Source organism: Mustela lutreola, chromosome 1 (genome assembly GCF_030435805.1).
Source record: "Mustela lutreola isolate mMusLut2 chromosome 1, mMusLut2.pri, whole genome shotgun sequence".
In the NCBI taxonomy this organism is placed as follows: Eukaryota; Metazoa; Chordata; class Mammalia; order Carnivora; family Mustelidae; genus Mustela; species Mustela lutreola.
In genome coordinates, this window is record NC_081290.1 from 164,429,633 (window position 1) to 164,707,838 (window position 278,206).

The 278,206-nt window shown below is 49.3% G+C and overlaps 12 protein-coding genes and 4 long non-coding RNA genes across 32 annotated transcripts; 9 read left to right on the forward strand and 7 right to left on the reverse strand.

Moving 5' to 3' along the window:
- Window positions 1-2,151: 2,151 nt before the first annotated feature.
- BMP1 (bone morphogenetic protein 1) lies at window positions 2,152-44,316 on the reverse strand. 3 transcript variants are annotated; one of them, XM_059178536.1, is made up of 20 exons: window positions 43,983-44,313; window positions 36,811-36,924; window positions 34,391-34,555; window positions 34,086-34,203; window positions 33,596-33,774; window positions 32,727-32,832; window positions 31,119-31,243; window positions 30,451-30,566; window positions 22,599-22,701; window positions 20,905-21,021; window positions 20,511-20,656; window positions 20,218-20,413; window positions 16,223-16,348; window positions 15,322-15,482; window positions 14,762-14,942; window positions 10,657-10,782; window positions 7,642-7,769; window positions 7,061-7,274; window positions 5,196-5,446; window positions 2,152-2,894 (listed from the first exon to the last, which is right to left on the reverse strand). In XM_059178536.1, exons 1-20 carry the CDS (start codon window positions 44,134-44,136, stop codon window positions 2,760-2,762), a joined length of 2,961 nt encoding a protein of 986 aa, XP_059034519.1. In that variant the 5' UTR covers window positions 44,137-44,313; the 3' UTR covers window positions 2,152-2,759. The 3 variants fall into 3 exon arrangements, with proteins under 3 accessions (XP_059034519.1, XP_059034528.1, XP_059034538.1); XM_059178545.1 differs by lacking the exons at window positions 36,811-36,924; window positions 43,983-44,313 and having other exon boundaries at window positions 33,596-33,811; window positions 34,391-34,528; XM_059178555.1 differs by lacking the exons at window positions 2,152-2,894; window positions 5,196-5,446; window positions 7,061-7,274; window positions 7,642-7,769; window positions 10,657-10,782 and adding an exon at window positions 11,240-11,473 and having other exon boundaries at window positions 43,983-44,316.
- An 809-nt stretch (window positions 44,317-45,125) lies between these two features.
- Window positions 45,126-47,941, reverse strand: SFTPC (surfactant protein C). 3 transcript variants are annotated; one of them, XM_059178617.1, is made up of 7 exons: window positions 47,784-47,941; window positions 46,892-47,050; window positions 46,420-46,542; window positions 46,062-46,172; window positions 45,809-45,892; window positions 45,537-45,684; window positions 45,126-45,335 (listed from the first exon to the last, which is right to left on the reverse strand). In XM_059178617.1, exons 1-6 carry the CDS (start codon window positions 47,823-47,825, stop codon window positions 45,547-45,549), a joined length of 657 nt encoding a protein of 218 aa, XP_059034600.1. In that variant the 5' UTR covers window positions 47,826-47,941; the 3' UTR covers window positions 45,126-45,335; window positions 45,537-45,546. The 3 variants fall into 3 exon arrangements, with proteins under 3 accessions (XP_059034600.1, XP_059034592.1, XP_059034610.1); XM_059178609.1 differs by having other exon boundaries at window positions 45,800-45,892; XM_059178627.1 differs by lacking the exon at window positions 45,809-45,892 and having other exon boundaries at window positions 47,784-47,852.
- A 280-nt stretch (window positions 47,942-48,221) lies between these two features.
- On the forward strand, window positions 48,222-62,216 carry LGI3 (leucine rich repeat LGI family member 3). Of its 4 annotated transcripts, XM_059178568.1 has the most exons (11): window positions 48,258-48,337; window positions 51,623-51,803; window positions 52,886-52,959; window positions 54,158-54,238; window positions 55,160-55,231; window positions 55,952-56,023; window positions 56,370-56,441; window positions 56,533-56,604; window positions 57,184-57,353; window positions 57,512-57,676; window positions 59,996-62,216. In XM_059178568.1, the coding sequence occupies exons 1-11, from the start codon at window positions 48,273-48,275 to the stop codon at window positions 60,811-60,813; spliced, it is 1,842 nt and encodes a 613-aa protein (XP_059034551.1). In that variant the 5' UTR covers window positions 48,258-48,272; the 3' UTR covers window positions 60,814-62,216. The 4 variants fall into 4 exon arrangements, with proteins under 4 accessions (XP_059034569.1, XP_059034551.1, XP_059034579.1 ...); XM_059178586.1 differs by lacking the exons at window positions 51,623-51,803; window positions 52,886-52,959 and having other exon boundaries at window positions 48,222-48,337; XM_059178596.1 differs by lacking the exons at window positions 48,258-48,337; window positions 52,886-52,959 and having other exon boundaries at window positions 51,775-51,803.
- Window positions 62,217-65,685: 3,469 nt separating this feature from the next.
- Window positions 65,686-69,761, forward strand: REEP4 (receptor accessory protein 4). Its single transcript, XM_059178641.1, has 8 exons — window positions 65,686-66,212; window positions 67,014-67,086; window positions 67,495-67,571; window positions 67,666-67,786; window positions 68,210-68,323; window positions 68,711-68,846; window positions 69,004-69,158; window positions 69,261-69,761. The coding sequence occupies exons 1-8, from the start codon at window positions 66,181-66,183 to the stop codon at window positions 69,327-69,329; spliced, it is 777 nt and encodes a 258-aa protein (XP_059034624.1). The 5' UTR covers window positions 65,686-66,180; the 3' UTR covers window positions 69,330-69,761.
- Window positions 69,762-74,170: 4,409 nt separating this feature from the next.
- HRURF (HR upstream open reading frame) lies at window positions 74,171-76,979 on the forward strand. Its single transcript, XM_059178668.1, has 2 exons — window positions 74,171-74,292; window positions 76,530-76,979. Exon 2 carries the CDS (start codon window positions 76,875-76,877, stop codon window positions 76,977-76,979), a length of 105 nt encoding a protein of 34 aa, XP_059034651.1. The 5' UTR covers window positions 74,171-74,292; window positions 76,530-76,874.
- A 66-nt stretch (window positions 76,980-77,045) lies between these two features.
- HR (HR lysine demethylase and nuclear receptor corepressor) lies at window positions 77,046-91,733 on the forward strand. The gene is made up of 19 exons (XM_059178654.1): window positions 77,046-77,153; window positions 78,416-79,066; window positions 79,814-80,588; window positions 81,947-82,097; window positions 82,177-82,364; window positions 83,757-83,918; window positions 84,673-84,762; window positions 84,922-85,037; window positions 85,832-85,913; window positions 86,277-86,440; window positions 86,558-86,794; window positions 87,003-87,168; window positions 87,361-87,430; window positions 87,627-87,757; window positions 87,855-87,974; window positions 88,079-88,194; window positions 90,152-90,316; window positions 90,752-90,880; window positions 91,026-91,733. The coding sequence occupies exons 2-19, from the start codon at window positions 78,455-78,457 to the stop codon at window positions 91,086-91,088; spliced, it is 3,537 nt and encodes a 1,178-aa protein (XP_059034637.1). The 5' UTR covers window positions 77,046-77,153; window positions 78,416-78,454; the 3' UTR covers window positions 91,089-91,733.
- A 241-nt stretch (window positions 91,734-91,974) lies between these two features.
- NUDT18 (nudix hydrolase 18) lies at window positions 91,975-99,342 on the forward strand. Its single transcript, XM_059168907.1, is given in 7 exon segments — window positions 91,975-91,988; window positions 96,165-96,273; window positions 96,275-96,365; window positions 96,399-96,435; window positions 96,437-96,884; window positions 97,770-97,983; window positions 98,300-99,342. Coding segments are annotated over 7 exon segments (1,509 nt in total). The 3' UTR covers window positions 98,896-99,342.
- A 1,378-nt stretch (window positions 99,343-100,720) lies between these two features.
- On the reverse strand, window positions 100,721-116,916 carry FHIP2B (FHF complex subunit HOOK interacting protein 2B). Of its 3 annotated transcripts, none has more exons than XM_059178687.1 (17): window positions 116,794-116,916; window positions 112,885-112,963; window positions 110,471-110,643; window positions 107,188-107,292; window positions 106,959-107,093; window positions 106,518-106,745; window positions 106,216-106,412; window positions 105,799-105,907; window positions 105,500-105,576; window positions 104,964-105,153; window positions 104,309-104,454; window positions 104,082-104,210; window positions 103,822-103,912; window positions 103,471-103,614; window positions 102,976-103,116; window positions 102,653-102,753; window positions 100,721-101,178 (listed from the first exon to the last, which is right to left on the reverse strand). In XM_059178687.1, exons 1-17 carry the CDS (start codon window positions 116,836-116,838, stop codon window positions 101,106-101,108), a joined length of 2,163 nt encoding a protein of 720 aa, XP_059034670.1. In that variant the 5' UTR covers window positions 116,839-116,916; the 3' UTR covers window positions 100,721-101,105. The 3 variants fall into 3 exon arrangements, with proteins under 3 accessions (XP_059034670.1, XP_059034661.1, XP_059034680.1); XM_059178678.1 differs by lacking the exon at window positions 100,721-101,178 and adding an exon at window positions 102,110-102,414 and having other exon boundaries at window positions 106,971-107,093; XM_059178697.1 differs by lacking the exons at window positions 100,721-101,178; window positions 102,653-102,753; window positions 102,976-103,116 and having other exon boundaries at window positions 103,593-103,728.
- A 4,531-nt stretch (window positions 116,917-121,447) lies between these two features.
- DMTN (dematin actin binding protein) lies at window positions 121,448-148,974 on the reverse strand. Of its 4 annotated transcripts, XM_059178733.1 has the most exons (16): window positions 148,724-148,974; window positions 132,709-132,914; window positions 132,337-132,411; window positions 131,787-131,942; window positions 130,818-130,862; window positions 130,387-130,486; window positions 129,973-130,029; window positions 129,609-129,761; window positions 128,831-128,955; window positions 128,165-128,270; window positions 123,763-123,827; window positions 123,576-123,624; window positions 123,415-123,422; window positions 123,171-123,236; window positions 122,811-122,891; window positions 121,448-122,689 (listed from the first exon to the last, which is right to left on the reverse strand). In XM_059178733.1, the coding sequence occupies exons 2-16, from the start codon at window positions 132,724-132,726 to the stop codon at window positions 122,576-122,578; spliced, it is 1,218 nt and encodes a 405-aa protein (XP_059034716.1). In that variant the 5' UTR covers window positions 132,727-132,914; window positions 148,724-148,974; the 3' UTR covers window positions 121,448-122,575. The 4 variants fall into 4 exon arrangements, with proteins under 4 accessions (XP_059034716.1, XP_059034701.1, XP_059034692.1 ...); XM_059178718.1 differs by lacking the exons at window positions 121,448-122,689; window positions 122,811-122,891; window positions 148,724-148,974 and adding an exon at window positions 144,267-144,375 and having other exon boundaries at window positions 123,199-123,422; XM_059178709.1 differs by lacking the exons at window positions 121,448-122,689; window positions 122,811-122,891; window positions 148,724-148,974 and adding an exon at window positions 143,064-143,200 and having other exon boundaries at window positions 123,199-123,422.
- LOC131834302 (uncharacterized) lies at window positions 148,741-150,860 on the forward strand. The gene is made up of 2 exons (XR_009354814.1): window positions 148,741-148,861; window positions 150,468-150,860. It is a non-coding gene; the product is annotated as an uncharacterized LOC131834302 (long non-coding RNA).
- Window positions 149,218-155,956, reverse strand: FGF17 (fibroblast growth factor 17). Its single transcript, XM_059178746.1, has 5 exons — window positions 154,356-155,956; window positions 154,142-154,178; window positions 151,300-151,477; window positions 150,986-151,092; window positions 149,218-150,073 (listed from the first exon to the last, which is right to left on the reverse strand). Exons 1-5 carry the CDS (start codon window positions 154,388-154,390, stop codon window positions 149,780-149,782), a joined length of 651 nt encoding a protein of 216 aa, XP_059034729.1. The 5' UTR covers window positions 154,391-155,956; the 3' UTR covers window positions 149,218-149,779.
- A 2,337-nt stretch (window positions 155,957-158,293) lies between these two features.
- Window positions 158,294-166,952, forward strand: LOC131834305 (uncharacterized). The gene is made up of 4 exons (XR_009354819.1): window positions 158,294-158,421; window positions 160,974-161,074; window positions 165,771-165,941; window positions 166,630-166,952. It is a non-coding gene; the product is annotated as an uncharacterized LOC131834305 (long non-coding RNA).
- Window positions 158,413-181,441, reverse strand: NPM2 (nucleophosmin/nucleoplasmin 2). 4 transcript variants are annotated; one of them, XM_059178780.1, is made up of 9 exons: window positions 180,438-181,441; window positions 180,054-180,143; window positions 179,856-179,941; window positions 179,558-179,683; window positions 161,841-161,934; window positions 160,905-161,080; window positions 160,677-160,711; window positions 159,853-159,886; window positions 158,413-159,771 (listed from the first exon to the last, which is right to left on the reverse strand). In XM_059178780.1, the coding sequence occupies exons 2-9, from the start codon at window positions 180,109-180,111 to the stop codon at window positions 159,727-159,729; spliced, it is 654 nt and encodes a 217-aa protein (XP_059034763.1). In that variant the 5' UTR covers window positions 180,112-180,143; window positions 180,438-181,441; the 3' UTR covers window positions 158,413-159,726. The 4 variants fall into 4 exon arrangements, with proteins under 4 accessions (XP_059034763.1, XP_059034743.1, XP_059034739.1 ...); XM_059178760.1 differs by lacking the exon at window positions 160,677-160,711 and having other exon boundaries at window positions 158,413-159,636; window positions 180,438-181,435; XM_059178756.1 differs by lacking the exon at window positions 160,677-160,711 and having other exon boundaries at window positions 180,438-181,435.
- Window positions 181,442-181,545: 104 nt separating this feature from the next.
- Window positions 181,546-183,259, forward strand: LOC131820076 (uncharacterized). Its single transcript, XR_009349453.1, has 3 exons — window positions 181,546-181,653; window positions 182,086-182,173; window positions 182,335-183,259. It is a non-coding gene; the product is annotated as an uncharacterized LOC131820076 (long non-coding RNA).
- A 2,298-nt stretch (window positions 183,260-185,557) lies between these two features.
- Window positions 185,558-209,965, forward strand: LOC131834317 (uncharacterized). The gene is made up of 3 exons (XR_009354820.1): window positions 185,558-186,047; window positions 208,891-209,057; window positions 209,154-209,965. It is a non-coding gene; the product is annotated as an uncharacterized LOC131834317 (long non-coding RNA).
- On the reverse strand, window positions 190,420-230,969 carry XPO7 (exportin 7). Of its 2 annotated transcripts, none has more exons than XM_059178813.1 (28): window positions 230,826-230,969; window positions 230,159-230,305; window positions 227,826-227,919; window positions 227,105-227,271; window positions 225,879-225,944; window positions 223,304-223,408; window positions 221,778-221,943; window positions 221,080-221,153; window positions 218,862-218,981; window positions 215,628-215,774; window positions 214,277-214,449; window positions 212,336-212,529; window positions 211,568-211,673; window positions 208,576-208,711; window positions 207,995-208,068; window positions 206,758-206,838; window positions 205,610-205,673; window positions 205,003-205,111; window positions 203,954-204,060; window positions 201,523-201,611; window positions 200,674-200,781; window positions 198,215-198,297; window positions 197,788-198,002; window positions 197,161-197,299; window positions 195,226-195,386; window positions 193,831-193,929; window positions 193,026-193,153; window positions 190,420-192,012 (listed from the first exon to the last, which is right to left on the reverse strand). In XM_059178813.1, the coding sequence occupies exons 1-28, from the start codon at window positions 230,844-230,846 to the stop codon at window positions 191,919-191,921; spliced, it is 3,267 nt and encodes a 1,088-aa protein (XP_059034796.1). In that variant the 5' UTR covers window positions 230,847-230,969; the 3' UTR covers window positions 190,420-191,918. The 2 variants fall into 2 exon arrangements, with proteins under 2 accessions (XP_059034796.1, XP_059034786.1); XM_059178803.1 differs by having other exon boundaries at window positions 225,852-225,944.
- Window positions 230,970-278,206: the final 47,237 nt, after the last annotated feature.

Below are 278,206 nucleotides of genomic sequence, written 5' to 3' on the forward strand. Positions count from 1 at the left end.
CTGGCCAGCGCCATTGGACAAAGGATGGCAGAGCCACATCTCCTGACCGCCGGGCTAACGCTGTTGCCCTGTGGGCTAGAAAAGTGCTCCCAGAGGCAGGACCATGAAGGTCCATGGTGTGCGCTAATCTCAACCTGGGAGCATGGTCTAGGGCAGGTCCATCTCGGCTCTTCTACTCCTGGCCATGTACTCAGGAGTGAGGGAGCCCTCAGGGACTTGAAGATAGTTGGAGGAGCAAGGGTCCCTTCCCTTGACATGGAGTCAGCTCAGCTGTTGGGTGGCTAGCTGCACTGGAGTTGGCCTAGTCTAGAACCCAGAAGGTGAGGGTAGGTGGAGCTCTGAGGGCAGGCGTGCTGATTAACTCCTGGAATATGTATCAGTGGTCTGCACCCAGGTCCCAAGCAGCCTCTACCACTCAGCGGTAGCCTCTGAAGACAGGCCCAGGGTAGACGGCGAGGGCCCACCAGCACGGTCCCTGTGTCATTAGAAGGGTCTGGGTCTATGGCAGTGATGGAGTTTGGGGACAGGGGCCTGGGGTGGCTGCCTGAGCTGCTCCTGCCTGTGGCATTGCTGTTCCCAGAGCCCTTATTCAGGGTGGAGGACCAGGTGCTCTCTGTGGGCTGGAGCCCTGAATTCTGCATGGGGTTTAGGATCCTGGCTCCTTCTGGACGTGTGGCTAATGACCTGGGAGCACAGTCCTCTGAGCTTCCGAAGAACCTGGAGGGCTGTTAGGAGAGCTGTGGCCACAGACTACAAATTCCGCTGCGGAGGAGCTGGATGAAGAAACTGGGGCTTCTTCAACTTCTTCTGCCAACTGTTGGTTGGCAAAGTGTCTGGGGGAGATGCCCAGGGAGCTGCCAGTTTGGGGGCCTTTCCACTCTACTCATGGCCTCCGGGGCGAGGTCGGAGGAGGTGGGGGTAGGGAGGGGTGGCTATGATGTCCTGGGCTGTGACCTCACTGGAGCAAGAGGCAGTAGCCCCTCGGGCCATCACCCCCTGCCTCACAGGACCTCAAGGGCTCTGCAGCCTTGTGATGGGAGCAGGCTGGCTTCCTGGAAGGAGAGGGTCCTGCCTACACATCAGATGCCAGCAATGCGTCTGGTTTCCACGACGGCATTCTGCTGAAAGGGCCCATCTGGGGTGCACCATGCGATGCTGCTGCCTGGGGGTAGGTCTCCTCCCACAGTCCAGGGAGTATCTGGCACAACACGTGCCTCAGCAGTGGGTGGGGTGAGGGGGCGGCACACTGGAGGCCAGTGAAAGACCTACAGACCCACAGAAGGATCTCAAGGAGCCCCAGGGCCAGGAGCCAGATGCCTGGCTCTCTCTCAGATATGGTAGTGACCAGCCCAGGCTGGAGAACCCGGGTCCTCTCCCTGCTTTCTTTGCCCTTGAGATCCGTGAAGAGAGAGGGGAGAGAGAGGTTCATTTGAATAGAGGGTGCAGGGATGTGACTTCTCTCCTCCTGGCCTCTGGGAAACAGGTCTGGACCTCACTGCTGGCTGGGGTGCGAGGAGGCAATGGCGGGAAGGAGGAGGCCAGATGAGACACAGCCTTGGGAGAGGGGCCGGAGCGGGAATGTTTGCTCAGTGGCTACTGAGTGTCAGGCTCTTGTCTCCATGAGAAGAGAAGGACCTGCAGGGGCCAGCACTCAGCATTTGACCTGCAGGAAGGCAGAGTTTAATGGCCGTTCGTGGACCTGTTCTGGCTGATGCCAGTGTTCTGACTTCTGGTGGGCTCCATAGGACACCCTCCAGCCCACCCACCCCTTTCCCCAGACAGAGACAGAAAACCAGGATGGACACCAGCTGGACAGAGGCATGCCCGTCCCCTTTTACATACCTCCCCCTCCCTGCCCCCACACACCCTCTTTACAGGAATGTTCCACTCCTCACGCTGTGTGGGAGGGCTATCAGCACTGCGTGTATGCTGTACGCCTACAGGCTGAAGTGTGCGAGGCGGCTGTGTTTGTGTGTGCCTGAGTGTGAAATCACACCCTCAGGGATGGATGGGCAGCCAGCGAGGCCAGGTGTCCTGGCCATCAGCTGGTCCCAGACGCAGCAAGCCTGCACATCTGGAATGAGACAGCCCCCCTCCCCCGGCCTCCTCCCCCGCCCCGCCATGTCCCAGACGGCATCTGGCACAAGATCCTGGCTGTAACACTTTCAGTTTATTGTCTGGGTGCCCTGGTGTGGCTGACCAGCCGCTGGGCCCGAGAGAAGCCCTGTCTTGTTTCCCCACCCCCTCCCCTGCGTTTCCCCACTGTGGCTCCTGTGGGACTCCTGTGGACACTCACACCCCAGGAAGTGGGGAAGTGGGGGCTTCAAAAAACCAAAGGGAGTTTGGAGGAGGGGTGGGAAACGTACATTACAATGAAGATATACCACCGCCTCTAGGCAATGCAGTGAGCGCTCAGAGAGGGCAGGGAAGATGGGCGGCTGGGCTGACAGACGCGCTCCCCAACCAGGCCAGGCCCCCAGAGAGGAATGGCCACTTCAAGTGTCTCAGTGAAAGCTCTGGCTCCCTGGCTCTAGCCCCCTTGCTCTGGTGGGGGCAGGGAGGAAGGGATCATGAAGGAGTCCAGGTCCCCCACCTCCTGAGGACAGCCTCACCTGGACCTTCGGCCTGCAGGTCTTGGCACCTGAGGGACTCCTGGGGGACAGGGACGGGGTGCCCACCTCCTGCCCACCGCCCACTGTGCAGTCCAGGTGACTGAGGGCAGCAGGCCTCCCATCCCCACCCCCATGGGAAGGCAGTGGTCATTTCCTGCTGTGCAGTGTGTCCTGGAACTTGGTGCTAGTGTACCGCAGGTGAAAGCCTTTTTTGGTGATGGTGTCATCTGAGTGGAATTTCACCAGGACAGAGTCTCCCGCCGAGTACACCTCCTCAGGAGGCTGACAGAGGAAAGGGATGGGCATGAGGCTGAGGCTGCTGTTTTTTTCCTCCCTAGGATCCCCTGCTCTAAGGATGGTGGGCGCTCCCAGACATTCACCAGATTCCCCCAGCCCCACTGACAAGCAGGAGGAAGACTATTGCCACCAGGAGTTTAAGGGGCTTCCTGGAGGAGGGAAGAAAGCAGGGGACGAGGAACTTGTCTTTCAGTTCAGACTCCCACTTATTCTAAACCCAGCACTGCTATGAACTAGCTAATTGTGAAGTCTTAGGCAAGGTGCTGGCCCTCTCTGGGCCTTGCTTCCCTCAAGGGCAAATGGGAGAAAAGCTCCCTGCTCTCCAAGCCTAGAAGGGCGGGGTGGGGGGGATCCAGTCGGGTGGTTCAGGGTGGGGAGCAAAGGAGAGGAGGGTTGTGAAAGCGTTTTGTAAAGGGAGTGGGTCCTCTGAGAGTCTGTCTTCTCACTGTCTCAGCTGTCTCCTGGAGAATATGGGACAGCTGTGTCCCCAGGCGTGGATGTGGCCATTCCCCTCCTGTCCTCTCCTAGTTCTGGCCACGGTCAACTTCCCATGCTCCTGCAAGCCCCTCCTCCCCTCCATTGCGGCCTTAGAGCTGAGCTACCGGCAGAGCATCAACACAGATGCCCTGGCTCTCAGGACATAGAAAGCGTCATTTCCGAGAACCTTGGGGACATTTCCAACAACCTTGCCAGGAAGCCCTGACGGGCTTGGGTTCCTTCCCCAGGTTCCCTCCCGTTGGCTCCAGCCTGGTGGAAGTCTCTGAAAGAAGCCACCTGGGGACGCCGGATTTGATGTGTGGCTCGGTGGAATGTGCCAGATCAAGGGAGTTACAGAGGGCAAAGTGGGGAGGGGGTGCTGGTTTGGCAGCCAGGGGACTCCAGAGCAGTGAGCCAGGCAGGTGGGGGGCGGGCGGTTTGTGTGCCCTGCTCCTGCCCCACCTCCCTACCTCCTCACCCTGTCCCAGCCCTATATAGGCTGAAGTTCTGTCCTAAAGGCACATTCAGCTGGCTAATGCTGGACCCAGCGGGTGCTGCAGCTCTGGGAAGTTTAACCCTTCCTCTGGTGCCCAGGCTGCCCTGGAGCACGACCAGGAAAGAGGGGAGGGACCAGGGAGGTGACAGGAGGGAGGGCGTGTGTGTGTGTGTGCGCGTGCGTGCGTGCACGTGCCTGTGTATAATGGTGTGTGTATGTGCCCATGCATGCACCCATGTGTAATGGTGTGTGTGTGTCCATGTGTGTACCAATGTATTGTGGGTTGTGTGTGGTAAGTGCATGTGCCCATGTGTAATGGTTTGTGTTTGTGGACCCATGTGTAATGGTGTGTGTGCACACCTGTGTAATCATGTGTGTGCACCTGTGTGTACACCCATGTGTACACATGTGTAATGGGTTGTGTGTGGTAAGTGCATGTGCCCATGTGTAATGGTGTGTGTGGACCCATGTGTAATGGGGTGTGTGTGTGTATGTGGTGTGTGCATGTGCCTGTAATGGTGTGTGTGTGTGCCCATTTGTTCACCCATGTGTAATGGAGAGGGAAGATGATGTTCTCTGAAGGGGGAAAGGATTCACGAAACCAAAAGAAAAAAACGAAAGAAGCCACAAGCTCTGACTGAGGGGAAAATAAATCCACCTTTGTGGTTTTCCCATGGCCTTGGTTAAAATCCCATTGAGCAAGCTTTTGCCCACTGCCTCTGCAAGTGCCATTTTTATGGCCAAAGATGCAATGCTCAGCATCTGCTTGGACAATAGCACTGATGGCTCCGGGACCACCTGGCCTCCCACCAAGGGGAGAAACTGGCAGTGGAAGAGATGAGGGTGCTTTTACGGGCCAGCCAGAATGACTAGTGAGCACAGCTCGGTTCAGGCCTCAGGTTCCTGGCTCTTGCCCCAAACCTCTGCCCCTGACCCCAGGCCCTGGTAAGCTGCCTTGGGACTGAAACAAGGGATGGGGGGTTAGGCAGAGGGAATTCCAGCCTCCTCTCCAGATGCAAGCTACCCCGTAGGTCCAACGAAACAGTCCTGAGCCAGCTTGGGTCAGGGCAGGGCCCATCCCAGAGGCTGCAGAAACCACAGTGTTGGCCAAAAAAGGACCAAATTTCCTGGGTGGGGATGGCCCAGGGCAGGGCAGGCCTCCGTGAGCAGCCACCCACCAGGCCTGTGTCTCCAGGCTCCTGCAGAGGGCCGGGCCTGTGCTACCACCCATTTCGGTATCCCACAACTGCTGAGGTCGCATGGGCGCTGGGGGGTGGGTGGGGGTACGGGGGCGGAGGGGGGTGGGGTCTCACCCCTGAGCCGCAGTAGCGCCCCAGTCTGGGGGCTGTGCTGTCATAGCCATCGAAGAGCTCCATGTAGTCATAGCCGCAGTCTGTCTCCTCCTCCACCTCGAAGGTCTGGAACACCAGCTCCACGCCATAGCCTTCCTCCGCCACGATGACCCACTCGCAGTCCACCCCCCCAGGGTAGTTGTTGTCGCCAAACTGGGCGTGGGAGTAAAGATCCTTTGTCTTCACCTCTGCCCGCACCTGGCCTCCACATTCTGTGGGAGGACAGCAAGATCAGCCACCAGTGCCCAAGCCCAGCCGAGCGCCAGGTGCTGCACCTTACCACGCTGAACCCGCACGGCTGGATGGAGACCCCGCAGGGAGGGCCACGTGGCTGGTGGTGGGTGGGTGTGGACCTGGCCCAGGACAAGTGCTCTGGGGTTCCACCTCTAAGTCGATGCCCACAGAGGCCTGGGGACACACCGGGCTGCTTGGAGAGGGCATGCCTGTCAGAAGAGGACATTGCTAATTTGCTCCGTCTGACGGCCGCTGTGGAAGAATGTGGGCCCTAGTTGCCAGAGCTTCCATTCTTCAGAGAGAAGAGCTACATCTGGATACTCGGTGAAAGCTCTTGATTTTTTAAATGTTGGCTCACATTGTTAAAAAACACAGTGTGGGCCAAACAGAGAGGTCTGAGGGCCAGAGAGAGTTCCGGGCCTCCAGTCCATGACCCTCTGCTGGGAGGGGCAAAGGGGAGCATGCTTGGCAGGGACAGCTATGTCCATTCTCCCTAGGAAGCCCTCTGGCCTCTAGGAGGCCCAGTGCTTATGCTTCCCTGGAGGGGTGGGGAGGGGGTGGGACGGGCCCCGGAGCAGGAACTGAATTGCAAGGGTGGAGGGGAGGCTGTGCACCCATTGGTCCTGGGGATGCCCCAACAGGGGGCTCAAGAACCACAAGGAGCCTGTGAAGCCTGCGCCAGACACCCTTGCTCTGACGTTCCAGGACTCCCCAGCCTAGGCTCTGGCCTATCTCTGCTGCTACTCTGTTTCCACCTCGCACCTCTCCTCATACACCTGTTGCTCAGGCCAAACGAGAAGACCTCTGGCCACGTGTACATATCCCGAGTTATCCTGGGGTTGCCACTGTGCCTGGGCTCCTCCCCCCACCAACTCCCACTCGCAGCTCGAGCTTATCATGTTTTGTCTCGTGCTCTCGTTATCTGTGCACTGCCCGGCTCACCTCTGGACTGGGAGTTCCTGGGCTGAGGGTGGGGGAAGGGTTCCTGCCTGATTCACCGCCCTGTGCCCCTCAGAGGCTCGCAGCGGGGGCCACAGCTCAGTAAAGGGTTGCTGAATATACAGACAAGGGATCATGAAGGAAGCCCCTCCAGGGCCGAGATGTTTGCTTCATTTTGGGGACCAGCACTTGAAGCACTACCTCAAACATGTTATGTGTTAATAAATATCTGTAGGATGAATGAATGGGTGACTTCTGGGGATTGGAATGTGGGTGGGCTGCTGCATGGTCAGGCGTCCTACCGCTGGGGACTCTGGGGCTTCCCTCCCTATCTCTGGCTTCCCCACCCACTGCAGTCACTGCCCTCTGTTTTCCAACTTCATGGCCCCTAATCGGGACCTCCCCCACTCTCCTTTTAATGCTCCCTCTCTGCTCCCCAGCCTGGCCCCTGGAACACAGCCTCTCCCCACCCAGGCCGCAGGCTTGGTCCAGCTGTGCCTTCACAGGCTCTTTACCACACCCCCCGACATCCCCCGCCACCTGGAACCTCCCGAGCCTGGGCCTGCCTTTGGGACCAGCACCAGCAGATGTTTGCTGAACACGACAACATGTGGGTACTGGCTGCCCGGTGCCCTGGCCTGAGGCGGCCTCACCTGTGGAGTGTGACGCCTGGAAGCCCTTTCTCTGGACAGAGTTGTCCGAGTAGAAGCGTAGGAACATGCGGCTGCCCGTGGCCAAGACTGGCTCGGGCTTCTTGCTCCCACAGAAACGGCCCAGGACGGGGGCCTTGGCATCCCGCCCATCGTAAACCTCCAGATGGTCATAGGCACACTCGGGCTGAGACTCGATGTCCATTTCTACGAAGGTCTGAAGGGTATGAGGGAGGATAGCAAATTCAGAATGTGGCTGAGGGGTGGCAGCAAGCGGGCCCCATATCTAGCTACCCTAGCTCCTGGAGGCTGGGGACGTGGTCACTGCTGGTGGCACGGCTGGAAGCAAGGAGGGAGGACCCAGGTTGGGGGGGCAATGGAAGACAGGGCCTATGTCCAGACCCGACAGGGGTCTCACTAGGATCCTCAGAGGGGTGACAGCCTATGAGCTCAGCCAGGCCAACAGCCTGCAGTCTGTGTCACTCTGAGTCATTCAGGGTTTTGGAGCCGACAGGAAACAGGCAGCAGCAGGATGGCACACAGGAGCAGGGGTGCCCATGCAGGCTGGGGTGTGGCTGACTTACCAACTTGACCCGGTGGCCGGGAGTGCTGGAGATAGCCCAGGTGCACTCCTTCTTGCTGGGGTATTTGTCAGGCCAGTTGGGGCTGGTGATGGTACCACTGGTGGATGTCACCTTGTGGTCACAGCCGGCTATGGGGAAGTGAGAGGAAGAGGATCAGCAAGGACCCCAGGGCTCCAATTCCTCCTGTGAAGGAAGAAACAAAGCCCTTCCCTCCTGCCCTCTTTGCTTCTTTCTCTTTTTCCTCATTTGCCCCTGGATGGAAGGCTTGCATGACTTCTTTCTGTTCTGGTACCCAGGGCTAGAGAAATAAGCTGCTTGCTTCCATGCGGGGCCCTACCTGGAAGCATCCATGGAAGCCACCCTCACAGCTGCCCCTGTGCAGATCCCTGGGTCTCAGAGGCCATCGGCCACACCCCCTCTGCCCTCCGTGATGCTGTCATCCTCTGGCTTGCCACACCTCCACAATCGCAGCAGACATTGGTACCTGACTCAGTTCTCTACCCACTCCTGAGGCCATCCTAGGGCTGGTCTCTCTGTCTCTGATCTTCTCAGCTTTCCTGGTGCTTATCTTCTTCCTCTCAAGGGGGGCTTGCTTATGACCTTACCCTGGGCCTTGCCATCACCCACCATCTCCTCGTGCTACAAATATGATCTCTCTGTGACTACCCCCTGTTCTTCTAGGGTGCTCAGGCCCTCACTGTCCCTTCACTGCTTCTTCGGCTTTAAGAGAACGCTCCATGGCCTCTATCCTTCTGGATTCTCCCAATATTTCCTCCTTGGTTGACTTAATTTACTTCCCTATCTAGCTGGACCATGGGGCCGATCACCCTGGCTGCCCTACTATGTCATCTTGGAGAACCTCAACTGTGGCCTCAACCACTGGAGACCCAAACCACTTGATACTCTTGGAGTTGTCCTTCACCAGCTCTGCCTCTCACCTTCTCACCTCCTCAACAGCGACTCCAAACCCTCAGCCCTCTCAACCCCCAGCCCCTCCCACCTGGACGACCAGCTCACCTCCTGTCTCCTGGAGAAAATCAGGGCCTCAGATAGGAACCACTTCAACTTCCTGGCCCCTACCTGCAAACTCACCTTCCCTTTTCCTCATCTCTAAGAAGGTGTCTCTCCTTCTGTGAACTGGGGCTCACTGCTACCCACCAGCTGGGGATGCTTATACTGCAGAATACCCATCCTCACTCCCTGTGCCAGCTCTGCCAGGCTGTGCACCTTCCTAAAGCTCTGCCCCACCCGGAAACCGCTCTCCCACGGCCCTATGATCCCCTCCAGCTGCTGCCTATCCTTTCTCCTTTTCTTGTCAGTCGACCTTCAAGAGCACTTGCTGTCACCCCCTTCTCACTACTTATGGCTGCTCCATCCATTGCAACCTGACTTCTGCTTCTGAGAGCGTGGCCTCTCCACAAATGGAAGAGCTGGTGCTCGTTATTTATTATCATCCAATCTGACAGGTCCCCCCGGGGAAAACGGACAGCTGGTGCATGGCGGGCTGGGGAGGAGAAAGGGACAGGCGGGTGCCTACGGTCAGCAGCTCGCAGGACGGAAGCACAGCCACCAGGCTCTGGGAGCAGCAAGTGGGCTGTGCAGAGGCCCTCATGGAGGCAGGTGGAGCCCCCATCAGCCTTCTGTGGTTCCCCACAGCCACACTCGCTGCCATCCCCCATTTCTACGCCAGCTCGCCTTCCAACTTCTCTGTGTAGGCCCACTTCTCCCCCAGCTAGACTGCAACCTCCTCGGGGGCAGAGGGACCCCCCTTCACCCCCCTGCCAAACTCTGCACAGCACTCAGGAACTACTGACCTGTAACTTGCCTAGCATGTCAGTAAAGCCGCGGAGTGCTTCTGAAGTGACTCAGCATGAGGCCCAGGCTATCCGTCCAGAAGCATAAACCCTCTCCCAGCTACCGTGTTGGTGTTGATGAACGCTTTTTCACACAGCACAGAAAGATGGGGGGAGGGAGTGCACTTTGGACAGCCTCGAAATAAGGTCCCCTTCAGCTAAAAGATGTGGAGGCCCTGTGAGTCAGGAATTCCATATTTGGAGAGCCTGAAGGGATGGGGTTGGAAGCTCTGGAACACCCATTGGGTCACTGTGGAGTGCTTCAGTTCTGTTTGTCTTAGCCAGAAGTTTATTTGTCTGTACCTTGGTTGACAGTGAGAAGAGGCATTTGCCAGGCACTGGGCTAGGTGCTTAAGCGAGATCTATAAAACACAGCATGCGCCAAGGTAGGGTCCACTGTTTGATCATCTCATGAATAAGGAACCTGAAGCTCAGAGAGGAGAAGTGATTCACCCAGAGTCACGCACACATTTGGTGGCAGAGCCGAGTCTGCATTGTGCTGCTGGGATAGTGTCCCCAGCAGGCAGGGGACACAACAACAGAATTAATGACTTGGAAGGCCAATGCTATGTCGTGGCCACAGAAGTACTGGATGATATTGGTGATGATATGAGAGCTGTTTTCAAATATCTGCTTCAGTGTCTGGGAGGCAGTGACCCTGTTCTGAGTGTCCCCTGGGGGTCTGAAGCATGACCCATATGGTTGAAATATGTAGTTGTGCTTGCTGTGAGCTCCGTGCCCTGAGGAAGTGGCTCTGTGACCACCTAGCTGTCCTGCGGGAGCAAAGGGAGGCCCTCGAGGGTGTGCGGCTGGCCAAGCGGCAGGGCTGGGCCAGGCAGTCCCTGCCCTTAACTGCCATGCCATCTGGGACATGGATTTTAAGAACCAACAACCAGATCACTCTCAGGATGGAGTTCGGGGATGGGCGTGAGCCCCTCCCCTCCTGTTGGGCACAAGGAGAGATGGAAGTGTGTGTGGGGAGTCTGCGGACCTGGTGGGAGGCCGAACAAGGTGACCTCAGAGGCCACACTCATGTCCTTGAGGCGACCGGAGCCAGATGGTGGTGGCACCCCTAGCCTCCTGGGCCCTGGCCTCCAGTCCCTGCGGCTCTAGGTGGGCCCTGCCCTGGGACTTCTGGGGGGGCCGCCCCAGCAGTGCTCACCTTCCTTGCAGTCATGCTTGTTGTCGTGGAGGACGAAACCGCTGCGACACTGGCACTCGTAGCTGCCGAACGTGTTGACGCAGTCTTGCTGGCAGCCACCGTTATCCTTGGAGCACTCGTCCTTGTCTGCAGGGGAGCAAACAAGGCGGGGCCCAGGTCTGTGCAGGGCCAAGGGCTGGGTGGTTGCCCCAGGGGCAGCAGGAGGCTGGCTGGGCTTCCTCCCCCCGGGGTGCCCAGGCCATGGTGGCGATGGCGGTGGTGGTGGTGGGGGGGCGTCCCAGGCGGTGCCTCCAGCAGAGCCAGCAGAGTGGCCCAGCTGTGGGGAGAGAAAGTAGAAGTGGGGTGGACGGAGTGCTGGGGACTGGAGCTGACCAACGTGGGCACCCTCTACCATTACCTGCTTACTGGACAGACGGACAAGTGAAAAAACAGACACACGGACAAGCAGACTGCAAGAGAAAGGAGCAGGACGCAGGGGTCCCTCTTTTACTTCACAACAGGAAATGTCACAGACACCATCAAAATGAGAGGGGTGGGAGCGGGGAAGATCCCCTGTCCATGGGAGGGGGGACAGGGGGAGAGGAGAGCACCAGTTCTGTCCGGCCAGAAGGAGGGCAGGCCGGAATGGCCGAGCGGAGGTGGGGGGTGGGCGGGCACTGAAGCCCCCATCCCATTCCGTCCAAGGTGAGGAGGTTCCTGAGTAACAAAGGGTCCGGGAGGCCTGGCAGGCCTCACTGGGGGGTCCGGTTTCTTTTCTGCACTCGGAATTTGAGCTGGTGGGGGCGTCCCCGAGGGGGCTGCAGAGCCGGCCTCTTTTCTGAAACGAGAGAGAGAAGGAGAAAAGGGACCAAGGGGTGGGGGTGAAGGGCAGGGACCAGGGAGGGCGAGCTGTGAATAGCAGCCCGGCCTCAGAGGTGGAGTCACAGGGCGCTGCGGGATGGCAGTGGGAGATGCATGCAGGACAGCCATGTCCGGGCAGCCAGCTCAAGGAGGAGCAGCAGGTGGGAAGGGGCACAGCAACGGGGACAGAGTGGGAGAAAGCCTGTGGCAGAAAGAGGGCCTGGAGGGGTTTGGGGTCGTTGTGGAGGAGGTGAGAGGGGGAGCTGGTGAAGGACAGATCCAGGAGTATCAAGTGGTTTGGGTCCCCAGTGGTTGGGGCCGTAGATTGGGGGAGGAGAGAGAGATCTCTGCTAGAGGGGAGCCGCCCACAGAAAGGGGGCGCCTGGCCTAGAGCCCCGCCATCTCATTTGGCCCTGCAGCCTGCACTGTGCACACTCATACCCACGTGCTGCCAGATGCAGGATGCCCCCAGGGATGTGCTGTCCCTACACGGCAGCAGAGACACGGACACGCGGGGACGTGAGCACAAGGTCCCAGGATACACAGGCAGACATGGCTACCCAGTGCACCCACATCACCAGCCATCCACCTCACTCCTCACTCCCCCGCCTGTGTGAGGAGGTGTGCACGGGCACCGACACAGAGGCACAGGTGTGGACACAGGCACTCAGGGGCCAGCACATGGGTGCAAAGACACACACGTGCAGAGATCACAGGCTCTTTGGTAGATGGGGGGGTGTCTCAAGTTCTCTCACACACGCAGCTTCTCAAGCTCAGGTCAACTCCCCCAGGCGCTCCACCACGCGCACACCCACGCGCACTAACACACAGAGAAACACCTGGTTCAGGCCACCCACATATTCTCCAGTCTGTCTGAGCTCACTCTGGGGACTGTGTGCCTGGCACAGAAGCAGGCATTCGGAGAAGGTGTGTAGACTGGATGGACACTCAGAATTCCAGAGGGGAACTGCGAGGTAGAAAGATGCCCCCTGCCATTCAAATGGGGTCCTTGACAAAGGGAGCCCTGTTCCTGGTCTCCATCAGCAGAGGGGCTGAGGACAGGCACCCTGCTTCTGCACTCCATTCTCATGTAGGCCAGACCCCTGGGGGCCCGTGGGAACTCAGGGTCAAGAGGTAGAGTCCACAAGTCCCTCGCAGAGCTCTGCCTCAGAACCTCACCAGGGACCCCGGCTGAGGGTCCTGTGGAAGCTGCCTTTGGGGCACACCCCACCCCTCCCCCAACTTGTCTTGGAGGTTTGCCTGTGACTATACCGGGAGCTTCAGGGCTCCCAGCTCATGAACTGAGCGGAGTTCTCAGAAACATCTTGATCTGCACGCCTTCCTCATATATGTACCTTAAATGCCTACCTAGCACGGTGCCTGGCACATAGGAGGGGTAGAAGAAATACTTGCCCGTGAATGACTACGTGGGTTAATGGGTGGTTGAACAGACAAGTGATAGAAAAGTGAGTCCCGAGGAAGGCCTGCCACAGTGTCCTGGGCCGGGGCTTGGACGCTGGTGGGAGTGGGTGTGTGGCAGCCTCCCTCGGAGCTAGGGGAGCAGGGTGCAAGAGGGGCAGGAGCGGGGGCGGGGGTGGACACGGTCCCGGACAAGGAGAGGGCACTCACCCTCCAGTGCCAAATGCCCCAGAAGGTGGCTGGGGTCAGACTGAAGGTCTTCAGGCTCTTTCTTCTCCTTCTTGGCTTAGGGTCTCCTCGCTGGGTGTCCCAAAAGTCCAAAGAGCCCCCCTCCTGGGGAGCCAGAGTCAGATGCCCCACGCCCTGAGGGCTCAACCTTGATGCCCACCAGTGCGGGTCTTCTGCAGGTTTCTTGTGCCGCAGGGCATCACATGTGTGCGCGGGTATGCAGGTGTGTGTGTGTGCGCGTGTCCATGCGGGGCTAAGGGGCGGCTGGCCCAGTGTCATGCCAGGGTAGGGCAATACCCGGGGGTGGAAAGCCCTGGGCTCTAGGCCTGATGGATGTGCTGGTGTTGGTCTCCTTCCCCCCTCCAAGACCGGAGCGACAGAAGGGCAGGAAGAGACGAGAGTAAGCAGGTAATGGCTTCCCCAGGACCAAGCCCATCCCTGAGAAGGTATTACATCCCCTCAGCCCTCAGGTGAGCACCCTGTAGGATTTCCAGGTGGGCACAGGGAAGAAAAGGATTCGTGTTGCATGGGGAGGGGTCTGAGCAAGCAGCAGGGCAGGGGCTGGTAAGCAGAGCAGGAGGGCTGGCAGTGCCAAAGCAGGGACCAGGGCACAGGGGCAGGGCATGGCATCAGGTGGGGCAGGCAGGGGTGAAGGACCATAATGTAGGGGCTCGAGGTTGCAGGACCCTGGGCAAAGGAGGGGAGAAGGAAGGCAGCATGGACTCGGCCAGTGGCTTCCTGCCTTCCTGCCACCCATGCCCGGCCCACCAGGCCTGCTGGGGATCAGGATCCCTGGGCCACTCCCACAGAAAACCAGCCGCTCCAGCCACTCCCTCTGCTTCCCACTCCCCCTACTCAATTTCATGGAGTCCTCACCCAACGCCGTCTATGTCCCAGGCCCAACTGCCTCTGAAAGACCATCACCCTCACCCCAGGATGAAGCACAGAGAGATGAGTAAAGCAGGGGAAGGGTCCCTTGGGACCCCTGGAGGCCTTGCTCAGAGACTACCTTTCTGGCCACCCAAAGATGAAGCCACCAAAAGGACCTGATCCCAAGCCTTATGTGGGACAGCTCTTAGTAAACGTATGTCGGTTAGATCTGAGTCCCCCACCGGAGGGCTGAGGACAAGTGGGAAGTCTTTGGCCTGGAAGAGAGGGAGGTCCCTCATCTTTTCTGAAGGTCCCGGCATGAACCCTTTTGGCATGTGTAGGTTCTGATTAGAAATGTTGTCGCCCCCAGATCACCTGCCCCCCCACATAGTCCAAGTCAAAGACCTTTTTCCTCTACATGTACCCTGTGTTCTCTGGCCACGATGAACTCCCTGTTCCCAGGGCCTACCATCTCTGGGGCCTCGGCATGATGGCTCCTGATTCCTGGAAAGCCCTCTCCTTTAATTTCTGCATGCCTATGTCTTGCCCATCCTCAGGCTGGCTCCAAATCCCAGAGGATTTGGGAGTAATAGGGTTCTGGAAGGGAGGGGCTGGCCTGGTGGTAGAGGGCTAGTGGGGGGAACAGGGGACAAAGCCTGCTGACCTAGCAACTGGGAGGGCTAGAAAATGCAGGGGTACAGTGGCAGGGACGGTGGGGGCGGGCTCAGAGCTGGGGAGTCTGGGTTACCTGAGAAGAAGTGGGCCTTGAAGCCCTTTTTGGAAACTGTGTTGTCAGATTTGAACTCCACACGCATGTTGTTGTACTGGGACGTGATGACCTCGGGCTTCTCGGAGCCGCAGAACTTGCCATGTAGCTTGGAGTCAGCTGTGAGCCCACTGCGCACTTCCACAAAGTCGTACTTGCACACCTGCAGGGCAGTGCAGCTCCAGGCCTGCCTCCTCCAGGAAGTCTCTCCTGACCACCCCTACCTGGGAAGGCTCCCTGTTCTGAGGGTCCCTTTGTCTTCAGTCACCCACTTTACAGAATCTAATAACTCAAAGAGGGTGCCAAGTCAGCCCCACTGGATCCTCTCGAGCTCTCCACGCAAGCCACAAGTCTTGCCTCGCTCCACACCACCACCTGTGTGCCCCTGGCCTTCAAGCCCTCCTCCTCCAGCCTCCCCTGCTTCCTAGAATTGGGAGCAGTCCCTCCTCCTCTACGTTCTTTGGGTATTTCTTTTATAGGGACAGAAGCCGGCTCCCACGCCTCAGACCTTCCTGCATCTCCTCAGCCCCGTGGGCACTTACGTCATTGCCCTCTGTCTCGAAGAAGTCGAACTGCAGGGAGATGCGGTACTGGGTCGGGGCCACCAGTTGCCAGATGCAGTTTTTGTTAGGGGGGTACTCCTTGGGCCAGCCCGGGCTGGTGATGGAGCCATTGAGCTTGGTGAGAAATCCACCACAGGCAGCTGGGGGGGGGGGCGGACAAGAGAGGTGCCATCACCCGCCAGGAGCCCCCACTCTAGGTCGGGGCCAGAGACAGGTGAGGGAGCTGGGGCTCTTGGATTCCCTGCAGCCCTGGGGCTTCTGTCAGGAGCAGGAGGGAAGCAGGCAGGGAAAGGAGGGTATCTTCAGAGTATGAGGAACTCAGGAGCTGTGTGTGTGAACATTTCTACCTTCTCAACGACAGAACGGCCAGGACATCTGCTGAGAAGGAGGAGGGGGGTGAGGGGCTCAGGGAAGGCTGGGTGGTGGGCATGGGGGACCGGAAGCCTGGTGAGGCGGGTAGAGAGAAGCCCGCCCGGCAGGACCGGGTGGAGCTGGAGGCAGCTGGCGGGGAGTGCTTTCACCAGCTTTCACCTAGGCAGGGTATCGGGAGATGCCAAAAAAAAATCAGTGCATGTCTGAGGACAGTGGTTTCCAAACTGGGGATCATGACCTTCTGGAGGGTGACGAAATGAGTCAGCCAGTCAAGATCAGCATTTTAAAAGAATAAAAATGAGAAAAAAGAAAAAAAAAAAAAAAAGAACAACCCAGAGTGTATCCACTTAGTGTGTTCTGGGGGACTTCCTTGTCCACCGGTAGTGAAGAACGTGCTAGGGAGTTCTAGCTTCGCAGGGGAGGGGAGTGTCCAAGAGCAGGAGAGATCTTGGCTAGAGGGCTGGGGTCATAGGGGCAGTTTCGCATGGGTTGGGCAGGGGACACTCACCCTCACAGCGGCGCTTGTCTGGAGCTAGCTCGTACCCAGGGTCACAGCTACACTTATAGCTGCCCAATGTGTTGAGACACCGCTGCTCACAGCCCCCACGGTTGGGGCGCGAGCACTCGTCCACCTCTGCCGGTTGGAAGGAAAGCGGGACAATGACTGCCAGGCTGGGACCTGGGTCTCTTCTCCTGCCCTCTGCTTGTGAGTCCAGTCTGGGTTCCTCAGGCTTCCTGCGACCACCTCCAGCCCCATTGTAGGGGGTGGCAGCAGGCTGTGGGCCACTCAGAGCTCTGAGGCTGTGGACCTCCCTGCCCCACCCAGCACCCGCTCAGTCCCCAGGTGATCCTACTCCTGAGAGCCCCGAAGGAACAGGTAGTGACCTAAAGAGGGGACAGGTGGACCCCCCAGAGCCTCCCACAGTGGCTGGGCTGGTGGCCGCCACCATGGACTGGTCCCTCTTCTGTGCCATTCCCTGGGTAAGTGCTATTTCCTCCTTTCTCCTTTATTCCTGACATGACCTGTGATGGAGGGGCTCTTACTATCCCCATTTTACAGGTGAGGAAATGAGGTTCAGATGGATTACTGGCCCCCTGTGACACCGGGAAAGACATCTCCACACTGTCCGGCTTCCTCCCCAAGCTTCTACATCACTCCCTGCCTCTGGGCCTCATTGGCATGTCTTCCATATAAACTTCTGGACTCACTCTTGAGTTATTATTTCAGTTCATAGCTGAGCACCTACCATGCGTCAACTACTTTTACATAACTTTGTCGTTTACTCAATGAGATATGCAGTTTTTCGCTGGAATTCACATTTTCTCTGCAGTTAGGCCATAAGTTCAAGGGCAGGGCACCAGGGTCTATGCACCCTTCCTAGAGCCTGTGTGTCGAATGGCTGAATAAAGAATGTGTGAAGTCACCACAGCAATATCATAAGAGCCAAGATGTAGAAACAGCCTAAATATCCACCAACAGATAAGGAAAAAGAAAATGTGGTACGGAATGGGAAGAAGTAACACTGTTGCAACATCCATACCACTCAAAGCAATCTACAGATCTGACGCAATCCCCATCAATATGCCATTTTTCACAGAGCATAACACATGATCCTGAAATCTGTTCGGAACCACAAAAGATTCTGAACAGCCAAAGCAATCTTGAGAAAGAACAAAGCTGGAGGTAGCATGCTCCCATAATCCAAACTCTGCTACAAAGCTATAATCAAAATCAAATCAATCAACTCTTAAAAAAAAATCAATCAGTCAAAACAGTATGGTACTGGCACAAAAATAGAAAACTAGATCAATGGAAGAGAATAGAGTGTCCAGGAAAAAAAACAACAACCCATGATTATATAGTCAATTATCCTATGACAAAGGAGGCAAGAATATACAATGGGGAAAAGACAGTCTCTCTCTCTTTCTTTTCTTTTTTTTTTTTTAAGATTTGGTTTATTCATTTGAGAGACTGAGTGAGAGAGAGCACAAGCAGGGAGAGAGGCAGGCAGAGGGAGAGGAAGAAGTAGGCTCCCCGCTGAGCAGGTAACCTGATGTGAGACTCGATCCCAGGACCCCGGAGTCATGACCGGAGCTGAAGGTAGATGCCTAACCGACTTAACCACCCAGGTACCCTGAGAGTCTCTCTCTCTCTCTTTTTTTAAAGATTTATTTATTTATTTGAGAGAGAGAGAAAGAGAGAACACAAGTAGGCAGAGAGTCAGTCAGAGAGAGGGGGAGGCAGGCTCCTTGCCGAGCAGAGAGCGGGGAGCAGATGGAGCGGGGCTTGATCCCAGGACCCTGAGATCATGACCTGAGCCTAAGGCAGAGGCTTAACGTAATGAGCCACCCAGGTGCCCCCCGAGAGTCTCTTTAATAAATAGACAGACTGGAAACCTACATGCCAAAGAATGCTACTGGACACTTAAACTATACACAGAAAGAAACTAAAAATGGGTTAAAGCCTTAAATATAAGTCCTGAAATCATAAAACTCCTAGAAGAGAACACAGGCAGTAAGCTCTCAGACACTGGTCATAGTGATATTTTGGGGGGCTCTGTCTCTTCAGACAAGGACAATGAAAGCAAAATAAATAAATGCGATGATGTCAAATTTGAAGGCTTTTGCACAGTGAAAGTAACCTTCAATAAAATGAGAAGGCAGCTTAATGGGAGAAGATATTTACCAATGCCATATGTAATAAGTGGTTCATATCCAAAATATATAAAGAACTCATAAAACTCAATATTTAAAACAAACAAACAAACAAACAATTGATTGAAAAATGGTCAGAAGATCTGGACAGATATTTCTCCAAAGAAGACATCCAGATGGCCAAGAGACACATGAAAAGATGCTCAACATCACTCATCGTCAAGGAAATGCAAATCAAGACCACATTGAGCTCTACCACCTCACGCCTGTCAGAATGGGTAGTATCAGAAAGATAAGAATAACAAGTGTTGGTGGAGGAGTGGAGAAACGGGAACCCTTCTGCACTGTGGGTGGGAATGCAAATTGGTGCAGCCACTGTGGAAAACAGTATGGAGGTTCCTCAAGCAGTTAAAAATAGAAATACCATATGATCCGGCAATTCCACTTTTGGGTATTTATCCAAAGAAGATGAAACAGCGATTCGAAGAGATACACGCACCCCCCTGCCCACTGAGATGTGATTTACAACGGCAAAGCTATGGAAACACCCGAAGGGTCCACTGATAGATCAATGGATAAAGAAGATTGGGGAGAGCCATTCAGGGGAATATCATTCAGCCATGGGAAGGATGAAACCTTGCCATTTGTGACACCATGGAATAAGTGAATTCATACTAGGTAAAATAAGCTAGACAGAGAAAGACAAATGCCTTATGTTTTCACTTAGACGTGCAGCCTAAAAACAAAACAAATGAACAAACAACACAGAACAGAGACAGACTCATAGACACAGAGAACAAACTGATGGGTGCCAGAGGGGAGGGATTGGAGAGATGAACAAGAGATGAACAAGAGAGATGAACAAGGTGAAGGGGATTAAGACATACAGTTTTCCAGCTATAAAATAAATGAAGACGGGGGATGTAACGTACAGTGTAGGGTATAGTCCATAAGATGGTAACGACTTTGTAAGGGGACAGACGATAACTAGATTCATTATGGTGACCATTTTGTAATGTACATAAATGTTGAATCACTATGCTTGAATGCTTGAAACTAATAGGATATGGTATGTCAATTATCCTTCAATTTATTTTTTTTTAATTTTTAAAAAAATTTTAATTTTTTATTAAAAATTTTTAGTCCCAGAGGTACAGGTCTGTGAATCACTAGGTTTATGCACTTAATAGCACTCACCATAGTATCCTTCAATTTAAAAAATGTGTTCTGGACACACTGTGGAATACTATTCAGCCTTAAAAAAAGAAGGAAATTCTGCCATATACAGTATGGATGAATCTTAAGGACATTATCTTTTTTTAAGATTATTTGAGAGAGAAAGAAAGAGAGAGAGCACGAGTGGGGGAAAGGGCGGAGGGAGGGGGAGAGAGAGAATCTCAAGCAGACTCCACATTGACTCGGGGCTTCATCCCAGGACCTGAGCCAAAGTCAAGAGACAGATGCCTACCCCAATGAGCCACCCAGATGCCCCTTAAGGACATTCTGTTGAGTAAAAGAAGCCATTGGCAGACAGAGAACTGCAGGATTCCACTTACGCGAGCTGTCTAAAATAGTCAAGTCCAAGAAATAAGTACGAAGAGATGGAGTGGAATGATGTTGCCAGAGGCTGGGGGAGGGGGAGACGGGAGTTGCTGATCAACCCGCATAAAGGGTCAGTCAAGCAAGATGAGCAAGCTGTTGAGCACGTTTTGACCTGTGGACACAGGGCAGATCTCACGCAAAGGCTTCCAACCACACAACACCAGACAATTTTAAACACTAGCAAAAGGAATGAAGGGGCTGGATCCGCTGCGGGGGCTGGGCTGCGTGGCGAATGGGAGGGAGCACCTTTGAAGAAGTTGACAGCAAAGCCGGCTTTGTTAATGGATCCGTCAGAGACGAACTTGAGCCAGAGGCGGCTGGACGTGCTCTTGATGTCGTCGGGCTTCTCATAGCCACAGTAGCGTCCGATGAGGGTGCTGCTCTCGCTGTGCCCATCGCGCACCTCCAGGTAGTCGTAGGCACAGCTGTCGTGGCGCTCGATCTGAGGGTTGGGGCTCAGTCAGCAGGGGGAGGGGTGGTTGCCAGGCCCAACACCTGGAAGCCCATGAAGAGGTGTGCCTGAAGGGTCTCTGACCTACCTCGAAGGACTGGAAGGTGAGGCCCACGTGGAAGCCTTCAGACACCTGGATCCGCCAGATGCAGACTTTGCTGGGCCGGTAGTCATCAGGGTAATTGGGCGACTGGATGTGGCCATTGTCCTTTTTCACATCTCCCCCACAGATGGCTTCAGGGACACAGAGCGAGGTCAGTTAGGATGCTCTGCCCAACTCAAGAGCCCCTCTCTCCCTCTCCGCCAGACCTTCCCATGGGCCTCCCCTCTTCTCAGTGCCCCCGGGGCCTGGCCAATCCCACCAGGATCTCAGCTTCCTCCCTCATGGGTGCTCAACCTTGCCCCTGGGGTGCCAGGAGCAAGCTGTTCTGGGATGCCCGGGGACCCCGTATCTGACTCCTCCTGCCACTCTTCCTCAGTACCTTCATAGACGGCAAAGAAGCCCTTCCCGACCCAGTTGCTGCTGCTGCGGAACTCCACCCAGAGGCGGCTGTCGGTGGAGACAATAGGCTCTGGTAGTTTGCCTCCACAGAAGCGGCCTGTGCAGACAGTGTGGACAGAGGGCAGTGAGGCCTGAAGCAGGTCGTTCTCACCTCCCTGCTCCAGGAAGCCAGTCCTGCTGCTGCAGGGGGCTCAGGGGCTCTGGCCCTGCTCTGCACTTGGCAAGAATTCCTAAGACCCTGCAGCTGGCCTGAGTCTAGTCCAGGACCTAGCATGGCCTTGAAGAGCCAGAGAATACTAGACTTCTAGAGGGTTCTGTGCACCTGTGGGATGGAATATGAATTCAGGGAGGAAAGGGGCTCCTCACGCTAACCAGCTGTATCTGTGTTTTATTTACTTTTTTTAAAGGAACATGTGACCGCCATGTTCTCATTTGATCTCCATGCAAACAAGTAATCACCAAGAATGAACACAGTTTTCTTTGGACATTACTAATGTTTTCATCTGACCAAATGCAAGAGATGTCAGAGGACCCCAAGGAAATCCTAGAATCCAGGGACTGGGTCAGAAAATGTCCCCTTTGAAATAAACCCTGACAAGAATCCGTGTCAGCAGGTGGGGATGGTCATTTGTGGAATTCTTGGTAATCAAGAATCAACAAGGGATGACCTGTGTGTTCCAAATAAGATTGGGTGTTGCCCAACCTTCGGCAAGGGCCAGAGGGTGCTGACCTAGGAATGCAAGTTACGAGAAAGTAAGTGGACTCTTGGAAACGCTTCCATGTCTGCAGGAGGCAGTGTTGTAATGACAGCTGCTTTGGGTGACTAATAAGAAGTATTTGAATATCAGAAAGAGGTGGATAGCAATGATTCATCAGCCTGCTTCAGGCCAGGCTGTGGAACGAAGGTTCTAACGCTAATGGGCAGTCCTGGGCAACTTAGGAGCATGCCCAGATTGGAGGAGAATTCACACAGCTCCTCAGGCTTGAAGGAAAAGCCTCTCTTAGTCCTAACTCGATGCCATTAAAGCATCTTCTGTCCCGTGCTTCTGAATACTCACCCCCCCACCCCCGCTTACTCACCACTCCCCTCACCAACAAGGGACAAAGTATCCTGTGCAAACAAGTGAAGGCCACTATTCCAGGTGGGGAGCCCCCACAGTGTGCCAGGCTACCCTGTGGGCACCCTTAAGCCAGACCTTGCAGAGAGAGAAAATGGAGCCTCTGAAAGTGCCCAGATGAGGAGGAGAGCCTGGAGCTGGGGAGTTGTGCCTGTCTATCTCCCTGTGTCCACTTGTATGACTCCCGTGACCCACACACTGAGCATCACCCCGGCAGGAGGCCCAGAAGCCCATACAGAGGACTCTGAGGTCCAGATTGGGAAAGGGACTTCATGATAGAGCTAGAAGGCACTAGTTCTGCCAGGACTCTTGGCTCCCACACTAGGGTGGCCAGATCACCCTTGGCCAGCCTTTGGATTTCAGCAGAGGATGAAGAGACTGTGATTTAAGTAGTTCTTAAGAAGGAATTAGCCACATCAAACCGAAAGCTTTTGCACAGTGAGGGAAACTGTCAACAAGATAAAAAAGCAATTCACTGAATGGGAGATGATATTTGCAAATCATACAATGCCACAGCCACAGAGGAGGCGGGGGAGGGGGTGGGCTCCTGCATTACCTCGGAGGGGCGCCTTCCTCCAGAAGCCGTCCCGGACCTCCACGTAGTCATACCAGCACAGGCGGCTGCGATACAGATCCATGGACGTGAAGTTCAGAATGATCTAGGGGACATAGGAAGAGGAGGAGAGTTACATGGCCCCCTACGCCTCACCAGCCTCGCCTGCCAGCCCATGGTGGGGGCCTGCCTTCCCCTCTGTGAATAGTGAAGAGGTCCCAAAAATGAGCTCCCGGCACAGAAACGTCCCTCCTCTCCCCAGCTGTCTGCCAATGGCGGCCAGCATCCTTTTCAGACATCCTGGTTCTCAATATATGTAGCCTTGTGGAATCTAATAAGTAAAATGTCTCATTTTTCTTATTCCCTTCGTGAGGAGCCATTGCTTCCGCCTCGACCCAGCTCTCCTCCCTGACAAGTTCAGTAACACGAATCCAGCATCTTTAGAGGGATGACACCTCAGTGGGAGGCGTGTGGGTACTGGGGACTCTGAAATGGGAATGAAGGGTCCAGAGGGGAGAGGCAGAGAAGAAGGGCTGAGTCACTGTGGTCACATATATATTGAACAACGATCCCAGGCAGGGAGCCATCCTAGCGGCTAAGGGGAATACCGGGTCCGAATGCTTCCTGTGAACGGGTTTCAGGTCTGTCCCTGTTAAGGGGCTTAGGAGTCAGAAGGATATATACAACTGAAAATCTCACTTAGTAAAAAAAACTCAGACTCCACACACACAGGCCTGAGCTGAGCTGTCACCTCTGCATTTCCTGATGTGAGTCTTGGGTAAATCACCCAAGCTCTCTGACCTCAGCGGCCCCGAGCATGACCCGAGGAAAGAGCACATCACCCTGACATGGGACTCATCCCCACTGCCCTGAGTGCCTCCTGAGCATGAACTCCAGCTGGTCACGTCACACTAGAGGGACGTTTGACACTTTGGTAATGTCCAACCCTCCCCGGCAGGTAACATACTAACAGGTAGAGAAGCACACGACCAGGAGGGAAATTGCTTTAGTAGTTTCCAGAATGTGCCCCAAAGCCTCTTGTGTCTTTAGAGTCCAACAAGCAGGAACTCCAGGGAACTGTTCGCTGTGACCTAAGGGGTGTGTCCCGTGCCCACAGGGCCCACCTGTTAGATCTAGCTGGCTTCCCTGCTGGAGGAAAAGAAAATAAGGAGATCTGTCTCCCCTTTGGCACACGGCTGAGTTAGAGGCAGGCAGAGCAGAGGCGAGAATGAAAGTGATCCCAAAGCTGGCACTGGCAACCGTGGTCCATAGCCTGTCATCAAAGTTGTGATGGTCGAGGTTCAGGGAAGAGCTCTGGCTTGCTGTCGCTCCCTGACACGGACCCCTTCAGAATGTTCGGTGATTTCCACATCCACCTAGATGATGTTTCCCATTTCCTGGCCTCTCCGCCATGACCTCCCCTCCCCACCTCTTCTTCACACATGGCACATCATGCCCTAGACCTTGTTCTCATCAGTAACTGTGCCTCCTCCCACAGAAGCTCAGCTTCGAGGAGCCCACCGTCCAGCCACGTGCCCCCATCTGTCCTCGCTCACCGCTCTCTATGGAGTCCAGCAACACTTCCAATTCACCAGGACCGTCAGCCTGAGCCTATGGGGTTTTCCTGCCTTCTACCTTCACGTACTCACATTTCTCCTTGCCTAGCTTGGGACTACACCCATTCCACTTCTCTTCTTTTGATTCGTAACATGGGCTGAAATGTGTTTGTGTTTGGGGAAGTGTTTCTTAATTGTGGTTCTCTGGGATGTAACCGAGCAAGCCCAGGTTTGGAAAAGTGCCTATATTACTCTCAATGATTGTTACCAGTCATCATGAGAGCTATTGTTATTATCCAGGTAGAAGTCCTCATATTTTGAAAAAACTGATGTTGAAAATCTGGCTCTTGCTCTGGAGACAGTGTGCCCAATATTTTATCTTTCTAGAAAATGCCTGAAATGGGACACAGAGGAAGTGGCAAAGACCGGCAAAGCCATGATCTAACTTTATCATTACCTCCTTGCAAAGGACCTCAACTTTCTCCTTTTCCTGAAAATCCCTGATTAAATCCGACTTCTACCTACTCTGTGCCTCTTCCTAGATGGTCAAATGTAGTGGCTAGAGAAAATACAAGCACATTGACTGTCTCACTTGAAATGTGAGACTGACTGGGCCCTTTGAGCTGCCAGGCCCACCTTTTACAGCCTCCCCTTCTCTCCTCAAACCACCCGTTCCCCTTCTTGACTCGTAGTCCTGGCCCTGCCATCAACTTTTTCCAAGATTAGTTCAGTAGTCCCTACTCTTGATACTACCTCTCACTACAGCAGGCCTTTCATGATAAAACTGGATCTTATCTTCCCACTGCTCAAAATCCTTTAATGCATGTTATTCAGAGTAAAATCCAAAGTCTTCACCATGTCCTCTAAGGCCATCTGTGGTCTAACCCCCTGCTATCTCTCTGACCCCGCTCCCCACAATGCCCTCCTTGCTTACTTGGCTGTGGCCACATTGGCCTTGCTGGTCCTCAAACATACCAAGCCTGCTCCTGCCTCAGGGCCTTTGCATTTGCTGCCTAGAAGCTCTTCCCAGCTATCTGCCCAAAGCGTTCCCTCATTTCTTGTCCATTTCTCCTCCAACTCACCTGATATGAATGAGGCCTTCCCACATGGAACAGTAATCCCCGCTTCGCTCCTTTATCTCCTACTGCTGCTTTCCTTCATGACATCGATCACCATCTAACTTACTGCGTTTACTTTTTATTTGCTTGCCCATCCCTCAGCCCTGCCAATCTGTAAACCCTTCAAGGCCAGGAATTTTAATTCACTACAGAATCTTTGGTGTATGGCATGTAGGAGTTGCTTCATAAATACTTCTTGAATAGAATTTTGCTTTTAGGAATCTATTTTACAGATACATTTGCCCCAGTGCATAAAGATCTAAATCTTGAGATATTTACTGTAGTGATTTTGGTTAATACTAGAAACTTATAAAAAACTTAAATGAAACATCCATCAGTGGAGACCTACAGGGGATGCCCGAGCAGTGAAGAGAAATGGGGATGACAGCATGCTAAGCGGCCATGAACACGCCTGAGGTAGAAGTTGATTTGTGAACACAGAACCCTGACCACAATTAACTGTTGAGTGAAAAGAAGGTACCTGAGACCATATATCCATACACACATGCACACACATGTACTTGAAAGGGTCTGAAAGGATCCAGCAAGTGTTACTCATGCCTAGTCGCCTCTGAAGAGTGGGATTTGAAGAAGAATCCAGGGGAGAATATCCACTTCTTACCTTAGAAATTCTTCTATTTTTCAAAATTCTTACAGCACGGATACATCATCCTTCTATCTGACAAATAACAAAACTCTCTTTTAAGGAGTTGCTGGATAGAAGAAGGAAAGCAGAGGGCCCAGGGAGAGAGCTCTGGCTCCTCAGCTTATGCCCCCCACCATGATTCCATGTGGCCTCCCGGGTCTGCCAATCAATTTGGTCAGCAGCTGGGCTAAGAACAGTAGCAACTTTCCTGTCATCCTCAGGAACAACTCTGGCTCTGTTCGGGGCGGATGAATTCACAGCCTCTGAGACCACGCCCAGCCAGCGCTGCCCCAAAGGGCCCACCCGAGACCTCCCATGGGGCAGGAGGGACCCGCGGTCGCCTCACTCAGGAGGAAGAGACCTGTGCTGGCGGTTAGGGTCACCCTCCAGGGAGGCATGGCCGTGGCTATATTGAGACCGGAGCTGTCTAATTAAGCGTCGTAACAGCTTCTGTCATGTGGAAACAGCTGTACTCTGGTGGCAGGGGCACTGCCTTTGGCCAAAGAAAACCTGGCCAGCTCCACCACTTCCTGGCTGGTGACTCTGGGCCCGTGGCCTGATTTCTTTGTGCCTCGGTGTCTTTGTCTAAAACGTGGAGGCAAACCTAAGGAGCTGGGGGATTAAATGAGATACAGCATGCGGGGTCTCCAAGTGGAACCTGCACATGGGAGGTATGCATCACATTTGTGGGCTGCTGTCAGGGAGCAACTGGGACAATATGTTGACTCCTGGGGACCCACGGCCTGGCTTCTGTCTGCCTTGTTGGACCACTGAGGCCCATCATTTCAAACCTCTGGGCCTCCATTCCCTTCTTTGTAAGATGGCAATGGTCATAGACCTACCTCACAGGACTCAGGGAGCTAATGTACGTAAGGTTTGTAACACTGACGCATGTAAGAGTCACGCATGCAACGGACATAAAGGCCACACATATATACTACAGTGTACGTCACTCAAAAAAAGTTAATTTCACTACTGGAGCTGAGTTTGCCCAAGATTTTGAACTTTGAAATGGGTTCATTCCAGAAAGTGGAAGTAGAGGGAGGCAGATGGGGGATGTGGAACCCAGGGAGGTTGAGCAGGGATTTCTCCGTTAACAGCATGATAATAACAACTAGCCTCGATTGAACCCCCACCACGTGCTAGGCGCTGCTCTAAGCACTTCATGTACATGAACTTGTTTAATCCTTGTATCATCAGGCCCCTGATGGAGGCACTACCACCAGGCCCACGTTACAAATGGGGAAACAAAGCCCAGAGTGGTTAAGCAACTTCCCCAAGATCACGTATCCAGTAAACAGCACAGCAGACTGGAGTCAGACCCAGACACTCTTCCACCCTGGCTCTTCAACTCACACCCTGAACCACCACTCCATGTGGCCTCTCCAGGCCCGCCGCTCGATTTGGCCGAACAGTTGCGCCAAGAATGAGGGTCAGCTTGGCCTTCGCCTTCAGAGCCCCACACCCTTCAGCACCGGGAAGCAGGAGCTCAGGGGAAGGTCCTGCACGGGCCTTGTCAGAGGAGGGAGGGCTCCCCTCTCCCAGCTGGGGGACGGGAGGTAGGGTTCAGAGAAGACGTGACAGAGGAGGAGGGATCTGAGTGAGTGGGAACTTGAAGAACGGGAAGGTTATCACAAGGCAGGGATGGGAATGGGGGTAGACACTACTTCCAAATCCGAAAGACATTTTCAGTTCTTATCTTCTTGGCTTTTTTGCGACAGTAGACCGTGATCTCCTAAAACTACTTTCCCGCTCAGAAGGAGCTGGGTTCGTGGTTTGGGAGACACTGTCAGTCCTCTTTGGGACAGCTGCTAATGACGCATAGTGTGGACACTTGGGGGTTTTAGGAAGGCTTCCAACCAGGCTCTTTCTTCTCTGATATATCCCTGACTTGCATAACCATATAAGATAAAATGCACATATCACTCGTACTTCTGGCAATAAGCAGAGAAGCGGAGAGCGAGTGAAAACAACCTCTCAGCCCAGGAGAGACATCAAAGTCCACCCCTGAACACTGGCGGGTTTATCCCAGAGTGACTGTTGAAAGAGCATAGACTTTGGAGTCGGGCAGTCCTGGAACTGAAGGCTGGTTCCACCACGACTGCCTGTGTAAACCTGGGCAGAGTTCTGCACTCTGAGCCCCGACTCCCTCCTCCATACCTGAGAGATGACAGCCCCTGCACCACGAAACAGATGAGATGAATAACGAGGTCATGCACACGAGATACCTACTACTCTGCCTGGCACACAGTGGACGTGCAGCAAGGAATGGCATCACTGCGGCGTCACGATGCCATCCTCCCTAGCTCCCCAGCCTCCGAGAGCCCTTCAAGGGTGCCTGCCCCCTGGGAGTCCATCTCTGGCTCACTTACGACTCTACAAATGCATCCAGGACTGGGAGCAAGTTTTACTTTTGCTCTCTCTGCAACCACACACTGATGAATCTGGAATTTTTCTCTGTAGCCTTCTTCTCTCCCTGGAGCCCCAGGCAGCCCTCTGAAAAGGGCTGGGGAGTCTCTGGGGAGTTGTAGAGGGAAGAGGCTCCAGGCACAGAGAGGCTTCTGCGGCCCAGCCATGTGTCTACTGGAGACTTGGGCCAGCCCATGCCAGCTCAGAACCGAAGGGAAGGAGACGGATCCTGACCAAGGTGTCATATCCTTGCTGACTGAGCAAATCTTCTGAACAGGAAAGACGGCAATATTCTACCCTACTCTAAGTTCCCGGAGCGGGGACTACCTCGTGCCTCTTTCCTTCCCCCTGTGCTAGGCGAGCAGTGTGCACAGGAGTCCGGGGAAGGGCACTTTAGCAATTGTTGATACGGGAAAAGGCTTTAGAATACCCAGTACTGCAATCATGGATTTTTGTGTCGTAATCCAGTTTCTTGGGCCAGCTACTTGATTTTCCCAAGTCTGTTCTCTCATATGCAAAATGGGAATGACATGAGCACCCACCGAGAATGTCACTGTGTTAATTACAAGACATAACACATAAAAAATTTAACACATGCCCGGCCCATCACGCGGTCAATAACCGTTACTTGTTTTTATTGTTATCCGCTGTGAGATCTCCAAAGGCTGCAGCAGTGGAGGCCTCTGGCAGAAGGATCAAGGAAGCTAGGGCAAGCTCCGAACGAGGCAGCAAAAAGGACAGCGATAGTTTAAGTTCAATTCAGAATTTAAAAAAGAAAAAAAGAAAAAAAAAAAAAGAACAAGGAGGGGATGGGTTGACTTTTTCAAGGCGGGTGACAGAATTTTAACTGAGAGAGGTGATGGAATTACTCAACCCTCAACAGAAGTCTAGCACAAATGAGAATGATCTTTAAATTGCGAAAAATAGAATAAGCCCAGTTTGGAAAGGAAATGGAAACCGATTCATTTTGGAGGAGAGTCGGGGAGCACTTCTTTAAACTGGCTTTTGCCTCTAGGCTCAAAAATGACATCAGAGGACACTCAAATAACTAACAGATGTGATCAGTGTCTGTAATCTTGAGAGCTCAGAACAAAAGCTTTGCCAATTTCCAAAAGGGGGGTGTGTGCACGCGCATGTGTGCCTGTGTTAGAAGGAGGGTTTGGAGTGAATTCCGGGAATGGCAAACCACTGAGTTGAATGTCAATCCCCAGTTAAACAGACAGTCTGCCACCATTTAGAAAGGAGACACTTGAATCCTAGGAACCAGTTCAGGTTCACTTGAAACAAAGTATCAGACAAATGTCACTTCCATTTTAAAAGGCGTTTTACCATCTACTACCTGTAGATTTGATTTGGTAAGGGAGTCTGTCTACCTATTCGGTGTTCAGCAACTACTTCCTGTACCAGGAATATGAAGATGACAAAAGCATGGTCTGAGAAGCTCACTTCCCAGTCAACAAGGCAGTGACTCATGGCTGGTTGGTAGTGCTATTAAGGGGTGTCATAGCCAATGGAATAACTCTGCCCAAAGTCCGCCAATGAACCATGTCAGCTCAGAAAGGGATCTTGGATCTGCCTTGATTCGTGCCATGTTTAGTGTTTCAGTCAAAGACCAGGTTCCAAAGACCCAGAAGTCATGCTCACCGACAATTCGGGACAGAGTACGAGGGACGGCTACCTGCTGAATGGAGGCTTCCACATGGTCCTGAGAGCTGCTGGACTGGACAATAGGACCAGGAACGAAATCTAGCTGGGCTCCATACTGTACTAGTACATTAAGTGCCATGTTCCAATCAAGGGAAATAAAGTCTTAACGTTGACTTTTGGAAACAGTCAAAATGCATGGAAGGACATGGGAAGTGCAGGGGTGGGTGAAGCGTCCAGATTCCACATGAAAACTCTGTGGGTGAGCCTGAGAAGCCCTCAAAAAAGTGCCTCTTGTGTAGCAAGGGCTCTCTGTGATCCAGCCTTCCCATACAAGGATGGCTAGAAGCCCCTCCTCAAGACAGTGCTCCTTTTTTTACGGGGTGAATGGGTCTATGTCTCCCAGGTAGGTCATTCACAGCCACAGTGGGACTATGCTCTCCTACTCTGGGGTCCTGGCAGAGGAGGGGACGCTCGGTTACCTTCTCCCCGGGTGTGACTGAGATACGCCAAACGCAGTGCATGTGGGCGGAGTAGCCATTGGGGTACTCGGGGGAGGAGAAGTTGCCTGTGCTGTCTTGTAGGGTCTCTCCGCAGGCTGTCAAGGAAAGGAAATGACTGAACTGCTGGCTGCAGATGCGCGATCCCCCCCCGCCCCCCAGCCTTCTGGCTTCCCGCCCTGAGCTCTGGCTTCCTTTAACGAGGAGAAGAGAAGAATGTCTGAGGAGGGGAGGGAGTCCGGGGTGGTCCTGTCCCTTTAAGATCCACTCCCTGCTCCTCACATATAAGCTCACAGGTCTGACCTCTTCAGCCTAGTGCTGCAGGATGCCCTGTTTCCTTTGGTGGGCCTCGCTCTACCTCACTCCTGGGAATTGCACTGCTTGCCCTCTTTACTGCTCCGACTGCCCTATTCTCCCAGAGCCCCAGAAGGTGTGGGGCTCGACACCTCACCACCACCCAATCCCAGCCCCTGTTTGGTTCCTTATCTTGAACAGTGCCCCTGCCTGGGTGTTCCCACCCCCAACACCAGGCAGCCTCTGGCCTTCCCTAAGACTTATGGCTTTAGACTCCTCAGCCCCAGGCCCTGGCCACTGGTTGCCTCGGAGCTCTGTCCTCCACCCCTCCCTGGCCCGTCCCTCCCCGCCCCGACCTGGGCACTTGTAGAGCTTGCGGGCCTGGGCGATGTCCCCCTTGCTGAGCCGGGTCCTTTGGCCGATGGGAGGTTTCACCCCATTGACCTCGTACTTGGGAACAATGGTGTCCAGGAAGATGCCCCTGAGGAGGAAAAGCCCGACCTGGGTGAGAGTCTGATGGAAGGATGGGTGGCATGCCTGTGTGCACCCAGGTCATGACCCTGCCAGAGCCCAGACATTCCTCCGTAGGGTCAGGGACGGGTGGAAATATCTCACCCTGTCATTATGCTGCCCACTGACCAGCAGCCACCCTGCTCCGTGGCAGCCACATGGCTGGAGCCTGGGGGAGCCCCAGGAATACTCTGGGAGGTCAGGGATGCAGGTTCCACATGCCTTGGGGACCTGCTGGTGCTCTGGCTCAGTCTGGGTGCAGTGCCCAGCATCAGGAGATCTACGGACCCCTGCTAATCATGTGGCCAGCCTCTCCCAGTCCTTGCTCCATAGCCCCTCGTGCTAACCCTCTCTTGGGGCTGCCAGGGCCCACACTCATCCTGCTGCTACAGGCTGCTCCTGACAAGTTCTGCCCTGGCCAGACCAGGCCCTGGGGACAGCCCCACGACTCCCGATCCATCAGTGCCTCCTGTCCCCCGAGTTCCTGCCTGCTAAGTCCTGGGTGTTGCCATCTGGGAGGAGCAGGGCGAAGGAAGCAGTCGGCCCTCCACCTCCCCAGGGTCCCTGACTCACACCCAGTTGGGTGGAACTCGGCAGGGGGTAGGGTGGGATGTGGTGGGAAATGTCCAGGGGAGGTCTGTGGCCATGGTGGGGGTGGGAGGTCTGTGGCCATGGTGGGGGTGGCGGATGACCTCACCACCCTGCCTCCTGTCTCTGTTCCCTCAGGTCTGGAGGCAGGGAGACTGTGGAGGGGCTGGGACAGAGCAGGAGAGCAGACAGAGGATGAGGAAAGAGCCAGGCATGAGAAAGGCCAGGCCGGGAAGGGGAGCCTGAGGAGGAGGCGGGAGGGGCCTTTTCCCACACTTTGCTAAGGAGAGGCTGTGGGGGACAGAGGCTGGGCCACTACCTCAGGGGGTTCTGGCTGTGATTTCTGGGAATGCGGGCCCGGAAAAGGAGTAAGTGTTCATGCACTTGTGAGCAGGAGAGAGAGGCTAGTTCAGGGCAGGAGGAAGCCTTCGTACAAATTAGCCAGTTACAAAAAGGCAGATTGATTAGAAAGGATGACCCCAGGGAGAAAAATGTGCCTCTTTTGGCTGAAAGATGAGGGAAAAGCTCAGCTCCCTTAGGCTGATACAGCTCTGGGGCGACGGCATTTATCTAGGCGGCCAGTAGAGTGGCTGGATTTTCAACCTGTTGAGCCAGGTGCCCTCATTTACATGGTACTAGGCTTTGTGAGTGCCGGCCGGGCCATGGACCCAGCATGGAAGAGGACAGCAGGGCAGGTAGCCCCCACGGGTCCTCTGTTTGGGGACTGCAGCCACTCAGAAGTCCATGCTTGTCCTTGGGGACTGCCCTAGTTGGGCAGCCTAGTGCAAAAATGATAGGCCCAAAGAGAATGGCCTACAGGGGGTGGGACTGGGCTGCCCCAGAGGAGGCCAGGCCTCATCTCTCACCTGGAGAACGTGTTCCGGGCATAGTGCATGATACTGTCAAAATCATAGGTCTCCCCCAGGGACTCCACCTCCTGGAGCTCCATCTTCAAGAAGTTATACTCCTGCCCTGCGAAGATCAGGAAAAAGGTTTGGGGGGGGTAGGCAGGGTGGGTCTGTGTGGGGCAGTGCCACATTTTCAGGGGTGGGGTCCTCCCTGCACTTGAGAGGTACCCCCCCTACCTGGGGGTCTGGGGAGTGGCCAAGGGAAGTCTGGGGGTAAGGATAGGTCTCTAGAAGAGTCTGTCCTGCAGAGGGGCAGGGTCAATGAGGACTGGCCGGAGGGAAGTCTCAGGGAGTATGGGAAGGAAGCACTTCTTTCTAGAACCACAGGGAGATGAAAGCCGGGAAGAATGGATGAGGCCTAGGAGGGAGGAAGGAAGCAGGCTGGGAGGGGAGGGAGGTAGCCTGGAGAAACAAGAAAGAAAAAACCCTTAGAGGAGAGACTAGGCAAAGGGCAGAAGACTGAGGAAAAGTGAAGAGAAAGGCTGAGATGCCATGGGGGATGTGCCAATTCCCTCCACCAAATCCCCACCACCCCAGGGCAGCTGGGCTCTGGCTTGCCTGATGGCCTCTTGTCCAGGACCCGGATCTCTCCCAGCCCCCCAAGCAGCTCTAGAACTGATCAACCATGTCAGAGCTGCTCCTGACAAGGAGCAGAAGCCTCAAGGCTGGGGTCTGGACAAACCTGGGCCCTGGACAAGGGCTGCCCACTAAGCTGACCAAAAGCGATGGCTCCAGGCAGCAGCTCCCACTCCCACCAGAGGCCCTGGAGCGTCGGGCCCTCCGGGGCTGCTGCGGCACACAGCTAGGCACCAAGGTCAAGGCACTACCTGGCTGGATGTTTTCCCGCACGATGGACACGTGGCGGTCCCGGTCTGGTCTTGTGTGTTCGTGCCAGAAGCCTATGACATGACCCAGTTCGTGGACAACGATGCCGAACTTGTCACAGTTCTTGCCGATAGAGATGGCCTGTGGGCCCCCGCCACGGCGACCCACGTAGGAGCAGCACCTGGAGGGCGGGGCCAGCTCAGGGGGGCGGTCCCGAGCTGGGGGAGTGCATCCACTCAGGGGCCGGGCGAGGCTGCCAGGGGGGCTGGGGGGGGCGAGGCACGGGGGAGGGGCCTGAGCGTGGGATGCCTAGGCTGTGTGCAGGGGTCATAGCCACATCTGGGCGGCTCCTGGAGAGATGTCCCAGGGCAGGGGTGGTGGGGGGAGACAGGTGACAAAGTGTCAGGTCCCGTTGGGGCAGCAACAGTGCCCGGGGCAGAATATAGGTTGGGATGAAGGCTGAGGGTGCAACGCCCAGGGGCCCCTGCTCACCCGCAAGGCCTGTAGGTGAATACGATGTAGCTGTCCTCATCAGTGCGCTCCAGGAAGGTGACACAGGTATGCTTCTCCCAGTGCCTCATGGCTTGCCGGAAGACCGCCCTCTGGCTACCTGCCAGGATGAAAGGGGCCAGGGGGTCACAGGGTCCAGCTGGGCCCACCCACTATTAGAGGGTCAGCCTGTTGTTGGACAGGTACACAGAAGGTACCACTCTTATCCCTACATGTGACCCGGCTGCCCCACGGTCAGGTCCAGACACAGGCTTCCTCCCTCCCCCATCCCCCATAATCACACTCACCAGTGAAGTTTCCCCCAATGACAAAGGGGATGACCCCATCTGGCCACACTCGCTCTGGTCTGGATGTGGCTGCCCGCCGGCTCCGGGACCTGCCCTTCCATCTCCCACGGCTTCTCCTCTGCAACTGCCCACCAGTGCTCTGACAGTCCAAGGCAGAGGAATTTCCTGGGGTTGGAAGACAGAGACGTTGGTAGCAAGTGAATGAAGGGGTGGCGGGGCAAACAAATTATATAATCTATCCTTATTTTGGGGGGATTCCATATTTGCCCACTCACTAAAATTTATTTGTAATCCCCAAATCAATACCATTCGCTTTCTCATGGTTATTCGCTGACCTGTGCAGAGCCGGGCAGAAAAACGTGAGTCACCCACACGCCCAGCTCAGGTGGAACAAGGTGACGCTGTCAATAAGTATCCTTTTTAGAGTCTTTTTAGTGCCACTCTTTTCTCCTTTTCTTTTGCATTTGGGGGCTTTTTGTCGGTGACTTCGTTGTTTAAAATGACTCCCGTCCACCCCGATGGTGCTGAAGCACTGCCATGCCGTCTGGTGTCCCAAGTGCTAGAAGGATTTCATGTGCTTTATGGAGAACATACATGTGTGTTACAGAACCTTCATTTGGTCATGAGTCAGAGGGCTGCTGGTCATGGCTCCATGTTAATGAATCCACTGTGTGTTAAATCAGGGGTCTTTTTTTTTTTTTTTTTTTAAAGATTTTATTTATTTATTAGAGAGAGAGAGAGAATGAGAGAGAGAAAGCATGAGAGGAGAGAGGTCAGCGGGAGAAGCAGACTCCCTGCCGAGCAGGGAACTCAATCTGGGACAGTCCTGGGACTCCAAGATCATGACCCGAGCCAAAGGCAGTTGCTTTACCAACTGAGCCACCCAGGTGCCCTAAATCAGGGGTCTTTAAACAGAAACACATATACATGTAAGACGGGGTCACAAACCGATCAGTTGATGAAAATCATATGAAAAGAGGCTGGCAGGCAGCGAACACTGCGTTTCTCCTAGGAGTGATGAATGGCTTAGGGTCTGTGAATTCAGTGTTCACAGTGACTTTATGGAGCAAGGTTGTCTGATTGCTCTATTCATAACTACCACGGAGAGCGAGGATTGAGCATAACTGAAAAAGAAAACCATGGTGTACTAATTTCCTAGGAAATTAGGGGGGGTTTGGGACTAGGAAATGCTCCCTTCTCACCTAATAAGACTTCCTCCTTGTGGAGCATACGGAACTTGATGTCTTTAAGTGTTCCCAAATGCACGTTCTTCCGTGACATAGTAGCTTTCTGGGGTGCACTGGGCAAGTGTCACTATGTATACTGGACAGATGAGGAAACTGAGGCCGAAGATTTGCCAAAAGTCACCTGGTGGGTTCGTGATGGGCCCTGGCACTCCAACCCCTCCCTTCTGCCTGTGCTGTCTGCCAGTCCTCTCTCAGGCCCAGGAAGCCTTTCCAGTTATCAGGCCACCATGTCACCCTCCAGGGCCAGCTCTCTACAGCTGTCCGTGCCACAATCCTCCCTCATGGGGAGAGGGCAACTACCTGAGCCCCGCAGAGTGTAAGCTGAATGGGTTCCAAGTGAGAATCCCCATCCCTGGCAGGCAGAAAGCTCCCTGGAGGCAGCACCACGTTCCAGAGCAGTGACAAGGCTGGACAGAATGGAAGCAGCCCGTGCCCTGACTCCTTCTCTTCTCTCACCCATTCCCAAGGGCCACGTGGGTTGCTAGCTGCTTGGGCCACACTCAAGGGTGAAAAGGACTCGTGCCTGACCTTGAAAAGCTTTAAGTCCAGCAGGGAAGATAGACATATTAAAACAAACAAACAAACAAAAGAAACTATTGAAATACAGTTCACTGACGTGGTCAACAGAGTGGAGGGATGATCAGGGAAGGTTTCCCCAGCGAAGCTCTGGAGATGGGCTTGGAAAGATGCGTAAAGGCTTGCAAAGAAGGAGCACAAGAAGCCAGAAGGGGTTGGGGTGTTGAGCGAAGAGCCTCAGATTTGGGGTGAGAAGGCTTGGGTTCCTGTCCCAGCTCTGCCACTGACCAGCTCTGTGATCGTGAGCAAGTCACATTACCCCCGTGAGCCTTAGTTTCTGTATCTGCAAGGCAGGGCTTGTCCTGACGCCTACCTGCGCAGGTGGCTGGAGACAGTTAAGTTAGATAATGCTTTTGAAAGTCTTTTGTCAACTGTAAGCAAAAATAATGTCAGGTCTAGCTCCCAGGTTTGTCTACACTTGCTGTTCCTCTGGGGAAGGGATGAAGCTATCCCAAGGGAAGACAAGCCATTATGCTGGGTTCAAGCTCATAGCCTCTGTCCTGAGAGACCCTGGCTGGGAAACAGGGAGGTTCCTTGTTTCTCCAATTCTGGAACCCATATCTGGGACATAGGAGGGCCAGCCTGTACCCAGCATACCTGCAGTTTTGACAGAAGACCTGTGGGTTGCCCGCTGCCTAAGATCCACAGCCTGCTGCGCCTGGAAGGCCCTGAGGTCCTCCTCATCCAGGGCGATGTCCCCAAGGAAGGCAGCTAGAGAGAAAAAGAAGAGGCCAGGGGGAGTTAATCCTTCTACCCAGCACTGACAGCCTCTACCCCAGGGGCTCCCTTATAGCAACTTTCGTCCTCAAACGCCTTCTGAGGAAGAAAGCTGCGGGAGACTGGCTTTGAGGCTCCCTCAGGAGACTCATGCTCACTCTGGAGTTGGGAATCCAGCAAAGCTGATACCCATGCCCTACCAGAGGAAGACACGGTCATGTCACTTTGCCCATCACTCTGTAGCGAATACTTAGTAAGCACCTTCCATGGGCCAGGCACCACTCGAGTGATGAACCAGGTAGAAAAGGGCCCTGTTTGTGGAGAGCTAACCTTCGACAATACGCAAGGAAACAAACACTGAACTCAAGAGCCGTGATGGGTCCCATGGAGAAAGCGGAAGGTGGTCAGATAACAGTGTCTACTCGGTGGGCCCGGACCCTTGGCGCTGTGCTGAGCTCAAGGTATCCACTCAGCAAATGTGGTTTCAGTTAGACAGAGGAGAGGATGTGAATAAGGACAGAGCAGAGAGACGCATCAGGGAAAGCAGGACACAGAGCGGGAGCTGCCCAGCTAGGAGGAAGTTGAACCGTTCTCAAGGGACTCCTGTTCTGAGTCTCAGGGTCCCTTCTCTGGAGCAAGAAGGGCGGGTGGGGGGTGGGGACAGAGCCCCCTGAATAGGCTATTTTGATCTCCGGACCTGGGGAGAGATGTGTTTGGAAGATGGGCTAAACAATTTGCCTGTCTTTTGAGAAGTCCGGAGCAGGGAGTGGGAGGACGCTGTAGTGCTGAGCCTCTGGAAGGAGCTCGGAAGCAGCTTCACGCTGGGCTTGGGGAGGCGGGAGGCTGAACTGGATGGAGCTGGAGCACAGAGTCGCTCCCCTGAAGCTCCACCCATGGCAACATCTGCTTCTCATCCCGAGTGCTACACAGGCCTGGCGGCGGCATTACACAAATTGTTTTAACCTTGAGGCCTTGCACACAGGTTTCTCCGCCCCAGATGGCCCGCTGGGTGGACACACACACACACACACACTTCATCATATGCAGAATCAGACACATGATGACATTCACGACCGTGCCCTCAAACACAAAGCAGTATAAGTCACGAGACATGCTCCCTACCTCCCACCTGCCCCAAGCAGCGCCCGCACCGCCCACACCACCCTTGCAGGTAGAAGGCACTCCAGAATGTTTGTTCGAGTGGGGCATCACGTCGATATTCTTTGGGCCTGCAAACACATACTCTGTTGCAACCTAGACCTGGATCGACAGAACGTGGGAGTCCCTCTAGCAGTTATCCAGGCCACATTCCATCTTACAGATATGGAAACTGAGGCCTGGAAGGGAAATGGTCTCTCAAGTGCTGGTCATTGGTGAGGCTGGATGCATAACTCGGGCCTCCTGATTCCCAGTCTAGCACTCTTTGTATTCAAGTGCATTATTGCTGTAGAACCCATATTGTAAATACACACAGAAATAGACACTCACACAAACACACAACCACACACACACAAAATGCAGTCATAGCAGTCATAGACGGTTCTAAAACACGTATGTACACAAGCTCCAAGGCCCACAGACAAACTGCAAGCTCCAGACCCAGGAAGCCGGTCATGGTAGCCATAAGGACACTCTATGTAAAGGCTGAAGTCTACATTATGCTTCCCAGCTGACAAAGTGCTTTCCCATTAAAGAATTCACTTGACCCTGGCCCACTCAGGCCATGCCCATTAAATCATACTCCACCTGTCCATTTGCCCAGGAGTGTACAGTTACAGACTCTTTGAGAGATAGCCTCATGGCTAGATTCTGCCCCACCTCCCTGACTTCAGAAATCCCAACCCTTGGGCCTAAGAAGGGAAATGACTTGCCCAAGGTCACCAGCTGGTAAGTGGCCCAGAATCTATTCCACCACAGAAGAAAGATTCTTTTCTGTAAAACATCATCTTGCCTTGGCTTGGCAACGGATGGGACAGCAACAGGAGATGTTTCTCAGCTGACCCACAAAGCTCGCAGGATGAGAGGTACACTCTGAGAAGGCAAGGGCAACATTCACAAAAGCACATGCACACCACACGAATATCCTCACACCTTTACACGCTTTGCACAGACACTGGCATCTCCAGGTTCATGCGCCCACACCTACGGGCATCATCATATACACATGTAGCTGGACATTTAGACTCATCTTTGGACATCGCAGCAAAAAGCGAAGTCTTTGTAGGCAGACAGACCTGTCTTTGAATCCCAGCTTGGCCCCTATTAGCTGACAAGTCACATAAACTCTTCTAAACCTCAATTTTCTCCTACATAAAAAGGAGCTAACAATAGAATCTGTCTCTCAGGATGATGGAATGAAATAAGCATGTGAATAAAGCGCCTAGCACAGAGCCTGGAGCACAGTAAGCACCCACTAAATGGCTCCTATTAATCTTAATCCCAAAATAGCCCCGTAAACTCAAGATCAGCTCTCTACTTCCTAAAGGCATATCGGTTCACCCCCGTTGGGCTCCTGGTTGAGTGAAGCCCCAGAGGGCTCAGAAGCAGAACCTTGAATTCCAAGCACAGAGCACACGGAACCGTGCTGGTCTGTGAGACCAGGGCAGTGTGGGGGGCAGGGCAAGTGGAAGGCGGGACAGGCCCTCCGGCCACAGAGCCTTTCTGCCGAGCAGGAGTCCTGTGGTGGGGAATGTCATAGCTGAAGAATGTGTGGGAACAGAGTGGGGGTGGGGAGACATGGGGTGGGCAGGCGTTGAGTCTGAAGGCCCTGCCCATTTGGGATTCCCCCACCTGGAAGCTCTTGGGAATCTGGATGGCAGAGAGTCCAGGACAACCCCCCACCCCCTTACCCGGAAGGAAGCCCTGGGGTCAGGGTCAGGGTAGTAGCTGTTTTCAACATAGGATCAAAAGTTTGTTTTGTTTTCTGGCTGTAAACCAGCCAGGAGCCCTCGTGGCCACTCCATAGCCAGGCTGGGAGCAGGCGAGGAAAGAGAAGAGTAAGGTGGACTTCATGTGCTTATCCTCTAGGTGGGCCTCTTGACTGCAGAGTCTCCTCCCCGGGGATGCGGCAAGGCATCCCCGTCTGGGGAGAGGGAGAGGAGCTCGCCAGTGTGATGGCGCCCCAATGCCACAGGCATAGGGCATACACATGTCCCATCACACAAATGCAGCTTCTGGCTGGAGGAGAATGTTCTCAAGCTCCCACAGACTCGTGCGTGTATTTAATCACAGCTATGTGCTGCTATACAGGCGTGTATTTGCACACCTCCTGATGTGCACTCGGAGTACCCACGTGCACAGTTGAAGGGACTTGCCCAGAAAGCAGGGGGACACCCACAAATGTGCCCAAACACTCTCTTGACTACTTCCTCGTGCAAGCTCTCATATAATCAAACAGCTAATTCCATGTATACATTTCACAGCCCATACCCCCTAAGGGAGAAGGGCACCCTTAGAAATGAATGGGGGTGGAGAGAGAGACAGAGACACAGAGAGATGAGCTGATTCCTCCTGATATCCTTAGGCGGCTCTTAGTGGCCTGAGAGACACATTCTACACCCTCCCCATCCTCCCCCAACATCTTCTCCCAAAACCTCTAAAGAAACTAGAATTCTTGAGAGTTCCTTCTTTCTAGGAGAGTCCCATTGGTCCCCCTCCATCTGGAGCCCAGAGAGATTCTAAGTCTTTTCCTTCTCCCTTGGGGCACCTGAAAGAGAAGGTGACTCAGGGAGCAGGGACACAGGTGGGTGGGTGACTCTTTCCAAGTGCCTGGAGGGGGAATGTGGTCTGGCAAGAGAAGGGATCACTTCTCAACCTCCAGAGCTTATGACTGAGGGCCCTTGAAATCCAAACCTGGGGCATAAGGCCCCTGGGGTGGGGACAGTAATGAGGGTTGGGGAGCTACTCCCCTACCTCCTCTTCTAAGAGCGAAACTGTGAGCTGCCATCAGGGGCCGAAGTCAGGTCCTCACTGGCTCAAGGGCAATCCCCGTGTGCTTCTCTGCCTATGGGAGCAACTGTGTCCCAATTCCTGCCTCCTGGGTCTCTCCCAGAGCTCCGAGGGTCACTCCCAAGAGCTGGGAATCTCAGGGAAGTTCCCCCGGATGGTTTGGCATCCTACCATGCAAGAAATCAGGGCTGACTCACAATCTCTCTGGGCAAGGGGGAGAGAAGGAGAGAGAGAGACAGAGAGACAGTTCATACGTGCACGTGAGAGCTTGCACACCAGAGCGTGAGCTTGGTGGAACCAGCTCTCAGCACACACACAGACCAATGTAGCTTCCCACTTATTGTTCTAGTGTTGCCCACAAGATCCAGGAAACTCTCCAGGGTATCAAGGGTCTTAATTTTGCCTTGCTGGCCTCAATTTTGCCCTACCTCTGACAGTAAGTGCAGGAGGTAATCTCACAAGAAGGGGCCTGGTTATCCTGAGAGGTGATCTAGGGGAGTCAATAGGGCTTTCATTTCCAGTCTTCGTGTGCAAGGTGGACCAGAGGAGAAAGCTGGAAAGGGTCAAGGGAGCAGAGGTAAGTGGACCTATCAGGGACGTCCGAAAGCCGGAAAGCCAGGTGTTTCCGCCACCATCACGTCTAGCAACCGGACAGCGAGGCTCAGAGGGGGCAAGAGGACACAGCAACACGACAGAGAAAAGCCTTGGTACCCGAGGCATGAAGCTGTTGGTGTGGGGTCTTAGGGAGTCAGGGCGGAGGTAGGCAAGGCTGCAGCAGTCACACCCAGGAGGGAGGCCTGATCTGACCCTGACTCTTGGCCTTGTCAGGCTCTCAGGCCCTCTCAGCCACCCCCAGGCCTGGCCCAGCTCCCCACCAGCCTCACTTCACCCTGGGGCAGAGCCTTCTCCAGAGCCCTTGTTTGAAGTTCCAACTCAGCCAGCCCCACCCTAGCATGAAATCTGAGACTGGGGATAGAGCCCTCAGCCTCCAGCTGCCTCCTCCAAGAATCACTCCAAAACCCTCCAGGAGTGAGATACGTCAGACTGACTTCCTTCCCATTCTTCGAGGTCTTCCCTCCTCCATGAAGAACCCCCAAACCTTCCCAGCCTCCCGTGACCCCTGGTTCTCTGCCACCACCACTGTCGCCAGGACTGCAGTGGGGGAAGAGGCTCCTTGAGCCTTTAAGCCCTGTCCTTCCAAGGTGGCACGGAACGCATCTTGGTTGGTGCAGCTGATTACATCCCCATCCATTTTGTGCCCCTCCTGGAAGCCCTCTGAGGGCAGGGGACATGTCTTACACTTTTCTCTTTCTCCCCCAACATCAAGCCCAGGGCCTGACACATATTATTAGCATTCAGTCCATGTTGATCCGCTGAATGAATAAGTGACACAGGACAGGGACAGGGAGACACTCCCTTTTCCTGCAAACCCAGCCCATTCCTTCAGAAAAATAAATAAATAAATAAAATGAAGTGGGAGTGTGAGGCATAGAAAACTGGGGAGTAGGCAGCACACATTTATTAAGTGCTTACTGTGTGTTAATCTCTAATAAGTGTTTTATATATGTTCTCATATTTAATCTTTACCACCAACTCTACAGAGAGACATAGGATTAGTTCCATTTTACAGGTGAGAAAAGCAAAGTTCAGAGATGATAATTAACATTCCCCAGGCGGTAGAGCTAATGAGTTGTGGGTCCAGGATTGACAGCTTAGGTCTGCCAGCCTCCAAAGCCCAAGATCCATCCGCTTAGCCTCATGCCCACTCCAAGTCCAGGGAGAAAGATGATGGCTAGTGTCTGGTTTACCCACAGCCCGGCAAGGGTGGAGAAGGGCTGAGAAGATATGGCTTCTCCTCCTCCCACTGGAGGAAGGGTCTACCTCTTCTGTAGCTGGCTGTGATCCATCCACCCAAAGTAGGGAGCTCAAGGTCAAGAATAAAGGGATCCAACCCCTTATGCCACATACAGGCACTTCTAGAACTCTAGAAGTCCACTCTAGTGGACCAGGCCACTACCCTGGTCCTAGATATTTGGAGACAGACCAAAATCAGAGGCAGGAAATTGAGGAAAGATTTTGATGGTATCTTATGGCCTTTGTGTTCCCTTGCTCCAGGCAGCCCTGTTCAGTGTCATCTGATTAGGCAAATGGCCTGAGTGCCTGGCCATCTGGTCACTCCAGGGGCAAGACCCCTCTGGGTCCAGCAGGAGTGATAGGGTTACATGGGGTCTTCATGGACAAAAAACACACCCACACAGACAAACACACACTCCAGGGCTCTGACCTCAGCTAATTAGCCTCCAGTGTTTTGGACTAAGAGAACTGATACACAGTATTTGAGTTTTCTGTGGTTTTTCCCTTTCCACCTCAACTTGGCCTTGGTAGGTACCTCTGGCACCTAAGGGCAGAGGTAATCCCCCCTCCATGGCTGGCTTCTCTAACTTTGACAGCTGACTCCTCTGTCCCAGAAGCCTTGTGTTTGGTGGGGGGACCAAGGGATACCCCAGGAGCATGACATCAGAGGATCCCTTGAGAAACTTTCTTCCTTCATTTGGGCTGGGTAGGGGCCTCAGGAGACTTGCTCCTCGGAGATGCAGGCCTCCCGCACCGCCTGGGCAGACAGATGTGCCGGCTGGGGGGCAGCCCAGACAGGCTGGAAAACAGCAACGTCCTGGAGCCGGAGCTGGGGGAGAAGGGAAAAGTGCGCGCGTGTACACACACACACACACACACACACACACACACACACACAGAGGAGTTTGGCCAGAAAAGTTTCCTGCAGGAGGAACAGCCTCCTTGGCCGCAGGTTTCTCCCGGGACCCAAGGAGCTTTCCCCAGGAATCTTCTGGGAAGAGAAGGCAGCGGCAGCAGCTTCCACAAATAGCAGCAAAACTTCAGTCCTAAAAGTCCCCCAAAGTTCCCCCTCCCTCTCTCCCTCTTTCTTTTGTTCCCCACTGCATTGCCAACCAGGCAGCTCCCGGCTTCCCACACTGGACTGTCCTCCCCCAACCCCGAACCCTAAGCAGTCCGCGCCTCCCCGCCGGGCCTGCCCGCGCTCCGGCCCCTGCGCCCCGCGGCCGGTCGGTAGGGTGGGGGGCGCCTACCCGCCTTGCAGGGGTCTTTGTAGTTGACGGGCTCCGAGTCGTCCTCCTCCCCCAGGTCATAGGTGTAGTCGGCCAAGTCCAGCGGCCGGCCCGGGCGCGGGAGCAGCAGCAGCCAGAGCAGCAGCGGCAGCGGCAGGCGGGCCACGCCGGGCATGCTGGAGGGCGCGGCGGCGGCGGTGGCGGCGGCGGGCGCGGTGGCGGCGGCGGCGGCGGGTCGCGCCCGGACGCGGGAGCCGGCGAGAGGGGAAGCGGAGGACTGGCGGCGAGGGGAGGGCGCTCCCCTCCGCTCGCCCGCGCGCTCCCTCCCTGCGCTGCCCCCCCTCGCGCGTCCCTACCTCTCCCCCTTCCCTGTCCTCGCCCCCCTCCTTCCTGTCTCCCGCCCCCTCTCCGGCCCGGCTCCTCGGCCCTCTCCCTGCGCCTCCAGCCTTCTCTGCTCCCTTCCCTTCTTTTCCTCTTTCCTTCTCTCCTCCCTCCCTCCCCCCCCCCCGTTTTAGGGAAATGAGCTCGCTGGAGGGCGGGTTTTCGCCGGGAGCTCGGCCCCCCTCGGGTCCGGGACAGCTCTCGGCCGGGCCGGGCCGTGCGCCAGCCGGGGGCGGGGACGGCGGGGAGCCGGCCCGCCCCGGGAGGGGGCTCGGGCGGCCCGGGGTGCGGGCCGGCGGGGCCGGGGAGGGGGCGCCGGGCCCCGGGGTGCCCGGCCGACGGCCGCTCCCGCGAGGTGCCCTCTAGCGGTGGCTCGTCCCGCGGGCGCCGGGCCCGAGTCCCGTCCCGGGCAGCGCGACACGCTGTCAGGTCGCTCCGCGGCTTCGGCGCGCCTCCGCCCCACGGTCTTCGACAGCGTTTCCCCGCCGGCGTCTGTCGATCTCTGCCTTTCTCGGACCCTCGCCCTTTCCCATCGCGGTCCCCGTCTCTCGAGTTCTGTAGGTCTCTGTCTCTGTCTTTCGTCCTTTCGGGAGACACCACTGGAGGGCGCCTAAAGCCCGTGGATTGCCTCGTCCCCTCGCCACTGCCCCCTGTCCCCCATCAAGCCCTGACCTAGGGGGGAAGAGGGAAAGCCCCGTCGTTCCCCCGGGACCTATCCGTCTCCTAACTGGCCCCGCCAAGAGCAGGACTGGGGTGGTGTGGGAGGATGGAAGAGGCGCATCCTTTGTTTTTTAGTCAGGCTGCTTTATTCTTTCGTGCTAGGAACCCCTTGGCCCTAGGAGCCGCATCTCCTCTGCCCGCTCCCACCTCTCCCCACAGCTCCCATTTCTCCAGCTCCAGTGTCTGTGGTGTGGGTAGGAGCAGCTTTCTGCCTCTCTGCAGAAGAGCCTTAGCGCATGGCTCTTTCCTCTTCACTTGGGGCTTCCACAGGTCCTAGGAAGCAAAGAAACACTGTTTACTACCTCAGGGAGAGGGACTGGGAGGGGGCCATCTATGACCCCCCACCCCCGGGCCCAGCTCCCTAGATGACCCAGCTCAGTGGATTCCCCAATTCCTGGTCAGCTGACATGTCAAGGTGGCGTCAGCCTTCCTGGGCCACTGCTGTTTGCAGCCCTGCAGGTCACACCTGCTCACCTGCGGAGTCCTAGATGTAGTAGAGGGGCACCTCGCCACATAGTGTGCTCACTGTGGTGCCCAGGAAGTCCAGGTCCCCAGGGGATGCTGAGCCAGCATTGTGGCCCTCTTCCTGCCCCAGCTTAGAGGTAGACACTGCAGGCTTGACCTGGGAAGAACACATGATTTGGAGCCCTGGACCCGAGTTTCTGTCTTGCCTGTGGCCCTTCTTGTGGGACCTCTGGTGTGTCAGGCCAACTTTCTGAGCCTCCTAAAAGTCTTACTTTCCTCACCAGTGAAGAGGGGGCGGTGCTGGAGTCAGAAGCCCCCAGGTGGTGAGGTTCAGCTGAGGCCAGCAGCTTGGCATCAGAGAAGAGCTGGGGAACAGGTAGGGAAGGTGCGGCACAGGTGAGTTTAGAGAAGGGCACACACCTGGCAGCCCCCCAGGAGTAGGACTTTACAGGTGACAAACAGCTGCCATCTCAAATGCTCCTCCCAGCACCCCTGGGAGGAGGACAACCCCCTCCTCCTCTCCAACACACCTACCTGGAAGTTCTGGAACTTTCTAGTGAGAGCTTCAAGACTTGGGATGTTTTCCGGAGCCATCTTCATGATGTAGCAACAGGTTCCCGGGGCTGGCTTATAGGCAATCAGGAGCTGAACACAGGAACCCCAGAGTGCATTCAGGAAGGCTCTGCTTTGCTTACTCCCTAACCCTGATCCCAGGCCCTCTCCCTCTAGGTTAGGCCCCAGAGGGAGACCTGTTGGAATCTGGGGCTCAGCCTGGGAAGGAAAGGGCTAGGGGCTGCGGAGAGATGGATGCGCATGTAGTGGCACAGCTGCGTGGTCTAGCAGTCTTGTCATAGGGCCACCTCCCCAGGGTCAGGGGCTCAGGGATACCCACCCGCTGATAGTCATACACTGTGATGCCGGTGGAGCCAATGGAGAAGGTGGCAGTGGTGCCCGCACGCTCCTGCAGGGCCAGGCGCTGCTGGGCTTCCGGCCCCCCAAGGCTCATCTCTAGGACCTGGGGGAGGGCACAGGGTGGCCTGGTATTTCTCTTTCTCCACTCATCCCTTTGGTCCCCATGTCCGCCCTCAGCCCTCTTTACTAAAATGCAATCCCTTCTTTGCTGAAAGCCCAGACAGATTGGGTGGGACCAGATGCTAGAAGGAACAGGCTGCCAGGCCAGCAACAGGCCTGGTGGAAAAGCCAAAGCCAGGGTTGCCACACTGTTCCTGCTTCTGTTCTTTCTTGAGGCACCGCTTACCTCATCCCCTCCATCCCCCTCGAACAGTTCACTCTGCCCAGCCCGCCCAGCCCCCCTTTTTGGCGGGTCCTCTACCCACTGCCTACCCCATTCTGGGTCTGCTCACCATCTCAGTGTGTTTCTGGCTCATGTGAAGACCCATTAGCAGAGCCCCTACAATCACCACGACCACAAGGACTATCACCACCACTATGATGAGAAGGCGCTTGAGACTTGAAGGGAAGCAGGGGAGGCCGAAACGGCCCTGGGGGGCTGCCGAGTAGTCCTGACATGGTGGGACAGGGAAAAAGACAGGTATGAGGTCATGAAGAGGGTGCCTCTTTTCCCTGCACAAGCTAGACACCCTCCCCACACCGTGACACCAATGCTACGGATGTGCAGAGGAGGGCTGGGATCAGAGAAGGCTTCTTGGAGGAAGTGGCCTGGATTCCAACAGAAATGCTTAGATGTGAAGTCTAGCACCAGTCTCATCTCTTGCTGTTTCCTCTGTACCCCGGCACCCCAGCCATCCCCATCCCTCTCCATTCCCCAGAAAAATTCCCCCAATCTGCTCTGTTTCAGGAAGGATCATCTCAGTGTGGGGAGGATCTGACCATGGGATGTGCTCTCTCATACCTCCCTGCCTTTACACATACTACCCCTTCTTCCTGCAGTGCCTGCCTCCTCCACCTAGTAAGCTCCTACCTATTCTGAAGCCAGCTCAAATGTCATTTTCTCTGTGAAGCTTCCTGTGACTCCCCGCACAGTGGCTGCTTACACAGTGCCCTCTGCAGCCCTTTCCACTGACCACTGGGGTGGCTCTTGGCCCCTCATGCTGGAATGACTGGTTGCCATGTCCCTCTCCCCAAGGGACTCTCCCTTAGTGGTTGGTGTCCCTGACTTGACTTAGCATGGTCCTCGTTAACTCAATGAATGAAGCAAGGTGAAGAGACCAGCTCGAAGAGCTTGGATGAGGCAGAGCCCAGCTCACACACATGTCCCCACATGGTCATACTCACCGGCGGGTTCTCAATCAAGACCTCCTTGCTGCCCACATCCATCTTGCTGCAGGCACCTTACCCTCTCATCTCCCAAGTGCAGATAGGGTCTTATATGTGCTGGTAGGGAGAGCCAACAGAGGTGAAGGATCCGGCCCCCTTCTGCCAGCCAAGCCCTTGACTTTGAAGCCTGTTTGTTCCTGGCCCTCCAGGACTGAGGTCCCGATAAGCCAGCTGCAAGAGCCCCTGAGGGCCCTTGGCCCTGGCACATGAGTCCTCTTGGCTTCAGCCAGAGCAGAGCTGGGTGAGCTGAGCAAACTTGCCCTTGGGCAATCTGCGCCTCTCACCGTAGGTGTCTTCCTGGCGTTGGCCGCCTTTCTTGCTGGCACCTGCCCCTGCAGTCTGTGGCTTTCCCTGGTCCTTTGCCAGGTTGAACCTCTCAGGCAGCCAGGGGTCTGACCCAGTGCGGAGTCCACTACACTTCCTAGCAGAATTTCCCCTGTCACAGGGATGAGAGTCAGGAAGGGGAGTAAAGACACAGTGCCTGCAGACCCAGGAGGCCCTGCTGGAAGCAGGTGGGTGCTTTGGCATCAGTATGGGGGTTCGCATGTGGCCATTTCTCGAAGAGCCTCACATTTTCACTTCAAGTATGCCACCTGCCTGGTCTCTTCCCACATATCTGGTATCTATCCTCCCTTGCTGGTAGCCATTCTTTTCCTAATTCTGAAAACTCCGTCCCCTCTGGCTATACATTTTTACCTACTACTGTGTGGTTTTTCAGTCTTTGCTATGGGCCTGTTTGTAAGCTAAAGGCCTTTCCCACATGCTTTTTTTCATATTTATTTTAGGCTGAATTTATCCCCAGGCCATACGCTGTTGTTTTTCCAGTCTTCTTGTGGGCTATCTTTCTCATCTGTACCACCTCCTCTTCTGGGCTGGGAACAGTCTGCTCTGTTCGGGAAGGATCATCTCAGTGTGGGGAAAATCCGACCATGAGCTCTGTAAATTTAGCGGCTCATCTGGGGGCTCTGTTCACCGGGATGTGCTCGATGACCAGAGCATCTACATCTAAACCCTCAAGTTCAGCATTACTCGCTGCATTTTTAAGCCGGTGCAGCAAAAATTCAGCACTCTTTTGAGGCCACTGGTCCTTTGTCCAGCCCACCGTTTGGCCCTGGGCACACCTACCAGTTCCACTGTTACGATGATGGAATGGCCTGCATTGCTTCTAAAAGTGACTCCTTCAGATACTTGGTGGCTTTGGGGATGTACATGCCCTTGATGACCGGTGCAGTTTTGAGTGTTCTTAAAATGAACGTGAAGATTTGAATCTCATGATGTGAATGACTTTGGTAGGTTTTCTGCATCAAGTAAACAGTGAACTATTTTCAGAGATCAAGCGGAAGGCTTTTGATAGCAGATTCCACACTTGACACTTCTCTTTTGTGCCCAGAGAGCCCAGCACAGGGCTGGGTGTGATGACTGATGGGGTCCCAATCTCTTTGTTCCTTTTTTTTTTTTTTAAGATTTTATTTATTTATTTGACAGACACACAGAGAGAGAGAACACAAGCAGAGGGAGAAGCAGGCTTCCTGCTGAGCAGGGAGCCTGATGCGGGCCTGGATCCCAGGACCCTCAGATCACAACCTGAGCCAAAGGCAGACGCTTAACTGACTGAACCCCCCAGGTACCCACCAATCTCTTCATTCTTAAATCTCACCTGTTTGGTGCCACCTATAACTCTATCCCTCTGGGCTCCTCTTTTTAAACGCTTTGACCCTAAATTTCCCTCAAGAATACTCTTCACCCCATGCGATGCCCCTTCTGGACCTCCCCGCCCCTTCCAGCTCTTTCACCTCCCTCCTCAAAGCCGCGTCTATTGCTTTATTGTACTAAACCAAATCGACCCATGGTTGCATCCCTTCTCTTGCGTTCTCCTCCACTTGCTGGGCCGGGTGGTCTCTACAGTGCCTTTTCCCTTAGAACTTTCTAAGTGTCTAAGTCAGCGGCCCACCCTCACTCCTCTGGTTCCTGCTATTTTACTTCCAACACTTCACCCCAGTTCCTGTCCCTGGCCTGGGGTCTCCCTCGCACCTTGATCCTGCCCTTCCGTCAGGAGCTAGCCCCCAGCTCTCCAGACCTGGCGAGTTGCCCCGTCCCCATGAGGACCTCCACTCCAGCAGGAGGGCCTTCAGCCTCCAGGTTGCACAACAGCATGACATCTGAGCTGAGAGTGCCTGAGAAGCTCAGGGAAGGAGAGAGGGGAGGGAAGGGAATGTTTGCTCCCACCACCCTCCTCACCCCCCACCCCACACCAACTGTGTCTTTAAATATTTGCCGAAACCTCTAGCAGCAAGTGTCCTAGGAACAGTGTGTGTTGGTGGCTGGGGCAGGGCGGGGGGCGCGGGGATGTGGGGGGGGGGACGGTGGCGGTGTCTAGGGAGGAGGGGGAGGCGTCTTCCTCTCAAATGTGCAAATGTGTGCAGGTGCCAGATGTAGGAGACAGCTGCCTGCGGTGCCCACCCCTGCCCACCCCCAGCGCCCCTCTCCCGCCCCTGGGTTGTCCTGGCAACACTGGGATTGATTGGCTGACTCCCATGCACTGGGCCTGAGCCAGGTGGGCAGCAGGCCAGTGGGAGAGCCAAGGAGGACTGCAAGCATCTCGGGGTCCCTGCGGGCATCTCGGGGGGCCGCAGGGTCCAGCTGTGGGATTTGTCCTGATCAGGCATCGCGTGGAGGGCTTGCGGTCATCAGCTGGGGCTGAGAAAGGAGTCTCTCTTAGAGAGACGCCTCTGTTCTCCTCGCAGGTCCTCAGTCTCCCCTGCAGGCTGCCCTTAGGCTGTAATTCTCACAAGCTTTATGGTTTTTCTTTTTCTGTTTTTTTCCCTTCACTTGCTTTTGCCTGTTTGGAGGTTGGGGAAGGAAGGTTGCCCTCCAGTTTCATAATGGGAGTTCAGATGCTAGCACCTACCCCTCTGACACTGACCCAGTAGAGGTCTTTCTCTGGAAGCAAGGAGGGAGGGACCCTTAGCTGGGAGCTGTCCCCCCATTCGCCCTCATCCCACCCCAGTTCTCTGCTCTGCTGCAGACTTCTCACATGTTGGCATTTACTTAGGCCTTTTCTCCCTCCTGGAAATCCCACCCTCAATGCCTCTCCACCTCTCTGAGTGCCATCAAGCTCCGAAGGCCAGGGAAGGGTCAATGGTCTCTGCTCTGCCACCTTGCTGACCCAGGCTGCCACGCCCCCCCACCCCCAAATCTCCGGGCCTCCTGCTGCCCTTCATTTCCTCTGCCACTTAGACCTCACTGCTGTTCTCATCAGCAATGCGGGAGCTTCTCATTGCCCTGTCTTCCTTGGGGACTGGCCCTGAGACCATGGTTTCCTGAGGCTTCTTTGTACCTGCTGCAGGGCACAGAGCATGCGCACGGCCAGCATGTCATTATATGCAAGGATAAGATGGTCAGCAAGCGTGAAGGGGCTCCAGGGGACCGGTTGATAGTTCATTTCTTCTGCATATGGAGCTCTTGATGCTTCACTAGCCAGCTCTGCGACCCCGAACGAACGAATCCATCTTTCTGCCTTTCCTTTAGTGTGTTGGGCTGTGAAATGGGACTAGTCCCCCTGTCCTGTCCCCTTCTCCAAGCTGTTGTGAGGATCCAATGACATCATCAATCCAATTGTCATGATTAACATCATCTATTTCATCCCCCAAACAGCTCTTCTCCCTAGCTGAGAATAGGGCAAAGTCTTCCCCTTTCTGTCTGTCTCTGGTCTAAATTCCTCTGGGAGAACTGTGGGTGATGGAGAGCCCTAAGGTAGCCACCCCTCCTATGTGGACCTCCTCTTTTTTCCCTTCCAGCTCCCCTGCTGCAGTGTCTGGGACAAGAATCACTCCGCCTTTGTGCGCTGGGCAGAGCTGTGCCAGGGACGGGAGGGGACGGCTGCCCAGCTGCCCAGGCCTCCCTCCCAACCCCCATTGCTTGTTGTCCCACAAGCTGGCATGCGGAGGGCTGCACGGGCAGCTGGATGGGCAGTGGCAAGTGAGCATCAAAGGGACAGGGCATCCCTGGTTGAGAGAACATGGGCAGACGTAAGCTCTGACCAGAGAAGTCCCTGCTGGCAGAGGCTGGGCACAGTTGGGGACACATCTTAAACCCAGCGATCTCAGTTTCCTAGCCTGCTATGGAAAGAACACCAGACGGGCAGCCCATTCACCTGACTTCCAGGCTTCCCTGACCCTGTGTGAACTTTCAGCACAATCAGTCCCACACAGAGACCCCCAGGGAAGTAACACGGAGGAGAGCAGCAGTTCTCAAACATTTTAGTTTCAGGACCCCTTAACATTCTTTTTTTTAAAGATTTTATTTATTTATTTATTTATTTGACAGACAGAGATCACAAGTAGGCAGAGAGGCAGGAAGAGAGAGAGAGAAGAGGATGCAGGCTCCCCGCAGAGCAGAGAGCCCGATGTGGAGCTCAATCCCAGAACTCTGGGACCATGACCTGAGCCAAAGGCAGAGGCTTTAACCCACTGAGCCACCCAGAAGCCCCAGGACCCCTTAACATTCTTAAAAAAATTGGGGACCCCCAAGATCTTCTGTTTATGTGGGTTATATCTATTGATATTTACTATATTGATATTTACTGAGAAATTTAAAAGTATTAATCAATTAGTGAAAATTGCAATAATAACCCCATTCTGTTTTAACATATGTAACATGTCTTAAAAATGATTTTACAAAGCAAAAAAAATTAGAGATAAGAGTGTCGTTGTTTTACATTTTTGCATATCTCTTTATTTTTTTCAAGATTTATTTATTTAGAAAGAGAGAGAACATGAGTGGAGGGAGGGACAGAGGGAGAATAAGAGAATCCTCTAGTCAACTACCTCCTATGTGCTGTGCCCCACGCTGGGCTCTATCCCAGGACCCTGAAATCATGACTTGAGCAAAAATCAAGAGTCTTTGGCTACTCAGTGGACTGAGCTGTCCAGGTACCCCTTGCAAATCTCTTTAATTGCTGGCTTAGTTGAAGATACATGGTGTAGCCTCTGGAAAACTCCAGCGTACTTTTGTAAGAGTATGAAAGTTAAAAAAGTTAAATTAAGTTTTAACATTCTTAGGACAATTATTTTGATGTCAGTGACTCCCTGGAAGATTCTCCTGGACTCCCTGGACCACGCTTTGGAAAGCCCTGGTACAGAAGTATGACTCTGAACTTTGGAGTTGGGGCAGAGTGGGTTGAAATCTCTGTTCTGTCCCTTTCCTCTGGTACCACCAGCCTCACTTCTCTTATCTGTAAAAGGGGATTAGTATCATCTACCTTAAAAGGTTGGAAGGATTAAGCACGCAGAGTACACAACACACAGTAGATGTGACACCAAGCTGGTCTGCTTTCCTCTTAGTTTGGGCCTCTGTTTCCTCATTTGTGACAAAGAGCTGGCCTGGGAAACATCCAGGGCTCAACCCAGCTTCAACAGTCTGTGGTTGGGTAGGGAGAGCTGTTCCAGAATTCCACACACTCCCACTCGGACTCAGTGACAAACATTTCCCTTTTCAGCTCCCAGAGACACAAAGGCACATTCTGCTCACTGGCTCGTGGAAACACATGTGAACACAGCTACACACACATGTGGCTTAACACACTCATGAGCTCTTGTTTAGAGGATATGTCCCCTGAGGGTCACGGCAGATAGACACACAGAGGCACGGGGATCCACAATGCAGCAATGCCCCCACGAGGGGATAGGCGCCTTACGTGCAAGTGCCCGTGCAGAGGCAGAGGCAGAGGCGCACACATGCACAGTCATGCCAGCAGACGATGCTCTTGCACACCTCGCACACCTGCACTCGCGAGTGTCTCTCTGGGCGCAGGACGTGCAAGCAGACGCCGGCCCCGGAGACGTCTCAAACACTCCTTTCTTGGGCTACTCCCAGCACGGGACTCCCCCAGCCACCGCGCCCCACCCCGGCCCGCCCTGCGCGCGCCCCCGCCGCAGCCCGCGTCCGCCCCCGCCCCCGCCGGTCAGCCCTAGCTCGGCTCCGGGCCCGCGCAGCTCTCCTTGCCGGCTCGCGAGAACGAGCAGGGGTGGGGACGGAACCGGCGCCCGAGGGCCGGAGGAATCCGCTTTCCGCAGCGGGCAGCCGGGCTCCTAGCTGTGGCAGCGGCAGCCGGCGGCGGTGGCCGGGAGGTGGCAGCCCGCACTGGGTGGCGGAGAGCCGCGGGGCGGGGGCTGCGGCCGGTGGCCCGTGAGAGAGCTTGCAGGCAGCATGGCGGGGTTGCGGGCCAGGCGGGGCTCCCGGCTCCGGCTGCTGGCGCTGTCCACGCTCGGCTTCTGCCTGATGCTGCAAGTCAGTGCCAAGAGGCCCCCTAAGACGCCCCCCTGCCCGCCCAGCTGCTCCTGCACCAGGGACACCGCCTTCTGCGTCGACTCTAAGGCCGTGCCCAGGAACCTGCCCTCCGAGGTCATCTCTCTGTGAGTGTCCTGCCCTGGCTCAGGAGGTGGGGGAGCGGAGAGAGGGAGCAAGGCAAGAGCCTTCTGACAGTGGATGGGGAAAACCCCTGCTCCCCCTGCACAAAGTGTGGGGAGCAGGAGGACTCCAGGGGTCCTTAGGACTGGAGATTCAAGGCACCAGCCCTGCGGGGAGTTCTGTAGTCATGCAGGCTCAGCAGCCATGGCTGGGGAAAACAGGAGTTTAGGGCCAAGAATGAATCATCACCAGCATCAGCATCAATGAGACCTACTGTGTGCAGGGCTCTGGACACGGGGGGGGGGGGGGGGGAGGGGTTGTTTACAAGAGCATGTGGTCCCCTGCCTATCTGCCTGTGATGTCACTCCGAGGGCAGAAAGGCTTTTTGTAGGGGGAGGGAGGGTGGAAGCAGGGGGAGGGGTGGAAGGGACATACACCCACACAGTGCCCTGGCACTGGACCACTGCCTTGCATTGATCTTCCATCCACTCTGGACTGGGCCAGCCAGCCTGTCCCATGCAGTAAGTGGCCTCAGGGACCAGATGGGCTGTGTGGTCCTTGAGAGCAGGAGGCTAACCACCCCCCACGCCCCATTCCAGTGCCCCATCCCTCAACAGCACCTAGCACACGGTTGGCATTTGGATAATCTTGAAGGTCTGGGTAATGGAACCTTCTTTTTGGCTGACGGGGAAGCTCAGCCTGGGTTCACTGGTGCTCAGGGAGGCCGTAGGGGAGGATAGCCATGAAGAAAGGCAATGAGTTTCTGAAGGGAAAAGAAAGATAGTCCCAGGTAGGGTGCCCAGGCTGGTGAAATGGGGAGTGTCCAGGGTAAGAGTGTGGAGAAGCAGTGCCTTGTTCACCTTGGGTGCCCTTCTACCCCAGTCCCTGCATAGTCCCCACAGTACTGACTCCAGTGTCCCCTGCAGGACGCTGGTGAATGCCGCCTTCTCAGAGATCCAGGATGGAGCATTTTCCCACCTGCCCCTGCTGCAGTTCCTGTAAGGACGCTGGACCTTGGGGAAGGGCGGGTACGGGGTGGGGCAGTGGAAGGGGAAAGATCCTGGGCTGGGGAGAGGAGAACAAGTACAGGCAGCCATTGCAGGTTAAGAGGCAGGTGTCCCTTAAAATTCTGCTGGTAAGGAAAGCCACAAAAGGTGGAGCAGCATAGTCAGGAAGGGTGCAGGGAACAGTAGTGGGGAGAAGGAAGGTGGGGGGTGCTTGTGAAAACCAGCAGTGGGTATTTGGGGCCCAATGAGGAATGGACTTGCCCCCTCTGGAGACCAAAGGAACTGGGTGCAGTAGCTGGGTTGGTGCCAGAAGATGGACACTGCAGGGGACAGGGCTCATCTTAGAGACAGTTGACCCCCGGGACCAGGATCTGAAGAAGGAGCTGGGGGTCAAAAGGGAGGGGTGTGGGAGGGTGCGGAATTTTAACAAGGGATGTTCCTGTTTGAAGCCCCAGTCGCAGGAGAGAGTGCTTGTGAGTTACCCCAGCTCCTTTTCAACATGGGCTACCCTCAAGCTCAACACCAGTCTGACAGGGAGTGAATGAGCTGGGGTGAGGGTGGAGACAGAGGATGGACACAGACACAGAGATAGAGAGACACACTGGGGAAGGACCCCGGGACTGTGAGGAAGCCCCAGGGTGTGGTAGCAGTCTGAGGGCTGGCACAGCGGGCACACCCTTGGAAGCTCTAATCCGCTCTCTGTCTCTCCAGGTTACTCAACTCCAACAAGTTTACTCTGATTGGAGACAACGCCTTCACAGGACTGTCACACCTGCAGTACCTGTGTGTGTCAAGGAGTGGGGGAAACGGGAACCAGAAAGGAGGAGGGAGCCCCAGCCTGGGTGGGCTGAGAGGGCAGCTTGGATGAGGAAGGCTGGGGGCAATGGATAGGGAGAGCCCTTGAGTCCTCTGACTGCTGGACTCAAGCAGAAGGTCATTTCATCCATCCCTCTGCCTAAACCACCCTGTTCAGATGCCCTGTCACCACAGTCTTCATTCATGTCACCAGAATCAGAATGGAAGCCTGCCTTAGGACCACGGGCAGGAATCTAGCTGGGGCGGAGAGAAGTAGCTGATTGGGGGTCTGGGATACTGAGTGGCATCTACAACAAATTCTCATTGTCTCCAGCTTCATTGAGAACAACGACATCTGGGCACTATCCAAGTTTACCTTCAGAGGACTCAAGTCTTTGACACACCTGTGAGTACATCACGGACACACACGGGACCAAAGCCTTGCATCTCCTGTGGTCTTTGGCCTCAGTTAGGTGACCCAGGGGTCTCTCTTGCAGATCGCTGGCCAACAATAACTTGCAGACACTGCCTCGAGACATCTTCCGGCCCCTGGATATCCTTAGTGACTTGTAAGTCTGAGCCCTACCACTTTCGACAATGGCACAGAGGGGCACGTCCCTGGAGAAGACCATAAGTTCTTGAGAGCCTGGGAGGGCTTGGGTTTGGGGATGTCTCCTGGAAGGTTACGTGGATACAGTGTGTATGTATATGCTTCTTAAACAAGTGCTTTTAAAACATATGTTTGATTTGATCATACATTAATGCCCTATTGTATAGCCACAATAATCAGTCAGTATTTACACAAGAAAAAAAGCAACAACCCGGGATTGTGGAAGGTCTGAAGGAACTGAGACGCGACATAGTGGTGCAGGTTACACACTGCAAAAGGGCACCTCACCCAGGAGGCCAGCAGGGACTGAAACTCAGCCCCGGCTCCGCTGGCCAAACCCATGTCCATGGGGGTGCATCTAGCCCAAGGGGTACTTCTCTCTAATCTGTGCAAAGATGCCATGGGAGCAGCGGCAACCTTGATTATACCCACTTGCAAAAGCCCAGAGAGCCCCTGGGTGGGAGATGTGGGGGCGGGGGCGCAGAGCCACTGGGAGCCTGCTCCTCTCTGTGTTCCCTCTGTCACCCTCGCGATCCAGGGACCTGCGGGGCAACTCGCTCAACTGCGACTGCAAGGTCAAGTGGCTTGTGGAGTGGCTGGCGCACACCAACACCACTGTGGCTCCCATTTACTGTGCCAGCCCGCCCCGCTTCCAGGAGCACAAGGTGCAGGACTTGCCACTGCGAGAGTTTGACTGCATTACCACCGGTAGGAGGTGCCCCCCTCCCCCCACCGCAGGTCTCCCCGGGGTGCTCACAGGCACTACCAGAAGCAACCCCAGCCTCCACCATCCTGGTCCAGCAGCACTTAACCCCCAACAAGCTCTTAGCCTTCTTCTTCCCACCACTCACCTCTCATCCCTACAGATTTCGTGCTGTACCAGACCCTGTCCTTCCCAGCGGTGTCAGCCGAGCCCTTCCTTTACTCCAGCGACCTCTACTTGGCTCTGGCCCAGCCAGGTGCCAGTGCTTGCACTGTCCTCAAGTGGGACTATGTGGAACGGCAGCTTCGAGATTATGATAGAATACCAGGTACCTACCCCAAGCTGGTTTTGGTGGCCCACATTTAAAGGGGTGGAGAGGCGCTGGGCTCCATTGTTCCTCTTCACTGAATACCTACAGGTAGAGGCATAGATGAGACATGGTCTCTGCTCATAATAACTTTCCAGTCTTTGGGGAGAGGCCAATACATACACAGATAACATCCATATAATAGGTGGGTATGAGGAAGGAGATATGAATATGATGTTCTAGGACCACAAAGGAGAAGTGTACCCCGGGCAATCAAGGAGGGCTTCCTGGTGGAGGGGATGCCTGACTTGAGCCTTGAAGGGTGAAGGAAAGTCAGAGGTGATGCCCAAGTGCCTGGCTTGAGTAACTGGTTGGTTCCAGTGAACGAAGAAGGAGATAGGAGTGGCTAGTGAGCTCAGTTTGGGATCCACTGAATTTGAGCTGAGTCTAGAAGGCTGAGGGAGACTTAGCTCAGAGAAAAAATGTGGCAGGGGTATTCTGGCAGCAAGAACAGTATGAGCAAATTCAAGAAAGTGTGCAACAGCTTAGTGCATGAGTGCGTGCATGTGTAAACCATAAGGAGCTCATGTGACTACAGCATAAGTTTCAAGGTGGAAAGAGGCAGATGAAACCCAAGAGACATGAGGACCAGGTCATGGACAGGTTTTGAGCAGAGTGTATGAAACAAACCACCTGGTATTTTAGAACAGTTTCTCTGTATGCCATGTGGAGAGTGGCTTGGCATGGGGCAAGACATGTGGGCACATCCTTAGGGGGATAGGCAGGAGTTTGGACTGGGGCAACAGTAGTGGGGATGGAGAGAGAGAGATTTAGGATGGAGGAGTGAACTGACACAAGAGGAAACAAAATTTAAATTACCCTGTATCTCTGAAGGAATCTGAAGTCTTTATAAAAAAGATACCCTTCCCCCAAAAGAAGGATCCAGGGCCAGATGGTCTTCCTGGTAAATTCTAGAAAATGTTTACAGAAGGAATAACAGCAATCCTACACAAACTTAGAAAGCAGAAGGGAAGGGCTGACAGGACTTGGGACTGATTGGCTGTGGGTGAGTGAGGGACAGGGAGGTGTTGGGGATGGCTCCAGGCTTCTGGAGGCGGCAACTGGGTGGAGCCATGGATGGAAATTGAGAACATAGAGGAGGAAGAGCAGGAACAGGTTTGAGGGTAGATGTGTGCCCAGTCATGGCCAGCTGGATTTTGAGGTGCTCTTGGGTATGTGGGCATGGATGGTCTGAACTTGGGAGCTGGGGAGTCATGAATATCTGGGCAGGTGGAACAAGGCTGTCGAAGGGATTTGCGGTGACTGCCAGAGGCCTGGGGTTCAGCATGGGCTTTCTTCAGGGGGAGGGATGGGGAGGAGGAGGTGCATAAAGCCCCGCTGGGAAGGAGGAGACTTGATAAACAGAGACACCAGGACAGGTGAAGAGTGTGGCCCTGTGTGCTTCACGTGCTTGAGAAGAGGTCAGATCGATCTGGTTGTTGAACAGAAGGAGGTTCGTGCAGACATCCTCGTACCTAACAGCCCTTGCAAAAGTGGGAATTCTTAGGATAATGTGTTTTCGTACACAACTATCCAAACATCAAAGTGTCATGGTGTGACCTTGGCTCTATGACCTGGCTGTGGATGGGCTCAGTCTCTTCTTCCTTCCACTGCCTGGCATCTGGCCAGCCAGGGAACTTTGGGTGTCACTTAGACTTTGAGCCTGCTCCTGTCAATGTTAAATGGGCAAAATAACAGGATCCATTTCTGATGATCAGTTGTTCACACTCAGCCCAGGGGCTTCACACAATAAACATTCCATAATCAATATTATAGGTAAACACCCGGTCAATACGTAAGGACACCTGTTTTTGTTGTTGTTGTTGTTGTTTTTTTTTTAAAGATTTTATTTATTTATTTGACAGAGAGAAATCACAAGTAGATGGAGAGGCAGGCAGAGAGAGAGGAGGAAGCAGGCTCTCCGCTGAGCAGAGAGCCCGATGCGGGCCTCGATCCCAGGACCCTGAGACCATGACCTGAGCCGAAGGCAGCGGCTTAACCCACTGAGCCACCCAGGCGCCCAGGACACCTGTTTTGTGCTCCATGTCAGCTGATGTTTTAACCCTGGGGGCAAGAGTGGAGGGAGAGTGATGCTGAGAGTCACATGATCAGCTGGGAAAAGCCGGTGAAGTTCGGTGGGAGGGCCACTGTCCCCGAGAGTCAGGGTTCTGGGCCAGGGTCGGAGGGGAGTGATCCCCCCTCTTCCAACGGCATGGCATGGGGTGGGGGCCTGCAGGGCTGCCTGACCCTGCCTGAGGCTGCTTCTCTCCCTCCCCGCAGCCCCTTCTGCCGTGCACTGCAAGCCAATGGTGGTGGACAGCCAGCTGTACATGGTTGTGGCCCAGCTGTTTGGGGGCTCTTATATTTACCACTGGGACCCCAACACCACACGCTTCACCAAGCTGCAGGACATCGACCCACAGCGCGTGCGCAAGCCCAACGACCTCGAGGCTTTCCGCATTGATGGTGACTGGTACTTTGCCGTGGCTGACAGCTCCAAGGCGGGTGCCACCAGCCTCTACCGCTGGCACCAGAACGGCTTCTATTCCCACCAGGCCCTGCATGCCTGGCACCGTGACACTGACCTGGAGTTCGTGGATGGCGAGGGCAAGCCACGGTTGATTGTATCTAGCAGCTCCCAGGCACCTGTCATCTACCAGTGGAGTCGCACCCAGAAGCAGTTTGTGGCCCAGGGTGAGGTGACCCAGGTGCCCGACGCCCAGGCCGTGAAACACTTCCGTGCTGGTCGCGACAGCTACCTGTGTCTCAGCCGCTATATCGGCGACTCCAAGATCCTGCGCTGGGAGGGCACCCGCTTCTCTGAAGTGCAGGCCCTGCCTTCCAGGGGCTCCCTGGCCATGCAGCCCTTCCTGGTGGGCGGCCGCCGCTACCTGGCGCTGGGGAGTGACTTCTCCTTCACGCAGATCTACCAGTGGGACGAGGGGCGCCAGAAGTTCGTGCGGTTCCAGGAGCTGGCTGTGCAGGCCCCTCGGGCCTTCTGCTACATGCCTGCTGGCGACGCCCAGCTGCTCCTGGCCCCCAGCTTCAAGGGACAGACGCTCGTGTACCGACACATCGTGGTGGATCTTAGTGCCTAGAGGGAGCCCGGCTTCTGGGTCTGGGTGGCTGTGGGAGGCTGAAGGGAAGTCTCTCTGTGAGCAGCACGTGTGCCTGCACATGTGAAGACACGTGTAACCAACCTGCGTACACGGCCTCATGGACACCACCCCCCCGCGCGTCCTCCCTCCCACCCCCACCCATGAGCATGGATACACACTGTGGGTGGGCCCAGGGGAGCCACTCACCATAGTTGTCATCAGCATGGAGACCTGGAGATGTGCCAGGCAACTCAGCAGCCCTGTGCCTCTCCTGTGTGGACATTGGTAGCCCCAAGACTCTGTCCCCCTTGATCTGCTGCTTTCTCTGGGCTCTGGCCCCAGGGGAGGGGCATGGGGGAGCAGAACCACCCGTCCCATTTTTCAGCTTAGCTTTCCTACTCTGGTCTTTCCTGTTGGTGCTCCAGGGCTCTGTTTACCTGCTCACATCCGTACTGCAGCCTGGGGCCGCAGCCTCCATGCTGCGGGCCTCAGTCCCTTGCACTATGCTCCTTTGGCATGCACACGCAGACGCTGATGGACACCCTCAGTTTACACACATGCGCCTGCTAATTCTCCCACTTCTGTGTGCACACATGCAGATGCAGGGCGGCCTAAAGAGGCTCTCCTTCATCAACTTGGCTCTCTTCTTGGAGGAGGCACATGGTCCCTGCGCTCCTCGGCTCACTCATCCCTTATGTGCCCACCCTGTAGCTGATAAGGACGGGAATAGTGGTGCCAGTCTCTGGGCACCAGCTTGATCTGGGGGCTTTGCCCCTCTGCCCAAATCAATAACAAAGCAGACCCTGAGCTCTTCTTAGGGTTCTCTCTGTTCTCCCTGGAATTTCCTGCTCTGATCTTGAATCCAGCTCACCTGGGGATGGGAGACCACCCAGATAAAAGCGTTTCAGCTTTTCTTCACTGTGGCTGCCCCAGCTTTCTGACCACCCCCTGGTTGAACCCCACCTTTGGGATGTGGACATTGAGCTGTGTAGGCTCTGTAAGGTGGGTCCCAACGCTGGCCCGAACCAGGGCCCCCGGCAAGCACCCTAGCCAACTGGGCCAGTGCCAAGAGTGGAGGAGGGCTAGAGAGCATCCTGGAGATCCCAGGACCTCTCCAATCCACAGAGGCAGGCCCCAGGAGCATTGTGTCTTAGTGTGAGCTGAGGGGTGGAGGGGGGTGAGGGTCTGTAGAGGCAGGACCTGGGAGCCAAGCTTCTGCTGCCCTCTGCTGTAGGCTGGGAATAGGCAGCTCGGAGCTGCAAGGCCGGCGGAGAAGGCATGGGGTGAGGTGGGCAGAATTCCCTGTGCCCAGACTCTGTGAGGGCCCACTGATGGTGGACGCCCAGGGGCACTTGGGGGCAATGTCGTGACTTCACTGCTGCAAATAAAAATGTCCCACCCCATTATTGGCTCTCACGTGTCCAATGGCTACTGTTGGAGGTGGCTGTTTCTCTCAGAACAGAGCCAGGGCTGTGTTCTCTGTCCCTACTGTCTTCAGGGGGCAGTAGCCTTCAGACCCCCCTCTTCCTTGCTCTCTTTCAGAGGAGAAAGTGGGCACCCCACAGTCAGCTTGTGCTGGGGTCAGGAATTCATGATGATGATGACATTCAAATATGGGTCAAGTGTGACTAGTCTCTACCACCTGGGGCTGACTCATGGCCCAAGTGTTTCTTCCTGGAGATCACAGACTTGGGGCCCATGGAGACTGGAGTCTGTCCTTCCATCAGGTCAACTCCAACTAACAAGGCCAAAGACAAGCTCAGCAGTCCCTCTCCATTCTGTTCCATTGCATCCAGCTCTTGCCTGAGGTGGGAGTTTTCAAGCAAGTGTGCTGATTTCCCTGGCCCTGGGTTTCTCCTCTGTCAAGTAGATACTAAAACTTAGTCTATCATTTCTTGATCCTGCCACTTAGCGGCAAGGGCAGCCTCAACATGTCATTGAGTCTATTTGTATCTCTGTTTTTATCATCGATGAAATGTGGATAATCAAAATACCTGGCTGACAGAGTTAGTATGAGATCTAGATGCATGAAATATATGATACATTCATACCTGGAAAGCCGTTGGAATAATGTGTCTGACACAGCACTGTGACTTGTCTTTAGGACTCTAGTCTTTAGGACTCTAGGAGATGCCGAAGGGGCTCAGAGAAGGGTGCTTGCTGGGAAAGGAGGAGGTTGATCTTTGGGGAGAACTCTGTCTGCAGACTAGGGCTCCTCACCCATCAGTCTCAGAGACCCTGGCCCTCTGTCTCTCCTCTAGTGTCAGGTGCACCCCCAAGCTTGCCCCTGAGCACCCCCTCACCATGGGGAACCTCATGGGTGCTGTGTCTGGGCTTCCACCTCTTCAAACCACGTTCATGTGCTCTTGGCTTAGCAGATGTCCCTCAGGCCCCCCAGCCACACTGTCCTGGGAATTCCTGTCCTGCTTCTTCAAATGGGGAATGGACCCTCATGCTGGGCCAGGAAGAAGTTGCGGGGGGAAGTAGGTTGAGTGTCCCAGACACGTTGGTACTCTGTTGCCAGGTAAAAAGATAAACATTTTGTCACTCCCCCGGAACTCCCTCCAGGGTGGGAGACCCTACTACCCTTGAGTGCCCAGCTTTCTGTACATGGGGAATGCGGCCTGATGTATGCCTGCCTGGCCACCTGCCCTGGGGGTCATCAGCGTGTCCAGAGAGTTGCCTAGCAACCCAGGGTAGCTGGGTGACTGTGTCAACATCTCACGACCAAAGGCGATGAGAAACAGAGTCCACTCACTCTACACCCCTCAGCTGCACACCCCTCCATGTTGAGCCCTGCTCTCAGGAGCAGACCTCTGCTGTCCCTTAGATTCCCTAAGCGCATTGTCTCCATGTGAGAGACCTTCCCTGTGGGGATGGTCTTTTTTTTTTTTTAAGATTTTATTTATTTATTTGACAGACAGAGATCACAAGTAGGTAGAGAAGCAGGCATGGAGAGAGAAGGGGAATAGACTCCCTGCTGAGCAGAGAGCCAGATGCAGGGCTTGATCTCAGGACCCTGGGATCCCAAGACCCTGGGATCATGACCTGAGCCAAAGGCAGAGGCTTTAACCCACTGAGCCACCCAGGAGCACCCCGTGGAGATGGTCTTAAAGAGGGCCCAGGAGAGCTCTTCGCCAGCAAGTGGGGGTAGGTGCTGGGGTCAGGTGACTCTGGAAGGCAGCCAGGGAGGAGGTGGCTGTGCAGCAGGTACCAAAGGACCAGAGGTGCGCACACACACCCCGTCAGCCCAAGCACACTCACCTCCTGAGGATCGGGGCTTCCTTCCCTCTTCTGCAACCCCCTGCTCCTCCTGAGCTGTCCCCCAGGAGTCAGTCACATCCTTCTGCTCCCAGGAGACAAGGAATGTGTCTCCTCAATTAAGCTCAACATTCATCTCGATCACATTGTTTGGGCCTAGAGATGGGTGGTGGACTTTGGCCCTTGCAGTCTCTTGTTTTTCCAACATAAGGTAGGAGTGAGGCCTAGTGTGAGGGGATGGTTAGATGGGAAGAGGGAGGCCTCAGGGCAGTTTCTCCTGTGGGTCGGTTTCACTGCTAGCTCAACACCACCAATAAAATGGATGATAGTAATTAAGACTACATCATTACCTGGTGTTTATTTATTCCCAGGAAGCCTCCTTTCCCTGGCCCCCATCATTACCTATGCCATCCTTTCCATAGATGATGGGTGTTAACTATGGCTCTAATAAAAATTAATAACTGTTCAAGTTTCCCATCCGCATGGCTCAGGGTAACTCTGCTGTCTCCTTCACCTCAGCCCTGTGAAACAGAGGGGGTGGCTGCCCAGGGTGGAGAGGTATGGTCCCTATTGTCAGAGGGAGGATCGGGGCACTATGCAGAAGAGAGAACAAAGAATGCAATCCTAGTATAAAGTTCTAGAAGCAACAAAGCTTGCCTTCTCCTTCAAGCCTCCCACTTTCTTTCCTTTATACCCCTGCCCCTAGAGGAGCTTCTCTGTTCCCTCTCCCCTTCCTGGGCTGTGCTCAGAAGACTGATCAAGTGGAGCATTCACTCATCATCCAGTAACCAATGCCACAGAGAGAACTTATTTCCTAAATGGTAAAAACAAACAAACAAACAAAAAGGTTGGAGGGGATCTTCATAAGGGTCAAGACCTTGCACACAAAAATTAGCTACAAAGTGGCAATTGTTGATATGATTCAGCTCTCAGGGATGTTTGTGTTCTTGACTCACAAGGAATAGAACTTCAAATTTCTGGTGAAAAAGGCATGGGTGGGGGAGTGGGGGCAGGGGACTCTGTCTGGAATCTCTCAAATCATCATGGTCAGCCCACCCAAATAGGTGGGCTCTAGAGAGGTATCGCAGAGAGAAGTCAACTCCTGAAACCCACTCTTCAGGGTGACTCCGGGGAGAGGGCAGGGGGTGGGGCGCGGTGATGAGTCCCTCAGATTCCCTCTCCTACTTCTTCTCGCTTTCGTCCTAGGTCAACTCAGTGTCTTCGGGGCGCTTAAGCATCTCCTGACCCAGGGCTGCAAGACCTGGATCTGTTGGCGCTCAGCCATGCCTCCTCCCACTTGTCTGTGAGCCTGGAAGTGGGGCACTGCACCCATCCCATGCCTTTTCCCATTTTACAGAAGGGAAAGACAAGGCAAAAGGGGGAAGCCAGGGAAGAGTCGCGAGAACTCTGGACTCCAGGTTTCCTTCGTTTCCTTTTCCCCACCTTTTTTGCTGCCGTTTCCCACCCCCTAATCTTTCCAATTAGGGCGGCCGCTCACCTACTGGGCCTCATCCACGAGTAGGAGGCGCATTGCCCCTTTAAGGGGGCAGGCCGCTGGCTTCCTTGACCTTGCCCCGCCCCCTCCGGAGCCTCACTGCGCCTGCGCTAAGCGCCGGAGCCCTGGGGTTGGGCAGAACCTAGTTCCGTGCAACTTTCAAGTGAGTTGCAAACTCCGCCCCGAGGCCGCTACCCGTGGCAGGGCCCGCTGAGACCGCGGGGACCCGAACGAGCGAAGGCCGTGACCGCCACCCGCGGCCCGGGACCCGCAGCAGCGCCACGGCGAGAGCCGAACACCTGGTTCCCCGCAGCAGGAAGTGCGGGGCTGAGCCGTAACTGCCCCAGGAGCGCCGCGAAAGAACGCACCCGCCCTTACCGGCTCCCAAATCGGTTTTCCGAGCCCCGGCCTCCTCGCTTCAGCCCACGGGTCTCCCCACTCTTCAGGCTCCGCGCACTGCTGAGTGGTGGGGTGGCGGGCTCACCTCTGCCAAGGGGCAGCCCGAGCGCCCCTCTGGTTCCTGCACTTCCACTAATTACCCCATCCCAGCCCCGCGTGAGCGTCCCTCTGGTCATCTTGCGGAGGTTCCCCCTTCGTGCCGAGGCTGCAGGATGGTGTCCTGGATACTCTGTCGCCTGGTGGTGTGAGTATGGCTGCTTTCAGACTTCCTCTATCCCCAGGAGCCAGAGCGCTCCTGAGGTGGAAGATTGATGGGAACCTCTGGTGGGAGAGGGGGCACAGCGCCCTCAACTCTCACCACAAGGGTTAACGGACCTGCGGGCACGCACGTGCCACCCGGCACCCTCGCTTGTCCTCCATCCCCAAAGTCTCCTTGGCTCCTGGCGACCCCTCCCGCAGTCACACACACTGCAGACAGGGCTGTGGGACCGAGGCCCTCACACCGGACTGGCAGCCCCTTAGCAAACGCAAAGTGTTGTGGCACCTTGTGGGTGGAGATTCCAGGTGCCTGCTTCCCATCTGAGCAGTCACATGACTCACTGCCCTGGCCTCTACCTCCCCACTCTGTCCTCCTCTCACCTTTTAGTATTCCAGCACCTGGCTCCTATATTCCTGCCTGCAGCCTGGCAGTGCCAGGTCTGGTGGCTCTGGGCCTGATTGCATGCCCATGGGAGGGGACGGCCTGGTGCTCTCACCAGCTCTGAAGCCTGCCTCCCACCCACCTGTGTGTGGCTATGTGTGCTCCCACTCCATCATGCACCCATAGGGCACCCGTGCAGGCCTGGGCAGGCTTGGGGTGTTTGTAAACAGCAGGGTGGGGAGGTGGCCTTCAGGGCACTGACTCAGGCACAGGTTGTGCAAGCCAAGCAGGAAGAACGGGGTAGGCCCTTGCCACTGCACACCTATGAGGGAGGTGGCCATCTGGTGGGGGGCAGGAGGACATGATGGCCCTCATCCTCCCACTCTTTTTTACCGGCTCTTCTAGGTTGGTGTTTGGGATGCTGTACCCAGCGTATGCTTCCTACAAGGCTGTGAAGACCAAAAACATTCGTGAATATGTGAGTGTGGTTGTGGGCAGGAGGGTTTGGTGTAGACTGGGTGGGACGACAGCCTTAGGGGTATGGTAGGACTCGGCAAGGTGGGGAGGTTCGGAACTGGCCTCCCTTTCTTCCAGGGGCATAAGCAGATGGGATAGCCTGAGCAGAGTGGGTGCGGTTGGACGGCAGGCTGTGGAGGATGCCTGTGCAGAATCATATGGGTGAAGCTTCTGGGGGGGTTGGGCAGAGACAATCATATGGGTGAAGCTTCTGGGGGGGTTGGGAGTTTCTCAGAGACAGCTCTCTGGGGCCGGCCAGGAGCCGGGAGAATGCAGCAGCACAGGCTCTCTGGAATCTCGGGTCAGCTTGGGACAGGGGAGTTGGCTGTGCGGGCTCAGCTATTGGCCTCTGACCGCCACCCACCCCCAGGTCCGGTGGATGATGTACTGGATAGTCTTTGCACTGTTCATGGCGGTGGAGACCTTCACGGACATCTTTATTTCCTGGTATGCATGCAAAAGGTCTATGGGCAGTGGGGAGGTGAAAGGCCACTCTCAGCCTGGACCCCTGGCTGACCGTGCCCACCCTTCCCTTTGACAGGTTCCCTTTCTACTATGAGATCAAGATGGCCTTTGTACTGTGGCTGTTGTCACCTTACACCAGAGGGGCCAGCCTGCTTTACCGCAAGTTTGTCCACCCGTCCTTGTCCCGTCATGAGAAGGTACTTCATGGGAGTTGAGTAGGGAAACATAGGGGTGGGTGTGAAAAAGAGGGCCCTAGACTTGGGGTTCCGGATACTAGGTAATAATCTGGGTTCTAATCTGGGTCCTGCTGCTGTTGAGCTGTGGGACTGACCTTGACATAAACTAGTCTTCTTTTTCTCATGATAAAGGCAAGCACGCGGGAATGACCATTCGAGGCTGTGAAACACCAGCTTGAAGTTGTTTTGGGGATGGTGGGAGGAGGCTGTTTGTGGTCACTCACAGAGGTGTGGAAATGGGTGGGTGGGGAGCTCTTGGTGTGGCTGCAGGGGCCCTGGTGGGTGGGGATGGGCAGGGAGACACGGTGCGCAGCAGAGGAGTGACTCAACTGTCCAGCTGAGCTCACCTGTCCCAACTGCCCCCCTCTTTCCTGTCTTCCACAGGAGATTGACACCTGTATTGTGCAGGCCAAGGAGCGCAGCTATGAGACGGTGCTCAGTTTTGGGAAACGGGGCCTCAACATTGCTGCTTCAGCCGCTGTGCAGGCTGCCACCAAGGTGCCCTGGGCCCCAGCCCTCCAGCAGCACCCCCACCCCCAGTGCCTTTTGGAGGGGTACAGCTCTCTGTCAGGGAGCCAAGAGAGAGCACCTGACCATACCAGGGAACAGGGTGAGGGGTGACAGGTGGGGTGTTGGCAGGAGGACGAGCTGGAAGTTCAGACTTCTGGCTGGGACAGTGACCATGAGCGCTTGTTCCTGCTCTCTGGACCTTCATTTCCTGTTGGTGTTGCAAAGGCATGGGGCTAGAAGGTTACTGAGCTCCTTTCAGTTCCTTGGCCTGGGCCCCTTCACCTCCCTGAGCAGCTGTGCTGGCTCAGACCCCTTTCTGTTAGGATCCCCAACCCCATCCCTCCAGGTGACATGGTGGCTCCCCGTCCCCTGCAGAGTCAGGGTGCACTGGCCGGAAGGCTGCGGAGCTTCTCCATGCAGGATCTGCGCTCCATCCCCGATGACCCTGCTCCCACCTACCAGGATCCCCTCTACCTGGAGGACCAAGTCCCTTGCCACAGGCCACCCATCGGTGAGTGGGAGAGCGATCTGGAGCTGTTTGTTCTCAGGGGGCTGATGCTTCCATGCAAGCCATGGCTTCCCCAGGGGTTCGAAGAAGGCCCTGGCTTGGCCTTCCCACTATGGAAATGCCCAGCTTTGCCTCCCCAGCCTTCCCCTCCTCAATACAGGGTACCGGGCAGGGGGCCTGCAGGACAGTGACACCGACGATGAATGTTGGTCAGATACCGAGGTAGTCCCCCAGCCACCTGCCCGGCCCCGAGAGAGACCTCTGAGCCGCAGCCAAAGCCTGCGTGTGGTCAAGAGGAAGCCGCCGGTGCGGGAGGTCAGTGGCAAGGGAGGCATGAGGGAAGTGGGAGGGAGGTGTGCTACTCAGGTACCCAGGGCCTAGACATTCTCAGGTTGTACCTGCTCCCTCCCCACCCAGGGTACCACCTCGCGCTCCCTGAAGGTTCGGACAAGGAAGAAGACCATCTCTTCGGACATGAACAGCTAGGGTCTGTGGAGCCTGGTCCAGTCTTACCTCTCCTGCCTTATGAGGCTCTGGGGGCCGTTTGGAGGAGACCTCTGGTGGCATGTCTGATCTGTCTAAGGCAGCTGCTCAGGCTCTGTCCTCCTGGCTCCCACGCTGCTGGGACCATACACGGGGCTATACCTGTAATGTACCAAAGTGGGCTGTGCCCAGGATTCTATTTATTGCCTTTTTCCTCCTTCTCCCCTTCTGGGTGTGTGGGACCAGAGCCCTTCCCAAACCTCTGCAAGTGAAACCAAAAGTCCACCCAGCCATGTTCATTCCTTCCTGTCCTTCAAAGTACTTGACAGCCTCCTTCAAGGCCCTGTGTGTGTGTGTGTGTCCTGGTTGTGTGTCTTGTGTTGCTGAATGTGGTCAGGTTTATGCACGTTTTGGTAAATAAACACAAAAAAGTGTTCTGCGTGTCCTGGTTTGTATTCCTGGTGCTCACAATACACATTATTAGACAGCCTGCTATAGGCCAGTCCCAGTCCTAGGATGGATGAAAGGACAGACAGACTGCCAGAAGGGCCCAGTCTCCTGGGGGAGGGAACCATTGATGTATAGTTGTGATGTGGCGAGTACTGTCACCAGAGGCTCTTGGAGACCTCTGAGAACACAGATGGGGGAGTGGGGTAGGAGGGAGGACACCCCTGAGACCGTTCAGAGCCCAAGACTAGAGTCAGAAGGAGATGGAGTTGGACCTTGATGGGAAGTAGAAGCCAGTGGGAACAGAGGTGTGGAGGGAACACGGGCAGCACAGTAATCTCCTGGGGATTAGCTGGAGCTGTAAACAGATTAGGCCGGAGGAGGCCACCTTCCTCCATGGGCCCATGGGGGTCTCTAGGCAGCTGTAGGGGCCCTAAGTTCCTGTAAACACCCAGGTTGGCCTTGGGAGCATTGCACCTCTTCAGAGTGGCCGCGAGAGGGCAGCAGCTGCCAGGGTCTGGGCTGCCCCTAGCTTCCAGGTCAAGGAGGGTGGGGTTGAGAGGCGGGCCAGAGCCCTGCCCCAGAGGGACCTGGCCGCTGGCTGGCTGGCTGGCTGGCTGGCTGGCTCTGGAGAGACGATGCAGAATTCTGGCCTGGCCTCCAAGGGCCCTCTCTGCTGTTCCTTCCTGTTGTTTGCGGTCCTTGGTCCTGTCTGCCCCATCCCCGGAGTCTCCCCTGTTCTGAGATCCAGGCTCTTTGCCAGAGCGAACTCTATGTCATCCCTGACTCTAATCCCTGAGATAGCCCGGGCTGGCTTCGCCCCCTCCTGACCCTGGGTGCTGGTCTCACCGCAGTGTCCCACATCTGTTCCCCTCAGCCCCTCGTGCCTGCTCTTCTTCCCACTTTTGATGAAGCAAAGAGGTGGGTGGGAAGAGGGGAAATGTGTGTGTGGGGGGGTAACCCTGAGTGACCTGAGGAGTGTGGATTAACTCTTGGTGTGGGGATTATCTGGGTTTTATTTCGGGAAGGCACGTAATCGGCTGGGGTGGTTTAGCTCCTCACATACTGATGTTCAATGACTTCCTATCTAGGCATTCCCTTGCATCATGGTGTTGCCTCATCTCTGCATGTATCCATTCAAAAAGTCTCTGGTGCGTCTCTCCCAGGTGCCAGGCCTGTTTCGAGACACTCAAGATGCAGAGTCTAGGAATGGCTAGCACTGAGGACGTGACTACCCAGCCCTGCTCTGAGCCCCTAACGTACATGTGCTGAATCTTCCCCACAACCTCCTGAGGCAGGTACAATGATCACAGCGCCCCTTTACAAATGGGGGGACAGGCACCGAGAGGACAGGTCATCTGCCTGAGGTTACACAACTGAAACTAATAAATGGCAGAACTCATCTTGGAACCAGGCAGTGTGGCCCCAGAGTCGGTGTGCTTCCCCACAGCGCAGGGTGAGATGAGGCAAAGACAGGGAGATGGACCCATGTGGAACATCGGTCTCGTGCCTGGCCTTGCCCTGGGCATTTTTAGACACGGTCTCCTTAAATCCTCCCAGTGAGCCTGTGGGTAGGGCTTTGACCCATTTCTCAGACAGAAAGACGGAGACTCGGAGAGGTGAAACAACTTGTCCCGGGTCATGTTGCCTGCGCGTGGGGGTCCTGTCTCATGAGGCAGGATGGCCCAGAAGTTGCTGTGGCAGACCTGGAAAGGCGGGACCCAGCCCCCGGCACTGGGGGTGCACAACAGAGGAGTGTGCAGTGACTGGGCAAATGAGACATAGGCTCAGAGGAAGGGGCACTGGGGGAGGCCTGAAGCTATGGGGGTGTTGAGGGAGCTGGAGTTTCCCCTGCCTTCATTCCTATAATGGGCTTTAGAATGGACAGCAGAGTCCCCTGGGCCCCTGAGGAGAAATAGTGACTTTTCTCAGGTGCAAGATCTTCGTGTTATGCCCACCCCTGGCCTCCTTGCTAGCCCGGCTGCCCCACAACTCCTGACTTTTCCGACCCCTGAGTGCTCACGTTCATCCGCTCATCCAGCTCGGCCCTGGAGCTTTGTAGCAGCGGTATGAATCTCCCGGCCTCTGAATAGCCTTTCTTTCCCAGCCCCCACAGTCTTCCTTACAGACCTGCTTTCTCCAAGAAGCCTTCCCTGACTTGCCAGCCCCTCCTCAAACTCCCAGGTCTCCTATCTCTGGCCTGCTCCCTGGTCCTGGGTACACTGTGGGCTGTGTTGGTGCACGCATCGCCCTTCCCCTCCCTCCCGACAGGCCTCCTCTAAACCTTGCTTTGTATTTGCCCCCTTGTCCATCAGACTGTCTCATAGCTCCATGCTGTTCCCCTGACCCAATCTTCCTCTTCCACCCAACTCTCTGTCCTATTCCTGTTTGCCCTGTGCTCCCTCCCCACTCAGACACCGCCTGTCCCAGGAAGCCCTTGGCCAGCATGCCCCCTGCCTCCTGGGGGTTGGTGGCTTGTCCAGACCACACCATATCTATTCTTACACGGACTTCTGTGTTGCCTTGAGCACTTCAGATTGTCTGCCTGTTCATGCGACTTCGTAAAGCACAGACTTGCTGTGCTGCACACTTTGTATCCCAGGCTGGAACAAATGGTGGTTTAGTCAAAGGGAAATACTGTCATACGTGTGTGTCTCAGTGGTGAAGGCCCACTTATTCCCTGGCCTGCCAGCTTGAGTGTTACCTGCTCTGGGAAGCTCCCCCCACTTCCCAGGTGGCACTAGAAGCACCTTGTCCTCTTCTGTAAACATGCCACCTCCAGGAGTCACACCGTGGTGCCCTGCGCCGGGCCGGACATGTCAGAGGCCCCCGAGACTTCTGGTACAAGAACAAACGCACTGAGTGACTATATAAGGTCCTCGAGGGCAGAGATGGCCTTGTGCTTTCATCTTTGCCCACTCTTTCTCCTCGGTGCCGGTCACAGAGCCTTGAAAATGGCAGGTTCTCTAGAACACACATTTGCCAAATGGCTGCTGCAAGTTATGTGGGTTCTGAGACGTGCAGAGCCCAGAGGGGAAGGGACGAGGAGAATTCCAAGTTCTGGGGCATTTCTGGCCAAGCACACACGCAATCCTGAGACTGCAGCATTGGGTATAGCCTGGGCCTCCCTCAGAGCCTCCCGTGTCCCTCTGAGAATCACAGAGATCTCTGCCGCCCTCTGTGTGGGGTTCCTGGCCCTAGGGCCTCTAGGCTCTGGCTTGCTGGCAGCCCTCAGCCTTCTATTATCCACCAGGATGCCCAGGCAGATCAAGGCTGGGCCTCCGTTCCAACTGGCCTGGAGCAAAGACATGCTGGGGTCTGTGCTGGGCACTGAGGAAGATGAAGGCACTTGGGCCAGGCCCCTGAACATGCCTCAGCTGGGCCCAGGGACTTGCCCCTCTCAGTTTGCACCCTGGGCTGACTCTCCAGCTTCCCCGTCGTCTGCCTGGTCTGTGTGAGGGTCTTTTCCATTGCCTCCAGTTGCCGGGTGTGTGTGGTCCTGAATTCCTGGCCTCCCCTTTCCTGCCTCCACACCGCCCCACCTGCTTTCAGACCTTGAGGGGCTCCTCCCTTTCCCCTCCCTCTTCAGCTCCTGTCTGCATGTGATCCTTTCATGTCCATCCAGGTCTCTGTTCCTGCCTCTGGCCTCCATGTGCCCTTGGCTCCTGCTGCGGTCATAGCGGCCACTCTGGGGCTCAGGAAGTTAGCCTCCTGCTCCAGCCCTGCCCTGGCCTAGGCCAAGTTGGGGAGTCTGGGCTGGCACTGCCCCGCCCAGGAGGGGGTCAACAAAAGCTCCCAGGCTCTCACCCTTTGTCCCCCATAAAGGTCAAGGACTTGCCAGGAGGTCCAAGTGCTGGGTAGGGGACAGAAATCCCAGCAGGAGGATGGTGCCTGCTACTCAGGAAATCCTGGGGGCCAGATCTGGGTTGCTAGGCAGAAGGTCCTGAGCCTGGGGCAGAATGAGGTAGCTTTCTCTACCGGGGTGGTTAGGCTGCAGGGGAGAGGAGGTTGGGGGAGGGAGGAGGAGCAACGGGGAGGTACAGACTGAGAAGAGGAATTAGGTCAGAGATGTGGGTGGGTGGGCACGAGGGGAGGGGGCATCTGCTCCAGAGCTTCCTCCTGGCTCCAAAAGCATCTCCAACACTTCCCTTCCTCTCCCCCTCACCCCAGGTCCTGGGAGAATTCTCCCTGGTATTCCCCCTCCCCCACGCCCTCCCCGGGGTCCAGGCATTGTCACAAGAGTGGGGGGCAGGGTGGGGGGAGGCCAGCCTCAGCTGTCTGAAGGATGGAGGGGCTGGGGAAGTAGGGCTAGGTGCCCAGACGGCCGCGTGTGTGGGAGGGGATGTCCTCAGATGCCCTCCACCCGGCAGTCCCCGCTCTGACGTGGGTGCCCCCCCCTCTCCCCGCCCGGATTAGTGGCAGCTTGGCCTGACTCTCCGGGGCTTCTTCCCCCGCCCCCGCCTGCTGCCCTCCCCTGGGCAGGGGGCTGTTCTACCCGAGGGGCACTGTGCTTGCCCAGGTAAGGGGCTCTGGGGACAGGGTGAGGGCAGCTGGCTCGTGAGTGCTGCTGCGCTTGTCAGCATGAACGTGTATATCAGTGTGTGTGTGTGTGTGTGTGTGTGTGTGTGTGTGTGTGTATGCGCCTGAGGGGTCGGTGTGAGCCCAGGGTGGGCCCAGGCGCTTCTGGGGGTGCTGGTCAGCTTGCCTTTGTCCATGAATCCAGCATTGTGTCCACGCATGTGTGGCTTTCCTTCTATGTTTGTATCTTTTGTGTCTCCTTCGATCCGCTCCGTCCTCAGGCACAGAACAGCCGGCTACAAGGGCTCTGTGGGCCGGTGGCATGGGCTGTGGGGTAGGATGGGAAGCCAGTGAGGGTGGAAAGGGCCTTCTCCCCCGACTCCCATGACCCCCTGGGCATTTCAGAAGCCCTGTCCCGAGAGTCCAGTTCTAGTTCAGAGATTGACCTGACAAAACAGACATGGAACTGGGGTTGGGGGTTGAGGTGTGGGGGGATGACTGTCCTGCTCCCCTGTGACAATCCCCATCTCCATGGGGATGACAGTAACAGGCCCTCAGCACCCAGTACAACCCAGGCTCCCACCCTGCCCTGCCCAGCCTCTTCTAGGCCCTAAGCTGAAGGAATCTCCCCCTAGACTCTCCCACAAGCTTCAGCTGCCAGAGGACACAGATGGGGGACCACAGGCACACCCCACCACCACCCCCAGCTGCACCCTGGAGCCAACCTTGCTGGGGACGCGGTCTGGACCTTGGCATTATGGTCCACATTGGGCCCTCCACGGACATTTCCCCTGGCACACTCAGGTCCAGGGCACCCCTCAGGGGAGCTGGGGGAGGAAGGGAGTGTTAATAACTAAGTCATGTAAACAACCCCTACCAGCCTGCCCTGCCACAGAAATGGCCCCTGGGGGGAGGCGGAGGGGCTGAGGGAGTTGGTGCCAACAGGGCCAAGTCTTGCCCAGTGCCCCTTTGGGCCTCCTCTTCTCGAGCCCCCTCCTCTACTCCTCAGCTGGTGAAAGGATTCCTGTCTCCCTTTGCGTCTCCTGGGAGAAGGCTTCCTCCCAGCTCTTCATGGCTCCCCCCTCCCGGGGTGGTAGAGAGATGGTGACTTGGGACCAGGCCGGAGGCATCTGAGAACTCATCCCATCGATGGGATGGGGTTGGGTGGGGTGGCACTACCTCAGTCCCAGGCTGGGTGAAGGCAGACCGGGGATGGCTTCCACGGGGAGGCCAAGGAGTCGTGGGGTGGGAGGTGGGGGGCCTGCAGGGAAGGGAAGCGCCCGTTGGGCGTGTGGGTTTCTATGTGTGTCTGAATCTGTCTGTGTGTTTGAATCTGTTTGTGTCTGTGCTCTGGAACCACCCCCGCAGAGGAGCCGGGATGCTTCCCCGGGTGGAGGGTGCCCTGCTTTCCCATTTCCTCTCCTCCTCTCTGCTCCCTCCCAGGAGCCACTCCCATGGGCTCTTCTCCAGTGCTGGGCCTGGAAGTACTAGGAAACAGGATGGGGCAGACCCTCAGAACACTGGGCTAGAGCAGGTGTTGGGGCTCATCTGCTCCCACCGCCTGTCTGGACAGTTGGTGAAACATAGGCTCTTAGAGTAGGGATAGACTAGAGCCTAGGTCTCCCCAGAACTGCTAAGGCAGTACCCGGGTTCATTGTTGGGCCCTGGAAGGGGTCTTGAGTCAAGAATGGTGAGGAGCAGCTTGGCCCTTTGAGGATGAGGCAGGGCAGACATGGGCCAGCGGGTTGTGCCCATGTGACAGAACCAAAGGACCAGGAGCAAGTGTTCCAGGAGGCACAGGGTCGGCTGGCGTGGGTCAGGCGCCCATCACTGACCCGTGAGAACCCAACTGCCCCTGCCAGCTCTGGCACTGCCCCCCTCCTAGCCGCCCCGCCCTAGCACCCCGGGGGGCACCCCGCCCCACCATGGCCTGGTCCGGCCCCTCCCGCCCTTTGCTCCAGTTCCCGGGCTTGGCACCTATAGTGGGGGTGCTGCCCGCCTGCCAGGCTCCGGGGCCGGGCCCACGGGAGGGTGGGGCGGCTGGGAAGCTGGCACGCTGCCCCGGGGGAGCCTCTCTCGGCAGGCGCCCGGGTGCCGCGGGGGGGAGGGGGGAACAAAGGGCTCATTCTCCCCGTGCGCAGCCGGTGGCATCGCCGGGGCGTTGGCGGAAGCCCCCGGGGCCCGGGAGGGGGCAGGCCCAGGCGGGGCCGCCGAATCACGGGCTCCTGTTTCCCGCAGGGTGCTGGAGGAGGAAACCGGCGGAGCAGCTTCCCCACTCTCAGTTGTGCGTCTGGCGATGGCGATGAGAGGTCCTGCTGCGCTGTCCGCCGCGCTCTGCCTCCATTAGTCGCACTGCGCGGTGCTGCGCCCTCGCTGGTGCCTCTCTCCTGGGACCCGGGATCGGCCCCCACTTCCAGGCACGACCCCCTCCCCCGGCCTCTCGGCCTTTCCCCCCTTCCTCGGCCTTCTCCGACCCGGGGCGCACGTTCCCCCCGGCCCGGCTCCCACTCTCCCTCCGGGGACACCCGCTCCCTAGCCCCGGCCCGGCCCTCCCCGCGGCGCAGCACGGAGTCTCGGCGTCCCATGGCGCAACCCACGGCCTCGGCCCAGAAGCTGGTGCGGCCGATCCGCGCCGTGTGCCGCATCCTGCAGATCCCGGAATCCGACCCCTCCAACCTGCGGCCCTAGAGCGCCCCCGCCGCCCCGGGGGAAAGAGAACTCGAGCGCGCTGAGCGGAGAGCGGGAGAACGTGTCCTCGCTCGCCGGCCGGGAGGCCCCGGAGCCGGCCCATGGGGAGCGGGCGCCCGGCGCTGGCCACGACGACCGCCGCCGCCCGCGCCGCGCCTGGCCCGCGAAGCCCAGGTAAGCGCCGAGAGGGGGCGCCAGGGGGAGCCTTCTGGGGACACTCGTAGCTGGGCATTTCTGAGCCAAGACCCGGCTGCCCGCAGCGAGGGAGTTCCCCGTGCTTCTCCAAGGTGCTGCGCCACAGGTCTGAAAGTTAGGATGCCCGACGGGGCTGGACCGCGACGGAGCGGTGGCCCTAGAAAACCCGAGCTACCTCTGTCACGGTTCCCTGGGCCTCCTCCCCTCTCTCCTGGGGCTTCAGCCAGCCGGCCAAGGGGGCCGCGCTGGGAGAGCGCTACAGCTCTGGTGCCACCTGTCACCCTGGTCCTTCGCACGCACGTTCAATTTTCCCTCCTTTGCCTCTCTCTGGGGCGCAGCCCGCATTCCCCGCCTCCTTCCCTCCCCCTGCCAGGCTGCAGTTACCAGCGGCCGCCAGCGGCCCTGGCACTGCCTGCTGGACTCAAGCAGCTTGACCTGTCCCAGCTGAGGCCTCTTAATCTCCCCTCTCCTGTGCTGGCTCCCTCCTTCCCTTGGGGGCTGTGGTGGAGATCTCAGCCCCCAGCAGTTGTCCCCGGACTCTGCTTCCAAAGCCAAGAAACCATAGAGAGATGGGAAGAGACACACCAGCGACTGCCCAAGTGTAGGGAGAGTTACCAGCCAGCAGCCCTGCCAGGAGGCTCATCGCCGGTGACTTCTGCCCATCCTGCCTGTGCTTCCCACCGCTACAAGCTTGAGTGGGGCTGAGCACTGGCGGTAGGCAAGCAGTAGCCCCTGGCCCCACAGATGGCAATGTGGAGAGAGGCCTCGAGAGACTGCCAGTTTCCAAACCCTATTTTACACAAGGCCACATGGAGGACCAGAGGAGTGATATGACTTGCCCAAGGTCACATAGCAGGTGCTAAGTCAGGGCCAGGATCCTGCCTTCTTGTCCCCAAGTGCAATACCCTCCAGCGACCTCAGCTTTTTAGAGTCTCTCCCCTTGCCCTGCCCCATGGCTCGTGCCCAGGATCCAGACCCATCCTGCAAGTGGCAGTCTGCCGAGGGCCTCTGGCCCAGGTGGGCTTGGGCATTTGGGGCAAGGGCTGACCGCCCCACACTTGAGCATCCCACCCAGGCAGGTCCTTCGGGTTGCATGTGGGCAGGTGGCGTGGAGCTGAGCTGTAGGCTGGCACTTGCCTTACTGGTTTGAGCTGCCTTGGTGCTGCAGGGCGGTGCCCAGCTCTGCACCAGGCGGTAGGGTGCTTGGGGCACGTGCTCATGGTGTGTTGGTTATGCTCCAGGGACCCCCTCTGGGAGAGCCCCATGAGGGCAGGAGAGTGATGGAGAGTACGCCCAGCTTCCTGAAGGACACCCCAGCCTGGGAGAAGACAGCCCCCGAGAATGGCATCCTGGGACGGGAGCCGGATACCCTGCCTCGAGATGGTCTGCGCCGTGGTGCACTGTGCCTCGGAGAGCCTGCTCCCTTCTGGAGGGGTGTTCTAAGCCCCCCAGACTCCTGGCTTCCCCCTGGCTTTCCCCAGAGCCCCAAGGACACAATCCCACTGGTGGAGGGAGAAGGCCCCCGAAATGGGGAGAGGAAGGCCAGCTGGCTGGGCAGCAAGGAGGGGCTGCGCTGGAAGGAGGCGGTGCTCACCCACCCACTGGCCCTCTGTGGCTCGGCATGCCCACCTCGTTATGGCCCCCTGATTCCTGAGCATAGTGGTGGCCATCCCAAGAGCGATCCTGTGGCCTTCCGGCCCTTGCATTGCCCCTTCCTTCTGGAGACCAAGATCCTCGAGCAAGCTCCCTTCTGGGTGCCCACCTGCTTGCCACCCTACGTAGTGTCCAGCCTGCCCCCAGAGCGTCCGTGTGACTGGCCCCTGGCCCCACACCCCTGGGTGTATTCAGGGGGGCAGCCCAAAGTGCCCTCTGCCTTCGGCTTAGGCAGCAAGGTGAGATTGTTGGAGCAGAGTGGGTACCTGGGGCTTAGACCATGCAAGGTAGCTGAGTGTTCCCTAGCAGCCACGCCAGGTCACAGTGCTCTGCTCTTCCGTTCTGATGAAAATGTCAGATGGCACCCTTAGTAGAGGAGCCTGTCAGATCAGACAGCGTCAACCCCAAGCAATGCCTCCTCTGGGTGATTCCATCTCACCAAGCCTTCCCTGCCTTTGGGCCATTTCAGGGACTGACACACTCATTGTCCCCCCCAGAGCAAGGCCCTGAGAACTGCGGTTTCTGAATATGTGGTCTCGTCCTGGAGTTTGTGGGGGGCAGACAAGGCCCTTTATCTGGCTGCGGGATGTGGCAGGTTTCCCCATGACCTGTGTCTATGGCACATGTTCCCCTGCCCCAGGCAACCCACCCCCTTGCCCAGGAATAAGATTTATGCTATTTGAAGACCAGTATGATACTGGTCATCAAACGGTCTAAACAGATCCTTTGGTGGTGGCAGGCGCTGACCCTTTAGCTGCTGGATTGTTCGGAGGTCTGAGAAATCCCAGGGAGGCCTCTGGGGCAGGGTAGCAGGGCAGTGGGGAGGCACTTAGGGATCAGGGTCTGGAAACCAGTATTGAGTTCCTCAGTGTATTCCCAACCCTTCAGGCCACACAGGCACACACCAGCTGGTCGTCAGTTCTGCCCATCCTTTGAAGTGCTGGGATCAAAGTCAGCATGAGCTCTACCCTTTCTCCTCTCTTTAGGGCTTTTACCACAAGGATCCAAGCATTCTCAGGCTGGCAAAGGAGCCACTGGCAACCGCGGAACCTGGGCTGTTAGGCTTTGCCCCTGGTGGGCATCTCCAGAGAACTGGGGAAGCGGAACGTCCTTCATTCCACCAGAGAGATGGAGAGGCAGGAGTCGGCAGGCATCAGAATCTTTGCCCATTCCTGCTGGGGCATCCAGACGCTGTTCCCCGGACCCCCTGGCCTGGTTGTCCCCCGGGCCTGGTTCATACTCTCAGCAACGTCTGGGCTGTACCGGGGGGTGGGAGCCTTGGGTACCAGCTGGGACCATCAGCCACATCCAGGTGTCCCTCTCCTGGGCCTCCTACCCCCCAGGGAGGCTGTTGCTCATCTCACCCACCTGCTAGAGATGGAGGCCTTGGCCCTTGTGGGAAGTGCCAGGAGGGGGGTGCCATCGGGCCCAGTGAATCCAATGAGGAAGTGAACAAGGCAACTGGTCCCAGGGCCTGCCCACCCAGCCATCACACCAAGCTAAAGAAAACATGGCTCACACGACACTCTGAGCAGTTTGGGTGCCCAGGGGGCTGCCCCAGGGATGAGGAGAGCCCACCTGCCCAGCTGCAGGCCCTCAAGAGGGCAAGCAGCCCTGAGGGAGCTGGTGGCAGCCCAGCTGCCAAGCGCCCACCCAACCCTTTCCCAGGCAGTGTGGGACAGGGGACCAAAGGCTGGCAGGAGATGCTGGAGTCATCGTTTGGGAACAAGGTGGAGGCCTCACAGCATACTAACCACAGAGGTAAGGGTGCAGAGGGCCCTACCTGGGAGGGGGCAGCCAGGACTGGGGCTTTGTGGGGAATTGGGGTCGTTGGGCCCTTTATGAGGGGATCATACAAGTGGTCTGGTTTCCAGCTGGATGTGATGGTTCTCTGGGAGTTCCTTAGCATCTACAGGCCAGAGCAAGTGGCTTCTTACTTCCGTCGGCCTTCTCCCAAGCTGTGATGTGTCTGTGGCATTGTAACAACACCTGGGTCCTGACTTTGCTGCCTGGTGCGTTGTGACCTTGGGCCAGTTACTTCACTTCTCTGGGCCTCAGTTTCTTCATCTCTAAAATGGGGCTAAAGATGGCACCTGCCTTGTAAAGACTGCTTGCTGCAAGATGAAATGGTATAATTCACATCAAAGGCTTTGAAGAATTCCTGGCGCTGAATTAAGTGAGCACTCACAAACATTCATCTTAGTGACTGTCTGTGCTACATAGCCCCGTCTGGGGGACTGTCCCTCCTAAAGGACCCCTTGTAGTGCTCCAGGAATGAACAACTCCTCCCTAGGCCAGCCGGATTATGGGAACTCATTTTGGACTCGGCTAGTAGTAGGACTTTGGAAGGTGCTTCCTGGACCTGCTGTCACGCTGTGCTCTTCACAGAGGGTTCTAGCACTGCCGGCTCGGGCTCAACTGTTCAGGGTCATTTCAGTTTCTTGGTCGAAGCTTCTGGATCGAAGCCCCCAGGGGCCTTGCCCAGGCACCCTTGCACCTGGTGTGGGTCCGTCTGTGCTCTTGCGGGCCTCTGCCAGGGCTGGGAGGCTGTTGGCCCCTCTCCCTTCTTGGGTTACTGCACCTGTGGCTGTGTTGAAACTCTCCGGCCTTCTCACCTTCCAGCACCCTCTGTCCTATGCCCGGATTGTCTCCTCACACTGACAGGCGGTCAGTGATATCACTAAGCCCACTGTGGAGCTATCCAAAGTTTGCACCAACTGAGGGACGCCTGGCTGGCTCAGTCAATGGAGCATGCGACTCTTGATCTCAGGGTCGAGAGTTCAAACCCCGTGTTGGGGCATAGAGCTTACTTAAAACAAAACAAAACAAACTTGCACTTGGATCAGGGTGATGGCCCAGCGGCTCCAGCCTTGGGCAGCAGACCTCTCCTCTTGGCCATCAGGCCACATCATGCATTCCGAGGCTCCCCCACCCAGCCCTTCTTGTGAAGGTTCTGGCTGTCTGGTTCACTTTCACTAGCTCCAAATCCAGCTCTGTAGACCAGGGCCTAGGGGCGGGTCTCGCTCTGCCTGTGGGTGGGCTGGGTGCTAAAGGCAGGGCCTAGGGCTCCCATAAGCTCAGGAGCCCCAGACCCCTGACCAGCTTCATTGCCTCCTCAGGACCCCAAGATGGCAGGGCCAGCCTCCAGGACCCGGGGCTTCATGACACATCTTGTTCGGCTCCCCGGGCAGGCACGGCTCAGTGCCAAAGCTGTGCCCGTGCAGCTGGAGAGGCGGGAGGGCTGGCCCGCCCCTCCCAGCAAGTGGCGAGGTGAGCCTCTTGCCCCTGGCTGCCCCCAACACCCTCCCAGTCGAGACTCTCTCCTTATCTTCCTGTACCCCGTGTCCAGATTGCCTCTGGGAGGGGAGCAGCCGCAGGAGGAAGACTCTGCAGCCTGCCCTGAGGAGGGAGGATGGTCTGGCCCTGAGGCCAGGCTCAGCAAGGGCCTCGCCAAGCATCTGCTAAGTGGTTTGGGGGACCGACTGTGCCGCCTGCTGCGGAGGGAGCGTGAAGCTCTGGCCTGGGTGCAGCGGGAAGGTGAGCAGGACACGTGGGGCAGGCGGGAGCCGGGGAAGGCTGGATCCTGTGGTCACTGTGCTTTGACAAGGATCATGGGGCCTGCAGAGTGTGGGCCCCTCCCTCCCATTAGCACAGTCCATCCTGGTACCAGCTCAAGAGAGCTCCTGCCCTGCTTTGCCCTTATTCCTGGCTTAGGCTCCTAGGCGACATGAGTTCTGAAGTTTGTTGCTGGGGCAAGGGATGTTGGGAGGGTGTGAAACCTGGTCCAGTCCAGCTGCCTGAGAGTTTCTGGGTTTGCTGGGGAAACAAGACAGAGTGCCACGTGTCTTCAAGGGCATTGGAAGGTGGGGGCCCTCCCTGCTGTTTGGGCTCATAGACCCTGGGAGGCTAGTAGGGTCTGGGCCGATGCGAAGGGTGGGGTGCCACCCATTCATTGGGTCCCTCTGGCTTCAGGGTCTCCCTCCTCTACCCTCCTACAGCCCCGCACATGCATTTGAAAATGTGTGCACGCCCCTGCAGGAAGGTCACAACCTGGGTAGGAGCCCCTTATGGCTCCCTCTTGTCCCAGAGAGTCCAGTCCCTTCCCCCTCCCCTCGGCCAGTCTGGTCTGGCCCTCCCTCAGCCTGGATTCCCAGCACTTCACATCACCGGCGGCCCATCCTCCTCGGCTCACCCCAGCTTGTCCATCCCCTCGGGCCTTGGCACTCTCTGTTCCTTCTGTCTGGAATGCCCTTCTCCTCCCTTTCTCCCTGATGAATGAACACTTACTCATCACTTGGGGCCCATGTCTGTTGCTGCCCCCAGCATCCCCACCCTAGTCATTCTATCCTAGTCTCCTCCTCCAGCACTCTGGAGTATCATGAGCACTGCCGTGTTTGCGGGCCCATCTCCCCTCTTGGAATGTGAGCGCCGGGAGGGCAGCTCTGAGCCCTGACCTGCACTGAGGCGCCAGCACTCAGCCACGCACAGGACAAAGTGTCGCATGAGTAAATGAACGCATGCTCACTGGCGTCCTTCCACTGACCGAGGAGGGCTTAGTCAGAAACTCTGGGTGAGGGAAGGCGTGGCCTCCTAAGGTTCCCTCTTCTGGTATTCAGAGTCTCCTGAAGGGACACCACCTCGGGATGGAGGGAAGTGGGTGGAGGACTGTGTTGGAAATGGTGTGGATTGATAATTCAGGGCCGATGGGGAAATCCTTGGAGCAGGAACTGGGGAGGTAAGGCCTGCACTGTTGCTGGGAGAGTTTTCTGGAGACAGTGCTAGGGGGAGGTTCTTTACAGAGGCTGTCTGACAGGGGCCTGTCTCCCTTCCGGGGTGGCCCCACTGTTCCACTCCATCCCTGCCTGGAGGTCCCCAGAAGGGACCTGTGGTCTGAGCCTCTCTGACCCTGTTCTCTCCCGTGGCTAACAGGCCAGGGGCCAGCCAGGACGGAGGACAACCCAGGCGTTCCTCGCTGCTGTAGCCGCTGTCACCGGGGACTCTTCAACACCCACTGGAAATGCCCGCACTGCAGCCACCGGCTGTGTGTGGCTTGTGGTCGCATGGCGGGGGCTAGGTGGGCCAGGAAAGCAGGTAGGAAAGGGGCTGGGAGCTGAAGGTGGGAGGGCAGGGATGGGGCCTGAAAAGGGCGTCTCTAAGGTTTGTGGCCGTTTCTGGGCTGCCTTTCCCCAAGAAAGCCTCGCTGCCAGCTCCAGCCTCCGTCACCATGGCTCAATGCCCCTTAGAGCAGACTTTTCCCTCTCCCCAGTCCACCTGCAAAAGGAGCCGAGTGCCTACTCTTTGCCTCCCACTTTGCTTGGCTTGCACCTTTTTAAACCTTACAACACTGTGAGGTGGGTATTACTGCCTCCATTTTTCCAGATAAGAAAAACACAGAGGTTACGTGACTTGTTCAAGGTCACACAGCTAGTAAGTGTTGGATCTAGGATTTAGACTCAGACCTTCCGATCCCAAGTCTTACTGTTCTCGTGGTTCTCAGCTTTTCTCCCTTGGCTCCACTTAGTCGCCCGAGGGCTTAAAATTTCCCAGTGTTCCCACAGAGGTAGCCAAAAAGAGTTCCAGAGTCAGAAGCGTTTGAGAACACTGTATTCTACAAGATCATCTTGGAGTGTGGCAATGAGTGTCAGCATTTTAAAGGCTCTGCATTCTGCAAGCAAAGGATCCTATGTGATTCCTGAACCCAAGTGTCCCAGAAAGCCCATGTTTTATGGATTTATGGATTGTCGAGTCCCTTGATTTAGATGTCATGCCCTTGCCCTTCTTCACCAACCTTAAGCTGTGGTTTTCTCGGTTTCCTGACTGCAGCTTCTTTCTTCCTACCCCACAGGCCCTCAGGAGGAGTCCGTGGAGGAGTGTCCCCAAGAGGCTGGGCATACTGCCAGTTCCCTGACGCTCACCCAATTTGTTTCCAGCCAGGGTGAGCCATCTTGGAGGGGTGGGGTGTGCAGAGGGTGAGTCTCGGGGGAGAGTGGCTTCCTGTCTGGATGTGGCTTAGCCCAATCCCATGCCCTGCTGCTTGGCGAGGCCCTTCTGTCCACACTCACTACCAAACTCCGTCTCCCCTCCCCACTCACAGCCTTGGCAGAGTTGAGCACCGCCATGCACGAGGTTTGGGTCAAGTTTGACATCCGGGGGCACTGCCCCTGCCAAGCTGATGCCCGGGTGTGGGCTCCTGGGGATGGGGGCCAGCAGGTAAGAAGCTGGGCAGTACTAGCTGATGGGCCCCCAGACTGGGCAGTGTGTCTGGATATTACTCGCAGAGTTTGGCCCTTGTCTTTTTGGTGGGGATGAAGGACATGGATGCTGGGTAAAATCAAGGTTCTTCTCCCTCTCCTTTGGGGATCAGGATCCATGGAGGGAGCTCTAGCATCGGCCCCACCTCCCTCTTTGCTTCCTCGGAGCGCCTACCCACTCTGTACGCCTTCTGGCTCAGCACTTGCCCCATCATGCCGGAGCTGTTCTCTGGCGGGCCCTGTCTCTCCACTCCCCAGGCCCGAGCTCCAGCGGGCGGAGTACAGACCCGCCTTCTTTCTATACCGTGCTTTTAACACAGAGCAGGCACTCAGTGTGCATTTTACAAAGTTTTTATAAAGTTCACTCTTTTGTTGTGAAACTGATTCATTCAAGAAATAGTTTATTGAATGCATTTTGCGTGCCAGACCCTGGTACATAGCCATTATGGAAAATACAACAAGTATAAGGAAGAAGACAACAGGCTAGAATGGTACCGTTATCATCTGGATGTATTTCTTTCCAGTCACTTATCTCTGTATTTGTTCCGCTTATTTTTGTGTATTTTAGGTCAGTACTGTGTGTGGAATTCTGTGAGCACCTTTTCCCCACCTAATGTTGTATCACAGAACCTGCTCCCTGTAAACCCAGTTTTGCAGTCTGTTGTTAATTACTGGTGGGTTGAATTGGATTGAACTCTCTTTGCCATTTTTAAATCTCTGGTTGGATTGGGGGGTGGTGGATGGGTTTCACAGAAGGAGCCGACAGAGAAAACTCCCCCAGTTCCACAATCTTCTTGCAACGGGGATACCAACAGAACCGAGGACATCAAAGAGGGTGAGCAGCTCCCCTGGCCCTTGCTTAGACTGTCCAGGGAGGCTGGGCCGGGCGTGGTGTCCTGAGGACAGACTGGAATGGCTTCAGCTCTCCTGTGCCATCCCTAATCTCCATCACTCTTCTCAAGTCATTCCAGAGAAAATAAATCTAAAAAAAATGTACGATGAGCCCCCTCACCCATCTCCAGTCAGACCCCCACTGTGAGCCCCTCCTTGGGAGAGGTTTTGGAAGCTGCTGGAAGTGGGAGGTGAGCGCCTCCAGAGCAGTGAGGAGAGAGACTCAGCCAGGAGATGAAGGCAGAGCCTGTGGGCAGTGGAGCCTCCAGAGAAAGGGGAAGCCCCTCACCGTTTTCCTCCCTGCCAGAGACCCCGGACTCCACTGAGACCCCGGCAGAGGACCGTGCCGGCCGAGGGCCCCTACCTTGTCCCTCTCTCTGTGAACTGCTGGCCTCCACCGCTGTCAAACTCTGCTTGGGGCACGAGCGGATACACATGGCCTTTGCCCCGGTCACTCCTGCCCTGCCCAGTGTGAGCAAGGGCACAGAGGGAGGCCTGGGGGCCTGGGGACAGAGGCTGGGCTGGCCCTCCCTGTGGGGTAAGGCAGGTCCTGAGTTGTCCTGCCCCTCCGTCCTTCCGTCCATGCAGGATGACCGCATTACCAACATCCTGGACAGCATCATTGCGCAGGTGGTGGAACGGAAGATCCAGGAGAAAGCCCTGGGGCCTGGGCTGCGGGCCGGGCCAGGACTACACAAAGGCCTGGGCCTGCCCCTCTCACCAGTGCGGCCCCGGCTGCCTCCTCCCGGAGCTCTGCTGTGGCTGCAGGAGCCCAGGCCTCAGCGAGGCTTCCGTCTCTTCCAGGAGCACTGGAGGCAGGGCCAGGTGAGGCTCCTTCCTCCAGGCCCCCAGTTCTTCCGGCCCCGCTTGCCCTTGGAGCTTAATCTGTAGGCAGACTGGGTCTGTCACCTGGAGTGGGCAGCAGGGTTGGTCCCCACGTGGGTCTGTTGTCCCCTACAACACGCCCCGGCCTGGCCAAGTTGGCTGCCTGTCCATTCTCCCCCCCATATCCTTCTGTCTTTCCTCGATACAGCCTGTGTTGGTGTCAGGGATTCAGAGGACATTGCGAGGCAACCTGTGGGGTACGGAAGCTCTTGGGGCTCTTGGAGGCCAGGTGCAGGCACTGACCCCCCTCGGACCTCCCCAGCCCACAAGCCTCCACAGTACAACATTCTGGGAGGGATTCTCCCGGCCTGAAAGTAAGTGTCCCTGATGTGGGGGAGGAGGAGCTGGGAGGCCGAGCCTGGTGGCAGCAAAGTCCCATGGTGACCCTGGGGAGGGAGCCAGAAGCAGAGCCCGGGGCCAAAGCTGAACCCTCTTGCTGCCACAGGGCCGGGTCCTCTGGCAAGGAGGTTCTTCTCCTGGGGCCAATGGCATGTCTCCTCCCCTAGTTCGCCCAAAGTCAGACGAGGGCTCCGTCCTTCTGCTGCACAGAGCTCTGGGGGATGAGGACACCAGCAGGTGTGTATAGTACCAAAGGGAAAGGGCTGGCCCAGCTCCTTAGCCTCTGCCCGGCCCCTTGCCCTTACTTCTCCTCCTCCTTCGTCCCCCACCCCATGACCCTCTTGCCTCTGGGAGTGACCCCAGGAGAAGTGGGCTCAGAGGGGCTCTCGGGTACCTGGGTTGAGCCTGCTGGGCATGGCCCTGCCCCCTCCAGGTTGGAGAACCTGGCTGACAGCCTGCCCCTCCCCGAGTACTGTGCCCGCCATGGGAAACTCAACCTGGCTTCCTACCTCCCACCTGGCCCCGCCCTGCATCCACTGGAGCCCCAGCTGTGGGCAGCCTATGGTGAGTGCCCACTCCGCTCTTGGCTGGCCCCTGATCCCATGCCTGTTACTTCTGAGTGCCTGTGTGACCCGCCGGTCCCTTCTCTGCCTTTGCACAGGTGTGAACCCACACCGTGGGCACCTGGGGACCAAGAACCTTTGTGTGGAGGTGACTGACCTGGTCAGTGTCCTGGTATGTGCCGAAGCCCCACCGCCTGCCTGGCACCGGGCACAGAAAGGTGGGTCCCGGGCCAGAGGCAGGGGTTGGACTGGCCACAAATCTCGATGTGCGGTTTCTTCCCCGCCACCCCCAAGGCCCCCCTGACCTCTTTGTCTTCCACAGACTTCTTCTCAGGCCTGGACGGGGAGGGGCTCTGGTCTCCCGGCAGCCAGGTCAGCACTGTGTGGCACGTGTTCCGGGCCCAGGACGCCCAGCGCATCCGCCGCTTTCTCCAGATGGTGAGGAAGGAGTTGGGAGTCTTCCCCCTTCCCTTGCGCTGCCCTCGTGCTCCCTAGAAGTGGGGGCTCCCAACCCCCCGAAGCTCTCCCTGTTGTGCGTGCCCCATGTGCTCACTCTTCCCACCGCCCCCCCCCCCCAAGGTGAGCTGGACGGCCTTGACTCATACAGAGAAAGCAGCTTGGGACCTTACGAGTTGTGTGGTGGGGCACACAGGAAGAGCTGGGGCTGAGCAGGGACCTAAAGGTGATTCGAGAGCAGAAGCTGGTGCAGGCTAGGCACTGTGTAAGGGCCTCGGGTACACGATCTCAATTAACTGGCACAGCCACCCTGTGTGGCAGGCTCTGCTGCCTTCCTATTTTGCAGCTGAGTAAACCCGGGCTGAGTGCAGAGCTGAGACGTGAGACCAGGTCACAGTCCAATTTCTCCTGGGGACAGACAGCCTCCCCTGCATGGGCTCCAGGTGGCAGAGGGGGAAGGGAAGCCCGTCTGAGATGCCCTCCTCCTGCCCCCTCCTCCGAGACCTACATCTTATGAGGTGGTACTCTTTGGGATGCTAGCGAGTGAGGGCTGAGGGAGGCAGCATGGGAGGTAGGAAAAACTGGACCGAGGAGGGAAAGACTGGACCAAAATAAGGGGCAGGGAATGAGAAGATGAGGGGATGAGCAGGAGGTAGGAAGCTCCATGGGGCTGGGGAGGTGGAAGGTCATTATTAAGGTTAGAGCAGATGCAGTGGTTCCAAAGTCCATCTCAACCCTGAATGTCCTGGGCAAAAGACATCCACCAAGGGTCACTGCTGCTAAAGACACACGAACACATCCACAGACAGGCTGGTGTCACCACAGCTGTCCACCACCCCCCCACCTGCCCACAGGCACGCATATCTGCAGACAAACACACACACACAGGGATCTGTAGATGTACACACCGATGCTGGGACATGCCGAAGGAAGCAGACAGAAGCACACCTTCATACACAGATGGCCTCATCTAGTCTAGGTGTGGTGGCCCTTAGGCAGTCTCACAGGGCCAGGCCTGATGATTCACAGAGAAGGTTCGAGGGGGCTTTTCTCACTGGGTGGCCTGGGAAACACCAATAAGCTCCAGGATGGACTCTGAGGGCAAAAGAGCCTTGGCGCCTGCCTGGGGCCATCCTAGGGTTCAGCCTGGCTCACCAGCCTCCTTTTCCCCCATGGGCCAGTCTGGGAGCCCTGAGTCCTAAACCCAGGGACAATGACTGAGGTCCTACTGAAAAGGTGGATTTGGCTGGTGGCCAGGTGAAGGGTGATGCTGGCTTTGACCTCTGCGGGTACTCCGTGGGCATCTCCTTCTCTAGCTCTCATGAATCCCTGTCTACCCCAGGAGCGCCCCACTCCAGTTGGGCTGAGGAAGGCCCCCCATACCCATGCTTGCTTTGGAGGCCTCAGCCTGGCAGGCAAGCCTGTGCATCTATAGGGCATCAGGGCTTCTCTGTGGCCTTTGCCGGATCTGGGATCTCAGAAGAATCTGATCGATGCTTTAGATGACCCCCTAGGGACATACAGCTATCTAGTGGCCTACAATTTAGCACACGATTCAGGACATTCGCGGGATACAAGGTTAAGAGCTCCTGGTACAGACAGCTTATGAGTTCAGTTCATGCAGGGTATCTTTTCTGGGTTTTTGGAGACAGGGGTCCAGGGCCAGGGACACAGAAGTTATTCGAGGCATCTAGTCCCAAGAAACGTGGGGGTTTAGATCCCCAGCCTCAGAAATCTCTGTTTTGCCGACCTGAGCAGCTCCAGCCCCTTACAGCCTAGCCCTTTCTCCCACCCCTAAGACTGCCCCCTGCCTATCCCTTGAGGCTTGACCACTTCCGCTCTTACCCTTTGCACCCCTGGCCTTTGGGAAGTCTACACCCTGCCCTGTGGCCCTTTACTCATTTCCCCACCTTGCTCATTCCCCCTTCTCTTCTTTGAGGTGTGCCCGGCGGGAGCAGGCAACTTGGAGCCTGGCACCCCAGGCTGCTGCTACCTGGACACGGGGCTGCGGCGGCGCCTGCGGGAAGAGTGGGGCGTGAACTGCTGGACTCTGCTGCAGGCCCCTGGAGAGGCTGTGCTGGTGCCTGCTGGGGCTCCCCACCAGGTGCTTCCCCAGCGGGCCAGGGGCTCTGTAGAGTGCTCAGACTATGAGAAGCGAAGGGGCCAGAGCAGACACCACACTGCTACAGGGGTCCCCTGCCCCTCTGGCCTCGCCCCTCCCAATGCCCTGAGAGCAAGGCAGGGCAGGAAGTCCCGCCCCACTGTAAGGAAGAGGCGAAGCTGAGCAGTCCGGAAGTCATCTAGCCCTACTGGGCATCGTGTCCTCTGATGCCCACCCTGCCTGGGCCCTCTCTGGCCTCCCCTTGGCCTGGTTTTGGCCATGCCCTTTGAGGTCCCTGCTGCTGGATCCAGGGCCCCGCTCTCTGAGAGTTGGGTGGGGGTCATCATGGGAAGTAGATCTCGGGGGCAAGAGGGACAGTGGGAGGATGCCTGAGCCCGTGTCTCCACTGAGCCTCTGCCCACCTCCTTTCTGGCACAGGTGCAGGGCCTGGTGAGCACCGTGAGCGTCACTCAGCACTTCCTGTCCCCAGAGACCTCTGCCCTCTCTGCTCAACTCTGCCACCAGGGACCCAGCCTGTCCCCTGACCGCCGCCTGCTTTATGCCCAGGTGAGGGTGACACTGGCCAGGAGAGCAGCACAGCAAACCCATTCTGGGCCAAGCAAGCAGCCAGCCTAGGCCCAGAAAGGCCATTCTTGGCGGGAAGAGCCCTGGGATGTGACTGTAAACACCTTGTCCTTTCTCTTTCTTCTAGATGGACTGGGCTGTGTTCCAAGCAGTGAAGGTGTCTGTGGGAACATTACAGGAGGCTAAATAGGGGGATTCCGGAGGGGATCTGGGGTAGGCTGGGGACAGGTAGACCAGGTGCTCAATCCCCACACAGCTTCAGGAGAGAATGACACTGGGGGACTTGGGGACTTTTGATCAATCCCTCAGGCACCACTCTGGGCACAGGCAGGGCACCTTGTTTTCCGCTCCAATCTGGGTCCTAAAGCCAACAACCACAGTGCCAGTGAAGCCCGCACCTGCCCTTCGCAGGCCAGCACCTGCTCTGTCCCTGCACCCCTCTCCACACTTCCACGCTGGGGGTGAAGGACTCCCTCTGACATCTGCTCCCTGAACCCAAGAGAAAAACAGCCCTTCCTTGGGGGACCTTGGGAATCATTCTGGCTTAAGCAACACCTTCTGCTGCCTCATCCCTGTTCCCACCTGTGCCCGAGTGCTGCTTACATCACCCACATCTTCACTGGGCTCCAGGGTGGCTCTTCGCACTGCAGGCATGCTGGACAGGGGGCCGATGAAATCCTGCCCTTTTGCCAGACAACAGTGAAGTTGGAGGGGAGGGGCATCAGGAGACTGCCCAGGCTCAGCTGGAGGGAATGATATGGGCTATGCCTTGTCCCTGCTCCCTCTTCTCGCCTCCCTCCTTCGTGATTTCCATTAAAGTCTTGTTGTTTTGTGATTGCTGCTGGAGTGGTTGGCCTTGCTCCTGCAGGCCACGTGGACTGGGGAGGGAGGGGAGACAAGGAAATGGAGTGGGGTTGGGGGACTCAATGATAGGGACCTCACCCACCCCTGTCTGCTCCTCTTCCTGGGGCCTGGATCCTTCCCACTGAGGAGCAGATGGAACCTTCCAGGGGTCTGCCCTGAAGATGCTCCTGGCAGCAGACTGTGGACAAGGCAGAGCCCTAGGGTTCAGCGGCATGGCAGCCTTCCTGTGCGCGCTGGGGCTACAGAGATCTGGGAGCCCCAGCCTGCGAGGGACTGCAGGCTACCCCAGCTCTCCTGTCTGACCCGACCTGAAGCTCTGGGAGTGTGGCCCAGAAGAGCTCTTGCCTAGCCGTCTGCCCTCCGTGCCCGTGGCTGGCCCCAGGCCCGCTTCCCAGGGACTGGCTTGCTGCCTGCGACACTGGACAGCCCCCCCCCCCCCCGCCGCCCTGGGGCCCTCTGCGGCTCTGCCTGCTCGCATGCCCTTGTATATTGCAGTGCCAGCAAACTGCGACTCTTGGGGTACCTAACTGTTCCTACAGTGGTTTGGGGAATGGTGTTTTTTATGAAATAAAACTTTTTTATTATAAATTTCATAGACTTTCAGAACATTTAAAAAATAGGAAAAAGTCACCTGTAAGTTCATCTCCACTCAACCCAACCCAACCACTATTAACATTTTGGTGTATTTCCTCGTATTTTTTCCAAGGAGTTGTTTTATACATGACTGAGTTGGTCTGTTTTGTACTCGGTTTCTTCCTTTTGACACTGTATTGTGGTCATTTTCTGTGTTGCTACCTAACCTTCATTTTAAATGGCTGTTTGTGTTCCCTTCTGTGGCTTCGCTGTGATTCACATAACCATCCCTCATTTGAAAGAAAAAAAATCTGGCTTCTTCATTGTTTGCAGAGCTAGGTTATTTTCATATTTTCATGGGATAGAGAAAAAAGAAAATCAAGCAGCTCCTACATTTTACTCTGTCACTGTTTTCATTTAACCGATCTTATGTAAGTAACCCCTTTCCATGATTTTGAGGCAGACATTATTTATTTATATTTATTTATATTTTACAGAAGAGAAGAGAGACAGGCTGGGGTTAAGTGAGTCACCCAAGGTCACACAGCAGTTTTAGCAACAGAATCGGTGTTTGAACCAAGCTTTCTGACTATAGCCTCATTTACATTAGTCTCAGCCCTTCACAGATTTTGCAGATGGGCTTGCTGTCCTCTCTGTCCTTCCAACACAGACACTTTATAGCTGATTATGTTCCAAGTGGCACCGAGTGACCCTTCCCTATCTACATTTCATTTTATATGGCTAATTTCACCCCAAAACCCCAACATAGGGTCCTTCTCGTGGGAAGACAAAGACGGCCAAGTCACCAGGCCTCTCTCTTCTCCACAGACCTCTCCACCCCCCACTCCCATCTCATGGCAGGCCACAGCACCCTTAAGGGCATATGGGGTCTGACTCTTGTAAACAGCAGGTGGACCAAATGTTCCAGGACTGGCCCTGGGCAGGAAGTCAGTCCAGGTGGAGACTGACCCTGAGACACCTGGGGGCATCTGGGGGCACCTGGTGGCCCTCTTCCTCATGGAGGCTCAGCTGGTTCACCCCTAGGCGAGGATTGCCCTTGGGGCCTCTGCTTCTCCCAGCATCCCACTGTTCATATTCTGCTTCTGCCTCTCTCACTGGTCCACATGTCACCAAAGCACAGCTCTAAGAGCTGGAAGTGACTGCAGCATGTGGCTAATCAGTGCCAAATTTTTCCTTGTCCTTTTTAAAAAATATATATTTTATTTATTTATTTATTTATTTGAGGGGCAGGGGTGGGGGAAGAAGTGCAGGGGAGGGGTAGTGGGAGAGGGAGAAGACGACACCCGGCTGACCAGGGAGTGAGATAAGGGGCTCTATCCCAGGACCCTGAGACCATGTCTTGAGCCAAAGGCAGATGCTTACCACACTGAACCACTCAGGCGCCTCTTTTTTCTTATAAAGTACGTTTTTAGACTTTTGATTTTGAAATGATTTTAGATTTACAGCCAAGTCACAATACAGTGCAGAAAGTTCCTGATTACCCTTCCTCGTGCTTCCTCTCCTGTTAACATCTTACACAAAGATGACACAGTAATCAACACAAGAAGTCCTTATCCATACACTATTAACCAAGCAGCAGGGCTTACTGGGATTTCACCAGTTTCCAACCAATGTCCATTTTCTGTTTGAGGATCCACCTAGGGCTGCATCTTACAGATGGCCTAGAGGGCAGACGGGGCTCCCCCAAGGTCCTTCAGCAAGCTAGTGGCAAGGCACGGGCTGAGCCAAACCTTCCCCTCCCTGCACCTTGGGTAACTGCCTCCCTCAACCTCCTGCTTTGCAAGGGGACTGCGCCTGTTGCCCGGTGGAGGCCTCTACATTTGACGACGCCCTTGCCCCACCCTGTCTGCCCATTCCCGCCCCGTTTCCAAGGCTGCCTACACGGCCTTCCTGCGCATGTGCTCACACGCGTGTGCGTCCACGTGCTCGGAAATGGCTTCCTCCGGGTTTGTTCCTGTGGGAGCTGGGAGTACTGTACAAGGCGATCTACCAGTCCCACAGCTCTTGCCCATCAGGCCACGCAGCCAACCCCCTTCCCCCAACCAAGCCAGTGCTCCACCCTCTCTGGGAAGGGAGGATGCAGAGTGAACTCACGGAGAACTTTCTTTGTTTCTGGTTCTGGAGACTTCTCTGTCAGCCCCTTTCCACCCTCGGCTTCCCCTAAGGGTCTTAGGACCTCTGCTGCCTCGGTCTGGTGTGTGCTGTCTTCCAACCAACGCCTTGAGAAAGTCTACTTTGTCCTGTTTCCTTCAGCACTCCCAGGAGGGCTGGGTACACAGCCTTGAGGGGCCTCTGCCTGGGCAGCCCTTTCAGCTTACACAGGGCTTTCCTGTTGCCTCCTGTGCTGCTCGCCACAGGGGTGATTAGGTCCACTTAACAGGGGAGGAGTGCTTTTCCCAGTGATATGGGGGAGTGAAGCCGGGTTTTGCTGCAGTCTGCTCTTCCAGGCAGTCTGGTGTTTATCTTAGGCTGCCTCTGAGGCCTGCCAGACATGACCTCATTCTCTCTCAAATCATCCCTGGGAGGCAGAAAGGAGTCTGAGACCAACGCTGTTCCCACTTCACAGATGTGAAAACCGATGTGCAGACACTCACACACAAGTATGTTGACAAGTTGCTCTGCAGTCCCCGGGGCCAAACTCGGCCCCATGAGTTCCAGCGTTTGGGAGGAGAGGGGTCTTGGATAGGGCTGTGGTCAGCAGTATTCACCAAGTGGCTCAAAAGCTTGTGGGCCCAGCAGGGATGCCCTACCACCTACCACAGGCCCTACCCCCAGGGAACTTGCTGTCAATTCCCTATGTAAAAGGGGCCTGAGGAGGCCAGTCTGGTGTGACTGGAGTACCTGAGAGTTTAGTTAGGTGGCGGTCCTGTAGTCATATTTCATGACAATGGGCCTTTGTGTCAGCAACAAGTGCTGTGGCCCGGAGGGCTCTCCCTGAGGGCCAGGCTGCCTGGTCACCATGACCTGCACTGGATAGTCTACAGAGCTCCTCCTGTGATGTCTCACCTCCCCCAACAACCCTGTGAAAGAAAGGCTATTATGAGCCTAGTCTACAGATGAGGAAACTGAGGCTCACAACTCATCCAGAGGCTCAGAGCCAACCAGTAAGCTGTGGCGGGGCATCTGGTTCCAAGTCCAATGCTTTATCTACACCTTCCCAAAAGGAAGGCGCACCAAGCTGGCAGGAGGGAAAGGGGAGACCCAACTGAGGATGAGGAGCCCAGACTTGTCTGGCTTCACAGTTTCACTCCAGCTGGCCCTGCATTCCTGTCCTGACAGTAGGTTAAAGGAAGCTCTGAGGAGGAAAGGTCAGTCTGGGAGAGAAGTCGGAACTCGCCAAAACAACCCACACCCTGCTCTCAAAGTGCCAGGCCACCAGGTCGTGCGAGCTGGGTGTGTGTGTGGTGGGGGTGGGTAAAGATGAAGGAGCAGGACCTGGTCCCTGCCCTCCCAGGGCTCTCAGTCTGCAGTGGAGAACGCCCTAAAACTGCGTGGGAAATGCAGTGGACGAGGGGCCAGGGCACCGATGAAGGCTGGGCTGGCTGATGAAGGCTGGGCTGGCTGATTCCAGGCCCAAATCCCCTCCTCCCATGGCCAGCCACACCTTGACCATCCCAGCCCTGCTCCCTCTCTCCTCTGAACACCTGTCACACCTCTTGCCCAAGCCATTCATTTAGCACTTGGCTTATAACCCTCAGTTGACTTTTTATTATATATTTATGTCCATCTCCGCAAGGTCAGACTATCCTCCAAGGCAGGAGCTAATGTTCCCCCTGCCATGGTGACATGCGGTACATTTTTAGTGAAGAAAGGTTATTTGGGAAGTGATCGATTTGGGCCATGCCATGGAAGGTGTATGACCAAAGTTGAACAGTAGGTCCCAGCCACGGCCCCAGGCCTCCGTGATGTCATCTGGGTTGTTGTGAAGTCATCGTTGCTGGCCACAGTGGGGCTCTGCAGCCCGCAGGCAGGATGACGTCATCGTCGGAACCCGCGCGGACAAGCGCTTGCCGGAAGAATTAGCGAGGCTGGTAGCTAGCAGTGTCGGGAGAGAGAGGCGGGGGTGGAGGGGTAACTGATTAAAAAGCAGAAGCAGCTCCGCTGCGCCCACCGGCCAGGCCCGGCTCCTAACCCACGGACTGGCCCCGCCCCCGCATTGACCGACGCGAGCCAGCCAATCCGGGCAGGCCGCGGTGACGCGTAGCCTATCAGCGGACAGGACTCGCCGGGCGCTTCCGCATTCTCGAGCTCGTCTGGCCGGAGTCGGGAGTGGGCGAGGGCCGCGGACCACTGTCGCACTGGTCTCCCACCCTGCCCTGCGTGGCCGGTCTGCTGGGCGCCCGTCTGCCATCTCCCAGGGGACCCGATGGCCTCGGAGGACCTGGCGGGGGCGCTGGCGGCGGTGTTAGGGGGCCAGGGGATGAGTGTGCACAGCTGTGACTCGGAGCCGGCCGGGGAGCCCCTGGCGCCTGTGCGGCTGCGGAAGGACGTCTGCTACGTGGTGCTGGCGGTGTTCCTCAACGAGCAGGTGAGAGTCCGCCCGCCGGGCCCAGCGCCCGGCCCTCCGCAGCGCGCAGCCAGCCCCGGTGGGGACAGAGGAACTGCCGGCAACAGCCACCACTTAGTGCGTGGTGCTTCCTAGTTTTGCAAAGCACTCTCACTCACACTTAACATCTGAGCCTGGAGCGGCCCAGCCCTGAGGTTGTCCCTCTATCCTGAAGAGGCATCTGAGGCCCAGGAGCCTGTTCATTTCCTCCCACTAGGCCTCAGTGTCTTGAGAGGAGGCCTTATTCCTCTTTCCCTGGAATCTTAAGCACAGTGCCTGCCGCTAGTGGGCCCAAGTATCTGCCCAGTGCCTCGGAGACCTCCTCTGAGTCCCATGGACAGTAATGGCATGACCTGTGCTTCTCTCAGAACTGTCCCACTGTGTGGTGCTCTTTCTGAGCTCATCCTTGTGCAAGCTACTGCAACCACAGCTAGAAGGGGCCAGGGCCATGGGTAGGAGCAGTGTGGGGGTGGGGGTGGGGTGTTTCAAAGCCCAGGCCCCAGTGTGAGACCCTGCCACAGTTTGTAAATCACCAGGGAAGATGAGAGATATACATAGAGACATATGGCATCTAGACATGAATCAGTGCAGGACACATGGCAAACCTCACCGTGGGGCCTAATTCGTAGCCCCTGAAACAGTTCCTGGGAATCTTAGCCCCTTTCTGAAATGGAAGTCTGAATGCAAAGAGGGCTACATTGCAGAGCGAGACAGCCGCGACCCCCGGCACACAAGGGCCAACTCCCTGGAGAGCTCAACCGTTTGAGGCGTGCACCAGTAAGGGGTTTTTTCCTGACTGTATTTGAGATGGGCTCTAACGCCAGGGCTAGGGAAGGTTCTCAGCAAGGATCCTCTCTCTCCCTTTAGGATGAGGTGCTACTGATCCAGGAGGCCAAGAAAGAGTGCCGTGGGTCTTGGTACCTACCTGCAGGGAGAATGGAGCCTGGGGAGACCATCGTGGAGGCACTGCAAAGGGAGGTGAAGGAGGAGGCCGGGCTGCACTGTGAGCCTCTGACATTGCTGTCTGTGGAGGAACGGGGCCCCTCCTGGATCCGCTTTGTGTTCCTCGCTCGAGCCACGGGTATGGCCTGCCCATTTGGCAGTGTTTGGCTGGGGGGGGGAGCTGAAGTTTATGGCAGTGTTTGGCCAGGAGAGGGGGTGGCAGCTGACACCTTTTCCCCAGCTTGTCTTCTAGTGATATGAGCCCCTAGTCTGTCTGGTACAAGCCTGGCATCTCCAGCTTGAGGATGTGACTCCCAGCCCCTGCCAACGCCTACTAGCCCCTACCCTGGGGCGGGTCAGGGTTCGAATGCTTGGGTGGCCATTTAATCTGCCAGACCGGGCACATCTCTCAACAGAGACCCTTTCCCCCACCCCATCCTCAACATCTCCTCCAGGTGGAATTCTGAAGACTTCCAAGGAGGCAGATGCAGAGTCCCTGCAGGCTGGCTGGTACCCACGAACCTCCCTACCCACTCCACTGCGAGCTCAGGACATTCTGCACCTGGTAGAGCTGGCTGCCCAGTACCGGCAGCAAGCCAGGCACCCTCTTCTTCTGCCCCAGGAGCTTCCCTGCAGTCTGGTCTGCCAGCGGCTTGTGGCCACCTTTACAAGCGTCCAGACAGTGTGGGTGTTGGTGGGCAGAGGGGGGATGCCTCACTTGCCCATCACTGCCTGCGGCTTCACTCCCATGGAGCAAAGGGGTGGCATCAAGATGGCCATCCTGCGGCTGCTACAGGAGTGCCTCACCCTGCACCACTTGGCGGTGGAGACCAAGGGGTTGCTTGGACTGCAGCATCTGGGCAAAGACAATGCAGATGGCATCTGCTTGAATATGCTGGTGACTGTGGCTTTTCGGAACCCAGGGATGCAGAGTGAGCCCCCAAAGGTTCGGGGTGAGAACTTTTTCTGGTGGAAGGTGATGGAGGAAGACCTACAAAGCCAGCTCTTACAGAGGCTTCAGGAATCATCTGTTGTCCCAGTCAACAGATAGGAAGGTGCCATCGTTGTGCAAGGAGCTGGGCACATGTGCCCCCCACCCCACTATAGCCCTGCCTTCCTTTGGGGAGGCAGGAGGTTGGCAGTCAGGGGTCTTGTTGCATTGGGAGCAGGTGATTCTCCTAGTTCTCAGGGTAATTTCCTTCTCTGTGGAATAGGTCCCTACAGTGCACCGAAAGGCCAGTGCCTTTAACCAAACAGGAAGGTCAGAGCTCAAGGATCTAATTGCCCTATCGGTAAAATGAAGGCACTACTCCCTAAGGGGATGTGGGAACTTTCTGAACCTGAGAGGGCATCTATCTACTCATCAATTTCCATGCTTGCCTCAGTAAAGGCCTACACCTGGATTCTCATACACTTAGAACACGGACTTGGGGTGCTGGGGGAGATTGTTCCAAGGGAGTGGGCTCCATGCTGAGTAAATAGGTGGTTCTTGCTTTGCCTTCCTGTCTAAATATCTCTGTGGGGAGGAAGTGAGCAGGAAGGAGGGACTGCTTCAAAAAAGAAGCTCCTCCCCTTGTCCCACCACAGTCACCCACGTCTTCCCAGACAGCAAGCGGGTGTCCCAGACTGCAGGTGACTGGGGCGGGCAGGCTTCCTGCCATCCACCATAGCCTCTGTGGCCCACTGGGGCTCTTTCTCTGGCCTGCTGCAGTGGGATGTGTCCACCTCCCCTCCAGGGTTTGAACCGTGAGAACACCAGAAGCTTCATGTGGGCAAGGGGTCATATAGGAAGAGCTGGTCCTGCCTCTTGGCGGAGTTCCATCTCCTTGAGCTTCCTTGTTCCCTCCCTGCATCATTCTGCTGTCCTCCAGGCTCCTGCCTTTCTACAACTCCAACCCAAGCTCGACCATAACCCTTTCTGTTCAGCCCAGCAGCATCATGATAAAAACCTCTTTTTAAAAGAGAACTTTACTAAAACTTAAGGGAAAACCACAGGGAGTGAACAAAGAAAATATACTGTGTGCTACTCACTGCGTGTAATACAGATTTCTGGTTCTGAGCAAGGGAACACTTGTCTAGGCTTCCCTTCTGAGGTAACTCCACTCTGACACTGATCGACTAGGATAAGCCTCCGTTTCCTTTCTTGTGCCCTTTGAGGACAAACATCTCCTACATGATGGAATCAAACACTTTCTCTTTGGTTCCCTTCTCTTAGCATCTGAGGGACGCACCAGTCCATATCCCTGTCGAAGGGCAACTTTTGTTCTCACTTTATTTAGCCTACAGTGGTTTTCAACCCTGCCCATTAGAATCGCCTGGAGAATTTTAAATACAGCTCTGGGCCCAACCCTGAGACACCGATTCCACAGGTATTGTGAAAAGCAAACCAAGTGATTCTGACTTGCACAGAGGTAAGAGGCACTCATCAGCCCTGAGTTCTCAACCTGCTGTGTCCTGAAGTTGTCTCAGCTACCTTCCTGAGGGCTTTTTAAAACAGGAGGTCTACTAAAGCATTCACACAATTCACAATGTAAACACCCCAAAATGAGACTTGCGTACAGGTGCTCCAGATGGCCCGTTCTTCCCCCGTGTCTCCAGGGCTCGCTGGCTCTCAGCTGCAGGTAAGCTGGGCAGAAAGTGTTGGTTGGCCAAGAAAGGGCCTGGTTTCTGGCAGGCGCTGGGGAACGTCGGATGTGCTTTGCCAGAGCCTGTCTCTGTTTACCACCCCTGTCGCTACCCCCAACCCCCGACACCCAGCACACCACCTCCCTCCGCTCCAGTGCTGGAAAAGCAGTTGGTCTTTCCTGTGGAGGCAGATGGGCCTGAATGAGCAGAGGAGTCCCGCGCAGGAGGACACGAAGGGTGGAGAACAGGGCTGTGTCTATGCAAACCTTTTATTGCTGTGTCGTCTGGGGGCACATCTCAGGGGGACACAAGGGCGAATGCTGAAGGGGAGGGAGGAGGGGAGTATCTGTGACTCCTGGATGCTCAGCCATTTTCAGACTTGAGGAGTTCAGACCCAGTGTGCCCCATGAGCTGTGCTCTCCCGTCCCACGCCAACACCCATGTGCGCAAACACACATGCACACACACGCACGGTGTCCTTCAGAGCCGCGGCAGCATCCTCCCCAGCTTGGAGGAATGCAGGAGAGGGAGAGGTCACCAAGTTCCTCCTCTTCCATGTCACCTCCTGGCAACCTGCGGCTGGCTTCTAGAAGCGGCACAGGCAGGAAAAGGAAGCGAAAGGGGCTCTAGCCTGCTCTACCTTGCCCAGGAGCGAAGCCAGCAGCTGCAGTCCCACTGTGAGGTAATGCCTGGCGCCGCCTGTGTGTTCCTGCAGGTTGAGACAGATTCAGGCCGGGTGGGGTGGCAGCCCCAGCCACGAAGGGCACACAGGGAGAACAACACTACGACTGGTTGCTGGGCCCCAGCGCTTCCCCACCAGGTCTTGGGGGCCTGGGGTCAGGTGGGTATCCTGGCCGCGGTCTGTCCCAAGCTCCCCAGCTTCCTGGGGAGAGGAGTCCATTGAGGATGCTGCAGGCTGGGTGGAGTGCTGAGGGCTGGGCCTGGCCTCCCCCAGTCTCTGAGCCCCTCTGCCCAGGTGTCGAGGACCTGCTGAGACGGGTTCAGAGGCGCCAGAGAGAAAACCAGCTGGAGCTGGAGCCTGGCACCCAGCCCCCTGCCCCCCCTTCCCAAGCCCTCTGCCGCCCTGGCTGCAGTCGCACCAAGGCGCTCATTAGCAGCTGCCCCCGCCCGGGCGCGGAGCATGCTCTGGCTCTTGGCCATGAGGCGGTTGGGAATTTTGCAACAGTCTCCAGGAGGGCTGGGCAGGGAGAGTGGGCTTCCCCTGCCATCCGCTGCCCCTTCGCCACGGATTAAGCCAAGAAGGCAGGAGAAAAAATGTCAAGTTTCAGCAGTGTCTGTGGTACCCAGCGTGACAGAGACAGGGCTCCTTCGCCCCCATCTCTCTTGGCTTACAGTCGTAACCAGCCTCAGAGCCATCACTCACTCCTTTCTGTGCCCTGGAACTGAGCCACAGGCCTTGGCCCTGAATGGCCCATAGACTCGGGGGTCAGGCACAGAACACATGAAGGTTTGGGTCTGGGTGCTCACCTGGTGATTACCCAGCTCCCCTGAGAGGGCCCCGAGGTCACCATGCTGTCTGGGAGGCCATCTCTTTTGCTCCTTGGCTTCTGGTACCTTGGAGACCCACTCCCTACACCCAGTCTCGTGTGGCTGACAGGCCAGGATCTTCCTGAGTCCACCTGGGAGCGGAAGCCCAGGCCTCCCCAGAGGAAGAGGTGCCTGGGATGTAGAGAACATGGAGCCAAGTCCCAGCCTGGGAGGCAGGCGGTGGTGGCAGTGCCAGGTGGGAGGCGGCTCTTGGGCCGAGGTGTGCAGAGAAATCTCCCTTCCTGTCCTGCTCCTGGCTCAGACGTGCCCTTCTCGGGGAGGGGAGAGGTGCAGGTGAGGACCATGTGGGGGGAACTTGACAAAAGCGATAGCAGCCAGCTCCTTGCAGAATTCCTCAAGAACCACCACGCCCTGGAGGAGAGTCTGGTGGTCCAGCCTGAGGGAGACAGGATGGCGGTGGTGGGGTTACAGCTGGGAGGCGGTGGGAGTGTGCCCAATATGACATTCCAGTGTCCATGAGGCACATTCTTAGTGGCAGACACCCTGAGTGAAGACGGAGCCCAGCAATGGGCCTTCTTTGCACCCCTGACCCATGCTGCTCTCACTCTCCTTGGGCAGTCTGCCTTCCCATCCTAGGATCCCTCCTCAGGCACCCATCTCCCTCAGTTACTTACTGCTCCCCAGGGACCTGACCCATCAGCTGCTTGCGCACCAGGAGCAGTTTGCCCGAGAACTGGGGTACCCTCTGAATTCTCTGCATCAAGTCCCCGATCACCTAGAGTAGGAATGAGACAAGGCTAGGGTAGGGGCTGGTGACACTCATGCAGGGTCCCCCTAGCTCTGCCGCAGCACAGTGGAGGAGAGGGGTGTGTGTGCCTGTGCATTCCCCTGGAGCTGTCCGGAGTACCCACTCCTGTGGCTCCAACCCCGCCCCATCTGGGTCCCCTCCCTTCCTGCAGCCCCACCGACACACACCTCTGGGCTCAGGCATCCTTACCCTGACGAGCACAGAGAACAGACTCCTGCAGCCAGGGGCCAGGTTGATGTAGGGATCCAGGAGGTACTCGTGGATAAGGGGGTGGGGGAAGAGGGCAAGCCGGGACAGGACTGAGGTCACTTGCAGGTTCAGGCTGTATGGCTGTAGGGAACACAGTGGACAAGCCGAGGGTTGGCAGGGGGCCACGAGCCTTTTTGCACTCCCCCAGCAAGGCGCCTGGCCAGTGTGAACGTGTGCGGGGGTGGGAGTCTCACGTGATGTGTGTGTGTGTGTCATGGATTCCCTGGGGCTGAGGGCCAGAACATGTTAAGGCGTGTGGAGCAGAGGCAAGATGGGGCTTCCTGCCTAGAGAAGGGGGAGGGGTGGAGGAAGGGGGTATGGAGCTGAAGAACCAAAGAGGGCTCTAATACCCACCCCCACCCCCCACCAGGGCACCTGTCTGGAGTTCTCCCATGGGCCCTCACCCTGTAGCCAGGGCCCAGTCCCATTGGCTACCTGTTCCAAAATCCGGGACATGCGGTCAAACAGCATTCGGAGGAAGTGACCCTCAAAGAAAGGCCGTTCAGGCTCATGAGGGTCCAGGGGTGTGGGGCCCAGGGGCCAGCCCCAAGGGGCAACTCGGGAGCTGCACTCCTGGAACTGAAACAGGAGTGAGAGTTGAGGAGGTGGGCCCAGTGGTCAGGAGGCTCCCGAAGACCGAGGGAACCACGGAGGAAGGATGGACTCGAGGCTCTTGGCCGGAGCAGGGAGCACCTTGGGCAGATCACAGAGGGAGAAGGTGGAGTTTATCAACACCCCGGCTTTGAGGGACAAGAAGTGGGCGTTGGTAGAGGCCTCAACACTCACCAGTCCATAAGCATCGTGGACGTATGTGTCATATCCGGTCTCTTCCAGGAAAGCCGAGGTCTTGGCTTCCTCAGGAACCAGGCAGAGGAAACTGAGACACAAGACCCTAGGTGAGGAGGGGCACTGGCTGGGCTGCCCTGCTCCTCCCCACTTCACCTCCAGCTCTGAGGGAGCAATGCCTCCTGGGCTGCGCCTCATCCCAGCTATGGCCAAAGACAGAACAAACCTCAAGTGGCTGAGATTTCCGGATAGCTCCCTACCTGTTGACGATCTCAGTCACTGCTGTTTTGCCATCCGAGTTGGTGGCAGGGGCTCGGGGAGGCTTTGTGGAGGGCTGAAAGCTGTTGTTGAGGAAGCCGTCTGTGAAGTAGGGGTCTTCCTCCAGATCTCTGTGGCATCAACGAATGAATGAACAAGTGCAGGGGTGTGGGGGGCCATGAGGGTCCCACCGGCCTGAGGCCTCCCAGAGGCACAGGGTTCCACTTACAGGGTGTCTTCATAGCTCTCGGGCTCGGGTGAGCCCCGGGCCACATAATGGCGGCCCTCCAGGTTGCACAGGACCAGGCCGTGGATGACCTGCTCGTGCGGCTTCTGCAGCAGCTCCTCGAATAACCGCAGGGTGGTGATGCTGATCTGGGTAAGAAAGGATCAGCGAGACCCCGGTTCTAGTGGTCCTGGGAATTGCTTACTCGGATAAGAAAAGAGCAGGCGGCAGGTTTTGGGGAGAGTGGGGGGCAGTCCTCTGCGGGGAGTGCTGGTCTGGGAGCTGGAAGTCTGCCCGGTTCCGGTTCTATTACTAATTTGATGTGTGTTATCAAGTGAGCCAACTGGCTTTTCTGTTTCCATGGCTGAAAAACGGAATAGCAGCCTCACCTTGCTCGGAGTAGCTACAAGCCTCAAACAAGCCAAGTGAATATGAAATAGGTTTGGAAAACAGAAAATCACACAGCAAGCATCTGGTCACAGAAAATCACTGTGTGACAAAAGCAGTCACTGTTTTGGGGGGGGGTATGCATTTCAGTGCCTCAAAGGCAGTACCACCTGGTAAGCTGATGTTAGAGGGCTGAAACACTCAGAAGACCCCTTGGGCAGGGGTTTGTTGGTGGGTGCCAGAAGGACGACACCCCCCTCCCCCGCCTCACCTCGTCGGAGAGGTGGTCGCAGTGCCCGATGAGGTGAGCACACAGAGTGCAGGGGCCGTCGTCAGGGGCTGCAGGCTGTGGGTCTGTGCCCAGGAGGAAAGCCACAGCCTCTCGCAGCAGCACAGGGGAGCGGAGCTGACGCAGCATGGCCGTGAGCAAGGCGGTGGAGGTCAGGACACTCTGCTCAGAGCTACAGGGAGAGAGCGCTGAGCCAGGCCTGGGGGCTGAGAGCCAGGTGGGGGATGGCCAGGAGTAAATTAGTGTGGGGGTGACAGAACCCTTTCCTGGTTTCCTTCTGCCTTGGCTGGTATTTCTCTGTTTGCTCCCTAGCTCTCCTGAGGTCCTGGAGTCAGCCCACGTGGCTCTGAGCCACCTGTGTGTCAGGAGGCCAAGCCCGGCAAACATTAAACATGGGCCTGCAGACCCACGTTACTCTGGCCAAAGAGTTCCTGGCCTTAGGAATGAGTAGGGGCCCAATGGGGCGAGCAAATGGGTCCAGACCATGGCCAGCCCCAGGGAACGGGACACATACTTACACATGCAGGAGGTGGGGCTGCAGAATCTCCACGAAAAACTTCTCAGCCACAGCCTTTGCCAAGGCCTCGGCAACCACCTAGGTGCCAAGGACATGTCTTAAGCACGTTTTACCTCCGTGACAGTTTTCCACTGAGAAACTACTGTGTCCTTGCACAGTGTCTAACACAATAGGCAGGCCAAGGGCCCTGCCTAGCTCCTGAGAGGTCCACTGGGTCCTCAAGGTGGACACAGGGAAGGGAGTGGGGTCAACCGCAGGGCACCCCCACAGAGGGTCCCACTGGGGCCCACCCCTGCTCACCGTATGTGCCTCTGTGATGAGGTGGTCACAGTAATCAAACCAGCCCAAAAAGGCAGCCAAGGCCTCCTTGCCAGGGAAGGAAGCTTCATCGGATGGGGCACTGGGCAACCTGAGGGGGAGCAAGGGAGGGGCTGTGAGGCGTGCCTCAGGGATGTTCCAGAATCTGTTCCACCCTCCTCGTCCCTGCCCACCCTCCTTCTCCCTGCAACCTCTGTGGCCAGTGCCAGGCGGAAGAAGGAGGGGGGAAGCAAAAGTGATGTTCCCTTGGAGGGAAAGCCCGTGAGGATAGGCTGTGCCCTCCGGAAGAGAGTGGCCAGCAGGGGTCCCCAACCCTCCTAGAAAACCAGAGGACAGGGAGGGCTTCTAGCCACTTAAAAAATAGCCCAACCCAGCTTCCCCTCACCCCCAAGAGCCTACCTCCAGCTGATGCCCTCTAGTGCAGCAATGTCCGCTGGGTCCAGGAAGGGGGGCAGGGACTGGTATAGCTGGCAGAGGTGCTCGGTGACAACACGGCAACAAGGGCTGCTCTGCACCAGGTAGGTGGCAGCGGCAGGTGAAGCCACACTTACCAGGAGCAGCAGGTTCTCCTGCGCCTTCAGAGCCACCCGACCTTTCTAGGGGACAGGGTCAGGACTTCAGGGACATACATCTGAACCCCTGGACCCCTCCCAGCAGTTCACCCTCCTCGTCCCTGCCCACTCTGTCTTGACGGCTGGCACCTTGCTCTTGCACAGCCCGATCAGGGCGGTGATGAGGGTGCTTTCCCCAACCACTCCTTCTGGCTCCTCTGTCTCAGCAGGCAGCTGTGAGCTCAAGGCCCGGGCTCCGCACGGACTCATGTCAGGAGCCTTGCTGTGGGCGTGGTCCTTGTCCTGCACACTGGCGGCCTCTCTAGGCAGGGTGGTGGGCTCTTTGGATGACTTCTTTCTACTGACCATCTTTTTGCCCTGCAAAGAAGGTCGGGTGAAGCCATGTCACGGTGCAGACCATTGCCCAGGATGCTCCACTGGGAAGGCAGGATGTGCTGGCTGTCAGGGCCTCAGCATGGAGCTGGAGGGGAAGCTGCCTGGGTGCCTGAGGACCTGCTCCACCCTCTGCTTCCTCAGAAGGGCCTCAGAGGCCTGCCCTGCAATCTGGGCCCTCCCTCTCCTCTTCCTCACAGAGGTGCTCACTTCCAGGATGTAGGTGAGCAGGGCTGGGTCCTGTTGGATCTTGGAGCAGAGCACGGTGGTGAACTGTACCTCCTCCTTTTCTGTTTGGGATCCAGGAACTGTCCCACCAAGTCGGAGAAGCTTCTAGAAGGGAAGAAAATTAAAAACAGATAAGAATGGGGTAGCAGAGAAGAGAGAAGGCTTGACCCTCAGACCCTCCCTGGTCTCCTGGTCTCACCTGCACAGGCCTGTGGACGTTGAGGTAATGCAGGAGGGGGTGCTGTACCTGGGCCAGAATCTTGCTGAAGAACTGGAACACCTGCTGTCGCATCCCTGGGGGGTACTGAGGGTCAAGGTGCCCGTCAGAAGGTGGAGCCCACCGACTGCAGGCAATGCTCCTCCCACCCCTCACCGGGCCACAGCACCAGCCTCCCATGGTCAGTGCTCAGAGGGCACCTTTTCTGGAAGCCTCCTTCCCTCACTATAGGCACACCTCGAACACTTCGCTTCCAGACCACCACAATAAAGCAAATATTACAATCAATGAATACTGCAATATAGCAAGTTAAATAAATTTTTTGGCTTCCCAGTAAATATAAAAACTACATTTATGCTATACTGTGGTGTATTAATTATGCAATTGCATTATATCTAAAAGGCAACGTACATAACCTTAATTTAAAAATACTGCTACAGGGCACCTGGGTGGCTCAGTGGGTTAAAGTTTCTGCCTTCAGCTCAGGTCATGATTCCAGGGTTCTGGGATGGAGCCCCACATCAGGCTCTCTGTTTGGCGGGGAGTCCGCTTCTCCCTCTCTCTCTGCCGGCCTCTCTGTCTATTTGTGATCTCTATCAAATAAATAAATAAAATCTTTAAAAAGTATATTGCTACAAACTGCTAACCGTCATCTGAGCCTTCAGCGAGTCGCAGTCTTTTTGCTGGTGGAGGCTCTCGCCTCCATGTTGGTGGCGCTGACTGATCAGGGTGGTCCTTGCTGAAGGTGGGAATGGCTGTGGCAATTTCTTAAAATAAGACAACAGTGAAGTTGGCCACGTGGATGGACTCTTGCTTTCATGCATGACTTCTCTGTAGCACCCCAAACTGTTTGATACATTTTACTCCCAGTAGAACTTCTTTCAAAACTAGAGCTGGTGCTATCCAACCTGCAGCCGCTGCTCTATCGACTATGTTCACCCAACGCTCTCAATCTTTGGTTTTCCTCTCAACAATCTTCCCAGCGTCCTCCCCAGGAGCAGATTCCACCTGAGGAAACCTCGTTCCCTGCTCATCCACAAGCAGCAGCTCCTCATCTGTTATGTGATCATGAGAGGGCGGCCATTCAGTCCCATCTTCGGACTCCACTTCCGGTTCTAGTTCTCTCGCCCTTCCCCCAGACTTCCTCCCTGAAGTCGTGAACCCGCCACAGTCATCCGTGAAGGTTGCGATCAAATTCTTCCAAATTCCGGTTCATGCTGATATTTTGACCTCTTCCCAGGAATCACGAATGTTCTTAATGGCACCTGGAATGGTGAATCCTTGCCAAGAGGATTTCAATTTACTTTGCCCAAATGCATCCGAAGAGTCACTACCCGTGGCAGCCACAGCCTTACAGAAGGTATTTCTTAAATAGTAAGACTTGAGAGTTCAGTGATCCTCAAATGGAGTCTGTGTGTCAGAATGGAGTCTGGGAACTCGTGCCCGACCAGGCGCCTTGTCAGGGAGCAGTCATGTTGGGAAAAGGAGACTTTTTTTCTGAGCGGTAGGTCTCAACAGTGGATTTAAAATATTCAGGAAACCATGTGTAATCTAAAGTGCTTTCGCTCAGGCTTCATTGTCCCATTTACAGAGCACGGGCAGAGCGGACTTAGCGCGATTCTTCAGGACTCTGGGATTTCCAGAATGGTCAATGAGCACTGGCTTTGACTCTAAGTCACCAGCGGCATGAGCCTGGAACAAGAGAGTCAGCCTGTCCTTTGAAACTCGAAGCTGGGCGTTGACTTCCGCCCTCCAGCTGTGAGAGTCCTAGCTGGCATCTCCCTCCAAGAGAGGCCGTTTTATCCGCACTGGAAATCCGTCACTCGGGGTAGGCTCCTTCATCACCTAATCCCGCTGGATCTCCCGGAGAATCTCCCGGAGAATTTGCAGCAGCATCTACACCAGCACTGGCTGCTCACCTTGCACTCTGACGTCACAGAGACGGCTTCCTCCCTTACACCCCGCAGACCACTTCCCATAGCTTCTGCCTTTTTTCCTGCAGCTTCCCCACCGCTCTCAGCCTTTGAAGAATTGGAGAGTCGGGGCCTTGCTCAGGATCAGGCTTTGGCTTAAAAGAACGTCGAGGCTGGTGTGCTCGTCTATGCAGACCACTCAGACTTTCTCCACCTCAGCTATAAGGCTGTTTTGCTTTCTTACTGTTCATGTGTTCACTGGAAAGCACTTTGAATTTCCTTCAACAATTTTCCTTTGCATTCTCAACCTGGCTGCTCGTTGTGTGACCCAGCTTTTGGCCTATCTTAGCTTTTGATGTGACTTTCTCATTAATCTTAATCATTTCTAGCTTTTGATTTATTTATTTAATTTTATTTAATTTTTAAAGATTTTATTTATTTGACAGACAGATCACAAGTAAGCAGAGAGAGAGAGAGAGAGAGAAAGAGGAGGAAGCAGGCTCCCTGCTGAGCAGAGAGCCTGATATGGGGCTCGATCCCAGGACCCTGAGATCATGACCTGAGCCAAAGGCAGAGGCTTAACCCACTGAGCCACCCAGGCGCCCCTAGCTTTTGATTTAAACTGACAGACGTGTGACTCTTCCTTTCACTTGAACACTTAGAGGCCACTGTAGGATTATTAGTTGGCCAGATTTCAATATCACAGTGTCTCAGGGAATAGGGAGGCCCAAGGAGAGGGAGAAAAAGGGGAATGGCTGGCCAGTAGAGCTGTCTTAGAGAGGCATTATTTGTGGTGCTCCCAATTACAACAGCAACATCAAAAATCACTGACCACATATCACTGTAAGAATATAATAACTAAGTCTGAAGTATTACCAGTAATTACCAACATGTGACACAGAGACATGAAGTGAACACACACTGTCGGAAAATAGCGCCAACAGACTTGCTCAAGGTAGGGCTGCCCACAAAGTCCAACTTGTAAAAAATGCAGTCCTTGTGAAGCACCATCAAGTGGAGCGCAACTGAGTAAGTTGTGCCCATCTTTGAAACGGGCCTTCCCGACACTGTCAGGTCCCCGTCCCGCTTCATTGCTCTCCATAACCCCGTCATTGTTGAACAGACCACGTGCGGGCCCCCGTGATGACCCACCTCTCGCTGACCAGAATTTCTGTGTTTTAACTGCTGCTGTGTCTGCAGCACCAAGGACCCTGCCCAGCCCACAGCTGGTTCTCAGCACATCTTCGCTGAATGAACCCTGACTGAACAATGGGAGTGTGTCCACCACACGATGTGACAGGAACATGAGTGGACGAGCCAGGAATGCAGGGGCTCCCCAGGGTCCTGCCCACCTCAGCCTTGCCCAGTGTGCACAGGGTCTCCAGGATTTTGTGCTGCAGTAGGTACTCCAGACAGGGCCCAGCCTCGCCAGCTGCCGTCTGCTGCCTCTCCTCATACACCAGGATGTCCAGCATCTGCTTCAGCCGCCAGGGGATATCCGTTTTCTTGGCGGGGGTGTTTTCATCTAATAGGGATTCAGGAAACAAGAGTGAGTGGGGTGAAGAGAGGTTCTCTGGCTTGATGAGGTCAAGGCCCTGGGGACTGTAGGTAGCTAGAGACTGAGGGTACACCTGGATTAAGGCCCGGTTCACAGTGGGCTTCAAACGAAGACCAGAGAAAATGGAAATTTACAGCTGGTGCCTCTATATTTAAAAAGACAAAAGACCTTTTGGCTGAGGCCCAGGATACAGCCCTCTGGCAGGGAACGTGTGCATATTCTAGAGAGGGAGACGGCATCATTTTTTCTGCTAACCCTGGGGCGTACATTGCTCTGGGCCTGGCTGAGGCGCTGTGGGCTTGGGGTCTCCGTCCTAGAATGTGAAGTGGTCTCATAGCAGCTTTCCAAGAGGCAAAGCAGCTTTCCTCTTGTCCTTTTTACACACAGAGGAGGCCGAAAGGAGAAACTTATTATTATTTTTTTAACATAGGAGAAGAAAATCTGTGCATGACCATGAGTTCAGAGGCAAACCTGCTCCACTGTGCAAAGGTCTTGATGGAGAAGCAGAGGCTTTCTTGGTGAGAGTCTCAGAGACCGTATAAAGCAAGTTTTAGTGCTTTGGGACAAGCCTTGGAGCACCCCCTAGCTTACTTTGAAAGCACTGGCTTTTGAACAACAGTCCACCTCACCCATCCCTGTACCTATGATGTAGGGAGTGTTCTGCAAATTAATAGAATCAGGTTCCAGTAAAGGCCCAAGGGGACCTGAGTCAGTTCAGGATCTTTTCCTATATCCTGGTAGACTGGGGCTCTCTGTCCAGAGATCTTCAGTCTAAAAGGTACAGACTTCCAATTAAAAAGTAAGTAAGTCCTGGGTGCCTGGGTGGCTCAGTCAATTGGGTGTCCCAGTCCTGATTTTGGCTCTGGTCATGATCTCAGGGTTGTGAGAGCGAGCCCTGCATCAAGCTCTTGCTGGGCGTGGAGCCTGCTTAAGATTCTCTCTCTTTCCCTCTCCCTCATACCCCCCTGCTAAAAAACAAATAACAAAACAAAAACAAAAACAAAAAATAATAAATAAGTCCTGAGAATGTTATATACGCACAGTGATTATAGTTAAAGTATTGCATATTTGAAAATTGCTAAAGAGTAGATCTTAAAAGTTGTCATACAAGAAAAAAAATGGGTAACTAGTTAGGGTGATGGATATTAACTAGACTTACTGTATTGATTACTTCACAATATATCCATATATTGAATCAATAGGTTGTACCCCCAAGTTACATGGTATAATGTTACATCAACTATAGCTCAAAAAAAAGAAAAAAAAGCTCTTCAGTTTAAAGCCATCGCTCTCCACTGGGGGTGATTCTGCCCCCAGGACAATTTGCCCATGTTTGGAAAGACACAGTTATGGCAATGGAGAGGGTGGAAGTCTGAGCTGCTGCTAACCGTTCCACTGTGCACCCCCAGAAGCCTGCCACCACAGAGAATGACCAAGCACAAACGTTAGCTGTGCCAAGATCGCAGAACCTGGTCTAAAAGGGACACTTAGGGAGTCCCTCAGAGTGTCCAAAGACTGCTTTTTAACTTCTCAGGCTGGCTCAGGCTGGAAATCAAGTCTTCAGGAAGTGGGTAGGCTGGAATCAAACCCCAGTGTGAACCAGGATGTAGAAAGCTGGGGATGCAGGACAGGGTTACCTGGCAACCAGCACGTATCCACCAATACCAACATACTGACTACAAAGCAGCCAATCAGATTCCACCCCCTCTGGGAGTGCTCCTGCTGGGCTCAGAGCACCCGAAGCTTTGGCTGTCTAGGGTGTCAGCTGGAGGAGAAGGATCTGTACATGTTACATGCCTTGGCTTTTGTTCTCCTCCTACCCTAGATTTCCATAAGGGAAATGCCCTCTAAGTTAGCTCAGGGAAAGGAGGAGGAATTGATCCCTTTTCTTTTCTTTTCATCAGTAAGCCCTGGGCATGGGCCCTGAGGACTGCAGGCCTGGATACTCTGCCTAGCTGGAAGCTAGGGGCAAGTGGGGCTCACCCTCTGCCTTGCAGTCAGGTCAGTGACATGCCCGATTTCCTAGTCCCCACTCCTATCTCACACAGATCCTAAAGGTCAGGGTGGGGCCAGCCCCCACTCTCCACCCCTGTGCAGCCCTTGTCACCCTCTCCAGGCCACATGAGTCTCTGCCTGGCATGGTGACAGCCCACACCTTCCTCCCCACTACCTGCGGGGCTCCCTTAGCCAGGGGAGACCGGGCCCCACCTGTACTTTCAATGTAGTAGTGTGTGATACCCTTCCAGTGCTCCACGAAGGCCTCCAGCAGGTCAATGCTGGGCTCCCGCTGTGAAGAGAGCAGAGACACAGTGTAAGGAGCTGCCACCGTGACCACGGGCTCCAGTGCCACTGCAGCTCATCACAATGGATGGTCCACCATCTACCAGGGCTCAGGTCAGTGCCAGGCCCTGGAGGAGGTGCCAGATTCTCAAAGGGAGCAGGAACACGTTTTCTCCAGGACAATCTCCTGGCCCTTCTCCCAGCCCCTCTCTCTCCCAGAGGCTGTGCTCCTGCTACATGTCATGATTCCACCACAGTCCCTGGCCTGGGAGAGCTAAGAACATCGGTACGGAAGATGGGACACAGAAAGAGATCATCTCAAGATGGTCATGCAACCAGAGAGGGATGTTGAGGAAAACAGGAGAGCACCCCCAAAACAACAAAATCAAAATGACACACAGGGAAAACAAGGCAAAGACAAAGCTTTCCGGCCCCTCCCTGTCCAAGAGTCTGCACAAATCTGTGTTCGAGGCCATCGAAAGAATTCGTTCAGCCAGATGGGTAATGTTAGCATAATATTCATGAGGTGTCTTACTTCGAACATGCTTGCATCTTTTGTCCAGGGCCGCAGGCTGCTGGAGTTGCTGGGAAGGCACAGCCTGCAGCCCCAAGGAATTCTATTTCTGCTATGAGCAATGCCCCTTTTCCAGAAGTTACCTCTTCATCTCCATACCGGTAACAACTGCTTTCCCTGAGAACTCCAGAAAAGAGCATTCGTTCTCTTTCCTTGCAGAGTAAACGTTTACAGGGAAAAAATACGTAATCAAATAGTCCCGTACCACAGGTGCTCATTTCTACCTCTCTGTCTCTGTTCAGGCCACTCCTCGGCCCAGGAGGCCCTGTGTCACCCTACCCTTGTCTAGAGCCAAATGGCCACCCATGAGGTCCAGCTGGTGCAGCTAAGGGCCACTGGCTCCACAAAGGCCTCATCAGAGTTCTTGGTCTCTCTAACCTCACACTTCACAGCATCACAGAACTGTCTACTCCCATCAGTTCTTGACCTTTTGGCTAAGATCAAGTGCAGAACTGTCTACTCCTGATTCATTCAGGAAATCTCTTTTGAGTGCCTACTGTGTACAAGACACAGTGCTAGGTACCATAAGCAAAACAAGGCCATCAGAGACCCAGTGCCAGAGAGAATAGAATATGAAAAATGCTCCAAGTAACTCAGCTGTAGGAAGTAGTGTGAGAATGTGGGACTGGTGGAAAGTAGCCCATGGGAAAAGAACACTGGAACAGAGAAGGCTTTACTGAGGTTACCCTGAAACTAAAACATGAGGAAAGCAGTCCCAGGCCAATAATCAGAGATGAAGGCAAGACAGTTCCTCGGAAAGAACTCTACAGAGTGTGTCTGGGACAAGGATGGATTGATGAGTGTGGGGTCCGTGAACATCAAGCCACTGGGTCAGGATTGGTTCCTGCAGGCGGAGGGAGAAGGGGCGGGGGGAGGGAGTTCAAGGACATTTGCAGAGCCGTGTTTCAGGCAGAGTCCTCGGGCAGTTGCGTGTAGGAGATGAAGGCAGGAAGAATGGTTTAGAAGGCCATGAAGACAGGAGGAAGAAGCAGTAACACCAAATCAGAGGCCCTGAAACTCTTCCCCCAACGCTCATCTGCCCAGGGAACCTTATCTTCTTTCATGGGTAGTTGTTGGGGGGGCATGATCCTTACTGGAGCTTCATCTCCCACGGTCATTCCAAAAACACCATCCAAATGGAGCCAACGCGTCAAACCACATCCTGTGTGAGACTGTGATTGGGGGATTAGAGTCTTCCCTTCTACTAGACTGTGAGCTCCCTGAGGGCCCAGGATCTGTGCGTTCTAGCTCTGCCTGCTCCTAAAGGGCTCTGCCACTAGTGACTACATTACATTCATATTTACTCAATATCTCAGCAAACTCTTTTAACATTCTTTCCATAGTTCCTTGTCTCAGGAAAGCCCTCCGGGCACTAATCATCTTACAGAGCTATGATGAGCTCTCATCTAGCCTCAAAATTCATTTACAGTCTCCTGAACCGTTACTCTGGGCTAACACTGAAAATGAACAATCCAGTGGGGACAGGAGGCCCGGGAGAACACAGATGGTCAGCAGACAGATTGTAACAGAACAGACTGTTAGAACAAAGCAAGGGGATCATCTTCCCCTGAATCTACTATTAATTACTATAGCTCCAAAGCCATTGTACCAAATGATTTATGTTAAAGAGAAATTATTAAATTTCTAATTGTTATCTTTGTTAATAATAATAAAGAATACTTTCTAAAAGAACTCCAATGATCACTATTTCTGTTTTGTCAGAAGAGGGCAGGAGGAGCACTCTTCCTCCCTTAACAAGAAGTCAAGGAACTAGCTGGGGTCTTAACCTGGAGTCAAGGCAGGGGGAAGACCTGACAGTTATGCAGAGCCAGCCAAACTTCTCCAGCACTTTCTATGTAGCCTATACTCAGGGGCCAAAAATCACCTGCCTAAAAATGCCACCGTTGATCACCAGTCCCTCCTCCAGCCCCTGAGGCTAAAATGCCCACAATGGAAGCATTAGAAAGTCACTTCTTAGGACTAAGGCTCTCTCTGGCCTGTCTACCTGCCCTATGGTCTGGAGCTTTCCCGGAGGGGTATGAAGTGGTTCGTCATATCACTTTCTAAGATGACAGCTGTTTTGACTGGAGACAAGGAGGAGGGGAAGGCAAGATTATTCTGGAACCCCTCCCTAGGTGGGCTGCCAGCGACCTCAGGAAGGGTGGGCTGGGACAGGTGGAGGAGAGGTGGGAGGAGCTTTTTACTTTCTTCACAAGTCTGATTAAGGCTGAGACTGTTCTCATTTATAATAAGCTCTCTTTTGGGGGGAGAAAGGAGATGGAACACAAGGTTGTTTCTCCTGAGCAAGTCTGACAGAATATAGCAAATCGATCAATTAGAGGAGGGCTTCTACTTTGAGACAAAAGAACTGTTAACTTTACGGACAGATTCTTGGCAGGGTTACTTTGAACAGAAGGCATTCGGCTTATTCTATCTAAACAGCACTTTTATCTTGCTCAATGAGGTGAACCCGCCTCTGACCAGCCTTCAACCCCAACAGAAATGGCAAACACAAACGCTCCCTCATATGGCCGTCCCAAGGTCCCCCCATTGCTGGCCGCTCCCGACTCAAGGTCACTCTGGCCAGCGCGCCTGCGGTGTGAGACAACATTCTGGATACGCCCTGTGGCCCCGCAGCAGGCTCCTTCCTGGGCCAGGCGCCCACCCACCCCTGGACTGTATATACACAGGCTTCCTGGGGACGTGGCCAATCTGGGCCGGAACTTCCCAAGCGGAGGCTGAGAACACACCGGCCTGACTGAGGTCTTGGGGTTGTCTGGGGGCTCAGAAGGAAGGGAAGAGGCATCTATTTTTCCAGCCCAGGTGACCAGGAAGGGAGGAGCGTAGGGGGGCGGGGGGAAGGAAGGAGGACGGCAAAGCGCCTGGGCTAGGGACCTTGGGGAAGAAACTACTGGGTGACAAGGGAGCCCTCTAGCACAGAAGAGTTTGGGAACTGGGAGCAGGAAAACCAGGAAGCCATTTGGGGAAAACGGTTAGGGGCTGGGGCGATCTGGAGAGAAGCTGGGAGTAGGCGCGATCGGCAAAAGAGGCCACAGGAAGCAGGAAGGGCTGTGCGGGAGGGGCGCGACCGGGGAGAGACCGGGGAGAGAGGGGGCTCCGCGACAGGCCGCCGCGGCCTGGGTGGGGGTCCCTTCCCCGAGCCGGGCCCGCGCCTTCCGCCGGCCTGCCCGCCGGCTCCTCCCCCCGCCCCGCGCCCGCCCTTCCGGCCCAGGCCCCGCGCGCCCGGGCCTCCCCGGCCTCACCGCCCCCACGGCCTCCTGCAGCAGCGCCCCGAGCCGGCTCAGCATGGTGGCGGCCCGGCCCGGCTCGGCTCCCGGGCGGCGGTGGCGGCGGTGGCGGCGGCGGAGCGGCGGCGGAGCTCGCAGGCGGAGGCGGCCCCGGAGGCGCGGCGAGGGGGCGGGGCCCTGCCGGTTCGCCCCGCCCCGCCCCGGCCCACTGGGGGCACCCAGCGCCCCCAGCCCGGCCCCGGCCCCCGCTCGCACTGTCGCGAAGGAGGCCGGGCGCAGACGTCGCCCGGCTGGGGAGAGCAAATTGGGGTGGGGAGTGCGCCCTGGAGCCCGGCCCCGCAGCGGTGGGGCGCCGCGGGGCAGCAGGTTCACGCGGCCCCGTGGGGGGAGCCAGGTGGCAGCGAGAAGGGCTGGTGGGACAGGGAGTTTCTTCCACGAGGTATGAGAAGGTTTGTGGGTCCTGTAAGTCTCTAGACGCCCCTGCCCCCACCCCCTTTCCGATACAGTAGCCACTGTTCGCACGTGGCTGTCGAGCCCTGAAACCAACGTGCTAGTCCAAATAGGCGCTGAAGAGTACCCCGGGTTCTGAAGACTCACTACAAAAAGAAGATATAAAATAGCTCACTCGTGGTGTTGTACGTTGACGACTTGTTGAAATTGTAACATACTCGATATATTGGGTTAAATGAAGTATATTATGAAAATTAATTTCACTTGTTGCTTGTTCCTTTGCGTGGATACAGCACTGGTCCAGAGGTCCTGCAGAGGAAGTGACAACGGGCCGGGCTATCCCAGCAGCGCCCGGGAAGGAAACAGAAGGTGGGTCTCCCACGTCAAGAGGCCCCCTGCCCGGGAAAGTTGGGCCCAAGAATTACTCAGGCAGAGCGGGAATGTCCAGGACATTTCATGGAATGTCCAGAGCGACAACTCCGCCGTTTTTTTTTTTTTTTTTTTTTTTAAGATTTTATTTATTTATTTGAGAGAGAGACAATGAGAGAGATGAGCGAGGAGAAGGTCAGAGAGCGAAGCAGACTCCCCATGGAGCTGGGAGCCCGATGCGGGAGCCCGGGATCATGACCTGAGCCGAAGGCAGTCGTCCAACCAACTGAGCCACCCAGGCGTCCCCAACTCCGCCTTTTTAAAGCCCATTCCCACCACCCTCCGGAATGAAAAGATCTGAGGAGAGGGCTGGTATGTTCAAAATTTATTTCTGCTGACCACAGACGTGTGATGAGAGGGTGGGGGTTTAATGTGACACTAGAAAGGAGGGTAGCCTCTACCGCAAAGCTGTAGGACCCAGAGTTGTGGGGTCTTGGGATTTCACTGCACTAGCCCTGCTACTTTGGGCCGCATTCACGGGTCAGGCCGAGTCTCAGGAGACACAGACCGCTCCAGAGATGGCTGTGTACCCTGGAGCAGAGCCTGGAGTCCGGCCTGAGTCAGCAGGGGTGGGGGCAGCGTTGTGCCCAGCCCAGAGGTGGCTACCTTTTGGATCTCAGTTCTCAGACAGCTGCCTGGGAAAAATACATGTTTTTAAATAGCCCATCTGCAAATGGGCCTCTGTGAGGAACGCTATGGGGAACGAGAGGAGGTTTTAAGGCCAGAATGTATAAAAACAAAAGGAAGAAATGGGCCTGTTTTGTGTCCAGAGAGGTGACTGGGAGAGCTGGAGACCTGAGTTCAGTTCTGCGCTGTGGTTTTCTGGGCCTGCTTCCGCAGAGATCAGGGTAGCAGCTGCATGGATTAAATCCGCTTTCCCCCAAGGAACTCTAGGGGATAGTGAGAGTGCATTAGCAATCCACAGCCTTTCATTTGGCTTCACTTAAAATTTTATCTTAGAAGTTCAGTGGATACATTTATATGTGTTATATGCCAAAAGCATTAGAGCCCACCGATGTACAGGTGACCCTTGGACAACATGGGTTTGGGCAGCACAGGTCCCCTGATACATGCGGTTACTGCAGTACTCAAACTGTATTTTCTCTCCCTTGTGATTTAAAAAAAAAAAAAATTTTTAGGGTGCCTGGGTGGCTCAGTGGGTTAAGCCGCTGCCTTCGGCTCAGGTCATGATCTCAGGGTCCTGGGATCGAGTCCCACATCCGGCTCTCTGCTCAGCAGGGAGCCTGCTTCCTCCTCTCTCTCTCTGCCTGCCTCTCTGCCTACTTGTAATCTCTCTCTGTCAAATAAATAAATAAAATCTTAAAAAAAATTTTAAAGTTTAATATTTTATTATTATTATTCATTAAACTCTACACCCAACATGGGGCTCGAACTCCCAACTCTGGGATTAAGTGTTGCATGCTCTTCCAACTGAGCCAGCCAGGTGCTCCTCTCCCTTATGATTTTAATATTTTCTTTTCTTGGGGCACCTAGGTGGCTCAGTTGGATAAACATCTGGCTTCAGTTTAGGTGATAATCCCGGGGTCCGGGGATCAAGTCGGCATCATTGGGGATTTGGGTTCTCCCTTCCTTCTGACTCTCACCCTGCTTGTGCGTGCTCTCTCTCTCTCTCTCTCTTAAATAAATAAATAAATAAATAAATCTGTAAAATTCTTTTTTCTCTAGCTTACTTTAATGTAAGGATACAGTATATAGTGCATCTAACACATGAAACGTGTTTATCAACAGTTTCTATTAGTAAGGCTTCTGGTGAACAGGCTAACAGCAATTAAATTTGGGAGCAGTCAGAAGTTATATGCAGATTTTTAAAGATTTTATTTATTTGACCGAGAGAGACACAGTAAGAGAGGGAACACAAGCCAGGGAGTGGGAGAGGGAGAAGCAGGCCTCCCGCTGAGCAGGGAGCCCAATGTGGGGCTCGATCCCAGGACCCCAGGATCATGACCCCAGCCGAAGTCAGATGCTTAACCGACTGAGTCACCCAGGCGCCCCATAGGTGCTGATTTCTGACTGTGTTTTCTAACAACCCCCATGTTGTTCAAGGGTCAGCTGTATTTAAAGTCTGCCAGATTAGCTCATTTGGGAGAAAACCTTTGAATAAAGCCATTTCTTCTGTCAGTTTAAATGAGGGCCAAGGCTCTTGCTGGGTGAATCATTTTAAATGCGAAAGTCACTAAGCCCAGCTCCAAGAAGAGGGGACATTGACACTGCGCTAGCTCCATGGGAGGAGTGCGAATGGGTTTGTGTGCATTTCTAAACCACCACAGTTTTGTAACTACTTATCTGTATGGATCAGGATTTTCCTGAGCTGGTGCAGCCAAACACAGTAGTGAATGAGCTCTCAAATGTGATAAAGAGGCAACTGTTGTCTGTAAATCTTAATTTAAAAATGTTTTAGTCATCAAAGCTTCTTTGTTCTCATTCATTTTCATCATTATTAGCTATAAAATTTAACTTGTAAATGTATTCCAACTTCTTAATTAAGATATACTTTTTTTAAAAAGTTTGCTTTTTATTGAAAAGGTTTGGAAACTGCTGGACTAAGTGATCACCAAGGTTTGGCATCCTTTCACATGCATATGCTTGTATACAAGCGTGCGTGCGCACCCGTATGCGTGCATGTGTATGTGTGTGTGTGTGTGTTGTGGGAAGGAGCACTGAGAGATTCTCCTAAGGCTTTGTCTTAGGGACCCAGCTCTACTTCAAGTCTCTCCACATCTCAAGAACTTAAAATCCTTTAGGTCTTAGCCTGCGGTCTGCCTCACCGGGAGCATTTCCCAGTGACCTGTGACCAAACGCTGCCTCAGCACCCAGGGAGCTCTGTGGACGGCGGGTGCTGGCCTCCCACCACTGTATCCCCAAGTACTGGAACAGGGTAAGCCCTCTAATCATTGGTTGACCACCTAAAATTGGGTAACTATTCCTCTTTCCCTCCCTACCCCAACTCCTCATCTGCCCTCCCTGCTGCCCCTTGGGGAAGGGGCAGTCCTTATATTGGGGAATTCCTGGGTTAGCAGTCAAGAAACTTGGAGGTCTGTCTCCATTGATTAACTTGCATGTAGCTTCAGGCTTCAGATGAACAGCCTCTTCTAGAATGTTATCTTTCGCTGAAAGGGTTGAAATGATCTTCATTAGCACCCACACACTATGTCCTCCTTCTGATCTTCTGGTCAGATCTGTACCCTCTCCAGCCACGTCCACACTTCAGGTCCTTGTCTGCACCCCCTGGGAGGCCTTAGCCAAGTCACCCAAGACCATGGGACCCCTTGTCCGTCAGCCTCCACTGAACCCAGGCTCCACTAGATCTCACCCATCGTTTCTCCACTGCTTGGTTTTCCCTGCCTGCTCTTTGGTAGTCGCCTCACCCCTACTTCTCCACTGCTGACCTCCTCTGTGGTTTGGCCTCCCTGCAGACTAGGAGCATTGGGCCATGAAGGGGGCAATCACGTCCCGTGTTGATGAGCTGGATTACCAAGCTGAGCGCTCGGGGCCTCAGCACAGGACAAGCTGGCTTTGCCCCTAACTTTCTGCCCTTCCTCTGCATCTCTGTGTTCACCCAGCCCCTGAAGAGGAGACAGCAGCTGGGACCCTGCAAGGCTAGCCCTGCTTCTGGGGCCCGGGGTTGAGGGAAGGGCAGCGGGTCTCTGCTGTTTCCCCCTCTTCCAACCCTTGGTGCTTCCCATCTGAACCCTCACTCCCAAGACTTCCCTCAGCCTGACGTCACCTCTCCCTCCTACCCAGATCTGGTGGCTCAGAAAGAACAAACAGATTTGGGGACCCAGTGCAACCTTTTAATTCCAAGCAGAGTCCCCCTCCCACAGCATTGTCACACACACACACACACACACACACAGTGGAAAGGGATGCCAGGGTCTGGGCAGGAACAAAACCCAGACCCAGGCAAAAATATATATATAATTATATACACATATGTATCTGTAGAGAAGAGAAGCTGGGAGTGTGATTTAGGTAGGGCAGAGAGTTAGGAGAGAAAGCAGCTGGGGGGTGCCCCAATAAATTACATTCTTTAGACAGCGTGGTGGGGGTGCATGGGAGTGGGCAGGACCTGGTGGCCAGGACACTCAGCCTGGCCTCATGATCCATCCAAGAGAGCCTGAAGGCCTGGGTTCTGACCGGGATTGGGTGCTGGAAGTCTAGCTGACTTTGCCTGGAGGCTGACGGTGGGCCGGGGTTCTGTCGAATCCCCACTCTAAGCCAAGGCTTCTGGGGAAGCCACAGGGCTGGAGCAAGAGGCTTTGAAGCTTAGGGGTCATGAGGAGACAACAGGGTGAGCTGGAGGACAGGGTGACCTCATTGCTAGAGGCTGAGCTCAAGTCGCTCCTGCTAAGAGTCGGAGAAGCCAGAGGCCCAGGTGCAGGGGAGGCTGTCCAAGGGGAGGTGAGGAGGCGGGCCTGGGTGCCCACGAAGTCCCGCGGCTCTCCCTGCCTGCCCAGCTGCTTCTCACCATCACCCTCCTCCCAGCAGGCCCAAGGGTTCTACCCACCCACTGGTCAAGATGGCCAATACACCTGCCCACTAGGTGCTGCCTTCCCTTCTCCTTACTCTCTTGGGGGGATTCTCCTGTGGAGGTGGGGTGGGAGAGGGTGCAAACATTATCTCTGTGTGTGCTGGGCTCCAGACGGGGTTTGCCCTGTGCCTCGAGGGCCAGGGGGGAGGGAAAGGGGCTCCTGGCTCCTTGTGAGGAAGCAAGTTCAAGTCCCACAACCCGGGCCCTGCAGAGGTCTTGGCTCCCCCTCAGCTGGGGGTGGAGCCAACCCTACCTCCATCCCCCCTGCAACCTGCTCCCTTAAGAGATGATGCCTTGGGGTCTAGCGGCCCCAGCTCCAGAGCCCCAAAGCAGCAGGGGAGAGCATCAGTCACGGAGTGGGAAGGGTGATCAGAAGAGAGAAGCCTTTTTCTTGAGTTCATTCCGCTTCCACAGGGCCAGCTTGCTAAACTCTTCAGGAGACATGGAGAATACCCTTGAGAAGTCCTCGGCTGACAGATGTCTCTGGAAAGGGGACACCCCGAGGCAGCTTAGGGACAGGGGCTTGGGGCAGGCGGGGCCAGGGGACTAAGGGAACACTCAGACAGAGAGGGCCCTGGGTCTCCCACCCATTTCCTCTGCATACCTCAAGCCTCATCCGGTCCACACCTGGAGGCAACTTGGTTCTCCCCTTATTGGTCACCACAAGCATTTCGTAGGGATAGATCTGGGGGAGAGGGGAGGGAGGGGGCAGCCTTAGGCCCACAGAGCCTCCTGTCAGCGTAACCCCCCTCAATTCCCTGGGCTACCTATCAGCCTGTAAGGGCCACTGGGGCCCACGCCATTTTTGCCAACCATCTCCCCCAACTTCCCTGCTGCCCTCCCATCACTGACCCCTTAGTGCATTCGCTTCCCTGGCTTCTCCCCACCAGCTGGCTGGCCCGCCCCCCACTGCAGACGGTTCTGTCCCCTGCCCACCACCCCTGGCTCTGCCCCTGCCCCTCACCTTCTGCTCCAGCACACAGGGCAGGGAGTTCCCCCGGTCCATCCTCCCCCTCTGGCCCTCTCCGTTCTGGGGAGACCAAAGCCGCAGTGAGCCAGAGTGGGGCAGGGAGACCTCCCCAGCCTTACCCGGGGGCTTCTGGTGTCTTTACCATGCAGCTCTGTGGCCCCGCACCTCCCCCCCAACACTCCCTTCACCCGTCTGTGGCTTCTGCTGCTCCGCGTGCTCCCCTCCAGAAGGAGCTCACCTGCAGGCCTGCAGGAGAGAAGAGTCACTGTCCAGAGGCAGCTCTGAGGTCAGCAGGCCTCCAAACCTGCCAGCGCCGCCTCCCCAACCTCCAGCCACAGCCCTGCCCACATCACAGCCGCAGGCTGCCCTGGGGCCTGTTGGGGCCTCCCTGCCTCTCACCTGGGCTTCCAGTCTCACTCCCAGAGGGGCTGAAGTCTGTGGACTGTAGCTAGAAAGGACATGAAGGGGTCAGAAGGAAGCTGGGGAACTCCGTACTGCCCCCCAGGATGCCCCAGCAGCTCAGTCCCTCTGAGGCACTCAAAGGCACACTTCCCTTGCAGTCTGTGGTCTTCCTCTGTGATCTTACCCGGCTCAGCGTGGTCCTGCCATAGGCGGGGAGAGAAGATGACTTCGATGTTCCTGCATGCAAGGCTGGGAGAGAGGAAGAGGGCCTGTTCAGTGCCTTTGTTCTGACCATCATTCTTGAGAGGGCTGCCTCCCTGGCCTCCCCTGCCAGAAGCAAGGTGGTGAAGCATGGGCCTGGGGGGGCCCGGGGGGGGGCCTGTTGGCTTCTGGCTAATGCCCATTACCTTCCACAAGTGCCCTGTGCTCGCGGCTCTGAACTGTCTCACTAAGTACACATCTGGGGACGCCTGAATGAATCTGTTGGTTGAGCATCTGACTTTGGCTCAGGTCATGATCCCAGGGTCCTGAGATTGAGACCCGCATAGGGCTTTCTGTTCGGCGGGGAATCTGCTTCTCCCTCTCCCTCTGTCCTCCCCCCTGCTTGTGCTCTCTCTCTAATAAATAAAATCTTTAAAACCAAATACACACACACACACACACACACACACACACACACACACATATCTGGGTGTAATGCCCAAGTGTTAGAATTGATAGGTCAATGATGGCCAGAGGATCACCATCCTAAAATGAAACTCAGGGCTGCAAAAATATATCTGAAATTTAGTCAAAATAATTAGAACCATTAAAATCTTATCATTAGCAATACTAGTGATCAAATTTCAGACATTTGATACTACAATACAGAAATGATCATCCCCCCCACCACCGCACCCGCACCATGAGCTGCTAGACTGTACCAGCAGCCACTGTGCAGCACATCTGTGGGGTGCCTGGTTGGCTCCATCTGCACAGCACAGGACTCTTGATCTCAGGGCAGAGAGTTCAAACCCCATGGCGGGTGTAAAACTGACTTAAAATTATATATATATAATTTATATTATATATGTAGACTTCCCATTTGCAAGATCAGATGTCACTTTCAACTCACACATTTCAATGGTAGAGCTTAGCTTTCTTGCACAGCAGACTGTAACTCAAGAAAACTGGTTTTTAGTTAATAGGTTTTCCTAAAAAAGAACTTTGTAACTAATATTCTTAGTTTGGCCAGATCTCAAGACTTTCATGTCCAAATGCTAGAAACCATTGGCATTTTACGGCAATCATTCTGAAAAAGGTTTTTAAGGTGTACTTACTTATTTAAGTAAGTAATTTCTATAGCCAATGAAAGGCTCGAACTCATGACCCCAAGATCACACACTCCTCCAACTAAGCCAGCCAGGCACCCCGACAAACGTTTTTGTTTGAAGGTTTAGCCTTGATAGATTCAAAACTGTAAGAAATTGTCTTCTTAAAACATTCTTTTAAAAGCTTGTTTGGAAGTTTTGTGAGAACAAAATGTGTTTTGAGGAACTTTTCTTTTCTTAATACTTTTTTTTAATACTTCTTACTTTTGTACAGGAAATTATCTGTTTCTACAAAGATCAGTCATTATTGAAGTATCTCACTTTTTTAAAAAAGATTTTTTATTTATTTATTTGACAGAGAGAGAGATCACAAGTAGGCAGAGAGGCAGGCAGAGAGAGGGGGAAGCAGGCTCCCTGCTGAGCAGAGAGCCTGAGGCAGAACTCGATCCCAGGACCCTGAGGCCATGACCCTGAGGCCATGACCCTGAGCCGAGGGCAGAGCTTAACCCACTGAGCCATCCAGGCGCCCCTGAAGTATTTCACTTTATAAAAAAAGAGATTGTATTTATTAGAGAGAGAGAGAAAGAAAAAGAGAGAGCAGGGGGAGGGGCAGAGAGAGAGAGAGGAAGTAGACTTCCCGCTGAGCAGAGAGCCTGAAGTGAATCTTGATCCCAGGATGCTGGGATCGTGACCTGAGTTGAAGGCAGATACTTAACGGTCTGAACCACCCAAGCACCCCAGCATTTCCCTTTCCTGAGAATAAGTAAACATTTACATTTCAAGTGACTGACAGAATTTCAACCTACAGAGCACGTAAGATTTTTACTTCAAATTACTTTTATTTATTTTCAAAGATTTTATTTATTTATTTGACAGAGAGAGACAGAGAGAGAGGGAACACAAGCAGGGGGAGTGGGAGGGGGAAAAGCAGGCTTCCCATTGAGCAGGGAGCCGGAAGCAGGGCTGGATCCCAGGACCCCAGGATCATGATCTGAGCCGAAGGCAGAGGCTTAACAGCTGAGCCACACATGCCTCCTTCAAATTACTTTTAGAAAGCTTATTTATGTTTGAAAGTGACCATTTCAATATTACTACGAAGTCAGAATGACATGCCTGTTCATAATTCTGAAATTGTTCAGGGCCCCTGAGGGGCTCAGTGTGTTAAGTGTCCGACGTGATTTCTGCTCAGGTCATATCTCAGAGTCCTGAGATCGAGCCCCACGTTGGGCTCCGGACTCAGCGCAGAGTCTACTTGGGATTTTTTCTCTCTCTGCCCCTCCCCCTGCTTACACACATGTGCTCTCTATCTCTCTCTCTAATAAGTAAATTTAAAAATCTTAAGAAAACAGTCTGAAATTGTTTAGGTGGATTAGCTATGACCATAACCTGTGCAATCACATGATCATCATCACATACAAGTTCAGGGATGCCAAAGATGATGAGGAAGTAGACGTTTGGCTCTCCACTTTGTCAGGCCAAAATGGAAGTTGAAAGGCTAATTCTGACTGAATAGCAAAATCTGGTGGAACATGAAGATTGAATCCCACATTCGGGGCATCTTGCCACCTGCCTCTTTCTTCACGCCTTCACTATTCTACATTCTCGAAGAAGGCCCTATTGTAACTCTTCCCACTCATATTGAAGCATCATCCTGGGGACTCAGTGTCCCTGTGGATGACCGTGCACATTTGGCCCTTATGGCTCCTTGAATCCCCCACCCCGGTGGCCTCCACCTGCACCCCCCGTTGAGGCAGCCCCTTACATGGCCACCCCCGGGGTCTTGTCCACAACGCCAGCACCTTGACATCTGAAGCCCCGGAATCCCACTTTGCAGCCACTGCAACACACCCTTCCTTGTTTGCAACTTCTCCTTAGCCTCACTCCCAGCACATCCATTCATCAGGGTCATGGGGACCTCCAGGGTCTTGATCTCTACCCATGTCCCCGAGTTTCGCTCCATGGTCAGTCCCTCAGGGCCTGCCTCATGCAACCCTAACCCTGGATCAACCAGCTCCCCTGTCCCTGCAGGCCTCAGCACCCGCTCCTGGACCCAAGTCCCCAGCCCGAAGAGCAAGAGACATTTCAAGAGCAAGAGGCATTTCGAGGCCAGAAGATGGCCTCTTGCATCCTGAATCCTGCTTGGGGGCAGGTGGTGGGGTGAGCTCCAGGGCACAGCTTCAACATCCTCCTTTCCCTCTCTTCTCTGCACAATCCTATTTTCTCTCAAGGTCTTACACAAGCTGAAGACTCACCTCACCCTGCAAGCTTCCGGCTCAGTTAAGGCCCGGCTCCCACCTACATGTGCTTCAATGTGCTTCAAGCCCAGCATGTCCCAAACTGGTCCCTTCGTCCTTCCCCCAAGACCCACACTCCCTCATCACCTCAGTTCCAGGTTTGTCCCCACCCAGCACCCAAGCCAAGACCCCCGCACTCGGCTCTCTCTCCACATCCAATCAGCCACTTAGTCTGGCTGACTCCATCTCCTGTATGTTTCTTAAGCCCACAGCCTTTCTCTGGGCCTCGGCATAGCTTTAGCCCTTACCCAGCCCCTTGGAAAATGTGGTGGAGTGTCTCCGAAGATGGCCTGCCTGTTCTCTTCCAGCCTGTGTGCCTTTGAGCCACTGCCTTCATCAGGCAATGGAATGCCTCTCCCCTCGCCCGAGTGGAGGCTGCCCGCTGAGCTGCTCTGACCAACAGGAGTGGAGCTTGGCTCCGAGACTAGGCTTTCATAGGCCTCAGAGTTTCAGGTTGGGTTCTCACATCTCCCTCCCTCTGCTGCAGCCATGCGGCTCTGGGGAAGTTCGGGCTAGACTCCAGTGATGAAGGTATAGTACCCAAAGCCCAGGCTACCGCGTCTCTGGCTGATCCGTCACCCCAAGGCACACTCTGGGTTCTGGAACTGCAGGCTCCTGCAGGCCTGTAAGCGGACCAGGACATTTCCTGTTCCTTGCCTCTGCTCCCACGCTGTCCTCAGTGTCTGAAGAGAATATATCTTTTTACTCTTTATAATCCCATGTCCAGCATATGTTAGACACTCAATAAATGTTTTGTCAATGAAACAAAATTTGTTCATTCTGCTTTAGCTGATACTATCTTTTATCACCTAGTCTTATTCCACGATTGGTATCCTTGCCCTGAGGAGAGCGTGATTGCCTTGACATGCCAGTGACAGAACCTTCTGTCTCCTGTACCCCCATATGATAGACGGACTCAGACCCTGTGGTTCTGGCCTCGAGGTCTGGCCACGTGATTTGGGGCCCCAGCTGTGGCACTCACAGGTATGAAAGGGTGTCCTGTCAGGCAGAGAGCGGGTTTTCCTCCGGATAGGCAAGGACTTTTCCATCTCTTCTTTCAAGATCATCTTTCCCAAGTTGGAAGTAACCTGGAGAAAGAGAGAGGAAGACTTCCGTACTCAGTTCTTACCTCCAGCGGAGCCGGATACCTGCATTCCCAAGCCGCTGATTTGTGCCCTGGAGCCTGTGGGGCCTGTCACTCTGGTCTGAAGCGCTGCCACACTGGGTCTGGCCACCCCCGAGAGCAAGGAGTCGGTGCGGCATCCAAGTGGCCTCTGCATCCCAGGTCACTCTCCCAGAGCACCAGCCCCAGCCACTCTTGTGGCCTTTCCATGACTCCCGACACCCTCTCTCCTGCTGTTCTTGCTCCTCTTCCCACAAACTTAGCCTCCTGAAGCCTGGCACTGGGAGGGGGGCACCCTTTTCTTTCCCTTAACCCTAAGTTAACTAGTGTTCCCCCAAAGCAGCGTGAGGTCCTGGTGTCCCTTCAGCAGCAGCAACCCGATGTCCGGGAAGAAGCGGAATTCCTCATGTTCCTACAAGGATTTTCTTCAGGTACAAAACCATTCAGAACAGAACAGCTAGAGATCTGGGACTTTTGTCCCCAAGAAGATATGGGCAGGGTGGCTGGGGTGAAGCGAGATGCTACCTTACTGAGTTCCTCTCGCTGACGCTCCCTGAGAGCTTTCATCTCCTCCCCGGAGTCATCATCTTCCTCCTCTTCCTCTTCCTCTGCCCCCCTCCGAGATGCCTTCCGCTTCCTCCATTCTGTCTCTGGGGAACACGGGCACAAGCAGGCTCATCAATCAGCCATTCACTCACCAAGTATTTATTAGGCGCTGGGCTGCCCCTTCAAGAGAACACTACAGACTACTTTGTAAAAAATAAAAGGAGGGGTGCCTGGATGGCTCAGTCGGTTGGGCATCTGTCTTTGGCTCTGGGGGTCCTAGGATCAAGCCACACATTGGGCACCCTGCTCAGCGGGGAGCCTGCTTCTCCCTCTCCTCCCTGCTGTGCTCTCTCTCACTCTGTCTCTTTCAATAAAGCAATAAAAGCCTTAAAGAAAAATAAAAGTAATGTTCTCTAGCCTTCTGGTAAAGCTGAGTAGGCAACACATAGTCACATGACCTAATTCTCTCATTCCACTTTCTCTTTTCCAGAACAGAGCTCCAATCCTAGAGCCCGGGGTGCAGACATTTGGTCAATGTCTGCTGAGTTGTCCAATAAGTGAATGGAAAGGGAGGGGAAGACCAACAAGCAGGACCATGTACACCAAGAGCTAGAGGAAGGCAGGGAGTAGCGATGGGCCACGAGGGTCATGAAGGACAGAGGGTGGCCGTGGGGAGAAGGTGGGCTCGTGGAGCTTCAACACAGACTATGAGGTGGTGTCCCGGGCCTCCCCTCCCCTCTCCAGCACGGTCTCCTACCCACGACCGCCAGCGACGGGGGGCATGGCCAATAGTCGGTTTCAATCTTGGCCGGTTGGTTGGGGTCGGGCGGTTGGGCTGCAGGGAACTTGGAGGACTCGATGATGAGGTCCTCGATGAGGTGCTTGCTCTGAGGACTGCCTGCCGTGGACTCTGTGGGTGGAGGCCAGGGTCAGTCCCCACCCCGAGTCAGGCCACTTCAGCCCACCCTAGCCCCCGACTCCTTCACCTGTCCCGGTCATACCGTGGCACCATATGTGTGAAAACAGGGCACAACAAAAAGCACTGGGCAGAGGTTACGTGCTGTTATGGATGGCTTTTCTCCCACGGCCTCCCAGCCCAGCTCAGGGAGGGGAGCCCTCACCTCTCTGCTTGTAGATGGGTGGCTTCTTGTAGATGTTGGAATCTGGGCGGGTGGTCTCTGTGGACAGGGAGCAAGAGCCGATGAGAAGGATATGCGGATGGTGGGCGAGACTGGCTCATTGAGGAGAAGGGCACAAATGGGATGGGCTCCTGCCCAGAGCCAAGCCAGAACCGGAGTTTCTGGAGCTGTCCCTCAAGGGGCTGTTTTCACACTTTTCTTGTTGGGTGGGAGCAAAGGCACAACAGGGCCCATCATTTTGGGGAGTTCTGCCTGTGGTCCTGGCAAGAGGGGTCTGGCCATTCTGGAGTGAGCCTATACCCCAGAAAGTGGGGGGACTGAGAATAAGAAGCTTCAGTGCCTGTAGGAAAAAGAGGTCCTCAGGGAAGGGTGCCCCACCCCGCCATAAAAACCTACCCGGATGGTGGAAATGGGGTAGTGGAGTCCGGGGGGTCCCAGTGGTTCTTGGGGCTGAAGCCTGAGAGATGGTTCCAGGGGACCGGCTCTCTGCCCATACCTGCAGAGCAGAAGTGCGGTTGGCTGAAGCTCCCAGGTCTCCCACCCTAACCCTCTCCAGCCCATGGAGACACTGCTTCACCTCACTCCACCATCTCTGTCCCCCCAACCCTAGCAGCCCACAAGCCCCCAACCCCAGGGCAGAGGAAGGGTGTCCAAGGACTCGACCTGCTGGTGGTGTCCGACCCAGGGAGAAAGGGCTAAATGAGGTCCTGGGTCAGACAGACAGATGGCCCCAGAGCTGGTCGGCGACAGGATGAGGTCATCCTTCGGGCCCTGCATATGTGTGGGGGTGGGGAGCTGGGCAAGTGTCAGGTGTGGGGCAGACTCACCTCTGGGGATGGTGGGGGGGATGTGGATTTGGGTGACAGTGAGCGCTGCGGATGGAGAGGAGGCTGGTCAGAGCCACAAGGGTAGGGGTAAATCCTCAGCCCTAGAACCCCGGAGGGACTGCCTCATCCCCCACCCAACTCTGCACCAGTGTCTGGCAAATCTTGGAGCTGCATCTTCTCTCTCAGTCCTTGCCAGTTCCCAGTACTGGCCCTCCAGCCTTCTCCCTCTTAGTGCTCTCCTGGGCAGAGTCCTCTCTTTCTCTGCAGGCACAGAGAAGGCACGGATCTTGCGCAGTGTGCTTGTGGTCCGCGGGCCAGCTGGAGGTGGCTCTGGCCCCATACTCGAAGCCTAGCACTCAGGGTAAGGGCCAAGAACCTTGCGCATCCAGGATGGAGTCTGGGCTCCCTGCCAGGCAGTCAAGTCTCCCCCTCAAGCCTGCCTCTCGGCTCCCCTGCTCAGCGGTGCCACAACCCCTTTCTGGAATAGTTTCCAAAGCAGCTGCCGTGGGTTACCTCTGGCACTTCCATCCCTGGTGTGGAGGGTGGGCGGGGAAGTATCACCTCTATTTTACTGGAGGGGAAACTGAAACCACGCCTTCCCACCGTCACTCAGCTAGGACTTCCAGCCTCCCAGTAAAGCGTTCAGAGGGGCTTCGGGCCAGTTTGGTCTTTCTGTACACTCCCATGCTTCTCCTCCATGGCCCCTCACCCCCTGCTCTGCGAGGCTGCCATTCAAACGTGGCCTCCCCTGTTCTCCACGTGGAGCTACCCCCCAGCCTCCAGCCGTCTCTGCCGGCTCTCCACAGACACTGGGCGGATCATTGGTTGATTTCTGCCCACAGTTCCCTTTCTTGTTTTGGAGTCTGGCCGCCAGGAAAGGAAGCAGGAGAGGGATTCCGCCTCCTCCCCTGTGTAGCTGGGGGAGCCCTTCCCCCAAGTCCCGTCCAAGAGGAGCCTCCCAGCCCTCACCTCCCGGCTTCTAGGCAGCTCCACGTGCTCCAGGAGAGAATAGGTAAAGTGTGGCTCATAGATCATGAGGTCAGGCCGCTCGATGTCCAGGATGGCCTTGTCCTTGGGGATGGCAGCCAAGTCTTTGTAGCCCAGCACCTGATTGTCCATCTTGGCCTGAAGGGAAATGGCAGGAATGAAGCAGACGTGCTGAAAGCCTCACTAGCATTCTGACCTTACAAGCTAGACTTGCCATGTCTCAGGAAGAAAACGGGCAGCATTTGAGATACCAGCTCCTATTAGTTAATAATTCTATTGTTTGAATTTTTAAAGGTCTAGAGAGTCACCTTAAAAAATGATGGTCCTTCACCTAGCACTTTGGGTACAAGGAGGCAAGACCAGACCAGTAGAAGCCGGCTGTGGGGAACCTTCTCTGGATTTCTGGCTTCTCTCTGCCTACCAGTCCCGGCAGAACCGTCGTCTGGGAGGCTCTGGGTGAAGCGGCCCAGCACGTTCCCCACCCCACTCCCTCGTCCCTGCCTGAGGGTGTTGGTGGCCGAGAGATACTCACCACGATGCTGGAGGGAGAGCCAGGAACACTGGAGTCTCGGGAGGAGCTGACGCTCCCAGGGGAGGTCAGTGGTTGCTGGGGAGAGTGAAAGGCGGGCGGGTGGGAGTGAGCGTGCGTGCCAGGGCCGGAGCGGGCAGGGCTCTCCACCCGGCGGAGGGCCGGGCGGAGGCGAGGGGGGGTGGGGTGGGGGGGGGGTGGGGGTTGGAGGCGGGGGAGGGCTTCCCTAGGTCTCTGGGGATGCAAGGTGCGGCGCCGCGGGCAGCCACCAGGTGGCACCGTCGACGCCCGACCTGCCTCTCCGCGGGGAAGCCGGCCCCCACCCGCTGCCCAGGCCGCCCACCGCCCGCGGACGTGGGGGCGGCCCCCGCGCACCTTCTGCAGCCGTTCCATGCAGCAGGGAGCTGTCCGGTCGGGTCACTCGCAGAGCCCCGTGCGCGAGGGAAGACGACAGGGCGTCAGGCTCTGCCCGGCTCCTGGGCGCTGCGCGCTCCGGGCCACGAGAGCAGGGAGTGCGTTCCGCCGGGCTGTGGCGTCCTCATCCCTTAGCGACTCTCCAGGCGGCTGACCGAGCGCCGGGCCTGCGAGGGGAGGGAGAGCGTGCCTGTGAGCGCGGTGGCGCCCCGGACCTCTGGGAGCTCGGGAGAGCAGGGCGGAAGGGAGCCGGCGCCCTCCAGGATCGCGGCTTTCCATTCGCTCAGCCCCAGGAGGGCCAGCGCGTGTGGACAGCGAGGCGGGAAAGCGGAGGGGCTGCACTTGTTTTTGAGCCATTGTTCTCTGGCTGGAAAGGAAATGACTGCAGGGGTCAGCCGTTCCCGTGCAGCCTCCGCATTCCTGCTTTGTCACACCTGCCGGGCCCTGCCCTGTCCTGGGGCCGCAGTCGGGTTTCAGGCCCAGTTTCTCACTCCCCTTGGCCTTTGCCAAGGCTTCTCCCTCTGGCTCTGGGCTGGCCCCCGACCCTCTGCCCCACCCCCCAGTCCATTGGCCATTGTGCTCCCCTCTGTCTCATAGCCCAGAGGGTTCTAATGAGCCTATGAGGTGGACAGACTATGAGGACTGGGGCTGCCCTCTGCACTGCTGCTTCAAGGCAAGGCAGCACCCCTGCCTGCACTGCTCTTTCTCTCTCCTAGAGAGTTGGGTCTTGTCTGCTGCAGTAGATTATGAGTTCCCTGGGGCCACAGTCCATGTCTTGGTGTCTCCAGCCTTCATGGGCAATTCCTTTAGCAATCCTCCTTCCCCTCTCCCCCATGTTGATCATGCAATAACCATTCAGTGAATGGCTGTCTGGGTTTCCAGCAATGGGGATAGTGGGACTCTCTGTGACCCTGGGCAAGTTACTTATTCTCTCTGTGCCTCACCCTTCTCATCTGTAAAATGGAAGTACTAGTATCTCTGTCCTGGGGCGACTCTGAGTATTAGATAAGTTATAACAGGCGAAGTGCTTAAAACATTGTCAAGTCTAGGGAGAGTATTAGCTATTATTATTTCTTTTTCTTCAAGGACTAATGAACTCTGATGTCTATTCCATAGCCAGTCTTTACCACAGTGGGTAATGGCCATTAGTGTGCTCCCAACCTTAACACCTGTTACTTTGTATCAGGCCATTCTTGGGCTCACCCTCCACCCCCAAAACCACCTGCAGGAGCAGCCCTCACTCCCACTTCCCTGCTTCTGCGCATGCTCTCCCACTACTCTCTGTCCACCTCCTCATCTCCCGGATCCTGGATGCTCTTGCTCTGGGAGGCCTCCCCTGCTATGCTAGACCTTCTCATAGCCCTTCACTGATATTCCAGTGCGACTGAAAAACAAACCCATATAACTTAGCCCTTCATTATATGTTACCTAATGCAGGAACATATTTTTTCACTAACCAGAATGAGGGCGAACTTCTGGAGGGCAAAATAACAAAGCAATTGCCATCCTGTTTAGAATGCTCATGCTAGGTACTTTTTTAAGATTTTATTTTTAAGTAATCTCTACACGCAATGTGGGGCTCAAACCTACAACCCCAAGATCAAGAGTCACATTCTCCACCAACTGAGCCAGCTGGGGGCCCTAATAAGCAGTTTAAAAGGATGATTCATCTCATCCCCTCCGATATCCCTATAATGCAGACCCATTTCCAGATAAGAAAACTGAGGCTCAAAGAGGTTAAAAAGTTGCCCACAGTCATGGAGCTGAAAATGACTGTCTTCAGCACTGGCATGGTTCAAAGCGCCTAGCAAGTACTGTGTTGCTAGTACCGTGTCAGGTGCATTGTGGGGAATAGAAGAAAATCTGCCACATTTCTCAAGTTTCTTTTGGAATTCTAGAATCAAGTCTTCTCCAAGACAAGTCCCTGGCTGTCAGAGCCACACTAACTATTTGGTGCCCATGGAAAGACTCCATTCCAGAGCTTTATCCTTCTCCGGCCTTCTTAGCTCTCCCTTTGTAATGCTTTTATAACTAGGTGTCTGAGGATCAGCATAAACACTAATATACATTCAAAGAGCTGTTAGCTCTCTTTCACTTCTCTCTGATCTTTACTATGTTTTTTTTTTTTAAGATTTTATTTTTTTGAGAGATAAAGAGAGAGAGAGAGCACACGCGCACGCGCACACACAAACTAGGGGAGCAGTAGCAGAAGAGGGAGAAGCAGACTCCCTGCTGAGCAGGGAGCCTGATGTGGGACTTGATCCCAGGACTGTGGAATCATGACCTAAGCTGAAGGCAGATGCTTAACCAGCTGAGCCACCCAGGTGCCCCTACTATGTTTTGTTTTTTTTTAAATTTTATTTGTTTGCCAGAAAGAGAGAGAAAGAGCGCACAAACAGGGAGTGGCAGGTAGAGGGAGAAGCAGGATTCCCCACTGAGCAAGGAGGCCGATGTGGGACTTGATCCCAGGACACAGGGATCATGACCTGAGCCAAAAGCAGACACTTAAATGACTAAGTCACCTAGGCATCCTTGATCTTTACTGCGTTAATAGCCATTGTCAAACTAGCTATCTACATGGCTTAGCTTTACAGCCAAACACTCATTCATCCACGTGTCTATCCACCTATCCATCTCCATCCGTCCATCCATCCATCCATCCATTCACCCACTCACCCATCCATCTACCAGTCAACTAACCACCCACCCAGTCATATCTTGCTTTATCCATCCATTCACCAAATACTTCCTGAGCTCCTACTCTGTAATAACTGTAGGCAACGCTCTGTAATAAGTCTTACGGAGAAAAAAAAGATGAGGCAAGGGAGCCAAGCTGCCCCTTATTAGGGAGCCAAGCTGCCCCTGCAGAAATAAGGCATATATGTAGATAATTCCCACGCAAAGCAGAAAATTACATATGCCAGATAAGATAATAGAAGGAGCTTTGAGAGGTCACAGGGCAAGGGATCACTTCTGCTGGGGTGTCGAGAAGAGAAAATAAAAAAATATATTCTTTACAGGAGGTATTTGAACGCCCAGTTTGAGTTCATGCAAAAAACTAAAGAATGGACTCTTGAAAGAGAAGGCAGCATGAGCAAAAGTAGGAGCATGGGGCCGGGGGTGGGGGGCAGCACTGGGTCTGTCTAGGGAACAGCAAATATGGCTGAACTGTAGAGCTCATGAGGTTGAAATCTGTGTGGAGCAAGAGGTTGAGGGTCAGATTATGGAGGCCTCCAACCCAGACCAGGGGATTTCAATTGCATTTTGTGGGCAACAGAAGCCATAGAATGCTTAGAAACTTCTTTCAAACAACTAAGTGATAGATCCAAGCAGTGCTTTGAGATGATGAATGTGGCTGGGAGAGAGGACTGGACAGGAAGGGGCAGCATGGACAGACCAGCCTGGAAGCTACGAGAATAGTTCTGGCAGGGACTTGTGAGGGCCCAGACCCTCGCGTGTGGCCCAAGATGGACTAGAGGCCAATGGGAGAGATCCTAGAGGCAGAATGTGCAAAACAGACTCCATCTGGAGAGGCCCCAGGACAGAGGTGGGTGGCTGGCTCAGAGGCAGAAGAAGGGGAAGCAGTGAGCTCACTTGGTGCCCACTTGAGGTGGAGGTGGGCACCGCTGACAAGCAGGAGGACGCGGAGGCTGAGGGAGGAGCGGGCTGGAAAGAGAAATGTAGGAGCCATCTGACCAGAGGGGGTCTGAACATGAGGTCACCAAGGGAAAGAAATTCAAAACCAGCATCCTAGGAAACACCTAGGGGACTAGAAGAAAAATCATCACAGATGGCACAAAAGGGACCAGGAAAAGAAGATGGCTGCTCCCTGGGGGCAGGGAGTGTGTCTAGTGCCTCTGAGCACAGGGAGTTCGGACAGGTGAGCGCGAGGGTGGGAGGGAAGGGCTGAGGAAAAGCCATGAAGCCCAGTCTGTGGCCAGACAGGAGAGACCTGCTGGATGGAGTATGGCTCTCCATGTTGGTGGCCTCTGGGAGCATTTCCAGAGGAAAAGTGAGGCCTCCTTGCAGGGTGGGCCTGGCTAGGACACAGGGGAGGGGAGTGGGGCAGAAGGGCCTGAGGGGGTCAGAGAGTGGCTTCAGAGGAGGTCTGATTGGCTGAAGGTGTTTAAGGAAAGGGGAGACTGGAACTCACTTGCAGGCACTGGGGAGGGAAGAGTGGAGAGGAAGAAGGGTCCCCTGGGTGAGGGATGCGGTCCTGGCCCAAGTGGAGGGCTGGCTTGGGAAGGGAAACTCGGCTTTCCTGGAAGGACAGAAAAGGGAAAGAAAAGAGAAACAACACAGGGCCGTGTAGCCTGGGCCAGGCTCTTATTTTTCCAGGAAAAGGGACAGGGAAGGCCATAGGCAGATCTCACAGGTCGGTGGGACAGAGGCTGCGGAGAGTAGATGAGGTTGGGGGGTAGCTTCAGGCTGAACTACCAGGGAGAAGAGAGTTTTGGTGTGTTCTGGAGCCTCAGACTGAGCCTGGTGGTGGCTGGGGTACCCTCCCCTTGAGGACCAGCCAGCGTGGGGGTGGGAGGGGTGGGGGCGTGGGGGGTGGGGGAGGGCAGGTGGTACTGTGGGAAGTCGACTGTGCATCAGAGAGGAACCGCCAGGAGAAGGGCCCCTCTGAGCGAAGTCACAGCGGAGCACAATCCCACCCTGAAGCCACACTCACAGGTGTGCAAACACTGCCTTCAGGCAGCGCTGTTCAGAAACGGATTCAGGCTTCGAAATAATGATGTCTCTGCTCTGGTCCCCCAACCCTATCCAAAGCAGTCTGCAAGCTGATGCTTGTCCCCTGGGCTGGGTCTCCCTCCTGAACCTCAGGGTCTCCCTGACCCTGGGCCATACTTGAGTGTGAGGCTTGCCTTAAGAAGTGAAGTTCTTACTGATGAAATATTTGGGGTGGAGTGTCCTCTCTCTCTCTCTCAGGAGGGAGAGAGGGAGGAGAGTGAGAAGGAGGAAGGAAGGAGAGAGGGAGGGAAAGGGTTTTCTTGGCTTCTCTCAACTCCCATCTTACAGGCAACTCCACACACACACACACACACACACACACACACACACACACACACCGCCCCCCCTTCCCAAAGCTCCTTCCCTCTCAACACCCCCCTCCCTGTTCCCCAGTCCTGACCCTCTCTTTGTCACACACACACCCTGCCTGTGTCACACAGGCACAAGGCACAGCCCAGGTCCCAGCAGCCTCTGGTGGACAGAGACCAAGAGGGCAGGCTGCAGCAGGAAGGGAGGACAGGGTGGAAGGAAAGGGAGAGAAAGGCAGTAGAGGCAGGCAAGCCCATGTGGCGGAGAGGACCTGCCGGTGGCTCACTCCCCTCACGGGCAGGGCTCCACGCTTCTCCATCTCCACCCGGCACTCCCCCACCCTTCCCCCAGCAGCGGGCCTTATCAGAGCCACCAGCCCAGCCCCACCTCACACCCCCCCGCCCCCACCTGGCATCTGCATGTCCAAGAGGACTAGAACCTCTGGGCTTCAGGCTGGGGGTGATAAGATCCAAGCGCCCTGGCTGCCTGGTTGGGAAGAACCACCGCTGGGGGCCTCCTGTCCTAAGCCCACAGCTCCCGCTGTGCCAGCCACTAGGTGGGGACGTTCAAGCATCCCCTCTATCCTTAGGGCAGGGCAGCGCCCTCCCCACTTAGAGCCCAGGAACCACAGCTGAGAGGAGGACTTGCCAACCGCCACTCAAAGAGAAGTCGGACTGGAATTCCAACCCAGGCCTGTGTCAGGTCAAAGCCAGTGGACACTTCTCAGTGCGTCCCCGGAGATCCCACTTCAGTCTGAACTTGGCCGACATGGTGGAGCCACCCAGATCCCTGCTCCCCAGCCTGGCCTGTGGACAAGGAGCCGAGAGGCTTTGTGCCCCTGGGCAGGGTCAGGCCAGGCTGGACACTGGCGGTGCAGACACTAAGGGAGTTACGAAATGAGGCAAACGAGCTGTCCAAGTGGGCTGAGGTCAGGGTGGGCAGGAACGTTGCCCCTCTCCCTTTTCTCTAGTTTCACTCGCAGTGGGACCGCCTGCCTTGCCTCCTCCCTGGTCCTTCTCCACTTCTTCTTTCCCTTCCCCTTTTCTTCTCTTTCTTCATCTTTCCTCCCTCAGCTCTGTTTCCCTTTCACCCTGTCCTGCTCCTGGCCCTACCCCCGCAGTTACTGTGGCAACAGTTCCATGCCAGAAATACAGGCAGGATCCAGCTAGGTCACCAGTTCCCAAAACAGCCTCCCATCCCAGGGTGGAGCGGGGAAGGGCGGGCAGGGGCACACCAGCAGCAGCCGGGGAGGCCTGACCGTGTGTGTGCGTGTGCGTGTGCGTGTGCACGTGCATGTGTGTAGGACACACTCATGCTTGCCCCTATAGGGTGTGGGAGAAAAGGGGAAGGCTCCTAGCTTTGAGCTGGGGTTCGTGGACACCCCTGAAGCCTAAGCCCTCTCTCCCCTTTTCTCCATCTCCCCATCCCCCTTTTTAGAGCCCTGCTCTGTCTGCTAGGACGAGGGTTGTGGCTCCTCTAATGGCAACACTACACAGCATCCTCTCACACTCTGATAGAGCCTCAGGCAGAGGCAGGTGGGCCCCCGAGTCTGGGTCCCTGTCCGAGAATCCTCTGCTCAAAGCCCTGACTGGTCTTTGCTCCTGAGGGCAGCAGGCCTGGGCCCAGGCACCCTCTTGCATTCCCCCTACCTCACAAATATGCATCTTGTCACCCAGTTTCTCCTAGATGTCTTTTGGGTTTCTGTAGCCTTTCTCTCTACCTTCCCTCTGAAGAGGCCTCTCTTTCCAAGTTCCCCGCAGCCCCTCAGGCTCAAGTGGTCCTCAGCACATTTATGCTCTGGCCTCTATTTATAGTCTGTCCGGCTGGTGGGTTGTGGTGTCCCTTGCAGAAGCTGGATAGAGAGGGAAGACACAAGAGTCTTGTGTCCCAAATTCAGCTTTCTGAACTCTGAGGGGATCCCTATTCTGGTACACACACACACACGCACGCACATATACGCACACGCGCACACACACACACACACGCGCACATGCACACACGTGAGCTCCAAAAGAGGAATCCCTACAGACCTGAACCCTGAGGTGAACAGCACGACTTAAGTGTTCAGCATATGGAGAGGCCGGCAGCTTGGAGGCTCACACGTGGACACAGCACTGCACCCCCACACAGGAGCCCACGCTGACACACAGTTGCAGAACCCAGGCGCCCCGCTCGCAAGATCACGCCCCCACTCTGCCAGCAGGGCCCCCTTCCCCACTGTGACACACGGCGCCGCTGACACCCACTCACACCCATCCCCAGAGCCTCCCTGGCCCCCTGCCCACACCCACCCGTGTCACGTGCGGACACCCCCCTCCCTGAGCCAGGCACGTGTACCGGAACATACACAACAGCACCGCCCCCCCCATTCACCAAAGCCTAGCCACTTTCCTTCTCTTACACCTGCCCCTGCTCCCCTGACTCCCAGGCCCCAGCAACACTGTCTCCTGGGAGGGAAACACCTAGCAGCGCATCTGCCCAGCAAGGGGCACGGCCAGCAAGAGGGCGCCTCTGGGTCCTTTGGGGCCTGAGCATCTGCTCAGCCCCCAGCCCCTCCAGTCCCTCCAGCCCCTCCAGCACTCCTGCGGCAGGGGCCAGGAGTGAGCAGTGGCCAGGAGCAAGCCGGTCGGCCTGCCGCCACGCCCTGCCACCCAACCTCAGTCTGCATTTCGCTCTCACGGCAGCCTGACCAGCCAGAGCAAGAAAGGGGCTCCCCAGGTACCTCCCCACAGGGAGCCCACCCATCACCACCAGCATCCAGGTGTCTGTGTGTCTGGCTTGCCTCTCAAGATCTGTGGCTCACTGGGAGGGAGACTGTTCCCCCCCACACACGCTCCCTGTTATTCAGCAAAGAGAGAACAGCGCCCTGCTCACCCTTGTCCCCTCCATCCCATCACTTGGACTTCTGCACCACACAGCTAGGTGAAGGGAGTACTGGGGTGACAGTACGGTACAGTCCCCTTCCTCAAATCAGGTTTGAGAGCTCAGACCCAGCTAGTCCCAGGGGCTGGCCAGGCGGGACCGGTTCTCCCACTGAACAGGGGCCACGGCTGACCCCTCCCTAAGGGATCCCTGCCACCACCCACAGTTCAAAATACCCACAGAGGGGAAGGGAGGGATGGGAGACCTTGGCACCTACCTCTTCCCAGACAGTGTGGCCCAGACGCTCTGAGGCCCCAAGGTTGGCCTGGGCAGGCGCAGGCCCAGGTCTCAGGGCTGCCGCTTTTTCTCAAGAGCCAAGGTAATAGGCGTCTTTTCCAGGAACCCAGCCGTGCTTTCCCAGAGCACAAATAACAGGGAAAAAAGCCGGCTTGGGGTAGGTGGGTGGGTGGCTGGGTGGGGGGAGCTGGCACAGGAGGGGACCTACCCTCTGGGCCCCCACCCCCTCGTCCCCACCCAGCTTCTCCGGAGCAGTGCGTGGAGCCTGCGTCTGGCGGGGCGGGCCGCTGGCTCCCCAGGCTGCACCCTCCCCACCTCCGCTGATAGCAGGCGGCTAGAGGGTGTGTGCGTTTGTGTGTGTGTCTGTGTGCATCTGCTCTTCCACCTCGCTCGCTGCAGCTCAGTCCATTTCGAACAAGAGAAGCATTAACCAGGCATCATGACGAAGCAGAATCGGAAGCAGTTGCGGCGAGCTGCTGGCCTTTTCCCCTTTCATATAGCCCCAGCCCTGCAACACTCATGCACACGCAAGCACACACACACACACACACACACACACACACACACACAGCCCCTCAAGCCTCCTCAGAAACTGCCAGAGTTTGAGTTGGGGTAAGGGCCAAAGGGGGCTCTGCTGATAACCCAGGGGTGACACCTGGTTTCTCCCAGCACCTGCGTCTCCTCCTCAAAACCTAAAAGCAGCCATGGAGGATCTCTGGGGGCCCTGCCTCCCTGGGGTGCTGGAGGGCACAGATGCTCAGGGGCAGAGAGAGGGCAAAGATGCCTGAATCTGTCACCCAAGGAAGGATTCTGGTGCCCCTTCTGGTGAGGCATGAGCGAGAGGATCTGAGAAACCCAGTCCTCAGCCTGGGAGATTGGGCTGGCCCTTCGGTCACCCAGAGCCCCTGGGAACTGTGAGAAGGACCCCATTTTTTGCCAGAGCAGCTGCATCCGGAGGGAATTTTCCTGCCAGGTAATGGCCCAGTCCCAGCACAGGACTACAGGATGTGCCTTCCCTGAGTGGGAAAACCTTCACCACTCCAGGACCCTGCCATTGGCCCTTTGCTTCTCCCTGGGCTCAGAGCAGAGCCTGGTTCATTTGTGATCCCTGGGGGCAGGGCAGGGAGCCCAGCTCGCTGACCCTGGCCATGGCCCCAGCCTCCTCTCCACTTCACAGCAGACTTGCCTACCTAGGCAGACCTTGCTGTTGCCCTGGTAACCGCTGCCCACAGCCTGTCAGCTGATGGTATGAGCTGTCCTTGGGGAAATGTAGAATCTGGGGAGGGGGCTCTGGGGTATTTGAATGGAAAATCACAGGGGAAGGGTTTTGAGGGGGACAGGTGAGAGTGTGCCCCAGACCTCTTTCTCAAAGAAAAGGGGACAGGAAGGGACAGGTAGGGACAGGAAGGGAAGGATGTCTGGGGTCATGGAAGACAAACGAATGCATACGGAAGGATGGGCTCCAGCGAGAAAGGAGAAATGAAGAAGGCAGGCAGCTGAATGGCTGAGGAAGGCTAGAAAGAATTTAAACTAAGCTGCTGGGGAGTGGCTGGGGAGGGCCCCGTAGGAAAGAACCAGAAAGCCTGGGAAGAAACATTTAATTAGGGGGAAAAAAGGTCAGGACCTGATGCGAGAGGGGGTGTACCTTTGATGTGGCAGGAGGGGGAACCAGGCCTTTATGTATAATCAGCCGGGTCTCAGCCAGCCTCTCCGCTTTCCTGCTTTCAAGCCCACCCTCACTGGCCCGGCCCCGCCCGGCCGGTTGTGCACAACCTCCTGCCACCCTTCCGGGAGACCAAGCACCAGGTGCTTTTCCACCACAGCCTGTTAGGACCCCTGATTTTTCCTGACCTGCTCCCACTTGCCCCCTAGCAGACCCCACCCCAGGAGACTTGTCTTCCGGCGCAAGGGTGGCCAGAGGTAGGGGTGGGATGAGCTGTCCCAGGGAAGGACAGCTGTGGACAGGGGCCTGGAATGAGGTGTCTCATGAGGAATGGCTAGGAGTCGCTGGGCAGGGAGGAGGGGAACATTCTCTGTGAAAGAAGCACATCGGATAGAGTGGGGGAAGCCAGGGGAGAGGGCAGGGAGAGGGGGAGGGGAGGGCTCTCCGGTACCTTCAGGGGCCTGGGGCGTGGGGCAGGAGCACGGCAGCTTCCTCGGTGACATACACCTCCATCCCTCCGCGTATCTCCTCTCCGCCTCCCGTTGCCAAGACAACCTGCCGGCTCAGCCGCTCCTGGCAGCAGGGAGGGGGGAGGAGGCGGCTGTGGCTCCCACTGCCTCTTCGATGGAGGGAGGCGGTCTGAGGGCTGTCTTGGGTGGGGGTGGGGGAGCTGCAGGGCTAGGGCTCCCACTGAGTCTCCCCTAACCCATTCCATGAGGCTCTGGGGTTGGTCCCTGAGGGCGGCCTTAGGACAGCCCTAATTCAGGGCCATATAGCAGGCCGGACTTGCGGACAGAGGCAGCCCTGAGCAGTGTCCCCCATTCCAGAAAGCTTGGTGTGCAGCTGGGGAAGAGTGATAGGAACAGGGAGAGATGACTTCTGTTGAAGGGTCAGAGGGTGGCTTCCAGCAGGAAGGCAAGGCCCTGATCGTGGCTGGGGTGGACATGGGGCTGCGGGCCCAGAATTCTGCCCCCATCTGACCTCAGCTCTCCCTGAGCACCTCCTCCTAGCCCTGAACCCTCTCATTCCCCTTGACCAAGAGGAGAGTCTTCCAATCCTGCAAAGCCCATTCCCGCTGCCGCCCACTCTACAAGAATGCCCTTGCACAGGGTGGGAAAGCTACCTTGCGCAGGAAGTCTGCCTCCAGCCAGCCCTGGAACAAGGCGACTGCGGAGTTAGGGCTCCCTCTGTCGGCCTGAGGTGTGCTGGCTGTCAAGGTCATTCCTTAACTGAGAGGGATCCTGGGGGGGGGGGGTGTGGGGTGTGTGTGTGTGTGTGTGTGTGTGTCTGTCTGTCTGTCTGTCTGTCTCCACCCGCCCATGGGGAGGGCACAGCCAGGACAGGAGACCCTTCTCTCACCCCCCATGCGCCCCCTCTACCCTCTACCCTCTACGTCCCCTCTGGTCTTGGCCGACAGTGAGACTTGCTCGGCCCACCAGTCCCTTCCTCCTCAGAAGGCTCCAGACTCCTCAGGGCAGGCGAACCACCCTGCCCAGTCGCTTACCTGCCTCCCCTTCAGGCTGGGATGAGAAGGGAGGCAAAGTCTTTTCCCAGAAGCAGGCAACACTGGACACCAGTGTCTGTTGTCCAGGACCCAGGGTAGGCTTCCTGTGCACCGCTTGGCCATACCCAGCAGCTGAGGGGACCAGCATACCTTTAAGCTCAGGAATGCCTGGAGGCCTTGAGGATGGCCCCTTGTGTCCTTCTCAGGCAGGCAGTCCCAGGGCCCAGACACCTAGTTCTTGGCTCCTTTCTGCAGAGAGAGCACTGGTGCCGGAAGTCCTGACTGGACTCTGGCCCTGCCGCCAGCCCCCTCCGCCAGGCCTGGCAATAGGCTTCCCTCCTCTCTCAGTCTCACTCCATTGCCCCTCGCCCCTCCCCATGCACCAGCCTGCTAAGGCTGGGAGCACCAGACACTCTCCCCTATGCCTGGGCCATCTAAACATTAACTCCTGGGGAGGCTGACTAAGGGCACCTAGGCACCTAAGGAGAAGGGAAAGCTGACAAAGAATTGGGCCACAGGAATAAAAGGAAGGAGGAGGAACTAGCAGGGACCTTTTCTCAAGAGTTCAGAAGTCACATTCCCCACCTCTGTACACTGGGCCATCTGCCTCAGGGACCCCAGACCCTCAGTTCCCAGCATGCTGCCGCAAGACCAGTCTCCTAACACCTAACCCTAACACCACGACTGCATGGTCACTCTCTTTCTCAAAGCCCACGCTACCACAAAGCCTTCCACAATGTGACCCAATCTTTTCCTGCCACTCCTCCAGGCAAACTTACAATTCTAGCCAAACCCATGGACTGCTCACCTTCCCCTGAACGCACCTCACATCTTCCTGCCTCAAAGCCTTTTTCCTCATGCTGTTTTCCCTGTCAGTATCTTCCCTTGCCTGTCTTTTCTGCTGACTGGAATCCTGCTCATTCTTTTATTTTGTAAGAGGTGGGGGGAGGGGCAGAAGGAGAGAGAATCTCAAGCAGACTCCCTACTGAGCTTGGAGCCTGATGTGGATCTCTGGACCCTGAGATCATGGCTTGAGCCAAAATCAAGAGTTGGACACTTCCCCGACTGAGTCACCCAGGCGCCCCTGAAATCTTGCTCATCCTTAAAGATCATGCAAACCCCAGCCCTGGCCCCATGCACTCTCCCGTCCCTGAACCCACCGTGCCTGACTGGAAGTGGAGACCATCCCACTCAGGTGATCAAGAAAGGCAAGAATCAAAAAAAAAAAAAAAAAGAAAGAAAGAAAGAAAGGCAAGAATCTAGACAGTAACCCTCACTAGCTTCGACCACAGATGAGTTCATCTCTCTGAGTCTGCGCTGGCTCACACATGATATGGAAACAATGTCACCCCTTGAGGAAGGGGCTATATGGGGGAATGCCTCACATGCTGCCTGGAGCATCTCCAGAGTTCCGTGTGTATCAGTGTCCTTATTTCTAATAGCTCCTGTCTCCTTTCCCCCTCTTTTGGGATGTACCAAATGCCACTTTGCTATTTTTTTAGGTTTGAGAGAGAGATTTCCAGAAGTCCTTAAATTTCAAGTGTCTTGAGATCTTGACAGGGGATGAAACAATATCTTGTCCACCCTTTTTGTTTGCTGAAGGGCTAGTGCAGTGTTTGTACATTGTAGGGAGTAAATAAGTATTTGGATTAACTGCTTAGGACCTGTCCCCGCCCAAGTCCCGCTAAGGATGGAGGGTGGAGGCAGGATTCTGGTTCTCCTTCTGCCTCCATCTTCAGGGACTGCAAGGTACTGGGCCAAGGGCTTCTTTCTCAACCTTCAGTTGGTTTAATTCCCTCGATAAATACTTGTTGTGTAACACACAACCATTCCACAAGCAGGAATAAGGACAGTTCTGGACAAGCTGTGGTATGTGCCATAAGGCCAGGGCAAGTGGGCAGCCAGAGAGCCCCATGGTACCACAGGCGACTGCTAGCCCAAGAGAGGAGGCAGGTGTACGGAGCACAACAGACAGCAGTGGTCTCGGCATGCAAGCATTCTGGAGAAAGGCGTGCTGGACAGCAGGAACCTCACGTTCAAAGATGGGCAGGGGTGCTGGCCGAATGGCAAGGGCTGCTGTTTTGCCACAGCCCCTGGAGGGGACTCATAGGGACAGGGCTGAGTGGGGTTGTACAGGAGCTAAGGAGTCCACTGGGGATCGCATAATGTGGGCAGAGCTGCGGTTTAGGGTGACGGAGGGTGAGAGAAATGTGTGATGTCCTGGAGGGGGTGGGGGTGTCGGGAGGCAGAGACAAGACTCGGAAAGCTACTGTAGTAACTGAGACAGACCCTAGCGAGGTCTGGCAATGGTGCAGAGTTTTCGAGTGTGGGAGAGAAAGCAGTGGTGCGCAAGGGGATGATGGCTGACGTGCTGCATTGCTAGGAGAGACTCAGCAGGAAGAACAAGGCGAGAAGAGAAAGGCAGAAATCTTAGGCAATGTTTCTGTGAAGTGGAGCCAGGGAAGTGAAGGGTCCCAGTGACAGAGAATGAAAAGGTAGGAAAGAGCTTCAAAAAGGGACAGTCCTTCATGGGATCCAGGGCTGAGGCAGAGGACACCTAGGTCTGAGGCCGGGGAGCTCACTGGCCACTGAAGTATGAGGGATGGGGCTCAGTATAGTGACTTTAATACAAGCCAGCTTGCAGGGACTAGAAAATGAGTGGATTACCCCCCCTGCCTCATCTGGCTGTTGGGAGGACAGGACAGAGGAGGGGAGATCTGTATGCGGGCTGTTCTTAGCTGGAGGTTTTGGTAATCCTGACCAGCACAGGATCTGAGGCACCTGCTGCCGCCTCCCTCTACTTGTTCACATCCTCCCAGAGATGGATGCACTCATCTTGCCCTAAGTCTTCCCCCACGGTGTCCACCCCCATTTGCACACTTGCTTAGAAACTTCTGGCACACAGAAGCAGCTGGGATTGCTGCAGGCAGCTATGGGGTGGTCCAAGGTCTCCCTCCCCTACCCATGTTAAATCCCTCAAGACCCCATGATCCGAGATCCATTGCTTTGGCCTCTTTCTTTCAGCATCTTTGAAATCAGCCCCAGTTCGGGGGGGGGGGGGGGAATGAGCAGAACAGACTTCGCCAGAGTATGAAGAGGCCCTCTGGGTATGGAGCCTGGACTTGGCAGAGGCACGAAAAGGTGTGGTGAGAGGGTTCAGAGAGCCAAGCCTGAGACCCAAGGCCACCAGCAGGCGTCAGACGTGCCAGGCTCGGGGCTCGGGGGCTCAGGGCGGGGCAAGGCGAGTCACTCTGAGATGGCACAGGCCTCAGAGGCCGTCTTCCTCCCTCACCCTGCCCACTCTCAGTCCCTCCTCACCAGGTTTCACCTCAGAAAGCAAGAAAGGAAACAGTGAGGGCTTTCTGGAGCCGGCCCCCAGAGGCCTGTCTGTGCTGGGGAGGTCAGAGAGAGGGAGGGAGGGGCAGGAGAAAGGCGGAGAAGAAAGCAGAGCAAGACAAAGGGCTCGGGTCCACCTTTGAAGCTGTCTCTAACCCAGCCAGGGAGGGTGGGGTGGGTCTGAGAAGCCGGCTGGGGGGAGGCAGTCTAGAGTTATAAAGAATATCTTAAATTCCTGTGGAAATCAGCAGGATTGTAAGAGCCCCCCTCGCCAACACACCTCCTTCCCAGCCTCCTACCCCTGCCCCCCAAGTCCAGACCTCCACACCTGGGGGCCCCAACCCTTTGTCCTCAGGTAATTGCTGGGTGTTGCCCCTGTGTTTAAAATCCCATTGAATTCACCCGTTATCAGCTGTGGCTCCGGACCACCCTCTCTACCCCCCAACCCCCAGAAAACCACCCCCAACACATCTCCTGCAGTCTTCACCAGGATTAAGGCTCTTTGTGATGTGTGTGTGTGGGAGAGCAACCTGATGCAAAGCACTTATGACAAGTTGGGGGAGAATGTCTGTCCCAGGGCCTGGGGGACCTCCCTCTTGGCGGCTGCCTTCAACCTGCTCAGAGCTGGGGGTGTCAGACCGCTCCAGTCCTCACCAAAGGAGAGGCGAGGGACCCCCAACCCCCACCGACTCTGACTGTTTCACCCACCTCCCATTTTGACCGAACCAGGCTCCTCCCCAACTTCCAGATCGGTCCTTATAGGCCATTCTTGGGAAAAGTCAGGGATAAGGGAGGTCTATTCATCCTTTTCCCCTCTCTCTCCACAACACTTCCCTCTAATAGCTTTGCAGAAAGAAGGGGAAACTGAGGCTGGGGGTCCAACGACAGAAGAGCGGGCTGGGGCGGGGAGCCTCCTAGCGAAGGTCTTTCCCCTGTACAAGATTAAGCGCAGAGGAGGAAAGAGGCAGCCTTTATGGCCTCTTAGTTCTACTCCCCAAAAACACACCTGGAGGCGTCTGGGAAAGCCCACCCGAGAAGCCGGAGTGGGGGAGGGGGCGCCGGGCCCCTAACCCGCCCGCCGCGGCCCCCCTCCCCACAGGGAAGCGCGGCCCAGCCCGCCGCCTCTAATTGCGACTTCCCCTCAGGTGTGGCCCCCGCCCCCGCCCCCCGCGGGGACCCGGGGAACAAGAGGACGCATTCTCGCCCTCACTCCCCCTTCCGCTCGGCCGAGCCCTCCTCCCCTCCCCCGCCTCCCCTCCCCCCCTCCTCACCGGAAAACAGCAATCCGGCTACCGGCGAGGAGGCTGCGGCGTCCTCCGGCCGCCCTGGCGGGCGCTCGGGCCTCTTGCCCCGGCCCCGGCCCCGGCGGCTCGCCCGCCGAAGGGCTTGGGTTTGCTTCGCCCCAACAGGTAGCACGGGACGCGCCGTGCCAGCCAGGAAACCGGAGCCCGCGCGGAGGGAGGGGCGCGCCCGTGGGTCCCGGGCCCTGGGCCCGCCCCGGGGCCGCCAGCCTCGCGCCGGGCGGAGGTGCGGGGCCTTCTCGGGGCCACCCACGCCCCGCTTCCCCTGCGGGCGGCGCTGCCCTTCGCGCCCCGCGCGCCGCCCCTCCACCTGCCCCTCCACCTGCCGGGTCGCGCCCGGACCCGGGCCACGGGGCTGCCGCGCGGCTCGTCCGGGCTCTGGTCCGCGCCGCTCAGAGAGGCAAGGTTGTTACCCTCGCGGTTTGGGACTTGGATCCCTCCACCCCGCCTTCAGATAACCCGTTTGCAGGAAAATGGTTTTATTCTGGGACTCGAAATTGGGGGTGGGGGTGCAGGCCTGGGTAGTGGAATGTGAAGAATGGCCATCTCTCTCTCTCTTTCGCTTCCCCCCTTTTCTTTTTTCCTGAAACAAACACAAAAGTCCCTTCCTACAGTCTGGCCAGGAGGAATGTGGAGGCTGGGAGCAGACTGAGGAAGACTCTGCAGGCAGAGTTTAAAGAGAACCACCTCCGGACCGTGTCTGCAGGGCCTTGAATCTGCTGCCCTTTCCACCAGTTTTAGGGAGCCTGCATCCGAGGGAACACTACAGTTCCTCGCCTGGGGGTCTGCCCCACCCCCACCCCCGGGGCCTATTTCGTGCGGGGGTCTGGGGCGGCTGCCCGGAGGCCCCAGCCCTGGTTTGTGGCAGTCCCGCCCCTTTCCGGCTCGAGGCTCTGACGCTGGTTGGTCTTCCCCGTCCACCTTGGGGGCTCTGGTTCCCCTCCCTCCACCCCAGCCCAGTCTTGGGATTAGGAAGGGAAGGGGATGGGAAGGCTGGTGAGGGGCAGCTGCCCCCAGTGTCCCCGACTACGTCAGGGGCTGTGGCCTCCGAGTGCGCTTGGTCCGGCGCGTGGGGGCTGAGCCCACGAACTCGAACTGTTTCTGCCTCTCCGCGTGGTTGGGGAAGGGCAACTGGCCCTGGTAGAGGCGCTTGATGAAGTGAGCCTCTCGTTGGTTCTGGCGGCTGCGAGAAGCTTGGCGGGGCCGACCCTGCCTGGTGAAGGCCATGAACCATCCCTCGTGCCGGGCATTCTGGAAGGCTGTGTAGTTGTTCTCCAGCACGATCTCCGTGAACACGCAGTCTTTGCTCTTTCCGCTGGGCTGCGGAGGGAGGGAGGGAGAGGAGGGGTGTTCGTCCACCCAACCTGTCTGGTTTGTCTGACTTTTGGAGGGAGCGGCAGGGGGCTGTGTGCCCAGGGGTTTCTGCCTGGGGAGGTGGGTGCCCTTGTTGGAGAGGTAGAAGTGGGAGAAGGGAACAAGGTTTGCTGGGAGTCAGATCTGAACTTAAATACAGGTTTGTCATTTGGAAGTTGTACGCCCTGAGCATGATGTTTAGCCAGTGGTATAGCATGGTAACTGTTGGGTGGAGGCCAAGGAGGCAACAGTCTGAGGAGAAGAATGGGCAGCTGTCTGCAGAATAAAGACTATGTCAGGAGCCACACAGCCATCCATTTGGCCCTATCCAAAACCTTGACACTATGCCCATTTTTTATAGACAAGAAGCCTGAGGCTTGACCGAAATCAGCAAATATTTGGTGAGAACAGCCAGAACCAGAAGCCAGGACTGACAAATGCTAAAGGAAATGGAATTCTCCCTACGCAACAGTGCTGGACCTGCCCGAGAGCTCACACCAGCTGGTGCTTACACTAGTAGGCCTTTTGTGTGTCATCTGCCTGGAGGGATCCTGTGGACCCCGCTGACCTTGGGGGAGCTTGTGGCCATGTATGAATGCCCACTCTCAGCCCTGATCAACACTTGACCCTCAACACGGGGTCTGCAATCTCATGAAGGTGCTAAATCCTGACTCACTGATTGGATCTAGCCTGTAAATCAGAGCCCAAGACACTTAGGGATCAGTAAGTGTCTCATTTAAATGGAGAAACAAGAGTGGCTGAGTGTTGGAGTGTGAGTAGAAGTCATCTTGGCTTGAGCCCAGGGGAGGGGAGTGGGGTGCTGTGGGGCAGGCAGAAAGATGGATTCATTCCTCCCCTCGCCCTCCTCTCAGGTCTCACCTTCCCAATGAGCTTGCCCCTCTTGTTCATACAGATGTATTTCTCACTCTCAGCACCCTTGATGCGCACGCGGCTTCCAAATGTGTCCGTCTCCACTATGAGTTTGGCTGTGATGGGGGAGGGGGAGAAAGACCTCTGTCTGTGGGAGCTGTCGGCTCAGGGGTGTGGCAGGGGGCCCCCCAGCCAGCCTGACCTCCCAACTTTGGTTGTGGGGGGGGCACCGGGAGGCTCTTCCACTTCGGGCCCCTGCCTGGGCACAGGATCTGTTAGGCCACCAGTGGTGTGAGTGGCCTCCAGTGAGGGCTGGGTCTCACCGAACTTGTTGCCATCCTCCGCGGTGGCAGAGATGCGACGCCCGGTGACCTGCACGTGCTTGCCACTGGTCCGGCTGTAGAGCTGGTACTCTCGGATCTGCCGCCGGCTCAGCTGGTCGGTCATGGCGCCCTGGTCCCTCACGTACTGGTTAAAATTAGGAGACGGGTGATTCTCCCCCTTTGCGGTTACCAAGGGAAAAATAGTGTCAATTTGCTTTGGGTGACACCACCACTGGTCCATCCAGGGGAGAGGGGTGTGGAGGTGAGTGTGATGGGGCAGGCCACTGGTCCTAGGAAGCAGAGGTGTTGGGGAAAGGGATGTATGACCTTCCCAGGCCAGTGGGTGAGCCAGTCATGATCTTTTGGCTCTCCATCTGCCCAGGCTTGGGGGACACTTGTGATCTAGTGCAGACCTGGAATCGTGACTCTGGTTGCTAGAAGGAACCTTCAAAGTTATGGAACCCAAGTTCAGCACTAACGGTGGGATCCTGAGCTTCTGCATGTCTCCCCTGCCCCTCCTCCTGGGTGCTCAGGACCCTCAGAGGAGCCCGTCCACCATTCACTGTTGTCCCTCTGGGGGTGAGGGACGTGGAGGCTGCAGCAGCAGGAGGAGCCAGTGGGCGTGGTCCAGGGGTGCTCCCGGGAGGTGCCAGGATGCCTGTGCCCCTACGCAACCGAGGCTGGTGGCCAGTAGGGGCGCTGTTGCCACCAGCTTCCGGGGTCCACCCAGGCGTGGTGCAAAGCCAGGATGAGCACCATCTCCAGGCCCAGTCTCTCCCTACCTATCTGCAGCAGTGAGTGGAAGAAAACCACACCACTTCCCGCTCTCTCTCCAGTGAGGTGCAAACCAGATGCCATTTCTGAACTGCTTCAACCCTAGGCTCAAATGTTTCTCTCTCCACCCGATCCTGCTGGCCCCACTCTCCCTGGCCCAGGTCCCTGAGGCCACCTTTATACCAGGCCCAATCACAGCCGCTGAGACAGACCTGGACCCAGATCAGCATCTGTTGGAGGCCACCTCTGTTGCAGAGGGAGGAGCAGGAACAGGAAGGATCAGCTTTGAGGAAGGGGGTGGTGAGTGCTGTGGTGGCTCCAGGCTGACCCTGTAACCTGCTCAGGGTTAACCCTTCGTGTGTGTCACTGCTCATTTCCCACTGCAGCTGGGCCACTGGCCAGAAGTGCCGCCAGGACCCCCACCTATGTGAGCAGGGTCTGGAGACTCAGAGCAGTAAAGTGCGTCCCGCACCCCACCGTCGAAAAACCCGAGCCCAGCATTTGGGGTGGGGGCTAGCCTCCCTGCCAGGGGGTGGGGTCTAGCTGGCCTGGGACCCTCAGTGGGGTCCAGCCCGGCCCCAGCCCCCATCCTCCTGGCCCAGGTTCAGGCCCTCCGCCCCTCTTGGCGGGCAGCCTCCTTCTGGCTGTCTGTTCCAGGTCAGGAGCAGAGAGGGCCCCCCTGAAGCCCCCTCCTCTCCTTGTCCCCCTTCAGGCCCTGCACAAAAGCAGCCCCACGCCCCCCCCCCCCCACAGCCCCACAGCCCACAAGTCGCTCTCCCCGCGGGACCTGGCCTGTCCCTTTCATGTTCCCGCTGCGGGGGGACCTCCCCTTCCACTGCCGCAGACAGCTGCTTGTCAGACAGCCCCTCAAGCATGGCTATAGTCCGGCCTGCCGGCCCCCCCTCCAGGGGGGGTGAGGGGGCACTTCAAGGGGGAAAGGACAGCTTTGCCACCTTCCCTGAGTCCTGAATGGGGCCTCAGCCAGGCCATAAACGCCCCGGCCAGCCTCACCATTGTGCTAATTCCCGTTCCAGAACAGGTTGGGCCCACCCCCAGCCCCCTCCCAGCCAGGCTGGGGGCTTTCTTCTTGCTCTCCCTGGATGTGTGAAGCAAAAGGCCTGGAACGGGGGCTAGAGCAAAAGGGGGAAGGAAAAGAGGGGGGGAGTTGTCTCTCTCTCTCTCCCACCCCCCCACTGCTTCAAAGGCAGCCCCTTTCCCTCTCCCAGAGAAAAGGCATTTACCTTCAAAAAAAGTCCCCACTGGATATGAAGAGAAGCGGGCCTCTGGCCTGGGAAAGCCAAGCGATCTCTCCCCAGAGCGGTTCTGGACCAGTGCATTTTAATAGCTGCACTTTTATGGAGGATCACAAAAAGGGACCAAGCCTCGCACAGGGGGCTGAGGCTTGGGGTGGGGGGTGTGCATGGGGGCGCTGGCATGGGGTGGGGGGAGTGTGGAGATGCAAACCCTGAATCTTGTCCCAAACAAACCTCTTTGGGCTTGACCTCGTTGCACTGTAGGTGAGGAGTCACCCCACCCTGGCTGGGCATTGGGACTGCCCACACTAGTCCCCCAGGGCAGCACACCCCTGGGACATCTGTGATGGAGAGAGTGGGGTAGGAAGTGGAACACACAAGTGGTTTTTCGTGGAAACCTGTGTTTTCAGGTAGCTCCCAGTACAAGCCTCACCTGAGCCAGCACCTCTGCCCTCTACCCATCTCCCCAGAGTCCATCCCTCAAGCCTGAGCTGCCGCATGCGGTTAGCCTTGGGGGAGGAGGGCAGAACCCGTGTGGCAGTACAGAGGGAGAAACAGAGACTCCAGGACAAGTAGGGATAGGGAGGGTCATGGAGGGAGGACAGATAAAGACCTCAGTGCATCCCCAAATGTGCCTTAGCCCCTTCTACCCGCCTCCAAAGACTGACACCTCCACCCACCCCACCACCTCAGAAACCATCTGGATCCAGGGAGAGGCCGGAACCTGCCTCTGTCCACCAAGAGGAGACTACCCCCCGCCAAGCTGGGTGGGGTGGGGGAGACAGGGAACAGCTAGTGGGGGGGCACCCGCCTACCTGAGTTTGACAGCAGAGAATCAGTAGCTGGAGGCACCTGTGTGGGAAGACAAGGCAGACCCTGGTGTGGGTGCCAGCAGTCAACCCAGGGCGAGCACCCAGGTGCCCTCCCCTCACCCCCCCCGCCCCTCCGGGTGGGAGTCCCGATAAGACGAGGTCTGCCCCAGGCTGGAAAGGGCAACGAAACTTCCATCCAGAGAGGCAGCACACTTACAGAGTGACGTGGGGCAGCAGGCGGGTGGCTCCCATCTCCGGAGAGAGTCCTTGGGGTGGTGGCCCCCCTGCCCCCAAACTCAGGAGCAAATATGGGCAGTCCCCAGGGGTAGAGAGGGGTAGAGTCCCAGAGAAGCCAAGGTCTCTTCAAGCCACAGGTTTTCAGGGGGGAGAGGAGGAGAGAGAGGGGAGGAGGGAGAGAGAGGGAGGGGAGGAGTGGGGGAGGAGGGCGTAATTGGGAGACTGAGGTGTGAGGTGTCCACCTTCCTGGCCAGTGAGCGGGCAAAGCAACTGCTGGCGGGGGCTGCCAGCCTCTTGCGGGGCTGCCCGCGCACAGAGTCTGGAGCTGCTGGCTAAGGAGGCTGGACCCCGTGGTCTCCCACGTTTTCCCTGACCCTCAGACCTGGATGGGAGGGCCCCGCCTCCGTTCCCCAGGGGCCAGCTTCTCCTGCCCTCAGGTCTGGTGCCCCACCTCCCCAAGGGTGAGCGCTGGTATCATTCCCGGGCCAGGGGTTGCTGAGTCTGGCTCTGGGGGTGGAAATTCCCAGAAGCAGCCTTAAAAGGAGGAGCCTCCCTCCAGGGGGCAGGCGGTGGGCTTGGCTAGGAGCGCTGGCTTCCACTGCCTCTGTCACCCCTGGCTCCCCCTCTCTGCGGTCTGGCCACCCGGTTAGAGGTGTCAAGGCCGCCCCGACTGGCAGCAAATAGCGGGTGCAACAGGTTGGGGACCAGGGATGGGGGAGAAGGTGCAGCTGGGGCTGTGGGAGGACCCAGTGTGGGCTTGAGAGCTGGCCTGCTGACTCAGGACAGACAGGCTCTGAGAGGGGCTGGTGCATTGGCACAAGCTCCTTTTCTTTGGGCCCCAGGCACTTTTCTAGAAGTGGGAACAGTAATGTCAGAGGATCCAAATGAGATAACTGCACTGAGCAGATGTCAAAAGGCATAACATGTTCTTGGGCCCCACCCACCATCCTCTCTGGGGCAGTGGCTGTCCCTAGGGCCTCCTCCCTGCGCCCACCAGCCCCTGCCTGGGATGAAGCACCCACCAGCCTCTTCACATGACCTCTGGTCCCACCCTGCTGTGCGGTAGGACCAGTATTACCCCATTCTACAGACAGGGAAACTGAGATGCACTGGTAGGTAGTTAGCTCAGAATGACCCAGCCAGTGAATGGTGGGACTGGGCTCCTGAAGTCCATGCTCTTTCTGTTCCACGGGGGTCTCGTCTGGAGCCTTTCTGCTGTGTCCATGCCCTCTGGGCCAAGATATCCAAGGCCCCAGAGGCTGGTGATGGGGACTCTAATTGTCCTTTTCCTTTAGAAGGTGGGTGATGGTGACTGTGGAAGCAGGCTTGTACTTGGGGGGAATCTCTGAGGGAAGCCCCCATGTAGGGAAGCAGAGCTCACATCTCAGCTCTGAGCTCCGAGGTCTAAGCGCCCCGAGGATGGAAAGAGAAGGGGAAATGTTATGTGGATGTATTTACCTAAAGAGATGAGCAGGAGAGCTAAACTCTCACCTCCAAGCCTCCTTCTCACCTTCCTGAGCTAGATCAATCCACAAAGTTGTCTGCCACCCCTCCCCCGCCCCCAGACAAGCCCAAAGGCCACCTCCTGGCCACCTCCAACTGTCCAGGTCCAGCACCTGGCTCCCAGCTCCGCCCTGGCACCCTGCAGCGGGGCTCAGGGTCCTGTTCAGCCTGAACTGCCCTGGGGAGTGCGGGGTTGGGGGAGCCTTGTAACTGGGGGAGTCCGGGGTTGGCTCCATACTTGAATAATACTGTCCAAACTGGAAGGGTTCTTTGAGATTCTTCATCTGGTCCAGGCCCCTCACTCACTGATGAGGCCCAGGGAGGGTCTCACAGCTAGTTAGTGAGGGGCACGTGACTCGGACAAGGTACCGGGTACCCAGACTCCCGGTCCAGTGCTCAGCATTTTCCATGCATGCCCCACCCTGTCCTGCTCCTCTGCTTTCATCCAGGCTGGTGCCCCTGATGATTTCCATTTTCTATATTTGTTCACTTTCAGCCCGATTTAAACTCTGCCCCTTCGAGGAAATGCCCGAGTCCACCTGTCCGCTGTGGCTGGTGCCAGCTCTGGCTTTCTTCTTGGGGCAGCCTGGGACCTCACCCACATATCTGCCTGCTCCTAGGTCCCAGTAGGGCGCTCAGAGCTATCTCCTCCCGCCCTCACTCCTGGGGTGACAGGTGGGAATGGACCTATGGAGGATGTAGTTCAGACTTGGGGTGGACCCAATGAATTAAGGAGTCAGGTGTGGGAAGTGCCACCTAGCGCTGTTTGGGTCCCAGTTTTCTGAACCCAAGTGCCTGGTTCTTATCAGTGGGGGAGGGGCTTGTTGTCACCTGCTAGCCCCCCAGCCAGGCCTGGGTCTCCATGGTAACAGATGCCAGCAGTCAAACTTGGCCTGGGGCTCAGCCAGGGGCTTGGGCCAGGGGACTCTAGGGCATGGGTGAGTAGCCTATTTTATGGTGTGATACCTGCTCCTTGTCCCTTCCCATTGTGCACCTACAGGCCTGGCCTCCTGACTCAGCTTTCTCCTTTACCCCCAGGAGGCCAGTGAAGACCAGTGCTGGCTTCCAAGAGGGGAGGCAGCATGGAGAGTGTTCCATGGATTTTATCCCCATCCCCATGCCCTGTCCTCTATGGGCTGTGTGACCTATGGTAATCCCTTCATTTCTCTGGTCCCACTTCCTAATTTGTAAAAAGGAAATGGCCATTACCGATGTTGTCAAAACTGCCACCGTGAGCATCAACCGAGGTGGACACTCGCTGAAAATTATCAAGGACCAAAAGAATGGGAGCAAAAGGCCTAGATCCTCTTATGTGGCTCAGACTCAGTTTACCTCCATTTTGACCCAGTCTCTCCCTTGACTAGAGGGAGCTGGGAGGCAGAAGGTAGAGTTCATTAACATTTATGGGGGGAGGTGGCAGGAGGTGATAAGGGAAGTGAGAAGTAGCCCCGGCTGCATTGGTTAATCCCCACCCCCTAGTGCCAAGTTCAACACCCCCCAACTGAGGCGTCTCACGCCTGCTCCTTCTAACAGCCCAGCTGGTGCAGACACAGAGCCCGCAGAGCCCACCTGCAGACCTGCCACTTGTCACCACCTGCTTCGACCCCAGCTCACCCTTTTCCTGTTGAAAAACAGAAGGGCTGGAGCTGGAGCAGGGCAAAAGGCAAATGGACCCTTCCAAGACGGGGAGCCCTCCATCTTTGCTGCTCCATCCCTACTGCAGGCCAGCACCGGGAGATCAAATCGGCTGGAGTAGCTGTCCGTGTAGCTGTCGCCTGCCCTTCCGTGCAGACTCAGGGTGGAGCCAGGCTGCTGGGGCATTTGCCAGGGGCGAGGTGGAGGGAAGAAGTACCTGTGCGAACCCCCGCTGGGCTAGAAGTGGCTGGGGCTGCCCATCCCAACTAACAGACTTCATTCCAACGACTGCTTTCAGTTCAGGAGACATCCTAGCACTTGGGCTGCTGTGTGCTCTCTCCCTCTCTGCCAGAGTGGTTAGAGAGCTCTGGGGCCAGACGACCTGGCGGGAACCCTGGCCCCTCCTCTAGCTCTGGGGCCTTGGGGGCCAGTTGTTTCACCTCTCTGGGCCTCATCTTCCAGGTCTGAGAAACAGGGCTTAACAGCGCCCAGCACCTTCTTCCTGCAATCACGGCAGCCTTCTCTTTGTTCAGACCTCCAAGCTTGCTCTGCTGCAGGCCCTTTGCATTCTTGGCCCCTGCTTCTGGGAGTGTCCTTCTGCCAGCAACTCCTGGCACCTGCCAACCCCTTCTTGTCACTCTTCTCCTTTGAGGGACTTCCTCTCGTCTCCTAATAGTACTTCTCCAGCCCGGAAATTGGCCTGTTTCACTTCCTCCAAAGCACTGGACAGTAACTGACATTTTGTCATCGACTTTTGTTTCCACGAGACTGGAGGGGACTTAAAGGTGAAGAATTTGTCTCCTCTGTCCTGTGTCACTGTGGCATGAAGCCATGGAAAATGCCTGCAGCCCACCATCCTGGGGCCAGATGTGAACTGATGTCCCTTAGCACTGTCCGGGTAACCCGAGGTCAGTGGCTCATTCTCATTTGTTAAAGGGTGGGGTGATGCCCACATCTTTCCCAGGGGATATAGACAGCAAAAAGCAAGAAGGCTAGCCCTAACCTCCTCCATCTCTTCTGGCTTTGAGAGAAACTGAGGCTGAACATGGACACGCAAGCCTGATTGCTGACCTTCCCGTGCCAGCCTCTCACCTTCCGGGGCCCTGCCTCAGGATCCTGGAGAGAGGCAGGACCATCTCCCTATTGGCCCACTTTAGGTTTGGTTGGTAGGGGTGTAGGGGAGGGCCAGGGAGAAGTCAGAGGGCCTGAGAGCATTAAGCCCAAGTAGGGGGCCATCTGTGTGTCACGATGGGTGACCCAGGCTTCGGGTCATTCACCCCCTTGCTATTCCAAACACTTTGGGGAACCCTGTTCCGTGGTTCCGGGAGCTGTCCTGGGGGAAGCCTCCTCACACGGGGGTTAAGAGTGTTCACCCATCCACCCCTGTGAGAGACCCTCTACAGCCTGCCTCACTCACGTGCCCCGCCTGGAAGGGTCTCCTTGGAGGTACAGGCCTCTGGGCTCTCGCCTGACACAGAGCTTCACACAAATCACACAAATGAGCAGGAGCCCACCCTGAGCAGGAGGCAAGCCTGGGAGTGCATGGCTAGCATCCCCCCTCCTGGGTTCCACCAGATGTCTTGTGTATTTGACAACCGACAGACGTGATCAGGGCCAGGAGAAATCCTCAGGCTAGTCTGACGGGGGACAAGGCCCTTCCTGGCAGGGTGGGCGGCTCTCGCCCTTTGGTTTGGTACCTGGAAAACTGGCCAGCCACAAGGGAGTGTGGACACAGGAAGACCCACACCAGCTGGAGCTCCCTCAGGCCGGAGGCAGAGAGCTGAAGCTGGGTAAGGGGTTGAGATACTTGGTTCCCCCCACAACAAAACTGGGGGGAGGTGGGAGTTAGAGGACAAGAGAGGGAGAGAAGAGCTGCGCAGTACCCAGCTGGCACATGGTCGCCCTCTGCCGGGCACACGGGCTCACTGCATCAAGAAGGCAGGCCTCTGCGAACAGATGGCAGAAACAAGGTCCTGGCAAAGCAAACTTTATTGTAGCCCTGAGGCTGGAGTTTCCCTCCAGGTCCTGCTGAAAATTGCGTTGGGCTGAGGGTCTCTTGTGTCGCTCCTAATAGCTCCATCCCATTCAGACTCAGATGGAGAGAGGCTGGTGGTGGGGGGAACCTGCAGAACGTGCCAAGGAAGGAAGGCCAGCCTGCATGGTGCTCTAGCTGGCTCTCCCTCGGTCACTGCAGCCAGGACCCTCCTGGCCCCTCATTTCTTGGATCCGGGCTTTTTAGGTTTGAATGTGGGTTTGGCCTACAGAGAGAAGGGAGGGTGCCCATGTCCCACTCCCTCCATCTGCTCGTCTCGCCCCCCACCCCTTCTTCTGATACTCACCTTTTTCACAGGACTCTTGTCTTTAAGACTGGATCTGGAATTGGGTGGGGGTGGAGCAGGGAGGAGGGAGTGGGTGGGAAGGAGAGAGTGTTCAGCCTGACACCAGTAGCACAGACCCTCTTCGTGCCCACTGGGAGAGTTGGGGGCTGCAGAATTCACCTCTCCACCTGTCACCTGCCGGGGACCACTCTGACTCGCTCTTATTCTAAATAACATGTCTTGTTCTTCTCAGGCGTCCATCTGCTTTCTTTTTTCAATCACAAATAGGTCCTTTTCATCATAAAAGTAATGTTTAACTAAGTGCCACAAAATATAGCAAATAGAGATTAAGTTACTTATTTTATTTCCCTACCAGTATTAACATTTTGGTGTGTTTCCTTTTGGGCTTTTTGCTTTGTTTTCTTCTAAAAACATGTGAAATAACATGAAAGTGGCTTACTATCCTATCTTTTTTAATTCTATAAACACTTCCCAGTATGCTATATTCTTCATAGACATTAGGTCACATTCCATTGGGAAAATGTGACATAGCTTAATTCGCTAGTACATTGGTTAACATTTAGAATGCTTCCATTTTTACTACTACTTAAATAATGCCTATCTCGGTGCCTATCATTTTACAAAATCCCATATTTTGGATGGATCTTTGGGAAGGAATCGCCATAGTGGAATTTGATCAGAAGGTAAGAATACTTTCATGCTTTTCCAGGAGGTGTGGCAGCCGGCAGGGGACTCGTACCCGTGTGTACACAGGCCAGGCCCTTTCTGGCCCCATGCACCCCTGCTACAAGATTTTGGCCAAGTTAATAGATGGAAAAAGTTACCTCACTGCCTCCTCTTCTTTTTCCACCTTTTTTTTCTGGGAACCAAACAGTGGTGTTGGGCCAGTTAGGGTGGGGCCCAGGGTCAGAGCGGATGCCCGTGGGGCACCTGGGCGGAGCACCCAGGCTGAGCAACTGGCAGCCCTGCCTAGGCTTCGGCACAATCAGGCACACTCCGTGCAAAAGACCTGGCTGGGTTTCTGAGGAGCCTCTGGGGGTCCCTTCCCTCACCTTGGCAATGCTTGTCTGCTTCTGGGATGCCGGCCTCTTGACTTGTTTAACAGGGGTGTTCTCCTCTAGGGACACATCTACATCATCATCATCGTCGTCGTCGTCGTCATCAACCTCCTCGCTGTCACCTTCCTCTTCTTCCTCCTCCTCCTCCTCCTCTTCTTCCCAGGGTAGGTCTGCATGGAAAGGGGGCAGGGCCTCGGAGCTCGGGGTCTCCACCTAGCTCCCATTCCGTGCCATGGGTCTTGTTCTCAGAGCTGCCCTGGGGAAGCCGGCACCTGCTGCCACCTCAAGACCCTTTCTGGCCTGACAAAGTGGAGGCTTGGGTGGGGTGAGGGGTCCAGAAGCCCAGAGGGCTGGGGTGGCAGGGGAAGCGGCCAGCTGTGGCTCTGGCTGGGAAGGAGCCAGAGGAGGGCGAGGGTGGGCAGAGGGAGCAGCTCAGGAATGCAGACCTTATCCTGAAGGAAGCAGAGGCTGCCAGGGGCTTGGGGTAGGACAGTGCCCTGAGGGAGGAGGGACAACTGGACAAAGGAGGCTATGAAGGGAGTCAGCAGCTGCCTTCATAGGGAGCTGGGCTGGCTGGGGCCCATATTTCTCTCCCAGCTCCATGCTTCATGGCAGCTAACCTTCCAAGTGCGGGTCGTACTCGGCATCATGCAAACTTGTTCCTGAATATCCCGTGTATCCCTCCCAACTGCTCTTTGAAGATGAGACCAAGTACACCCCACCTTCATGCTATAGGCAAGGGGACTGTGGCCCAGAGGCGCCGGCGGGTAAAGGAGGACTTCCAGTCCAGATGACTGGCGATCATGCTGCCTTTGGGGATTTTTGCCAGTAATTCCAGAATCCCCCGAGCACTGGAGTGCCTCTTCCCTCCTTGGCCCTGTGTGAGGCATAGCACTCTGAGACTTTCCCGGGGTCCAGGATCTGACTTACTGTAACGTTCCTGGCCACTGAGGAACACAGGTCCAGAGCCAGCCCGCAGCTGGAAAGTGACTGGAGGAGAAAGCTCCAATCCCATGAAGACAACCTGCAGGGGGAGAGATAACGAGGGCAGGAGCAGAGAAGATGGGCTGGCTCAGCTCTGGCAGCTGCCTGCCGGCTGGTCTCTGACAGAAACACTCAGAACGGATCCCCCAGACACCAACTAGACACACTGGGCCTCACTGTGTCATCAGCCCCTTCCTGTTGAGGTGGGTTCTGTCGGAGGAGAATGGGAATCTGATAAACCCGTTCTTGTTAAAGATCCCAGACAGGCTTCCAAACTGAGGGGCCACTGTTCCATAGAGAATCCTGCCTGCTACTGAGTATCCCCCAAATTCTTATGTGAAGCCCTAACCTCCAGTGTGAGGGTATCTGCAGGTGGGGCCTTCGAGAGATAATTAGGATTAAATGAGGTCATGAGAGCTGAGCCCTCAGGATGGGATGAGTGTCCTTGTAAAGGAGACCAGAGCATTCCCTCTGTCGCTGTCTCTCTGCTATGGGAGTTCAGATAGCAGGCAGCCACCGGCAAGCCAGGAACAGGGTCCTTCCCCAAATCTGACCATGCTGGCACCCTGGTCTCAGACTTCAGCCTCCAGAAACTGGGACAAAATAAATGTCTGTTGTTTAAGCCCCTCACTCTGTGATATTTTGTTAGAGCAGCTCACCCAAATAAGACATTGACCAAATGGGAAAAGCAGACACTAGGTGGTATGTACAGTACCAGCAGTGTGGATGTATGTGCGAATAAGTTAGATTTCTCTTAAGTGAGAACTACAATTTTCAGTGCACAGTACAATATTTTTTTCCTTACACTTCTGCAAACTTATCAAATTTTCTGGAGTATTGATGATGATACTCCTATTTACTGATAGCCTACTATGTGCCACGCCCTAGGCCAAGCATTTTATGGGCTTTATCCATTGAGCCCCTCCTGACAGTCCCACAATGGAGATGTCCTGACTTCACAGAGGAGGGAACGAAGGAGGCTTCGGGAGAGGAATTTAGAATTCTGAGCTAAGACGGGAAGGAGATAAGTGAAAACTGAAACTCTGCAACCAGCAACACCTTTAAATGTTGGATAAAATGTGCTCCAATGTTTTCATTGCATGGCTGCATAGTAAGACAGAAGGAAGGGGTCCCGTGCACCAGAAATGAAGGTGCAGTGTGTGCAGGGGCCGAGCGCAGCTGAGGGGGGATGGGCCTGAAAACAGCTCTGGCCTGGAGTTCGTTTGCCTAAAAATTACTTACTTATTTGCTAGAGAGAGAGGCAGGCAGAGGGAGAAGCAGGCTCCCCACTGAGCAGAGAGCCTGATGTGGGGCTCCATCCTAGGATCCTGGGATCATGACCTGAACCGAAGGCAGACGCCTATCCCACTGAGCCACCCAGGTGCCCAATGACCTTGGGTTTTAACACAAACTCATGGATAGGAGACAGGGCCTGGGCTCAAGAAAGGAGTGCTGTCACGGAGCCTGCTGAATGGAGGCTAGGACCCTCCAAGGGTTGTACCTCAATAAAAAGCTCCAGGGACAGGGTGAGGTGAGGAGACTCCAGAATTCCAAACCCACCTACCAGGAACTCCTCCTCCCCCTACCACTGATGGAAGGAAATGCAAAAGGGATAAAAGAAGTCTCCTGTGAGAACCCAAAACCCCAAGGCTGTACCTCTCACTCACACAGAGTTTGAATTCACTTGGTGAGTACTGCCTAGTCAAGAAACTTGTCTAAAATCCCAGGCTGGTGACAGTCCTGGGCAAATGGCAGACACAAATGCAAAACTATCCCCTTGGGACACTGTCAATTTTCTTCACATGGAATCCTTTCAGAAAAAAAAAGACCCTGAAGACATCTCCCCATCTAAAATTACAAAACATTTTTCCTCTTTCTCTGCCATTCCCTCTGGTTGTACTCTCTGGCTCTCTATCTCTCTGTCAACTAAATAACATCTTTTTTTAAAAAAATTATTTATTTGTCAGAGAGAGGAATAGAAAGAGCACAAGGAGGCAGAGAGAAGCAGGCTCCCTGCTGAGCAAGGAGCCTGATGTGGGACTCCATCCAGGACCCTGGGATCATGACCTGAGCTGATGGCAGATGCTTAACCAACTGAGCCACGCAGGCAACCCAATAAATAACATCTTTAAAATTACAAAACAGACAAGACACAATCCCATTAGACTGAGCAGAAGGAAATAAAATGACGACAGACCAGCACAGGCAAGAACCTGAATCAAAAGAATAACAATCTAAACAATTGTGAAATCAGATCGATAAAAGTCAAATAAACAAAAATAGGAACCAGAACCATGAGAAGAGGTATTAGGAGAAATAGAAAGAACCAAATGCCCCTTCTAGACTGAACAAAGGGTTAAAAAGCAGAATAAACCAGCTGAAATAAGGATCAGTAAAATGGAATTATGCTGTGAAGAAACTGCCCAGTACCCAGCAGAGAGACAAACAAAATATGAAAGAGAACCTGAGAGGTATGGAGGACACAACGAGCAGATCCAACACGCGTCTATTCACAGTAAAGGACTAGAAGCAATGGAGTCAATACACAGAGCAATAACCAAGAGCTTCTAGAAACCATCAAGGACATAGATCCTCACATCCAGAAAACCTACGTCCTGAACAGATAAATAAAAACAAATGTACACCTGAACATGCCATAGTGAAATGGTGGAAGCAAAAACAAAGAGTTCATCTTAAAATAAACCAGAGAGGAAACACAGATTTCCAAAAAAGGAACAATAACCAGACTGAAGGTTTTGACAGCAACGTCAAAAAAGAGAAGAGAATGTCATCCTCAAAGTTTTGAGGGAAACTACCTCTCTATGTAGAATTATACACAGCTAAACTATGATGAAGGGATGAGTAAAACAAAAGATATTTCCAGGCAAAGCCCAAGTAAGTTCACTACTCCCAGACCTACTCAATGAGGTCTCAAAAAAGATGATAATTAACTCATGCAGCCACTCTGGAAAACAGTATGGAGTTTCCTCCTGTTCCTTAAAAACAATATGAAGGTACCCTATGACCCAGCAACTGCACTACTAGGTATTTATCCAAAGGATGCAAACATAGTGATCCAAGGGGCACGTGCACCCCAATGTTTATAGCAACCATGCCCACAATTGCCCAACTATGGAAGGAGTCCAGATGTCCATTGGCAGATGAATGGACAAAGAAGAGGTGGTACAGAAAGGAGACAAACCATAAGAGACTTTTAATCTTAGGAAACAAACTGAGGGTTGCTGGAGCGGGGAGGGGTTGGGGAATGGGGTAAAACTGGGTGATAGGCATCGGGGAGGGTATGTGTTGTAATGGGTGCTGGGTGTTGTGTAAGACTGATGAATCACAGACCTGTACCCCTGAAACAAATAACACATTCTATGTTAATCAACTGAAATTAAAAAAGAAAAAAAAAAAAAGAAGAGGTGGTACACACACACACACACACACACAGGAATATTACTTGGTCTATCAAAAAGAATGAAATCTTGCCATTTGCAATGACAGGGATGGAGCTAGAGGGTATCACGCTAAATGAAATAAATGAGTCAGAGAAAGACAAATATATGATTTCATTCATATGTGGAACTTGAGAAACAAAACAGATGAACATAGGGGAAGGCAAGGAAAAATAAGATAAAAACAGGAAGGGTGGCAAACTTAAGAGACCCTTAACTCTAGGAAACTGAGGGTTGCTGGAGAGAACGTGAGTGGGGGTATGTGGTAAGTGGGTGATGGGCCTTAAGGAGGGCATGTGATGTGATGAGCACAGGGTATTATATGCAATTGGCAAATCACTCCATTCTACCCCTGAAACTAATAATACACAATATGTTAACTAAATCAAATTTAAAGATTTTTTTTTTTTTTTTAAAGAGGGCAACTACATGGGGAAGGAAGAAGTGGATACGAGCAGCAGTGGTGAGCAAGCAAGTTGGTCAACAAAGAAAAATCCAAGTAAGCATCACTGTAAAACAAATCACACTAGTATTGACTAGTATCGAGTGGTTTAAAACAAGCTGCAACTAAGACTCTGCATGGTAACAGGTAAGTTAAGAAGAGGGTAATCAGAAAATCTCCCTGGACTGTTTTGGGGTGGGGGGGATAAAATATTAATTTTAGACTAATCATGCATGATTGTTAAAAAATTAAGAATCAATACAAGTTAGAATGAGATTCAACAGCTTCCAAACCAATAGAAATGGGGAAAAGAAACCTTAATCTCATAAAAGACAGGAAAAAGAGAAAAAAGAAAAACAAAACATGAAAAAGTAAGGAATACAGAATCACAAAGTACATGTTACAAATAAACCCAAGTATATCAGCATCACAGTAAACATAAACAGACTATATTGGCCAGACAGATTAACATAAAACATAGTTACTTACTGCATATAAGATACATGCCTAAAACATAAGCACATAGAAAGATTGAAGAAAAGATATGGAAGCATACACAGCAGGTGTGGCAGAGGCTTCTCATGCCTAATGCAATATACATTCTTCCTTTTTTCCAAATAGTATCAGTGCCCTGATACTGTTCAAATACTGTACCTACCAAAGACCGTATTCCCCAGTTTCCTGTGTAGTTGGCTGGGATCATGTCACTAATTTCTGGACAAGCAGAATTTGGTGGATGGCGCTTGTGTGAAGACTCCTTAAGAGGTAGACAGAGAACTGAGAAAAGCCCCTTTGGTCTCCTCCTGTTTCTTCTCACCTATTACCCTAAATGCAGAAGTGAGAGCTGGAGCTGCAGCAGCCTTTTTGGATTGTAAGATGATCCTGAGGAAGGAAGTTTTGAACCAAGGTGAGAAGAGAAGAGAGTCTTTGGTGAACATGGAACCATCTTACCAGCCTTGTACTGCCTATCTCTGGATGTCTTCTATCCAAGACAGAAATTAATCTTGAGTGTGTTTGAGTCCCTGTGCTTGGGTATCTGTTATTGCAAGCACACCTATTTAAAACAAAAATGAAGTGAGATGTACCACTTAGGGAGGGATGCTGGCAATGACCGAGGCTGTGTATGTGTGGGGGTATGAAGTATATTCCTTTCGATTTTATTGTATACCTAAAACTGCTAAAAAAATAATAAAATCCTTATAAAAATGAAGCTAGTTGTATTTGTTAGGACTAGGTTTGATAACAAATAGCAGAAAACTCAATGCCACTGGCTTACATAACAGAGAAGCTTGTTTCTTTGTCACATGAACTAAACCTGGATATAAGTGGTCAGCTGCGGGTATACTGGTCTTCAATCACCAGGGATTTAGGCTCTTCCTATTGTGTTACACCACCATATTTAGTACATGGCTTCTACTTTCTGTCCCAGGATGGCTGCTCATTCTAGCCATCACATCCATATTCCAGCCAGCAGGAAGGAGGAAGGGATAAAAACAGTCATGTGATCTCTCTCTAAGGACACTTTACCACTTCTGCTTACATTCCATTGGCCAGAACTTCATGGCCATGCCTTATTCGCAGTAGCTGGTAGCCAGCTAAAAGTCATGAATTCCATTACTACAGAATAAAGGAAAATGGATATTAACAGGAAATTGGAAAACAAATAAATAGCAGATGATGTAAGCTTGAATTCAATAAGCATTTTTGGGGATAAAGAACTAATATTAGTTTATCAGGAAGATAATTCTGTTAATCATACGGACCAACAACACAGTCTAAATATACATAAGACTACAGCTACAGTATCAAGACAGTGTGGTATTGGAAGGAGAGATACAAAGATCAATGAAACAAAAGACCTAGAAATAGACCCACACAGACACATGCAACTGATCATTGATAAAGGCGCGCAACTGGTTAAAGGGAGAGAGGAGAGTTTGTTCCATGAATGGTGCCGGAGCAACCAGACACCCATAGGTAAAGAGATGAAGCTTGACCTAAACTCCACAACTTCTACCATAATTACTTCTAAACAGATCATGGGCTGAAGTATAAAACAGGAAACTATAAGACTTTTGGACAAAAACCATAGAAAGTCTGTGATTTTGGAGCAGACTAAGAGTTTTCAGACTTTCTAATAGCAAAAGTCATACAAGGAAAACTGGTAAGATAGGCCTCATCAAAACTAATTTTGTTCTATAAAAGTTCATTGGAAGGGATAAAAAGACAAGTCACAGATTGGGGAGAAAATATTTGCAAACCACAGACTTGACAAAGGACTAGTGTCTAGAATCTATAAAGAACTAGCAGAACCCAACAGTAACAAAACAATCCAAGTAAAAAATGGGCAAAAGACATGAACAGACATTTTATTGAATACAGAGATGGCAAATAACAAATAAATACGACAAGGTGTTTGGCCTCATTAGCCATTAGGGAAATGCAACTCAAAAGCACCGTGACATACCAAGACACACATTTTAGAATGGCTAAAGACAGAAAGAGTGACAACATTAAATATTGGTGTTGATGCAGAAAATGGCAATCACTCATGTAAATGGTACAGCCACTTTAGAAAACAGTTTGGCAATATAGTTAAGTAAGCAGGAAACCACCATATGACCCAGAAGTTGTACTCAAGGGAATTTATCCCAGAGAAGGGAAAAGTTACACTTACATAAAATTTTTTACACAAATGTTCATAGCAGCTTCATTCATAACTGCCCCAAAGTGGAATCAGCTCAGTTTTTCCACAGATGAATGGTTGAGCTGTGGCACAGTGAGAGCACGGAATACTACTCACCAATAAAAAGAATACACAAACAATTTGGATGAAACTCCAGATTATGCTGAGAAAAAACAAACAAAACAAAACAAACAAAAAAAATCGCCTGTTCAAAAAAAGTTACATGTGTATACCATTTCTAGAACAAAAACTGTAGAAATGGAGACTAGGTTGGTGGTTGCCAGAGGATAGGGACAGAACAGGAGGCAAAAGGGAGGTGGGGGTGGTTATAAAAGGTTAATATGAGGGATCCCTGTTGTCTCCCCTGTCCCACATTGGTGCTAAATATATGAACTTAGGTGATGAAATTGTACTGAACAAGATGGCTTGATTGTATCAATGCCTATACCTTCATTTCAATGTTAGATTACAGTTTTGCAAAATGTTACTTGGGGAAAACTGGGCAAATATATAGGGATATCTCTGTATTATTTCTTACAGTTATATGTAAATCTACAATTATAAAAAAACTTTTCAACTGAAAAATAAACATATATAAAATAAATAATAAAATTATAAGAGGAACCCACTGGAAATCCGCAATCATAAGAGGGAGGTTTTTTTTTATTATTATTATTTTTTAAAGATTTTATTTATTTATTTGACAGAGAGAGATCACAGGTAGGCAGAGAGGCAGGCAGAGAGAGAGAGGAGGAAGCAGGCTCCCCGCTGAGCAGAGAGCCCCATGCGGGGCTCGATCCCAGGACCCTGAGATCACGACCCGAGCCGAAGGCAGAGGCTTTAACCCACTGAACCACCCAGGCACCCCATAAGAGGGAGTTTTAAACACAAATTATTTTGGTAATTGATAGATCGGGGAGACAAAATAGGTAGGTTTGAACACAATTAATAGACTTGTAATTGGACTCCCCAAGAGAGAAGTGAGGACATGTTTATAAAAAAATAAAAAAATAATTTAAAAAATTAAAAAAAAATAAAGGCACAGTAAGATTTAAAAAAAAAGAGAGAGAAGTGAGGAGCAGAAAAAAGTATTTGCATAATAATGGCCAAAAATTTTCCAAATTTGATGAAAACAACAAACCCACAGATTTAAGAAGTTCAAAGAACCTCAAGGCATTTTATAAATTGTTCCAAACCTGTGATGAGGATAAAATCTTAATGCAGCCAGAGGTAAAAAAAAAAAAAAAAAAAAAGACACTGCATAAAGAGGAATTTCTGAAGATAAGGATGCTAGATTTCTCCAAATTATGCAAGCTAGAAGGCCAATGGAGCCATGTTATTAAGTGTTGAAGGCAAACGTGTCAACCTAGAGCTATACACAAAGTTTACCAGAAATGGTAAACATAACAATGTTTTATTCTAATTTCTAATCTCTTTAAAATACAGACTGTCTAGGGGCGTCTGGCTGGTTCAGTCAGAAGAGTGTATGACCCTTGATCTTGGGGTTGTGAGTTCAAGCCCCATGTTGGGTGGAGAGGTCACTAAAATAATAAACACTTAAGGGATGCCTGGGTGGCTCAGTCGGTTAAGCCTCTGACTGTCGAGCTCAGCTCAGGTCTTGATCTCAGGGTCGTAGGTAAAGTATTAACAATGTAGTGTGGGATTTATAGCATATGTGGAAATCAAAGTTATTACAATAATAGCACAAAGGATGGGAAATGAGAAATGAAGTGTACTGAAGCAAGATTTTCATATCATTCATGAAGTGGCATAATTCTATTTGAATATAGACTATTGTAATTTAAAGATGCATCTATAAATTCTAGAGCAACCACAAAAAAGATAATAAAGAGAGGAGATCTATCTAAGAAACCAATAGTGGAGATGAAAATGTAATCATAAAACCCACTTAGCTAACCCAAAACAAGGCCAGAAAAAAAGAAGAAAGGAACACAGACAGGACAAATAGGAAGGCCCGTATCAAGACAATAGGTTAAAATCCAGCCTTGTTGATAATTATTTTAAATATTAACAATCCAAATACTCTAATTAAAAGGCAGGGATGACTAGATGGGCTAAATAAGAAAGATTCAATTATATGGTAACTAAAGGGAACCTACTTTATAGAGAGATATGGAAGTTAAAAGTAATATGACAAAATTAAAAAAAAAATAGGAAAAATTTAGCACAAACAGTAATCAAAAGGGAGCTAGAGGCTCTAATCAGACCAAGTAGACTTCAGAGTATTTACCCCAGATAAAGAGTGGCATTTCATTTTAAAGGGATCAACTAATCAAGAAGCTATAGCAATCTTAGTATATGTGCCTAATAAAATAACTTCAAAATACATGAAGTAAAAACTGATAATTGATAGGAGAAATGACAAAAGCACAGACAGTCCTTTCTTAGTAGCAGATCAAGTAGACAGAAGATGAGTAAGGATACAGAAGACTCCAACAAAATTACCCACCAGCTTGCTATAACTGACAGTAATAAAACAATACATACAACCACAGAACAAACATTCTTTGAGAATTAAGGAACTATTCACCAAACTAGATGTTATAGGTCATAAAAGTCAGAAATGATATACAGAGAGATTTCCTCAGACCACAATGAGATAGAACTAGAAATCAATGAGAGAATCTGAAGAAGAAAACTATAAAATAATTTAAATGGAATGAAGATGAAAACTGTACTTATCAACATTTGTGGGATGAAGTCAGAAAGGTGCTTAGAAGGATATCAAAGCATGAAATGGTTGTATCAGAAAAAGACCAATTGTCTAAAAAAAAAGTCAATAATATAAAATTCTGCTTTAAAAAACTAGAAGAAGAGCAAATTAAAACACAAATAGAAGAAAGGAAATAAAGAACAGAGTTTAATAAAATTCAAAAGTGGGTAAACAACAGAGAAAAGTTGAGACCGAAAGCGGGTTCCTGAAAAGATGGATAAAAATATTAAACCTGTAACCAGACTGTACAAGGAAAATGGAAAGAAGACACAAATTGCCATTATCAGGAACAAAAGAATAGAGTTTACTACAAATTTTCCAGAAAAGGAATGGAACATTATGGACAACTCGATGCCAATGAATTTGACAACTTGATCAAAATGGAAAAATTCTTTGAAAGACATAAAGCTCTCTTAAGAAAAAACAACCCACTATGTCCTACATCTATTAAAGAAATTTAAGTTGTAGTTAACCAGATTGCTTCACACATGAGTTCTACCAAAATATTTAAGGAAAAAAAAATAAAAACCAAATTTCTATGAACTATTTCAGAGAACAGGAGAGTATCTTCCTTCTCATTTTATGAGGTCAGCATTACCCTAATGCTAAAACCAGACAGAAACAAGAAATGACAAGAAAACCGCAGTTCAATGTTGCTCATAAATATAGAACAAATACCTTTTTAAAAAAAGATTTTAAACAATCTCTATACTCAACAGTATACTCAACTCAGCCTTAAACTCACAACCCCAAGATCAAGTGTGGCATACTCTACTGACTGAGTCAACCAGGCGCCCCAATGCAAATATCCTTAATAAGATATTAGCAGATGGAATTCAGCAATAGATAAAACTGTACATTCTTGGGATAAGTCCCAATAAATATAATGATATATTTATTGTCCTTTTATGTATTGCTGGCTCAGTCGGTAGAGCATGTCACTCTTGATCTCTGGGTTGTGAGTTTGAGCCCCATGTTAGGCATGGAGCATACCTAAAATTTAAAAAATTTGTGAGAAATAAAATTTGAGGGATGCCTGGGTCGCTCAGTGGGTTAATCCTCTGCTTCAGCTCAGGTCATGGTCTCAGGGTCCTGGGATCGAGTCCCACATCGGGCTCTCTGCTCGGCTCTCTGCTCAGCTCTCTGCTCTGCTCCCTCCTCTCTCTGCCATCCTCTCTGCCTACTTGTGATCTGTCAAATAAATAAATAAAAATCTTAAAAAAATTAAATTTCGAGGTGCCTGGGTGGCTCAGTCAGTTGGGCGTTTGCCTTTAGCTTGGGCCACCCAGACGCCCCTAAAATATTTTTTTAAAGATTTTATTTATTTGAGAGAGAGCATGAGAGCGCACACAGGAGGGAGCATGAGCAGGGAGGGGCAGAGGGAGAGGATCTGAGAATATGAACCAGACTCCACACGGAGCCTGGAGCCAGATGCAGGCTTGAAGCTATGAATGTGAGATCTTGACTTGAGCTGAGATCAGGAGTGGGCACTTAACTGTGCCCCACCATTTGCATACTTTATACTGCACACAAAAAAAGGGGCACCTGGGGCTGAGTGGGTTAAGCCTCTGCCTTCAGCTCAGGTCATGATCTCAGGGTCCTGGAATCAAGCCCTGCATCGGGCTCTCTGCTCAGCGGGGAGCCTGCTTCCCCCTCTCTCTCTGCCTGCCTCTCTGCCTACTTGTGATCCCTGTCAAATAAATAAATAAAATCTTAAAAAAAAAAAAGAACTCAAAATGGGTCAAAGACTTAACTCGAAGAGCTAAAGCTATAAAACTTCTAGAAGAAAACATAGAAGCAAATTTTCATGACCTTGGATTAGGTGACGGTTTCTTAGATTCAAAGCCAGAAGCACAAGCAACAAGATAAAACATATAAATTGGACTACATCAAAATTAAAAACTTTTGTGCTGCAAATGATATCATTGAGAAAGAAGACAACTCAGAAAATGGGAGAAAAATATTTGCAAATCATCTGATAAGGGGCTTATATGCAGACAATATAAAAACCTCATGTGATTTAAAGAAGACTAATATTAAATACCAAACTCAAATGCAATTTTAAAAAATGAAAAAACACCTGAGTAGACAATGCTCCAAAAAAGATACAGAAATGACCAATAAAAACATGAAGAGAGCTTCAATGTCATTAGGTAAAGCAAATCAGAACCGCACTGGGGGCACCAGGGTGGCTCAGTCGGTTAAGCATCCCATAACTCTTAATTTCAGCTCAGGTTATGATTTTGGGGTCCTGGGACCAAGCCCCATGTCGGTCTCCATGCTCAGTGTGGAGTTTGCTTGGTCTTCTCCCTCTGCTCCTTCCCCTGCGCTCTCTCTCAAATAAGTATATAAATAAACTCTTAAAAAAAAAAAACAACCATGTTGAACTGCCAGTCCATACCCGATAAAACGAGTAATCAAAATGACAGACAATAAGGAGCATTGAAAGGATGTGGGAAAATCGGAATCCTCCCACCTGTGAAATGGTGCAACTACTTTGGAAAAGACTCTGGCAGTTCCTCAAAAAGTTCTATACGTCAAGCCGCCATGTGACCTGGCATTCGCGCCCCTACGTATATCCTCGAGAGAAATGAAAATATAGGTTCATCCAAAAATTTGTACATGAATGTTCACAATAGCATTCATAATAGGTAGAAATAAATTCCATAAACTGCTGAGTGGATGACTGAGATGTGGGATGGTCCAAACAGGGGATATCATTTGGCAATTAAAATAAGGACTGTTACATGCTATCGCGCAGATGAACCTTAAAAACATAGTCTTCTGTGAAAGAAGAAGCAGTCACAAAAGACCACACACTTTATGATTTGTATGAACTGACCAGAACAGGCCAATCTAGAGGGACAGAAAATAGATTAACAGTTGCCTAGTGCTGCAGGGGTAGGGGATGGGGAGTGACTGCTGGTAGGTATGGAGTTACTTTTTGGGGCGATGAGAATGTTCTAAACTAAGACTGTGATGGTCACACCACCCTTAATTTACTAAAAACTATCTGATTGTACCTTAATAGGTGAAGCTTATGGTACACGAATTATCTCTCAATAAATACATTAATGCAATGTTTGGCAGCACCCAAAATCATGCAGTATGTTGGGGTAGATTTTACAAAGTGTGTACATGACCAGTTCCTTGAACACTCCAAAATATTAGTAGCAAAGGTTAAAGTTACATTAACGACATATGCTAGGCTGAAAAATGAAAGACTTAGAGAAGCATATGTTCAATTATTAATGACTCAAAATTGTTATGATGCCAATTCCCTTCAAAAAAGTCTATATACTCAATACAATCTCCATCAAAATCCCAACAGATGATTTTTAAAGAAAGCCTATGGCATCTGGGTGGCTCAGTTGGTTAAGCCACTGCCTTCAGCTCAGGTCATGATCCCAGAGTCCTGGGATGGAGCCCCATATAGGGCTTCCCCTGCTCTGCAGGGAGCCTGTTTCTCCCTCTCCCTCTGCCTGCCACTCCCCCTGCTTGTGCGCTCTGTCAAACAAATAAATAAAATCTTAAAAAAATATTAGGAAAGAAAGCCTGTTTTGAAATCTCCATGGAAATGCTCAGGACCTAGAATTGCCAACACAATTTTGGAAAGGAACAACAAAGTTGGAAGACTCATACTAATTTTAAGACTCCCTATAATTCTATGATAACCAAATCACTGTTAGAAGAGTAAAGGTAAAAAAATAAATCAACAAAATAATATAGAAATATACACATACATATATGGGCAATTGATTTACGGCAAAATGCCAATACAATTGTACAGTGAAAGGATAGTCTTTTTAAAAAATGTGGTACTAGAGCACTGGACAGACACTTGGAAAAAAAAGTCTCATTATCCTTACTTTATACCATGTAAAAAAATTATCTTGAAATGGATCATTGACTTAAATATAAGAGCTAAAACAATAGCACTTCTAGAAGAAAATTTAGAAGAAAACATTTGTGACCCTAGTTTAGGTAATGATTTCTCAGGACACCAAAAAAATGAACCATAAGAAAAAAAAAATGTCAGGGGCACCTGGATGGTTCAGTCAGTTAAGCATCTTCCTTTGGCTTGGGTGATGATCTCAGGGTCCTGGGATCGAGTCCCTCATCAGGTTCCCTCCTCAGTGATCCTGCTTCTCCCTCTTCCCTTGCCATTCCCCCTGCTCATGCACTCTCTCTAATAAATAAAACCTTTTTTTTAAAAAGGAGAAAAAAATGTCAAATTGGACTTTATAAAATTAAAAACTTGTGCTCTTTGAAAAAACTATTATGAAAAGGCAAGCCATGTACTAAGAGAAAATATTTGAAAAATAAATATATGTATGTATTTTTAAAGATTTTATTTATTATTTGACAGAGAGATAGCAAGAGAGGAAACACAAGCAGGGGGAGTGGGAGAGGGAGCAGCAGGCTTCCCGCTGAGCAGGGAGCCCAATGCGGTGCTCGATCCCAGGACCCCAGGATCATGACCTGAGCTGAAATCAGATGCTTAACCAACTGAACAACCCAGGTACCCTGAAATAAATATTTTTGATAAAAGGCTTGTATCCAAAATATATAAAGAACTACAACTCAATAGGAATAATTCAACCTAAAAATGGGCAAAACATCTCAACAGGCATTTTGCAAAAGAAGATACATAAATGGCCAAAAACCAAGAAGATGGTCAATATCATTAGTTATCAAAGAAATAGAAGAACCACAGTGAGATGCCACTACATACATACTAGAATGGCTAACATTAAGACTGACAATGCAAAGTGTTGGTGAGGATGTGGAACACCAGAATTCTCGTCCACTGCTGGTAGGGATGCAAAATGGTATAGTAATTTGGAAAAACAGTTTGGCAGTTTTGTATAAAGTTGAACATAGACAAGAGGATGGGAGGGGAGAATAAAATTTAATATAGGCTTATCCGGTAGTTCGACTCCTCGGTATTCACTAGGAATGAGAACATATGTGCATACAAATACGCTCAAATGTTCATAGCAGCTTTAGTCATGGTAGTATAAAACTAGAAACTACCCAAATATCCATTAACAAGTGAGTGAATAGATCTTAACAGATATATCCCTTTGTAGAATAGAATATTACTCTGATATAAAAAAGGAGCACCTACTTTTTTTCCAACCAACAACATGGATAAAGTTCAGAACTGTTAGACTAAGTGAGAAGAGCCAGGTACAAGAGAATATGCATTGCCTGATTCCATGGAGATGAAATTCTGAAAGAGGCAGAACTATAGTGACAGAAAGTCGTAGATCAAAGGATGCCAGAGGCAGTGGTAGGTGGAAAGGGCTGACTCCAGAGAGGCATGAGGGAATTTTGGGGGGTGATGGAAATTTTCTCTACCTCAACAGCAGTGGCGGCTCCACTTGTAAAAGGCATTGAGCCCATTGGGGACTCTTACTGCGTATAAATTATATCTCAGTAAAGCAGATATGAAAACCAACTCGGGGGCGCCTGGGTAGCTCAGTGGGTCAAAGCCTCTGCCTTCGGCTCAGGTCATGATCTCAGGGTGCTGGGATCTGAGCCCTGCCTCAGACTCTCTGCTCAGCGGGGAGCCTGCTTCCATTCCTCTCTCTCTGCCTACTCGTGATCTCTCTGGCTGTCAAATAAATAAATAAAAATCTCTAAGACAAAACAAAACAAAAACAAAAACAAAAACACAACAAAAAAAAAAACCAATTCAAAGAAATGGAAACATTGAGACAAATGGGTCCCACACTGTTCACTTCCTTACTCACTCAATCATTCTACATTGGGTTTCCACAGTATAGAAGGCACTGTTTTATAGGCACTGTGGTGAAGGCAGTAAATGAAACAGGCAGTCCTTGCTCTCTTGGAGCTTAGATCCTGGCTGGGGAGAAAGATATGGCACAAATGAAGACTGAGCCAGTGACGGGTCCCATGGGGGAATCAAATGATTATGGAAGGGTAGGAAGAGGGGGTGCTGTTTGTGGTCAGGGAAGACTTCTTCAGTGAGAGGACATATGAGCAAAGGTTGAAGTGGGGGGTATGTGTGTCCTTCTCACGGGATCAGTAAACGCAAGACTCCTAGGAAGGGGTATGTTTGGAATTTTCAAGGTACAGTCAAGAAAGTCAGTGTGGTTTGAGCAGGGTTAAGTGGGGGAGAGTAGCAAAGGTTGAGATTAAGAGAGGTTTCAGCAGGCCAGAACATAAAGGATTTTGGATTTCATTTGAAGTGAAAAGGGAAGCCACGTGGTCTGATTTGTGTTTAAATGAATCCTTAAAGCCCCTGGCTGGCTCAGTTAGAAGAGCCTGCAACTCTTGATCTCAGGGATGTTAGTCCAAGCCCCACACTGGGTGGAGAGATTACTTAAATATTTAAAAAAATTAAAAGCATCCTTCTGGCAGCTGTGCATAGAATAGATCAGGAGTTGGAGAACTTTTATCTGTAGTTATTCGGTAAATACTTTAGGCTTGTGAACCATACGGTTTCTGCGGAGACTACTCAGTTCTGCTGTTACTGAGTGAAAACTGGCATGAATAATACATACATGGAGGTGTGTGGCTGTGTTTCAATAATACTTTATTTACAAAAACAGGCAGTGGGCTGGGTTTAATTCCGTAGTTTGTTGAATCCTGGAATAGACTATAAGGAACCAAGGATGAAGGTAGGTAGACCAGGTTGGAGGCAATAAAATTGAGCAAGAGGTAATGGTCACTTGGACCAGGGTATGGTAGGGAGGTGCTGTGTGGTGGTCAGACTGGATGGTGGATGTCTGAAGGTAGAGCCAACAGGATTTGCTGGCGATATGCAGTGTTTGAAAAGGAAGTTTTTGTCCTGATTAACTGGAAGAGCATTTTTATCCTGGGAGAGGATCGGGTTTGGGGGTAGGGGAAGAGATTATTGATAAAAACCAAGAGATTGGGTTTGTTAAGTATGGGTTATCTCTTAGGTATCAGATACATGGAGCTAGCCAGGGGACCTGGAGCATGAAGGAAAGAGAGTGGGCTTACAGAAATAAATATCAGAGTCTCCATTTGTATAGATGGTTTTGAAACCCCTGGCAATGAATGAGATTTAGGGGAATCTCAGAGATAAAGGGGAAAAAAGTAAGAGGGCAGTTTTACAGATAGGCCTCCAGATGTTCAGGGAGAGAGGATATTGGTCTTACCTTCGCTGTTCTACCACATAGAAGGAGAGAACACTCCATCCCCCTGTTCAGGAGGCTAGTATGCCTTGATACCCAAATAAGATAAGGAGTTTATGGATTAATCTCACTTATGAGTGTGTAAGTTTAAAAAAAGTTTTAATATATTAGCAAAGCAAATCTAGAAGTTTATAGTATGATCAAGTAGTATTTATCTTAGGAATGAAAAGTTGGCAGAATAGTATTCTATTAATATAACTTACCATGTTAACAGGTTAAATAAAGAACCTATTATTACCTGAGTAGAAAAGCATTTGCTAATCATTTATGATTAAAATGAAGAAATCTCAGAGTGCCTGGGTGGCTCAGTTCTTAAGCATCTGCCTTGGGCTCAGGTCATGATCCCAGAGTCCTGGGATGGAGCCCCATACTGGGCCACCTGCTCAGCAGGAAGCCTGATTCTCCCTCTCCCATTCCCCCTGTTTGTGTTCCCTTTCTTGCTGCTGAGTCTCTCTCTGTCAAATAAATAAAGCCACTGGGCAGCTCAGTTGGTTAAGCGGCCCACTCTTGGTTTCAGCTCAGGTTATGATATCAGGGTCAGGAGATCCAGCTCTGTGCTCATCATGGAGTCTGCTTAAGATTCTTCCCACCCCACGCTCACACGCACTCGCTCTCTCTCTCAAATAAATCTCTCTCTCTCTCTCTCTCTCTCTCTCTATATATATATATATGAACAAAACAAGGACATATACCGCTATATAATCTTACCCAATATTATACTGGAGGTCCTAGACCGTGTAGTTGGATTTAAAAAAGACAAAAAACTGCTATTAACAACGATGATTTGCATAGGGAGCTCAAGATAACTTATTAGAAGTAAGAGAATTTCTGGATACACAGTCAGTATGGAAGTCATCAACAGTGTCCTGTCACCAGTATTAAAAGATTTAAAAATGTGATTTTGAAGAGGGGTTAAACTGGCCCAAGGTCACGCAGCTAGGAAAGGGTGCGCTGGGACGGACATGGGGCTCTCTGCCTCCTACGGCCCGGGCTTTTGGTCAGGGCTACACGGTCTCTGAGGAAGGGCTAACCTGCTGCGGAACGACTGTATCCCCCCTTTGTGTCTGTCCATCCCTACCCAGGAGTTGAGGCCTGAGCAGGCCCTCCTAGCGCGGGGCAGGCAGTCTCCCTAGGTCTGCGGGGAAAGGCTCACCATGGGTAGCACGGAGGCCTGAAGCGAGGCAATGGTGATGGGCTTGGTCTTCTTGCCTTCCTGGCAGGCTGGCGGCAGGATTTCCACGAGGTTCATCTCTTCTTTGGCTTTCTCCCCCAAGCATATCTGAGAGCGGTTGAAGACAAGACAGGCCACCTCAACACCTGAGGGCAGCGGAGGGAAACCCTGGTTCCACCTTCTGGGACCAGAGGGTCCCCCCTGCTCCTCGGCAGCTGTCCAGGTTCCTCCCGGCTGCATCCGACCACCCCTTCTGGTGTGGTGGGGGGGGGGCACCCACCGTACTGAGCAGCAGCTTACAGTCCTGCTTCCCCTCCTTCTGGGCTTTGACCGTGCAAGTCCGCTTCTCCTGGTTTAGCTCACAGCCTGCGAAGGGAGGGGAGCGAGGGGGCCGGGCCGGCTCGCGGAGGGGCTCCCCGTTTCTATCACAACCCCCCACCCCCCGGGTTCGGGAGCCGCCAGGCCCTCATTCACTCACCCCAGAGCATGACCCTGGACACTCTCTCGGCCGCGCTGCTCGTGCTGCTGAGGTTCATGCCGCCGGTGGCGGGAGCCGGGGTCCCGGCGGCTGTGCGGAACGGGCGTCCCCGGTGAGCCGAGGCCCGGCCCGCATCCCGCGCCCGCATCCCGCCCCGAGACCCCCGCGGGCACAGCTGCGCAGCCCCGGGGCAAGCGGGTCGGGTCGGGTCGGGGCGCTCGACGCCCAGTCGCCGGGAAGGTAACTGGGGTTACCCGGGGGCCCCCTCGGTGCCGTCGTGATCCCAGCGGCCCTTCCCCAGGGAAGGCGGCTAGCCAGGCGCCTCGCCGACCCCGCGCGCTGGGTGCCCCCGGCTCCCGCCCTCCAGGCTCCTCCCAGCCCCACCTGAGCGCCGTCGCCCACTGCGAGGCTCGCGCAGGGCCAGCAGGGCGCCGTCTACTCGGTCTTAAAGGAGAGGCCCTCCTTTCCGCGTTGCGCTCGGCCTTCCCTTCCTCCTCCTCCTGCCGAGGCGCACCTGGACCGCTTGTTAAAGCGCAGGGCCAGGTCCCGTCTCCGCTGATTCCCACGGTGGAGGGCTGGGTGGGGCCAAGGCGATTTGCATTTCGAACAGGTCCCCAGGTGAAGTTGCTTGCTGTGGGCCCAGGACCACGCCGGGAGCATCACCTTCATGACCTCTGGGGACTCACTAAGTCCTGCCGGGTGAGACCGCCCAGCTTAGACTTGCTTCTCCACCCCGGTGGGAAGCAGCATTAAGGCTTCTTTACTACTCGTCGCCTTCCTTCCTGCCCTTTCTCTGCCCCCTAGATGTGGGCTTTTTCCAAGGCCAGGAGGGCGGGTCCCCCCACGGTTATGGTTCCCAGAGAAGCGCCCTGTTTCCAAAAGGATGATTTCTCGCATGGTCAGGAAGGGGTGGGAATGAGTTTGGTTACCGTAGGGGCTGCTGTGGCTCACTGCTGTGAGCAATACACCGTGGGACACACTGGACGAGGACCAGTCATTTAACAAACAGCAGTTCACGGGGCGCAGTGCAGCGCTGAAATGTTTGCTTGGGCCCGGTGGGGGTAGTGAAGAGAGGCGGCTTTTCAGCTGACCACATCCCCCTCTGTCTTGCTCATGTGACATCTCTGGGAGCCAAAAATAACCAGGGATCTGATTAAATTTTTATTTCCCTCTCTTTTCCTCCCCCTCCCTCCCTTCCTTCCCTTCCTTTCCCGTATCCCCTTTCTTCCTCTCCTATCTCCTCTCCCCTCCCCTCTTCTCTCCATCCCTCCTCAAAGTATAGTTGCTCTCATTGTATTTTTATCCTTCACTCCCATCCAGGGAACTTCTCACCTACATTTAGGTTCAATGCTTTTCTTTTCTTTCTTTCTTTCTTTCTTTTTTTTTTTTTTAAAGGATTTTATTTATTTGACAGACAGAGATCACAAGTAGGCAGAGAGGCAGGCAGAGAGAGAGGACAAGCGGGCTCCCTGCTGAGCAGAGCCCGATGTGGGGCTTGATCCCAGGACCCTGAGATCATGACCTGAGCCGAAGGCAGAGGCTTAACCCACTGAGCCACCCCAGGCGCCCTGGTTCAATGCTTTTCAACAAAAGTGCCAAGGTAATTCAATAGGGATAGTCTTTTCTAAAAATGGTGCTATAGGAACTGGATAGATCTCTCTGGAACCTTGACTGGAGCTTCTACTGTGCAGGAATCAGCTCCCACCTGCCCCTAACACTTTTAACACATCAACTTTATTGAGAAATAACTTATGTACATGAATGCACTCGTTTAAAGTGTATAATTTGGAGTGCCTGGCTGGCTCAGTCAGTGGAGAAAGTGATTCTTGATCTCGGGGTTGTAGTTTCAAGTCCCACATTGGGTGTAGAGATTACTTATATTTATATAATAGAGATTACTTATATTTATAAAAATAAAATCTTTAAAAAGTGCATAATTAAAATTTGGCAAATGTATATAGCTGGGTAGCCACCACCACAGTCCAGTTATAATTTCCATCACTCTCCCAAATTTTCTTGTTTCTCTTTGCAGCCAATATCCTCACCCTAACGTCTAACTGGCATTAGGCAAACACCTATTCTGACACTGTGGATCAATACTGACTGTTCTAGAATTTCAGGTAAGTAGAATCCTACAGGGTCTTTTTGTCTGCCCTTTTTTGTTGAACAAAATGTGTCTGAGACTTATTTATCCATACCATTACTTCTATCAGTAGTCTGTCTCTGTTTATTGTTGAATAGTATTCCATAATTTGAGAAACAGACTTTTTTTTTTTTAAAGGTTTTATTCATTTATATGAGAGAGAGAGAGCACACGCGCTGTCAGAGGGAGAAGCAGACTCCCAGTGGAGCTGGGAGCCCGATGTGGAACTCTATCCTGAGACTCTGGGATCATGACCTGAGCCCAAGGCAATTGCCTAACCAACTGAGCCACCTAGGCGCCCGTATACCCCCAATTTATATACCCAGTCACCTGCTGGTCAGTTTTATGCATCAACTTGACTAAACTATCATACCCTCTTATTCAAACACTAATGAAGATGTGGCTGTGAAGGCATCTTGTAGAGTGATTAAAACCAATAATCAGTTGCCTTTATATAAAGATTACTCTCAGCTATGTGGGTGGGCTTGATCCCATCACTTGAAAGGCCTTAGGAGCAGAACCGGGGTTTCCCTGAAAACGTTCTGCCTATGGACCGCAGCTTCAGCTCCTGCCAGAGACCTTCCTATTTGCTTTTCTTGATGACCTGCTTTGTGGGTTTCAGACTTGGGGTTAGCCCCCATTACTACATAAGCCAATTCCTTGTGATATGTCCCTGATACACCCTTTGATGGATATTTGGGTAGTTTTCAGTTTTACATGTATGTTATGAATAAAAATGTCATGAACATTAGAGAGGAAGTCTTTGCATGGACATATATTTTAGTTTTCCTTTTCCTTTAAAAAAATTATTTATTTACCTGACAGAGAGAGTCACAGCGAAACAGGGAACACAAGCCTGGGGAATGCGAGAGGGAGAAGCAGGCTTTGCGCTTAGCGGGGAACCCGATGTGGGGCTTGATCTCAGGAACCCAGGATCATAATCTGAAGTCTGATGCTTAATGACTGAGCCACCGAGGCATCCCTGTTTCAGTTTTTCTTTGACAAATACTTAGTAGTAGAATTGCTGGATCATTTTGTAAGCCTATATTAAACTTCATGTGAAACTGTAAAATTATTTTCCAAATTCCTATGCCATTTTGCATTTCTATCAGCAATGTATGAAAATTCCAATTGCCATACATCTTCATCAGCACTTGGCATTATAAGTCTTCTTAATTTTGGCCATGCTGTGGATGTGAGTGTGTGTTTACACACACATACATATATAATATATATATATATATATATATATATATATATCAAGAGATGTCACACCATATGGTGTGACATCCCGTGTTTATTTTTATTTAACAACAAGTGATGTTGAGCATCTTTTGAAGTTTATTAGTCATTTGTGTATCCTCTTTTGCAAAATACCTTTTTAAATACTTGGTCCATTTAAAAATTGGGTTATTTTCGATTATTCTTTCTGAATTGTAGGGATTCTTTATACACTTTGAGTACCTATGTTGTGTTATGTATATGCATTACAGATCTTTTAATCCTGCCCATGGCTTATCTTTTCATTTTTTAAAATGGCATCTTTTGAAGAGCATTTTAAAATTTGATGCAGTCCAATAAACTTTTTTCCTTTTATGGTGCATGGGTTTGGTATTTGAAGAAATCCTTGTTTAACCCAAGGCCGTGAAAGTTTTCTCCTAAGTTGTCTCCTAGAAGTCTTATAGTTTGAACTTTTACATCTGTGATCCACTTAAAGTTTAGGTAAGTGTTGAGGTTCATTTCTTTTTTCTCTCAGGTGGATCCTCAGTTCTTCCAACGCCATTTTTGGAAAAGACTACCCTTTCTCTATTGAAATGCCTTGGCTCTCTTGTTGAGACTCAGTTAAGCATGTACATGTTAGTCTATTTCTGGACTTTTTTTCTGTCCCATAGACCTGTCTGACCTAGTGCCAACACTACAGTATGGATTCCTGTAGCATTATGGTATATCTTGAAATCAGATAGGTGAGCTCTCCAACTCTGCTCTTCTATTTCAAAAACGCTATCCTGGATTTTTTGCATTTTCAAATAAATTTTAGAATCCGCTTGCCAGTTTTGACAAAAAAAACTTTCTGGGATTTTTACTGGGATGTTGTTGAATGCATCGTTCAATTTAGGGAGAAATGACATCACAATTTTGAGTCCTCTAAACCATGAACATGTTATGATATTTGTTTGTTTAGATTTAAAGATTGTGCTCTGCAATGTTTTATAGATTTTAGTGTGCACATTTGATACATATCATGTTAAATTTATTCCTACATATTTCATGTTTTTTGGATGCTAGAACAAGTATTATATATTTTGAAATTTCATCTTCGAATAGCTCATTTTTAGCATATAGAAATAGGTGTTTTTTTTTTATACTGACCTTGTATTTTGTGATTTGGTAAATTCAACTTATTAGTTCTAGTAGCTTTCTGAAATTGAGACATCTTTGAACAGTTTCACTTCTTTCTTTTTGATGGGTGCACCATTAATTAATTGCCTATGTGCTCTGATTAGGACCTCAAGTATAATGTTAAATTGAGGTAAAGGAGGTACCCTTTCTTTGTTCTTGACTTTAGGGGTAATATTCAGTCTTTACCATTAAATTCTGTTGGTGGCAGGCTTTTTGTAGATGCCTTTTAATAGGTAAAGAATGTTTCCTTCTATTCCTAATTTGCTGAGAATTTTCAGGTGTATTGAATCTTGTCATGTGCTTTTTCTTTATCTACTGAGATGATCAGCATTTTCTCTTTTTTTAAAAAAGATTTATTTATTTATTTGACAGACAGAGATCACAACTAGGCAGAGAGGCATACAGAGAGAGAGGAGGAAGCAGGCTCCCTGCTGAGCAGAGCGCCCAATGTGGGGCTCGATCCCAGGACCCGGGGATCATGAGCTGAGTCGAAAGCAGAGGCTTTAACCCACTGAGCCACCCAGGTGCCCCGTCTCTTTGATTTTGTTTATTCTGCTAATTACATTTATCCCTTGTATTCCTTGATCATGATGTATTACCCTTTTCATATATCCCTGGATTTAATTTGTTTGTATTTTAAGATGTTTTGCGTTTATGAGGTATATTAGTCTAAAGGCTTTTTTTTTTTTTTCGTTTAATGTCTTTGTCTGGTTTTGCTCTCAGCGAGATGTCTGTTCTATAAAATGGAAAGTGTTCCCCCTTGTTTTCTGATGTTTTGTCCAAGAGCAGGGAAGTCTCCTTGGATCAGAGTTCCATTTAAGCTCACCGAGGACTCTGCACTCATCCCCATACTGTTTCATGCTTCCTCTGCCTTGACTCAGCCGCTGCCCCATTCTAGAACCTGGGAATCCTATCAGAATCCTCCAGCCTTTCCTCTTCACATGCAACAAAGTCTGTTGATTCCAAGCTCCGCCCCCTAACTCCCCAATGTTTCTCAACTCTCAGCCAACAGTCCTTGTCTTGATTCAAATCCTTATTACCCACTAGCTGGCAGGTTCAACCGAGACTGGTCACTAGTCTGCTCTGCGATGTAGCCTCCGAAACTTGAGGCTTTCAGGATCAAACCCCAAACTCTTGTGCCCCACCCCTCAACCTGACGCGTACAGAGCTACACTTTTCCCTCCGGCCGTGCTATTTTTGCAGCTTCTAGAAAGGTCCAAGGTTTCGTGCTTCGCCTTTTGGCACTACCTGAGTGTTCCTCCCTGCCTTCTTCCGAAGGGCTAGACGTGGAGGACGGGGCGAGACCCTCCTTCCGCATTCCAAGAGTACACGGAGTCGCCAACGATCTTCTTTTCAGCCCGTTTGCCCACTCCACTGAGTCCTTCCCAGCCAAGGGCCAAGTCCTTGAACAGTGCCTGTGATTACGACCGCGGATACTGGCTGAGGCCACGGTACGCGTGAGTTCGATCCCCCACCAGGCACACAGCTGGGTGGGAATCCAGGGACCTCTTCAAGAACGATCCCTCCCGGGGCGCCTGGGTGGCTCGGTGGGTTAAAGCCTCTGCCTTCGGCTGGGGTCGTGATCCCAGGGTCCTGGGATCGAGCCCCACATCAGGCTCTCTGCTCCGTGGGGAGGGAGCCTGCTTCCTCCTCTCTCTCTGCCTACTTGTGATCTCTGTCTGTCAAATAAATTAATTAAATAATTTAAAAAAAAAAAAAAATCCCTCCCTCCCGGAAGCCAAGGGCTAGAGAACGCCGTTAGGACACGACTGCGCTTGCGCAGGGCGGCGGAGGCGGGACGAACGACGGCACCGAGGCGACGCGCCGGGCGAGAGAGCCTTTGTGCGCAGACGCAACGGGGATGGAAGGAACGCGCGGATCCCCTTCCGGGGTGCGGCGGTTTGTTGGGGCAGAAATGCGTGTGGGCGGGAACGCTTCACCTTTTCCGTTGCGAGGTCAGGGAGGTGTTGTCAGCAACTTCTGCTCTTTTCCTTTCAGTAGGGGCTTGTGCAAACAATTGAGTTTAGCTCCCTCACACCAGGCAGCCGGGGGCCCTGTCTGCTGGGGCTTCACCCAGATTAGTCCAACCTCTTAAGCCCCACGGTTTCCTTACCAGCTGGTCCCCGCACGCGAGGAGCACATTTTGGTTGCTGAGGCGGGGAGAGTGAGGATTAGGAATATTTCAAATAAACCTGAGCAGGCTAGAAGACTTGGGACAGGGACAATAGGGAGCGAATGGGGTTCTACTTCGGGTCATGGAAAGGGTAGGTGGGCAGAGGGCATGGAAATTCAGCCTGAGGTGACGGTTGTGCAGACGGGAAAAGGCACGAAGTAGGATGTGGAGGCAGAGATGGTAGTGGCAGTTTGTCTAGTTGCACGGTAGGGCTCTGTTGCAGCGTTTGTAGCCTGGTTGGCAAAGCTGGTAACTTGATTTGGTTTGTGGCACCTGTCTCAGACTGCCTGGTGTTAAAAGGGTGGGGCATGGGCTTCCTGATAAATAGAAACGATAATGGTCTGCTATATTCGTCAAAAGCATTCTCATTGATTTTCCAGTTGAATTAGTTCAGCTTCTAGAGTTTGCTTAACTTTCATAGCACAGTATAATCGGTCTTTAAGAGGTGAAAGCTTGGATTTTCTGACTTCGAGAATATTGCTCTTAAATTCGCCCACCCTTTCCTATATCAGACTCTGTATAGTGGCCCCTATGAATATCACATAAGGACAATTAGTTTTCCCCCCTGAGTTTGGTTGTCCTCCAAACCTTGAATCCAGACATGCATGGACTTAATCCATTACCCAGTAGCAGAGGTAAGGAAATTGCCCTCTTGTCACTCTTGTAACTGGTAATAGGGTGGTTTGGCTCATTGGGTGATGCTGTATGTGTAAATCTATAATAGTCTGTCTTCATCATTATCAAACAGTTAAAAATATAATTGTGTACGGTGCTTCTGTAAATATGTTACCAGGTACTGTTCACTGTGTTTTGGAGTCAGTTTCTACTGTTGAGGGATCTTATGCCAAAGAGTGCTTTTGAGTTTCCTTCTCTGTTGCTGACCATCAAAAAAGTATTTGTCCTGAAGTAGATTCTAAGTATTTGCTGAATGAACAGACAACAGCAGTCAGGAGGCTGCCCTGAGAGCCATAAGGGTTTTCTGGGGAAGGAGGATAATGTTCTAAGTTTGATTCCATCCTCCATTTTGCTCATCTGATGTCCCACTGTCTGGCAGCTAATTTATTTAGTTGACCCACTGTTCTGAAATACACCAAAGTGGCTGACCAGTGAATGCCAGTGTATCTAAAAAACGCAAGACAGATGTAATGGACCCTGGAGACAAGTTAGAGAGGCAAGAATTCTAAGATATCACCTAGCACTTACTTGGCAGTTGTACTGACTATGGTTGGTATGTACATTTTTATTCTTTCAAGTTTATTTTTTGAAATATCTAAAGTAGGACTTTAAAAGTTATAACCATTTACATTTTTCAAGGCCTTTCTGTCAGATATATGGCTTTTGCAGGTTCCCTGTAATCATCTTTGCTTTCCTTTTTTTGCTCTGGCACTTTGGCAGCATTAGAAACAACTTAGGTGTGTTTGTAGATCTAGCTAAAAATCGTGGGTGAGGGAAGTGTTGGCTGGTGGCAAACAGGATACAGAGAGGTACTTTGGCTCTCTACACTCAATTCCTGTTACCTCATGACCATGAGTATTTTTGGAAAGTGGTCTGTGTCTGCAAGTGGTTGAAATTTCATAAGGCGCTAGAACATTTTTCTACTTGGAAGGAAAAAATCCCCACAAATTCTTAAGAATAAGTTCATGTTTGAAGAATATAAAACTCTTATTTCTTAGTAGGTTGTGACTAGTCATTAGAAAATTAACAACTGGGTGAAAGTCATTATGTCTTAAATCTAAAAATGTAAAAAATTGACTCAGGACCAAATTTTTGTTCCTCTGTCTGATTTATACTTTAGTGGGGATGAACCCTTATTTGGGCAGTCAACAAGAACAAAAAGCCAGAACCAAAACAAAAACCAAAACCCAAAACCCAACCCCCAAAAGAACCCTGTACATGCATAATACAACTTAGTAATCTGCCACAAAGACTTTAGGTGTCTTGTCTACATAAGACAGTCTGTGTCAGGGAACACTGTCTAAAGACAACTTGATTTGATTAGCACAGTACCCAGGACAGCCTAGAAACTAATTGACTCTTGTTTTAACTGAATAAAACCTCCACATGACTTCTTGGGGGAAACGAATGTTTAAAGATAACTAGCTTTTTAAAGGATGGATCATGTTAAATTGCTGATAAATTGACCAGAAAATGTTTTCCTACTTGGCTGTTTTTTGGGTGCCCCCTCTTCTGTCAAAAAAAAAGAACAGCTACATTGTTTAAAAAGTCTGATGTAGTTATGATAGATTTTAACTATTGTGGTTTGTCATGACGGGACTGCACACACGGCTGCTCCAAGGAGGCCACCATCTATGGTGAATTTGTTGCCTCTGAAATTGCTTTTGTGGAAGGGAAAGGAGTGGTCTGGGGTTTTGCTGATCAAGCAGCATCTCACTTTAGTTGGGGGACAGGGGGGTTCTTCAAGTACCTGTGAGAAAGTTTTTTTTTTTAAATCTTATTTACTACAGAATTACAATTTCAGGTCACTGGGGCATGTGACCGGAGTGCTTTGCATATTAATGAAGACTGACACTTTGTATTTTTCTTAGGCTCAGAGGCCGTTTTAGCCAAGATGACTCAATTCTATATGCCTTCTGGCCATGAGAAGACAAATTTTTGCCTTCAAAATAACTTAGGACCAAGACAGTCCCCACAATGAAACAGTGAACAAAGGTAGTAGGATATCTAGATAAGGTGAGCAAGACTGGCACCTAAGGGCTCCTTGGTAGCTCAGTCAGTTGAGTATTGATTCTTGGTTTTGGCTCAGGTTGTGATCTCATGTGCGTGCAAACAGGGAGTCAGCTGGAAGGTTCTCTCCCTCTGCCCCTCCCTCTACTTGCACACACACTCTAAGGTGAATAAATCTTTTTTTTTTTTTTTTTTTTTTTTTTTTAAGTAGCACTCTAGAGCCTGTGATTCATTGGATATAAATCCACATCAAGGTACAGTTACAATGTTCCTGGCAATTAAGTTCTCTTCTAACTAGATACTACACAGTATGGGGATGAGAAATAGTCTTCATTAACTAGTTTTCTTCATTTGATAATTCTGGCCCATGAGGCCTGCAAAGTAGTATATGGAAAAAACTTATCCTTGAACTTGTCAGGGTCTAGTGAATGAGGCCAAGCCCACATAAGAGGAGCGGAGGTCAGAAAATTAACAAAGGGGTCCCTGGGTGACTCAGTCAGTTGAGCATCAGACTTGACTCTGGCTCATTTCATTATCTCTCGGTCCTGGGATCGAGCCCTATGTTTACTCTCTACTGCTTCTCTCCCTGTCCTTCTGCGCCTCCCTCTGCTCGCCTGTGCACTCTCTTAAACAAATAAATCTTAAAAAAAAAAAAAATTAACACAAAACTGGGCTTTCTGCAATTATTACTTCTCTGCTGGCTGCCATGTTATTACCTAGAAGAGGTAGCGTGGCTTCACCTTTATAGCTGTGGACAGTAGCATTATACCTCTATCTGTCTCAATTAGAACAATCGTATTTTTAAAAGAAATGAAGTCAGACTTAATTGAATGAGAAGCTAATTTGCAAGGGTGAGAGGCACCTGTCATCCACTGGCTCTTACAAATGCATGTTTCAAACATCTCTGTGTGTTTAGAGTGAGACATGTCCCTACAGACACACTAGACTTGATCGCTGAAGCCAGGTCAGTAGAAACCATTGAAGTTTATTGGCGGTCACAATGCTTACACTGTATGCAGCAAACACCCTTACAAGTCTATCCGCAACCTGATCACGCAAGAAAGGATTCACCACACAGTCGCCAGAGGAGAAGGAAAAAAAAATTAACAGGCTTGTTTTGGGGGGGCAGAGGAGAGAAATAAAGATAAAACCTAATTGATGAGTGTCCCATGGGCAAGAGCTGAACTAGAGATGCGTACAACTAGCAGCAGCAATTGTGGAAAAAGTACAAGGCAAATAGCTTTCTCCATTAATTTTCTTCTGTAGGTTAATTTTTTTTTAATATTCAAAACATTTATTATGGTTTTCATTTTATAAAAATGTATATTTTTAAGGAGGTGGGAGATTGTTAAATACTTCATGCTAGGCAGACCTTGTTATTAAGAACCCCTCCACTGCAGGAACTCCCTCCAGTTCATACATTCACGAGTGCAGGGTATGTATATAAATATCCACACGCACACATCCACACACACTGCCTCAAGGGCTGGGGAAGACTCAAAGTTATCGGCCACGCAGCTAGGCCTCTGGTGGACTCCTCCAAATCGCTCACCAGGAGAGCAAAGGGCTCAATTCCTTCTCTCTGGTCTCTACCTTTACAGAGACTGAGAACCCTAAATCACAGAGTTACATCCGACTTGTAAAAGCAAGAGGCATCTGTCTGAGGATGAGAATAAGCAAAGTGGGAGAAAGGATGAAGCTAAGAACACCAAACACTTTTAGCTGTCACTGCAAGAGGCCATGGGACCTAGGGCAGCATCTATGGTTGAAGGGGAAGGATGGTGCTCCACATGGCTTAGAGTTCCTAATAACAAGGGTAATACAGTAACAGGAAGTGATAATTTGGGGGGCAAGGAAAGGGCAATAAGAAAAAATATACATTTGGAATTTTTACTTTTTTTTTTTTTTTGCCTCTCTACACTGTGTCACTAAATATATCTCTGCACGTTCACACATCCTCGTCCAGTAAAGCTTCAGGCCACCAGAATACACATTTTTTCCTCACTCGCATACACAGCCCCTCACAGCATTGGTGCACTAGACTCTGTAAAAATTTTTCAGTCACACTTTTTGTTTTTAAACTTGAGTCAATATAAACCTTGTTCAAAATGTTATGAAAAAATGTACATGTTTATACAAGGCAGGTTGTGGCAGGACACTGGGGGATCCCCCCCCACCCCCTGGGGTGGCCCCAGGAGGAGGGGCTGGAGTCTCACACATTTGTGTCTCTATCTCCTCCCACCACCCTTCCCACCCAACCCCCCAGGAACCAGCAGTGCCCTGCCCCCTAGTGAGTGCATTCACACCCCTATTCCCTGGGAAGTAGCCAGGTGACTTTGCCATTTTCCCCACACCCCTGGAGGAGGGAGCCAGGGTCAGCCAGGCCCTCTCCCTTGTAATTGTTTTGCCCCTCTGGGCCAGACCAAAGGGGCGCTGCTCTGTACAGGTAGAGTCCAAGAAGGTGTCAGCTCATCATATCATTGCTATTCACGCCATAAGTGGAATTCTTCATCGAGTCGTTGACTTCTCGACGGAATGCCGACAGGTTCTGGGTGAACCTGCAGAGGGGATGTATGTAGGTTGGGGGAGGAGTGTGGAGGGGAAAGGTCTTGGCCTAAAACATTTCTGGCAGAGAAGCAGCTACTGAGAGGCAGAATGTATGAATCTGTTTCTAAGGTCAGTTAACCTCAGTCTTCAGACCTTAAGGAAAGCTGGACTAGTTCTCCAACCCTTTCAACGTGATGACCCTGTGGCAGACCTTGAGATCTGGTCAAATCTGGGGCTTTGAGGGCCACCATGGGCTCATGGCAAAACAAAAGGCATCTGACAGAGGTGGGAAGTAACCCTTCCAAATTGAGGGCACGAAGAGAATGAGGCTGACTTAATGCTTTACGCCGGAGACCTGTGGTATAGTGCTGTGCTGTCTAATATGGTAGCCACTCGACCCACAGGGTCACTGAGCCCTTGAAATGTGCTCAGTGCAACCAAGGAACTGATGCATATTAGCTGTAAGTTCAAATTCAGTTCCCTGATGTACCTTAATTAATTTTAAATTAAAATGCCATTTTTCTAATTAATTAAAATTAAATAAGACTTAAACATTGATTCAAAAAAGCCTGATATTCAGTTGACAACCAGACAACTTCTAAGTATGTCTGGTATACCTGAATATGGGAATCTACTTTGTCAACTGTACATTTTATGAATTCTTAATACAAATCAAGTGTTTCAAATGAATATTTAGCATCTGACTTGAGATGCCTTGTTAAGTATACAATACACAGGAACTTGCAGACTTAGTACAATAAAAAGAATGTTAAAATTCTCAATTTTAAAATATGGATTACATATTATCTGCATATGTTAAATACAGTATATTAAAATGAATTTTGTCCATTTTTTTTTTACCCTTTTTAATGTGGCTACTAAAAGGTTCAAAGGTAAGTACACGGCCTGCTTTTCTACTGACAGCACTGCTTTGAGATGGTCTCTAGATGAGTCTCAAGGAGTCTCCCCTGTTCGATGACTTGAGAAATTGCTTAGGACTTCTCGGAAGGGCCTCTACACTCACCTGTCTCTGTTTTTCGTAAGAAGATTTCGCTCGATCCCTTCCATCAGGTTTTCAAAACACAGATGCATAGCCTGCTGCTTCTCTGGTGGTTGGCTGTTCACGATACTATTCCTTAGGTCAGAAAAATACTATGGGGCAAAGAGTGAGAAAGGGTAAGGAGAGGAGACAGGGATTAGACCTCCCTCATCTGCAGGACTGAAGGGATGTTCTCCAAGACATGGAATTACCTACCCAAATGGGGTACCTTGGTTGTAACTACTTCCAAAACCATGTATGTTCATCTTACTTAAAAATCAGAGTTTTAAATTTGTAAACACTCTAAGGGTCATCTGATCCAGGGTCTATTTTTTTTTCTTTTAAAGGATTTTTAGTAATTTTACACCCAAAGTGCGGCTTGAATCCACAACCCTGAGATCAAGAGTCACATGCTCTATCAGCTGAGTCAGCCAGGTGCCACTGATCCAGGTTCTTCTACAGGAATCTCTAGACTTCCTTATGTTTGTGGTGGAGCAGGAACTAGAATTTAGGTCATTGGTGGTCTGCTCTCCAGGTATACTCTCTCCTGGTAACACTTCCTCATCCTTTGTCTGAATTGCTACACATGCTGACTTCTAACAGTTCAGTGATTATGTGCCATTCAAGGCATGAACAGTACATGCTCAGAAAATGGGCTGTTTTCTCCTCTGTTTCACCATCGTGGGGCGTTTATACCTATAATGTTTCTCACAGTGCCCTGGAAAATGATAGCCAAACATGTGTTTACCCATGCTTCTGGCTCTGGGCACCACGGAGCTGGCTCTCTTACCTTTTCATTAAGTAGTATCAAGCCAAGTAGGGGCCGTGACATTGACCACTGGTTCCTACAGTCTTCAAAGATGATGATGTTCAGCACCGTGGACAGCATCTGGAAATGCAGAATCTGAGGCAGTGATCTAGTGTGTAGCTACAGGAGACAGACTTATAGATTCTAAACAGAAGAGTTCATTGGGTTGAAGGCCTCTTCTGTCTAGGGTAAACCAGGCAAATAGTTTATGAAGTTTTATTTTAATAACCTATTACAACTTAAATTTTCTAAGGTATTTCCTGTCCTGTTCTTTAAATGGTTTGACAATTCCTTTAAAAACGGATCTTCCGGGGCGCCTGGGTGGCTCAGTGGGTTAAGCCACTGCCTTCGGCTCAGGTCATGATCCCAGGGTCCTGGGATCGAGTCCCGCACCGGGCTCTCTGCTCGGCGGGGAGCCTGCTTCCTCCTCTCTCTCTCTCTGACTGCCTCTCTGCCTACTTGTGATCTCTCTCTGTCAAATAAATAAATAAATTCTAAAAAAAAAAAAAAAAAAAAAAAAAAAACACGGATCTTCCGGGGCGCCTGGGTGGCTCAGTGGGTTAAGCCGCTGCCTTTGGCTCAGGTCATGATCTCAGGGTCCTGGGATCGAGTCCCACATCGGGCTCTCTGCTCAGCAGGGAGCCTGCTTCCTCCTCTCTCTCTCTGCCTACTTGTGATCTCTCTCTCTGTCGAATAAATAAATAAAATCTTTAAAAAAAAAAAAAACGGATCTTCCATGTTCACCCTGATTTTTGTGGAGAATGGGATGGGTTAAACAGTGATCAGAGTAGGCAAAATCCCTTTACACTACAGCTCCCAGGTACTTGTCTCAGAGGAGACAGCTTTGTAATATTCTGGGAATATGATGATCCCATTTCCTTATCTATTTTTATCTAGTATATTTTTGCAAATCTTAATTCTAGAAAGATGCCTCACACAAATAAAGCTATGGCAAATATATGGTTTGATCTCTGTGTGGTCAGTTATTTCCTTTTATCCTGTATTCTTGTTCCCATTCTGCAAATGGGAGTACAAGCTTTACAACTGGAAACTGCTAACTCACGTTCCATTTACAGCAACGGGTGAGCCTGGCCATTGTTGTAGAAGGAGGTCATGTCCAAGGCTCAAGGGTTGGTGTGACACTTGGAAAAGCAATTCAGAACTTGTTTTTTTCCAGATCTTTAAAACATCTGATGATTACAGCAAACTCAAAATCCACTGCAATTTTAAGGCATGAATAATTTTTCGGCATTGCAATTTTTCGGCAGCATGAGGCTGGTGAGATAGGACTCCCCGTTTTGCTTGCCCTTTCCTCTCTCAGAGAGGTTCTTGCACTGCAGGACCCCCACACGGCCGCCTGATGCTCACGTTTCTTACCTGCTGGATCATCTCTGGATGCTGCTGCATGATATGCAGAAAGCGGTCACTCTCCTGGTTCAAGGGTGTCGTCCTCTTTTTGGTGCTCCGTGACAGTTGCTTAAAGAGGTATGTCACGATGTGGTCTAGACAAGAGCAGCAGCCTGTGCATACCATGGTGTCTGGAATAAATAGCGCAGAGGTGAATTCAGCAGGGGTATGGAGCTGCTGATGGTGATGTGGGCAGCTAAGGGACTGCAGTTAGCTGAGCTCCAGTAGAGGCACAGGTAGAAGAGGTAGAAGTACCCCGGCAGTCAGGGAACTGTCCCCAGCTCAGACAAGGCCTGTGCTTGGGTGCTTTCTGTTAACTTCTCACCCTCATCATATAACAAGGTCCAATTCTAAGTTTGAAAGTGAGCATGTGGTAATAGACAACATGCATTAATAATATTGACATTACTGACTCAATGTGGTGGAGATGTCTATCTTCTGCTTCATAAAAAATAGTGAATGATTTACATACAGCAAGTACTTCTATTGTGCCAGATACTATGCTAAGGATTTTATAGATCTTATCTCTAATTTATCCTCTTGAGAACTCTGGGAGGTAGTTGTTCCATTTTAACAAATAAACCAAAGTTTAGAGAGGTTATATGACTTGCCTCCAGATCACACTGCTCAAAACTGGACAAGGTGTGATAAGAATCCAAAAGTCCGAGTTACTGGGGGAGGCCATTAAAGCCAGCTTCATACAGCCTCCTGAAATTTCGAGTTTGTTAGAGGTACCCTATCCTTTATCTATGAAGCATTCTGCAGGGAGCATGGCGGGCCTGGCGGGGGTGGGGGAGCTGCAGACTCATCTACACATTTTACAAAGGGGACACCGCAGCACAGCTTGCAGACAGAGCTCTGACGAGGTGAGGCACAAATGAGGCACAAGCCAGAGGACAAAGGGATGAGCCCTTAAAAGAGTCAACCCTTCTGTTTCTGTTTACACAGAGGTCCCTCAATTTTCAAGAAGCTATAAAACAGAGCAGGGTTGGAGCCCTTGGCTGTACTGTCCCAGGTATGGGTCTGCACCGTGCTGGACGTCAATGCCAGTCAAAGCAGGGGCACGGAGGTGTAACTCACCACAGCAGTTAATCCAAAAGTCATTCTGTGTGCACTTGCAATATATTGTGATTTTTTACAGTTGACTTAATCTTCCTATTTGTTTTGCTCAGCTTAATATAAAAACATGTATTTTGTTCTCTGAATACGTGCATACCTACTGAGACTGGTCGAAGGTAGCCTAGGACAAAAGGGTTGGCAGGAGCCAGGTGGAGGAGGAAAAACCCATGCAGCTGCCTGTGGGAGTGCCTTCCACAGCCTCCCTCCACAGTATAAGGCCCCTGCCTGGTCTTCGGATTTGTTCCGCCCACCTCCCTTGGGCTCCCCTGTACCAGTGGGTCCTCTGTACCGGTGTATCAGTTATCTGGCCTTCCGGACTCTCTCTTGCCTGCAGGTGCTAGTACTTGCTGTTCCTCCTGCTAGGAAGCCTCCCCACTAACCTGCTAATGCCTGTGCAGCTTTCTGGCCCATGGTTTTTCATCAGTGCTTTTGGCTAGCCTTGTTTTACCCCACTTGCTAAAAACCAGGAACGTAGGTGTTCTTCCTCACAGCTCTCACAGCACTCCCTCCTCAGCCCCACTGTGGTGCAGAAGTAGATAAGTGCAGTAAACAGGCACTTATCGACCTGTTTAATCTACGAAATAAAAAGTTCCTAAAGGACAAGGGCTGTGGTTATTAATAATTACTGTATCCTTAGTGCCCAGCACAGTGCTTGGTCCTCAGGATAGGGTCAGTATTTCTGGATGAGAATATATCCATGAGTCATACAAACATATACTTTTGGATACAAGAGCAAAATCTTCTCTTTCTGTTAAGAGGTAAAAAGCAACCAATCCAGGTGCTCACCAAGTGCAGTAAGTCCTTCAGAAATGGAAGAGAGAATATACATGATGACGTGAGGTTCCAGGCTTGCAATAAAGTTCATGTGGTCCTGGGTCAGGACTTCCAGTAGTGAATAGTAAGACTGGCTGAGCTTGGGATAGTCCTGTAGGAGAAGAGGACAAAAATCTGCTTAGGCACTGTGCACCTCAATATGCAGGGAGCAAGACTTTCTTTTTCTTTTTTTTTAAGATTTATTTATTTGAGAGAGAAAGCACGAGAGGGATTTAGTACTTCTAAGAAATGAAAATAAGAGTGGGAGACAGAATCTCAAGCAGACTCCCTGGTGAGCGCAGAGCCTGCTATGGGGCTTGATCTCATGACCCTGAGATCAGGGCCTGAGCTGAAAACAAGGGTTGGATGCTCAACTGACTCTGCCATCTGGGCACCCCAAAAGGGAGCAAGATCTTAAATAAAACAGCTCAGTTCCCTTCAGATGGGAAGACAAAAGAGCTAGTTCGAGTTAGTTTATAGTTCTCCAGAGAAACATTCAACCACAGTGTCAGGCAAAACAACCAAAAAGCCAAACCCCAAAACAAAAACACCTGAATACGATGAGGGGCTCAGATCTTGTCAGCAAAGCTTAGTGCTTACCAAGAGGTCACTGTGGGGAATGGAGAGGAGCAGCTTGATGAAGGTCTGGAGGGCGTTGTCCAGGGCATCATCTCCATAGAGACGGAAGACTCCAAAATTGACATAGCTCCCACTAAGGGCTGCCTTCAGCATGGAGAAGCAGATGGAGATGCCCTTGAGCTTCAGTGCATAGACCTGATCCTTTGGGACCTCTCCTAGTGTCAGGATGCGATTGCCTGAGTAGACAGACATGTGACATATACATGTATAAAACCACATTATTACTGATAGTTTAGGTCATCAGCTCAACCCTCCTACTGGTAGGCCCTCAGTGCCAGCTGGCCTTATAATATCATCCTGGCTGGTGCCAGGGCTTGCCTACACTGCATACAGTGTGGTGACTGAGCTGGAATTCCCTCCCGGGGTTATCCTCCTCTAAAGCACGTACCATACATTGTTATCATCTTGCTGGTTTCTCTGAAGAGTAAGATGCCATTGGGGGAAGAGACATCAAATTGTAGTCGCTGGGATCTGAGCAGAGAACGCAGAGGCAGAGAAAGTCAGAGGTATGCTGCTGGAAAACTGTAGTACTCAGGCTCTCATCTGAGTACCCTGGGTGATTCTTTTTGCACTAAGATGTGCAGATTACCTATCCTAATGCAGAATAACCAAGTCAAAGGTATTAGTTAGTGACAGAGCTTCTATCTTGAAGACTGACATGCTAGACTCAAGTTCTGCTTCTCAAACTGAAAACATTTAGAAGAAATGGAAGTGAGGCAGAAGATGAAACTACTCTCTTAAAATTCTCCACTTTGGTTAAAATATGGCTTCTGCAACAGTCATTTCTTAGAAGTACTCAATCAGCCCTTTAGACATTAACCTGCCTTTACCTTTATAGCTTCAGTGGCAACCAAGGGAGGGTACAAGCACTGTTACCCCTTGATAAAAAGGAAAGAGGTGAAGGGACTGGTGCTGCTACTAGAGAAAATGGGTGAGACAAGTGTTTTAAACAACTTGGGCTCTGGGTTCCTGACTGTCCACTGAACCAGAGCCCCTCTTTGCTTTGTGCCACCTTTTAATGAGCTGCTAGTTGGGACTTTTACTGACTGTAGTTGGTTAAAGCCTCAAACTCAGGAATCCTCCTTGACCCTTCTTTCCTTTCCTCCCCACGTTGGATCCATCAAGGTCTAGCACTACATAACATGCCCCGAATCTATCCAATTCCTCTATGTTCTTCTGCTTCCACTACTGCCCCTCTAGAGTTTCCTTCCTCACGTGATAGAGGGGTATCTTTCAGTACTGTCAACAAGATCCCTGTGATCCCGTGCCTCAGACTCTTTGGCAGCTTCCCGCTGGCACAAGAACGTGTGTGCCTTCCACTGCTGCTGTACTAAGTCACCACAGGGCTGGGCTTCCACCTGCCTTTGACTCCTCCCCTCCTATGGCCTCCCACATCCACTGTGCTCCAACCAGTGCATTTTCCTGTCTCCAGTCCCAGGGAGCTCATCCCGTCTAAGGGCTTTTGTAGCTGTTTTCAGCTGTAGGCTCCGCTAGAATGGACGGTGGTCTTTTGTAGTTATTTTCACAGTTTAGAATGCTCTTTCTCCTTATTTTTGCAGGGCTATCAGAGTCTCTTTTGTCGTTCAGATCCCAGCTTAAATATCACCTTCTCTGACAGGTTGCTTCTCTGACTCTCCTCACCTTCAATTCCTCTATTTTATTAACTTTTTTCTTCACAGCACTTATCACTATTTGAAATGATTTTCCATGCTTGTTTTACAAATAGTAAAAATAGTTCTCCCAGAACAAATAGTTCTCCCAGAACGTAACATCTAAGAGGGGAGGGGGTTTTGTCTGGCACAACAGCTAGGAAAGTGGCTGGCAGAGAGTAGAGGCTCTAGGCTCTTTGAGTATTACCTACTCCCTCACTGAAGTAGTTTTAAAAATTAATCCTCTCAGGGTGCCTGGGTGGCTCAGTGGGTTAAAGCCTCTGCCTTCAGCTCAGGTCATGATCTCAGGGTTACTAGGATCAAGCCCCGCATCAGGCTCTCTGCTCAACAGGGAACCTGCTTCCCTTCCTCTCTCTGCCTACTTGTGATCTCTATCAAATTAAAAAAAAAAAAAAAAAAAAAAATTCTCTCGGGGCGCCTGGGTGGCTCAGTGAGTTAAAGCCTCTGCCTTCAGATCAGGTCATGATCCCAGGGTCCTGGGATCAAGCCCCACATCGAGCCCCACATTGGGCTCTCTGCTCCACGGGGAGCCTGCTTCCTCCTCTCTCTGCCTGCCTCTCTGCCTACCTGTGATTTCTGTCTGTCAAACAAATAAATAAAATCTTAAAAAAAAAATTTTTTTTTTTTTTTCCTCTCAGGAGTGCCATGAGGGGCAGATACACGGTCCCGCAATTCTAGTGAAGTCAAGGGGGTGGATTTTTCTCTTCTTCCATCCCTAAATTCTTGGGCAAATTTAAGATTTGGTATTTTGGAAGTCTGCCTTACTTTCTTCTTAAGTAAATCATTACCCATCCAGCTGCACTTTGCCAAACAGACACCTTTCTTAAAAATGGATTATTCATATACGTCTGGCCTCACTCTCAATTGTCTTTTTTGAAATTACTAAATGTCAACTTTTATATATGGGCGGGGAAATTGGAGTATAGGTTGCCAGATTCACCTCTCGTAAAAATGGGTTATCTTAAGACTCTTTCCAAAGTGACTTACTTCCTGAAGCAGCTATGACTTTGTGCGGCTGGAACAGCCTTCTTCCAAACAAACAAAAACAAATTCTGAAACAAATTCTGAAAGCAGTGAATCTTACTATCTTCTACAGTCTGCCCAAACACGAGATTGTTCCAGAATCTTCTCAGATCAAAGGGCAGTTGTATTTTTTGAAAATCTCCATCCAGCTTACCTGTTATGAACTAATTCAGCCATCAGCTTGAGAACAGGAGTGGTACAGGCTGGATCATGGTACCATAACTCAATTGCCCGCTGGAGAATTGGCATGTAGGATGGGTATCTGTAAGTGAAAAGCTAAGGAAGAATTCTAAATCCAGAAAGGTATCGAACTGAGAGTAATCTCTCTGCGCTGGTTAAGCACAAACTGTCCAATGAAAGTCTCCACCTGCCTGTCTCCTGCTTGCTAATCTTGTAGTCTTTTTCACCCAAAGGTGCTACAGTGACTGTATGCTCCTGAAATTGTAACAAGCATTTAATAATGCACTGCCATTTACATAATGACTTGGTCCCAAAGAGCATAATGTGTCTCACATTGTTAATTTATCTTCTTTTCCCTTCTGTGACATGATAGGAAATAAGCTATTTCTGTTATATAACTATTGGAGAAACAGAGGCACTCAGCTTTGAAAGGATTTGTTCAAGGTTAAGAATTCAAGGTCAGACTTTCTCATTCCTAGGAAAGCTATCTTTTTTTGGCAGATTGAAATGTCTCTTTCTCCTGACTGTAGCAAACTTCATGTGCAGCAGTTCCACAGGCATTTATACCTGGGACCCAGAACAGAACGTGGGAAACAACCTCATTCGTTTACCTGTCTGTCTGACTCAAGCAGGCAGCCCTCTGCCATTAAGCCACTGTGAAATAGCAGCTAACAAGACACAGGGCAGGTCTTTGGGGAAACCCTTTGCCTTCGTTGCCTCCTTCATCCTCCCCCTCCCTCTCCCTTTCCTGATGACTCCACCGCCCATCCGCACTCCAGTTAGGGCTTTCAGTGGCAGGCCTTCCTGGTCTGTATTAGGATACATCCACTCAAACAGCATCATGAAGCTGGTCTTGGCATTGAAGGCGAAAGCTATCCCTCTCAGGTCTCTTACGAGGCCAACCAGAGTTCGCTGTAGTAGAAGGCAAAAATGTATTAAAATAGAAGAAAAACCAAACCTATAACCACTTGGTGGGGATTTCACCAATGTGTAATCAAATTCTTCCACCACTCAACAAATACTCCTTCCCAGATATTCTGAACTGATCTCTTCCACACTACGATGCAATCTTTTTCACTTGGAAAATTAGTTTTGGAAGCTTGTTATGTACAAAAAAAGCAGTGATTCCTGGTCCATCACAGCAAAAACAGGTTGATAAAGTTTTAAGACACTAATGTGATCATTCATTATGTAAAAAATGGAAAAGCAAAAAAGCTCGATTCAAGAAGAGTTAGAAAAAAAGAAGAAATGGCCAAAACGTTTACACAAGAAGGGGGAGAAGGAATATATATCCTAAAGGTTGGTCCCACAACTAATTACAAAGGCCCTAGTGCCACAGGAAATCAACTGCAGACCCTGCTGGGAGGACGACAAAGAAGCCTACAGGTTACCCGCCCCTCTGGCTGGGGTGCCTGGAAATAAGACTGTCAACCCTGGAGCTGTAAAGGACACTGTTACAGAAGAGACTGCAGCCTAAGAGGTCAGATATCATGCCCAGCATTACGAGGCTAGGTGGCAAGAGGGCCAGGGTTAAGATTCATACCATCAAGACTCCAAATCCAATGCTTTTTCTCAGTAGAACTTTTACTTGTCTTATGGGCCCTGAACAGCAATTAAACTGCCTTGAAAAACTAAGTCATCACTAGGCTCAAGGACATGGCACATATGGATGCCCTGATTCATTGGTCAAAAATGACTGCACTTCTGCTAACATAACAGCCTGTTTTAAGCGAAGTTCTATTCCTAAACTAATACATAAACTATTTTCAAATCTAAGACATGGTCACTCTAGAGACTTATTGCATGAAGTGTAACAAAGACATGGATCATGCTTATAGCTCATGGTCAAAATAGTTCTTTTCATAAATTTTACTTGCTTTGTATGGAACTAAAGTGATGAGGGAAAGGGTGGCTATTCACTGATCCCCCTCAGTTATCCCTGGAACCCGCTGGTACTCAAGCTCAAGTTACCGCTGCGCTCCACACTAACAGCTTTGAATGGCGCCTATCTCAAGACACTGGTATAAAGAGGAGAGAGAGCTGGACAAAGTAGTGTTGCTCTCTGACTTCCCTGATGATTTGGAGACAGAAAACTGAGAGCCTTTCTAAAGATGAAAACAGAATTTTAGAATATTAGGTATAGCCTGGCATTTTTGGGACCATAGTCCTGGCTATTAGGTGACTGTAATTCAGCCTCAGTGTCATTATGAACACTGCGAGAAAAGTCCTACAAATACTAATAGCCTAGTGTCTTCTGGTTTTGGTGCAGAGACCTACATAGATAAGAACAGGTGTGTGTGAAGATGGGGAGAACAAAATCAAGAAATAATCATTCTGAAAGCCAAAATCAATAACTAAAGATAACTTTAAAATTCCACATACATGGAAATTCACAAAGCCTTCTAAATGACTCCTCTCATTTAAGAAGAGATCTGAATGGAAATTAAATAATACAAAGAACTGAATGATAATGAAAATGTTACATATAAAAACCGGAGGCTTAGAGCATAACAACATTAACATACTTAATACTATTCAACCGTATAACTAAAAATGGTTAAGCTAGTAAATTTTACGTTACATGTTTTTTTTAACAATTAAAAAAAACCAACATCCAAAATGTGGAATGATATACCTAGAGGCCTAGAGAGACAGTTACAGTTTTAAACACTTACATTAGGAAAGGAAGGCTGAAAAGAACAACAAAGGAGAAACCCCAAGAAAAAAATGAAATAGAAAATACAGATACAAGAGGTTAAACAAAGCAAAAAAACAAACAAACAAACAAACAAAAAAAAACCCCAAAAAACCCAACTATTATTTTTGCAAAGACTAATAAATACATCTCTGGCAGGACTGATCTAGAACAAAAGAAAGCACTAATAAGCAGTATTAAAAATGAAAGGGGAACACAATACGGAAGATACAACAGAGATTAAAAAGGTAATAGGAAAACATAAAATAACTTTACGTTAGAAATAACCACGTTATTACATTTGAAAATGTAGACCAAAAAATCCTAAGTGCGGCTTAGAGAACACATTTACAAATTTTAGCATAAAAATAAAAGACTTTAGATTTTCATCTACTGGTTCTTCCATCTCAAAACCCCAGGAGTCCAAGAGATTATATACAAAGTGAAATCCGTGGAAAATGTATGGATGAACATTATTTTCTTCAGTGCTAGCTAATCCAGTCTCTGTCAGGGGTTGCCGGAAAGCAGAAGCTGGTCAACCAGTGGGTGAAGGACTCACCTTTGCCTCTTGCTCGTTGAAACTGTTAGTGCTAAACATCTGGGCCACAGCCTCAAATGCTCCCGTGAGTGGGAGCATGAACTGCTCGTACTGATCTTCATCCTCTCCTGCCAGGGAAACAACTAGTCTGTGACTCCAGTATAAAAAATACAAAGCTGTGTATGCAAGGAAGATAAGATAGTATGACAGGCGAACAGACCCAAGGATAACTCAAGTAGGCCCCTTTACCATAACCCCATGGGTATTATTAGTAATTTCAAAATGAAATGTAAATAGATCATTTTTAATCTAGTAGAAGGCAGAAATCATCCATTGCATGGACGTCCACACTGTTTTTCGACACCAAGCCACAAACCCAGAGATTTAGATGTGTATAAGATACTACATTTTTATCTACTTCTCCTTAAGTGAGAGCTAACAGTCAGCTAAGAAAGGACTGAGTCTGGTGTATGAGAACCTGATGAGACTCATACTTGAATCGGGTGCTTGTGGAGGCTCTCTTCATGCTTCTCTTTTCACCCATCTTCCATAAAGCAAGAAGGTTTTGTAATGTTATGTGGTAGGATGAAACTTAAATAGCTCAAAATGAGGATGGCAGCACTAAGTCTCAGTCATTAGTTGACCCAAAACTGCTAGTATCACAGCAGAGCTAGCAAGTTTCTTCAGCCCTGTGGGTTCACAAGTGCTAGTGAAAGGAAGATTCTGTTGATGGTCTTAGGTGGATTGTGCCTTCATTTGGGGTGGAGGGTTTACCTGGCCAACAAGGTGCATTTAGGACTCTAAATTCTCCTAACTTTCAGAGAAGAAATATGAATAGGTTTTAAACCCACTGCACATCAGAGGAAACTTCTGGCACATACTGTTCTTCTCTTCCAGTTACAGGGACCATGATAGCATGATGTGTTCTTGGTGAAACCAGACTTATTTCAGAGAGTTCTGTTACTGTTGAAACAACAGGAAAGACCTCCCCCACATCTAGTTTTCTGTGCTCAAGTAAGAATTGACACCGCGCCAGACTGCTGCCGAGCCTCTAGGGTTTACTGCAGTACCTAAATCCACCATGAGGAGGCGCCCAAGTGCTGTGTAGAACGTAGTCCGACACCGCATGTCTGTCAGATTGGACTGATTGTTAATGCCCAGAAACGAAAAGTGCTCGCTCTATTCAAAGAAAAGAAGACAAGTTAAAAAGGTAAAGCATGGGCACAGGCAAGCCAGGAATTTCAGAGTTACTGAGCCTTTTCAAGCTAATGGCTATATGGCTATCTTGTCATTCTTTTTTTTTTTTTTTAAATTTTATCTTTTTAATTTTTTATAAACATATAATGTATTTTTATCCCCAGGGGTACAGGTCTATGAATCGCCAGGTTTACACACTTCACTATCTTGTCATTCTTAAGAGTATGAGTTGTTGTCTACAACTAATTTATCTTTGCATGAATAGTTGTAGGCAGTGTCATCGTAACCCCGATCACCCCTCTCTCAGGGAGCCACTCAGATGTCCGTGGAGTGTGATCTGGCGGTGTGAAGGGAGTCAGGGAGCAGTCTCTGGCTGGGGAGGCACTGTGGGCCTCAACTGAGAACATCTCCTGTGTATGGCTGTGGAGGAAGCACGTGTGGCTGGCAGGAGAGGAGAGCTGGGAGGAGCGAAGCACTCACCGTGTGATTGTTCAGCATGAACTGTACCGCACTAAGCTTCACCAGTTTCCTTACACTGCTGTACGTGAAGACAAAGAGAGAAGGTCAAGGAAAGTGTGTGCAAATAAGGCATCTCTAATGCAGAATGCAGCTTTCTAGGATAAAGTAAGCAGTTTCTTTCCTGCCTTTGACTTCCATACCCAGATTTTCTTATTTTCCTTAAACACTTGAATATGACACCTGCCAAAAAAGATGTGTTCTCTTCTAAGTGGTATTTAACTGATCAATGACAGAATACCCATTCCAAACTCCCATCTGTAAGAAAAGAGATAAAACCCAGCAGTTTCCCCCAAGAATCATGAATATTCTAGGGTAGCTTCTCTCACTAGTGCTTCTAACAGGGAATTAAGCCCCAAATCCCTGCCTCAGGCACCCACTGTGTGTGGTGAATAAAGTTTTGTCCTCTGCATTTTAGAATGGTACTAGCTATGTACAATCTTTGGGATGACTGAGAAAAGAGTAACTCATTTTTTTCTTTCTTTTTTTTTTTAAGCAGAGAGGCAGGCAGAGAGAGAGAGAGAGAGAGAGAGGGAAGCAGGCTCCTCACTGAGTAGAGAGCCCAATGCAGGGCTCGATCCCAGGACCCTGAGATCATGACCTGAGCCGAAGGCACTGAGCCACCCAGGCACCCCAAAGTAACTCATTTTTATAGGGTTTAGTCTCTTGCAGACCCCTGCTGGTGGAAGTCTGTCTCAGCAATTCAAACTTTATGGCAGACTTAGTCCAAGTCAAGAAGGAGTGCAGCCACTACTTTTACTGCAGAGCTTGTAATCAGGTGGCTTCTACCAAAAGGCTGACAAATAATCAAGATGGACTCTGCATCTGGGAGGATGCAAAAATATTGGCTACGGAGTGTATACTGATCTGCTGGATCTTAGAGATAACCAGGGAGAAATCTGTAGAAACTGTCATGGGGTGGCTCACATTTGGCATCTGGAATTATCCCTCGATTCTGTATGGGTGCTGCCTTTGGCTCCCAGGAGAATGCAGGATACCTGAGCACACATAAAAACTAAATGAAAGTGGAAAGAGCAGGAGGCCATGATTTCTAAGAATGTGGCAAGCCACAGTTCCTGCTGTGCAGAGAAGCCAGCTTGGAAAAAGGATATCCAATGGAGAGGTCATTGAGAAGCTGTAGTGTCTTAGAAGTGATCGGTTCACAGCGGCCCCAGTACTTCAGGTTGGTGATGCTGGAGGACAAAAAGAAGAAAAAAAGCAGGAGATACTTTTGATTTGCCTGGTTTCCTTGAGGGCTGGGAGAAGAAGAAAATCATCCATCAAGAGTCACCACACATCTGCATCACCAATTCACAGACATCACAACCACAAAAAATGGGTATAAAATCTCCGTACTTACATTTGGTTGACTAGAAAAATTATCCTTCAGATAATCTTCACTACTTGGTTCCAAAGCTACACTGGCCCATACCCAGGCCCTTGGAATTCTGGGGCACTCCAGGGCTGATTTCTGCAGCAAGGGTAAGAGATTTCTGCGGCAGTGATAACATGCAGACGTATGCAATTCTGCACCTGCACCATCCACTGTCAGCTGCAGAATTCTAGTAGCCCTTGCTTCCGGGTTCTTGGCTGGCAGAGTCCTTTAGACCCCCTTTGTTTTGTGCATCTTAAATTATTAACCAGCTCATGGATATGAGTGTTTAGGATTGGAATGGCTGGAAGGGGGCAAAATGTCACTTTGCACACAGCCCTGGGTAAAATATTTGGCTCCTAGTGTGTGCTTTGAGATACTGAGCTCCTAAAAAGGGGAAAATGTGAACAAAGGGGCATAACTTAAAAAAACAAAAACGAAAACAAAACAAACACAAAAGGGCCAATTAGGAGTTCCAACTTTGAAGACAATTCAAATAGCACTCCATTTTGCAGATTCAGGGCTCTCAAAGGGTGTGATGCTTAGTGATAGGAAAAGCCTGTTTTAAAAGTGAGGCTCTCCTCCTTGGGAGGGGGGCATCTAGTGGAAATCAGCACCAGAAAGTGAATGCCCACTCTGGGCATCCTTGGGTGATTGGGTGAGAGGCTGAGCACCAATCATGGGCGGGAGGGAGGTCCATTTTGCTAATGCCATGAAAGGGTTTCACCGGTGATTCCAGAAGCTAGAGATGAGATTCCACATGAACAAAATTAAATCCTTGCCTGTACAAGCCTGGAATGCTCTGGGGCCGGGCCATATCTCTAAGCACAGCTTGTCACACACTCAAATGCACAATTTTCTGACGCAAACGATCAATGCTAGAATACCAAGGCACTGGCAGCATAATGCCAAGATCACATTTTACAGTTGCAACAGGATTGCAAGGGACTCTTGCTGATGGCAAGCCAAACACTTACATTTTTCCTATGAAGACGCTCAGGACCATGGTCTCATCATTCAAGCACAGAACTTCTGAGAGTCGGCGGTACAGCTGGTGTTGTGTTAAGGGAAGAGAAAGTAATCAGAAAATATGGATTAGAAAAGTCACATTCCAACATTGTTTTTGTCCTTATTCAGGGGTAAGATGTGGGAAGAAAATGGACAAAAGTGTAGAGGAAGTCTCTGTTGAAGGGGTAAACTAGTTTCTAAGTATTACTTGATACTAGAGAGATGCTGAGCTATCTTACCAGTACCCTTTACCCCAAGATGACAAATACTGTCAAAACCTTCTGCTGTTCTGAACATCAATTCATGTACAGAGACTGAGAAATGCCAACACTGAGACCACCAGATGTTTTGACCAGCCATCTGTTAAGCACTTGGAACACTAGAGAAATGGACCCAATTCTTGGATGAACCTCTCAAAATTCTACAGATTAAGAAGAGATATCTGGACCATCCTGACACTATAATCTGTGTCTGAACTGCTATCACATGTTTCTCAGCAATTCTGCAAGCATAAGTGAGAACCAAGTGGAGCCAACTGAGCGCCTGTTACCTTAGAGGATTTTTGCACCTGGTCCCCAATGTAGATCTTACGAAACTGTTCAAAAAAGCTCAGCATGGCCAATTCTAGCTTCTCATTACCCGCTTGAGCCAGGCGAGAATCTGTTAGGTTCATCAGCTGGAGCACCCTAGAGGAAGAAGAGCAATGATTCTCTCAACAGCAGGATATCCTGATCACTCTAGAAAATCCAACCTATCCTCAAATAGGCCTCTGTGTCTCCTCTCCTTACCCATCCTATCTGAAAGGCATTCTCTGCAGGCTCAGTGCTCTGCTGAGAGAACAGAATTCCCCATTTCTGCCCCACAGGAACCACAGCAGAAGAATGAATATGAGCGACCTATTGGCTGTTTAAAAGTTCCAGTCCACCAAGACTAAAGACTGAGGTGGAACTAATAGTTGGCTTAAACATAGTGGGAAAACAAAACAAAACACTGGCACTGGGGTTATGACCTTCCTTGAAACTTTGTGAGACCGTAAGTAAAGCAATTTATTTCTGAGTCCCAGTTCCTCATCTGTAAAATGACGGAGATTGGACTAAGCTCGTGGTTCTCAATCTTTTTTTCCCACAGAGCCATGAAGGGAATGGGCACATGAAGGGCAATGTCCACAGGCCGGTAAAAGTTCCAGAGACCAAGAGCAGATATGCTACCCGTGACTTCATCCCTTTACCCCCTCCCACACCTTTCCCCCAAAAAGAAAGAATACTGGAATGCAAGTGTGTGAATACTGCATGAATAAGAATGTTACTACAAGTTAAGTCACTTATCATTCTGATGATGTGAGAACAGGTAAACTATTCTTGACATATAATGAGTGAATAAGACTCAGGCATGATGCTATAACACTCAGTATGAGAACCAGTATACAAGACACTCTCTAAACTCAACTTATATTATGACACACATGCAGTATCACACCAGGCTGACGAATCAGATAGCTTATTAGCTTTTATCCTTATCAAATCTTTGCTGAACTCTTCAAAAAATGCCATCTGTGACATGCCATGGAGATTTTGTCAGGATTAAGGCACCTAAGGGCAGATGGGCATCATCTGATAAGAGAAAAATGGGGATTTTTTCAGAATAAGAATTATGGACTGAAATGTCTAGGAACCAATCTATTCTAAACCATCATGTTAAAATGTGTTTATCTCTAAGGAGAGCATTGGACAGTTCAGAACCCTTCAGGGTGGCAGTTCCTCAGGGCTGCAGTCTGTTCGCACACAATTCTGAAACACCATCTATCCTTCTACCTGCATTCTGACAGGAGGATGCAGCGTGCTGTCCAGGGGCTACTGGCCGTGTGACACCATGACAGACTGGATGCAGATACAGATAAGAGAATCCAGCTGACTTCTGAGCCGGACATTAAAACAAAGCCACTTTCCTCATTAATTTTTTTGAAAAAAAAAAAAAAAAAAAAAAAAATTTTTTTTTTTAAAGATTTTATTTATTTGACAGAGAGAGAGAAATCACAAGTAGGCAGAAAGGCAGGCAGAGAGAGAGAGAGGAGGAAGCAGGCTCCCCGCAGAGCAGAGAGCCTGATGCGGGGCTCGATCCCAGAACCCTGGGATCATGACTTGAGCTGAAGGCAGAGGCTTTAACCCACTGAGCCACCCAGGCGCCCCTTGAAAAATATTTTAAAAAACATTACTTATGCTGACATGTAATGGAGATTATTTTTAAGGGAATAAATTTACATTTTCTCCGTTTTACTTTTCATTTTTTTTTTTTTACAAAAAGATTTAAATCATCTCTCCACCCAACGTGGGGCTCAAACTCAACCCTGAGATCAAGAGTCGCATGATCCAGCCAGGTGCCCCAGTTTTACTTTTTAATACAAAAACTATCAATAGCTATATTTTATAAACAGAAACTCTGAGATTCTCAATACATTTTTAAAAAGTAATTTTTAAAATACTTTTAAATACCTTTTTAAGAAGGTGAATAGTCCTGATGAAAAGGTTAGAGAACCTCTGTGGCAGAGTATTAAAAAATTCTGCCTTTTTATTCTTTTAAAGATTCTATTTATTTGAGAGAAAGAGAGCACAAATTGGGGGGAAGGGCAGAGGGAAAGGGATAAGCCGACTCCCTACTGAGCAGGGAGCCCAACCCAGGGCTTGATCCCAGAACCCCAAGATTATGACTGAGCTGAAGGCATATGATACCCAACCAAGTGAACACCCAGGCACCCCCAAATCCTGCCTTTTTATTTCTATGTTAGGTGAATCCTTAGAAATCATTAAATGTTCATTTATAGGTTTTTAGGAAGATGGATGAGAATTATATAGACACAAAATAACTTGAAAACTTCTGGGTAGAACAGTGTATGTCAAGAGATTTCAAAGGCTGTAGAAACTCTGTAATGGGCGCCTGGGTGGCTCAGTGGGTTAAGCCGCTGCCTTCGGCTCAGGTCATGATCTCAGGGTCCTGGGATCGAGTCCCGCATCGGGCTCTCTGCTCAGCAGGGAGCCTGCTTCCCTCACTCTCTCTCTGCCTGCCTCTCCATCTACTTGTGATTTCTCTCTGTCAAATAAATAAATAAAATCTTTAAAAAAAAAAAAAAAAGAAACTCTGTAATACCGTATTTGGGAATATCTGAACCATATTTTCCTCTTAGTCTTACCCTGCTATGGAAAAAGCAGTCCACATTTCATTAACTCTAAGATATTGTCCTTAAAACTAAAAGCTACTCCCTATTCTGGTTTTCCTAATTCTGTACCCATCATTTCCTTGCTGAATTACTGTAAATGTGTTTTCAGTAAAGACTGTAGGTAGAATTTTTGCTGTATTTATAAAATGTCTGAAGCTGGGGCTATAACAGTCCTTCATTTTCTCGACACCAGCTTCCTGAGATTATATTCTATCAATATAGAAGGAGGAAAGCATTAATAGAAGCATGTCAAGTTCCTGTGATGTTAGGACCCAAAAGGAGGGGTCTCGGTCAAAGCTGTGAAATGGAGAGACTCTGTGAGAGCACCTACCGACAGACAAGCTCGCCATCCATAGCATCTTGCTCGTCAGTGCTGGCAAAGGAAACTCGGCCACCGATCACTGCGCCAATGATGTAAACCAGCCACGTCAGCCGTCCTGCAACAGGAAGAAGATCTGTTAGTGTCTAGACTCCAGCGGTCATTTCATTGACGAAATCTCCTCATAGTGAGGTGTGTTTCTTACTAGGAGCTTCTGTAATCTTAAGAACAGTATGGTAAAGCTATAGTGTCTAATTTTTCTTACTGAGCATAGCTACCACCCTGCTCTGGCAAGGGTGAGGCCAAGGGGAAATTCAGTAGATAACCAACAGTCCCCTATGAGACAAGGTCATTATTTTTAGAGTCCAGTACTTTTTTTTTCTTTTTAAAATTTTATTTATTTGAGAGAGAGAACACAAGCAGGGGAGTAGCAGGCAGAGGGAGAGGGAGAAGCAGGCTTCCCGCTGAGCAGCAAGCCTGACACAGGGCTGGATCCCAGGACTCTGGAATCATGACCTGAGCTGAAGGCAGATGTTTAACCGACTGAGCCATCCAGGAGCTCCAGAGTCCAGTACTTTCTTGGAAGTTAAAAACACATCCACCTAGACACGATTTCAGTTACTCTCCCTTAGCCCTGTGGCATTTATTCATAGTATTCTTTTGTGTAGATGGAGAAGATGGATGATTGAAGAGTCCTTTTGGGGGGTAAGAAGGAAAGAGAGGTGGCAGTGAGTGAAGAAGGATAGCACCACTTTTCAGGCTGCAGCACTGTCCACTCACCTTCCTGCACCGCGATATCCATCGGGCTGGCACTAGCACTCTGCAGCAGCTCCTGATAGGACTGGGCGGACTGGTCAAACAACTGCACGAGGAGTGCACATGTCTTCTCATACTCACAACGACCGATGGTGGACAGCTGGTCCAGCTGCTGCTGCACCAGGCCGGTATCCTCCAGAGGGTCTTCCAGGCCATCCCTGCTCCCAAGGGAAAAGGAAGGCGGCTCTCTTAAAAGATACCATTGATTTCCCCACTATGACACCTCTCGTTCTTCTGCATTTAGCCACCGTTTAACAGCACTACATTTTACCAAGAAACATATAATATAAAAAGTGGGAAGATGGTCATACTAAAGTCATCTGCTTTAGATACACTCTGTGAGTTGGTGTCTAGCTTTTGATCTGAACTCCTGCTCCCTTAACGTCTGCCTCAATCCCTTCAGTCCTTTGCTTCATACCCTAGGAGCTCTTGGTTTTTACTTTCTTGCTTGTTCTTGGCTCTAAGTACCTTTGGGACTACACATATCCTGTCCCTGTGTGGGGCCATTGTGGCCAGATATGTTTTGGAATTCAGAGCTCTTCAGATTTTAAAGAGGCAATATGATGCTTCTAGCATGTGCTATGAACCCTCAATGGACTCTCCAGGGTAGCAACTACAGTTTTCCTATAGCAAAATGTTTAACCATCAGGAAGAGTCATACAAAGCTGAAGTTTTCAAAAAGGCTCTAAATGGTCTCATATTAGCACATGTCAAATTTTGCCACCAAATGAGTTCTGTTTCCAACCTATGAGAAAATTTAGTTTTCACTTCTTGGATTTTAGACTCACAGAGGATGCACTGTGAATCTATACCAGGTCCTACCTTATGTATCGGTTGCTAGACTTAAAAATCACATTGTACTCCAAGCTCCTCTTCTGTTGCTACATCACAGTATGACAACCCAGCAGCTGCACCAGAATGACCATCACAACTAGAGGTCACAGCTGTGTGTATACTATGGTCCACATACAGGGCCAAGACACAGTAATTTAATCCTTTTAATAACCTGCCCGAGAGCACACAGCTATTAACTGGCTATTCCAACCCAGAGCCCACACCTGTAACCACTCCTCAACAACGCCTCACTGAAACCAGCTGAATCCTCAGGAACAGAAAGTACATGGATGATAGAACAATGCTTTCCAGGGGACTTCACAAATACTTGAATTTTGAAAGGATTCAAGTCATTAACAATTGAGCCTATAACTCTTATGACAATTTAATGCACTTGACTCTGAGCCAATTAAGATCTGATTAAAAAAAACACAAAACAAAACCCAGAACTTCAGAGTCCAATTCCCCTGAAAAATAACAACAAAAAATACAGATATAAATACAGATATACACACATACAAGAAAGGTCCCTCAAGAATAACTTCACTTTTTATAAGTCATTTCTGAAAGGGTCTAACATTTCTTTAGCTATAGATTTCTGGTCAAGTCAAGGTAGACAGAAACCATGCATTCCTGTAACGCAATCGGCAATTAGCTGCGTAGGATTCTACCTCTTCTGGTAAGCTCTGGATTGTGTCGTCTTAGTTATCTACTTCTTTCTTCAGGAAACTAAAGCACCTATAACTTACACATAATTCTTATCATCTATAGCTTATAAATGTTCCTGTCATGTTAAAAAGGAATCATCGGCAAGGACAAAGAGAATACTGATGATATACCTTGTATTCAAAGAGATCGCCAAGGAGGGCAGAAAAATGAGGACATGAATGAGGATGTTGCAGAGAAAGCCTGTTCTCTCAGATTTTATGCTCCACCTGCTATTCGGCTGACATGAGGAAACGGCCGTTAACGGCATCAGCTCCAAGGAGGCCCATGTCAAGTGTGCTTTCGCCAACTGGGTGTCTGACCTCTGGCAAGTCTGACACCAGGCGGCTGTCCCAGTTTCCTTACCTCAGGATGATGTGCACAGATTCCAAACGGGATGTGATATAGGCTTTGGTGACCTCAGGAGTATAAGTTTCCAGCATGTGGGGCTCTGTGGCTTTCACGTATGGCACAGAGGCTGCCAGCCGCTGCCAAAGGCTCAGGAGATAGTGCACACTATTTGGGGCAAATTCCCAGTGCTAAGGAAAACCAAAAGAGCAGGAGGCATATTTCTCATTTTTTATACACATTAGTCCCATGCCATTTGACACAAAGGATAAAGGCTTAAAAAAAAAGAAAGGGATAAATGTTTATGGGCTTTGTTCTGTGCATGACAACTCATCTAATGTGCTTATTATTTTGGAGATTAAGCATCTAATAAAAAGAGCTGCTCTACACTGGTTGTGTAAGCCTTCCCACAAGGAAAGCCTTGTGTAAGTGGTTCTCAAACATTAGTATCCCTGAGAATCACCTGAAGAACCTGTTTGACACAGAGACACCAAGGCTCCACTCTGGATCTAGTGAAGCAGAAATTATGGGGGTAAAACACAAGCAACCTGTGTTTTTCATCACACTTTCCAGATGATTTTGATGCAAGCCATAAAATTTGAGAACCACTGTCCTATATTACATGACTAAGAGAGGTCACTAGCTCTCTCTCGACTCTTTTGTCTCACTATGTTCCAATCTTGTTTTTTCAGAGGGATAAGCTAAATATTATCCTTGCAATTCCCACATGTTCCTCTAACCAAACTCCTCGCACTTCTTTAAGGCAAACAATCAGGCTGCAATAACTACTCTGCAGGGTTGCCCTATATTATATTCAGGCGGGGGTGGGGGAGGGAATACAGGCATACCTTGGAGATACTACTAGAGGTCTGATTCCAGACCACTGCAATAAAGCGAGTCAAATGAGTGTTTTGGTTTCCCAGTGCACATAAGAAAGTTTTGTTTCATACTACACTATTGTCCAGTAAGTGTACAATAACATTATGTCTAAAACATAAAGTACATATCTTAAGTAAAAAATATTTTGGTGCTAAAAATGCTAACCATCGCCTGAGCTGTAATCACTGACCACAGATCACCATATTAAATATGAGAAGGCCTGAAATATCCTGTGAATTGCCAAAATGCAATGAGTTCGAACCCCACACTGGGTGTACAGCTTCCTTACACATGAAGCGAGCAAGTGCTATTGGAAAAATGGCACCGACATACTTGCTTAATGAAGGGTTGCCACAAACATTCAACTTGTAAAGAACACAGGATCCATGAAGTGCAATAAAATGAGGTATGCCCGTATTCTTTTAAGTTCAAAACCAATGAGCAAGAGAAGAGGTTTCACTGTGCAGGCGAGATACGAGAGAAGACAAACCTGTAGGCTGGTCACTGTGAAGTTAGCTATCAATCGGATGACCTCAGGGTAGTTTTCCACCTTTACTAATTCTCCCAGTTGATAGTTACTCTTCAATCTGGCCAGCAGTCTGCAAAACTCATGGTAATTGTTTGGGTCTGATAAGCTCTGGTGACAGCACAGGAGGAAAATAAAATGTAAATGTATACTTTCAGAATGACAATGGGGATGGCACAAGGGGAAGGGAGAATCTACTTGAACTTCTCAGCTACAGGTCCTCACTTCTAATGACACATCCGTAGAATGTTCAAAAGCAATTTTTTAGAAAATCACTTTAAAAAGAGATGGTCACATCTACTATCTCATTTGTTCAAAACAATTATCCTGTGGGATGAAATTATTAGCCTCAATTGAAAGTCTGAAATGGAGGCTCAGAAGGATCACATTACTTGCTTAAAGCTGTAAAGTTAATTAGCAGCAGAAAAGGGGGTACAATTGAAGATATTTCTGGTCTGTTTGCTTCCCACTGATCAAAGATCATGAATTTTTCATTTTTACCTCTGTCAAATTTATCATTAAATAAGGCTATACTCCTGTGACAGTCATAAAAATGTTTAATTTATTTACATTATATCATCACTGCTGTAACAATTTAATTCCTAGATTAGTATTTTTATATATTTTACTTTATACTTATATGAAAAACTTTGGATTATTTGCATATTACACTTATATAGGTATATTTATTGTTTTCTTATGTAGGTATTCCTCGATAAGCATACTTTATTTTGTTCACCACCACATCCCTGGTACATAGTAGGTGCTCTATGTATTTGTTGGATGAATAAATGCATTTTTAATAGTCTTTAATAAACGGTGCTAGGAAAACTAGACAGAAACATGCAAAAAAACCAAAACTGGACCACATTCTTACAAATACACAAAAATAAACTCAAAATGAATTAAAGATCTAAATGTGAGACTGAAACCATAAAACTCCTTGAAGAAATGTAGGCAGTCATCTCCTGGACATTGTCCCAGCAACACTTCTCTGAATATGTCTCCTCAGGCAAGGCAAACAAAGGCAAAAATAAACTACTGGGACTACACCAAAATAAAAAGCTTTTGCACAGTGAAGGAAACCATCAGCAAAATGAAAAGACAACCTACTGAATGGGAGAAGATACCTGTATATGATATATCTTATAAGGGGTTAGGATCCAAAATATATAAACAACTCAACACCAAAAAACAATCTGGTTAAAAAATGGGCAGAGGATCTGAAGAGACATTTTTCTGAAGAAGACCTACAGATAGCCAACAGACACATGAAAACATGCTCAACATCACTCATCATCAAACCACAGTGAGATATATCACCTTACACTTGTCAGAAAAAGACAAGAAGTCCTCGAGCACCTGGCTGGCTGAGTCATTAGAGCACGTTACTCTTTTTTTTTTTTTAAGAGCATATACCCTTGATCCCAGGGTTGTGAGTTCGAACCCCACACTGGGTGTACAGCTTCCTTAAAAGAACAGAACAAAACAAAAACAAAAGACCAACACCCCCCCCCCCCTCAAAACCCTACAAACTTGACTTCAAAAGACAAGAAAGAACAAGCGCTGGTAAGGATGTGGAGAAAAATGAACTCTCATGCACTGTTGGTGGGAATATGAACTGATAGAGCCTCTGTGGAAAACAGTATGAAGGTTCCTCAAAAAATTAAAAATAAAAATACTGTGTGATCCAGTAATTCCACTACTGGGTAACTACTCAAGGAAAACAAAAACACTAATCTGAAAAGATATATGCAACCCTATGTGTACGCGGCATTATTTACAATAACCAAGATATGGAAGCAACCTAAGTGTACAATGATAGATGAATGGATAAAGAAGTGGTCTATATATATGTACCATATATACACACACACACACATATGTATACACATACACATACATATACATACAATGTATTACATTGCTCAACCATAAAAAAGACTCACATCTGGCCATTTGCGACAATGTAGAAGGACCTAGAGGGTACTATGTGAGTCAAAGTGAACTAAATGAGTCAAATGAAAGACAAATACCAGAGGATTTCACTTATATATAGACTCTAAAAAAATAAAACAAATGAACAAATAAACAACAACAAAAAAAGCAGAGACAGACTCATAAATACAGAGAACAAAGGGTAGCCAGAGGGGAGGCAATGGGCAGGATGGCCAAAAATGGATGAAGGGGAGTGGGAGCCACAGGCTTTCAGTTATGCAGTGAAGAAGTCATGAGGAGAAAAGGTACAGCACAGGGAATATAGTCAATGGTACTATAATAGCCTTGTGTGGTGACAAATGGTAGCCACACTTGCGGTGGGCATAACACAATGTACAGAGTTGTTTCACTATGTTGTACATCTGAAACTGATGTACATTCTCAGTCAACTATACTTCGGTTAAAAAAAAAGAATTATTAAAAAGAGGGACAGAACTGAGTATATTTAAAAACAAAATGCTTGTATGGTATTTTCTAGTGTAGAGGAGTGGCACTTTAAAAAAAAGTAGGTGTTGGCTGAATCTCTGGAAATGAAAAACACAAAAAGGCCAATTGAGTTACGCAATGAATACCAGATGGGCAGTATCTCCCTTTCCATCTAAAAGCAGACCTACACACTTGGGTAAATAATGTATATTAAAAAAAAAAAAAAAAAAAAAAAAAAAAAAGGAAACAGAAACAAAAACCAAACTCTGAATTCTTAATTTCTTGGGGGAAAAATGACCAGCTGTCTTATTTTCCTGTGTCCAAGTGGTCCTTTCCCCTAACTCCTGCATTCTTGAAGCTAGAGGATACAAATTCCTCATTTGGGTAAACATTTTCAAGAATCTGCCTATAGGACACCTGGGTGGCTCCATCGGTTAAGCCGCTCAGGTCATGATGCCAGGGTCCTGGGATCAAGTCCTGCATCAGGCTCTGTGCTCAGCAGGGAGCCTGCTTCTCCCTCTGCTTGCCGCTCCCCCTACTTGTACTCTCTCTCTGATAAATAAAATCTTAAAGGAAAAAAATCTGCCGACAGATACAGACTCAGTTAAACCTTCTGAGAATGACACACTGAAGTGTTCTCTAGGTTTCTGCTAAGTGTGGCTTCTAGATGGTAGTTCCTTCGGATTCAATAGAGAGGCATATACTAATTACACACATCCACACACAACATGTATTTAAATATGTATTCAAATAGTAAATTCTCAAAAATCTTACCTGTGGGTTTTCCAGTATTCGCTTAACACCATCAACAAGATGTGAGAGAAACTTGGCCCTCTCTGCATTGTTAAACAGGGATCTTCTGACTGAGGCAATCTGTACTAAGCAGGATAGTACCTAAGAACAGGCACAACCAAACACAACTGATTAAAAAGATGATACAGCTACTCCATATTATCTTTTCCCTCTTTCCCCTCCTAGAATATTCTTCCTTGCATATGCTATTAACTGTTCTTTCAACCTCCGTACTATTACCATGATACAGAAAGATCAAGAAGAGTACAGCTGAGGATACTGGAAACAGCTTTATTAAAAGAAAAAAAAAAGATCATTAGATCCAAGTTACCATAACAATTAGTTAAATTCAGTCTGGAAATTCACTTAGGTATTATTCTTTGACCACCCAATGGCTTCTTTGATTCTTTTAAGATATGTATTTAAGGCTTGGAAATACCATACAATTTGTAGGTTAAGAAAGCTTTAGGTGTCGTTTTCTCTGCTTCACTAAGACTTTTGGCTAATCAGGCTTTGCCATAATGAAATAACCAAGCTAGATCTGTGTTCTGAAAAGAACAGGCTTTACCCTGAAAACCTTTCCCCTTTCCCCACTGTGCTAGGTATTTATACTGTCTGCCCCTCCAGATCTGTCTTCTATCCTTCTCCACACTGCTCTGTTCCCTGGGAGGCTGACTTCTTCTGTCCATTTAGAGCCACAGCTCCCCCTCCCTCCTGCCTCCAGTAGGCTTCAACCACTAGAAAGTACTAGCAAGAGATTAAGGGCAGGAAGAAAGAGGTAACCCCTGTGGACCCCTGGCTAGGCCATGAATGGCAGTGTCCCTCCCTCTGCGCCCAGCCCTAGCCTAGGCCACAGCTTCAGTTCTTTCCAGGGTTTCCTACCCCTTGCCATCTGGGGCTCCCTACTACTGTACACCCTAGAGGGTATACCTCACCTCACCACCCCTGGCTAGATTCCCTTAGTGTTGCCCACATCTTTACTAATAGTCTTTTCATGAACTACCTCTCCAGTGAGCTACCTTTTCCTGAAGTAAACTTAAAGATACAAACAACACTGAATTCACATTTCTACTAAAGCTAAGGTCTACATGTGGAAAAGTATCGTAATAACCAGGAAAACAGCCTACTGTAGAAACACTGTGTAAAACACCCATTACTTTACTGTCTTCTTATCTGTGTGCTTTGTACGTTAGCAATTTACATGAAATAATCTGAAATACTAGGCCAATGTCTTTCAGGACCTGGGTGAATTTTGAAATTTGACGAGGTTAATTACTGCCTTTTTTTTTTTTTTTAAAAGATTTTATTTATTTATTTGACAGAGAGATCACAAGTAGGCAGAGAGGCAGGCAGAGAGAGAGAGGAGGAAGCAGGCTCCTTGCTGAGCATAGAGCCCTATGCGGGGCTTGATCCCAGGACCCTGAGATCACGACCTGAGCCGAAGGCAGCGGCTTAACCCACTGAGCCACCCAGGCGCCCTAATTACTGCTTTAAAGGAGAAAAATGCATCATTTCCAAGAGCTCTGTAATGTTATCCAGGACGGTATTCAAATTTACCTTCTCCTCACAGCTTCCATTTATCACTTATGTAACATGTGCCTGAAGGACTTTCAAAAATTTTCTTGGGGGGCACCTGGGTGGCTCAGTGGGTTAAAGCTTCTGCCTTCGGCTCAGGTCATGATCCCAGGGTCCTGGGATCGAGCCCCACATCGGGCTCTCTGCTCAGCAGGGAGCCTGCTTCTCCCTCTCTCTGTCTGCCTTCCTCTCTGCCTACTTGTTATCTCTGTCTGTCAAATAAATAAATAAAATCGTAAAAAAAAAAAATTTTCTTGGGCAGGATAATCTTCAGTTAGACAACACAAGCTGAATCCCCCCCCCCCAACCCCTCCCACACACACACTCTAGCTTGTGGCTGTTTGAGGTACAGTATAAAGTCAGATTCAAGATGAGACAGAAGAGCTTGGCATTTACAGCAATTTGTCACTAGACAGGAATAATTTAAAGAGAATTAAATTAATTCTCTTCACTACGAGAACCTTTAGGCTACAAGCTTTACCACAAAAGGCTAAATAACTAACCCTAGCATTTGTATGCTTCACTTGGATGATTTTGTACGACAGAATGAATGAGCGTAAGGCTCATTCACCACTGCTACTTTTTGGATGTAGGTGGGGCTTTAGAAACTGTGGTCCTGACTCACCAGAGGTGAAAATGAAGGAGGGATGGAATGATACAGGTCAAAAAACAGCTGCAGAGTTGAAGAATCTAAGAACGCTGAAAAAAGACAAAGGAACCATTACTGAGTACGTCGCTTGTTGCTAGTGACACACTTACAGCACTATGTACTGGGGGGCACCTCCTCTCACAGGGTTCCTTTCAAGGGATAAGCTAAGAAGGGCTTTGGGGTTTTTCCTGTTTTTTTTGTTTGTTTGTTTGTTTTTGTTTTGTTTTATTTTTTAAAGCACTAGGTTTTACCTCCTCTAAAGAACAGATTCATTCCTATGACCCCCAGAGAACTTAAGACAATCAGGGCTATGTTCAAAGAAAGAAGTTTGATTCTGAAAAACGTAAAAACAAGCATAAGCACACGTTCTTTTCTTTGGTTTCATGTTTAAACCTAGAAATGACCTCAAATGAGTAAGGAATCCCTAGGTGATGAATGTGAGAAGGTCAAACTCACATCTGTTAGTAACCCAGTAATTAAAAAAGTCCTCCCCAAGCTAGGAAACCCAAGTAAGGTTCCTTCAACACCCTCTTCCTCACTGTATCAAGATAGATGCTGACTTTCTAAGTTTTCTCTAAAAGCAAGCAAGGGATCTCCAGGGGTTCCTCAGACCATCCGGCAGACATGATGTGGGGCTGAGCAGCAGTCTGTTCCCGGGGGTGCAGTACTCCTACCTGATCTCCAGCTGGTGGGAATCTGTACTGTGCACAGGTCATCTGAGGACTCATCAGTAGAAGTGCCGATGAAATCAAAGTTTAGGCAGTTATGAGTGAGTTTGAGCAGTTGCATGAGTAAGCCATGCTGACTTTCATCATTCAAGTTTAGATTCTTTCCTGAAGCCTGTAAAAATTACCATATAATGAGCCCCAAACAATCACTCCTCTCTTCCAAGTTTGCTGCCAGACTCCTTAGAAGGCTGTTAAGCCAGAAAAGGAAGGCAGTATTTCAACTCAATGAAGTGATGTTTCCCCTGCAAAAGGGGCTGCACTTCTGTCACCTTAATGTCATTGTGAAAACCCTAGCTGCTTATTTACTATAAAAACACGAAACTGGTATTTAAAGAAATCCCCCTTTTGACACGTAAGGTTTACATGTTGTAGACATAGTGGCCACAGGGGATTCTGAAGCCATACGGGATGGGTGGTTACTCCATTTGCTGTGAGATCCTGGTTATATCTAGATGGCGCTGGAGACCTCAGTGACTAGGTGGCTAATTGGTTTGATGGTATCAGCCAGAAAGAGTCAATCCTCAGTTTTCTCAAAAGCTTTCCCCCTTCAGGGTGTATAATAGCTGTTGCCAGGTAGCTTGCCCAACCCAAGGATTGTTTGGGAATTCTGAGGTAGAACTAGGTAATTAAGGGAAAAGATGAACATCATTAACGCGGACAACACAAAGAATCTAAACTTGCTTCTAAAACTCACGACATAAGGGAAAATGAGACTAAGAACAAAAAAAACACACAAAACACCAAACCAAACCACCCAAAATGAACAAACAGCCAGACGCTAACCCCATCTAGTTTTCTACAGGGAGGTCCATATAGACTGTTATAAACGTGTAAGACTCACAGGTGAGCATTTCTTTCCTAGTTCAACTCATTCATAAATGAACTTGAACATCCATTTTCCATTTTAAAACAGGTAATTTCCTTATGTGGTAACTGTCTACCCCTTCAGGTTATGAAATCTAAATGGATGTTAGAAATTCAAAATCTACTTTTCCTTACAGATGCTGCTTGTTTATGTGCCGCCTGAAACTCAGCAGGGGGCAGGGGAGCCAGCCTGTTTCAGTATGCTAACAATGCAGTCAGAACCTGCTTTTAGAGCTCTAAGAATCCAAACACCATAAAGCTAACATGCTTTTATTCCATGCAGGAAGATTTTATGTGGGTATAAAAAAGCAAACAACAAAATCCCAAACTTTGTGTTAAACCAGATTCCCTGGGATACGTGTTCACTTACTGTGCTTTGCTTAAGGGAAGAGCTCTGAAATAAGGCAAGCGCAATCCCCTCTCTAGAGTCAGTGGTCAGTATGGTACTTTCTTCCACATCTTGGAGACCGGTGTCGTGTGAGAGATGGTAATGGTTAGAGCTGCACCAACTCTCAAGGGGTGAGCTTAGAGCTGACCTTTAACAGGTCCCAACTCATTCTCATCCTTTCAAAGGGGACTGGGAAGCAGGATCCAACCTACAATCTCACCTGTTTTAGTAAATTGCAGGAAAGTGTGAAGATATCAAATAACGATGAATCTCGGAAAGAAGAGGCTATTTTTCTGTGCTTGGTTAAAGGATGCGTGGTGTCGGCCTGCGCAAAAAGATAAACCAATTCAAGTTTTAGAATTAATTGCAAAGAAAAAATTTTCATATAGACATCAAGTAAACTAGGATTTCCAATAAAACCAACTTACACACAAAATACCTTTTTAATGTTTAAATCACTGTTAACTCGCAAATAATGAGAGGATGCAAAGGACAATAAGCTGCTAACAGCTAGTCAGGATGGGTCTATAGCTTACAGACAGAAGACAGAAAGATGGATGAGCATCTCCACTGCAGTTTTAATTTCCTCCACATTTAGGGAGGTAAAATTTAACCAACTGCTGGCAGATACTGTTAATAATTTCTAGCATATTGTATTGTGGCTTAGTCTCAGAAACAGATAGTGGTAAAGCTTGGTAAACAATCCACCTGAGGCTAAAGTCACCACAGAATTTCCAAAGCAGTCTTTAACTGACAGCCATGAACTTAGGATGACTGACAATAGCCCATGATACTCCCCGCTTCTCTAACCTATTTTAACACATAGTCTCTATTCTAGAAGTGAGCACTTAATTGAAGGGGAGCATCAGTCTCTCACTGTTTCCTCTGTTCCTCTCTCTTCAGCCAAATGTTAAAGGTTTTTATGGTTAAGAACTCTGTTTTTACTTCTTTAGTATGCCCTCTATTCTTGACACACAGGCACTTCAGTAAGCAGAACAAAGGGATTTCAAGGTTACCAAGGGAATTTTTAGTCCAACCACCTCCTGTAAGCTTAAATCTCTTCTATTCTATATACCAATCAGTTCATTCAGGAGAGGGCTCATCTGCTGTTGGCATGTTAAAGAATAATGCAGCAAGATTTCTGACAATCAAGTTATGGACTCCCCTTGATTTTTCTTTTTTTTTAAAGCTTCATTTACTTATGTAGTCTACACCCAATGTGGGGCTCGAACTCATGACCCCGAGATCAAGAGTCACATGCTCCTCTGAGCCAGCCAGGTACCCCTCCTCTTGATTTTATTTCTAAGTTCAGACAGGGCTGGTAAAAGAAATATGCTTTCTGATTTAAATCTGACAACCAAAAAAAGAAGGGAAAACTAAGTTTTGCAGAGGTTCAAAATATCCCCCAATTCTAGCTTCAGTGTCACTGTGTTATCATAAATATCTTGGATAGTATGACATTGCCAGTTTATAGACCATTTTCCATATGTAATCAGGTATGCTGATGATAACACAGAGAATAACTGCATACATTAAGTACATTACACACATTTCTACTGTTCCATTAAGAAAGACAAAATTTTGAAGTTTTAAAATATATCAATATTGGTGTACTATGCGGGGCCAAGCTTCCACAAGGAGAACATTAACCCCACAATCTCTGTCCTCAGTTAATGAGTGCTCTCATATTACAAAGGTAACAGTGGCTCAATAAGAAGTTACTTGTTAAGAGCAAAGGCTCTGGAATAAGATGATGTGGGTTCAAATTCAGATATTGTTGCCTGCTAACTGTGATACTTTAGGCGAATTATTGACCCTTATGTGCTTCAGCTTCCTCATCTAGAAAATGGTACAGCCACGGAACCTATGTCCCAGGACTAAGGTGAGAATAAAAATTAGCTGCTACCAGTGCTCAGAACAGCGCCTGCTGCATAGTAGTCACTCCATTATTATTCTGATAATTACTGACCATGGTGGGGATCGCATGTGACAGAGAACAAAGTATGGACTCCAGAGTTTAAGTAACTAGAAGCCGATGCATTTAGAACAGTACTACCTCACAGTTAAAATTTCTCAAGGTTAATAAAAAGGTCTATATAAATATGCGCAGTAGCAACAGTGATGCCGAGGTAATTCACAGCTGGCGACTGAAGGGTGAGATGTCACAACTAATATTAATACTGGCCTATTCAATAATTACAAAATTTTAGCTGGATACAAAAGTAAATGACTAAAATAAAAAATAATAGCCACAGCAAAAGAAAGCCACTGGTGTTTCCTCTGTAGTAACCTGTGACAAGGACTATTCAAAAAGTTATTGTATTTAGCAGAATGTCTTAAGCATTCTAAAAAGATGACCAGAAAAGTCTTTAATAGTAGCACTTGCGAATTGAGTTTTAAATGGTAATAAATACATGGTAATTATTTAGCAGATATTCTATTCCACTTTTGTGATCCCCTTTTTGGATGCATTCTCTTTCATTAGCAAAGCAGTAATTTACTAAGGTTTTAACTTAGGAATGTTGCTCTCATCTCTCACAATGAACATTAATACCAGTAAGGAGAGCTGATGGGCGGATAAAATGTTCTGGAGGCAGACCGGGACCAGGATATTAAGAACGAGGTAGGCTGCATGTACAGAGGAAAATCCACTGGAACTATTGTTTCAAAGGGCATTAATCACTTACCGCAAAAGCACACAACTGCCAAAAAAGATCATCCCACACAAAGCAGAAAACACCAATACTAAGAAAAAATATGGCACTTACTTCAATGAGGAAGGCTGTAGCACTTACTTGATTAATTTCATTGGTTAGCTGAGATAAAATTGTGACGCCAATGATGCAGTACTCAACACTATCCTGGTAAAAACAAGGCAAGGCAGACGTTGGTGTGTGCAGCATGACTCTGGCCATGGCCCTGCAGCCATGCTTTCGAAATGGCAGAACCCTGTGTAGCTAGGGAACTACCGAGATAAGGCAGCAAGGAATTGTAGTTTAAAACTGTTGCTTTGCAGGACATGAAACGTAACCGCCACAGAGAAAGAGTGCTAAATCTAATTTCATCAAGACTGAAACCTTTTGAATTTAATAAATAGTCATGTGCATTATACCATATCCATTATACAAAGAAAAACTGGCAAAATACACTTACGTGACAAATGGGTGCATAACGTAATTCACATAAAAAGACTACATGTAACAATAAGAAAAAAACCAAAGAGCCAGATTTTTAAAATTTTAAGTAAGATATAAATGGGAAGTTCACAGAAAAAAGACTAGTAGTATATTAACGTATGAAAATTTGTTCTGTCTCATTCCTAACTCAAACGCTGAGATACTAATTCTTTTTTTTATTAAATTGGAAAAATAAAAAAGCTGAGCTCCCAGGGTGGAGGTACAGAAGAATAGGCAGGCACTCTTTTAGCTGTTGTAGGGAAACAACTTTTTTTTGAGGATAATTTGGAAATATCTCTGAAAGCCAAGAATACACACATCCCTTTGATTGTATAATTCTAAGGGTAGGAATTCACCCTACAAACACACTCGTTATAATCCAAGTTTGACAGGCGTATATTATGTTTGGATATTCACTGAAGTGTTTACTTAACAGTCAAAGTACAGAACCAAACTAAATGTCTACCTACAAGACATTATTTAATTAAGCGATGGTATTTTCAGATTGGAATAGTATACAGGCATTAGAAAAAATGGTGTTGTCGGGGTTTCGTACGTAGCAGAGCAGCTCCCTCGCTGCGATCTATTGAAAGTTAGCCCTCGACACAAGGGTTTGTAAAAAAAAATAAAATAAAAAAAAAAAAAAAAAAAAAAAAAGAAAAAATGGTGTTGGCCTGTGCTGACATGTAAACATGTAAAGCCAAGCAATATTAAAGGCAAAAAAGACACAGAAGATAACGTACAAAATAATTTCATTTTGTGTAATTTCTAAAAAGTAGATCACTATGTAAGCATATACATGTTGCTTCTCACATTCCTACTACATCACATATATATAATCATACCTGTAAGAACCTTGTGACGTCTGTGATTGCATTTCTGAAGACGTAGTCATCCTTCTGACAGTCAAACCAGCCCAGTTTTGTGATTCTGGCATATAACTGAATAAGTGCTTGTGTCACAAAAGTAGCCAACTTTGGCCGAGTGGCAAGGTAGTTGAGCACATAGTTCCCTACAAAACAAAAAAATCCACGTAATAGAAAGCTCTGCCAGGGAAGGGCACACATCTTTATATCAAACATCCAAGACCCTTAAACCTTAAACTCTCTTAATTCTTGTTTCTGTTGTATTTCCTTAATTCTTAATGCGATTGAGAAATGGGACTCTGAATTTAAGATTAGTAGGCTTTCTAATTCAGGATGTTATACTTGTCACAATGAAGACTCAAGAGTATGGCAGCCTTTAATCCACTCCCAGATAGTTAAGTAACACGCCTGCACAGAATTCAAAATCTTTAACATTTTTCTTTGTTATTAATGGCCATAAAGACTGAGTGAAAGAAACCTCCTGACAACAAAAGGGATGATTTAAAACTTTATCTAGAAATAATTATAAAAGGTCCTCTTCACTTTCAAAAGCCCTAAATTTGGGGGGGGGACTGGATTCTACATATTTTATATGCTTACCAATTTCAGAACATTATCAAACAAGCAATGTGAATTTAACTATTACTAGCTCATCACTAAACAAACTAATTTCTTGAAAACAGATTAATTCTCTACTTACGAATATCTATGCGTTGCTCCAATGGTAGAGGGTTGTTTGTGCGTGATACAAGCTTTGTAAGGCATGTAGCTGCCAGTAACTGGGAGTAAGAGGACTGTGGAAAGACGGGGAAAAGGACTCAGAATTCAGTTTTATTGAGTTAGTCAGTCATGAGGTTTTTTATTTGGAGTTCTATGCTGAGATTCAAGATATATTAATCAGTTCCGCCATATTTGATCCTCCACATTTTAGAGGGTCTAGGAAAAATGAGTCCCACACAAAGTATATGTTCTTTGAACTGATTTCGGTTATGAACAAGGTAAGTATGACATGAATGGCCTGATCGAACTGAATCCAGGGCAGATTTTGTATCACTTAGAGGGGGCCCATACTGGAGAGGATTGCTTCAGAAAGATATTAAGAAAACAGATCTTTAGAAGATGGATCTCTTCTTTCATTTACCAAGAAATCTTCTGTCAAAATCCTCATTATAGTGATGCTTCAAAAAGTTTCAACTTAAAATAATGCTAAAGTGTACCATTACAAAGTTAAAAAAAAAAAAAAAAAGCAGCATTAGAGAGAGCCATTACATTATGCTGTAGAGTTAATCCCTGAACTGTATGTTTACATCAGCACAGCTATCAATCAGATACAGCTTCGGGCAATGCATATGCTAGTTTTAAAGTAAATTTGTAACAATTATTTGTGAGAAAGAAAATCTATGTACTGTGCAAGGGAATAGCATTATCATATTCTCACATGTGGATTTTATGCATTTTAACCTTATGGAGAATAGAATATTCTGGCATACTAATTGATCATAATGTATAAAAAAGAGCCGTGAGCAAATTCTTCCATGTGGCTCTATTATGATAATGTCCTATAACAGGGACAGACTCCGGACTATTAAAACAATTTAATTAAGGGTTAAGGATAATTTCCTGTAACACTAAAAATTCTTAAGACAGGATCCACAGGCACTGCATAATGGCATCAGTTATAAAAAAGTTTATGCTTAAGAAAAAAATCTATAAAGTGATTTTGATATGTGATTTTTATTCAACACTCCTGAACATGGTTTCAATTCATTAGAGTAGTGATAACGCAAGAGAGGCTACTCTAAATATAGAACACAGCATACAATCGTAACTATACATTACACAACATCTAAATGGTTTCTAGACATAATTCCAATAAACCTGCTTAGTTACTAAGATGTCAGCAGAGATTAAAAGGAAGATTGCACTGTAATTGTTCTTAGTACTGCACCAATCCTGTTTTACTGCAGCTTGATTTATTTACTGACTGTCAACCTGAGGCTCCAGAGTTAACAGGGTCAGAGATGATACCGTGGGGCTCCAGTGGGAGTCACCTGGAAGAGCTGGTCATGCATCTCCCGTAGCATAAAATATACGAGTGTAAGTGGGTCAATCTTAAGACTAAGGGACTGGGAAGAAATATACAACATACTACATGCAAAAACAGAGCAGAGCACTGTACCATCTCTGACCAGGGCTCTGTAACTTTCCTATGCTTGGAAAGAGTTCACTCTCTCAGCCACTAGAGGATAATTTTTAGCCAACTGAACAAATACTATAACATTGTCAGTGAAAATGAAAATATGAAGTCATCTAGAATTTTACCCTCAAAACAAATTAACTGCTTTTGTTCTTTCCACATGTCCTTCCAGTCTGAGGTAAGAGTGCTAGCTGCTGGTCTAGCTGGGGCTGACTCTCTCAGGCCCTTTCAGGATACCCTTGTTGGATTCTTAGCCTTCCTAAGACCTCCATCTTGCCCCCAGTACTAATTTAATCAAACTATGTCTCGTATTATACTGATCACTGCACTGCCATTTTCAAGCCCTGAGAGGCTCTGATTCCATTTTAAAACTCTTGACCTCTTGTGGTTTTCCTTGTGGAACGTTCCCCCCAGGGCTCGAGGGCAATATGCAGCAGCTGTGGCACAGGAGGCAGCACAGCGACCACTACGGCGCTTGCACGGTGACATGGGCTATGTTGAGTAAGAAGGGTCATGCGTATATAGCCCTGTCTTCTTTGTAAAGGGTACGAGGTGGTACTTAAGTGTGAAAAACAGAAAGAAAGTCCCAGAAATGTGATTCAAGGTGAAAAATGACAGAACACAATATATGTTCAATGAGATTTTCCTGATGAGGCTGTGTGTCCTTTTACTATCAACCTGGCAGTTAGCGATGATGCTTTTTAAAGGTGAAATTAAGAAGGCAGAGAGGCACCTAGAAGAACTAAGGAACACAAGCTATCCCAATCCATCCTTAAACTTTGAATGTATTTTCCTAAACCTCTATTACCCTTCCGGATTTTTCAAATCTTACGTACACTTCCTCTTTCGAGGAGTAGCTGGCACTTGCTCAGGCAATCAGGGCTGTTGGTGAATTCAACCAAGGCTTTCTCTGCCTGGAGTCGAGTAGTTGTGTCTGTTGTCTCATAAAGCTGTTTGCACAGATTCTCTAGTTGGGCCAGGCTCTGGAAAAGATCAGTCAAGAAAGAAATCAGTCCAGCCTACTATTTATACACAAGGTACTGTGCACAAAATCTCTAGATGAAGATAAGTAATAATCAATGGAGAGAGACCTGCTTCTCAACTCTGAGGAGAATCTGGGTGACCTTTATCTAATTATTTATAGCTTTTAAAATTTTATATTTTAGAAGACAAAATGGTAAAATACCTATACTTTTTAAGTCATTCTGTTAGAGATCAATTGCAAATGATATATTCATTTTTCCTTGCAAATACCCATCCTCCTAAGCTTTTCCTAAAGGCCTTCAAATAAAAATTCAGAATTTACTTCTTGTCAACAACTTCAAAACAATACTGGAGGCACTGCTATAAAATTAAACACATAAACATACAACATAAGTGTCACATATATCTTTATATAATTTTAAGTATTTTGCCTTTTCCTAGTAGTTATTAGCTCACAATTATGTGTGCCAATAAAGATGGCCAACCTCTATGAGAAAGCTTCAGAATGCAAGTACGCACCTTCCTCCCTGGATCTCTCATGTTTCAAGTTCAGCGGACTCTCTCCTCCTGTCGTACTTTAAACTCTTGCTTCGGTTCCAAATTTAAAGTGGAAGGGTCAAAATAAATTCAACCCTCACATATGCTCAGACGGAGATAAGACCAGGGAAACGCCCCCAAACAAACCCTTCTCTCCAAATCTTGAACCAGTTCCAAGGAGGCAGGAAGGGGATGGGTGTGTGCTTTAGTCAAAAACCCAAAGGGATGCAAATCTACCTCCACTGAATGTGGTGTTGAAAAGCAAAGAGGAAAGAAACCAGTAAGAGTTCACTTAACTGTCACCTTTCACTGACTGGAGAGGGCAAACATCTGTTAGTCTTTAAAGGAATGGTTTGGACTTTAAGAAGAAATCAGCCTATTATCTACAGTAGCAAGCAAGATTAGGTTTAAACAGTCTGAGGGATCCTACTATTAGAAATGACAATTCTGACAGAAACAGAAATAACAACAACAACAATAATAATGATAATAATTAAACAAACTGACCTGGGTAAATAGCCTACAATTTCTTACACAGCCTGTCTGCCCAAGGCTTTTCATGATCACTTTATTATGGTGTTCTTTTATAAATCACAGCTTTTGCACTAAGCAGGAAAACCCTTAGGGCAGGATACCTATTTTACTCAACCTGATTAATAAATTTCAAACATTAACCTAAAGGAAACAAGAAAGACAAATACTGATACTCTAAGACCAGCAGTCTCACTTCAGAGAGCTCCCCAACAACAGACCCAACATCCCCTACTCCAAAACAAAATCAACCAACCACCCTTCAAAGTATCTTGGGACTCTGGCCGTATGTTTAATTTGTTCCTCTCTGACTTCCAGGAGTCTTACTTCATACCTTCTTGAATTTAAAAGCACAGAGGAAACTGCACTTGTAAAAAAGTCAGATCTCAGTGAAGTTCCATAAGTAGCACCTGATTCTTCAGAAGCTTATGAACACAAGGAATAGAGGATAAGGCGAATTAATTACATATATTTCATAAACACAAGTGAAAGTGATACACTTACAATACTGGCCCAAGATCTTACCGATAAATGAATCAGTTTAATTTTAAATCCCCACACTCCTAAGCAAGGGATTAAATCTCCTTCACAAGGTTTAGTTTCAACCTAGCAGGCTGTGTCTCCCCATCCCGCACAAAATATTCATTTAAAAAAAAAAAGAAGAAGAAGAAGAAGAAGAAAGACGGGGTGCCTGGGTGGCTCACTGGGTTGAAGCCTCTGCCTTCAGCTCAGGTCATGATGCCAGGGTCCTGGGAGCATCGGGATCTCTGCTCAGCAGGGAGCCGGCTTCCTACTCTCTCTCTGCCTGCCTTTCTGCCTACTTGTGGTTTCTGCTATCAAATAAATAAATAAAATCTTAAAAAAAAAAAAAAAAAAGAAGAAAGAAAAAAATTATTTTAAAAATAGTTTAACAGTGGCACCCGGCTGGCTCCATCGTTAGGACATGAGACTCTTGATCTCAGGGTTATAAGTTTGAGCTCCACGCTGGGTGCAGAGATTACTTTAAAAAAAAAAAAAAAAAAAAAAAAAAAAAAAAAAAAAAAAACACAGAAGCCATCAGCTGAAAGTCACCCTAACTAAAACTGAAAATAGCTATAAAATCTGGTATGAGGTATTGGGGAGCAGCAGCCACCTCATAACTCCACAGCCATCACACTCTGGGAGCTTTCCAATAACCTGAACAGACACTCTCCAAAAGTCACGCTGCTTAAGGTATAATGACTCTCCTTCAAGTCTGATCAATCAGTTCTGGCAGCACCCCCCCGTGCATCTCCTATTTATGTTTATTACAACAAAGTTCACATGACGATGGCTGGGCATCTGTCACCAGTACTCCCTTACTCCTAAAACCTACACGCAGGTTATGGTGGGCTTTCTTGGTGGTTGTTCTGTTTTGATCTGCTTTAATTTGGCAGACAAAAACATACTGCAGGGTAAAGTCTGTTAATGAGTTCTCAGCTCAGGAAACAGGTCTGTTTAAAAAACAAAAAAGTAATTTGACCATTTACATAAACAGTTTGAGCAACTACAGCCCTGTTTCTGTGTTTCCAGAACGTTTTGTTTTCCCAAACAATTAGTGAGAACATCTAAAAACCACAGGGTTAACAGTCATTTTATTTGGGAATGTTACCCACACTACTCAGGGAAGGAGAGAGAGCGATACATTCATCTTTATGCCCTTCTGGATCCTAACGCTTCTAAAACAAATCTAACAAATTATTCTGAACCACCTTTTTTGGGACCCCAATAAAATAATTTACCCTACAATTATTTGATTAGCTATTAAAAGTAGTATTTCACATTTAGGATGGCAACAACAAGTCACGGCATTTCCCCTTTTTGCACAGTAACACCTGTATTAAACCTTCTCCCACCCACCCGTCTTATTGAGGACAACTACTATGTGATGACAGTTCAGTCACAGAAAAGCCTCCGGAGAAGAATGCCTATTTTCTATTCCTGAGACTGCCAAATGTACAATCCACAAAGAAACTTCCATCTGGTCCCACTGGAACAGAAAAAGCACACTTGGGTGAAATACTTCACAAAGCTGGAATGCGATCTGCCACTAGCGAAGCACTGCTTTAGTACAAGAAATGCAAGACAAACCCCCAAAACTAGACCATACAGATTTCAGCGTGATAGCTAAGATGAACGTACTGAAAGAAAAGTGTCTTCACTAATATTTAGCAACAATATTATTTTACAGTCTTTTAAACTTGAATAGCGAAAATGCAGCTCATTTAGTCTCATTTCAATAAAAGGTGCAACCAGTTGAGACTACAGACCTCACAATACAATGAAGAATAATTACCTAAGAATTTCCTTTAGATTAGAGGAAAATGGAGATTATTTCTGGATGAGATGTTATACTACACAAAGCAGAATACTTAGGAACTTATTTAATACAAATTAAATACTGCTTTTTAAAAAACCAACCAGTATGTATTTGTAAATTAGCCTCACTGCTTTAAAAAAAAAAAAAAAAATTCACTTGGAGATTTCCGATCAAGGACTAGGATACTCAATTTTAGGAAAGATTTGATAATAGTCCCATAATGCTGAGTACTGAATAGAAAACAAACAGAACCCTTGGATGACTGGTCAGAGCTGCAGATTCTCTGCAGAGTCCATCTTTAATCTGACAGCCACCAGCACCACATATCTGAAACCACCATCCTATCACAAAGTGTGAAGTGCAGGCTCCATCCAGAGACTTTCTCATGAAAAATGTGGAGTAGATTTACCAATTCAGTATCTGAATTTTCATGATCAGGATGCCTTAAAATATACAAAAAAGAACTGCTGAAAAAAATCAACCTGCTTTCAACCTGCTCATAAACTACATTAATTTACATCTTCTTTAGTTGGAACTTTTCTGTGTACTAGGAAAACACTGTGTTAATTAAAGGTGCATACTGAAACTGCCAGGTAAATCATTCTGAAGATCCTTAAGTAAGGTTAATAAAATTAATATACTAATTACATTTTATTATTTACCTACTTGATAAGGCATTCTTATTGTCAATAACGAGTACCTAATTATCATAGTAATATCTTTTAAAACTCCTAACGATCCAGTAACAACAGTCAATTATTAGGTTAAAAAGCGAGAGGCAAAGGTGTATGTAGTGTGTATCATTTGTGACATATGTTACCAAATTCAAAGAAGAAAATCTGGAGGAATACAAACCAATCATCTCTGGGAGGTGAGATTATGGGAAACTGTCAACTTCTATGTTATGTATTTCTGTAACTTGAATTTTTGACAGTCATGTATTACCTGTAAGCAGGAAAACCCCCAACAACTACACAGATAAGTATCTTTTTAAAGAACAGATTTGAGCTACATTCTTTTCTTTTTTTTTTTTTTTTAAAGATTTTATTTATTTGACAAAGAGAGACACAGCAAGAAAAACAAAAAACAAGCAGCAGGAGTGGCAGAGGGAGAAGCAGGCTTCCCATTGAGCAGGGAGCCTGATGCAGGGCTTGATCCCAGGACCCTGACCTGAACCGAAGGCAGATGCTTAACAAATGAGCCACCTAGGCACCCCTGAGCTACATTCTCTTTCTAAATTAACTTTTTAAATTAGTAATATATTACTAATTAACAGCTGATTCTGTTTGTAGTCAGAATTCATAAAACCAATTCAAAAAACCAAAAAGGCAAAAGGCTATTTTTAAAATGAGTTTTTTTTAAAAAAATATTTTATTTATTTGACAGAGAGACAGCACAAGTAGGCAGAGTGGCAGGCAGAGGGAGAGGGCGAAGCTGACTCTCCACTGAGCAGGGAGCCCAATGGGGGGCTCAATTCCAGGACACTGGGATCATGACCTGAGCGGGAAGGCAGCTAGCTGTTTAACTGACTGAGCCACCCAAGTTCCCCTAAAAATGAAATTTTTAAAAGCTATGTCTCTACTTATTACTTTTATTTTGTTCTCACCAACTGTAAATGCTGGTAATTTAAATGGCCTAAAAAGAACATTCCACGAAAGATTTCTCTTGTTTACGTTATCTAGAAGGCAATCCTATGGGCCAAAGCCATTATGGTTTTATGCATGTATCAGCAGATACTGAAGATATTATTTGTTACAGTAGAGTCAATGGGGGAAAATAGCTAGCTCTCCCAGGAGAATGGTTATAAAAGCAAACTACTTATTTTTAAAAGTTAAAGAAAAGTTTACAAAGCCAGTGCACTTCACAAGATATCCATATGGTCAATAAGCAAATGACAAGGTGGTCAATCACAATAATTGTCAGGAAATTAAATTCAAACCACATGTGATATCTATTAGAATGATTAAAATGAAAAAGCCAAGATCTAGTTAGAGATCTGCTATTAGAGCCTGAACTGGTTCAAACACACTGGAAAATTGGCCCTATCTTTTAAAGTTCAAAATATGGGTACTCTATGACTTAGCTATTCCACTCCTGTGTAAGTAACCAACAGAAATTTGTGCTAAATCCACAAAAATCCCACCCCCTGCAAAAAAACAAAACACACATACACACAAAAACATACAAGAATGTTCAAGGCAGCACCAAATATAATTGTTCCTAAATGGAAAGTCAACAGTAGTATGGATAAGTGTCTCATTTTCTGCTCTGGGTGCTGGTTATACAGGCACACTCATTTTGAGACAATCCACTGAACTGTTTAATTTGTATATGTTTTTGTATGTTACGCCTCAATGAGAAGCTTTAAAAAAAGATTGAATGTCACAGTTTTCCCATAATTCTCCAGGTATTCAGTGTCATATATTTCTTTCTGATATTCATAAAAAAAGAAGTTCATCATCATAACCGGCAGGTACACTCTAGAGTTAGAATGCTGTACTTTAATATCAATTCATGATTTTAGAACCCTAACTCAATAAATAAATACAGTTTCTGGTTGCTTCTGGGGGACATTCTATGTCTGAGGGTGCTAAAAGGCTGAGTAAAACTTTGGTTGCAGATGCTGTGTAATGTCTACTGCCATAAAACAAGATAAAACACATATTTCCAGCAAGTGATAATACTACGCCAAAGCTTTGCATGCATTAGATAAGGACAGCAAGTCTGCTAACATATGAGACTGTAGAATTCTACACTTAGCCTCAAAATACTAATCAATTCGAACTTGCAATAAACACATAAGATCCTTGTACTGTGGGTAACTGGCAGCCAAAACACATGTAAACAACATTTCAAGAAGTAAACAGACAGATTAACTGTGCCTGGCCACTTAATGGCTTATTGACTTATAAACTTCACTCAAGTGTTTTCATTTAGCATGTCACTAAGCCCTGGTTTTGGTTCCTTCTCATCATCACTCACAGAGCAAGGAATGAAAGTTGCAGTATCAGTGGAATCCTCTAAAGGTTATAAAAAGTACTATTGACAGCCTCAAACCAGCCCATTGACAGTGTTGTTTTTTGTCTTACAGTGTGGTTTTAAAGTTAGATATATATACAGTTGCCAGTATTTCATAATATCTGGTTTTCAAAAAAAAAAAATCTGGTTTTCAAGCTTCCCAAGAAAAATTCAAGGATCTGGTTAATACTGGACTGGCATTTTCAAGTGTCACTAATCAGATGACACTTGCCTTGGGCAGGTTCTTGTAATTCACCACAGTTCCTGCATGCCTTTGAGTGCTTTCTCCCTGGGCTTTAATAGTAGTTTCGTCTGTGATATATCAGTGGCTCATTCTACGATCTCAAGGGTAAAAAGTAGTGAGCATACCACAGATTTTGGCTTCATTTTGGGTACTCTTTACTGAATCTGTTTAAAACAACAAGAACTACATAAAACTTCGACAGAAGAGAGAGATTGAGAGTTAAAGCAATTTGGACACTGGTCTCAGTAATTAACTGTGTTACCTGGGGCAAGTTAATTTCCTGAAGTTTCTGTTTGCTCATGTGCAAAAGAAGTGGATTTTATTATTTTAAAAAGACACTCCCAGCTCTAAAATTCTGATTGTAATATACTATTCTTTCTCTTTCAGTTAAATAAGGAAATCAGATTTAAAAGTAAGCAAATATTTAAAGATAATATTAAATTTAATATTTAATTAGTTAAATTTAAATATTAAAATTAAGATAATCATGAAAAACCACAGTCAGGACAAATTTTCTTAAAGAGAGAATTACAGTTAAAAAATAAACTTGGGGTGGGGGGAGTGCCTGGGTGGCTCAGTGGGTTAAAGCCTCTGCCTTCAGCTCCGGTCATGATCCCAGTGTCCTGGACCGAGCCCTGCACCCAGCTCTCTGCTCAGCAGGAAGCCTGCTTCCTCCTCTCTCTCTGCCTGCCTCTCTGCCTACTTGTGATCTCTGTCAAACAAATAAATAAAATCTTTAAATAAGTAAATAAATAAATTTGGTAACCCTCCCACTCATACCCCTTACATGGGAGCTTTACTCACAACAACTTCAGTGACCTAGCAGAACAAGGATCATTTTGGAAGGCAGGTTGAGTACAGTGTAATAACTAAGACCTTAGATGTCAGACAAATCCCCACTCCTCTATTTACTAGCAGTGGGAGTATAAGTCCTTCAAATCTTTCAAACTAGTTTTTATTTCCTTTTTTAAATTTTTATTTATTTATTTTTTTAAGATTTTATTTATTTATTTGACAGAGATCACAAGTAGGCAGAGAGGCAGGCAGAGAGAGAGAGAGAGAGAGAGAGAGAAGCAGGCTCCCTGCTCTGCAGGGAGCCCGATGCGGGGCTTGATCCCAGGACCCTGAGATCATGACCCGAGCCAAAGGCAGCAGCCCTACCCACTGAGCCACCCAGGCGCCCCAGTTTTTATTTCTTTTAAGTAGAAATATTTACCTCACGAGAATGTAAAGTCAGTAAGGTACTGTATGTCAATTGTTAATGATTGAGTTTATTACTGGCTATGATCAATTATGCTGGCTATTAAAAACGCCGGGGGTGCCTGGCTGGCTCTTGATCTCTGGGCAAGAAGTTCAAGACCCATGTTGGGTAGTAGAGAGTACTTAAAAATAAAATATTAAAAAAAATAAAACAAGGGCGCCTGGGTGGCTCAGTGGGTTAAGCTGCTACCTTCGGCTCAGGTTATGATCTCAGGGTCCTGGGATCGAGTCCCACATCGGGCTCTCTGCTCGGCAGGGAGCCTGCTTCCTCCTCTCTCTCTCTCTCTCTGCCTGCCTCTCTGCCTACTTGTAATCTCTCTCTGTCAAATAAATAAAATCTTTAAAAAAAAAATTAAAAAAAATAAAACAACATTTTAGAAACACATAGATAAATGCATATAAAAACTTCACTGTCAGGGCACCTGGGTGGCTCAGGACCTGGTCCCAGGATCCTGGCTGGGATGGAGCCCTGCGTCAGGCTCTCTCCTCAGTGGAGAGCCTACTTCTGTCTCTCCCCCTGTTCCTTCCCCGCTTGTGCTCTCTCTCTCTAATAAATAACATAATCTTAACAACAACAACAACAACAACAACACAACAACACAAACTGCACTGTTTCTTTTAGAGGGGTTATAAATGCCTTTCCCTATAAGGGTGGGTAGCTAGGCGGATTGGGGATAAGATATACAAGTGATGTTCATTATTTGTGGATTCCATATTAGTGAATTCATCTACTTGCCAAAATTTATTTGTGACCCCCAAATCAATACCTGTAGCAATCTGGTGGTCAGTTGCAGACATACTCAGAACGGTGAAAAATCTGAGTCACTCAAAATATATTCCAGCATGGGTGCAACATTCAGCTCTCTGACACTGAACAAATGTGAGCATCCTTTTTGTGCTTTATTTAGTGCCATGCTTTTCAGTTTTGTGCTTTCTGTTGTTTATGTTCTAAGTATTTTATTATTTCAAAATTTCTAATTAAAGTATAGCTGACATATTTGAGCTTATTATTTAAAATGGTTCAAGCATAGTGCTGAAGTGCTGTCTAATGTTCCAAAGCCAAGAAGGCTGTCCGAAAATACATGTTAAAGCTTCACTCAGACATGTTAAATATGGTGCCTTTAAAGAGAAATAGAAAAAGACCAAGGTTACAGGTTAATTGGCTGATGAAAATATTGTGACCAGAGGTTTGTAGGAACCTAACCCTATACATCCTCTACGAGCAACGTTCTATCTGGTATCTCTTAGTTCAGTGTTCTTGGTGACTCACACAACAGAACCACCATGAATAATGAGGTCCGACTGTATTTGTGGGATCATTACACAGTATTCAGTACAAGTTTCCCCAGAGAAAGTGAACTACACTGCCACTGTTTAAGGCATTTGTCTCAAAACAGACGTTATTTATTAACTTTTGTAATTTCCATATTAGTATCTATCATACTTGAATTCTTGCACAATTGACTCAAATGTTTGCTTAAACTGCATTCATATTATTTATGTATTGTGATTTTAGTTAATGAGCAGTAATGCTCATTTAGACACACTAGATGGAAAAGACAAAATGTTACAAATGTCTGGCACATAATAGGAACTTCATAAAAATGTCTTGTATAAATGGTTAACTCTAACTTTTAAAAGCTTCTAAAGGGATTTGGGGTTAAAATGGCAGATTGACTACACATCTAATTTTGTTCCCTCCCAAAGCCCAACTAAAACATTACTGGTATTTTTAAAAGTCATTAATTCCTCATGGATGGGGAAGACAGGAGAGGAGACAAATAGCAACAAAGTTTTGGAATCCAGAAAAATCAGTGGTAACTGACTTAACTGACTCAAGAAAGCCAAATTCCTTGCCAGATCTGAAAACCAACGTGATTTGTACTCCATGCTCAGATATTAAGGTGAAGTGGGGTGGCCAAAGCAAGGAAGAACAGGGTGAAAAGTATTTCTGAAAAGTTAGATTCCAGATATTTTCCCTCACTCCATGCCTCTGAATGACTGCCCCCCTTTCTCTGGAATGGAAGATACCAAGACATTCAAAAGCACATCTGAGGATATGGGCACCACACAGCTAAGAGGTAAATTACAAGGACACTGAATGGTATGCAGTCTTCCCCTACTTAGTTCCTTCTACCCAGAAATGCCAGTGTCCAGACAGTATTCTCTAGGCAGGAATTTGGAAGATATTCCCCTGAGAAAGGCGATACTTAAAAGACCACTGATATAGGCGTCACCCAACAAATGGTACAGTCAGATCATCCTACTGTGATGCTGAAGCAACTTTCCAGTCAACTTTGTAGTCTCTTAATTTTGATTATGAGCAAATAATCAAAGATTACCAGAAATCTAAAGAAGCCCTTTAACAAGGAAGACAGCATTTAAAACAAGACAACAGGCCCCAAATGGAGTTATGCTAAGCCCCATGTCACCAAACTGAGACTTAATTACAGCTTTATGAGAATCTTAAACCATGTGAATCAGGAACCACTTGATCAGTACCAGTTAGGTAATCTGCCTGACAGACCATTGGCATCCCTAAAGGAAAGTAACTTTGCAATAACCACCGCCCCCCTTTTTTGCCTAGTAGGACTTCCGTGTTCCCACTTCCTTCTTGCCTGTATGTGTTTCATTTTGTGCTGCAATTTGAGCACCTTTATGTCTGCTAGACTGGATGCTGCTTGCTAATTTTTGCCCAAATAAACTTTTAAAGTTTTAATATACCTCAGTTTATCTTTTAGTAATTGCAATCTAAGTAAGCACACAAAAAGCAACCTGGAACAAATGAAAGTTGTTCAGGAAGAAGGAATCATGAAGAGAAAGATAAAAAAAGATAAAGGCGAGGGTAGGGGGAGAAAAAACTATTAAGCTCACCAAAGAGATTGGAAAATATACTGCAACTGTGGAATAAGAACAGGATGCTCTAAAAAGACATTCAAAGAACGTAAAAAAAGATGTTAGAAATTAAAAATATGATAGCAGAGATAAAATATTTTATCAGAAGGTTGGAAAATTAAGTTAAAGTCTCTCAGAAAAGTAGAGTAAAAGGAGAGATGGAAAATGAGAGAGCACATATAAAATCAGAGACCAGGTTCTGGAGGTCCAACATCCAAGTAACAGGAGTTCCAGAAAGAGAAAACAGAGAATAGTAAAGGAGAGGAAATTACCAATAAAATAATTCAAGTTAACTTCTTAGAACTGAAGAACATCAGCTGCCAGAAGGAAAGAATCTACTGAATGCCCAGCATCATAGGTGAAAATCAAGCCAAGGCACATCGCAGTAAAACTTCTGAGACCTGAGGACAAAAAGATTCTGCAAGTTGCCCAGGGGGTGGGAGGATGGGCGTTGGGGTCAAAAAATAAAAACGAAACCTAAGCCAGGTCACATACAAATGATCAGGAATCAGATGGCTCTGGACATCACAAAAGCAACACTGGAAACAAGCCAAGAGAATAGTGTCTGCAAGATTCTGAAGGGAAATGACAACCCAGAATACTATACCTACCCCAGACAAACAAGTAATCAAGTGTGAGGGGAGAACAAAGCTATTTCTCACCTTTAAAGCCACAGCAATCGATCACCCATGCTCCTATGGAAAGAAAGCGTTTCACATCAAAATTAAGAGTAATCCCATATATAAAGGTAAGTGTGGAATACAGAAAATGGGAACTGCCAACTCTGGAGAGACATCAAAGAAATCCCTAGGGGGCGGGTAGAGGGAGATCCTAGGATGATAACTGCACTATCCATCCTCACAACCAGTTTTATTCGGGCAAAGTGGCTCAAGGGCCAAGTCTTGTTCAAGAAGTCATCACTAAGATCCTTCCTGCCATGGAGAACACTGGGTGAGGATTTTTTTTTTTTTTTTTTTTTTTTAAGATTTTTATTTATTTATCGGAGAGAGAGAGGGGGAGAGAGCGAGCACAGGCAGACAGAGAGGCAGGCAGAGGCAGAGGGAGAAGCAGGCTCCCTGCCAAGCAAGGAGCCCGATGTGGGACTCGATCCCAGGACGCTGGGATCATGACCTGAGCCGAAGGCAGTTGCTTAACCAACTGAGCCACCCAGGCGTCCCTGGGTGAGGATTCTTATGTGAAAAGATTTCACCTTAATCCATATCAAAGAAGAAAAGCCCTCAAATGACAAAAGTAACCACTCTCTATTAAACATCTCAGAAAGCTTGCCTACAGAACTGTGTAATCATTCTAAGCTAACATTCCAAGAACAAAGGCAGTGGTGCAACATTAAAGGATGGCTTTGAAATTAATACTGCATTGTATGGTTACAGCATTTTAAAAATCTGTTACAGGCTTTAGGCATAAACATTTTACATCCTATGATTTATATAAATGGAGTTCCAATAAGGAAAAAAAGGAATATACTTGGTTTTTGCCACCTTCACTTCCTTTATAAATAAGGTTGTTTGTCTCTCAAATGCCTTTTATGGAACTTGATTCTGTCATGCTGACAGCAGTAAAAGACCAAAACAATGTACTCTGCTATGAAAATGGCTGAGTAAGAGAGTAGACTATGTAGGCCAAGCATATCACCTTACAAAAGGAAGCCAACGCCCAGCCATTTGGGAACCCAAATTTGCAGTACAAAACAATATACCTTTAAATTAGCTTTTTTGCTATATTAACCACCTTCCTAAGACCTCTTTTTTTAGTAGGCTCTGCACTCAATGTGGGATCTGAACTCACAACCTCTAGATCAAGAGTCACAAGCTAGCCTGAAACCTCATTTTTAAAGCAGATCTATAGAGGGAGAATAATCCTGTTCAATACTCCTGTTCAGAGTGTCAAACCACATCTCTACTCTAACAATTTAAGTTGGAATGATACTGTCTCCTGATATCAGATTTTCTTCCTTACAAATTTAACAATGATTTTTATCATACAGCAAGCATGGACAAACATGCTTCTAAAGGTCAGAAAGTAATAGCCTGTTGGTTAAAAAAGTCAAACTGTGAGAGTTGTACAGACTTTACCTTCATTTAGTCCTGGTTTCCAAGAGCAATTTGTTTTTGAGTTCTTTATTAATTTAGGTTACACCGTAGAGGCATACCGTTGGGCCAGGTATCAATTTGGCATAAAAGATTCAAACTTTAGAGTTTTGAGTGTATTTTGTATGGAATCATCATTTAAAAATATTAAAGTGGGGCACCTGACTAGCTCAGTTGGTAGGACATGCAACACTCGATCTCAGGGATGTGAGTTCAAGCCCCATGTTGGGCATAGAGCCTACTGAAAAAACAAACAAAAATTTTAAAAGTACCATTTAAACACTTAATTGTATATAATAGAGCAAAAAAAGGATCAAATGCAGAATTACCAATTATCTTTGGCCACCAATCACCAAACCTGATCATTGTGTTTTATAGTGACTAAATAAAAAAGGATTCAGATTTAAGCATTTATACTTAGTTTTACTAACAGGCTATCCAAATAAATGTGATTGGGCTGGTGAATATTTAGGGAACTTCAGGAGTCTTAGGGTTTTTCCCCTTCTTTTTAAACATAATTTCCACGGCTGATAGGAATTCCATTTACAAACAGAATCTAATTTGCTTAAGAGAATGAAAAGAGGAGCCACAGACTGATAAATATCTTTGCAAAAACATGTATCTGAGAAAAGACTGGTATCCAAAACATACAAAGAACTCTTAAAACTTGACAATAACAACCCAATTAAAAATTTGGCAAAAGACCCGAACAGACACCTCACCCAACAAGATATACAGATGGCAAATAAGCATATGAAATGATGCTCCACATTGTATGTTATCAGGGAAATGCAAATTAAAACAACAATGACGAACTACTACACATCTATTAGAATGGCTAAAATCCAACACACTGAAAACCCCAAATGCTGACATGGATGTGGAGCAACAGGAATTCATATTCATTGCTGGTGAGAATGCAAAACAGGACAGCCACTTTGGAAGGGAGTTTGGTGGTTTCTTACCAAACTTAACATTCTCTTACTAGACTATCCAACAGTTGCACTCTTTGGTATTCACCCAAATGAGTTGAAAACTTATGTCTACAAAAATACCGTAGATGAATGTTTACAGCAGGTTAATTCAGAATAGCCAACACCTGGAAGCAACTGAGATGTCTTTCAAATAGGTGGACGGATAAACAACCTATGGTATATCTAGACAACATAATTCAGAGACAAAACGAAATGGGTGTTCAAGCCACAAAAAGACATGGAAGATACCTTAAATACCTATTACCATGTGAAAGAAGCCAATCTGAAAAGGCTGTATCTGTGTCATTCCAACCATATGACATTCAGGAAAAGACAAAACTACAAAACAGTAAAAAGAGCAGCTGCTACTCCCGCAGAGCACAGAGAGCAACTCACCATCCCGAGACCATGACCTAAAACAAAATCAAGAATTTGAAACTTAACCAATTGAGCCACCCAGCTACCCCTGTTACTTTTATTACCCCCTGCCACCCAAACATTATATACATATGGAAAAGATCAGCAAAATAGATCTTGGTTTGCCTTATGGGTCTTCTATTTTATATGGCATATTCTGTCCTTTCAAAATTCTGAATACAATTCTGGCACACTCTGACAACTGAAACTATTGTCTCTGTAACTTGCTGCAGCTTAACCATGCCATCTGTCTCAGCTTAAAAAAAAAAAAAAATACTCACTTCACCTGAAGAACAAAGTTACTGTAAATTTTAGATGTCACCACATATGAAATAACAAAATGTGCAACTGAAAAAAATGTAGTGTGTGCAACATATCAATATTATATTTGGACAGTCCTAATATTTTCATTCACAAACTTATTACAGGAAACGACTACTGGTATTTTGCCATCTCTGACATCCTAAATTGATACATGTTTTCTGAGCTAACTTCTCAAAAGAAATAGGCAATCCAAACGAATCTGATATCCTAAAAAAGACAAGTGACATGTGCTAAACAGGTCACTAATATGAGGAGGAACTCTCTAACAATAAGGGGGATGATACTGAACAATTTTTATTTAAATCTGTTGAGACTGGGTTGGGTTATCATCAATCACTCCTATCTTGATACTGTTGTGTCTCAACTAACTGTTGTGTCTCCATCACCTTTAAGGATTCTCATTGTTCAAACAGCACCGGGATCTTCTTTCATAGGCAACATACGAGTGACAGTTAACTGTATACTATATACTCATAATTAACATAAGATCTTAATGTAAGTTACAGTGCCATAAGTACCACAAATACTCTTCAAAAGTAGCTTCCCAAAAATAAAGGGTCTGAGAAAACATTAGCAGTAGGTGGAGACCAAAACAAAATAGTTGGTAAGACATCTATATGGCTCCTGGCTTCTCCAAGTATGATCAAATGCTGGAGGGCTGCATCAATATTTTAACTACAGACAGAATGGCAGACAAAAGACAAAACAGAGAATTTTAAAGTCAGGAAAGGAGAGTTTTAACTAGAGCTTTCATGGGCAGCTCTGCTTTACTCTATGTGACTCTGGAAGTTCCCCAACTTGACAACCTCTATTCTGTCACATAGAAGACAGGACTCATTCATTCAATGACAAATACGCGAGTGCCTACTATATGCCAAGCACCACTCTAAATGCTTGAGATACAGCAGTGAACAAAACAAAGACCTCTGCCCTCTTGGAAGTGACACTATAGTGAGGCAAGACAAATCATAATAAACACAGTACATTAACTTTAGGGTATGTTGGAAAGTGATAAATACTATGGAAACAAGGGAAGATAAAGAGAGTGTATGTAGGTGGGATGGAGGTAGGAGAGCTGCAGGTTATATTATTCTAGGGTAGTGAGTTACATAGTTCACCTTCATAGAGTCGTGAAAAAACGAGCCAAATGTTTAGAAAGTGAAGGAGTTAACCAAAGAGGGCACATCTACTTATGAGTCCTAACAAGGATTCCCTAGGGATTAAGACGACGCACATGAGGTCCTCAAAAGGCAAAGACTATCACATTCCTGGGTATCTACCAACTCTGTGTTAATCTCTGTGCTATACACTTATGTATGTCTCATTTCCTACCTAAATTTAAGACAGGGTATTAAAATCCTATTGGTAGTTATTCTGATTTTTTTTAAAAAGAAAAAGGCAAATAAAAGTTTACACGAGTTCATTTAAAGGTTACAAAAAAAAGGAATGTGCATATAAATATATATAAAATTCATCCAACCAATGCTGTTTTTTGAAATTAACAATGGCCTACTGCAAGATACTTCCAAAGAAAGTCCATGTAACATTGCAGGCTGGTAAAGATAAACTGAAATTGACAATCCAGCAGCTGGAATGAAAACAACAGTAATAATCCCAGAAACAGACATGATGTGACCTAAACCTTTTCACATAACCTCACCAACAAATCTCACTTATTTGATGGGGAGAATAATTTACTCTTCCTTTTAGGGGACAAAAATTAACTCCTGTAGTTTAGGAACATGAAATATTCCTTCAATGAATGGTACAGATGTTAATTAATCTTCATACAAGTGTTTCTTTGAAAATGTCAGTAAGAGCCTGTGAGATAAATGAGATTAAAGAAACTATTTCTAAGGAAATGAAATGACTTTAGATCCATTCATCCCAACCAGAAACAAATATTTTAGGATAGGGCTGTGAGTTAAGTAAAGGCAAACCCATCTAATGTGTAAGCTTTTTTTTTTTTTTCTTCCCCTTTTTAAATCCCAAACCAAACCAAACCAAACCAAACCCAGATCCCAGTAAGAATGACTGTAAAATTACCTTCTGCAACTTAAACCTGTACCTACTTTGGTAATTAGGTTTAAAGCAAAGTGTTCCTAACTCTACATTTTCAGAAAGTTAAAAAGACTTCCCAAACTGTAATGAAGGAACATTCTGTCTGCATTTACCCACCAAAAATAATCAACAGTGCTCAGTAAAGTTAAGGACTGAACAATGAATGAAGTGAGACTCAGACTGAGATGGACAGCTTTTTAAGAACCTTGCCCTGGGCATGAAGAAGCTTTACCTGACTCCTGGCAGAGTTAAGAGCAGTGGCTGAGAAAACTTAGTTGTCACATGGGGAAAGGAAGTCCTGAGGCACTTAGCCTCAGCTTAAAAAAAACCTTTTTTTACACCACACTGCTTTCTTCCTCCTCCCGCCAATCACATTGCTTTTAACAAATTAATTCTCAAGTGCTAAACCTGTCTGTAACTACTCTGGCACAAGGAGTGCACAAATACACTTCCATCTGAGCAGTGATGATGGCAGAAGTACTGCATACAGCAAGAATCTCAGTTGCTTGTCAGTTTCATGTTATTCAGTATGCAGGCTTTGGAGAAAGGCGGCTCTGCTAGCAATTGCCTCTGGACGGGCAATGCACTAAGGATGGCGTCTGTGTCAGCCTTTTATAGTTCCTGGAGCAAGAACTGAATCCCAAAGAACAAAAGTTGGTTAAGGCAGGGAGATTTGTGTTACACAGGGAAGAAAAGTCACTGAACTATAAATGTAGAAATTAAACTTCACAGTGTGAGAAAAAGAAACTCATTTTGTCTAGAATGTTAATATCTACAAACACTGTGCCAATGTATGAGATTTTCTGAAAAGTATAATTCAACAGTTCTTGGGACGCCTGCGTGGCTCAGTTGGTTGGACTACTGCCTTCGGCTCAGGTCATGATACTGGAGTCCCAGGATCGAGTCTCACATCGGGCTCCCAGCTCCATGGGGAGTCTGCTTCTCCCTCTGACCTTCTCCTTGTTCATGCTTCTCTCACTGTCTCTCTCTCAAATAAATAAATAAAATCTTAAAAAAAAAAAAATTCAACAGTTCAATAGAAACCGGAGTTTTCTCGAGTTTTGAACACGGAGAAGTCCAAAACCTACAGAGAGCTACAAGCAGAGATGAGCAAAACTTCAGAAGATTATTTGGAGTTGTGGGAACTTTCAGGACCCTGTTCTTATCTCAGGACTCTTCATTTGCTAGTGTTGCCAGAAGTCCCCAGGCCCCGGGGCAGTGTTTCTTCTGGATGACTCAAACTGTGTATGAGACCACACATTCAGTATCAAAACTCTCTAGGGTACTGGCTCTTTAAGAATCCTTGGAGCAGTTAAGATGGTTTCCTTGAAATAATCCCACCATATCCTTCCAGACTGAGAATATGTCATTACCAAAGCTGAAGACATCTTCTGAAGTATAAAACATTAAACAAATTCAAGAAGATTTTGGCATGGATGTTTTAATAGGATGTTGAATTCTGGCTTACTCACTTTTTTTCTGGAAGAAATGAATAAAAAAGAACAAAAACAAACCCAGTAAAGTTCATTTCTTCACCTTGTATTAGCTTGAGCTATATAAAAATGCCAAATATCCAATCCAATTACTCTTGATCTATAAAAGTGGCCATTATATGTGGTTCAACCTAATATATAAAAATAACACTTTAAAATGCCTTCAAAAAAGGAAAAAAAGCCCTCAAAGTACTTTTAAATTTATGTTATTTATGTTCTGCTTCTAATTCAGGACTGGATTTCGATTTTAAAGAGCATTTTTTTTCTTAAGATTTTATTTTTAAGTAATCTCTACACCCAATGTGGGGCTTGAGCTCACAACCCTGAGATCAAAAGTTATATGCTCCACAGACTGAGTCACCCACGTGCCCCTTGGTTTCAATTTTAGATCAATATATTAGGGTGATTGCTATTTCAGATTTGGTAAGCAATCAGACTTGAAATCTATCCATTTTAAATCTACTTTCCACTCACAATACAAACCCTCTGGTCTCTTCAGTGTTCCAATCTATCATCCTCATCCTGCTGGGCTTACAGGGCCTGCTTACCACCCAGTTTTCTGATTCCTGTTTCTTTCTTTTCTTTTCTTTTCCTTGCTTCCTTTTTCTTTCAACATTTTGTTTTTAAGTAATTCCTACATCCAATGTAGGGCTCAAACTCATGACCCCAAGATCAAGAGCCCCATGCTCTACAGACTGAGCCAGCCAGGTGCCTTACTCTTGTTCATTTCTGCAGCTATTTCACGTGTGCTTAGGACATGTTTGTGCACGTCCATCAAATCCAAACTGCTAACCTGTGTTCCAATCTTCCGTAGCTTTATTCTTTTTGGCTCTGTGCTCTATCAATGACTCAGTGACTTTCTTTTTTTTTACTATAATAATAGATTTCTAATTTTGCTCATTACTTTTATTAGTTTTTATTTTATATATTCCTTTTTAAAAAGATTTTATTTATTTGATAGAATGAGAGATCACAAGTAGGCAGAGAGGCAGGCAGGGAGAGAGCGGGAAGCAGGCTCCCCACTGATAGAGTGCCCAATGCAGGACTTGATCCCAGGACCCCGAGCCAAAGGCCGAGGCTTAACCCACTGAGCCACCTAGGCGCCCCTATTTTATATATTCTGAAGCTATTTCATGAGGTGCATACAAGTACAGGCTAAGTCTTTTGTTATTAGTGACTTTTTGATCTCTAAAGGCTTTTTTAAAAAAAAGGTTACTATTACCAATCTCTCCTGCTACTTTGTAGATTATTTTTTTAACTGCTGATGGTGTCTTTGAGGAAGAGAAGTTCTTAATTTTAATAGTCCAATTTATCATTATTTTCCTTTATGATTAGTGTTTTGCTTGCCCTGTTTAACATACCATTTCCTATCCTAAGATCACAAGTCTATTCTTCTATATTATTATTTTTTTAAAGTTTTGTTTCTTTTACTTTCACCTTTAGATATTAAAGTCTCTGGAAGTGACCATGTTGCAGGGGTGGTGGTCAAACCTTACTTCTTTTATATTACTATTTTTATTACTATTTTTAGTCCACTCAGACAAATTGGATTTTAACTCTGAAATTACTTAGTACTTGTGATTTCTAATGTACCCTGGACTCTTTCTTCCTTCTTCCTTTCTGCTACATTTGTCATAGTTTTCTCTCTGCTTTTTCTTTCCATTTTCTGGATTTAAAATTTTTTTTGTTTGCTAGTGTTTGAATTCTATTTTTCTCGATACTAATTATCACACACTCTCAAAAAAGTCCAAAGTTAGGCAATATTTTATCCCTTCTCCTGAATGGCCTTAGAACATTAACTATGATCAGTTCTCTCCTGTGTTACATTTGTTGTGGTCTGTTATTTTGGTTTTATCTTTTGAGTCCTAAAAATTAGATATTACTATTATTTCATACATTTGTTTAGATTTGCTTATATTTACCAATTTCACCTTTATTTCTCATACAGCCAAACCCTTCAAGGATATTTTCCTTCTTAAGAATCCTTTATATAAGTTTTTAAAGATTTACTGATGGTACACTCAGTTTCTGTTTATCTAAAAATGATAACGCCCTCATTCTTGAAAGATTCTTTTCTTGGTATATAATTCTAAGTTGACATTTATTTCTCTGTACTATCTTTTGGCTTCCAGATTACTGTTGAGAAGTTTTTCTTCCATGCTCTCCTTCCAGGCATGTTAAGATATTGTCTTCCATGTCCCTTAACCATTTATATTTTTCCCGTGCTTGTCTCCCTGCGATGTACTCTGAATAATAACTTCAGATCTTCCAGATCTCTCTTCCTTGCTATGTCAAGTATACTAACCTATTCACTGGGTTAAAAATTTCAATGGTTATATTTTAAACTTATATTCTACTTGATTTCTTAGTCAGATGTGTCTTGTTTTTGATGGTCAACACTCTGCTTGATTTTTCTTTTAAAAATTCATTACTCTGTTAAGCATTTCAAACATAGTTTAATTTGTTTTAATTCTCTAATGATTTGCAGTATCTGGGGTGGGGTAATTTAAAACTGCTGCTTCTTGTTTCTGCTAAAGCTCATATATGGGGGCCTTTTCTGTGTGGGATATTATAAACTCCTAATTGCTCCAAGTCTGTGGAAATCCTGAATACCTATATTTTCTTATTTCTGCTAGTGGCCACGAGAGCTAACAACTCTAGTTGTTTTCTAGGGTCCTCAGCGTTAGCCTCTTCACTTTGCAGGAGCAGGAACAAGTGCTTAGTTTTGGCATTTGACCCCAGAGAGATGTTCACTTTAACACTCACTCCCCATACTCCAGTTTGGATGGGTTCCTTGAAATTATTTAAGAGAGTTGGGGGACTTGGGGATTTCCTTATTTCTTGCAAGCTTGTCAAAGCTTGTCCAAATTCTAACAGATCTACTTAAATTATAGTGACAGGGTACTTCAGAAAAATCAGTTTGCCATACAAGAGGAAAGGGAACTCTTACCTTCCTACAAATTTTGCTCCAAAGGGACTTTCCTTACATTTTTGGTGTAAGGTTGACTATGTATTTAAAAGGCATTATTTTAATATTTTACTAAGCATTTTTGAGTGTCGTATAAAGAACTTAAGTACTCTGCCATTCTGCTAGAAATTTCTGAAGTCCTGTTTTTTTCTCTAAACATGTTGTTACACTAGATCTCTCCTATTTTATACCCATGTACTTGCAGGACATTGCATTTATTTGTGTAACATTTTATACCGTCATATTTGGAGAATTTTTCTAGTCAGTATATTGAGCTCTTTCTAGTTCCCATTGTCGAACAATCCACCCCTTTACCCTGTATATTGAGCAGCGTGCTATACTTATATTCCAGCAGTTTTTTATATGATCATTTCCTTTATTGCCCTTTGAGATTAAAAAAATAGGAAATGTCTTAATTACTTTTGATTTCTGAGCCCATCTTGGAATATATAACTCACAGGGGTATTCAATAAACGCAATATTGAATGACTGTCCTTAAATAAGTTACTGCTAAAAATACTAAACCAGATAAGCCCATGGTCAGACCCCTGAGCCATAAGTGGGACTTGGTTCCCAGCTGTCAATGATCCATTAATAGCATTCTTTGTTATGGTCAATCAACTAGTTATTCAATTCAGTGATTCAACAAGTATCTAAGACTGAGAACAATATCTAAGAAATTTTATATTTCAGACAACTATCTAATGTCTATGACAATATTCTGAGAGATTTTATCAAATGCTTTGCTGAAATCCAGATATATTTTATCTACAGCATTTCTCTTTTCTACTAGCCTTAGTGACTCATCTTAAATCCTTCATGAAGTCTTTTTGAATATTCACATTAAACTGATCTCTTTAGCACAACGGTGCACACACATTTTTACACTTTAACTATAACACACATTTACACTTTACCTATATGCTACCTTACTGGTTTTTTGTTTTTTTTTGTTTTTTTTTTTTGCTTTACTGACTAGTGAGTTTATAAATTATCTTTCCGTGACATTTTTTTACCATTTAAAAACTAAGCTATCTTAAAAGAATTATATGCACATGATTAAAAAATTCAGAGTAAAAAAAGATTTTTAAAGAGTATCTTCCCTCCACCCTAATCCTTTGGTTCATCTTCCAGAGTCAACCACTGTGAAAGTTGCTTTTATCCTTACAGAAACTGTCCTTACATAACAAACATAACTGTGTGCGCCCACAGACACAAACATCTGTATTTCTACACAAAGAGAATCAATTTTCTTACACAAACAGGAACTTCTGTATTTAGCTCTAGACCTTGCATTCTTTTTTTTATATAAATTATTTTAAATTTATTTATTTTCAGCATAACAGTATCATTATTTTTTCACCACACCCAGTGCTCCATGCAATCCGTGCCCTCTATAATTCCCACCACCTGGTACCCCGACCTCCCACCTCCCTAGACCTTGCATTCTTAAATTAATAATACAAACCGGTGATTTGTTCCCATATCCACACACATAAGCATATCTCACATCTGAATGGCCACCCAGAATTCCTTTACTCTAGTGTGGTGATAAAGCACACGGACAGTGGTGCTGAGCGTTCCCTGCATTCCTTAAAAACCCATGGGTTTTAAAAAACCATGGGACCCATGACATTTAACACAGTGTTGAACAAACAGCAAACAATCAATAAATTACTGCTTTCCCACAGCGGAATGTCTTTTAAATGTATGATAACTGGGGAGAGAATGAGAAATCTCCTCTCTAGTCCCACTCTTGCTAGGGAAAATGGAAGGGAAGAAACAGGAAACAGAAATCTTATTTTGAATCTTCAAACAAAGTAGAGTAACAAACACCCATGAAAGAGATGTATTCAGTTACAGCAATCCAAAGAATAAAGGAGCCTATACATCTCTCAGGTGATATGACACAGTATTTTGAAACACACTGTTAATCACCATAGCATCCCAACACTACCGTCCTAAACACTTTTATGTGATGACGCCCAAAGCAATTTCGATAAACTATCAAGTTCTTAACTGTGACAAGCCTGAGAAAGCCGTATTGTATGCCAATTCCTTAAAAACACAAGAAGTTATTTCCTGTCTTTCTCAAAATATAACCAAGCTCAAGAAAACAGCTAGTGAGAAACCATGATGTTCTCTAGCTCAGGGGTACTTCAAGTACAGCCCTTGGACCCCTGGGAGTTAATGAGATTCTTTCAGGCTTATACGATCTAAGCTGCTACTTTCAAATTAATAATAAGATGTTATTTACCTTTTTCACTGTATTGACATTTGCACCAATGGTGTGCCAATGGAACAAAGGCACTGCTGGGTAAAATTATTGGTCTTGGCACAAACCAAGGCAGAGGCATTAGAGTGTACTAGCAATCATTGTATTCTTCATTGCACATTCTTAATAAATAAATAAACAAACAAACAAATAAATAAATAAGGCCAATTTTCACTTAAGAATGTCCTTGATGAAGCAGAAAAATTATTTTTTTACTTAATTCAACCTTGAGAACATATCTTTTTAATATTCTATGTGACAGATAGGAAGTGTGCATTAAAAACTTCTGCTGCATACCAATGGATTTTCATGTGAGAAGGACAGCTGAGAGAGATATGGTTTCGATTCCATACTGCAGCGAACCTTCACAAAACTACTCCTTGTCAAAGAAGTCTCGAAGGAATATATCCGTAATTATCTGAAAGGCTATTAAAATACTGCCCCCTTTGCAACTATGTATCTGTATGAGGCTGGATTTTGTCCATACACTTCAACCAAAACAATGTATGGTAATAGACTGAATGCAGAAGTAAATCCAGCTCTACTCTATTAAGCCAGATATTAAAGAGTTTTAAAAAATACAAAATAATGCTACTTTACTAAGTTTTTGTTTTGTCTTGGAACACTTCTTCATAAAAATGTTTATAATGGGGTTAATTTTAAATGAATGAAACACATTCTAAAAATTTTGTCTTAATTTCTAAAATAGTAAAATACTGTAGCTATAAATCACATTAATAAAAGTTCTTTGGGGTCCTCAATATTAAAGGATATAAAGGGGTACTGAGACCAAAAACTTTAATAAACTGCTGTAGTTAATGAAAAACACCACTTTGGCGAGCTCTGTTCCACTTTACACACAGCAGGACTTACAAACAACCTCATTTTCTTACTTAGCAAGAAATACTTCAGAATACTATTTGAGGGGTGCCTGTCTAGGTTAGTTAGTAGAGCATGTGACTCAGTATCAGGGCTGTGAGATCAAGCCCCAAGATGGGGGAACAATTTACTTAATAATAAAAAAATAATAAAGATTACAATTTCCTACCTATGTATCTTCTCCAGTATTACAATGCAGGATCCTATAAATTATTATAAGGTGAACACCAGTCAAGTCCAGAAACAGAACTTTACCAACCACCCCAGAAGCCCTTTCTCTGTTGTCCCATCCCAATCGCAACACTTTTCCCCTCTTGCTTTAAGTAACCATTATCCTCACTTTTATATTAATCACTCCTTTGACATTTTCCTTTTTATGGTGTGCTTCCCTTGCCGATGCAGTTTTGTTTCTCCAATCTGAAAAAATTTTGGTGTCTTTTAGGTCTCCTTTAAGCCCTATAATTTATCTACTGAAGGACCTGGGCTGTTTATAAAGTTCCCCAGGTTTGGATTCTGTTGCCTGCACAGTCTTGGTGTACTTCAGCATGTTCCTGTGTTTGGTATAACCTAAAAACTGACAGATGAATCCAGAAATTGGATTACACTCAGGTTCTGTCCCCATTCGGCAGCAAGACTAGAGACATGCAATGCTCAATTTGGTTTTTTTTTGCTGTCTTGGGAGCCACTGATGCTCACTGCCTGTAATTTCTTTTTCATTTATTAAGTAGAATACATTTATAAAGCAATTCTCTCTCTCAGCTACTATTTGGTTATCTATTGGTTCAGTTCACACAGAAAAGGCAGGGGAAATACTTGATTCTTTTCCTTTACAAGTTTTCAAAATAATGAATTGGTTTCTTATCATCCTCTGATGGTGACCAATCATTTTCATTATTACTTTTAAATATCATTAAGAATTAATGTTTTTAGGGGTGCCTGGGTGGCTCAGTGGGTTAAAGCCTCTGCCTTCAGCTCAGGTCATGATCCCAGGGTCCTGGGATCGAGCCCCGCATCAGGCTCTCTGCTCAGCTGGGAGCCTGCTTCCTCCTCTCTCTCTGCCTGCCTCTCTGTCTGCTTGTGATCTCTGTCTGTCAAATAAATAAATAAAATATTTAAATTAAAAAAGAATTAATGGATTTAAACATACTTAATTAATCTTCCTGACAAATTTTTCAAACAGCACATTTGGGCCACCAAAGGCTAGATTTAACTACATTATTAGATTTAGCTGTGTAAAGGTCAGCTTCGCACCTGAAAAGGTACCTCTCCATAAGCAAAGACATTTTAGTTACGGAAAAAGGCGGATAACTCATTAGTTCTTAAGTGAAAAAAAATCAGGGTAGATTAAAAAATGTGATTTTTTTTTTTAAACACTTATGTGGAAATAATAAGTTCAGATAAAATTAAAAAGCCTGGGAAGTGTTTGCTAATTATATTTTTAAAAATTCTTTAATGACTTCCCCTTGATTTTCAGAATACAAAGAAATCTCAGTAGCTTAGCTCAAAGCACATCATCATTTGGTCTCTGGTCTCATCTCCCCACTAACCCTCTCATTGTTTTGGGTAGCATAAATTAAAAAAAAAAAAAAAAAGTGGTCTGTTTTGGTGATGCTGTTTTTCTGATACAAAAATTGTCCATACATCTAAACACGGGTCATACTACAATTATTTTGTAAGAATCTGACTCCATTAACTTTGGCATTAAAAACAAAAACATAAACCACTGCCACTCAATTGTTGGAAGTAGTTAAACTCTAGTAATCTCTGCACCCAACATAGGGCTCAAACTCACAACCCTGAGATTGAGTTGCATGTGAATGACTGAGCCAGTCAGGTGCTCCTGGAAGTAAGTACTCTAAAGTAATTTTAAAAATCCAAAAGTAAGTTATTGCTTGAAAATCCTGGGCACATTCTGTATTTTTTTTAGTTATAAAGATATATAAGAACAAAATAAGAAAAAAAGAGCTAGAAATGAAGTTATTTTACTCTACTATCAATACTAAGTTTTCAAAAGAGAGAAGTGTCATGTTCCCAGTGGGGAAAAGAAATATGTAAAGAAAAAACTTTGTTTTTGTTAAAAGGAATAAGATTAGCCAAAAAGATATTTTTGGCTAAGTGGGTTAAGCCTCTGCCTTCAGCTCACGTCATGATCTCAGGTTCCTGGGATCGAGCCCCGCATGGGCTCTCTGTTCAGCAGGGAGCCTGCTTCCTCCTCTCTCTCTGCCTGCTTCTCTGCCTACTTGTGATCTCTGTCAAATATGTAAATAAAATCTTAAAAAAAAAAAAAAGATATTTTCCACACCGAGGGCAATTATTGTAAAAATTTTATAGAAGAGATTTAAAATGCCCATGCTCCTTATTCTCATTAAGTACACACAAGACCTGAACAACGTTTCTCAATCTGGGATCCTCAGAAACAGTCTTAGTGTTCATGCATTCTCCACAAGAATTTTATAATGGTATATTTCCATTTTTATGACTATTAAAAAAAATAACCATATTTTGGATCATCTGGCTGATCACCTTAATATCAAGTACTGTTACATGATTTTGGTGCTCACGTAACTGCTTAGGGTTTACTAAAGTAGTTATACTTTAATAATTAAAGGCTAATAAAAAACTATAAATATAAATATAAACTACAAATATGTAATTTATAAATATAAATACAAACTAAATAAAAAAGTATAACTACTAAAGTAGTTATACTTTAATAACGGAGGGCGAATAAAAAAGGTGCAGAGCATGGAGCACTGGGCGTGGTGCATAAACAATGAATCTTGGAACACTGAAAAAAAAAAGGTGCAGAGGTAGGCTTAATATGTAAATGAGGTGGTTCTACAAAGTAAAGGTCAAGTTATAGTATAAATGAGAGCTTTCTAGGCCTTTGAATACAGAAAAATGGTGGGAGAATTGGGTCCTCATATGGCACCCAGTAGTCCTGGCATGCTGAACTCCAAACAACTTACAGAAACTTCCTAATGGGTATGGGGCTCTTTTTGGGGTAAGGACAATGTTCTGGAGTTAGACAGTACTAATGATTGCACAACATTCTGAATACAGTGGATTATATATTTTAAAATGGTGAATTTTATCTCAACAAAAAAGAACTCAGAGCACAGCAGTAAGTATTACAGACATTACCTGGCACAATAAATGCATGTGGCCAACTGGAATATAATAGATCTTGTGGCTTATTTTAAATTTGTAATTGTTTACAGTGGCAGAAGAGGGACAGCCCTGTGGAATTTATGCTTAGTTTTATCTTTGTTAATATCTCTTGCATGGAAGCCAAAATAACTTAAATCAATGTTGGGGCTCTGTGATATACCATCTGCCCTTTTTATTTTTTTTTAAATTAATTTATCTGAGAGAGAAAGAGCACGAGGAGGGGGAAGGGCAGAGGGAGGAGGAGAAGCAGGCTCCCTGCTGAGTGGGGAACCCAATGCACGGCTCGATCCCAGGACCCCAGGATCATGACCTGAGCCGAAGGTGGGAGCTTAACTGAGCCACCCAGGCGCCCCACAATCTGCCCTTTTAAGAGGGACTATACAGGATGCCTGGGTGGCTCAGTGGGTTAAGCCTCTGCCTTCAGCTCAGGTCATGATCTCAGGGTCCTGGAATGAGTCCCGCACCAGGCTCTCTGCTCAGCAGGGGGCCTGCTTCTCCTCCATCTCTCTCTGCCTGCCTCGCTGCCCACTTGTAATCTCTCTGTCAAATAAATAAATAAAATCTTTAAAAAAAAACAAAAAAAATTTAAACAAGAGGGACTATACAGTAAGAAAGTTTGACAGAAACTGTTATGCAGGATTCATAAACATCATTCACATTCTACTTCTCTGAAGCTTCAGGAAATTAAAAAAAAAACCAGTTTAACAAAAATGGGACTTAATACAAATTTTATCTCTTCTTTATAAACTACTCTAAGACCTCTGAAGATTTTCATTTACCCATGCAACACTTCTACTGGCAAAAACTGAATACCAATTTGAACAAAGCAGCTGCTCAACAAATATACAATGCTTTTAAAAAGAGGAACAAAGATACCAAGAATCAGGCACTGAGAAACAGAAATGCAGGTTTCCCCATTGGTCCTGGGTACTTCAGTTTCTGTTGACCCTCTACAATTAAACAAAGTTACTAGTCAATAACTTCTAGTGATTTTAATAAGCCCTTCAGTAATTTATAAACTCAAAAAAGGAATACCTTCCCTGCTTTGATAACTGGTAGACTGTTATAGATAAGGACACTGCAGTGATTAGAACAGTGATAGGAATAGGAAGGAAACAGCTAAGAGCTACTTCAGAATCCTAAACAACTACACAAGCACAGCTTGAAAAGCAAACTAAGCTCAGTTCCTATCCGTCAGCCAGCAAAACATGAGATACCAGTCTCTCCTATTATGTGAATACTAAGATTTAATCTTCTTGGTAGTAGAGAGATCAAAAGTGCTTCTGCCTAAAACATAACACACCAAGGGGCGCCTGGGTGGCTCAGTGGGTTAAGCCTCTGCCTTCGGCTCAGGTCATGGTCTCAGGGTCCTGGGATCGAGCTCCGCATTGGGCTCTCTGCTCGTCAGGGAGCCTGCATCTCCCTCTCTCTCTGCTTGCCTCTCTACTTGTGATCTCTGTCTGTCAAACAAATAAATAAAATTAAAAAAAAAAATAACACACCAAGATGTTTTAAAAGGCAAATAAAAAGTTTAATGACTGAACTCAAGTGTGTTTTGGAGATACATTTAATAAGCCCAAATAAGACTGACCAACTGATTCATTCAATCAAAATGAATCTGTGTGTGCTTTAGGGTGGTTAATTTATAATCTGCCGATAATTATGTAAATTATACAGTGTTGTAAACATCTTCTAGGGGCGCCTGGGTGGCTCAGTGGGTTGAGCCACTGCCTTCGGCTCAGGTCGTGATCTCGGGGTCGTGGGATCGAGTCCCGCATCGGGCTCTCTGCTCCACAGGGAGCCTGCTTCCTCCTCTCTCTCTCTGCCTGCCTCTCTGCCTGCTTGTAATCTCTCTCTGTCAAATAAAAAAAGAAAAAAAAAAAAAAAAAAAAAAAAATTAAACATCTTCTAGCCATGCTGAAAATTCCAGAAGATATGCAAATACAAAATTTTCTGAGCTGATACTGAGCTAGGTATTTTAAATATAATACAACTTTGGAAATCATAGATTTGATTAGTCAAAGTCTGAGTCTGTCTCGAGTGACAGGTTTCACAAATGGATGACAAGTTTTTTGTTTGGCTGAGCCTGGTATGTAGTAGCAAGGCACATCCATAGGTGGCGAGTAGCCTAGCTACGCAGCATCTACCTCTCAACTCTCACTTCATCCTCAGAACCACCCAATATGAAGCAGGTATTATTTCCTCTTTCTTTCTTTCTTTCTTTTTTTTTTTTTTTTTTAAGATTTTATTTATGTATTTGACAGAGAGAAATCACAAGTAGGCAGAGGCAGGCAGAGAGAGAGGAGGAAGCAGGCTCCCTGCTGAGCAGAGAGCCCGATGCCGATGCCGGGCTTGATCCCAGGACCCTGGGATCATGACCTGAGCTGAAGGCAGGGCTTAACCCACTGAGCCACCCAGGTGCCCCTTATTTCCCCTTTCAAGTGAAAACAAAAACAAAAACACAACAGAAAATTCTGCCTACAGAGCATTGCATGTCTGACACCCAGCTACTAACAGAATTGCATAAATAAAAGAGCTTACACTTTGGGAGAGGCAAGTTAAACAAAGCAAAGAGCAGTTTTCACCTGAGGAATTTCTAAGGGTCCTTCAGTATGCTAATGTACACCATAAATTTCTGAGAGATACAATATGTAGTTTCCCAGCTTCTAAGACCACATAACCCTTTTGTGTGTAGAACAGGTGACAGACCAGTGAGTCAAGAAATACAGTACTTTGCAAATGCTGCTGTCAGGGTACCGCAAAATTTGAAGTCTCATGAAAGTCTGGGGATTGATCTTTTGAGACTAATACAGAATATGTATGATTTAGTCATTACAACATCACTGGTTAGGAAAGACATCACACATAATCATCCTCAATAGAGAGGAAATCTAGTGACCCAGATGTGTGAAGGACTGCAGATTCAAACTGCTTCTGTGAAACAAGAGGGCAAAAATTGTTCTGCTGATTATATCTTCTAGATTAAAGAGAGGTCATGGTGTAAGAAATAATTACCAGTAACCCCTAAGTAACTGCTAATCAGAATCACCTGGGGGTGTTCTTTAAAAAAATCACACTGCCATAACCAAGATTCTGATTCAGCATGATGAGGTAGAGCCCAAAGTGATCCTCCTAGCGGTAGGGGTGGAGGAGAGAGGGAAGAGACCAGAGAGCCCGGTTTGCAAGAGAATAAAACAAAAGGGCCCATGCCTCCAAGTCCATCTCAGAAGGGAGTCAGGAAACAATAAATCATGGGCCATGACTACGAGAATTTGGTGTTGTTTAGTATATACTGCAGAACTGTAGGAAATAGCTCATTCGTGGGTTTGAATTTCTACTCCGTAACTTACTACCTAAGTGAAACAGGCAAGTTAGATAACCTATCTGTGCCTCAGTTTGCTCATCTATAAAATGAAAATAACAACAATAACCCGACTGTGTTGTCATGCAGCTTCTAGAGATACTGTATAAACACACTTTAAAAAGCACCTGCTATGTGAAGAGGGCTCAGCATACACTCTCTGTTGCTACTCCTCATCAGTCCCCTACTGGTGATCAGCAATGAAATCTATGAGGAAAGAAGAGGCCTAGGATGTTGTTTCAGGAGAAGACACTGCATAAAAACGTTTAGGGAAAGAAGGCCACAAGGGACAGAATAATAGTGGCAACTAAAAATAAAGAAAGCAGATTAAAGCCCTGGGATCTGCAGAAATTGAGCAAAGAAAGACTCCTCACAGGGACTCTGAATGGGCATGAGAGGGCCACAGAGTTAATTAGGAGGCAGTCCCAATACCTCACACAAAATTTCACAGACAAGAAAACTATAGCTCTGACAGTGAATTTGCCCAAGGTTATACTGCTATTAAAATTTAGATGTGGCTTCAAATCCAATACTCCCTCCACTAGACTAGACTGTATAACAAAATAAATTCCTCTTAAAATCCTATCTATGAGAAAGAAGCAAAAAGCCAAGCTATTTAGTAAAAATGAATATACATACCAACAAATATATCTATTTGTATTCAGTGGAAAAGAAGGAGTGTTGCCAAGAGACTTACACTTGGAGCTTAATACTCAAGTTGTAATCCCTTTCATTGACTGCGACTTTGGGCAACAAACTTAATTTCCAACTAGTCTGTTTACCTGGAAGAAGCTTGCACCTTGATATAAAAATCAAAAGAAATCATGCATTTGAAGATACACTGCAAATTAGGTTTAGACTTCTGGCAAAACGGCAAACTAGTTAGCTTCCAACCTTCCTGATACAAACATGTAGAGCTGCTATTTAAATAAGACAAAAATCCTTTTATATGCATGGCTTTGTAACTAAAAAGCAGAAGAAACCAACTAGGGCCAAAAACTAAGAGAACTAAAAACCAGAGAAGCAAGCATGGCCTGTGACTGTCCTGGTGCAGATGGGGCATGTTGGCTTTTGGTCTTGGAAATGTAGGGGCTTAGGTTTTGATATCAGTGCAAGGACTAAAGACGCTCTGGGCCTGCACTGGCTGGGGAATGGGAACCAAGTCCCCAAGGATTCTGGATTCGTACTGGAGAATAAAGTAGCTCAGAAAGAGGGTGGACTAAAAATAATAATACTAAAATGTAAGTAAAATCTGCTCACCAAACTAGGAGATAATAAGAAAGCTTGTCTACTTCAATCTGAACTCAGTAAAGGAAAAAAACCGAAAAACAAAAAAACAAGAATGTGTAACCAAGGACTGGTGTGACACTCCAGTTTAGGAAACTGCAGGTCCTGATACTAACACCTCATTGCCTTTGGGCCAATGATGCTTTTGGGCTAAGTGGAATTAAATGCAAAATCTCTCTGAAGAGGTCACCTCCAACCCCGACCACAGAGGTTCCCACACACAAATCTCTACTCCAGTTTAGCTCATCATGTAAAACTGAAAACACATGCAGGCCAGAATCAGCAGACCAACAGCAGAATTAAACCTCTAAGAAATTCACATGAGATAATATGACAGAGATGAGTACAGATGTTGAAGTAATCAAAACTTTAAAAGAACAAGACACTATGAAAAAAGGAACAGGCAGATTTGAATTAAGATGAAATGAAATTGTGAAAATAGAAAATATAAGTCAATTAAATCAAAAGCTTCAGCAAACGGGTTAAACACCTGAGTAATCACAGCTGAAGAATGAGTTAGTGAACTAAAAGAGAAATCTGCAGAAACTCTACATAATAAAGAGAACTAAAGACATGAAATAGGAGAGTAGTTAAGACATACAGGAGACAGAGCCGATCCTAGCATATGTCTGAAAAGGCCTCCAGAAGGGAAGATAGAGAAGGCAAAAGGTAATATTCAGAAAATTTTTTAGACCTGATAAAAACTATAAATCCCCAATTTCAGAAAATGCAACATATATCTAACAGTATCAGTTAAAAAAAATCAAGTCACCAATTTTGTAGTAAAACATGTAAAACAAAGAGGAAATCTTAGAGTGACCACATAATTTATTCTTTAAGCTGGGACACTTTTGTCCCAGGCAAATGTTAAACCACATGGGATCCCAGGACAAAAGGAGTAAAAAATTGAGACTGTTCCAGTCTGTATGTCCCAGCCAAAACATGGATTAGTTTTATTAAAGAAATAAGACTGACGGCAGAATTCCTGAGAGCAAAAGACAGAAGACAATGAAATAACCTTTTCGATGGGTAAGAATGACAGTATTTCTCTCTTTTTAATTTCTATATCCAGCTACATGATCTTTCACAAGTGAGGACTAAATAAAAACCTTTCCAGACAAAAGTGGACTGAGTTTCTTGTTCAAATTGTTGAAACAAGGATGCATATACTAGAGAAGAAAATTCATTCTGGAAGGATAGCACAGGGATGGAAAAAAAAAAAGTTCTACCAACATTGTCAATTAATTAGAAAATTCTGATAAAATGAAAAGCTAGAAAATACAACTCACTACAAATGACTCAAGAAAAGAAAACGTGAGTAGATCTACTGTCCTACCTCTAAAAACCATGCTAGATGGTTTTATGGTGAATAGTACCAATCATTTAAGTACTAATACCAATCTTTACTTAAATTGTTCCAGAAAAGTAAGGAAAGAAGAAAGGGAGGGGAGGAGAGAAAAGAAAAGTAGGAAAGCTCCTCACCTGAGGCTGAGGCTACTATAAGCTTGACACCAAAACCAGACAAAGGGAAAGCACAGTATGACAAAGGAAAATTACAGGCCAGTTTTCACTTATGAACAGTTACAAAAATCCAAAACAAAATATTAGCAACCCAAATCCAATCTGATAAATTTGGCAAAACTGATCCTAAAATTCATATGGAAGGAAAAAGGGCCAAGAATAATAGAGACCATTTTCAAGAAGTTCGGGAGCACTGCCTTACCAGAGACCAAAACTTAGAAAGCTCCATCATTTAGGACAGTATGGGGGGTGCTTGGCCAGCTCAGTCGGAATAGTGAGTGACTCTTGGTCTCAGGGTTGTGAGTTTGAGCCACAATGGATGTAGAGGTTACTTAAATAAATAAAACTTAAAAAGAATTAGGACAGTATGATATGGGCACAGGAATAGAGAAACACACCAATGAGCAGACAGAGCACTAGAAGGGAATTTGTACCACAAATGTGGCAATATAGATCAGTGCAGAAGGGCTGAGTGACCCATATAATAAATAAGGTTGAGAAAATCCATGTGGGAGAAAAAGTCAAATTATACCTTTATCCAAAAATGAACTTCAGTAGGTAAAACTGAAAGTATAGTAAAAATGTAAGTTTTTACTTTTTCCACATAAATACCAATATATCCAAAAAAGAATGATTTAACCAAGGGACATTATGTTTTCTTCAAGAAAACAGTTCAATTTTCTACGAATACGAGAATAAATGTTCCAGCCAGCTGAAACTAAATAATAACGTACATGCACACACATACATATATACATGATATACCAAAACACAACTTTAAATGTATATGCATACAACCAGTACACTCCTTAGGGATAACAAATTATCTTGGGGAAAGGGCTTTTTGTTTTTTTGGTAAGATTTTACTGGTTTTTTGTTTTTTGCTTTTTTTGGTAAGATTTTACTTATTCGAGGGGTGCCTGGGTAGCTCAGTGGGTTGAGCCTCTGCCTTCGGCCCAGATCATGATTTCAGGGTCCTGGGATAGAGCCCTGCATCTGGCTCTCTACCCAGCAGGGAGGTTGCTTCCCCCGCTCTCTCTCTCTGCCTACTTGTGATCTGTCTGTCAAATAAATAAATAAAATCTTTAAAAAAAAAAATAAAGATTTTACTTATTTGAGAGAGAGAGAGGGAAAGAGGGCATACACATGACCTGGGGGAGGGGCAGAAGGAGAGGGAGAAGGAGAAGCAAGTTCCCCGCTGAATGGGGAGTGCCATGCGGGGCTCAATCATGGGACCCCAAGATCGTGATCTGAGCCAAACCAACTGAGCCACCCAGATGCCCAAGGGAAAGGGTATTTTATTCAAAAGACAGTCTCCATCAAAAGATAGTCATATCATTTTTCATGACTAATTCCAACAGCTAAACTGAAAACAATAAAGAAAAAAAAAATCACACAGATAATCACAATCTACTCTGTGCTATTACAACTCTGCTTCTGCAACTGAAAACCAGAATCAAGATACTACAACCAAGATACTACACCAAGTTTCACTCCTTGCTTTTTCCATTTAGTTTATGGAATGAATATTTTAATAAATCACTCAAATCTCTGAGAAATCTGGTCTGAATGCCTGCATAGCAACCCCTCACATTCTAGCACTTGGTAATTTCTGTAGCCTTGTCTCCCTCTTTGGCATATAGTAAGCTTCAGGTAGGATGGTCTCTTCCAATCCTGAGAGGGGAAGTTTCCTCCGTAAGGGCCTTAAATATACCATTTCTTTTTGTCTGAAACACGGTCCTCTTTTTTCCCTTCATATCCTCACCCAACACTAAGAAATCAGGAGCTCCTGGGTGGCTTAGTGAATTAAGCGTCTGCCTTCAGCTTGGGTCATGATCCCAGGGTCCTCAGATGGAGCCCTGAATTGGGCTCCCTGCTCAGCAGGTAGTCTGCTTCTCCTTCTCCCTCTTCCTGTCCCCTGGCTTGTGCTCTCATTCCCTCTCACTCAAATAAATAAATAAAATCCTTAAAAAAGATGAGAAATCAGTACTCCCAAAAGATTTCAGTATACCTTTTTTCAGTATACCTTTTTCTTTCTATCTCTTAACATAGTTTGTAAATATATATTTACTGGTACAATTTCTAGAATATCTATAAACAAGGACCACACCTATTTTGTTCTTTGCTTTATCTCTAGTATGTAGCACAGTGTCAGACCCACAGAAGCAAAATAGCAATTAACCATTTTCCAAACCCATTTTTGTCTAAACCTTGTACTTTTTCTTTAATTGTGCTAATTGTATAAGAAAATTAAGATTGTTAAAGATTGTTACGGTTAGAAAAGTTTAAATTCTTACATTATCTCTAGAAAATAATAATATAAAGATAACTATCCTACAAAAAGAGGGCATACGATTTTTTTAATTGTGTCATCACACTCTGAGATTCCTCCTAATTTAAAAATTATGTAATTCTAATCCCATTTCATTAACCCGTTAATGGTATCATTCTGATTACCATGGACACGTAACACAACTACTGCAGTCATAAATGAAACATTCTCAATATTCAGTTGTGTGTAAACAAAAACAGTATATTTGGTGGAGAAATGTTAACTGGCTTTAAAATGCTTTCTTAATACACCCACATAAATAAAATATAATATTAAACAGAAAGCAAACCACTATAATACGTCATTAAAATAGCTGTCTGTTTAAAAACAGGGGTCAGGGCAATATTCCTTTTTAAACAAATCTGTGTATGTGATTGGAGAATCAACAATCTGAAGGCCTGAATTAGAGGAATTTTCAAACTGTAGCCATATCACCGGTTAAACAACAGTAACAATATTAACATAAAATCCAAGGGCTCCTGGGTGGCTTAGGGGGTTAAAGCCTCTGCCTTCAGCTCAGGTCATGATCTCAGGATCCTGGGATGGAGCTCTCTGCTCGGCGGGGAGCCTGCTTCCCCCTCTCTGTCTACTTGTGATCTCTCTCCCAGTCAAATAAATAAAATCTTAAACACACACACACACACACACACACATTATAAAATCCAGAAAAATGAGGAAGACATTTCAATGATTTTCTCAAACCTCAGAATGTGCTGCACACCTATAATTTTGGCAGTGAAATACTACTGTATACCACAGGCCAAATAATACTTTCTTGCCCTACATCCTTGATTCTCTAAAAGAAATCAATACGTATATTAAGCAACATCAGAGCCAATTTTCCTTGAATGTTCCTCTTTTGTATGTTATTTCTTTATACCTGTATATGCTTGTACATCACAGGTATCAAGAATGAACAACCTGCAGTTTCTGAACCTAGCTGAGATTTAATATCCTGAGATATTAGGACAGCATCTCCTCTAATCTATTAAGACTTACAGTCTAACTATTGATCATAAACTTTTAGAAGTTTGCTAGTAAGGATGAAAGATTTCAGAAATAAACGTGTAAAGAGGACTGGACTTTTACTGACCTAAAAATTCAGAAGATAGCTTCTCAGTTCTCTTTTCCCAAGAGAAAACCCCAAACACTGCATGTACTCCTTTAGAAGCTTCAACAAAAAGGAACATAGGAAACAAAACAGCGCAGTAAAGGAAAAAAGATAAAAGCAATCACAAATACTTAATCTTGGAACCCTGAACTTTGATTCAGAGAAGGAAAGAATTCAGAGTTCTGTACTTCCCCTTTGGGGAAAAAAAAAAAAACGTAAAAAATGAGTATTAAGTAAACATTTCTTAAGAAGTTTTGGCATACATACCCCATACATATTGGTTTTCTAATTCTCTGTAATTCTAAATACTTTTTCCCTTAACAGTTTTATAAAATATCAATTTGTCTTTCAAGTTTACACTATTATATGATCTATGAAAAATGCTTTCAAGGAACTTATCAAGTCAGCAAATGAGGAGGACCAGGCAAGTTGCAAAAGAGAAGATTTAAAAGAATCTAATTGAAGAAACATTAAAAAAAAAAAAAAGATTTTATTTATTTATTTATTTATTTATTTGACAGAGGGAGATCACAGGTAGGCAGAGAAGCAGGCAGAAAGAGAGAGGGGGAAGCAGGCTCCCCGCTGAGCAGAGAGCTCGATTCGGGGCTTGATCCCAGGACCCTGGGATCATGACCTGAGCCGAAAGCTGAGGCTTTAGTCCACTGAGCCACCCAGGTGCCCCAACAGTTTTTTTTTTTAGAAGTTTTTTCTCTGTACCCCTCAAACACTAGTTATAATGAGGCGCATAAAGAAAAACTCATCTGTTTCCCAAAAGTTGAAAATGAGATGGGGAGACAAAACAGACCAAGGTCAGATTAAGTCTTAAATACCTTAACTAAAATAAAGAAACCTTTAAGCAGTATTGGTGGCCACATTGCCTTGCTAGCTCAGAGAATGAGACTCTGCAGAAGTATTAGTGGCCAGAGTAGTTTAACATCTTAAGGTTTACTGCAATTTCCAAGAATAGGAGCTCTTCTTTTTTTGCATTAAATGCATGCAATTTCAGGGCTATTTGTCAAATGTATTTTCAATCCTGCTGCTGGTAATTTGATGCTGTTTCAGAATACAAACTAGAATAAAACATCAATTTCACTCAAGTTTTGCAGTTTGCTATAAACTTACTAAGAATTCAGATAGGTGTGTATTATGAACACCTAATATTTTACCTGTATTTACAACATCTGAAGGCTATTGAAATGGGCTTTCACTATGATTATGTGAGTTCTAGCCCAAGTTGGTAACACGTAAACACTGCCTACTGGGTATCCTCACTCAAATGTAAACCAGCACCTCAAAATCTGTATATTCGAGACAGACCTTATTACTTCTTCAACATCTTGCTCATTCATTCACTGTCTGCTTAGCTGCCCAGAAACGTGGAAGCTGCCTTTTCATTTTACACATTTGACTGTCAAATCCCGCCAAATGTAACCTTCATAATATCAATCTCCTATTCCCCATCCTCAAAGCTATGACCTTAATACAAGTCCCAGCTACTTTGCATACAGTACTGCTTTATGTCCAACTTTGTCCACCTCCAGTTTTCTACACCATCAACACAGTGATGTGATTATTCCATTACTTCTACTTAAAAACCTTCAAATACACATCTACAGAACAACATGTTCTGGTTCTTTCTTGCCATTAAAGTCTCATCTCTCACACCTTGCTCCTCTTTAGTTTCTATACAGCAGCAATATTTGTTTTCAATTCCCTGGAATGTTCCATGAACAGATACAGCTTTCCTTACCTTAGTATCTCTCTGCTTAGTATGCTTATTGACCTAGAGAACACTATGTCTTTTTAGATCTGGCTTAAGTACTCACCATTTTAGAACACTTTCCTGGCTTGGGGGTGCCTGGGTGGCACAGTTGGTTAAGCATAGGATTCTTGGTTTCTGATCAGGTTGTGAGATAGAGCCCTGTGAGCGTGGAGTCTGCTGACATTTTCTCTCCCTCTCCCCCTCCCACTTGTGTTCTCTCTCTCTCTAAAGTAAATAAACTAAAGAAAGAAAGAACTTTTCTGGCTCTCCAAGGGAAGACTGAGGTGTATCTCATTGTGCTCTATGCATGCATGTGTCCTACCTACATCTCTTTACTTCCCTCACTGGCACACATTTCTAGCCACTATGGTCCTTGCGTGTAGATGTTGTACCTTATTCGCCTTTATATAGCCACTACCTGGCACACAGCACACAATAAAAAATTAGCAGTCAAATGAAGTAATGTTTACTCATCTGTGTATTTTAATTGTCATTTCTCCTGTCTTATCAATTCACCAAGAGGATGATACTATTCTAAACAACAATATTCTGTCAAAGAGCAAACAGGGGACACATTTAGGGTACTAGGAGACACATCAGGTCAAAAGAATCTGACAAAAAAAAAAAAAAAAAAAAAAAAAAAAGAATCTGACAAGAACTATGTCTGAAACGACATAGGACAAAAGCTGTTTAAAAATGTATCTTTCTGGAAGCCTCCAAAATACCCTGTGTTACATATTTCCTTAGGTCTACATACAAGAACATCAACAGAACACCCATATGCCACTTTCTCAGTGTGAGCTGGTACATTTAGATTCTTACTTCAGCAAAACATTTATTTCTAGGATAGATCATACTGACATGACCAATCACAAAAACCTATAAACATCCCTCTGTTATGAACAAGATAATTAGGGGCACCTGGGGGTCTCAGTGGGTTAAGTCTCTGCCTTCAGCTCAGGTCATGATTTCAAGGTCCTGGGATCGAGCCCTGCATCAGGCTCTCTGCTCAGCAGGGAGCCTGCTTCCCCTCTCTCTCTCTGCCTGCCTCTGCCTACTTGTGATCTTAAAATAAAAACAAGATAGTTCATCAGGTATAATAATTACATAATTTTCTTTTTTCTTTCTTTCTTTCTTTTTTTGCCAAAGAAGAGGATAACCACTTGGTAATATATTTATTGACCTCCAGTTCACTATTCATAATCAGTTTTGCCTGCCCAGGAGCAGAATCACAAAGAACAGTTTTTAGTTTTTAGTTCTATCTTAAAATAAGCTATCTAAGCTCTCTCAACCGTTTTAACTTAAAATATTTCCAGGTCCTTTCCTATTTATTTAAATATTTTATTTATTTATTTGACAGAGAGAGACACAGTGAGAGAGGGAACACAAGCAGGGGCAGCGGTAATGGGAGAGGGAGAAGGAGGTTTCCCGCAGAGCAGGGAAACCAATGTAGGGCTCGATCCCGGTATCCTGGGATCATGACGTGAGCCAAAGGCAGATGCTTAACGACTGAGCCACCCAGATACCCCTCTTTTCTTTTTAAAGATTTATTTGAGAGAGAGAGAGAGAGAATGCATATACAGGGGAAGGTGCAGAGGAGAGAGAGTTTCAAGCAGATTTTGCGACCTGAGACGACACCAAGAGTCGCAATCCTAACTGTGCCACTGTTAAAGTCCTTAAGACACTATTTCCTACCAGTAAAATTCTGAATTTTTTTTATGAGTTGACTGCTTCCTCTCCTTATTTGACTAAGAGAACAGAACGTATCATAGGTTCATGGTATAAACAGTAAGTAATCTTAACTAAACACCTTAAAATAGGCATTTGCATTCGTCTATATACCTAGGAGAATGAAGATCTAGCTTACTTTTATAGGCACCCAGAAAAGTAATTCTATAGCCCATGTTCCACTTCTGCTTCCATTCCTCTGGCTCAGTTGGTGTAAGTTTTTAATTCCAGAGTAGCACTGTCCAATCAAGGTTTCTGTGATAAAAGAAGTATTTTACCTGCACTGTGCAATCTGGTAGTCACTAGCCATATGACCCTAATGGGTAATGGAAATGTGGTCAGTGTGACTAAAGAACTAAATTTTTAAGTTAATTAATTTTAAATAGCAACATGTGGTTAGCAGTTACCATTTTGGCCAGTGCAGTAGAGATCTGAGAATGCCACAGTCAACAAAAACGTATAGCCTGATTTGGTTCCTATCAAACAGGGTTTGGGTTAGAACCATGCTGGGCTGTTTCCTCCCCTACCCAAAAGTCAGGCAATAGATCTAAAGGGACAAATACCCCGAAAGTCTGCAAAACTTTTTGGTAAAGTGCCAGATAGTATTTTAGGATTTGTGGGCCAGTAAGCCAAAAGGTCTCTGTTGCAACTATTCAACTCTGACACTGCAGCATAAAAGTAGCCATGGCCAATTTGTTAAGGAACTTGTATGGCTGGCTATGTTCTGATGAAACTTTTATTTAAGAACACCGAAATTCAAATTTCATATAATTATTGTGTGCCATGAAATATTACTTTTAGGTTTTTTTTTCTTTTTTTTTTTAAGATTTTATTTATTTATTTGAGAGAGAGACAGTGAGAGAGCATGAGTGAGGAGAAGGTCAGAGGGAGAAGCAGACTCCCCATGGAGCTGGGAGCCCGATGCGGGACTCGATCCCAGGACTCCGGGATCATGACCTGAGCCAAAGGCAGTCGTCCAACCAACTGAGCCACCCAGGCGTCCCTCTTAGGTTTTTTTTTCAACCATCAAAAAAAAAAGTTAAAAACTGTTCTTAGTTATCAGGCCATACCAAAACAGGCTGAGGGGCCAAACCTCCAGCCTGGTTTGCAAACCTCTAAAATACATGAAAAGTCAGTGAGCACATGAGGAGATACTCAACCCCATAGTCATAGAGGAAATGCTAGCTAAAACCATAGATCCCACTAGAATTGTAATATCAAAGGTTGATGAAGATATGTAATGTGGCATTCTTATACAGTACAGGTGAGAAAGTAAATGATACAGTTGCTTAAGAAAACTGACAGTTTCTTGGGGCGCCTGGGTGGCTCAGTGGGTTGAGTTTCTGCCTTCAGCTCAGGTCATGATCCCCGGGTCCTACAATCGATCAAGCCCCACATCAGGCTCTCTGCTCAGCAGGGAGCCTGCTTCCCCCACCCACCCCACCCCACCCCCACCTCTCTGCCTATTTGTGATCTCAGTCAAATAAATAAAATCTTAAAAAAAAGAAAAAGAAAAAGAAAACCTACAGTTTCTTTAAAAAATGTTAAGTATACTGGGGTGCTGGGGTGGTTCAGTCACTTAAGTGTCCAATTCCTCTTTGTTTTTTTTTTAAAGATTTTATTTATTTATTTGACAGATCACAAGTAGGCAGAGAAGGAGGCACAGAGAGAGGTGGAAGCAGGCTCCCCGATAAGCAGAGAGCCTGATGCACGGCTTGAACCCAAGACTCTGGGACCAGGACCTGAGCAGAAGGCAGAGTCTTTAACCCACTGAGCCACCCAGGCGCCCAAGTGTCCAATTCTTTTTTTTTTTTTTTTAGATTTTATTTATTTATTTGACAAGAGAGATCACAAGTAGGCAGAGAGGCAGGCAGAGAGAGAAGAAGGGAAGCAGGCTCCCCGCTGAGCAGAGAGCCCAATGTGGGGCTCGATCCTAGGACACTGAGATCATGACCTGAGGCGAAGGCAGAGGCTTAACCCAATGAGCCACCCAGGCGCCCCCCAAGTGTCCAACTCTTGATTTCAGCTCAGGTCATGATATCAGGGTTGTGAGATCAAGCCCCACATTGGGCTTGGTGTTGGGTGCTTGATTTTCTCTCCCTGTGCCCCTCCCCAGCCCTCACTAAATAAACAAACAAACAAACAAACAGTTAAATATACCATAAGACCCAGCCATTCTTTTCCTAGGTACCTAACTCAAGAAAAATGGAAATTTCTGTCTGCACAAAGACTTTCATTTGCATATTTACAGACCTTTTTCACAGTGACTTAAAACTGGAAACAACCCAAGTATCCCTCCAAGGTGTGATGCATATATAAAATGTGATACATGCATTCATACAATGGAATACTATTCAGTAATAAAAATAGCCAACTACTAATACTACCCTACAAAATGAATGAATCTCAAAATCACATGCTGAGTAAAAGAAAGAAAAAAACAAGAGTACACAGTAAGTCTACTGCATAAAATTCCAGGAAATGAAAACTAATTTATGGTAACAGAAAGCAGATCAGGTGCTGAGGGAAGGATAGATGGTCAAGTTAGAGGAACTATTTTTGTATTTCGTTCATGGTGATGGAGTTACAGGTATGTGTCTGTTCAATTGTACATCTTAAATGGATGCAATTTACTGTGCACATAAAGATGATTTAAAGGAAAATCTGATTCCAATGGCATCAGTATTACATGCAGCAATCTTTACGAATTGACATATTCACTTTTTTAAAAAAGCGCTATTTAAATTTGAGAAAGTGGGAAAGCAAGGGATAGATGCAAAGTTAGTTTGAAGTCTCACACTATCACTTCTTATTGGAAATGTGCTCCTGATACCTTGAGGATACCTAAATCAAAGAGCTCTGAGGAAAGGTTTTAGGAATTCTGTGAACTTACACACCTTTCCTTTTTATAACACTCTTATCTCCCTGTTTGGAACATGGATTTTAAATTAGACTACAATGTGGAATTCCAAGAATTAGTAAGCAATCCTTATATTACAATAGGTTTTCATTTGTAATGCCTTCGGGATAATGTCTTTATTTTAAATACAACCTGTTACTCAAGTTCAATTTATTTAAAAGCATTTCACTATAGATCTTTGGAAAGCTTGATAAAACTTGCTCATCTACGGCACAACATTATCAGTTCAAACTATTAATAAAGAAAACAAGGTCCCATTTCCCAGGAAGTTTTATCTATTCTTTCAAATTCTTAGGTATTCCTCAGACTAGTTTTTGACAAACCTTACAAGGAGTCCTCAGATGGGTCAATGACAAGCTGATGATTTCAACAACAACAACAACAACAACAAAAAAATCACCTACTAACACAAAACAAATAATATTCTAAATAATTTGTGGCTATACCTTGGGTAAAATTTGGATGAATTTTTTTTCACCCAATTACAGGTACGTGAAATATACATATGGCTTCCCAGATTCTTCTCAGAGAAAACTGTGTTACAGCTTCGTATAGTCAAATTAATTTCATGCTTGACTTAGACAATGTCCTTTTGGAAGAGAGAAATAAAACACCAAAATCAGGAGTCAGTGGAGATGAATGAAGTTAAGAACCCAAGCCCTGAAATGGTTTTTGCCTTTTAAAATGATATATGCTTTCAAAACTCTGCAAAGAATTCTAAGAGAATTGAAAAATACACTTTAAAAAACACTGTTTTCCTTCTCTGGCCTTAAACACAACAATTTTAACTGTACAAGTGACTCAAGCTTTTTGGCAAATGTCTAGCATAACTCTCAATTTAGAGACTACATATTTCACATATCATACCTTACCATACAAAGTACCAAAGAGATCAGTATTTGTGTCCCACATAAGTTCATACACTTAAACATTAAAAAGGCCACTATAGCTATAAGATTACAACTTCCTGAAGTCGCACAAGGGATATTTCATTCATCTGTTTGCCAAGGTATTTGTAAGAAAGCATTCTAACTGTTTTTCATCTAACTAATCTGTCTCTAAGACAGGTTTAAATCCTGGGACTTCTTTTTCTTTTTTTAAAGTGGGCTCCATGCTGGGCCTCAATGTGGGGCTTGAACTCACTATCAAGACCTGAGCTGAGCTGAGATCAAGAGATGAATGCCTGGGGTGCCTGGGCAGCTCATTGGATTAAGCCTCTGCCTTTGGCTCAGGTCATGATCTCAGGGTCCTGGGATCGAGCCCCGCATCGAGCCCCCAATTGGACTCTCTGCTCAGCAGGGAGCCTGCTTCCCCCTTCTCTCTGCCTACTTGTGACCTCTGTCTGTTTATATATTCTGTATAACAGACCTCTATCTATTATATTTAAGAGAGATGAAATGGAAATATTAGTATAAGCACAAATGTTTTAGGAAAATTCAGGACAGTATTAAGTATGTATTAAGAACAGGGCAGTTTATTTGGGAGAGAATAGTAAGGGAGACAACTGGAAATTCCAGCCAGAATGCTCAAAGTGTAAAAGACTTAACAGATCACCTAATCCAAGCTCAAAGAGACTAGATGAGTTGCCCAATGAAATGGCATAAAAGGACTTAGCAGGATGCCTGGCTAACAGATGCTCAATAAAAGTTGGCATCTCCCTTTCCCCTCCCCCAACCAAGATCCCACACCAGTTAAGTTTGACAGTAACTACCATCACAATCATCACCTAAAGCTTCCAACAGTTCTCCAGTCTTCCAGAGACACCAGGTCCTTTCATCAGACTACATCAAGGAAAATTCACTGACTATGATCTCTTTAATATCTACCTTAGAGAGTTGCTGTGAGCATTAAATGAGACCATGTAAAGTGGCAAGCAGCTGAAAGTCCAATTAATGTTAGCATAAAGTTTCCATTTCTGCCTTCTCTCAATTTCCATTTATAGTAGTAAGAGTGTGAGTGTGTATGTCTTTATGTGAGTGCGCATGAATGTTTATGAAGAGGTAAGGGCCAGGGATGCAAATCTGACATACTTTAGGACCCAGTTTTTGACAATTCTCTTCCTTTCCCCAAGATCTGCGCCCCTCTTCCATCTCATTCCACTGAGAATTCCCTGCTATAGTGAGTCACTATAAATGTGAGGTATGAACTCACATGTACTGGAATGGCGGGGGGTGGGGAGCAATGGGAGTAATAGTTCCCTCATTCACTGACATGTTGAGAAAACCATGGTCTCATTATAAATTCACAACTCAATAACCCAGGCTTTTTATCTCCCCAATTAAAGTGCACGGCCCCCGAAAATAAGACATCACATATTGTACTTCCTTCCATGTGTTTCTACAGCACTAAGAAAGGGCATTAGCAGATGCTTAATGGTCTCTATTAATCAGTCTCAAGAATTCAACATTTAAAAACTCAATCTGCATGTAACTCTTCAGGAACACATATTATGATCCTGAACTACCCTTCCACGTGGGTGAAAAGGGAAACACAAATTAGTTTCTCAAAAAATGCGGTGAGCATTTTCATCTAGAAAGAAATGTTATCTTTAAATTTTAGTTCTAAAGTTTATGAATGACCTGAAACTGTAGGCAAATTTTTGTGCAGGTATGCTTTTCCTTCCTGGAGAGCATACAGCTTCCATCACATTCTAAGCACACACACACACACACACACACACACAAAACATCAAACTGCCCCCCAAAAACTGAAGAACCACTGCTTCTAATACTGTCTTCCTTGGCTTTGAAGTTCAAGCTCTCATAGATAGGTCTTACTCAGCCTTACTTCTAAAAGTATACTCAAAAATGAAATGACAGCACAGTAGCTACCCTTAGGAGGAAGGATGGATGGGTAGTTATTGGGGAGGGGCATCAGAGGGACTTCTGAGGCACTGATTATATTATGGATTTGGATGCTAGCTACATAAGCGCTTGCTTTGTGAAAACTCATCAAGCTGAACACATGGTTTTTGTACCTGTCTAAAGGTATATTTCACTAAAAGGTCTAAAAAAAAAACAGTAACAAAGATGGGTCACTTATACAAAGCAGACATCATTATACAATGTAAAAAATAAATACTTCAAAATTATATACTAGGAGATCCCTGCGAAACCTCTCTGCGAAGGAGTCAACAAGGCACAGTGGCCCTCAGTCCAGCCACGTCCAAGTAACTTACTGGGACAGATTCACCATCCTCAGTCAAGCTGTGAGAGACTGTAGCCCCAGCTGCCAGCCTGACTGCATATGAAAGACCCTGAAGTGGAAAGACCCTAAACTAGAATGCATAGTCTAGGTAAGCCAGTTCCTGATTCTGACTCTGAGAAATTCTGTGGGATTCTGTATGTTTGGTGGTTAAGACAAAGATGATGCAATTTCTAAACACTACCTTCCTTATATATAATGAAGTAAGCAAAGAAAAAGAAAGCTCAGTAATTGTACCTGAGACATTAGCTTATTGGTTTAAATTGGCAATATTTCCTTCTTGAAAGGCCTTCAAAACTCAACCAAGAGGGGCACCTGGGTGGCTCAGCTGGTTAAGTGTATGCTTTCAGCTCTGACCCTGATTTGAGGGTCCTGGGATGGAGCTCCACCTCTCGCTCCCTGCTCAACAGGGAGTCCGCTTCTCCCTCTCCCTCTGCTCTCACCACTCACTGGTGCACACACACATTCTCATTTTCTCTCAAATAAATAAATAAAATCTTAAAACAAAAACAAAAATCTAGCCAAGAAAAAAGAAAATATAGCTGGAGATTATGAACACCAACTTCTGCATCAAATGGAATTTAGTTTCTCTGTAAGATACAGAATAGGGATCGTCTCAATGCTTCTTTCTCCTACCTCATCTAAATTAGAGATTCCATTATAACATGTTTTGTGTTTTACTGCATAAGTGTTTGAATGATATCACATGTATACCTTCATTTTTCTGAAGGCTTTTCTCACAGGACAAAATGTACCAAAGTCAGAGTAGTAAGTAAATATAAATATGTTCTTCCAAAATATAGACATATCACTTATATAAACCCAGAGAAGAGGAAGATGGGGTGAATGAGGGAGTATAGCTATTTCAGTATCATCCAACACAAATGTAGCATGTTTTGAAATCAATATATTAGTTCTTACATGTGCACTTTGGAAGCCTGCCCAAAGAGAGCAGCAGAAATTTAACATTTCAGCAGTCTGGCTCCTGTGTCTTTCTCAGCTCTGAATTCTTTGCAGTGCACAGTACAGCAAATGGCCTTGTACACATTAAGCATTATGATATGACTGAAAAATAGTTGCAAAACTTACTGGGTTTTTCCACTTAAAATTCTCGAAAGTTGTACAGAACTCTCTTCTCAAAATGGACTACCCATAGCTCCAATCATTTCCTTACATATTTT

Excerpts from the sequence above, each read along its gene's own strand:
- XPO7 (XM_059178803.1), bottom strand. The coding sequence starts at position 230,846 with ATGAGAGATCCAGGGAGGAAG. Across the intron at positions 198,003-198,214 it reads CAAGATGATAACAATGTATG|GCAATCGCATCCTGACACTA; the intron begins GTACGTGCTTTA and ends CTGTCTACTCAG. Across the intron at positions 193,930-195,225 it reads ATCCAGAGATGATCCAGCAG|ATGCTGTCCACGGTGCTGAA; the intron begins GTAAGAAACGTG and ends CTGCATTTCCAG.
- HR (XM_059178654.1), top strand. The coding sequence starts at position 78,455 with ATGGAGAGTACGCCCAGCTTCCTGAAGGACACCCCAGCCTGGGAGAAG. Across the intron at positions 82,098-82,176 it reads CCCTCCCAGCAAGTGGCGAG|ATTGCCTCTGGGAGGGGAGC; the intron begins GTGAGCCTCTTG and ends CCCCGTGTCCAG. Across the intron at positions 82,365-83,756 it reads GGCCTGGGTGCAGCGGGAAG|GCCAGGGGCCAGCCAGGACG; the intron begins GTGAGCAGGACA and ends CGTGGCTAACAG.
- LGI3 (XM_059178568.1), top strand. The coding sequence starts at position 48,273 with ATGAGAGTCAGGAAGGGGAGTAAAGACACAGTGCCTGCAGACCCAGGA. Across the intron at positions 55,232-55,951 it reads CTGCCCCTGCTGCAGTTCCT|GTTACTCAACTCCAACAAGT; the intron begins GTAAGGACGCTG and ends CTGTCTCTCCAG. Across the intron at positions 56,024-56,369 it reads CTGTCACACCTGCAGTACCT|CTTCATTGAGAACAACGACA; the intron begins GTGTGTGTCAAG and ends CATTGTCTCCAG.
- FGF17 (XM_059178746.1), bottom strand. The coding sequence starts at position 154,390 with ATGGGAGCCACCCGCCTGCTGCCCCACGTCACTCT. Across the intron at positions 151,478-154,141 it reads TTCTCTGCTGTCAAACTCAG|GGGGAGAATCACCCGTCTCC; the intron begins GTAGGCGGGTGC and ends GTAACCGCAAAG. Across the intron at positions 150,074-150,985 it reads GGGGCAAGCTCATTGGGAAG|CCCAGCGGAAAGAGCAAAGA; the intron begins GTGAGACCTGAG and ends CTCCCTCCGCAG.
- REEP4 (XM_059178641.1), top strand. The coding sequence starts at position 66,181 with ATGGTGTCCTGGATACTCTGTCGCCTGGTGGT. Across the intron at positions 66,213-67,013 it reads ATACTCTGTCGCCTGGTGGT|GTTGGTGTTTGGGATGCTGT; the intron begins GTGAGTATGGCT and ends CGGCTCTTCTAG. Across the intron at positions 68,847-69,003 it reads TTGCCACAGGCCACCCATCG|GGTACCGGGCAGGGGGCCTG; the intron begins GTGAGTGGGAGA and ends TCCTCAATACAG.
- BMP1 (XM_059178536.1), bottom strand. The coding sequence starts at position 44,136 with ATGCCCGGCGTGGCCCGCCTGCCGCTGCCGCTGCTGCTCTGGCTGCTG. Across the intron at positions 34,204-34,390 it reads CATTGGGGGAAACTTCACTG|GTAGCCAGAGGGCGGTCTTC; the intron begins GTGAGTGTGATT and ends TCATCCTGGCAG. Across the intron at positions 22,702-30,450 it reads CAGTCACACCCGGGGAGAAG|ATCATTCTGAACTTCACGTC; the intron begins GTAACCGAGCGT and ends TATGTCCCCTAG.
- DMTN (XM_059178733.1), bottom strand. Across the intron at positions 129,762-129,972 it reads ACCCATCTACAAGCAGAGAG|AGTCCACGGCAGGCAGTCCT; the intron begins GTGAGGGCTCCC and ends CTCCACCCACAG. Across the intron at positions 122,892-123,170 it reads CCTGTGTGCTGGAGCAGAAG|ATCTATCCCTACGAAATGCT; the intron begins GTGAGGGGCAGG and ends CCTCTCCCCCAG.
- SFTPC (XM_059178609.1), bottom strand. The coding sequence starts at position 47,825 with ATGGATGTGGGCAGCAAGGAGGTCTTGATTGAGAACCCGCCG. Across the intron at positions 45,893-46,061 it reads GAAAGTTCCAGAACTTCCAG|CTCTTCTCTGATGCCAAGCT; the intron begins GTAGGTGTGTTG and ends CCTGTTCCCCAG. Across the intron at positions 45,685-45,799 it reads CCTCTTCACTGGTGAGGAAA|GTCAAGCCTGCAGTGTCTAC; the intron begins GTAAGACTTTTA and ends TGTTCTTCCCAG.
- FHIP2B (XM_059178678.1), bottom strand. The coding sequence starts at position 116,838 with ATGCTGAGCCGGCTCGGGGCGCTGCTGCAGGAGGCCGTGGGGGCG. Across the intron at positions 107,293-110,470 it reads GCACACTGGGCAAGGCTGAG|TACCCCCCAGGGATGCGACA; the intron begins GTGGGCAGGACC and ends CTTGACCCTCAG. Across the intron at positions 106,746-106,970 it reads TGCTCACCTACATCCTGGAA|GGCAAAAAGATGGTCAGTAG; the intron begins GTGAGCACCTCT and ends CCTTCTTTGCAG.
- HRURF (XM_059178668.1), top strand. The coding sequence starts at position 76,875 with ATGGCGCAACCCACGGCCTCGGCCCAGAAGCTGGTGCGGCCGATCCGC.
- NPM2 (XM_059178780.1), bottom strand. The coding sequence starts at position 180,111 with ATGAACCTCAGCAGCACGAGCAGCGCGGCCGAGAGAGTGTCCAGGGTC. Across the intron at positions 179,942-180,053 it reads GTCCAGGGTCATGCTCTGGG|GCTGTGAGCTAAACCAGGAG; the intron begins GTGAGTGAATGA and ends CTCCCTTCGCAG. Across the intron at positions 159,772-159,852 it reads ACAAGAGTCCTGTGAAAAAG|GCCAAACCCACATTCAAACC; the intron begins GTGAGTATCAGA and ends TTCTCTCTGTAG.